Below are 251065 nucleotides of genomic sequence, written 5' to 3' on the forward strand. Positions count from 1 at the left end.
ACGAGATTTGTGATTGGGTTGAAGATTTTTAGCAAACACATCACAACATATCATTCGGAACGAGGAGGAATCTTCCTACGTGAAAGTAATCTCGGGCGTACGACAACGGAGTGTTACAGGACTGCAAATGTCTGGGTTGAGGCACTTACAGTTCCAGGGTAGGAAAGGGTAGACTTGTGTGGTGAAGGAGAGTTTGGTGCACTGTGCGTCAATGTAGTACCACTAGCAAAGACATATATTTATTCGAATTAAGCGGCATCAGCGAGGCATTCTGTGAACACAGAATCTAGAGTAACGCTAACGCGAGTATTCATCAATCTCTCGAGGGCGTTGGCTCCGTTGCGGAGTGTTCACGTAATATTGCGTTATCATGGAGGGGAACAGACAATGGGCGCAGCTCCTACAGTGGCACCGGCCACTAAATTGTAGACTGCTCGTTCCTAGAGCACTCTCGTGGGCATCGAAGGGGTGTGCTCGAGTAAACACCAACACCTCAGCACGTGATTTAGATGGCCGTATAGAGTTATAGAAACCTTGTCCACCTCTCGCCACTGGACCCTGGTGCCTGCCCAGAGATGCAAGTCGAGGGAAACAGATCTCAGCACACCTCCCAGAAGCAGAGACAGGGTGACGGTGCGCCAAACACAGTCAGTTCAGCTCTCAGCAAGCCAGAGGTAGGAGCCCATCGGTGGATGAGATGCGGGCAGCTCACAGCGACCAGGATTGGTAGACCTGGCAGGCGAAAGTCTCGAAGGTAAAAGTCGTCTGGTGAATGATAGGCAGCACGTCACAGGGTCTGCGTCATAGCTGGTTCACTGTAAGACTGAGTCCTGTCCATCTGAGGCATCGATGTTATGCCTGGCTAAGGGCGACCGCATTTGTCCTCGTTTTCTGGGCTCATCAGCGTTTTTCATTGCACATCGCTGTCACAACAGTGGCCTTTAGGGCTTCAGCTTGGTGCTTGTCCGCCATGTCAGCGGGATGGTAGGCGTTCTTATGGAACGTTCTTACAGCATCGTACTGTGCTGTCAGAATGACGTCCTGATCCCTCCTCAGTGTTGTCATATTGTTGAATTGACAATTCAGACTTCTTGCTCGAGTGAGGTAAAGCAATAGCTTCCATGATGTGCCACATGACTAGAAGAATCAGCTGCCTACCTGTTTGTCATTCTGAATCCTACACGGCGCGTTGAACTGGTTTAACATAGCTTGGCGTTGGCTGGAGAAAACTTGAAGGAAATTTTGAATTTTCCGATGACATCTTTCTGCAGCGCAACAGGACCATTGCTGTTTACAATATTCACTGGTGTGAAAAACTGAAGGATGAAAAAAAGGGCTCTAAGCAATATTGGACTTAACGTCTGAAGTCATCAGTCCCCTAGACTGAGAACTACTTAAACCTTACTAATTCAAGGACATCACACACATCCATGCCCGAGGCAGGATTCGAACCTGCGACCGTAGCATCAGCTCGGTTTTGGTCTGAAGCGCCTAGAACCGTTCAGTCACAATGGCGGGCTGAAAGTAAGTTCCACGTGATTTGTCACTGCCAAGTAAGGTTGTTCGGTGAAACTTGGACCATACACAGAAATAATTGCTACGTATAACACAGAAAGTTACTGAAAGAAATGGGCAAGCAGACGAACAGAAATGATACTTTTATTTAAAGACAATAATTACGCTGGTGTTACGATTCATGATATGCAAAAATAATATTCCAGCAGCCATTCATTTTGTGGCAATTTATTTAGGCTACGATTTTCAACTCCTCAGAGTCATCTTCAGTCCCTATACAGTGAAATTTTAATAAATCAGACGAATACACAATAAGATGTCATACACAGTAGTACCGTATACAAACGAAACAAGGGATATGTATTAATACATATAAGTGAAAGGAAACTATTAATGAATCCAATCAAGGATACACTGTAAATATACAACAAAGTTTGCACATACAATGTATGAACACCATTCGCCTATCAAAATTAACTCATAACACAGCAGTGTTATTGCATTCAAACATTAATCCTATATGTTCTGAATTTCATAACCAACTCTTGTATTCTGATGGTTAATAACACTAGCGCCTAATTTATTGAATTGTTCGTGTTATATAGTACTGACACCTGTGCCTCACAACGTTCTTTGGGTAATTATGATAGTTCTTTTCCTAGTATGACTATTTATTACTTTACATTCTCGTTTACACTTTTATAGTTTCTTATAATTTTACGTAAGCTATGTCATACTATTTTTCATTTTATTCCATTAAAAATCCTTACATATTTTTAGACAGTAAAAATATAGGGTTAATGTTTGTCTTGCAATGACACTGCTGTTTTATGAGGTATGTTGTGATGGTTAGTGTTTAACGTCCCGTCGACAACGAGGTCATTAGAGACGGAGCTCATGCTCGGGTTAGGGAAGGATTGGGAAGGAAATCGGCGTGCCCTTTCAAAGGAACCATCCCGGCATTTGCCTGAAGCGGTTTAGGGAAATCACGGAAAACCTAAATCAGGATGGCTGGAGACGGGATTGAACCGTCGTCCTCCCGAATGCGAGTCCAGTGTGCTAACCACTGCGCCACCTCGCTCGGTGTGTTAACATCGAGTATAGATGTAAATGTCAGGAAGTCGTTTCTGAAAGTATTTGTATGGAGTGTAGCCATGTATGGAAGTGAAACATGAACGATAACTAGTTTGGACAAGAAGAGAATAGAAACTTTTGAAATGTGGTGCTACAGAAGAATGCTGAAGATTAGATGGGTAGATCACATAACTAATGAGGAGGTATTGAATAGAATTGGAGAGAAGAGGAGTTTGTGGCACAACTTGACTAGAAGAAGGGATCGGTTGGTAGGACATGTTCTGAGGCATCAGGGGATCACAAATTTAGCATTGGAGGGCAGTGTGGAGGGTAAAAATAGTAGAGGGAGACCAAGAGATATATACACTAAGCAGATTCAGAAGGATGTAGGTTGCAGTAAGTACTGGGAGATGAAGAAGCATGCACATATTAATATGTATCCTTTGTTTCAAGTGTGTAATACTGTGTATGACATATTGTTATGTATTTGTCTGATGGATTGCAATTTTTACAGTATAGGGCTTGGAGATAACTCTAATGAGGAGTCGAAACTGGTATCCTAAATGAAATGACTTAAAAATAACGGCTCTTGGAATACTATGCCACAATACATGGAGCAGCCACAGTCCCGCACTCCATGGTTCCAAGATGGAGTTACGTTTACTGTTCATGATGGTCCCCTGTACATTAAAAAAGGCGGGGCATGGGTCTCAAGAGGGTGTGTGATCACCATGGACTGTAGTGCCTGCTCTGAATTAGGGCCTTTCATACCTCCACGAGAGTGGCTGGAAGCTGCAGTATGGTGGATGATGGATGTGGGCGTGTTGTAATACATATCCCCAACGCATCTAGCACGTGCTCGATGAGATTTAAGGCGAGGAAATGGGCAAGCTAGTCGATTCGCCGAATATCCTGACGTTCCAAGGGGTCCTCCGCCTGCGCAGTTAGATACGGTCTCGCAATGTCGTCCATAAAAATGAAGTCATGGGAGAATGAAACCCTGAGACGATGCACGTGGGTGAGGAGTATAGGGTCGCAATGGTGTTGACCAGTGAGCGTACCGTGTTCAAAGATTTGAAGGCCAGTACGCCCATGCAACAATATGCCTCCTCACACTACAGCACCTGGACTGCCAAAACGATCATATTCGACTGTGCTCCTGGATGCAATTATGTGTTCTCACTCTCACCATATGAGGTTACTTCCATGGAGATTACACACCCTATTAAAAACCATGTCCCACCTTTTTTAATGTCCAGGGGAACATCGTAAATCGCTGGGACTTCAGTGTAACTATTGTCTTTGAATAAAAGTGTCATTTCTGTTCGTCTCATTGCGTGCTTATTACAGCTGAGTTCTGTACTATACTCTAGAAGTTAGATCTATGTATAGCACAAGTTTCATCGAGCTATGTTACTTGTCAGTGACACGCCCTGAGATAGTTACTTTCTTCCGCAAGTTTTGATCACCAGTGTATTTCCTCTGTCCATATATCTTCCAGTTATAGACTTGATATTTATCCCTAGGACTGAAGAATGTTACTTGTATGGCCGAGACTTTATTAACGTATTTCTTAATTTTTATACTCCATTAGACTGTCTACTGGGAAAGCGAAAAGGCATCTCGCTCTGTGGTCAGTGGAGTCCATTGTGGTTCTCCGTGTCATTACATCATTATGGTCCTTCTCTTGACTTTGTTGCCTTGTGGTCATGTCACATGCGGAACCTGTGCTGGACGAACTAGTACCGTTTATCTTAATCTGTTGCACATTTACTTCTTCTCTAGACTACTTTATTTTCGTGTGTACATTAATTGCTGCGTACGTATAGTTCAGTTATGGCACTATACGAACTATACACTTTCCGGACCTAAATATACAGTAGCTAAATTTTGTCAGATATGTACACGCTTTTGTGTGGATTTTTGTGTTAGCACATGAGCCAACACCGTGTTACGAGTGGAGGCCGAAATGCACGCGTTTTAGCTCACGCAGGCTGGCATGAGGAGGGAAGAACTATACTGACGTGAGGTCTGGAACATGACAAGGAATGAAAATTCAGAAAGCGGACGTAATTAGTTCGATATTTAACTTTAATCCATTAATGATGAACGTCGCTCTTGACGGTACATGATTCACAATATTATCTGTTCAGAATACATTCTTGAAGATAGTCATTATAGTAACTGAATATGACGCCTTGCTAGGTCGTAGCAAATGACGTAGCTGAAGGCTATGCTAAACTGTCGTCTCTGCGAATGAGAGCGTATGTAGACAGTGAACCATCGCTAGCAAAGTCTGCTGTCCAACTGGGGCGAGTGCTAGGGAGTCTCTCTAGACTAGACCTGCCGTGTGGCGGCGCTCGGTCTGCAATCACTGATAGTGGCGACACACGGGTCCGACATATACTAATGGACCGCGGCCGATTTAAAGGCTACCACCTAGCAAGTGTGGTGTCTGCCGGTGACACCATATGAATATTTAATCACAGCGGCTGTTCCGTTCTCATGTGGCTCATTCACAGAGTTTCCGAATGTGCATGTGTCTATATTTTCCAGGTATAGACAATTTTTGGTATAGGTATAGAGATTAAGTACGTATTCGGAGATCTGTTGTCTCTTCGCACCTGTGTTAGCTAGTCCCATAACAACTGCAATCTCTCGTCGAGTTTGTGTTGTCGCTGACTGTTTCCAATAGGACAGTACCACTGGTTGAACAAGGGACAGAAAAAGAATGAATCCCAATTCGTTTCCTGGAAACCGTTAGTGCATACTTCGTAAACCAGATGCAAAAAACTTTGGCATACCGTTCAGATAATGCAGCAACGTTTTACATTCATAATTTCAAATTAGAATTGACCTAAGCTTTCGTTTTCTTGCAGATAATAAGTTTCAGTGTCAAAATGTAGGAAAACAGCTGTACGAACAGGCTGTGCTGTCTGAAACTCTGATGTGTGTTGCGCTGGAGATGTGTTCATTAGTGAATCTTTAGGAAACCGAACTTTATCAACAGAAAGGTGTTGAAGTTCGTTCTTTTGAAAAGCCGATGCTTTAGAAGCACGAACAATGGGAAAGTTTCATCAACTTCTTTGTCGATACCCGTCAATAATGCACTGACTTTTGCTCAGGTCCAAACTACAGTAACCCATTAATCGTTTAAGGAATGAAGTGGTCGTTATTTTCAGAGTTTACTTTTTGCCTAAGGTAGCTGTATATCATACATAACATTTTTCACGTCACGTGTTAAAAATTGGAAATCTCCTTGATTGAAACAGTTTAACATTCAGTTATAAACCTTCTCACTGAAAGCCTGACAGCAGCTAATTCTTCCATCGAAAGTGACATTACTGGAGACGAAGATCTCTAGTGGACAGTGGTTTTTAAGGCGCTTCGTTTGCAGCGATTTTGGCATTATATGGGTGTTGTTTAATGATACCAGAGAAAATCCAAATGAATACTTCTGAACGGGTATCCGAGATTCTCAAGACGTAAATTGAAAATTTTTGAAACTTTCGTAGCCACTTATTTACGTACTTCCTGTTGGCGTTTCTCACGGGAACTTCGGACGACATTTCTTCAGCGATTTTTCTGTCGTTTCGCTAGCACGAGAGGCTGACTTTGTGGACGGTTCACTTTCAGTAGCTGTTGGCGGACTGGAGAATAGCCCGCGGCGGGAGATTAAGCGTATCCTCGCGCCAACGTCTGAGGGCTTTCCCCTGGTCATCACCGATGAGGTTCTCCACTTGTCACCATCAACTGATATTCACTGCAGCTCGGGAATCCAGGACCGGTTTACCTAGAGGCTTTCTTCTTTCTTGCTGAAAGTCCTGTCAAGCTTATGAATTTCTCTGACTTCTCGGAACATGAAATGTTGATCAGAAGACCCAGTTATAGTTGTTCGGCCACCTGGTGTAGGATTTTCTATTTCGTCGATGAAGACGAGATAAATTGATGAGGGAAACACAAACACCCGAATAGAACCAGGGACCATGCGATCTAGAGGCAGCGACGCTTTAACACCTCTTTTTCAGCAAGTCTACTGTCTTTGTCCTTCGTTTTGTTCGTCATTGTTCTCTTTAGCCCTCTGATTAAACACGCTCATCTACCTTGCCGATTCCACTACACTATGACTTGTGGATTCTACTCTGAACAGACAAGTTGTAAGGTATCACCTTAGATACTGATAGGTAGGCCACTTAGACTGGCGGTTCCCAGTTTTTTCATGAAAGCCTTTCGAAAGACAAGTCCTGTACTCTCCACCTTGTAAACCAACGATGTGGTACAGCCACAGTGAGGACACTATCCTCGTGAGGAACAATGGTTGGTTCAAATGGCTCTGAGCACTATGCGACTTAACTTCTGAGGTCATCAGTCGCCTAGAACTTAGAACTAATTAAACCTAACTAACCTAAGGACATCACACACATCCATGCCCGAGGCAGGATTCGAACCTGCGACCGTAGTGGTCACGCGGTTCCAGACTGAAGCGCCTTTAACCGCACGGCCACACCGGCCGGCTTAGGAACAATGGTGAGGAAGAGCCCGGTGACTTCCTCAGACATCTGAACGATCTCCATGCCAGAATTAAATTTACTATGGAGGTAGAAGCGTATCAACAGCTGTCCTTCGGAGATACGTTAGTTAAAAGGAATTGAGAGAACATTTCTGATAACTTTTCTTCCCTTTTTCTTCATTTCATTTTGTCAATGGTAGTATTAATGTTGCTAGCGTGTAAATGCATCCTAACCATACCACTCCTTGATATGTTAAATTTTTACAGTTCTCGTTTCTACTGAACGATATATGGAAGCTGATCTGATGGTTTTCGATTTGACGCCACTTCGGCGACTTGCGCGTAGATGAGGATGAAATTATGATGATTAGGACAACAGAACACCCAGTCCCTGAGCGGAGAAAATCTCAGACCCAGCCGGGAACCGAACCCGTGCCCTTAGGATTGACATTCTGCCGTGCTGATATATATATATATATATATATATATATATATATATATATATATATATATATATATATATTCAAAAATGGTTCAAATGGCTCTGAGCACTATGCGAGTTAACTTCTGAGGTCATCAGTCGCCTAGAACTTAGAACTAATTAAACCTAACTAACCTAAGGACATCACACACATCCATGCCCGAGGCAGGATTCGAACCTGCGACCGTAGCGCTCGCTCGGCTCCAGACTGTAGCGCCTAAAACCTCACGGCCACTCCGGCCGGCTTATATATATTCTTTTTTAGGATATGATTCCTTACGCTTAATTCTGATGATTTAATTTTTCTGTTTTCATCACCCCAGTTCTTTTCCGAGTATATTTATATTTGCTCTTTCTGCTCTTTATTTAAGTATTTATATTTGTTTCAGCGATACCTATAACTGCCTGCCAAAATTGCAAAATCAACTGCGAATGCTTGACAGTCAGTCTTGAGAGTATTCGTTGGAATTCTGACAGATTCTAGCAGTTTCATGCCCCATTCCCTGATTAAGTTTTTTACATATAGTGTTAAATAAAAATGTAGATAATCAATCGTCTCATGTAACTAATGTGTTCATGCCAAATGAATCTATCATTTTCCCATGATTTTCATCTTGCATTATATGTATGTCACTGTATCATGTTCAGGTATTTGGAGGTTCGATTGTTTCTTCTATTACTCACATATTTTCTATCTTCTATCTTCCAAATTCTTCCAGAATTTTAAATACAGTCAGCCTGTCTATAGACCCATGAATGTACACCAATATTTCCTAACTCTTCCAATGATTTATTGAGCTATTACCTCCAGGTTACTGATCTTTTTCTGCACATCACCTACCCGTCTCAATCCCTGTCTCATAGTGTCCTAATTCTGCACCCAGCCTTTCTTCAGTTCTTCTTTGAAGTTCTGCGGTGAGTACAGATGTTCTGCGGTGAGTACAGACTGTTGACATCTGTTTTGTCCCCTTATTTGTGTAGTGGGTGGATTAGTGCTACTTTTTAGTTATTTGGAAACTTTCCTTCTTCCCAGATATTTTGATCAATTTAACTAATGTTACTCGTGTTTTTCTTATATCGAACAGAAAATGTCGGCTCTTCTATTCTCTTTATTTGGAGGTTCGATTGTTTCTTCGATTACTTACATATTTTCTAGACTTCTTTCAGTTCCTCACACTTTAATGATTTCTCAAAATATCTGGCTCAAGTTTTGCACTTATTTCTGTCGTTCATACCAGGATTACTTTCGTAGTAGTGTAAACATAGATTACAGTTCTGAAATTTCCTTAATTTTTTCTTAAATAACTGATAAAATTTTACCGTTATTTTTCTTGATACATTTTTCTGATACATTACTCATCTTCCTGTACTTTCTCTTAATATTTCTGACAATACTGTTTGTTTCCTTTACGATGTTCAAATTTTTATTGTTTTCTTTCAGGCCTGAAATATGTTTATACACAATTTAGTCATTCTCCAGTGTCAGACACTGGCGTTTTATTATTCTTTGCACTAGGATCATTTCATCTACTGCAGAAATGAATTCCTCTTTTATTTTTCCCTAATTTTCTGAATCCAGTTGTCTCAGGATCCTGACAAATTCTTCATCTTATTTATGTTTTATTGCCACTATTTTTTAGTGGAAATGTAGTACTGAGTCAAATATTGATTTTTAAACTATGAATTCAGCCTCTAGGTGTGACGTAGCATTCATTATTTCCTTTCCATATTTCCCTTTGAATATTCTATAATTATTTGAATCTTTCTTCATCTGTGTATCTGTATTTATGTAATATTAATATTCTAATTAGTAATGGATTGAACACTAGTTATTTATTTGAGTTTTCCAGCTGTTATTAGTGTTTATTTAATTAACGTGGTGAACGACAATATCATTTTGGATTGGATTTACGAGTTTCATCTTCACGTCTTCTTTAAGGATCCCCACAACCCGAAGATACAAACACATACACTTATTGTAATCATATATTCAGCACTTTGTAGAAAACATGAGGTACTTATTTTTACTGCAGATATTTTCCGTTCGCTTATATGATTAAGAGCAGTTTGCTGGGAGGATGTTATTATCATTATTATTTTTATTTTTACATAACAATTACTGCACCTCTACACTTAAAGAATTATATACACTCCTGGAAATGGAAAAAAGAACACATTGACACCGGTGTGTCAGACCCACCATACTTGCTCCAGACACTGCGAGAGGGCTGTACAAGCAATGATCACACGCACGGCACAGCGGACACACCAGGAACCGCGGTGTTGGCCGTCGAACGGCGCTAGCTGCGCAGCATTTGTGCACCGCCGCCTTCAGTGTCAGCCAGTTTGCCGTGGCATACGGAGCTCCATCGCAGTCTTTAACACTGGTAGCATGCCGCGACAGCGTGGACGTGAACCGTATGTGCAGTTGACGGACTTTGAGCGAGGGCGTATAGTGGGCATGCGGGAGGCCGGGTGGACGTACCGCCGAATTGCTCAACACGTGGGGCGTGAGGTCTCCACAGTACATCGATGTTGTCGCCAGTGGTCGGCGGAAGGTGCACGTGCCCGTCGACCTGGGACCGGACCGCAGCGACGCACGGATGCACGCCAAGACCGTAGGATCCTACGCAGTGCCGTAGGGGACCGCACCGCCACTTCCCAGCAAATTAGGGACACTGTTGCCCCTGGGGTATCGGCGTGGACTATTCGCAACCGTCTCCATGAAGTTGGGCTACGGTCCCGCACACCGTTAGGCCGTCTTCCGCTTGTAACGCCGGAAATGCATATACTCCTATTTCCATCTATTGTACTATTATTTTTTTTCCTTGTTTTGTTACCTCAAGATATGACATTTCTGTCTCTTTATATATTGTAATTGTTTTACTGTTTGTATATATATATTTATGGACTCATGTCGATGTATAATTGGTTTGTTTCGTAAATATTATTTGTATTTTTACGCTGGGTCTTGCCTAGGGAAAACTGCTATCGAACGATTACGTCGATAGGTCGTGTGACGAATCAAAGTGTGTAGGATCTTTGGTAGTGTTAACTCTGCCGCGTGGAGCGCGGGCAGAACGGTCAGAGTCTGGCGGGAGTAGCGAGTGGAGCAGGTGTTGTGTGACGCTCCCGCGAGTTGCCGCGCTTTCGGGGTTTGGCAGCATGTAATTGCGCTCGACTCGCGATGATAGTTTCTGGCATGGTGTCGCGGACGGGAAGCATTAGCTGGCGCACATCAAGAGCCCGTTTCGCCTGGTGACCGTGTCGAGAAGAAGGCGCGCCAACATCCAGCTTCTGCAACAGCGACGGCCGACAATGAGTGACTGTCGCCACCTCCTCGATCGACGGCTTCAAACCTTCAATCAACCAACAAGGAAGACTAAAAGCACGTAAAGTTTCAGAACTGTATGGCAGACCTCAGCTTTTCAAATTGTTCCATTTGCCTCGGAAAATTACAGCAACTTAGCATGAACCTTTGTTGCTCATTGTCCCAATTGCATTGCCAAGCAGGGTCCCTTCCTTTTCCGAAATGAACCCGAGTGTCGTTGAAATTCAAACGCCAGCATTAAAGTAATATAGCTAACTCGTTTTCACTGCTTTAATTTCAAAGTTCAATTCAAGCATTAGCTGGCTACAATAGTTAGATTACACAAGCACAAATTAAGAGTGCGAGTTTTGTTACCGTATTTTAGCTTACCTGTGACTGCAGCTCAGCTTGGTACGTACTAAATTTTACTATTGTTAATTGTTCAGAATCGTTTAATTCAAGTTCAAAGTTAAATCTCTTATTTCTAAATTGCGTAGATTCAAGTAGTTTTTGAAATGATTGTTGAGGTAGTCCAAGACTAACCGTATTTTACTGAATTTCGATGTGCTTCAGAAAGAAAGCTCACTATTAACTTCAGTCACTAAATTAACTTTCGATTTTCCGGTTATTAATTCTTTTGCTAAATTAAGTCAGGGTGTAGCGAAATTTATTACTTCTGACAAACTTTCAGTTTTCACACTACACGTGTCAACCTTCAGTTGCCACGCTTCTAGTGTTAATTATATGTGTAATAACCTTTCTTTTTCAGTTACTATAGTAATTGTCCTTAGGACTGGCGACCGTGATTTCCCCCAAATCTCAAATATCTAATTACCGCTAGTTAATTGTTAACGTAACGGCCGCACATTTACTTTCTTTATTAACTTTACCCCTTTTCAAAATTAATTTCCACCAGTTTCATTTGCATTTTTCCTTTCATTTAGATGTAACCCTTTCCTCCTTCTTTACCGACAGATTAACTTCGGTGACGATTGCTTTTCCCAAATTTCCATTAGGTACACGCGGTTTAATTTTTCACTGTCATTAAGGTCGATAAGTGAGGGGGAGGTTACACGTGGCGACCTGGTGACAGGACAATCTTCAAATTTGAGGTTGTTCTGGACACGAATTTTGCATTGTGCAAATCTCGTAACAAAGTACTGGTTACGAAATGGTCGATACGTCAGCGAGAATATTCGTGTGAGGAATCCTAATTAGAGTTGAGATTTTGCATTTATATTGAAAATTATTAAAATGAGTGAAGGCAACAATTACCAAAATTTGGTAGACTTAGATACGGAACAATCGGTCGAACAGTGGGAAACGCGCACAGCGGTACCCATTGTTCCGGGGCGGCGGCTAGCATGAAAGATGCGACCGCTGAAACGCAACAAAGAGCAGAAATGGAATTCCAGACTTTAGAAAATGTTTCGGAATCGGAAGTGAAAATCAAATCTGAATCCCTTGATGACGAATACGGGGGGACAATGAAAGAGGAAGCCGCTACGGAAGTAAAACCGGTGGTTTCCGGGAATTTAACTGATTTATTGAATGTTTTGATTAACGAAATCAAGAGTCAATCGGCAGAAATTAAAGATCAGGCTGCCAAGCAAGCAGCTCAGGCTGCCAAGCAAGCAGCTCAGGCTGCCAAGCAAGTAGCTCAGTCTGAAAAAATTGAACGAATGCTAGACAATCAGAACAAAGCTATTAATGTTGTTAACAACAATGTTGAAGTTGTTAACACAAAAGTTGATAAAATCAAAGACGATATTGTCGTGATTAATACCGAAATCGGTAACCTTAAACAGGAAATGATAGGCGTTCAGGCGGAAATTGCGAGCATAAATACTCGTTTTGATTCCGAAATTAGCAGAATCGAGAAAAGTGTAGGAGACGCAGTTGCTCCGATCATCGAGAATAAGGTGACGGAACAAATTCAATTAGTGAGAAAAGAGGATCAACAGAAGGTGGAAACTTTAAAGGCTTTAGTATCCGAAGTAGATACCAAAGTGACGAAGCAGGCTAACACCTGCGAAGAGAAAAAGAGGGAAGTGGAAACGCTTGCGACAACCACTTGCCAAGTGATTACGAGGGTGTCGGAATTAGAAAGGAAACTTGATGAAAAACAGAGCTATGTGCCAATCTGTGCACATAGTTCGGAGTTGTTGACGAAAGAGGAGCGGTTCGACCCCTTGAAAAAAGGCGGTATACACCCGACGGATTTCATTAAAAATTGTGAAAGAGTTTTACCCAAATCATGGACTAATGAGAGAAAAATTAATGCGGTTATTGATGTGTTGGCTGGTGATGCCAAGCGTTGGGGCCTAAACCTCAACATTACGAACCTGGCTTTTGACGAGTTTAAAAATTTGTTTCTGGCTGAATACTGGTCAGAGCAAAAACAGCAAAGTGTCTGGCGCGAATTTGTCGTATCGAGGCCTTTCGATGCGAATTCGCGCGGCTCGATGAAGGAGTTTTGTGAGGGCTGGATCCGCAAGTTGGAATATTTGCGTGATCGCCGCACGGAATCCGAAATAGTCTGGGAACTCTACAAAAAGCTTCCAGATGATACAAAACGCTACGTAGGAAGCAATCACAGGACAATCAATGATTTCCTGGGAAGAGTTGAGGACGAGGACAATTGGCGCAATAATCGCGACAGTGGTAGAGGCCGTGGTAACAACAACGGGTTCCACAGCAACCACACCAACGATAACCATGGGAATAATGCATACCGCAACCATGGCAGCAATAACAATAATGGTTCGGACCGTAATAACAATCGGTACAATGCAAATAATAACCGGAATGACGGAAACCAGTATCATACTAGCGTGATACGGGCTGCGCAGAATAGTAATAACGCCAGAGGGTGTGACCAGCCGCCTCAGCAGTATCCGGGGAGCGTATCTGCTGGGACGAGACAGGGAAACCATTAGCCGCGCCGGTGAGGGGCCGACCGGGCGTGGAGAAATTTTGGCGGCCCAATAACAGGAGAAAACCCAGGTGTCGTCGTTATGAAAATTCCGTATGGAATAATCAACGGCGGGAGAGTGTGCCAGTGTTAGGAGAAAGGAGTGCGCCCACAAGTAGTAGATCAGCTGTAGACACGGCAGTAGGAAGTACATTCACTGTCAGTGAGAACAATTTAAGTAGTGTTCCGGAAATCGATTATAAAGTGGCAGCTGTAATACCCACAGCGGAACTGGAGATTGAGTTTAAGAATGATTCGCAAGTGTTGAAAGAAGATCAGATGTCGGATAAAACGTCCGTCATCGAGCGAGGAGATGCAGAGAGGGATGAGGTCTGGTTAAGGCAGTTCGGTCGCTTATACGACGAACTAAGAGATTATAGGGGCCTGTACGGGAGAAGTGTTTATGGGGAGCGCGGGCAGGATTTGCCGCGTCTCGTCCCGCAGGAAGATAGTGATTGTGAAGTGATAGAAAGTTCTGGCCCTAACCGGCAGACTTTACTAGAAATAGTTGATGTTAATGGGGAGCACGAGCAAGATGCGTCGTGTTTCATCCCGCAGGAGTTGAATGTTGAAGTAGTAACGGAAAGTTCTGGCCCTAACCGGCAGACTTTACCGAAAGTTGTAATGGTAGAAGTAGCCGACCCATCCGACGCGAACATCCAGTTTAAACATTGCGAGAGTATTAAGGAGAAAGATTACGAAAATTTTAGTGATAGCCGAACACGATTGGTAGAAAAGCACGTAGATTACAGCGTGTATGAGGTTAGAGCTGACATTATACGGTCAGAAGATAACAGTGTGGGTTGCGCAGATCTAGAGGAAGTAATTGCAGATACTACTGGGCACATGTCTCCAGGTAGATTGGCAGATGAGATCAATCTGATTAAAGAGGAATCAACGAAGGTGACAATTAGTGAATTGATAGCAAAGCAACACTCACTAGTTGACGAGTTACAGGAAAAGGTTTCGGTATTGGAGGCGACGCTACAGACTAAGCCTCAGGACAAACGTGTTGAAATTAAAACTGTATGTGAAAAGAGGCTGAAAAAGCCGCCAGATAAACCGGATTTAGGATCTAAGCCGGATGGTTTTTTGTGGAATGACCTGGATATAGACGAGGATTTACTTTGGGAAAATAAAGAAACAGTCGAGGACAAGTGTAGACAGATAGTAGTGTCTGTTATTATGCACGACCTACAACTGAACGTGTTGATTGACACCGGTGCAGAATTGAGTGCTGTATCTGGGAAAATATTTGAGTTGCTGAAAGACAGACCTGGCATCGTAGTTATGCCAGTAACAGGAGTGAAAATTATCGGTGCTACTGGGAAGGCCAGTAAACCGGTCACAAAACAGATTTTTGTCAACTTCGAGATATGTGGGGCACGATTTGAACAAGAGTTTGCCGTCGTGCCAGACTTAACTACGGAAGTAATTATCGGGTTAGATTGGCTATTGAAGTACCGTGCAGTGATTAACTGCGAAAGCAAAACTTTGACATGTACGTCCCAAGATAAAACAATAGTAGTTAGTTTTGACGAGGCAGGAGACGGTGTGCATAGGCAATACCAGCCTATACACATTGTTAACTGGCCGAATTGTATTGACGTAGGTATGAATTTGAACTACTGTAATGTGGGGAATCTCGGCATTGACAATAGTGTAGTAAGTGAATTGGAAAGTATTGTAGACGGTGTGTCAAACGTAACACACGAACAAAGACGAGGCCGACTTTCCCGTACCTATTGTCATCACAACCATAGGGCATGGGGCTAATATGAAGCAGAATTTAAGAGAATTATGAACACCTTGAGACATGAATCGACGGGATTTTCTCCAGAGGAAATCCTGTTGGATGACAGAAGTAAAAGTTTAGTGGAAGAGGTAATCAAATTCCCTCCACGGATTGACATTAGTATTGGTGTGAAAAAAGATCGTTTGCGAGAAGTAATGAAGCTAAAAGCTGATGCTCGCATACGTCGTCATGACGCTAAAGCGCGTTTTGCTAAGTTTGCAATCGGAGACTTAGTACTTGTAAAAGCTCATGAGAAATCGAGCGAGATAGACCATGAAATCTCTAAATTTAAGTTTGTTTATAATGGACCATATAAAGTCATCGGTATACCTCACACAAATGCTTATTGCTTAGAGTATCCAAGCTCTGGAAAACTAGTGTAAGATTTAACGATTTGCTAGATTGCCATGCTTTTGACTGACCAAGAGGACATTAAAGAAGTTGTAATTAATAAGTAATTTTGACTAAATGATTTAAGAGAGAGTGATTATTTATCAATTGAAAAATCCAAGCTGCTAGTTTAAGTTTTCAGCTGAGTCACAGTAGATTAAGGAATGTAAATATGCTTTTGTAAATAGCTGTAAGATTTCATAAATATGTGATTTACTAGTCATTGCCGATGTACTTAGACGCTGTTTTAAGTTTCAGGCTAGTACATGCGTGTGATGATCGACAGTGTTGAGTTATCCACTGTGATAGTATTAAGGGACTCCTTGAGATTACTCGGGAGTGAGTTTTTCCTAAAGAATTCAGTGAAACGGACGTTCTGGAAACGCCGTCACAAGGGCGAGTGAGATCAAGCGTGCCGCACACGCGGGCGCAACAATACTGGCGAGGCGAGCCGCTGTCGGCTCTTGTGCCGCTGTTGGCTCTTGTGCCGCTGTCGGCATTCTTTGTACTTGCGAGTACGAAAGGCGGAATAGTTTTTCTTCCCGGACAGCTGATGTGAAAGAATTCTGCTGTCAATATTTATGTTTTTTTCGATCTGATGTGTGTTATTTTCTTGTTTAGCGTTAAGTGGAATCTCATGACGAGATATTAATTATGAAAAGGTTATGTAAAAATGTGTATTCTATGTAATTAATTATTAATTTGCGTATTTTGATCTACCTGTTTTTATGACCATGTACTCTGATTAATTTTGCAAATAGTATTCCATTTCTCATAGTGTTACGAATTTTAATGATTTTGGAATAGCTAAACCATTTTCTATATCTTCTATGAATTTTAATATGTTGTCAACCTGTTTTATTTTGTGCAAGATGACAGAGTGGAATAAGATTAGGAGTGTCCCCACTCAATTATTATGGCCTAAAAATTGATTTATGATTAATTAGACGAATGCTAAATTTTGTTGATGTTTTGAGCATATGCATTTCCGCTGTTTCTTTTTTGGGACATTTTCTGAGTCTGTTTACGTTACACGAACATCCTCAGACAATGTGGGGCACGTGTAACGCCGGAAATGCATATCCTCCTATTTCCATCTATTGTACTATTATTTTTTTTCCTTGTTTTGTTACCTCAAGATATGACATTTCTGTCTCTTTATATATTGTAATTGTTTTACTGTTTGTATATATATATTTATGGACTCATGTCGATGTATAATTGGTTTGTTTCGTAAATATTATTTGTATTTTTACGCTGGGTCTTGCCTAGGGAAAACTGCTATCGAACGATTACGTCGATAGGTCGTGTGACGAATCAAAGTGTGTAGGATCTTTGGTAGTGTTAACTCTGCCGCGTGGAGCGCGGGCAGAACGGTCAGAGTCTGGCGGGAGTAGCGAGTGGAGCAGGTGTTGTGTGACGCTCCCGCGAGTTGCCGCGCTTTCGGGGTTTGGCAGCATGTAATTGCGCTCGACTCGCGATGATAGTTTCTGGCATGGTGTCGCGGACGGGAAGCATTAGCTGGCGCACATCAAGAGCCCGTTTCGCCTGGTGACCGTGTCGAGAAGAAGGCGCGCCAACATCCAGCTTCTGCAACAGCGACGGCCGACAATGAGTGACTGTCGCCACCTCCTCGATCGACGGCTTCAAACCTTCAATCAACCAACAAGGAAGACTAAAAGCACGTAAAGTTTCAGAACTGTATGGCAGACCTCAGCTTTTCAAATTGTTCCATTTGCCTCGGAAAATTACAGCAACTTAGCATGAACCTTTGTTGCTCATTGTCCCAATTGCATTGCCAAGCAGGGTCCCTTCCTTTTCCGAAATGAACCCGAGTGTCGTTGAAATTCAAACGCCAGCATTAAAGTAATATAGCTAACTCGTTTTCACTGCTTTAATTTCAAAGTTCAATTCAAGCATTAGCTGGCTACAATAGTTAGATTACACAAGCACAAATTAAGAGTGCGAGTTTTGTTACCGTATTTTAGCTTACCTGTGACTGCAGCTCAGCTTGGTACGTACTAAATTTTACTATTGTTAATTGTTCAGAATCGTTTAATTCAAGTTCAAAGTTAAATCTCTTATTTCTAAATTGCGTAGATTCAAGTAGTTTTTGAAATGATTGTTGAGGTAGTCCAAGACTAACCGTATTTTACTGAATTTCGATGTGCTTCAGAAAGAAAGCTCACTATTAACTTCAGTCACTAAATTAACTTTCGATTTTCCGGTTATTAATTCTTTTGCTAAATTAAGTCAGGGTGTAGCGAAATTTATTACTTCTGACAAACTTTCAGTTTTCACACTACACGTGTCAACCTTCAGTTGCCACGCTTCTAGTGTTAATTATATGTGTAATAACCTTTCTTTTTCAGTTACTATAGTAATTGTCCTTAGGACTGGCGACCGTGATTTCCCCCAAATCTCAAATATCTAATTACCGCTAGTTAATTGTTAACGTAACGGCCGCACATTTACTTTCTTTATTAACTTTACCCCTTTTCAAAATTAATTTCCACCAGTTTCATTTGCATTTTTCCTTTCATTTAGATGTAACCCTTTCCTCCTTCTTTACCGACAGATTAACTTCGGTGACGATTGCTTTTCCCAAATTTCCATTAGGTACACGCGGTTTAATTTTTCACTGTCATTAAGGTCGATAAGTGAGGGGGAGGTTACACGCTCACGCCCCAACATCGTGCAGCCCGCCTCCAGTGGTGTCGCGACAGGCGTGAATGGAGGGACGAATGGAGACGTGTCGTCTTCAGCGATGAGAGTCGCTTCTGCCTTGGTGCCAATGATGGTCGTATGCGTGTTTGGCGCCGTGCAGGTGAGCGCCACAATCAGGACTGCATACGACCGAGGCACACAGGGACAACACCCGGCATCATGGTGTGGGGAGCGATCTCCTACACTGGCCGTACACCACTGGTGATCGTCGAGGGGACACTGAATAGTGCACGGTACATCCAAACCGTCATCGAACCCATCGTTCTACCATTCCTAGACCGGCAAGGGAACTTGCTGTTCCAACAGGACAATGCACGTCCGCATGTATCCCGTGCCACCCAACGTGCTCTGGAAGGTGTAAGTCAACTACCCTGGCCAGCAAGATCTCCGGATCTGTCCCCCATTGAGCATGTTTGGGACTGGATGAAGCGTCGTCTCACGCGGTCTGCACGTCCAGCACGAACGCTGGTCCAACTGAGGCGCCAGGTGGAAATGGCATGGCAAGCCGTTCCACAGGACTACATCCAGCATCTCTACGATCGTCTCCATGGGAGAATAGCAGCCTGCATTGCTGCGAAAGGTGGATATACACTGTACTAGTGCCGACATTGTGCATGTTCTGTTGCCTGTGTCTATGTGCCTGTGGTTCTGTCAGTGTGATCATGTGATGTATCTGACCCCAGGAATGTGTCAATAAAGTTTCCCCTTCCTGGGAGAATGAATTCACGGTGTTCTTATTTCAATTTCCAGGAGTGTATTTTTTAACTACTTTGTTACTTTGTTTAACACACGCTACTGTTTGTTATACGCTGTTTTCCGCCAGTGTCGTCAGTAAACTGCTTAACTGATCGAGTCTATAAAAAGTTTTGAAGTCTGGAGGACACACTCCACGGTAAGGGTGCTCCTTGATTGGATCTCAATAACGTTAGATAGCAAGATAGCGCACACCGAAGCCCTATTCTAACCATGAAGTATCGCAGCCAAAGGCTTTTGTTCTATACCATGCGTGCAGATTTGACTGCATTGTTTTACGTTACTGGATTAACAAATATATTGTTCGGCGATGGAGACTTGACGCAGTTAATAAATACATGCTCGTAGACTTACAGCGGTTTCCGGTCCCTAATACGATTATAGCTACTGGTTGAGTGCTTGGATTCTTTAGCTTAGTGTAAGAAGCAATCGCTCAAAGAAAGGGTTGGAGGATTTATATATCTCTTGGCGGTTCCGACGGGTAGCGAAGACGACGTAAGGTTAGGCAGGAATCAAGAAGAATTAATAATATTTGTAGGTGACATAAGTACTTTATTCATTTCAAATTTGTTTATAACAACAGAAAGTAATGTGCCTGAGAGAATTATTGACTGTCACCAAATGTTCTCTCTTACAATAAAAGAAAGCATATTGAAATCCGCATTTCTCAGGATACAACACATTGATAAATTTAGATCACGTGCGAGAGTTCTCAAGTATGATATGGATTTCAAAACGTTTGTTTGTGCATATTGATTAGAGTTGAAAGAGGAAAAATTGACATACGACTCAGTTCAGCTACTTTTACACTTCGTCTCATAGAGAGAAACAAAACAGCAAGTCAGCGTACTTCGCTTATTTTCATTCAGTAAATACATATGAAAGTATCATTTGGATTGGTGTGTGTTTAAGAATAGAAGTTTTCATTGGACAAAAGCGTGTCTTAGGAATAATTTGTTGCGTTCACCTGAGACAGCTATTTCGTCTCTACACCCCTGAAGTCGTTTGCGGTGGAGACTGTAGTATCGTTCTTTAATTATCCAGCTGGTATATGCCATTTGCTACCCTGGTGGTGAAGAGTGATCATTCAGCCCCGCTTCAACAATTAGGAAATAATCAGTCCTACTGTAATATCATATTTGACCACAATACACGATTCTAAGAGTGGAGAGATCTGTGAGTCGAGAATCGCTGCTTCATACAATCTTTCAGCGGGTCGTATACGGACAAGTTAACGTCGGTGTGACCGCAACAGCCGGCCGGTGTGGCCGTACGGTTCTAGGCGCTTCAGTCTGGAACCGCGTGACCGCTACGGTCGCAGGTTCGAATCCTGCCTCGGGCATGGATGTGTTTGGTGTGCTTAGGTTAGTTAGGTTTAAGTAGTTCTAAGTTGTAGGGGACTGATGACCAAAGATGTTAAGTCCCATAGTGCTCAGAGCCATTTGAACCATTTTTTGACCGCAACAGACAAAGCGAAACTCTTCGCTGAACGTTACAGATTGCACTCAGTGTCCCAGTGGACTGTCTCTACATCGTGAAAATCTCTATAGTCTGTGGTATAATAACAGCGGTAGACGACACCTGGCAGCTTTAGATATTAATTCACGATTCACCGATATGTTTCGGACATTTCTACATTTACATTTACACAGATATTCCGCAACCCATTGTACGGTGCCTGACGGAGTGTACCCCGTACTACCACTAGTAATTTGCTTTCCTGTTCCCTTCGCAAATAGAGCGTGGGAAAAATGACTGTCTGTATGGTCTCGTATGACCTCTAATTTCTCGTATCATACCTTCGTGCTCCTTAAGGGCAATGTATGTTGGCGGCATTAGAATCGTTTGGCAGTCGGTTTGAGATGCCGGTTCTCTAATTTCTCAGTATTGTTCCTTGAAAAAAATGCCGCCTTCCCTCCCGGGATTCCCGTTTGTGTTCCCGAAGCATCTCCGTGACACGTGTTGTTCGAACCTACCGGTAACAAATCTAGCAGCCCACCTCTGAACTGCTTCGGTGTTTTCCTAAACCGTCCTGGTACGGATCCAAAACACTCGAGCAGTACTCAGCAATATATGTACGGTCTCCTTTACAGGTGAACTACCCTTTCCTAAAATTCTCCCAATAAACCGAAGTTGACCTTTCGCCGTCCCTACCTCAGTTCTCAGATGCTCGTTCCATTTCATATCTGTATGGAACGCCACGCCCAAATGCTTAAACGACTTGACTGTAAAGTAGGACAGTAGTAATATCCGAACGTTACAGGTTTGTTTCTCTTACTCATCCGCATTAACTCACGTTTTCCACACTTAGAGCCAGCTGCAGACCAACTGGAAATTTTGTCGAAGTTGTCTTGTGTCTTCCTGTAGTCATTCAACTTCGACAACTTACCGTACACTGTAGCATCATCAGCAAACAACCGCAGATTGCTGCCTACCCTTCCACAGGCCTCCCTAAAAAAAAAAAATCATTTATGTATACAGAGAACAGCAGCGGTCCTATCGCACTACTCTGTAACACCCCTGACGGAACACTTGTCTCGACGTCGAGGACAACATACTGGGTTCCATTACTTAAGGGGCTCCGGAAAGGCTCAAAATCATGAAAAGTTCAATTTTTACTTTTTTGCTTTTTCTGAATCTGCAGACTATTACCATTTAACAGATATATAATTTATTCAATTCCGAAGACTACAACTATTTTTAAATTTTTTTTTGAAATGTGTTCTACATGGGCGTGACCCACTGTGGCGCTGTTAAACTGCTGTCAAATGGTGTTATTATTAACGTCCGTGTTCATCAGGTACATTTTAGTGATGTGAGATAAAGTATGTGTTGTGGCTAACCTCTGATGGTTCAATATATATCGCTGGTGTGATTGTCGATTGTTTCATGTTTATTTACTCTGTCGTTATCTCGAAAATATTCGTAATTAATTCTGTTTCTTGAGTCTCTGTTTTGTTGAAGTATAATAATGAGTAAAAGTAAAGTTATTAGAAATCCTCTGAAGGCTTTTAAGAAAAGGAGAAATGTTGGAAAGCCAAAGGTATGTGTTATTACTGTAAACAATAAAGACGATAACCAAGTGAGTGAACCTAACCTCTCAAGTACACCTGCCCATAGCAGTCAAAGTGGGAAAGAAAATACTTCACAGAAGAAGCTTGGTTCAATGAGTGAAAACTATGAATGTTTTATGGGCGAATCGGATGTAAATGAAATATTTGATATGTCGGTTCTCAAAGGAATTTTTTCAAACTGTGTAAGATGTATTCATTGTAGTGAAGTTGGTCTGGAACTCTCCATAATAAAGCACGTAGGACTTGCTAGTGAAATACAACTGAAATGTGATAAGTGTTCATACATGACCACCTTTTGGAACAGTGTTGCAGTAACTGCAACTGAAGAAAATGGTAGCAAAATCTACGAACACAACAACGAGCGATGCTTGCTTTAGACAAGGAACGCCTTCGGGCTGCAGACAGGCCTGTAAAGAGTCTAGAAATACAAGCAAGAGTAAACAGGAGGAGGAACAAGAGGAAGCTGGAGGAGGAGTTTGCAGAGGATGAAGATAATCCATCCTATGGACCTGGAATGCACTAAAAAGTTAATCCAATCTTTGTCGCTCGATTCCCAAAACTTTTATTTTCTCATACTAATTACCTGTTTTCTAAGGATCTTCCAAACATATTTGTTTCAAACTTTCAGTAAATGTTACACAGTACCTTCTGCATAATTTAACACAGCCTTTTTCCAAAAAACTATATTTTTGAATATATAAATAAAAAATTGCAAAAAAATGTTGTGAATTTTCATTACAATTGAAAAAAATCATCTTTAATAACTGAACTAAAATTTTGTAAAATCCCTGTGTTAAGTTGTAGCCCATATTCCAATAAATAATCTGTAAAAAGTTCAACTTCCTACCTCAAATACTTTGTGAGGAAAGATGTAATTTATAAGCGTTATTTTAACATTGCAAGTATAGGGCGTTCCGGAGCCCCTTAAGAAGTCTTCGAGCATCTCGCATATTTGTGAACCTGTTCCATACGCTCGCCCCTTCGTTAACAGCCTGTAATGGGGCACTGTGTCAAAAACTTTCCGAAAATCTAGAAATACGTATTCTGTCTGCTGTCATCATTCATAGTTCGCAGTATATCATGCAAGAAAACGGCAAGCTAAGTTTGGCAAGAAACCATGCTGATTCGTGGAGATAAGCTTCTCAGTCTCAAGAAAGTTTATTATACTCGAGCTGAGAATACGTTCAAAGATTCTGCAGCAAACCGAAATTAGAGATCTTAGTCTGTAATACCGAGGATGCGTTCTTTTACCCATCTTATATACTCGAGTCACCTGCGCGTTTTTGGAAAAGCTTGGGAATTCGTGCTGGGCGAGAGTTCACAATAAATGCAGGCTAGGTAAGGGGCCAGTGCCATAGAGTAGCTTTTGTAAAACTCAACTGGGGTTCCAGCCGGACCTGGCAACTTTGTAATCTGTACCGGCCGTGGTGGCCGAGCGGTTCTAGGCATTTCAGTCCGGAACCACGCGGCTGCTACGGTCGCAGGTTCGAATACTGCCTCGGGTATGGAAGTGTGTCATGTCCTTAGGTCAGTTAGGTTTAAATACTTCTAAGTCTAGGGGATGATGACCTCAGATGTTAAGTCCCATAGTGCTTAGAGCCATTTGAATCATTTTGTAATCTCTGCTCGGATCTTATTTGTTGTCATCTGTCTGTTCGTCGTAACATGTCAGTCCTACGACCCTCTCGTGGTGCAGCCCTTTTGGAAGGACCATCTCCCACCATTCTTGCCACGCTGTTGTCCTGCGTACATCCCGTCATCACTCGTTCTGCATCCATGACACCACAGCCAACAGTGTCTGCGATCTGGCGGAATGATATTCCCAAGTACCTCACGTTAATGATTAGATCTTTCTCAAAAGTCCGAAAGAATGTTATAAGATTCACGTTCAGTGCACAACCTGTGGGTATGTACTGCTGCAATCTTCTCCTGACGAGTTCCTGTAACCTTAGACACACACAGTGTCTACACTGTATAAACGAACAGGTGAAAACTGACAAATCGTCGGAAGCGGGAAAGAGTGAAGTGCGAAATGAAGAAAAGTGAGAAATACGATCTGCCAGTAAAGGCTTCGACCACTTGTGGAAAATCGGTTTGCTTTCGACCAGTAAACGCTGATCTCTTAGAGGATGTACCAGAAGGGAAATGGGAAGTTAAAAAATGTTTTATTTTTTTATTATAGGTCTGATGAGACCTACCTGCCTCATTTGTTAGCATCCTCTGTATACGTCTTAGCTTACTGATGGTCTTCATGACTGAGTCCAGACATTCGACGACTTGTGTTACTGGCAAAGCGCGGTGCACACGCCTGCGATGTAAGTCGCCGCAGACTGACAAATAGTATTGAAACGTCTCCTCAGAAAAATTATGAATGTCTGTGCTGATAAACTTCTACGTTATTTGATACAGAAGCAGCTGAGTAAATCTCAACTGACTCAAAGAGTTTTCTTTTTACTTATTCTGATCAACACTGAACTGACACACAATATTTTACCGCAACGCAATCTGACTTTCAATAATGCCTACAAAAGAATGGCCCTGACTAACAATAACCTATACCTTTCACGAATCACTTACCTCAAAAAAAATGTTCGTTACTCGAACTACTGCAATACGAGCGCCAATACTGCAAGCTAAATAAAAGATTCTAACTACTGAAGGCACTAACTACTGAGGCATAGTTAGCAAATGAAAGATTTTGATAGAGAACAAACAATATATTTACCTTAATAGTGTTCAAAAGTCATCATATATATATATATATATATATATATATATATATATATATATATATATATAAAAATTCATGACTTCCACCTTTACAAATTGCCTTTTTCTGGCGGACACACGTCCAGGTCGTCCGCTCATATATCTCAAAACTCTGCTGCCATCTCTCTCCCCACATCCACCACTGCTGGCGGTTCACCTCCAACTGCCCAACGCTACGTGCTGTTCACATCCAACTGCCCAACACTACACTAGTGAATATTGCAACAATGAGTCCAACCAGCCGCAGACTGCACACAGCGCAGTCAGCGATTTTCATACAGAGCGCTACGTGGCGTTACCAACATAAAAACCTAAACGGCCGACTTACAGTATGACCGCCACTGACGAATATCCGTCCAATGTAGCTACTCAGACACAACAGTCGACGAGCACTTGTATTCCTAAGGCGCTGTAGCAGGTCCCGCTGGGTTTGAACGCCTTTCACAAAACAAGCTGAGCCCCCAGTGATGCAGCCTTATCCTCCACAGTAAAAAGGCAAGATCCAGTAGCTGTCAGCACTGCAAGTAACTAAATTTACTTTTCATTGGCGACGGGCTGATTTAGAAGAGGGAGAAACAGACGGCTGTAAGATATGTTACACTACATGGAACTTTAGATACACTCATGTAACAATTGGAAGAGCAATTGAACGGAATGGACATCGTCTTGGAAGGGGGTTATAAGATGAACATCAACAAAAGCAAAACGAAGATAATGGCACTTAGTCGAATTAAGTCGGATGGTGCTGAGGGAATTAGATTAGGAAATGAGACACTTAAAGTACTAAATGAGTTTTGCTATTTGGGGAGCAAAATAACTGATGATGGTCAAAGTAGAGAGGATATAAAATGTAGACTGGCAATGGCAAGGAAACCGTTTCTGAAGAAGAGAAATTTGTTAACATCGAGTATAGATTTAAGTGTCAGGAAGTCGTTTCTGAAAGTATTTGTATGGAGTGTTGCCAAGTATGGAAGTGAAACGTGGACGATAAATAGTTTGGACAGGAAGAGAATAGAAGCTTTTGAAATGTGGTGCTACAGAAGAATGCTGAAGATTAGATGGGTAGATCATATAACTAATGAGGATTTATTGAATAGAATCGGGGAGAAGAGGAGTTTGTGGCACAACTTGACAAGAAGAAGGGACCAGTTGGTAGGACATGTTCTGAGGCATCAAGGGATCACAAATTTAGCATTGGAGGGCAGCGTGGAGAGTAAAAGTCGTAGAGGGAGACCAAGAGATGAATACACTAAGCAGATTCAGAAGGATGTAGGTTGCAGTAGGTACTGGGAGATGAAGAAGCTTGCACAGGATAGAGTAACATGGAGAGCTGCATCAAACCAGTCTCAGGACTGAAGACCACAACAACAACAACACATGTAACAATAGATAATTAGTCTTTCACCCATACCGCACGCTCCGAGATGTACTGAGCGAAAGCTAATCTCCTTGATTAAGATAAAATACGAAGTAATTATGAATTTATTCGTTTAACTACTTATGGCTCTAGATTAGCTGCATACTGCTTCACAGCGTGCTCCAGACTCAGCAAAATTGGTCATTGGTAGCTTGTCAACAATCTCTCGTCCATTGGTAAGATTGTTTGATGGGATACTATTATCTTTCGGGTAATTGTGCTTATTGTACCCTCCGCTTTGTCTCTACTGTTTTTCCATTCTCTCACCAACCAGGATGAGGTGGAATGAGAACATTTATTAGGTCGTGCGTCACATCCATATCTGAAAACTCCATAAACTAAAGCCTCGCACCCCCATTTTTAGTTTGTATGTGAAGGCTAATCCCAGGAACTACTGTACGGAGTTTGACGCGGTTTTCACTAAAGGACTGTTTAAGGAGGGAGGTTTGTGTGTAGTGCTACATGTTACACGAAACTCGTCCGACCGTAGGTACTGGTGGGGTACTTGTACGAGAGCTATTTTGTTTGTTTCAAGCTCCGATCGGTAGCTAAAATTCGATGAGGCTTTGCACTGATGTGTTAACAACCTTGCCGCAATGGTAACACCGGTTCCCGTCAGATCACCGAAGTTAAGCGCTGTCGGGCAGGACTACCACTTGGATGGGTCACCATCCCGTCTGCCGAGCGCTGTTGGCAAGCGGGGTGCACTCAGCCCTTGTCAGGCAAACTGAGGAGCTACTTGATCGAGAAGTAGCGGCTCCGGTCTCAGAAACTGACAACGGCTGGAAGAGCGGTGTGCTGAGCACATGCCCCTCCGTACTCGCATCCAGTGACGCCTCTGTACTGAGAAGATGACACGGCGGCCGGTCGGTAACGTTGGGCCTTCCAACGCCTGTTCGGACGGTGGAGTTTGCACTGATGTATTGCGCAGTGTCTCTAGTATGTTCGTCTATCACATCACGTCTCAATTTTCACTTCTGAGTGCACAGTGAGCATGTAAAAATGCCTGGAACTAAAGTGTCTCCCAGGAAGTATAAGTATGAAGTGCGTGCTGCCATTCTATTTCTTCACGCTGAGGGGTTCCGCCTGACTTCACGCAGTCCACAAAACGTAACTCTCATACGTTTCCTTATTCATGCCAACTTCCGGCCGCACACTACATGTACGACAAAGTTGGTCCTGCAGCGTTTTCGTTGGTGTTTTGAGCACCTACCATACAGCCCGACATGGCGCTATCTGATTTTCATCTCCTTGCTCACATGAATCGCTGGCTATGGAAACATTATTTTGGCATAGACGACGAGCTGCAGACTACCGTAGAGCATAGGCGGAAAGCACAAGCGGTTGCCTTGTATGATGAGGCTACTGGTAAGTTGGTACAACGCCACAACAAATGTCTAATTCGGAGTGACTACTATGTAGAGAAGTAACCGGAAGATGTAACTAAATGTTACAAATACAACTTTTTTTTATTTTCACCTGGTTTACATTTCACGATCGACAGGAGCCTGAAAAGAAATAGCCCTCATGGTTTCAAAGAATTAAAAACACAATATCTGTACCTGATTTTAAAATTGTTGAAACAGGCGTTGGTACAGTGAAAATTTTAAATAATACGTGCTTTTTTATATGCAGTTATATGACAGGTTTTTTGAGTCATCAGTCTTCTGACTGGTTTGATGCCGTACGCCATCAGTGTCTCACCTATGTCAAACTCTTAAGCACAGAGTAGCACTCGCAGCATACGCCCTCAGTCATCTGCAGGGTTTATTCCAATTTCTGGTCTCCTCTACAATTTTTACACTCTATAGCTCCCTTTAGTATCATGGCAGTTATTCCATGATGTCTTAACAGATGCCCTGCCGTCGTTCAGTAATTTCCACATATTCCTTTGCTCGCCGAATCTGCTGAGAACCCCCTCATTCTTTTTCGTTATGAGTGCACCTAATTTTCATCTTTATTCTGTGGAACGACATCTCAAATGCTTTGATTCTCTTTTCTCCGGTTTTCCCACATTCCTTGTTCCACTACCGTACAATGTTGTGCTCCAACGCACATTCTCGCGAATTTCTTCTCAAATTATGGTCTGTGTTTGATACTAGCAGACTTCTCTTGGGCAGGAATATTCCTTTTACCAGTGCTCGTCTGCCTTTTATGTCCTTCTTGCCCCGTCCATCATGCATTATTTTTCTGCTTAGGTATCAGAATTCCTTAATTTCATCTACTTCGTCATCACCAATTCTATTGATAAGTCTCTCACTGTTCTCATTTATCCTACTTCTCATTACCTTCGTCTTTGCCCGCATCTCGTGGTCGTGCGGTAGCGTTGTCGCTTCCCACGCCCGGGATCCCGGGTTCGATTCCCGGCGGGGTCAGGGATTTTCTCTGCCTCGTGATGGCTGGGTGTTGTGTGATGTCCTTAGGTTAGTTAGGTTTAAGTAGTTCTAAGTTCTAGGGGACTGATGACCTAAGATGTTAAGTCCCATAGTGCTCAGAGCCACTTTTTGAACCTTCGTCTTTCTTCAATTTAGTCCATATTCTGCACTCATTACAGTGTTCATTCCATTCAGCAGATATTGTAATTGTTCTTCAGTTTCACTTAGGATATCAACGTCATCAGCGAATCTTACATTAACATCTTCTCAACTTGAATTTTAATGCCGCTCTTGAACCTTTCTTTTATTTCCGTATTCGCATGTATTGAACAGTAGGGATGAAAGACTATATCCCTGGCTTACACCCTTTTTAATCCGAGAACTTCATCTTTGGTCTTCCAGTCTTAACTTGTTCCCTATTGGCTTTTATACAGGTATATTACCCATCTTTTCCTATAGCTTACCCTTACTTTTCTCAGAATTTGGAACGTCTTGCTCTATTTGAAATTGTCTAACGCTTTTCCAGGTCGACGAATTCCATGAACGTGTCTCGATTTTTCTTCAGTCTTGCATCCATTATCAGCCGCAACTTCAGAATTGCCTGTCTGGTACCTTTACCTTTCCTGAAAACAAACTGATCATCATCTAACACATCGTCAATTTTCTTTTCGCTTCTGGTGTATATCATTATTGTCAGACTGTGGATGCTGGAGTTGTTAAGACGATAGTGCGATAATTGTCGTCCTTGTCGGTTCTTTCAATCTTCGGAACTGGGTGGATGACGGTTTTTCGAAAGTCAGATGCTATATCGCCAGAGTCATACATTATACACATCAACGTGAATGGTTGTTTTTGTTGCCACTTCCCCAATGATTTTAGATAGTACTAGGCGATAGTCTGTATAAAAAGGGAGCATTTCACTTAAACAAAGGTGAAGGGGAGTGCTTCAGAAAATGTGATTTGCAGGAGTGGGAGGAGGACATTGAAACAAGCGTTCGGAAATGAAGGGAAGAAAGGGGAATGAGAGAAGTATGCTGTTAAATGTGGAATAACTGGTATGTGCCTTGGAAAATTTAGTGGTCAGGAAGGGGGAGGCGATTAAATTTGCCTGGGGGCAGGATGTGGAGTGTGTGTAGCGGTAAGGTTGGGGAGGATGTGCTGGTATAGCCACCGCAGAGTGTTACAGTTAACAATAAAGATGAAACAAATTGTGTGGTGGGTTCACGTTCGCATAAACCGCAGATAACCTGTAGGTGTTCAGTATGAGGGAGGAGAGAGGGAAATCAGCAGATTCGTATACGATCGAAGTAGAAGGGTAGGGTATGGAAGGCAGGGCAGAGACGAGGGTTTTCTCGGGTTTGGGGGGAGTGCTATAGTTCTTTGGGGGGAGTGCCACAGCTTTCATGGAACAGAAATCCGAACGACTTTGACGTCCGAGACGATTGGTCACATTAAGTATTATAGTGACAAATAAATAAAAACACCTACAGGCGTCCTTATGATTTTATTTTTCTTTTGTCGCCACCAGTTTCAGTGCATCAGTGCGTCATCTTCAGGCTGTTTTTGATGCGATACCTGTTGATATGAACCTCATGCATAACACATCAGTTTCCAACATTACTGGATAAGCACATAATCTGAAATCTTACGTGTCAGCACTCCTGCCGCTAGAAGGATGGACATAGAAAAGCTTAAAGCATTATAGTTTTGGAGTGTGTTAGAGCGATGCGATCCCCATATTCTACCGCTTAGAAATTTCAGTCTATTGCGGTCTCCTTGTCTGATGGTCAGTAGATGTGGTTTCCAGATTAATTCACGGTCGACAGTAAGTCGGAGTTATTTAATGTGTTAGTTAATCGGATACGGGGGTTGGGAATAGCGAGATAGAAATTGTAGGAGCAGGAACTGCAGGTGGCTTGTCAAATGGTTATTACCGGCGTCTTGAATCGTTTGATTTGAAGGAAACATTGGTTGCACCAGGATGTAAAGTAGCTGATGTGGAGTTCAAAGGATCCTTTGGGTTAGTGGAGGGTGTGGCGTAGGGCTCGGGAGACAGTGTCCGCGGCGTACTGCAGGAGGTGCACTATCTGATAAAAAGTACACTGTGTAGTGTGGAAATTTGCAGAAGTTAGGATTGTTTATATTTACATAAGACGGGTACCGCCAGTGATGCCAAATGTTTCAAATGGCTCTGAGCATTATGGGACTTAACTTCTGAGGTCATCAGTACCCTAGAACTTAGAACTACTTAAACCTAACTAACCTGAGGACATTACACACCCTCATTCCCGGGCCAGGATTCGAACCTGCGACCGTAGCGGTCGCGCAGTTCCAAACTGTAGCGCCTAGAACCGCTCGGCCACCCCGGCCGGCAGTGATACCTAGGCCATTCCTGAATTGCACCACTGAAGAACTGGATATCATTCAGTACATTTTGACAGGGTGCCCGACAGCGATTCCGAGATACACTGACGGATCTAAATCGACTGAAGGAGCTATATTTGCATATTAGTGTTCCACTATGAAACTTTTTTAACCTTAACACTTAGTTCTTAATCTTTTAGTCTTATGGTTCCCTCTCAGTTCTTGTACATATTGCATATTACCCGTCTTTCCCCATTACGTCATACAAAGCTCTTTAAATTTCTGGCTCTAATACTGGTTCCCCTAACTCTTCCCTGTTGACTACTGTTTCTTCTTTCACCACATCATCACAAATGTCTTCTCCCTCATAGTGATCTTCAATGTACTCTGTCCACATATTTGCTCTCTCCTCTATATTTTAATTGTGGAAATCCCGTTGCTCTCTTAATGTTACCGGCCATTTCATTTCACCTAAAGTCGTTTTGAATTTTCTGTATACTGAGACAGCCCTTCCACTAACCATTTCTTTCTCGAGTTCTTAAAATTTTAAATGCAGCCATTTAGCTTCAGATTCCTGCACTTCCTAACTATTTAATTCCTACATAACTCGTATTTCCATATTCCTGAAGTCATCTTATAATAGGTTATTTGTGTTCCGTTTTAATCTCTTGCTCGATTATGTTAAAGTCTTGCCAGATTATTTTTATTTCTAGTCGTCAGTCCCATAAAATTACTAGAGTGAAGTATGAATGCCATTTATTAACGTTCTCAGTGGAAGAATTAGGAAGATTTAATGGAGTTATTTGGAGTCATAATATTTAATGAAGAAATATTGGGATGTATCGAGAAACCACTTTTAATGTGACAAATGAATGCGTAATTTAAGAGCAGAAATAGAAAACATTCTAGGTGCCAAATCTCACATTTTTCAGGAAAACAAAAAAACATAGGATGTATTTTTGTACATTAGTTTTTGCGTCGAGAAAAGTGAAAAGTGCTCTAATACTGTCTATCGCATCAGTGCAAAAAATAATGAGACGAATTACAAAACAAATAATTTATTAAGAACGTTCCAAGTGCCCTACCAGTAAACTGACTGTCTCTAGGTGGCAAGAAGAATATTTTTTTCAAGTGGCATTAATGAAGAGGAATTTCGTGTTATTGGTGATAATACAAGCACAGAAATACAGCAGTAATATTTTAACTATTAGAACTGCAGTCAACAAAAGCCATTTCTCATTTCTTTTCAATATTTTTACAACAAAGTAATAAACATAAATTCAAGAAAAATAATCTCTTAGCATCGACTTCTGTTTCTTACACATCTCCATTCTTGAGATCAGATATTGGAGAAGTTCATTGTAAAACTCCTTGTTCTGTTGAGGAAGAAATGGCAACATCGTCAACATGTCTTTCCGTTTTGAAATTGATAAACGTTGCTGGTCTCTGAGATGAAGTATACATTTGCCATGGTCTTTCCCTGACATTTTAGCATTCTTCTGTTTCAGACTAAGAATTTTTGGTGGAAATTTGAGATGAATGAGGATTAGATACTCGGTCTTACACGCCTGCATTGACAACAGCGTTCTAGAAGCATCTTTACAATCAAAGAATCAGTTGTATTACGTAGAATGGGGTCATAGCGCTATGAGTAGACCTTGCACCTACCCAAGCAGCAACCAACAGTACATCCGAGGCAAGCGGTCACATAACTCACAGGGGCCAGCGTTCCCGTAGACAGATGCAACTCGCCCACGGTCCGCCCGTCCATCAGACAGCACCCTAGGCGCCGACAGCGGTCGCTGGCCCTAAGAAGCTATTCTGCTCCTCAGGCTACGTGGCTGAAAGTAGTGCGTACGGTATCCTGTCACCCGGGTTGTATTTAGGCCGGCGCTCGAACCACGAGAGGAAGCGGTTCACTCCGAGTGGACTTCCTGGGCAAGGCGTGAATGTAGTTGCGTTCCACGAGTCAGGAAGGCGCATTGGAGCCGCCGCAACGATAAAGTCGTGTTTCAGTGGACTTGTAAGCTGTATTATCTTTGTTATTACCCTGTACTAGACAGTGTTTTGTCATGCTGGTTGGTTGAAACTGAACTGTCGTTCTGGACTTTAATTCGTACTGTATAATATTATAACTTCGAACTGTCCCATCAGGACTTAAACTTTGGCCATGAGGCTTCATTTCGATGCACACTTATCAGCAGAGTGAAAACTTCATTCTGAAGTAACTGTCTTTGTTAAGTGATAAACTGTTGCGTTGTCGTAGAACGCACAGCATTAGATGTCATCCCTCTTGTTAAATAAACTTTGTTTTACTAAATGTACGTGAACTTTTCCTGTCTGTCACACAATGTGGACACTAGAAACAACTTTAGCTGACTCAACAGTCTTGTATAAATCTAGCAGAACAAAGGCCTTTCTTACCTTTTTTCGTTTTTCTATATCTGAAAAACCTTCCTTTCATTAAAAAGGTGTTTTATTGATTCAAACTAAAGCTTAGAGTCACCCCGCTTATCACAGAAGCAGTGTATTAACTGAATGGAGAGGACCTTGACGCATAGTACTTAAAAGAACTCCACAGGCAGGAATAATTTGCCACAAAGACCACAAGGTATCTAGTACATCTACATCTACATGGATACTCTGCAAATCACATTTAAGTGCCTGGCAGAGGGTTCATCGAACCACCATCACAATTCTCTATTATTCCAAACTCGTATAGCGCGCGGAAAGAATGAACACCTATATCTTTCCGTACGAGCTCTGATTTCTCTTATTTTATCTTGGTGATCGTTCCGCCCTATGTAGGTCTGTGTCAACAAAATATTTTCGCATTCGGAGGAGAAAGCTGGTGATTGGAATTTCGTGAGAAGATTCAGTCGCAACGAAGAACGCCTTTCTTTTAATGATTTCGAGCCCAAATCCTGTATCATTTCTGTGATACTCTCTCCCATATTTCGCAATAATACAAAACGTGCTGACTTTCTTTGAACTTTTTCGATGTACGCCGTCAGTCCTATCTGGTACGGATCCCACACCGCGCAGCAGTATTCTAAAAGAGGACGGACAAGCGCAGTGTAGGCAGTCTCCTTAGCAGGTCTGTTACATTTTGTAAGTGTCCTGCCAATAAAACGTAGTCTTTGGTTAGCCTTCCCCACAACATTTTCTATGTGTTCTTTCCAATTTAAGTTGTTCGTAATTGTAATACTAATGTATTTAGTTGAATTTGCGGCTTTTAGATCAGACTGATTTATCGTGTAACCGAAGTTTAACGAGTTCCTTTTCGCACTCATGTGGATGGCCTCACATTTTTCGTTAAGTTTGATAATGAGTATTTGAAACATTTTCTCCGTGATTTGGCACTTACAACAAGTGTAGCGACACGTAACAGAGTACCGAGAACGCAATATCATTGAAAACGGACATCGTGCAGAAAAATGGCACTCTTCATGCATAATTAAGAAATGATGAGAGATGTAGAAAATCGACTGTTAGTATAACATATGAAAAGGGTAATTGTAAATATACAGTCATGTTCAGAAAACCAGAACACCTTGAGCGACCCCCCCGTCGGAGGTTCGAGTCCTCCATCGGACATGGGTGTGTGTGTTGTCCTTAGCGTAAGTTAGTTTAAGTTAGCTTAAATAGTATGTAAGCCTAGGGACCGATGACCTCAGCAGTTTAGTCCCATAGGGACTTATAAAAAATTTCCAATTTCCTTGAACGACTACAGACAGGACGTTCACGTTCACAGGACATGCACAGTAGTATATTCTGCAGAAATGTATAGCGTCTGAATCATGTCGGCCAGCGGGTTCAAGGTCAACATCGATATCAGGGGACACCACCAACTCCCGCTAAAGTGTGCCTGCAGCTCTTGTTGTCACTATAAACCGAAGTTAGTGGATCAGTGTGACTTAAGTAGACGTGCAGGATGCCTCGCAAGCGTATGCACGAATGATGCCGACAAATCTGTTAGTTTTAAAGAGGGCGTATTACTGACATGAGAGAATGTGATGCTGCTGGTGTGAGACGAAGTGTTCCGGCAGTGCAACGGGTGTGTAGAGATTGGCTCACGGAAGGCCGTAGAACACTACGAGATTGCCGAGGTAGCACCTCCCAGACCACCTCCCGAGAAGATCGACACCTCATCTGCATGGTATTGCAGGACAGATCTGCTTCCTCCTCGTGTCTGGCGCAACAGTGGAACATTGTAACGCACCGTACACTATCAGGGGTGACAGTCCGTCGCAGTTTAATTACGGCATGGGTTGCGTGCGGGTCGTCCACTTCTCTGCCTACCTTCGACGAATGTGCAGAAAAATGCCGCATATGGGAGAGGGGCATTACAGTGGCTGCATTCACACAAAACCTACAGCGCCAACTCAAGGACTTATGGTGCGGGGTGCTATTGGGTACAACCACAAATCACAGTTGGTGAGTGTCTGGATCACTTGACCAGTGTGGCCTAGGTGAATGACATCCTGTGACCCTTAACCATACCATTTCTGTGTAATACCCCAGACGCCATTTTTCAGCAAGACACTGCTCGGCCACATGTTGCTGCACGAACACGTGCCTTCTTTTGTCACAGGATGTCAGCCTTTTGTTCTGTCCCACCAGATCACCAGACTTGTCGCCAATCGAAAATGTGTGGGATATGGTGAAAAGATGGGTGTAGCGCTGTTACCCAATGCCAACCATCACAGATGAACATTGGAACCAGGTGAATCCAGCATGGCTGACTACACCACAGGACCCCATTCGCACCTCAAACGCGTCGATGCCATCACGCGTGGACCTAGTTATCAGGACCCATGGCATTACCCAGTGTCTGCTTGGCAACAGGACACATCCTGAACCGAGGTGGCTGAAATGCTAATCATTTCTGCAGAACATACTAATATACAGGGTGGCCCATTGACAGTGAATGGGCCAAATATCTCACGAAATAAGCATCAAACGAAAAAACTACAACGAACGAAACTCGTCTATCTTGAAGGGGGAAACCAGATAGCGCTATGGTTGACCCGCTAGATGGCGCTGCCATAGGTCAAACGGATATCAATTGCGTTTTTTTTTTTTTTTTTTTTTTTTTTTTTTTAAATAGGAACTCCCATTTCTTATTTCATGTTCTTGTAGTATGTAAAGAAATATAAATGTTTCAGTTGGGCAACTTTTTTCACTTTCTGATAGATGGCGGTGTAATAGTCACAAGCATATGGCTCACAATTTTAGACGAACAGTTGGTAACAGGTAGGTATTTTAATTTAAAATACAGAACGTAGGTACGTTTGAACATTTTATTTCGGCTGTTCCAATGTGATACATGTACGTTTGCCAACTTTTCATTTCTGAGAACGCATGCTGTTACAGCGTGATTACCTGTAAATACCACATTAATGCAAGAAATGCTCAAAATGATGTCCGTCAACCTCAATGCATTTGGCAATACGTGTAACGACATTCCTCTCAACAGCGAGTAGTTTGCCTTCCGTAATGTAAGAAATCAGCATACATTGCACCATTTAGATTGCCATTGATAAAATGAGGCCAATTATCCTTCCTCCCATAATGCTGCACCATACATTAACCCGCCAAGGTCGCTGATTTCCACTTGTCGCAGCCATCGTCGATTTTCCGTAGCCCAATACTGCATATTATGGCGGTTTACGTTACCGCTGTTGGTGAATGACGCTTCGTCGATAAATAGAACGCGTGCAAAAAGTCTGTCATCGTCCCGTAATTTCTCTTGCGTCCAGTGGCAGAACTGTACGCGACGTTCAAAGCCGTCCCCATGCAATTTCTGCTGCATAGAAATACGGTACGGGTTCAGTCGATGTTGATGCAGCATTCTCAACACTGACGTTTTTGAGATTCCCGATTCTCGCGCAATTTGCCTGCTACTGATGTGCGGATTAGCCGCGACAGCAGCTAAAACACCTACTTGGGCATCATCATTTGTTGCAGTTCGTGGTTGAGTTACACATGTGGCTGAAAACTTCCTGTTTCCTTAAATAACGTCGCTATCCGGTGAACGGTCCAGACTCTTGGATGATGTCGTCCAGGAAACCGAGCAGCATACATAGCACACGCCCACTGGGCATTTTGATCACAATAGGCATTCATCAACACGATATGGACCTTTTCCGCAATTGGTAAACTGTCCATTTTAACACGGGTAATGTATCACGAAGCAAATACCGTCCGCACTGGCGGAATGTTACGTGACACCACGTACTTATACGTTTGTGACTCTTACAGCGGCATCTATCGCAAAGCGAAAAAAGTGCTCCAACTAAAACATTCATATTTCTTTACGTACTACACGAATATGTAATAAAAATGGGTGTTCCTGTTTAAAAAAACGCCGTTGATATCCGTTTGACATATGGCAGCGCCATCTAGTGGGCCAACCATAGCGCCATCTGGTTTCCCCCTTCAAGCTAGACGAGTTTCGTTCTTTATAATTTTTCCGTTTGATGCTTATTTCGCGAAATATTTGGTCCGGACATTAGCAGTGGACCACCTTGTATATGTCCTGTGAATATGAACGTCCTATCTCTAGTCGATTGAGGTGTTCTGATTTTTCGGAATTTGAGTGTATTAAATAACAGTTTGATTGGTTAAGTAGCTGGTCAGCTAGAGGGCAAATAAATACAATGAAGAGATGCGATGGTTTCCCCACGTGGATCCTGTACGATCTCATCCCCTTCCCCCACCTCCTCCTCTTCCTTGAAAGGATACGGATCCTCTACACCTCCCGCAAACTCGATCCTCCTCATCCGCTTGTCTCACCCATCCTCTCCCACCCCCGACCGCTGCCGCGCCTGTATTCCCACGTTCCACCCGGTCTCCATCTCTCCACCCTCCTTACCCTCTCCCAAAGTGGCTTCCGCCAGCTCCCCCTCCCTGATGATGTCCTCCTCCCCTCCATCTACACCTCCTATCAACTTTGATCCTTCCCCCCCACTTCCTGTGTCCTTTCCTTTAGGCACCCTCCCTCCCTTCTCTTTCCTTTTCCCCAATCCACTCCCTCCTTCCCTCATCCCCCGGGCTTCGCCTCCACCTTCCTCCCTTCCCCCTATCTCCCCTGCCCGTAGCATCTGCTCTCCCCTCTCCCTCTCCCACCCTCCCCCTCCTCCTCTCTTGGCAGGTCCCTGGACTCGTACACGGTTAGTGAACATTCACGCGCCGGAGATCAATGCCTCGTGTTCTGTGTGTGCCGTCGATTTGTGCTTAAGTGGTTCAGTGTTATTCGTTTTGTGCACGTACGTTCACGTGTGACAGTTTTCGTTTCTGTCTGTGTCCAAGTGTCTAAACAATTTTATCTTGGACTCTACGCCCGTGAACGGCACCTTGTATTTTAAAATGTGTTGTCTCCATTTATATGTCCACCATGTTTTTTCTCTAAATGTCTTCATTTGTATATCTGTGTATCTCTGCGGCCAAAGAGCGGCGTCGTATGCTGCTGCAGGCCTGCCTGTACTACAGGTTTCAAAATAACAATAAAGAAAAAAAAGCCATGGTTTCGCGTCACTCACTTGTGAGGGGATAGATAAAAACATCTACCGTCTTACTGTTCCCCGTTGAAAGTTCATCCCTACGTCTTCGATGACACAGTGAGGTGTTGGGCCGAGTCGTCCTTCCCTGGTATCTCTAAGCATCGGTGGCTACTCGAGGCTCCCCAGCGCCTACAGTGGTTGGTGTCTCTAGGTATGCTTGTCCTGCCTGTTGCAGCGGGGGCTCGATGCCCGAGGCGAGCAGCAGCGCTATGGCGGAGGCGGCGGCGCTCAGCGACGAGCCGGACCTGAGCACCTTCGAGAACAAGTCGGGCCTGGCCGAGGACATGAAGTTCCTGGCGTCGATGCCGGAGCTGTGCGACGTCACGTTCTTGGTGGGCGACACGCGGGAGCCTGTCTGCGCCGTCAAGGCGGTGCTCGCCGCCAGGAGCAGGTCAGTGGTGGCGGGGTGGCTCCAGAGCTGAGCGGGCGGTGGCTGAGTGCTGCACATGTGTAACTAGCGGTCGTAGAGGAACAGCTAAAGTACGATCGTACCGGTATCGGGCGAAACTTGTGACTGGATTGAGGATTTCTTGGCCGCGCGGTTTGAGGCGTCATGTCACGGACTGCGCGGTCCCTCCCGCCGGAGGTTCGAGTCCTCCTTCGGGCATGGGTGTGTGTGTGTTGTTCTTAGCATATGTTAGTTTGAGTTAGTTTAAGTAGTGTGTAAGTCTAGGGACCCATGACCTAAGCAGTTCGGTCCCTTAGGAAGTCATACACATTTGAGCATTTTGAACTTTTGAGAATTTCTTGGTAAGGAGGACGCAGCATGTTATCTTGGACAGAGAGTCATCGACAGGTATCAAAGTTACTTCCGGTGTGGTCCAGAGAGTGTGTGGCATCCTCGCTGTTTATGTTGTACATTAAGGCCTGGTTCTAATTCAAATGAGCAAAAACTTGGCAAAATTTGGAAATTATTTTGAAACAGTGAAAATTTATACTAAGGATATGTTTGAGGACTATGATTGATCATACTTCGAACTTATATCTTAGATTTTCAACCCGAAAAAGAAAAAAAAAAGAAAATGGTGCCTTGGTTATGGTTTGATCAAGGGTCTGAGAGTTTAAAGTATGCAGATGTAGCATCCCAGCCGGCCGTGCGGTTCTAGGCCCTACAGTTTGGAGCCGAGCGACCGCTACGGTCGCGGCTTCGAATCCTGCATCGGGCATTGATGTGTGTGATGTCCTTAGGTTAGTTAGGTTTAATTAGTTCTAAGTTCTAGGCGACTGATGACCTCAGAAGTTAAGTCGCATAGTTCTCAGAGCAATTTGAATAATTTTTTTGTAGCATCCCAGGAGTTGTGTGCAATTAAAAATGAATAGTATTAGCCGATACTACATTAAATTCATGGGAGCTTGTAAATAACCACAATGAAATAACCTTAAATTTGACGATATGGTGGTAACTCTAATTTTAAATTCGATTTTTGGGTGTTTGATTCACTCTTCATGGCTTTACAAAAAATAGTTAATATTAACAAATTTCATACATGATAGGTATAAGCTCCGAAGAAAAGAGTTTACTTTTCGGGGGTCAAAAGTAGGAATTAATTAATTTAATCTATTCTTATTTTATGCTGCACGCAGTTTTGAAAAATCGTTTCTGGAGAAAACCTGTTTAAAGTAAAGGGAAAACTTTACATGTATTATTGGTTCAATTGCATAAAAACCACATGTTATTAGATGTATTTGATGTCGTTGAACACTTATCTGAAATCATTTTTTTCAAAACTCAAAGTGGCTAATGCAACACGGCGGACCAAAAATTATGTTCTGACCAACTTTGACCAACATTTGAACAAAAAAAAGTGCTTTTGTTACTTGCGTTTGGTCTGCATTTCCAAGACCGTATATGAAACTCTTACTGAAACTCGAATTGTTCTCGGAGAGCAATTCTCTCGTTCTTCTTGGCGAGAAAAGCCAATCTGGCTCAGACCAATATAAGACGTTCGAAGTCCTGCACACGTTTTTTGTCAGCTGTATCGTCGAATTTGTTTGCATGGATACTGCCGTATAATCATTTTGTGGACGTGCGTCACGGCACGACAAGTTTTCTGCCTGAGCCGCGCGTCTCCGGCTGAGAGCGCCCCATGGCGGCCGTGACACTGCTTCGCACAGTGGGCTGTAGAAACTTTTGTAATGCACGGATTCAAAAACCTTTCGTCCCTACTTTCTAGACACGCATACCATTCAAAAATGCAATAAAACAAAAATCGAGTTTTCGACAATTTTGAATGAGAACCTGGCCTTAATGGCCTCACAGACAACATCAGTAGCAGACATAATGCAGACGATGCAATTATATATACTGAAGTACAGGTTGGAAGAAAGTTGCTAAAATATTCAGTCTTATCTTCATAAGTTTTCAGTGTATCCGTCCGGATAGTAGAGCACGCTAACGCCCCACTTCAGGGATTCGGGAAGATGAGCCTGGATGTCGTTTTTCCCTGTTTCCCATAATCTAACTAGGCAAATACAGGGGTGGTACCCACGTCCGCCTCAGATACACAAAACGCAAACATTTAGAAAACGTTCTCACATTTGACTATGAGATTTAATCTATAAGCATACAAATGGGACACGCAGGTTCTGCCCCAGAGGGTGGTGGTGGTGGAGCGGGTGGGGTAGGAGGTGGGCATCCGGCTGTCCACAGTCACAAACATTGCCACAACACGTGGAACAATGTCGACCCCGTAGACAAGCGGGAGAAGGCTACGAAGAACAAGAAGATTTTGATAAGATTTCAATATGGACCAAAATTGACAACTTAATTTCAACGTACAGAAACGTAGGATTGTGCATATCATAGAAAGCTGGAATCCCGTAAATCAGTCAGTTGGAATTGGAATCAGACTATGCACGAAAATATCTGTGCGTGATAGTTTCTAATGATATGAAATGGAATGATCACATAGTTTCAGTTGTAGATATACTTATGTAATACTTACATGTTGATCAACATACTGGTCGCAAACCTATCAGCATGTTTCTCAATTTTTTCGTCGTCTTCCTTTCATTCGACTTCGGAAGGCTGGCGGGGGCTCCCAAACACTAATTGTACTCAAGAATGGGTCGCACAAGCGTTTTGTACGTGATCTCCTTCACAATGAGCTACACTTTTGTAGAAATTCTCCCAGTAAACTCAATTTCATGTCGTTTTTCGGTGTTACGTCTACATACGACGGTTGTCGAGAAAGTAAGTTCGAATCCGTCGCGAAATGGAAACCACAGGGAAAAATCAGGTAAAGATTTGCACAGATGTGTTGGGCAGTGTCTCTAGTGTGCCCGTCGATCGTGTCGCGTCGCTAATTTCAGTTCTGAGTGAACAGTGAGCAGTTAAAGATGCACAGGGAATAGCGTCTCCCGCCAAGTATGAGGGCCTGGTTAGAGATTTCGCCTTTGTCATGCAGCCCACATAACACAACTGTCGAGCAGTTCCTCCTTCGTGCCAATTCTCGGACGCACACTGCAGGGGCAATGAAGACGATCCTACAGCGTGTCCAGTGAGAAGTGTTTGATCACCCAGAAAACAGTCCGTAATTGGCTCCTCCTGAGTCTCATCTCTGCTTAAAAGAATCGCTGGCTATGAAGACAAAATTTTTCCACAGTCAACGAGCTGCAGACCAGTGCAGATAACTGGCCGAAAGGACAGACAGCTGTTTTCTATGACGAGGATATTGGAAAGTTGATACAACACTACGACAAAACTCGAAGTTGGAGAGGCGACTATGTAGAGAAGTATGTGGAAGGTGTACCTGTTTCTGGTTTTCTCTGTGATTTCCATTTCGCGACCGATCGGAACTTACTTTCTGGACAACCATCGTACTTACTTGACCTGACTGTGTCAAGCAGCACATCGCTAATATTGCATTCGACATTACAGAATTGTTTCTCCTACTCACCTTCTGTATTTTGCACTTTTCCATAATCCCAAATACAAAATATGTCCAAGTTATCCTGTATCTTCCTACAGTCACTTCAAGACAACACTGCACCGCGCACTACAGTATCATCAACAAACAGTCGCAAATTTTTGCTCACTCTAGCTGGCAGGTCGTACATGAGCCGGGATATGTACGCTGACTGAAAAATATCGCAGGACCGGAGAATGATAAGAAGTAATGAATGCGGGGAAATGAAATTTTGCCAGTACATTTTTCTAGGTAACACATTTAAGTGATTAAAATTGCAAGATCACAGGTTATCGTAAGAGAGAGGTAAGCCATTGCAAATGAGAAATGTTGGTACATTAAAAACCAGTGTAACCACGATAATGTTGAAGCAAACATCCATACGTGCATGCATTTCGCTTTAAAGGTGCGTGTGTCAGTTTGTGGGATGGAGTTCCGTGCCTGACAGGACTTGGTTGCTCAATACAGGGACGGTTATTGCTGTTGTGGATAACGCTGGAGTTATCGTCCGAAGATGTCCCATACGTGTTCTATCAGAGACAGATTTGGTGATCGAGCTGGGCAAGGCAACATTTTGATACAAAGCAGAGTATTTGAATGTTGGGCTCCGTAAGGTTCCCTTTCTGTGCAGCTACCGTGGAATATAAAGTTATTAAGAATGTAGCAACCACTAGTGGAAACTAATTTATTTATCTTGATGCAAATCGATTTCGACTGATATCAGTCATCATCGGTGCATTTTTCTGACCGACACGTGCAATAAGCAGGTGTCATTGGCAGATTCCTATCATGAAGTCTGCCAAGGACAGTACTTCTACTTATGGAATGTATCGGTTAGAAAAATGCACAGATGATCACTGATATAAGTCGAAATCGATTTGCATCAACAATGTTCCCGCGACTGGTTGCTACATTCTTCATAATTTTAACGTAGAGCATGTTGAGTTACAACAACGATATGTGATCGAGCGTTATCCTGCTGAAAAACACTCCCTGGCGTGCTTTTTATGAATGAAACCCAACAGGTCGAATCACAAGATTGACGTACAAATTTGCAGTCAGGGTATGTGGAATAACCACGAGAGGGCTTCTGCTTTCATACGAAATCGCACAGCAGACCATAACCCTCGGTGTAGTTCCAGTGTGTCTAACATAGATTGGTGTGAGCCCTCGACTGGCCTCCTTCTGAGGAACACTGGAGCCGAGGCAGAACCATCTTTCATCATAAAACGCAACAGACCTCCACCCTGCCTTCTAATAGCATCTCGCTTGACAACACTGAAGCCGAAAATGGCGATGGACTGGTGTCAGTGGGATGCAGGCTACTGGGCGTCTGCTTCATAGCTGCCCTTGAAGTAAGCGATTTGTAACAGTTCGCTGTGTCACAGTGTTGCCAATTGCTGCTCACATTGCTGCTGCAAATTCAGTACGATGCGCCAGAGCCATACGCCGAACACGACGGTCTTATCTTTCGGTAGTGCCACGTGGCCGGCTGGAGACTGGTCTCATTGTGACCGTACATTCTCGTGAGCAACCCTGCCAGCAATCACGTACAGTGGCTACATTCCTGCCAAGTGTTTCTCCAGTATCGCAGAAGGAACATCCCACTTCTCATAGCCCTATTACACGGCCTCGTTCAAACTTAGAGAGGTGTTGATAATAGCGTCTTTGTCGCCTTAAAAGCATTCTTGACTAACCTCAACTTACTATCTCCGCCTGCCGAAGTGGCCGAGCGGTTCTAGGCGATACCGTTTGGAAACGCGCGACAGCTACGGTCGCAGGTTCGAATCCTGCCTCGGGCTTGGATGTGTGCGATGTCCTTATGTTAGTTAGGTTTAAGTAGTTCCAAGTTCTAGGGGACTGATGACCTCAGACGTTGAGTCCCATAGTGCTCAGAGCCGTTTGATCCAACTTACCATCTCCGGTCTCGAAGGTAACTAACGCACAGACCGTTACTAGGCGTATTTGAAGCAAATCTGAATTGCATCCTCATTGCTATGCGACTGGCACGAAATCTAAATAGACACCATCTTTCAGACGTTGAAACAACCCTACGATCTTTCGTTTATATCGTAGAACTTATTCTTGCTGTTGCGAGTTTTTCCCGTCAGTATAGAGCCTTCCGGTGTTTCAGAAAAATTGATGAGCGAAGACTGTTTATTGAACATAAGTTAAAATTTGGAGAGTTGTTCTGTACACTGGTGTGCGTCTGTTTTCTGTGCGTCTTGTAGTCTTTGCACAGTCATTTTCAGAAACCCCAGAGGCATTTGCGAATGACCCTGCATATAGAGAACAAGATCAGTCCTAAAACACTTTCGTGGGGCGATCGTGACGATACCTTTGTCTCTGATGAACACCAGTCCTCCAGGACAACATTCTGTGTTATCTTATCTAAAAGTCTTCGAGTCACTCATATACCTCAGAGTCTGTTATGTATGCATGGACCTATATTAACAGTCTGCAGTGTGGCTCTGTGTCCAACACTTTCCGAAATCTGGGAATGTGGTATCTGCCTGTTGCTCATCATCAGTGGCTCACAAGATATTGTGCAAGGAAACGGCAAATTGAGTTTCGCATGGGCGACGATTTCTGAGGCCATGTTGATTTATGGAAAGAACCTTTCGACTCCCGAGGAAATTTACTATATCTGAAATTAGGTCGTGCTCAAGAAATCTCCAAAAGAGCGACGTTATGGATATTCATCTGTAATTTTGTAGGCCCACCTGTTCCCCTTTTATGTACGGAAGCTGCCTGCGCTTTTCTCCCGCCGCTTCCGTTGGTTCCTCACCTCAAAGTACTGAGGTTAGGATCATCTATCATCTGACCCTAAAGGTCAGAAAAACTTGTCGAAGCAGACCTCGGGGCTTGTACAAAAACTAGAATGCAGTTATAAGAGTCGAAGGGCACGAAAGGGAAGCGATGGTTGAGAAGTATCTGAGATGGGGTTGTAATCTATCCCCGATAGAACAGCCGGTATGGGAAACTAAAGACAACTTTGAAATAGGAATTAAAATCCATGGAGATGAAATAAAAATTTTGAAATTTGCCGACGACATTGTAATTCTGTCGGAGACAGCAAAGGACCTGGAAGAGCAGCTTAACGGAATGGACAGTGTCTTGAAGAGACGGTATAAGATGTACACTCCTGGAAATGGAAAAAAGAACACATCGACACCGGTGTATCAGACCCACCATACTTGCTCCGGACACTGCGAGAGGGCTGTACAAGCAATGATCACACGCACGGTACAGCGGACACACCAGGAACCGCGGTGTTGGCCGTCGAATGGCGCTAGCTGCGCAGCATTTGTGCACCGCCGCCGTCAGTGTCAGCCAGTTTGCCGTGGCATACGGAGCTCCATCGCAGTCTTTAACACTGGTGGCATGCCGCGACAGCGTGGACGTGAACCGTATGTGCAGTTGACGGACTTTGAGCGAGGGCGTATAGTGGGCATGCGGGAGGCCGGGTGGACGTACCACCGAATTGCTCAACACGCGGGGCGTGAGGTCTCCACAGTACATCGAAGTTGTCGCCAGTGGTCGGCGGAAGGTGCACGTGCCCGTCGACCTGGGACCGGACCGCAGCGACGCACGGATGCACGCCAAGACCGTAGGATACTACGCAGTGCCGTAGGGGACCGCACCGCCACTTCCCAGCAAATTAGGGACACTGTTGCTCCTGGGGTATCGGCGAGGACCATTCGCAACCGTCTCCATGAAGCTGGGCTACGGTCCCGCACACCGTTAGGCCGTCTTCCGCTCACGCCCCAACATCGTGCAGCCCGCCTCCAGTGGTGTCGCGACAGGCGTGAATGGAGGGACGAATGGAGACGTGTCGTCTTCAGCGATGAGAGTCGCTTCTGCCTTGGTGCCAATGATGGTCGTATGCGTGTTTGGCGCCGTGCAGGTGAGCGCCACAATCAGGACTGCATACGACCGAGGCACACAGGGCCAACACCCGGCATCATGGTGTGGGGAGCGATCTCCTACACTGGCCGTACACCACTGGTGATCGTCGAGGGGACACTGAATAGTGCACGGTACATCCAAACCGTCATCGAACCCATCGTTCTACCATTCCTAGACCGGCAAGGGAACTTGCTGTTCCAACAGGACAATGCACGTCCGCATGTATCCCGTGCCACCCAACGTGCTCTAGAAGGTGTAAGTCAACTACCCTGGCCAGCAAGATCTCCGGATCTGTCCCCCATTGAGCATGTTTGGGACTGGATGAAGCGTCGTCTCACGCGGTCTGCACGTCCAGCACGAACGCTGGTCCAACTGAGGCGCCAGGTGGAAATGGCATGGCAAGCCGTTCCACAGGACTACATCCAGCATCTCTACGATCGTCTCCATGGGAGAATAGCAGCCTGCATTGCTGCGAAAGGTGGATATACACTGTACTAGTGCCGACATTGTGCATGCTCTGTTGCCTGTGTCTATGTGCCTGTGGTTCTGTCAGTGTGATCATGTGATGTATCTGACCCCAGGATTGTGTCAATAAAGTTTCCCCTTCCTGGGACAATGAATTCACGGTGTTCTTATTTCAATTTCCAGGAGTGTACACCAACAAAAGCAAAACGAGGATAATGGAATGTAGTCGAATTAAGTCGGGTGATGCTGAGGGAATTAGATTAGGAAATGAGACACTTAAAGTAGTAAAGGAGTTTTGCTATTTGGGGAGCAAAATAACTCATGATGGTTGAAGTAGAGAGGATATAAAATGTAGACTTGCAATGGCAAGGAAAGCGTTTCTGAAAGAAGTGAAATTTGGTAACATCGAGTATAGATTTAAGTGACAGGAAGTCTTTCCAGAAAGTATTTGTATGGAGTGCAGCCATGTATGGAAGTGAAACATGGATGATAAACAGTGTAGACAAGAAGAGGATTGAAGCTTTTGATATTTGGTGCCACAGAAGAATGCTGAAGATTAGATCACGTGACTAATGAGGAGGTACTGAATAGAATTGGGGACAAGAGGAATTTGTGGCACAACTTGACTAGAAGAAGTGATCAGTTGGTAGAACACGGTCTGTGACATCAAGGGATCACCAATTTAGTATTGGAGGGCAGCGTGGAGGGTAAAAATCGTAGAGGGAGACCAAGAGATGAATACACCAAGCAGATTCAGAAGGATGTAGGTTGCAGTAGGTACTGGGAGATGAAGAGGCTTCCACAGGATAGAGTAGCATGGAAAGCTGCATCAAACCAGTTTCTGGGCTGAAGACCGCGACAACAGCAACATATCTGGAACAGACTCCCCGAACGTCTGACATATACGTCTACTGCAAATACTACTGCTTGTGCGGTGCTCTTGTACTTATATTTGGTCTATAATTACAACTATTATGGTGTATATTTACTTTGCAAAGTATTTCTATTTGAGATACGGTATACCAAGTGACAGAGAGAAACGCACATCAGTACTGAACGAATGGGTATATCATCCTACTAGAACAGATGCACTTATTTCTGAAAAGAACTGAAGTCGATAACTGCAATGTTTATTGCCTTTAATCGTGAAACTTGCAAGTCTAGCCACGCATCGAAGACCTGTTGCTTTGCCACGTGACTAACCACTCTCAACTAGGACAGGTAGCACTTAGAAATAACGAGCGAAATACGCAACACTTGCTGCTTTTATATACAACACAGCTTCTGAAAGGCGAAACCCGTTCGTCGAAAACCTTTTTTCGCTAACTAGTTAACATGTTAAGGCCTGAATCGATTTTTACAGTGGAAAAACCAGTAAAGCTTTTACGTGAGTCAGAATATCGATTGTGAAGGAGAAAAATTAACAGCTACAATAATATTTCCGAAACTGTCATCGGAGTGTTTACCTGACCAACCAGAAACGGTATTCGCATACCGGGTTACAAAAACCGAGTAATGGAGACCGTTACAAACATAGACTCTGTTTTGATTACGGGTTCACCATTTCGTAACTCGATTATTCTTTTGAAGTACTGACGATACTCACACGAAACAGGAAAATTAGTTTGCTTTGTGCAATGGGCTCGGTTCTGATAGCTGCTAGACTCATGAAGGAGGTGTGTTTATTAACTAGGGGAAATATCTGCGTAGATAAAACCCGTGTTAAGGTCTGTACCAACATTTATGTTCTGCAAGCCACTATACGATGTTCTCAGAGAGATGGTGCAGTAATTAAGACATCGGACACGTGTTCGACAGGACAGCGGCCCAAGGGCCAGCTAGGCTATGGTGATTTACCTTTTCCAAGGTTTTTCTAAGTCGCTTAAAGCAGATGTTCCTATGAAAGGGCAAGGCCGATTTCCTCCATAGCACTTACATTTGTATTTTATGTTCTCCTTTACACAGAAGTCTTTCTTGCCATTGTCAATCTGAATTTCTTTCCTCTCAACGTCAGCCATCACAATTATTTTCTTGCCCAAATAGCAAAAGCAATAGAATACTTTTAGCAACTCAGTTCCCAATGTAATCACCTCAGCAACGCATGATTTAATTCTACAACAAATCATTACCTGTGTTTTAGTTTTGTTAACGTTCATCTTACGATCTTTTTTCAAGACGTTATCCGTTGCGTTCAAATGATCTTTCATAGGCTCTTTCTTCTGAGATACTAGCAGATATCAAAGTTTATATTTGTACCCTCTGATTTCTTAGTCATTCAGATATCTCCATAGTATCCTTCTTGATTTGTCAATGTACAGACTAAAGAACACTGAGGACAAGCTACAACACATTCTCGCTCCCTTCTCCACCACCATCCCCCTTTCTGGCCTTTTGATTCTCAAAACTGCAGTCTGGTTTCTGGACAAGTTGTAGAAAACATTTCACTCCATGTATTTTATTCCTCCTACCATCAGAATTCGTCCAGGCAACATTGCCGAAGAACCTCTCTAAATTTACAAGTAGTATTCCTCAGAGATTTACCCTTATTTAAGCAATCTTATAAGATAAATTATAGGGTCAATATCATCAGGTGCGTTCCTACGTTTCTCCGGCACACAAACCGATCTTCCTGCAGGTGGCCTTCTTCCCGTTTTGTCCGCAGCTCGTGGTCGTGCGGTAGCGTTCTCACTTCCCACGCCCGGGTTCCCGGGTTCAATTCCCGGCGGGGTCAGGGATTTTCTCTGCCTCGTGATGACTGGGTGTTGTGTGATGTCCTTAGGTTAGTTAGGTTTAAGTAGTTCTAAGTTCTAGGGGACTGATGACCATAGATGTTAAGTCCCATAGTGCTCAGAGCCATTTGCACCATTATTTCTTCCCGTTTTTCGATTCTTCTGTAAATAATTCCTGTCAGAATTTTGCAGTCATGATTTATTACACCGATGGTTCGATAATATTGACACCTATCAGGCCCTGTCTTGTTTTGAATTGGTATTATTACGGACTTCTTGAAATCTGAAGGTACTCCGCCTATCTTGTTATGCCTTGGACACCAACTGTACTACGGTATTTTACTGAAAACTGAAATTCTGAGACCGTGGCTTTGTACAAAATGCAAGTCGATTTTTGCAAAAGTGAGCAGCGGCTAGCAACTGATAATAACACTATTACTTACGCAAATACACACAGGTTTTGAAGCGACCGGCAGATCTTCAGATGGCTGTAAACATTTAAAATACATTTACCGTTGCTTACATTAGTTGTTAGCTGTTTTTAAGCCTACTGAGGGAAAACTTCCTCGGGGTGGTGGTGCCGTGGCAATCCACGAGTTTCTATGTTGCTCTGTTTATTGTTTGTGTTCACGAAAATGTAAAAACTACAGTACTGGCATTAAAATTGGTACACCAAGAAGAAATGCAGATGATAAAAGGGTATTCATTGGACAAATATATTATACTGGAACTGACATGTGATTACATTTTCACGCAGTTTGGGTGCTTAGATCCTGAGAAATCAGTACCCAGAACAACCACCTCTGGCCGTAATAACGGCCTTGATACGCCTGGGCATTTAGTCAAACAGAGCTTGGATGGCGTCTACAGGTACAGCTGCCCATGCAGCTACAACACGATACCACAGTTCATCAAGAGTAGTGACTGGCGTAATGTGACGAGCCAGTTGCTCGGCCACCATTGACCAGACGTTTTCGGTTGATGAGAGATCAGGAGAATATGCTGGCCAAGGCAGCAGTCGAACATTTTCTGTATCCAGAAAGGCCCGTACAGGTCCAGCAGCATGCGGTCGTGCATTATCCAGCTGAAATGTAGGGTTTCGCAGGGATCGTATGAAGGCTAGAGCCACGGGTCGTGACACATCTGAAACGTAACGTCCACTGTTAAAAAGTGCCGTCAATGCGAACAACAGGTGACGGAGACGTGTAACCAATGGCACCCCATACCATCACGCCGGGTGATACGCCAGTATGGTGATGACGAATACACGCTTCCAATGTGCGTTCACCGCGATGTCGCCAAACACGGATGCGACCATCATGATGGTGTAAACAGAATCTGGATTCATCCGAAAAAATGACGTTTTGCCCTTCAAACCCAGGTTCGTCGTTGAGTGCACTATCGCAGGCGCTCCTGTCTGTGAAGCAGCGTCAAGGGTTACCACAGCCATGGGCTCCGAGCTGACAGTCCATGCTGCTGTAAAACGTCGTCGAACTGTTCGTGCAGATGGTTATTGTCTTGCAAACGTCTCCATCTGTTCACTCAGGGATCGAGACGTGGCTGCACGATCCGTTACAGCCATGAGGATAAGAGGCCTGTAATCTCGACTGCTAGTGATACGAGGCCGTTGGGATCCAGCACGGCGTTCCGTATTACCGTCCTGAACCCACCGATTCCACATTCTGCTATCAGTCATTGGATCTCGACGTCGACGAACGCGAGCATCAATGTCGTGATACGATAAACCGCAATCGCGATAGGTTACTTATCACAATCGGAAACGTGATGGTACGCATTTCTCCTCCTTTCACGAGGCATCACAACAACGTTTCACCAGGCAACGCCGGTCAACTGCTGTTTGTGTATGAGAAATCGGTTGGAAACTTTCCTCATGTCAGCACGTTGCAGGTGTCGCCACCGGCGCCAACCTTGTGTGAATGCTCTGAAAAGCTAATCATTTGCAAAACACAGCATCTTCTTGCTGTCGGTTAAATTTCGCGTCTGTAGCACGTCATCTTTGTGGTGTAGCAATTTTAATGGTCAGGGCTGTAACATTATCAACAGTGTCTGGTTGCAGTTTTATTCTCTACAAGATCTGCCTGGCGATTGGAACAGCTTAGTCACTGCTGGCTCTGCCAAGGATCTCAATAACTCTGAAGTAATTCCATCTCCCGCTTTTGGGAGAGGCAATTTAAATGTTACCGAAATTTTTTGACGCCCCCCTTTTTTGAATGGTTACCGAAGGGGTATGGGCGACAGGTAGTGGCCGAAGGAGTGTGTGCCAGGGACGGCGGCGCGTCGGGCAGTCGCGCGTTTCGGCTGTCGCGGAGCGTCGGCGGCGTCGGCGGCTGCTCGATACGGCGTCAGGCAGCCGGGGCAGCGGGCCGCCCGTATTGATCCGCGCCCGCGGGCGGCTGCCCCAGATAGCAGCAGCGGCAGAAGCTGAGGCCGCGAGGGGAACGCGCCGGCCGGACCTGTTGGTGTGCAGGTGCGGCCCATATTGATCACCGGCCACCCCGGGGCACCTGTTGGGCTGTGAGCGACCTCCTGAATGGCGAGTCCGGCACCCCGCGGAACAGCTGTCAGCGGCGACTGCTACAGCCTGCAGTGTTACGTGGCTTTACGCTTAATTACAGACTTACTTTTTTATCAGTTGATTTATTTTCACCACGTAACGCCCTCTGTTTACGTCCTTCTTCGTTGCTGAGCGATGTATCACTTTTCGTTCTGACGCCGCAACTCTTCCTTTCCTATATCTTTACTACTTGTTACCTATATAAATGATGAACTATTGGTTGCGCCGTTTAACAACTTTTTAATAACTGTGGAAGTATTACAGGCATCGGGTCCCACGCAATGTGTCACCCGCCTATACGTTTTACGTGAACCTTTCGAGACTCGATCGATCTGTTTACAAAGAGAAAGCAGAATATCTCTTCCTTTGACGTTGTCCAACAACGACCTAGGAAGCTCGACGCCCTTAGGGCCCAGGCTCTTCCATGGCTCGCGGTAGTTTGCAGCATTCGTTTTATTCCTTGCCCACTTGCTGCTACGTCGAACTTTCGTGGTGATCGTTGGTTCAACGTCTTCCACGTTATCTGCAACATAAATAAACTTTCTTCCCACAGTATTTCTGAAAACCAGAAACAAACTTAAAGAACATAATAATAATAACTGTTCTTACAATTATTCGTGTAAGTCTTGGTCGATTTAATGAGGGGTGGCACAGGCCTAAGCCTTGTGACACCACAACCCGCTGCGAAAACTTTCAGTTAACACTTACAACTTTCACCTCCACATGCGATAACATTGTACACTGGTAACACTATGATGTGTGTGAGGAAAGTAATGCCACTGACAACACTGGAGCGATCTGGCAACTCTGTGTTGTTCTACTTGTGTAGGCCGGTGTGTTCATTGTTTCCAGAGGCTGACTCCGAGTTTGAGCTCCGTACACCCATCACGTGATTTTTGACAGTGCCATCAGTGAAGGTCTGTTTTTGTTGTGTGTTACGAAAATGGAACAGCGAAATTTAGAACGAAGTTAAGCAATCAAGTTTTATGTCAAACTTGGAGAATCAAAGGGTGGCAGGGGTAAAATACAGGGAGCGAAAGGCTATTTACAATTTGTACAGAAACCAGATGGCAGTTATAAGAGTCGAGGGGCATGAAAGGGATGCAGTGGTTGGGAAGGGAGTGAGACAGGGTTGTAGCCTCTCCCCGATGTTATTAAATCTGTATATTGAGCAAGCAGCAAAGGAAACAAAAGAAAAATTCGCAGTAGGAATTAAAATCCATGGAGAAGAAATAAAAACTTTGACGTTCGCCGATGACATTGTAATTCTGTCAGAGACACCAAAGGACCTGCAAGAGCAGCTGAACGGAACGGACAGTGTCTTGAAAGGAGGATATAAGATGAACATCAACGAAAGCAAAACGATGATAATGGAATGTAGTCGAATTAAGTTGGGTGATGCTGAGGGAATTAGATTAGGAAATGAGACACTTAGAGTAGTAATGGAGTTTTGCTATTTGGGGAGCAAAATAACTGATGATGGTCGAAAGAGAGAGAGTATAAAATGTAGACTGTCAATGGCAAGGAAAGCATTTCTGAAGAAGAGAAATTTGTTACCATCGAGTATAGATATAAGTGTCAGGAAGTCGTTTCTGAAAGTATTTGTATGGAGTGTAGCCATGTATGGAAGTGAAACATGGACGATAAACAGTTTGGAGAAGAAGATAATAGAAGCTTTCGAAATGTGGTGCTACAGATGAATGCTGCAGATTGGATGGGTAGATCACACAACTATTGAGGAGATATTGAATAGAATTGGGAAGAAGAGGAGTTTGTGGCACAACTTGACTAGAGGAAGGGATCGGTTGGTAGGGCATGTACTGAGACATCAAGGGACCACCAATTTAGTATTGGAGGGCAGCGTGGATGGTAAAAATCGTAGAGGGAGACCAAGAGATGAATACACTAAATAGATTTAGAAGGATGTAGGCTGCAGTAGGTACTGGGAGATGAAAAAGCTTGCACGGGATAGAGTAGCATAGCGAGCTGCATCAAATCAGTCTTAGGACTGAAGACCACAACAAACAGAAATTGCTAAATTGTAGAAACAGGCAAGGGGGAACGTTCCTTATCATGAGCACAAGTTTTTCGCTGGCACAAATCATTTTTGGAAGGCCAAGAACAAGTTGAAGATGAATCTCGCTCAAGGAGACCCTCAGCTTTAGAAACCGTGTGCGTGCTCGTCTGAGATTGTTCCTCCAGAACAAACTGTCAACCAAGTAAAAAATTTTTCATAACGGGGGGGCCACAGTCTTAATATATTTCTTTAAAGTCAGTACTGCCATTAGACTTGTTTACGTACAGTGTTACATTTACATCTACATCTACATTCTACATTGATACTCCGCAAGCCACCCAACGGTGTGTGGCGGAGGGCACTTTACGTGCCACTGTCATTACCTCCCTTTCCTGTTCCAGTCGCGTATGGTTCGCGGGAAGAACGACTGTCTGAAAGCCTCCGTGCGCGCTCTAATCTCTCTAATTTTACATTCGTGATCTCCTCGGGAAGTATAAGTAGGGGGAAGCAATATATTCGATACCTCATCCAGAAACGCACCCTCTCGAAACCTGGCGAGCAAGCTACACCGCGATGCAGAGCGCCTCTCTTGCAGAGTCTGCCACTTGAGTTTATTAAACATCTCCGTAACGCTATCACGGTTACCAAATAACCCAGTGACGAAACGCGCCGCTCTTCTTTGGATCTTCTCTATCTCCTCCGTCAACCCGACCTGGTACGGATCCCACACTGATGAGCAATACTCAAGTATAGGTCGAACGAGTGTTTTGTAAGCCACCTCCTTTGTTGATGGACTACATTTTCTAAGCACTCTCCCAATGAATCTCAACCTGGTACCCGCCTTACCAACAATTAGTTTTATATGATCATTCCACTTCAAATCGTTCCGTACGCATACTCCCAGATATTTTACAGAAGTAACTGCTACCAGTGTTTGTTCCGCTATCATATAATCATACAATAAAGGATCCTTCTTTCTATGTATTCGCAATACATTACATTTGTCTATGTTAAGGGTCAGTTGCCACTCCCTGCACCAAGTGCCTATCCGCTGCAGATCTTCCTGTATTTCGCTACAATTTTCTAATGCAGCAACTTCTCTGTATACTACAGCATCATCCGCGAAAAGCCGCATGGAACTTCCGACGCTATCTACTAAGTCATTTATATATATTGTGAAAAGCAATGGTCCCATAACACTCCCCTGTGGCACGCCAGAGGTTACTTTAACGTCTGTAGACGTCTCTCCATTGATAACAACATGCTGTGTTCTGTTTGCTAAAAACTCTTCAATCCAGCCACACAGATGGTCTGATATTCCGTAAGCTCTTACTTTGTTTATCAGGCGACAGTGCGGAACTGTATCGAACGCCTTCCGGAAGTCAAGAAAAATAGCATGTACCTGGGAGCCTGTATCTAATATTTTCTGGGTCTCATGAACAAATAAAGCGAGTTGGGTCTCACACGATCGCTGTTTCCGGAATCCATGTTGATTCCTACATAGTAGATTCTGGGTTTCCAGAAATGACATGATACGCGAGCAAAAAACATGTTCTAAAATTCTACAAGAGATCGACGTAAGAGATATAGGTCTATAGTTTTGCGCATCTGCTCGACGACCCTTCTTGAAGACTGGGACTATCTGTGCTCTTTTCCAATCATTTGGAACCCTCCGTTCCTCTAGAGACTTGCGGTACACGGCTGTTAGAAGGGGGGCAAGTTCTTTCGCGTACTCTGTGTAGAATCGAATTGGTATCCCGTCAGGTCCAGTGGACTTTCCTCTATTGAGTGATTCCAGTTGCTTTTCTATTCCTTGGACACTTATTTCGATGTCAGCCATTTTTTCGTTTGTGCGAGGATTTAGAGAAGGAACTGCAGTGCGGTCTTCCTCTGTGAAACAGCTTTGGAAAAAGGTGTTTAGTATTTCAGCTTTACGCGAGTCATCCTCTGTTTCAATGCCATCATCATCCCGTAGTGTCTGGATATGCTGTTTCGAGCCACTTACTGATTTAACGTAAGACCAGAACTTCCTAGGATTTTCTGTCAAGTCGGTACATAGAATTTTACTTTCGAATTCAATGAACGCTTCACGCATAGCCCTCCTTACGCTAACTTTGACATCGTTTAGCTTCTGTTTGTCTGAGAGGTTTTGGCTGCGTTTAAACTTGGAGTGGAGCTCTCTTTGCTTTCGCAGTAGTTTCCTAATTTTGTTGTTGTACCACGGTGGGTTTTTCCCGTCCCTCACAGTTTTACTCGGCACGTACCTGTCTAAAACGCATTTTACGATTGCCTTGAACTTTTTCCATAAACACTCAACATTGTCAGTGTCGGAACAGAAATTTTCGTTTTGATCTGTTAGGTAGTCTGAAATCTGCCTTCTATTACTCTTGCTAAACAGATAAACCTTCCTCCCTTTTTTTATATTCCTATTAACTTCCATATTCAGGGATGCTGCAACGGCCTTATGATCACTGATTCCCTGCTCTGTACATACAGATTCGAAAAGTTCGGGTCTGTTTGTTATCAGTAGGTCCAATATGTTATCTCCACGAGTCGGTTCTCTGTTTAATTGCTCGAGGTAATTTTCGGATAGTGCACTCAGTATAATGTCACTCGATGCTCTGTCCCTACCACCCGTCCTAAACATCTGAGTGTCCCAGTCTATATCTGGTAAATTGAAATCTCCACCTAAGACTATAACATGCTGAGAAAATTTATGTGAAATGTATTCCAAATTTTCTCTCAGTTGTTCTGCCACTAATGCTGCTGAGTCGGGAGGTCGGTAAAAGGAGCCAATTATTAACCTAGTTCGGTTGTTTAGTGTAACCTCCACCCATAATAATTCACAGGAACTATCCACTTCTACTTCACTACAGGATAAACTACTACTAACAGCGATGAACACTCCACCACCGGTTGCATGCAATCTATCCTTTCTAAACACCGTCTGTACCTTTGTAAAAATTTCGGCAGAATTTATCTCTGGCTTAAGCCAGCTTTCTGTACCTATGACGATTTCAGCTTCGGTGCTTTCTATCAGCGCTCGAAGTTCCGGTACTTTACCAACGCAGCTTCGACAGTTGACAATTAGAATACCGATTGCTGCTTGTTCCCCGCATGTCCTGACTTTGCCCAGCACCCGTTGAGGCTGTTGCCCTTTCTGTACTTGCCCAAGGCCATCTAACCTAAAAAACCGCCCAGCCCACGCCACACAACCCCTGCTACCCGTGTAGCCGCTTGTTGCGTGTAGTGGACTCCTGACCTATCCAGCGGAACCCGAAACCCCACCACCCTATGGCGCAAGTCGAGGAATCTGCAGCCCACACGGTCGCAGAACCGTCTCAGCCTCTGATTCAGACCCTCCACTCGGCTCTGTACCAAAGGTCCGCAGTCAGTCCTGTCGACGATGCTGCAGATGGTGAGCTCTGCTTTCATCCCGCTAGCGAGACTGGCAGTCTTCACCAAATCAGATAGCCGCCGGAAGCCAGAGAGGATTTCCTCCGATCCATAGCGACACACATCATTGGTGCCGACATGAGCGACCACCTGCAGATGGGTGCACCCTGTACCCTTCATGGCATCCGGAAGGACCCTTTCCACATCTGGAATGACTCCCTCCGGTATGCACACGGAGTGCACATTGGTTTTCTTCCCCTCTCTTGCTGCCATTTCCCTAAGGGGCCCCATTACGCGCCTGACGTTGGAGCTCCCAACTACCAGTAAGCCCACCCTCTGCGACTGCCCGGATCTTGCAGACTGAGGGGCAACCTCTGGAACAGGACAAGCAGCCATGTCAGGCCGAAGATCAGTATCAGCCTGAGACAGAGCCTGAAACCGGTTCGTCAGACAAACTGGAGAGGCTTTCCGTTCAGCCCTCCGGAATGTCTTTCGCCCCCTGCCACACCTTGAAACGACCTCCCACTCTACCACAGGTGAGGGATCAGCCTCAATGCGGGCAGTATCCCGGGCAACCACAGTCGTAGTCCGATCAGGGGATGCGTGGGACGAGCTGGCCGTCCCCGACAAACCCCCATCCCGACCCCCACAGTGATGCCCATTGGCAACAGCCTCAAGCTGTGTGACCGAAGCCAACACTGCCTGAAGCTGGGAGCGAAGGGATGCCAACTCAGCCTGCATCCGAACACAGCAGTTGCAGTCCCTATCCATGCTAAAAACTGTTTTGCTAAGAACGTCTGAACTAATCTACAGAGAGCGCAAACAAATCGACAAAATTTAAACGGTTATTAAAATACAAGATTGCCTAGTAAATGCAGTAATGCTGCTACTTGCGCACTGCTGACACTGCTCGGCGGCGGAAGGAGACTAAGCGAAATTACACTATTCAGGTACTAAAACACGATGCTACACTCTCAAATACTATAATACGCCCGAAATTTATGAATTAAACAATGCAAGAACCAAAAACACGCAAAGAATTTACACTTACACAATCATGATTTTGGCTTCTATGTGCCATTATCAAGTGTTTTAAGTGTTATAAATTGCCTAAGATGGCATACTGTTGTATTAAAATACACTATTAGACACATTGTGCCATCAGTGATGGTGTGTTTTTGTTACGTGTTACGAAAATGGAACAGCGAAATTTAGAGCAAAGTTAAGCAATAAAGTTTTATGTTAAACTTGGAGAATCCACTAGTGCTACCTCCAAAATTCTAGAAACAGGCAAGGGGGACGTTCCTTATCAAGAGCACAAGTTTTTCGTTGCCACAAATCATTTTTCGAAGGCCGAGACCACGTTGAAGATGAATCTCGCTCAGGGAGACGTTCAACTTTAAAAACCGTGTGCGTGCCCGTGTGAGATTTTTCCTCCAGAACAAACTGTCAACCTAGTAATAACTTTTTAATAACGGGGGACATAGTCATAATATATTTCTTTAAAGACAGTACCGCCATTAGACTGTTGTTTATTTACAGTGTTACATTTACACTTACACAGTCATGATTTCAGCTTCAAAGTGCCATTATCAAGTGTTTTAAGTGTTATAATTGCCTAAGATGGCATACTGTCGTATTAAAATACACTATTAGACTAACTGTCTAAGAGTCGGTATCTGAAGATGGTGTACTCATTAATGAAACAAAGCAGTAGGTTCTGCCAGAAATATCGGCTCTTAGACAATGTGTCTAATAGTGTATTTTAATACGACAGTATGCCATTTATAACACTTAAAATGCTTGATACTGGCACTTTGAAACCGAAATCACGATTGTGTAAATGTAAATGTAACACTGTAAATAAACAACAGTCTAATGGCGGTTCTGGCGCAGTGGTTAGCACACTGGACTCGCATTCGGGAGGACGACGGTTCAATCCCGTCTCCGGCCATCCTGATTTAGGTTTTCCGTGATTCCCTAAATCGTTTCAGGCAAATGCCGGGATGGTTCCTTTGAAAGGGCACGGCCGATTTCCTTCCCCATCCTTCCCTAACCCGAGCTTGCGCTCCGTCTCTAATGACCTCGTTGTCGACGGGACGTTAAACACCACCAACCTAACCTCTAATGGCGGTACTGACTTTAAAGAAAAAAGTGTCAACCATGTGTTTTACAAAGATGTCCTTGAAAGGAACAGGAAGAGTAAGAATCGAGTGAAACCGGAATTTGCAAACAATAGCGTTGAACATGATAATACGTGAGAGTGTGACTTGTCCTCTCTCAATATTAATGTGGGGAGGTATCTTTCGGCTATGAATGGAAGAAAATTGGCAGTATAACAAATAGACTTATTGACTTTGAACGCCGGGCGGTGTTGCCGAGCGGTTCTAGGCACTTCAGTCTGGAACCGCGCGACCGCTACGGTCGCAGGTTCGAATCCTGCCTCGGGCATGGATGGCCTGTTGGACTCGTTCATTTACGTAATAAAATGAAACATCTGCAGCAGTGTGTAGTGGATGGTTGCAGACGCAGCATCGCTTTTACAGTATTTTGCGAAAGCAAGTTCGTATGTCTTGGCCACGGATGGAAGCATATTTACAACTGAAGTTCATCCCCTGAGAGTCATTTATGGCATGAAGATGGTATACTGAGTCACAAAAGCTAGTTGCAGTATAATGAAATGACACCATTATTACGTAAGTAAACACAGAAGTTACCCATTGAAATCTTCGAAAGAACCATTAACAATCGAATAAGAGATTATTGAAAGTATAACCTTGACAGAATAGGGTATGGAGGATAAAACATAGTTACATTAATAACTCGCGGACACGGCTAGTGGCTGCACAAGTTGTTCATTAGATGTAGAAAGTGCATGGAACGATAGGACACTATTAGACTGCCAAAATGGGCATCGAGGGTGACAAGATGGACGCATGACTAAGATCGTGGACTCGCCTCCTCAGGGGAGGGAGTTAGATTCGTTTCTAAACTGCTTAGGTGGGCTCGACGATGTGAAGTATCAACAGTTGAGAGCACACGGAAACAGGCTGGTGGCAGGCTCACCTAAAGCGAAGTGTTTTCTCTAAGAGTCATCTCAAACTCATCTGTATTGGTGGCACAACTGGGATACGCTGCCCAACGAACGTTGAGGTTCCGAGTTCCGATGAAAGAAAAATGTGTAACAGTGTAAATCAGTCTCCTACTCTAGAACGAAATTTTCCGTCTACAGTGGAGTGTGCGCTCATGTGAAACTTTCTGGCAGATTAAAACTGTATGCCGGACCGAGATTCGAACTCGGGACCTTTGCCTTTCGCAGGCAAGTGCTCTACGATCTTTTCTTTTTTCTCTTTTTTTTTGGTCTCATTTTGTTCTATATTGTTCGTTGAATTTGTTCGTGGCTGACGTCCTATGATATTCGTTCAGGTTCTCCGTTGATCCGTTTACTCAGTTTTTTTATTACAGGGGGTTGCTAAACCCTCTGTCCGATCACGCTGAGCTACCGTCCCGGCAGTATCTGAGCTACCCAAGCACAACTTGCTTAAGGCCTCTTCTCAGAGCTTCAATTCAGCCATTATCTCGCCTCCTACCTTCAAAACTTGACAGAAGCTCTCCTGCGAACCTTGCAGAACTAGCACTCCTGGAAGAAAGGATACTGCGGAGGCATGGCTTAGCCACAGCCTGGGGGATGTTTCCACGATGAAATTTTCACTGTGCGGCGATGTGTGGGCTAATATCAGGTTCACAGGAGAAATTTTGTGATGTTTGGTAGATAGGAGACGTGGTACTGGCAGCTGAAGCTATGAGGACGGGTCATGAGTCGTGCTGGGGTGGCTCAGATGGTAGAGCAGTTGCCCGCAAAAGGCAAAGTTCCAGAGTTCGGGTCTCGGTCCGGCACAGAGGTTTAATCTGCCAGGAAGTTTCAGTCTCTAACTCTTTTCTATCACATTATACCTCAGCTAGTGTCTCAGAGGCGTGCAGCTAGAGCTAGGAGATTTCTCGTACTCCAAGACGTGATTTTGACGTGGACAGATGAGAAGCTCTGCACGTAAGCACAGCGCAAAAGTGCGGGCAGTGCAGAAAATGACAACGTGAGCCAAGCAGAAGGCTGTGTTCTAACGTTCAAAATGGACAGTACGAACATTCACACATCTCGAGAGAAACCACTCATGGACAGATGAGAAGCTCTGCACGTAAGCACAGCGCAAAAGTGCGGGCAGTGCAGAAAATGACAACGTGAGCCAAGCAGAAGGCTGTGTTCTAACGTTCAAAATGGACAGTACGAACATTCACACATCTCGAGAGAAACCACTCATGCTTAGGTATCTCTTACCTGGCTAAAAGAGCTTTTGTGGAGTAACCAAAACTGACGGAAGAAATCGCAACATCAGAAGTAATTATTGTAGAGTAATAGAATTTCACGAATCCATTTGTCTAGGTAACATATGCACGTGATTGACGTTGCAAGATCACAGGTTAATGTAAGCGCAAGGTAAGCCACTGCAGATGTGAAATGCTGGCATATTAATAACCAGTGTAATCGCCAGAATGATGAATGCAAACACGGAAACGAGCATGTATTTTACTGTAGAGGTGCCGAACGTCAGTCCTTGGGGCGGAGTTCAGTGCCCTTGGTCAGTTAATACAGCGACGGTTAAAGCAAGTTGTGGGGTGACGCTGGAGTTGTCGGCCGATTATGTCCGATGTGTGCTCGGTTGGAGACAGACCTGGTGATGGAGCAGGCCAACGACATATATTGACACTCTGTAGAGCATGTTGGTTTACAACAGCGGCATGTGGGCGAGCGCTAACCTTTTTGACAACACCCCTGGAATGCTGTTCATGACTGGCAGACAAACAGGTCGAATTATCAGACTCAGGTTCAAATTTGCAGTCAGGTCGCATGGGCTAACTTGAGAGTACCCCTTATGTCATACGAAATCGCACCACAGGCCGTAACTCCAGCTGCAGGTCAAGTGTGAACAACATGCTGAAGTCACGGTTCTCGTGGCTCTCCCCGTCGGAGGTTCGAGTCCTCCCTCGTGCATGGGCGTGTGTGTCGTCCTTAGCTTAAGTTGGTTTAAGTTAGATTAAGTAGTGCGTAAGCTTAGGGACTCATGACCTCAGCAGTTTGGTCCCATAAGATCTTACCACTCCGTCTTCAGGCCACGAGTGGCCTACCGGGACCATCCGACCGCCGTGTCATCCTCAGCGGAGGATGCGGAGAGGAGAGGCGTGGGGTTAGTACACCGCTCTCCCGGTCGTTACGATGGTATTCATGACCGAAGCCGCTACTATCCGGTCGAGTAGCTCCTCGATTGACATCACGAGGCTGGCTGCACCCCGAAAAATGGCAACAGCTCACGGCGGCCTGGATGGTCACCCATCCAAGTGCAGACCACGCCCGACAGCGCTTCACTTCGGTGATCTCACTGGAACCGATGTATCCACTGCGGCAAGGCCGTTGCCAAGATCTTACCACAAATTTCCAAAAAAAAAAAAAAATTTCCTACGTGCAGACAGGTTAGTTGCAGGCTCTCACCTCCATGTAACCAACACACGGCCATCACTGGCGCCGAGGCAGAACCAGTTCAATCAACAAACAGCACAGCACAGCTCCGGTGAGCTAGCCCTTGACATCACTGGAGTCACAAACGGCGGTGGTTTGGGACCAAGGGAATGCACGACACAGAGCATCTCGCTCGGAGCTGTCGCTGAAGTATCCATTTTGTAACAGTTCATTGTTTCACTGTGGTGTCAACTGCTGCTCAAAATGCTGTTACAGACGCAGCACTATGGCCCAGAGCCAGACGCAGAACACGATGGTCCTTGCCCTCGACATAGCCACGTGGCCGTCCGGCAACCGGTCTTCTTTCGTCCGTACGTTCTCGTGACCACCACTGCTAGCAGTCTCGTACGGTGGCCACATTCCTGCCAAGTCTTTCCACAATATCGCAGAAGAAACATGTACCTTCTCGTAGCCCTATCACAAGACCTCTTTTAAGCTTAGAGAGGTGTTGATAAGGGTGTCTATGTCGCCTTGAAAGCATTCTTGAATAACATCAGCTCACCACGTTCAACCTCGAAAGTACACTACTGGTCATTAAAATTGCTACACCACGAAGATGACGTGCTACAGACGCGAAATTTAACCGATAGAATGACGATACTGTGATATGCAAATGCTTAGCTTTTCAGAGTATTCACACAAGGTTGGCGCCGGTGGCGACACCTACATCGTGCTGACATGAGGAAAGTTTCCAACCGATTTCTCACACACAAACAGCAGTTGACCGGCGTTGCCTGGTGAAACGTTGTCGTGATGCCTCGTGTAAGGAGGAGAAATGCGTACCATCAAGTTTCCGACTTTGGTAAAGGTCGGATTGTAGCCTATTGCGATTGTGGTTTATCGTATCGCGACATTGCTGCTCACGTTGGTCGAGATCCAATGACTGTAAGTATAATATGGAATCGGTGGGTTCAGGTAGGTAATACGGAACGCCGTGCAGGATCCCAACGGCCTCGTATCACTAGCAGTCGAGATGACAGGCATCTTATCCGCATGGCTGGAACGGATCGTGCAGGCACGTCTCGATACCTGAGTGAACAGATGGGGACGGTTGAAAGACAACAACCATCTGCACGAACAATTCGACGACGTTTGCAGCAGCATGGACTATCAGCTCAGAGACCGCGGCTGCGGTTACCCTTGACGCTGCAACACAGACAGGAGCGCCTGCGATGGTGTACTCAACGGCGAACCTGAGTGCACGAATGGCAAAACGTCATTTTTTCGGACGAATCCAGGTTCTGTTTACAGCATCATGATGGTCGCATCCGTGTCTGGTGACATCGCGGTGAACGCACATAGGAAGCGTGTATTCGTCATCGCCATACTGGCGTATCACCAGGCGTGATGTTATAGGGTGCCATTGGTTACACGTCTCGGTCACCTCTTGTTCGCATTGACGGCTCTTTGAACAGTGGACGTTACATTTCAGTTGTGTTACGACCCGTGGCTCTACCCTCCATTCGATCCCTGCGAAACCCTACATTTTAGCAGGATAATGCACGACCGCATGTTGCAGGTGCTGTACGGGCCTTTCTGGATACAGAAAATGTTCGACTGCTGCCCTGGCCAGCACATTCTCCAGATCTCTCACCAATTGAAAACGTCTGGTCAATGGTGGCCGAGCAACTGGCTCGTCACAATACGCCAGTCACTACTCTTGATGAACTGTGGTGTCGTGTTGAAGTTGCATGGGCAGCTGTACCTGTACACGCTATCCAAGCTCTGTTTGACTCAATGCCCAGGGGTATAAAGGCCGCTATTACGGCCAGAGGTCGTTGTTCTGGGTACTGATTTCTCAGGATCTATGCACCCAAATTGCGTGAAAATGTAATCACATGCCAGTTCGAGTATAATATGTAACACTACGCTACTGCGCACGATACTTATTAAAGCCTGTACTATGGTAAGTTGACGGGCTTCACCTTATAAGAAAGGATTTTGGTATATATGTATACCAGAAAATCTACTGAACTGCTAATTTCACTTTCTGTACTAATATGGACGAGCCATAAATACACAACAATGCACTATAATGCTTACTACAAACTTCGTACTGTCTATTGATCTGATTAAAATACGGCATAGGTTACCCTAGAAATAGCACTTTCGAAACACATACAATGTCAATTTTGAAAAAGGTAAAACATTAATAAATTTTGATTTTATATTGACTTTAACTTTGCCGGTCAAATCAGTTCATTACACTTCAGAATTTAAATGAATAGAAAAGAAAAGGGGGGGGCCTGAAACTGTTATGATCACTGTACTGAAATGTTTATTTAAATCATTAAGCACTCAAGATTTCCAATATATGATTTACTACTCTTTTTGTCTTATTTCTTGCTCATTTAACTACCATTATTTTTGTCTCAAATTAATTAAACTTCATTACTAAACCACTTTCAAAATTATCTTCCAACTTTGTCAGACCTATATTGTTCGTTTATTATTTCATTAACAACAAAGTTCTTTAAACACCATTCTAACATAGATAGGTCTGCAGGTAATTATTATTAACATAAATTTTAATTCTTCATGTCGGGACACTCGGATTGCACAACATGTGGAAAGGACCCTGTCTAGGTTAATGATGAGGATAATTAAATGATAGGACAGTTCTGGTAAAAGTTAAGTTGTTATTGATCAGTAAGGAACAAAAGTAACACTGGTCCACACGAATACAGTACTAAAAGTTTCAACCTGTTCGTGTCGATGCGGCGGTTGGCGGGCGGCGAGATGGCGAGGCGCAGAGCACACATACAAGCACAGCTACGGCTCTTGGTGTATCGGCACTTTACTTCTTCATAGCGTCGCAACATTTTTCCATTTAGTGCCAATGGAATACTGCCATGCTGTATAGGCGTCGGAAACGGCACATCCGAGGCTCAACGAAATCACGTTTTCCAGGAGAGCCTCCTCGATCCAGAACGTGTTTCTCAGACCGATGCCCAACTCCGACTACTACTGCTGAGCCCGTTATGCCGTGCCGCGCCCTTGTGCACTTTCCCGCGCTCGCCTGCCATCCACCTTTTACCTCTCCCCTACAGACACGTTATTCACCAAAGGTTTTACATTCCACATATCCTAATATATTGCCTACGTATGGACCAGGCGCCCAATTACAACTTCGACATCTTACAATAGTTTCAACATTTCTTACATTTCCATTTTGTTATAATATTGCTTGAAATTTGACATAAATATTAATATTCACATCGAAAATTGTTTACAGTTTCTTTAACATAATGACATGAAAAGAAAAAGAAATGAAATCAGAACATCGCTTACACTAATTTATCGAAAATCAGAAGAAAAAATTATTATATGCCTCAAATGCCGCTTCTCTGAATTTGTGCAATAGTGCCTCGCGAACAAAGTGTCATCTTCCTTCGAGGGATTCCCATTTAAGCAAGCCACTTGATGGTGTCTGGCAAAGTGTGCTTCTGGTACCACTATCTGTTCGCCCCTTCCCTGTTTCGTTCCCGAATGGAGGCCGAGAAGAATTATCGTCAGTAAATTTCCTTTCCGTATTATTTCTGATTTTCTCGTTGCAGTCATTTTGCGAGACGTATGTAGCAGTAACTCATACGTTTCCCAACAAACGCCGTACTGTGCATGCGCGCGTGGGTTCAGCCACCTACGGATACGAGTGGGCCGTGATTTGCTTTGCATTGCTCAAACGCAACTGACCCCCACCTACTCCCTCACCTTGTGACCTTTCACACAATGGACGCGTTCAGAAAGCACTCTCTCGCAAATCCAGCGCACTTCTAGAGAGCCTCATCACATATTTAAGCGATTTCAGTACTGACAATCAAAAGCTTAACGAAGCGAAAATGAGCGTAAGCAGAGAAAGCGCCTAGTGAATTTGAAAGTAAAATTTTGCCAACCAACGTGACTAAAATTTTTAAGAAGTTTTGGACTGATAAGAGATCTGTAAGCGCTTTCGAAATCATCTACTCATTCGTTCAGCGACCGCTGGCACCGAAACGGAAACAAGGGCAGAATACTGAGTTTTGTCTCCCGAAAATGTTTCAGCATGGAGTATCGTCATACGGTTTCTCCTTTCAACTACCGCACCGATGCCGAAATCTCAGATATTGAGATAAGTTATCACGGAGTAGAAAAGCAATAATACTGCAAAGGCGCCTGGACCAGATAAGATCCCTCTAAAATACTACAGCGATTTTGCGACAGAATTTGCTCCGCTTCTAACAGCAGTTTATTGAAGGTCTCTGGAGGGTACCTAGCAACTGTAAAAAAGTGCACATCTATGAAAAGGTTTTTCAAACACCGTTGACAGTAATACAATTTGTCGACTACTTCAATTATTTATTTAGCAACATACACTCCTGGAAATGGAAAAAAGAACACATTGACATCGGTGTGTCAGACCCACCATACTTGCTCCGGACACTGCGAGAGGGCTGTACAAGCAATGATCACACGCACGGCACAGCGGACACACCAGGAACCGCGGTGTTGGCCGTCGAATGGCGCTAGCTGCGCAGCATTTGTGCACCGCCGTCGTCAGTGTCAGCCAGTTTGCCGTGGCATACGGAGCTCCATCGCAGTCCTTAACACTGGTAGCATGCCGCGACAGCGTGGACGTGAACCGTATGTGCAGTTGACGGACTTTGAGCGAGGGCGTATAGTGGGCATGCGGGAGGCCGGGTGGACGTACCGCCGAATTGCTCAACACGTGGGGCGTGAGGTCTCCACAGTACATCGATGTTGTCGCCAGTGGTCGGCGGAAGGTGCACGTGCCCGTCGACCTGGGATCGGACCGCAGCGACGCACGGATGCACGCCATGACCGTAGGATCCTACGCAGTGCCGTAGGAGACCGCACCGCCACTTCCCAGCAAATTAGGGACACTGTTGCTCCTGGGGTATCGGCGAGGACCATTCGCAACCGTCTCCATGGAGCTGGGCTACGGTCCCGCACACCGTTAGGCCGTCTTCCGCTCACGCCCCAACATCGTGCAGCCCGCCTCCAGTGGTGCCGCGACAGGCGTGAATGGAGGGACGAATGGAGACGTGTCGTCTTCAGCGATGAGAGTCGCTTCTGCCTTGGTGCCAATGATGGTCGTATGCGTGTTTGGCGCCGTGCAGGTGAGCGCCACAATCAGGACCGCATACGACCGAGGCACACAGGGCCAACACCCGGCATCATGGTGTGGGGAGCGATCTCCTACACTGGCCGTACACCACTGGTGATCGTCGAGGGGACACTGAATAGAGCACGGTACATCCAAACCGTCATCGAACCCATCGTTCTACCATTCCTAGACCGGCAAGGGAACTTGCTGTTCCAACAGGACAATGCACGTCCGCATGTATCCCGTGCCAGCCAACGTGCTCTAGAAGGTGTAAGTCAACTACCGTGGCCAGCAAGATCTCCGGATCTGTCCCCCATTGAGCATGTTTGGGACTGGATGAAGCGTCGTCTCACGCGGTCTGCACGTCCAGCACGAACGCTGGTCCAACTGAGGCGCCAGGTGGAAATGGCATGGCAAGCCGTTCCACAGGACTACATCCAGCATCTCTACGATCGTCTCCATGGGAGAATAGCAGCCTGCATTGCTGCGAAAGGTGGATATACACTGTACTAGTGCCGACATTGTGCATGCTCTGTTGCCTGTGTCTATGTGCCTGTGGTTCTGTCAGTGTGATCATGTGATGTATCTGACCCCAGGAATGTGTCAATAAAGTTTCCCCTTCCTGGGACAATGAATTCACGGTGTTCTTATTTAAATTTCCAGGACTGTATTTCGAGGTTAGTTCCCAGCATCAGACTACAGAGGCTCTACGAAAACATTTAACGCAAGTGCACATAGATATTAACGTTTTGCCGTATAGTCTCCAGTTGTGTTAAATGTGTGTGTACTGTCACTGTAGCCTAATAATGAAGTTAATCCAGAAAAATGTTGCTAATTAAATAATTAAGGTAATAAATAAATTTGAGACTGGTATCGGTGTTTGATAAACCTTTTCATGTTTTGGAAACAGTCATGGTTGATTAACAGCTCGAAGTGCAGCTTTCTCCTGAAACTTAGTGGCAGATTAAAACTGTGTGCCGGACCGAGACTCGAACTCGGGACCTTTGCCTTTCGCGGGCAAGTGCTCTACCATCTGAGCTACCCAAGCACGACTCACGCAGCGTCCTCGCAGCTTTACTTCTGCCAGTATCTGCTGCTGCGAGGATGGGGCGTGAGTCGTGCTTGGGTAGCTCAGATGGTAGAGCACTTGCCCGCGAACGGCAAAGGTCCCGAGTTCGAGTCATGGCCCGGCACACAGTTTCTATCCGCCAGGAAGTTTCATACCAGCGCACACTCCGCTTCAGAGTGAAAATTTCATTCTGGAAGCTTTTTCCTATTTTTACAACGGGCCGTACGTCAAACGTACATAATTACTGGGGTATATCGCTGACGTATACCTGTTGTAGAATTATGGAGCATGATTGATGCTCACTTATTATGACCTTTAGGAGAACGAAAATTTCTTCTTCAAAAATCAACATGGATCCGCAGACAGAGATCTTCCGAATCTCAGCTCGCTGTGATCATTCATGAGATTCAGAACTCCGCAGATATTGGCGCCTAGGTTGATGCCTAATTCCTCGAGTTCAGGAATGCTTTTCAACAGTTCCGTACTATTGTTTGCTAAAAAAGACGCGTTTTAAACTGGTATCCGAGCGGATTTGCTACTGGATTCAGGAGTTCCTTGCAGACAGAACTTAATACATCAGTCCCAGCGGATCTAAATCGACAGATGTAGTGGAGTAGCCCAAGGATGTGTGACAAGATCGTTACTGAAACTTCCTGGCAGATTAAAACAGTGTGCCAGATCGAGACTCGTTCTCGGGACCTTTGCCTTCTGCGGGCAAGTGCTCTACCGTCTGAGCTACCGAAGCACGACTCACGCCCCGTCCTCACAGCTTCAGTTCCGCCAGTACCTCGTCCCTACCTTCCAAACTTAACAGAAGCTCTCCTGCGAATCTTGCAGGACTAGCACTCCTGGAAGAAAAGTTGTTGCGGAGATATGGCTTAGCCACAGCCTGGGTGATGTTTCCAGAATGAGATTTTCACTCTGCAGCGGAGTGTGCCCACGGAAGGCAAAGGTCCCGAGTTCGAGTTTCGGTCTGTCACACAGTTTTAATCTGCCACGAAGTTTCATATCAGCGCACACTCCGCTGCAGAGTGAAATCTCATTCAGAAGATCGTTACTATTTGTAATACACTGGCAGAAAAAAATAGTATACCAGGAAAGACAACATCGAGTTTGACCCAATGATGGGATATGCCACCTGGGGAATAGTAAGTGGACTGGCAATGGTTTCGGCGTCGTACACCAACAGATAAGAGTAGTGGCATTGTTAGCAGAGCGCCGTAAGTGTACATCCTTTAATACGGAATGCCCACAACCAAAAGGCTCAGTAAGGTGCAGATGTGTGAAGCAAGCAGGCAACCATACCACGGAGGTGCACTCATGCATCCTACAGCCAAACTGAGAGAGTTTGAAAGGTGTCAATTTAATTTATGGCCTTCATAGTGAGGGGATGGTCCTTTCGGAGAATTTCCACACAAGTTCGATGCGCTGCGTCACTTGTGCAGCGATGCTGGTATCGAGAGTCACGTGTCACGTGAACATTCTCACAGCTGTAGACGAGGTACTGGAGGTCCAAGCAGCACAGATGTACGCCAGGAACTTGGTATTGTATGCGCAGCAGTGGCAGACCGTACAGCTACCACAGCACAGATAAGAGGGCTTGTGATCCAGACGTGTCAACACGAACTGTTGCGAACCGCTTATTAGCAGATGGACTACAGGCGCGCACACCTCCCACCGCAGAGACAGGCTGGACAGTGAAGGGGGAGGCGTGTTTATAGCGATTAGAAGTGCAATAGTATCGAAGGAAATAGACGGAGATCCGAAATGTGAAATAATTTGGGTGAAGGTCACGGTTAAAGCAGGCTCAGACATGGTAATTGGATGTCTCTATAGGCCCCCTGGCTCAGCAGCTGTTGTGGCTCAGCACCTGAAGGATAATTTGGAAAATATTTCGAGTAGATTTCCCCACCATGTTATAGTTCTGGGTGGAGATTTTAATTTGCCGGATATAGACTGGGAGACTCAAGCGTTCATAACGGGTGGCAGGGACAAAGAATCCATTGAAATTTTTTAAGTGCTTTATCTGAAAACTACCTTGAGCAGTTAAACAGAGAACCGACTCGTGGCGATAACATGTTAGACCTTCTGGTGAAAAAACAGACCCGAACTATTTGAAACAGTTAACGCAGATCAGGGAATCAGAGATCATAAAGCGGTTACTGCATGCATGATTTCAGCCGTAAATAGAAATATTAAAAAAGGTAGGAAGATTTTTCTGAGTAGCAAAAGTGACAAAAAGCAGATTACAATGTACCTGACGGCTCAACACAAAAGTTTTGTCTCATACAATCTACACACCAACGAGAATAGCTGTTTTGCTGCAGTACCCACAATAATTTATGAAATTACGATCGAATGTTGTCTAACCCTTCTGTCTTGTTTGACTTGTAATTTCAAAAATGGTTCAAATGGCTCTGAGCACTATGGGACATAACATCTGAGGTCATCAGTCCCCTAGAACTTAGAACTACTTAAACCTAACTAACCTAAGAACATCACACACATCCATGCCCGAGGCAGGATTCGAACCTGCGACCGTAGCGGTCGCGCGGTTCCAGACTGAAGCGCCTAGAACCGCTCGGCCACACTGGCCGGCTGACTTTAAGTCGTCTAAAGCTCTTTTATATTGTGATTCCATTACCACATCCCCTATCTCTTCCCTGTAGTCTTCTGTTTATTTTTCCTTCTCTTCATAGAGGCATTCAGTGTACTTTTTCCACATACTCGTTTTCGGTTTTGGGTTTCAGCAGTTGAATTCTCATTGCACACTTAATGTTACCAACATTGCTTTTAATTTCACCAAAGGTTGTTTTGACATTCCTATGTGCTGAGTTATTCCTTTCGACGATCACTTCTTTTGCGAATTATTTAAATACTTCTTGCAGTCATTTCGCCTTGAGTTCTATCTACTTCCTATCTATTTCATTACTAAGTAATTTATATTGATGTATTTCCGTCTTTACCAGAATATTTTTGTGGTTTCTTCTTTTGTTGGTCAACTACTGCAGTATTTCTTCTGTTATCCATGTTTTCTATCAATTATCTTCCTTGTACATACGTTTTTCTTTCCAACTTCTGTCACTGCCCTTTTTAGAGATGTCCATTCTACTTCAGCCTGTATATAACATGAGAGAACTTCGGAGTATCTATCCATTGTATATCTCTGACATGGTCAGTCTGGGAGCGATCTGCAGTGTATAGCAACTGAAGGAAACTTGACAAGCCAAAGTGCTAAAAAGCATTTTATTGGATGACCTGGTTTCACAGAGCTATGCTGTCATCATCGGATATTACGTTGTTATAATTGGATAAACCGATGATGACAGCATATCTCTGTCAAACCCTGTCATCCAATAAAATGCTGTTCTGTCGGTTTGGCTTGTCGCGTTTTCTGTATCTCTTCGTTCCTTAGTACTTCCGTGTCGCACTTCTTTGCGCATTGATTTTTCCTGAGTAGTCTCTTGGACTTCAACCTACTCCTCATCATCAGTAATCCGTGATTCTTGAACGGAGTATTCGCTATTACTTGCTGAAATTTATTGCGGAATTTCATTAGTCCTCTTCCTTTCTCATTTTACTATCAAGCCCATATTCTCCCTAATACCTCCTGCTCCTCCTTCCCCTACAACTGCATGCCAATCCCAGATGACTATTAGATTTTCATCTCCATTTAAATACATAGTTACCCGTTCACTGTCCTCACATACTTCATCGATCTCTTTATCTTCCGCTTGCGACGTCAGTGTATATACCTAAACTGTTCGTGAGAGCAACCTATCACTGCACTGTTCAAAATAACTCACTCTCTGCCCTACCTTTCTATTCACAATGAATCCTTCTACCGTTATGCCATTTTCTGCTGCTAGACTTAGAGAAAGCTTTGACAGTGTTGAATATGTGAAATTTGGAGGTTAGCGGGGATGAAAATACAGGGAGCGAAAGGCTATTTGCAACTTGTACAGAATCTAGACTGCAATTATAAGAGTCGAGTGGCATAAAAGGGGAGCGTATTATTCACTCTGTACATTGAACAAGCAGCAAATGAAAACAAAGAAAAATTTTTTGTAGACATTAACGTTTATGGAGAAGAAATAAACACTTTGAAGTTTGACAGTGACATAGCAATACTCTTACGGAAAGCAAAGTACTTGGAAGAGCAGGTGGACAGCAACATAAGCAAAATAACGCTTGTGGAATGTATTCGAATTAAATAGGGTGATGCTGAGGCCATTGAGTTAGAAAACAAGTCACTTAACTGTAATAGACGTGTTTTCCTTTTAGGCAGCAAGATAATAGATAATGGCCGAAGTACAGAGGATATAAAATGTAATCTGGCAATGACAAAAATAGCGTTTCTGAAGAAGAGAAATTTAGTAATATCGAATACAAAATTATGTGTTACGAAATCTTTTCTGAAAGAATTTGTATGGTGGGCAGCCATGTATGGAAGTGAAACATGGATGATGAACAGTGCAGATAAGAAGAAAATAGAAACTTTTGAAATATGGTGCTAGAGAAGAATGCTGAAGATTAGATGAGTAGATCACATAAGTAATGAGGGGTACTGAATAGAATTGAGGAGAAAAGAAATTTGCACAGTGTGACTAGAAGAAGAGATCTGTTCATAGGACGCGTTCTGAGACATTAAGGGACCAATAATTGATCGTCGGTAAAGCAGATGCCAGACTGAGATTCATTGGAAGAATCCTAAGGAAATGCAATCCGAAAACAAAGGAAGTAGGTTACAGTACGCTTGTTCGCCCACTGCTTGAATGCTGCTCAGCAGTGTGGGATCCGTACCAGATAGGGTTGATAGAAGAGATAGAGAAGATCCAACGGAGAGCAGCGCGCTTCGTTACAGGATCATTTAGTAATCGCGAAAGCGTTACGGAGATGATAGATAAACTCCAGTGGAAGACTCTGCAGGAGAGACGCTCAGTAGTTCGGTACGGGCTTTTGTTAAAGTTTCGAGAACATACCTTCACCGAAGAGTCAAGCAGTATATTGCTCCATGTCACGTATATCTCGCGAAGAGGCCATGAGGATAAAATCAGAGGGATTAGAGCCCACACAGAAGCATACCGTCAATCCTTCTTTCCACGAACAATACGAGACTGGAATAGAAGGGAGAACCGATAGAGGTACTCAGGGTACCCTCCGCCACACACCGTCAGGTGGCTTGCGGAGCATGGATGTAGATGTAGATGTAGATGTAGCCTGTCTTCCACTCACGTCACAGCATCGACGTCCACGGTTCGACTGGTGCCGTCATGGCATTACCTGGAAGCTAAGACGGCGCGTCGAGGTCTTCAGCGGTGGAAGTAGATTCTATAGGCTGTAGGAAAATTCTCGCTACCAGTCACAATAAAAGGTCATTTATTTGTCACACGTCTTGTTTCGGGCTTGCGCCCATCTTCAGGTGTTTATACATTCATGTACATGTTTACATGCTGGAGATCATTGTGTAAATACAAAAAAAAAATTATTTGCTGGTGACTAAACAGATACAAGTGGGACAATTGAAAGTGGCAAAGCAGCATTTGTCGAAAATATATCTGTACTTGCATAAAGCTGAAGCATCATCATTATTATATTTACGCTGTGGTGACCGTTTATACAGTGATCTTCAGCACATAAAAATGTAAATGTATGTATAAACGCCTGAAGATGGGCGCAAGCCCGAAACCGGTCGTGTGACAAATAAATAACCTTTTATTGTGACTGGTAACTCAAATTTTTCTACACCCTATAAAGGAACAGTCACGGAGTTCAACAGCATCCACTATGGATAAAATTCATGGAAGTAGATTCTGCCTGTATGCAGTCGACGGTCGTTTGTGCATATGATGTAGACCCGGCCAGCGTTGTCTGTCAGGGTGCATTCGTCTAAGATACATTGGCCTCACCCCCGAGTTATGGTCTGGAGTGCGAGAAGCCACAACTCTCGTTCGCTTTTAGTGTGTTTGGAAGGGGTGCTAACCAGCGCTCGGTACGTGCAGAATGTTGTTAGATTCGCATTTCTGCCATTCTTTCAACATGAAGATGGTGTGTTGTTCCAACAGAATAACGCTCGTCCACGCGTTGCCCTTGAAAATCAACGTGCTCTGCAAAGCGTGCAGCAACTTCGCTGCCCAACATGACCTATGGACTTGCCTCCAGTCGAGCATGTGTGAAACACCATTTACAGAAATACGTAATCAGGCCGAGCATGCGTGGCATAACGTATCCCAGGACAGTATTCGCCATCTGTACAACTGCTTGGATACCAGAATCAGCGCCTAAATCATTGCCGCCCGTGGAGTCTACAACAAGCACTAATATTGGTGTTTCAGCATCAGTCGATGCCTGGTACCTAAGAACCGCTTGTGCTGTTGATTTATAAATTTGACCATTTTATGTACTCCTTATGCACGGTTGCAACAATAAATCTTGAGAGAACTGGAAATGTCTAACAGGGCGCACTAATTTTTTATCCACCCGTGTATATGTTAATCACCTTGTGGATAGCGACGAATGTTACACGAGGCTATTCTCAGATTATGCGGTTGGTATAAGAATGCAGCAACGCCAGAACACTGTAACGAACTGCAGAATGGCCTGCAAATGATTGAGCACTGGTATTGCGCGTAAATAGACGAAGAAATTCATAGTGTACAATCACACAGTTGTTGACAAAGCACTGGAAACAGTAACGATCGTCAAATAGCCAGCAGTAACCATCCGAAGCTACTGGAGTGACCGTTATAAAACGAGATGTAGGGAAAGCTGATGTCAGGCTAAAATTCATAGCGAGAATCTTAAAAAAAATTTTATTCATCCACGAATGAAACGGCTTAAAAATATTTGTTCGGCCGATTATTGAGTATTTCTCATCAGTATGAAACCCTCACCGGGCTTAATTGATAGAAGACACAGACAAGTTCCAAGGTGGAGAGGCGCATTTCGTCACGGGATTGCTTAGTCGGCTCGAGAGCGTTACGGAAAAGTTCAAAAAAACTTCAGTGAGAGATGCTACAAGAGAAAAGTTGTGGAGAGAATATGTTCCGGGGAGAGTCTGGAAATGCCTTACTTCATCCCCCTGCGTCTCGCTAACTGACCACCACGGAGATGTACTGACAATTATTTTTGGCAGTCGCCATTCGCGAATGGAACAGGTAGTGGGACCGGAAGTACTTCAGCAAGACACCATAAAGTGGCTTGCGGTGTATAGATGTAGATGATGTTACTACACATGTAAAACTCTAGAGGTATTGTTACCACTGTACAGTTTTGTCGTATTGAAACTGATATTATAATTCCTTAGGTTCACAGAAGACAAAGCATCCAGTCACGTATTGCCAGTCTTATTAATCAATGTCTTTAACATTTTATGGCGCTATGACTTAATCTGCCGGAAGTGAATTCGCTTTGTGATGGGACCAGAAAAACGTTCATTACCAGTAAGTCTCTCTCTCTGTTTCCTGAAGCTATTACCGTTATACAAGGTCCACTATTTTCGTGAATCGGCAGATTTATTTAAAAATTAATTCTGTATCTTATCGTATTTTATCTGTTTGCATACCACTATTTCTTAGTCGCCGATGAAGGTTTGTCACTTGCATTTGGCTAAACGAGTTTGGAGAACCGCCTAAAAACCTCACTCAAGCTTACCGGTGTACTACACAGTCGGTCATTAGCGCGATGCGCAGATTTGATTCCTCCCTTTATAACCTCACAATTTCGTAAGCTATCGTGCTGCGTGTTAAGTTTACGAGCTGGTATTCACCACTAAGAAATTGCAATGGAAAATTAGGCTATTTTCTGTAGATGATGCCGAGACCTCGTAAGAATACTGCACATGATTTTATCTTCAGCCATGTCTCTCCATATTTTGTCCCGTCTCATTTCTCTTAGCTACTTCACTAGTTACAGATCCATCGTCTTCTGGGTTGTCAACACGTTCTCTTAATAACTTGATTAGCCATAGAGCAAATTTATTCTTGGTTGTCCAACATCTCTTCGGCTATCAGGTTCTCTTTTCTATATTGCTCTCACCTTCACTTCTCTACCGTTCCAATTAGATTTTACATTCAATACGTTGCGGTATCACTTCCTTTCCTAGCCCATATTTATCGAGAATCGATCAGCTCTCCGAGGCTAGAAACGAGTGCAGGTCACTCCTCTTTACGAAACGGGTAATAGATCAAATATTGATAACGTCCGTCTTTTGCAGGATCTTACGGCCTACTCTAGGCCGAAACATTTTAACGTACCTGGAAGAAAACAAGTGTATCTCAACAAAACAGCACGGGTTCAGGAGCAACAGCATCTCGGCACGAGTAGATGCTGATGGTTTAAAATTTCTATGTTACGATCATATTACCATAAGTGTCTGGATTCAGCGATGTATGGAAGCCAGCGGACCGCCACCTGCTTCGTCCAGCTCAAACACAGTTGACCCCCAATTGCACTTTCACCTTTATGCCCTGTCATACGACGGACGCTCTCGCCAAATCACATACAGCACGCGAATCAAAATTAACGGTGCTAATAAGATCGTTACCCGATTCCCAACCCCAGCACGTAACTATGTCAAGAGACCAAATTTTTCCATTAATATTATCGATAACAAAATGGAATGTACAGGGTGAGTACAAAGTCTTGCCTTGGTTATAACAATTTATTACAGAATAACCGTTTGACATAATAAGTAACATTTGATGCCGTTAGATACGTTAGTGTTACTACTGTTTTTTAAAACCACTTATGTTAGTAAACCTCAATGTGTGCTCCCTTGGTAGCTCGGAGAATGTCGAGGCGGTATTCCAGTTCCCGCCGGGTGTTTCGTAACTGGTGTTCTGTCGCAGCACCCACAGCAGCTTGTATCCTAGCCTTCAGTTCGTCGACGTCAGCAACTGGTGTGACGAAGACTCTGTCCTTGATATAATCCCAGAAAGAAAAGTCAAGGGGCATCTGGAGAGGGGAGTAATGTCCGGATCGGTGGAATGGAAGGAACGGTCCAACACCCTGGTAACCCCGCTCTCCAGGCATTACGCCCCTTGACATTTTTCTCTGGGGCTACATCAAGGACAGAGTCTTCGTCACACCAGTTGCTGACGTCGACGACCTGAAGACTAGCATACAAGCTGCTGTGGGTACTGTGACAGAGCACACGTTACGAAACACCTGGCGGGAACTGGAATACCGCCTCGACATTCTCCGAGCTACCAAGGGAGCACACGTTAATGTTTACTAACGTAAGTGGTCTTAAGAAAAAGTAGTAACACTAAAGTATGTAACGGCATCACATGTAACTTATTATGTCAAACGGTTATCCTGTTAAATTTTTATAATCAGGGCAAGACTTTGTGCTCACCCTATATTTTTCCCGTTACCTTTGCCGAATGTGTTTTCGTATCTAAATCTGTTATTTACACTAAAACGTCTAAGACACGAACCGACGCCAGTGGAGTCAAGTTGTGAAGTTACACTGAATTTGTTCTATTTCAAATTGTGTTCGCTCTATTTATTTAAAATATGTTTGGGTAGTTCGAGAGAATTAGATAACGAGAACAGGTACCCTATCAAGCCATCTGTAAACTTTTTTTTTCTAGCACAGAAGAGGCAGAACACTTTGTTCAGGGGCGTGGACAGCAGATGAACACATGATAGTTTTCAGACTACTATTTCACGAAATTCGATTATCCCCGAAAAGGTGTTGATTGCCCTGTAGAGGTTCTATGGTCCAACTGGCATTGTGCACCTAAAAAGTGCCAGAAATAATATAAAGATTACCAGAAATAAAATGGATTCCAGTTGACTAACTTCAGGCGACAATAATAAAGAAGCCGTATCTAAGTTCTTATTTGAGGATGACAGGACTAAAAACATATTGAAAATGATGAATCCATCTTTACTGAAACTGTATTCTCAGACCACGTAGAATAATGATGACCATGCTATTAGACCATTAGTAAGTGACAGGCCATCTCTAAATTGTAAAACAAGAAAAGAAAGCAATAAGAAATTCAAAGCAGTGTATACCTTCCAGGAATCCTCTGCTGTTAGGAATTACTGTGACTTTCTTGCATTTGCAACGAAATTTAAATCCTGGAAGGGGCAATGCTGGTGTCGTTCGATATCTTAAACCTTTATACAAATTTACCTATTAATATTTCTTTTTGAATGATTATGGAAATTTTTTTAAAGTACGAGGAGATTAGTAGATGAGAACCTATGAAGTTAATACAAATCCTCGAGTTAGATACACTCCTGGAAATTGAAATAAGAACACCGTGAATTCATTGTCCCAGGAACGGGAAACTTTATTGACACATTCCTGGGGTCAGATACATCACATGATCACACTGACAGAACCACAGGCACATAGACACAGGCAACAGAGCATGCACAATGTCGGCACTAGTACAGTGTATATCCACCTTTCGCAGCAATGCAGGCTGCTATTCTCCCATGGAGACGATCGTAGAGATGCTGGATGTAGTCCTGTGGAACGGCTTGCCATGCCATTTCCACCTGGCGCCTCAGTTGGACCAGCGTTCGTGCAGACCGCGTGAGACGACGCTTCATCCAGTCCCAAACATGCTCAATGGGGGACAGATCCGGAGATCTTGCTGGCCAGGGTAGTTGACTTACACCTTCTAGAGCACGTTGGCTGGCACGGGATACATGCGGACGTGCATTGTCCTGTTGGAACAGCAAGTTCCCTTGCCGGTCTAGGAATGGTAGAACGATGGGTTCGATGACGGCTTGGATGTACCGTGCACTATTCAGTGTCCCCTCGACGATCACCAGTGGTGTACGGCCAGTGTAGGAGATCGCTCCCCACACCATGATGCCGGGTGTTGGCCCTGTGTGCCTCGGTCGTATGCAGTCCTGATTGTGGCGCTCACCTGCACGGCGCCAAACACGCATACGACCATCATTGGCACCAAGGCAGAAGCGACTCTCATCGCTGAAGACGACACGTCTCCATTCGTCCCTCCATTCACGCCTGTCGTGACACCACTGGAGGCGGGCTGCACGATGTTGGGGCGTGAGCGGAAGACGGCCTAACGGTGTGCGGGACCGTAGCCCAGCTTCATGGAGACGGTTGCGAATGGTCCTCGCCGATACCCCAGGAGCAACAGTGTCCCTAATTTGCTGGGAAGTGGCGGTGCGGTCCCCTACGGCACTGCGTAGGATCCTACGGTCTTGGCGTGCATCCGTGCGTCGCTGCGGTCCGGTCCCAGGTCGACGGGCACGTGCACCTTCCGCCGACCACTGGCGACAACATCGATGTACTGTGGAGACCTCACGCCCCACGTGTTGAGCAATTCGGCGGTACGTCCACCCGGCCTCCCGCATGCCCACTATACGCCCTCGCTCAAAGTCCGTCAACTGCGCATACGGTTCACGTCCACGCTGTCGCGGCATGCTACCAGTGTTAAAGACTGCGATGGAGCTCCGTATGCCACGGCAAACTGGCTGACACTGACGGCGGCGGTGCACAAATGCTGCGCAGCTAGCGCCATTCGACGGCCAACACCGCGGCTCCTGGTGTGTCCGCTGTGCCGTGCGTGTGATCATTGCTTGTACAGCCCTCTCGCAGTGTCCGGATCAAGTATGGTGGGTCTGACACACCGGTGTCAATGTGTTCTTTTTTCCATTTCCAGGAGTGTATTTCTTTTGACTGATTTCAGTTTTAAAATCATATATATCAGCACATAGATGGAATAGCAATAGGCAACAATTTATCAACAACAATATCAGAGATTTTTTTAAATGACCTGGAGAATTGGTTCCTTTAAGTAATCCAGAACGTACATCAGAAAATCGAGTATTATAAGAGATGTGTCGGTGAAAATGGTTCAAATTGCTCTGAGCACTATGGGACTTAACATCTGAGATCATCAGTCCCCTAGAACTTAGAACTACTTAAACCTTATGTGTGTTCGTAGGTTTTCCCGGCGAATGAGATGCTTGAAGGTCTCTCGGGCATGCAGCCGTATCTGGAAAAATATGCAGGATTCTAGAACGTCATAACATCAAATGCGTCTACCGCCCGCCGCCAAAGATCAAGTCCCTTGTAGGGACAGTGAAGGACGATTGAAGACTCCGGAAATCCGGAGTTTATTTCACACCGTGCGAGTGTGGGAAAACATAGGTGGGGCAAACCATTCGCACGATCGAGGAAAGGTGTACTGAACACAAACGGTATACCGATCTCCGAGAGCCTACAAAATCTGCAATCGCAGAACATTGCCTCGAGACAAATCATCGTATGAAATACGAGAACACAGAAGTCCTGCACAGCACATTCCGCTTTTGGGACTGTGTATACAAGGAAGCAATTGAAATTCGGCTGCACGAGAACCTTATTAACATGGACAACGGGTTTCAACTCAGCCAAGCGTGGAATCCAGCAATAGAAGTTCTGCAGGAGCTGCGGAAACGGGTCACCACACCCGCTTTCACCAGATGACGGTATATTGGACGTGAATGGTGGGGAGTGGCTAAAGGGCAATCTTCAACGTTACTATGTTATATATAGCGCATTTCGCCTGAGGATGCAGCGATAGGTGGTGCGAAACCGATCGCAGATTTAATAAAAATCATTCATACAGCCAGTGCGGAATTTTCTTTGAAAAAATATAAGAAGCCGCTACGAAGATGAAGACCACATCCAGTAAAATTAACTTCACAATAGACATAAACAAATAGAATGGTTCAAATGGCTCTAAGCACTATGGGACTTGACATCTGAGGTCATCCGTCCCCTAGACTTAGAACTACTTAAACCTAAGGACATCACACACATCCATGGCCGAGGCGGGATTCGAACCTGCGACCGTAGCAGCGGCGCGGTTCCGGACTGAAGCGCCTAGAACCGCTCTGCCACAACGGCCGGCAACAAATAGAAGCCCAAAAGCTCTGGAAAAAGTCACAGGAGAAACAAAATAGTTAACATAGGAAAGCAAAGAACGCAAATGTGATCATAAATGCAGAATCTGCCTTGAAAGTATTAGTGTATCTTGTTAAGGTCTATGATACACAGAGTCTTGGTTCGAATGGCTCTGAGCTCTATGGGACTTAACATCTGAGGTCATCAGTCCCCTACAACTTAGAACTGCTTAAACCTAACTAACCTAAGGACATCACACACACCCATGTCCGAGGCAGGATTCGAACCTGCGACCGTAGCGGTCTCGCGGTTCCAGACTGAAGCGCCTAGAACCACTCGGCCACACCGACCGGCACACAAACTCTTAATATTACTTTTGGATCAGCAACCTACGATCGTAGCGGTCGCGCGGTTCCAGACTGAAGCGCCTAGAACCGCTCGGCCACACTGGCCGGCACACAAACTCTTAATATTACTTTTGGATCAGGATGAGGTTGAAAAAGCACACAAAATAAATATGCAAATAGGTCCCACAAATGGATACGGGAATAATGACATTATCAAAATGTATGAGAAAATTGAATTGAGAAAAAGTACTCGACAAGGGTTGTATCAGAATAATGAAAGATATTCAGCGTTAGCATTTAGTGGTTCGCGTTCAGAAATCATTGGACACAACTTCAAGAAATCTAATGTCAGTCAAAGTTTCCAGACCAGATGGAGATTGGGAAGTAACGACACCACAAAACTGGAGACAGACGCTACGAATACAGTAACGCAGGAGTGTACAAAATAAGCTGAAACGGTAGCGAAATATTTTCTTCAGAACAAACAGGGAGGGAATTCATGGAAAGGTTTAGGGAGCATTACAATGATTTGAACGGAAGCGCAGTGATGGCGCAATTAAAAACGCAGGAGTGTTACATCAGACAAGTGAAACCATGGGAGTGCTGCACAGAGCCCCAAAAGGACATGCCTTGAAAGTAGTGGAGGACCTAAAAATTTTTATCCACAAAAACAGGGCTTCACAAAAAGTTTTGAACGAGCAAAGTGAATTTAGCCTTAACTGGTTTGTTTGAGAACTTTCGAGAACTGCTGGTATGATGCGTGCTAATCGTGGCGTGCTCTCCCTCTATCGACTGGGCCACACATCACTCCACCTCTGCTAGGGCGCAAAGAACCCCCTGTTTGTGCCACAAACCGCCTGCCACTGGTAGCAAGTTTACTGTTTCTTCCGCAACATCGAGCTGTCCTCCAAAATATTTTAATTTAATAATCACATTGTCTTATTCTTTACAGCTTTTGCGAGTTAACGCATTTTTATATATTGTTTGGTTATGTGTTAGACAATAGAGCACCGTTTTTTATTTATCAGGTATGCGTAATTTTTAAACTGAAGAGGGGCATAGGCAACAGCCCGGATGATTGATTTGGCTGGTGTCCCGCGAAAGCCGTCAAACGCTGACACCACACAACACATTGCCGTCGAGCTGGTTGCCGGCTCAACCCCTGCGACTACATGACGCTCCGGCTCAGCCATTTGCAGCGCGACATGCAGAGGGCTTTCGCGTACACCGGACTAAGCACAGAAGGCGCGTGAATCAGCAAGAGAGGTCGCTCCTGCCACGAATCTTTTGCTGCATCTGTCAATGTCACGAGCAGCCAATCAGGAGGAAGTGGACCTCCCCCCGTGCGGGTATTTAGCGTCGCACCCGCGCCGATCACAGGAGTTGCGATGCAGCCAACCAAGAGGAGAAGTCTGCGCCTCGATCGCGCGCTGCCTTCGCCGCCGCGGGACCTCAGCGATGTTCTCGCGGTCCTGCTGATATTCTGTCAGACTCATTTGGCAAGACGGTAGAAACTCTGAACTCGCACAGATCGTAACTATGTGTTAGTGTGTGCCAATGTGCTCTGCTCAGAGAGAGCAAGGATTTGAACATTTGATAGGCAAATTAATGGAGAAAGAACTCTGTTGAAGCTTTCATTGTGTTGTTTCCTCAACGAAGTCTCATATTCCATGTACCTAAGTCTAATTGTTGACTTATTTTACCGTTAGGAACCAGTTACAAAGATGGTTACTTGCTTGTGACGGTCGACGAAGAACATTTGTGTTGAATTCATTGCGTTCTTAAATATAGAGGATGACTACATGCTCAAGATGTGTTCAAAGTCCAGGATACTTCACTGGCCTTGTAACATCAACCAAAGTGGCCCTGCTCTGCTGGTACTCCGAGCATCTGAAAGCAAAGAGAAACTACACCTGCTACTATTCCCGAGGACATGCACCTCTAGTGTTTTGTTAAATCGTAATGGCATCCTCTTCGGTCAAACATCCATTCGTATCCACAGGCCGGGACTCCTCAGGAGGATGTTATGATCAGGAAAACGAAAATGGCATTTTACGGAATATTAGATCCCTTAACGAGATACAAAATCTAGAAAGGGAAATCGATAGGATGAAGTTTGATATAGTGGGAATTAGTAAAGTTCTTTTTTTCTCTTTAAAGTCAATACCGCCGTTAGACTTGCTTATATACAGTGTTACATTTACACTTGCACAATCATGATTTCGGCTTCAAAGTGCCATTATCAAGTGTTTTAAGTGTTATACAGTGCCTAAGATTGCACACTGTCGTACTTGAAATACACTCCTAGACACATTGTCTAAGAGTCGATATTTCTGGCAGAGCCTACTTCTTTGTTTCATCACTGGGTATACCATCTTGACACTTAAAACACTTGATAATGGCACTTTGACGCAGAAATTATGATTGTGTAAGTGTAAATGTAACACTGTATATAAACAACAGTCTAATGGTGGTACTGACTATAAAGAAATATGACTGTGGCCCCGCATTATGAAAAAATTATTAGTAAAGTTCAGTTATAGGATGAAAAGGACTTGTAGTCAGGTGAATACAATTCAGCTGTTGAGGTTGTTGTAGTCTTCAGTTCGAAGACTGATTTGATGCATCTGTCCATGCTACTCAATCCTGTGCAAGCCTTTTTATCTCTGAGTAACTTCTGCAACTTACATCCTTGTGAATCTGCTAACCGTTTTAATCTCTTGATTTTCCTTTAGAATTTTTGCTCTTCACACTTTCCAGGTACACTAAATTATTGGTCCCTTAATGTCTCAGAACGCGTCCTATGAACAGATCTCTTCTTCTAGTCATACTGTGCAAATTTCTTTTCTCCTCAGTTCTATTCAGTACCCCTCATTACTTATGTGATCTACTCATCTAATCTTCAGCATTCTTCTCTAGCACCATATTTCAAAAGTTTCTATTTTCTTCTTATCTACACTGTTCATCATCCATGTTTCACTTCCATACATGGCTGCCCACCATACAAATTCTTTCAGAAAAGATTTCGTAACACATAAATCTGTATTCGATATTACTAAATTTCTCTTCTTCAGAAACGCTATTTTTGTCATTTCCAGATTACATTTTATATCGTCTGTACTTCGGCCATTATCTATTATCTTGCTGCCTAAAAGGAAAACACGTCTATTACATTTAAGTGACTTGTTTTCTAACTCAATGGCCTCAGCATCACCCTATTTACTTCGAATGCATTCCACAAACGTTATTTTGCTTATGTTGCTGTTCACCTGCTCCTCCAAGTACTTTGCTTTCCGTAAGAGTATTGCTACGTCACTGTCAAACTTCAAAGTTTTTATTTCTTCTCCATAAACGTTAATGTCTACACCAAATTTTTCTTTGTTTTCATTTACTGCTTGTTCAATGTACAGAGGGAATAATACGCTCCCCTTTTATGCCACTCGACTCTTATAATTGCAGTCTAGATTCTGTACAAGTTGTAAATAGCCTTTGCTCCCTGTATTTTCATTCCCACTAACCTCCAAATTTCACAAAGTCAACACTGTCAAAGCTTTTTCTAGGTCTAGCAGCAGAAAATGGCATAACGGTAGAAGGATTCATTGTGAATAGAAAGGTAGGGCAGAGAGTGAGTTATTTTGAACAGTGCAGTGATAGGTTGCTCTCACGAACAGTTTAGGTACATACACTGACGTTGCAAGCGGAAGATGAAGAGATCGATGAAGTATGTGAGGACAGTGAACGGGTAACTATGTATTTAAATGGAGATGAAAATCTAATAGTCATCTGGGATTGGTATGCAGTTGTAGGGCAAGGAGGAGCAGAAGGTATTAGGGAGAATATGGGCTTGATAGTAAAATGAGAAAGGAAGAGGACTAATGGAATTCCGCAATAAATTTCAGCAAGTAATAGCGAATACTCCGTTCAAGAATCACGGATTACTGATGATGAGGAGTAGGTTGAAGTCCAAGAGACTACACAGGAAAATCAATGGGCAAAGAAGTGCGACACGGAAGTACTAAGGAACGAAGAGATAAAGAAAACGCGACAAGCCAAACCGACAGAACAGTATTTTATTGGATGACAGGGTTTGACAGAGATATGCTGTCATCATCGGTTCATCCGATTATGACAACGTAACATCCGATGATGGCAGCATAGCTCTGTGAAACCAGGTCATCCAATAAAATGCTTTTTAGCACTTTGGCTTGTCAAGTTTCCTTCAGTTGCTATACACTGCAGATCGCTCCCAGACTGACCATGTCAGAGATATACAATGGATAGATACCCCGAAGTTCTCTCATGTTATATACAGGCTGAAGTAGAATGGACATCTCTAAAAAGGGCAATGACAGAAGTTGGAAAGAAAAAACCTATGTACAAGGAAGATAATTGATAGAAAACATGGATAACAGAAGAAATACTGCAGTAGTTGACCAACAAAAGAAGAAACCACAAAAATATTCTGGTAAAGACGGAAATACATCAATATAAATTACTTAGTAATGAAATAAATAGGAAGTAGATAGAACTCAAGGCGAAATGACTGCAAGAAATATTTAAATAATTCGCAAAAGAAGTGATCGTCGAAAGGAATAACTCAGCACATAGGAATGTCAAAACAACCTTTGGTGAAATTAAAAGCAATGTTGGTAACATTAAGTGTGCAATGAGAATTCAACTGCTGAAACGCAAAACCGAAAACGAGTATGTGGAAAAAGTGCACTGAATGCCTCTATGAAGAGAAGGAAAAAGAAACAGAAGACTACAGGGAAGAGATAGGGGATCTGGTAATGGAATCACAACATAAAAGAGCTTTGGACGACTTAAATCAAATAAGGCAGAAGGGTTGGACAACATTCTATCATAATTTCTTAAACCATTGGGGATGTTGCAACAAAACAACTATTCTCGTTGGTGTGTAGATTGTATGAGACTGTACCATCAGGATTTCGGAAAACTCATCCATATACCTCCGAAGATAGGAAGAACCGACAAGTGCGAGAATTATAGCACAATCAGCTTAACAGCTCATGCATCCAAGTTTCTCAAAAGAATAATTTACAGAAGAATGGAAAAGAAAATTGAGGATCCGTTAAACGACGATAGGGTTGCTTTTAGGAATGTAAAGGCACCGAGAGGCAGTTTTGACTTTGCAGTTGATAACGGAAGCAGGAGTGAAAAGTTCCACATTTTAAAATGGTGTAAGATATTCGAAATTCTATGAAAAAAAGTGGTAAGCTATAGAGAAAAATGGGTAACTTGTATTACGTACAAGAACCGAGAGGGAGTAATAAGACAGGAAGATCGACAACTAAGTGCTCGGATTAAAAAAAGGATATAAGATAGAGATGTAGTCTTTCGCTCCTACTGTTGAGTGAAGCAATAACGAAAATAAAAGAAAGGTTCAAGAGTGGGATTAAAATTCAAGGTGGAAGGGTATAAGTGATAAGATTCGCTAATGACATTGCTATTCTTAGTGAAGAAGAATTATAGTATCTGTTACATGGGATGAACAGTCTAGTGAATACAGAAAATGGACTGAGAGTAAATCGAGGAAAGACGAGTACAATAAGAACTAGCAGAAATAAGAGCAGTGACAAACTTAACATTAAAATTGGGGATCTTGAAGCAAACGAGCCAGCCGTTGTGGCCGAGCGGCTCTGGGCGCTTCAGTCCGGAACCGCGCTGCTGCTACGGTCCCAAGTTCGAATCCTGCCTCGGTCATGGATGTTTGTGTGCTGTCCTTAGGTTAGTTAGGTTTAAGTAGTTCTAAGTCTACGAAACCGATGACCTCAGATGTTATGTCCCATAGTGCTCAGAGCCATTTGAACCATTTATTTTTAAATAAACGAAGTTGAGGAATTCTGCTATCTGGGCAGAAAAATAACTCTTGATGGACGGAAAAGGAAGGGCGTAAAAAGCAGACTAGACTGCAAAAGAGGCATTTCTGGCCAATGAAAGTTTAGTAGTATCAAACTTCAGCCTTCATCTGGAGAAACAATGTTTGAGAACGGTCGTTTGGAGAACGGCATTGTATGGTAGACATGGGTTGTGGGGAAAAAGGAACAGAAGAGAATCTTAGCCTTTAAGATAGGGTGCTACAGATGAATGTTGAAAATGTGGTAGACTGATTAGGAATGAGGAGGTTCTCCACAGTATAATTGAGAATGTACTGGAGGTTGCAGCTGCTGCTGCTGCTCTAAGATGAAAAGGTTGGCACAAGACACGAATTCGTGGCGTTTCGCATCGAACCAATCAGAATACAGATGACTAAAAAAGAAAGTCTACGATGTTATAAACACAGATCGGCCTTTCCTTAACGCATCTTCAGTGATATGTCGTGGGGCCACTATTGTCTCACGTGTTTCAAAATTTCACGCAAACTGCAGTTCCCCGATGTCGGATTCTACCAGTTTCTCCATTCTTCTGTAAATAATTCTTGCTAGTATTTTCCATTCATGACTTATTTAAGTGATAGCTCGGTAATATTCACAACTGTCGGCACCTGCTTTTTTTTGGAACTGGTCTTAATACATTATTCTTCACGTCTGATGGTATTTCGCCTGTCTCCAACGTCTTGCTTCTCAGAAGGCAGCCAGTACAAGGCTTGTCCCAAAAGTAAGTTCCGATCAGTCGCGAAATGGAAACTACACTGAAAATGAGAAATGTTTTGTTTGCAACAGCTGGCTCCACCTTCCAGCTACTTCTCTACATAGTCGACGCTCCAGATAGGCCATCTGTGGCACCGTTATACAAGTTTCCAATACCCTCGTCATAGAAGGCAGCCGCCTGGGCTTCCACCAATTTTCTACGCTCATCTGTAGCTCGTTGTCTGAGCGAAAATGTTATCTTCATAGCCGGTAGTTAATGTGAGCAGAGATGAAACACAGAGGGAGCTAATTACCGGCTGTAGTTCGGTTGATCAAACACTTCCCATCGAAAACGCTGCAGGAGCATTTTCATTGCCCCTGTAGATTGCGACCGAGAAATGTCACTAAATAGGAACCGTATGACAGTTCTGTAATGTGGGCTGCATAATATCAGGCGAAATATCTCACCAGGGCCTCAATACTTGGCGGTAGACACTATTTTCTGCGCATCTTTATGCGCTCATCATAACTGAAAGGAGCGAAGTGATGCAACCGACATGGATACTAGAGACACTGTCGAACACATATGTGCAAAGCTTTACTAGATTTTCGCAGTGGTTTCCATTTCTTGACCGATCGGAACTTACACTTCTGGCCATTAAAATCGCTACTGCAAGAAGAAATGCAGACGATAAAAGGGTATTCATTGGACACATATATTATACTAGAAGTGACATGTGATTACATTTTCGCGCAATTTCGGTGCATAGATCCTGATAAATCAGTACCTAGAACAACCACCTCTGGCCGTAATAACGGCCTCGATACGCCTGGGCATTGAGTCAAACAGAGTTTGGATGGCGTGTACAGGTACAGCTGCCCACGCAGCTTCAACACTATACCACAGTTCATCAAGAGTAATGACCGGCGTATTGTGACGAGCCAGTTGCTCGGCCACCATTGAGCAGACGTTTTCAATTAGTGAGAGATCTGGAGAATGTGCTGGCCAGGGCAAGAGTCGAACATTTTCTGTATCGAGAAAGGCTCGTACAGGACCTTCAACATGCGGTCGTGCATTATCCTGCTGAAATGTAGGGTTTCACAGGGATCGAATGAAGGGTAGAGCCACGGGTCGTAACTAATCTGAAATGTAACGTCCACTGTTCAAAGTGTCGTCAGTGCGAACAAGAGGTGACCGAGACGTGTAACCAATGGCACCCCATACCATCACACTGGGTGATACGCCAGTATGGTGATGACGACTACAAGTTTCCAATGTGCGTTCACCGCGATGTCACCAAACACGGATGCGACCATGATGATGCTGTAAACAGAACCTGGATTTATCCGAAAAAATGACGTTTTGCCATTCGTGCACCCAGGTTCGTCGTTGAGTACACCATCGCAGGCGCTCCTGCCTGTGATGCAGCGTCAAGGGTAACCCCAGCCATGGTCTCCGAGCTGATAGTCTATGCTGCTGCAAACGTGGTCGAACTGTTCGTGCAGATGGTTGTTGTCTTGCAAACGTCCCCTTCTGCTGACTCAGGGATCGAGACGTGGCTGCACGAACCGTTACAGCCCTGCGGGTAAGATGCCTGTCATCTCGACGGCTAGTGATACGAGGCCCTTGGGATCCAGCACGGCGTTCCGTATTCCCCTCCTGCACCCACCAATTCCGTATTCTGCTAACAGTCATTGGATCTCGACCAACGCGAGCAGCAATGTCGCGATACGATAAACCACAAACGCGACAGGCTACAATCCGACCTTTATGAAGGTCGGTAACGTGATGGTACGCATTTGTCCTCCTTACACGAGGCATCACTACAACGTTTCACTTGGCAACGCCCGTCAACTGTTGTTTGTGTGTCAGAAATCGGTTGGAAACTTTCCTTGTGTCAGCACGTTGTAGGTGTCACCACCGGCGACAACCTTGTGTGAATGCTCTGAAAAGCTAATCATTTGCATATCACAGCATCTTCTCCCTGTCGGTTAAATTTCGCGTCTGTAGCACGTCATTTTGTAGCAATTTCAATGACCAGTAGTGTACTTTTCGGATATCCCTCCTAGTTTCTTGGTCTGTCTGTTATCCATTCACCCGGCTAGACGTCCGGCCTATCTGTTTTTCATGTTCAGTGCAATCATTATCACGTTTCCCTTTCCGGTCCGTCCAGATCCATTCGTTCATTTTCCAAATGTGTACGAGTGCCGTTCAGCAAGTAATGCAACACTTTTTTCTCGGGCAGTTTCGGTTGAAAAATACGGAATTTGTTGTAGGATATCGTGGAATTTTCCCAGTTCAGCCCTGTAGTTTCACGAAGTTCCGATTGTTGGCTGTGCCACACCTGGCATTCAAAATGGCGTTTGTAACAGAGGTGCATTCCAAGCAGAAAACTGTCACTGAGTTGCCTTTGGCGGAAAACCGGTCGTGCCAAATATTCATGGGTGTTTACAGAATGTCTACGGAGACCTGGCAGTGAAAAAAAGCACGCTGAGTCGTTGGGCGAGCCGTGTGTCATCATCGTAACAAGGTACGATTTCCCGCGTGCCGGCCGGCCCACTCAGCTGTGACTACTGCAGTGATGGACGTGCGGACAGTCTCATCCGAGGTGGTGGACGGATGACAAACAAACATATCGCTGCTCAAGTGGACCTCTCTGTTGGTAGTGCTGACACACCCAGCCTCCAGTTGGGCTACTCAAACGTGTGTGGCAGCTAGGTTGCTCGCCGCCTGTCATAAGACGATAAAGAGCAACGAAGGACCATCTGTGGGGAACTGCTTGCGTGTTACGAGTCTGATCGTGACAATTTTTGGTCGAACACCGTCACAGCAACTGAAACATGAGTTCATCACTTCGAACTGGAAACACAACAGCAATCCATGTAGTAGCGTCACATCACTTCTCGTCCGAAGGGGCCGGCCGAAGTGGCCGTGCGGTTAAAGGCGCTGCAGCCTGGAACCGCACGACCGCTACGGTCGCAGGTTCGAATCCTGCCTCGGGTATGGATGTTTGTGATGTCCTTAGGTTAGTTAGGTTTAACTAGTTCTAAGTTCTAGGGGACTAATGACCTCAGCAGTTGAGTCCCATAGTGCTCAGAGCCATTTGAACCATTTTTTTTCGTCCGAAGGAAAAGTTCAACACCTCACCCTCAGCCGATAAATTAATAAAAAAGGTTTTCTGAGAACCAGAACTGCTGTTAGCATGAGCGACATAAAAGTAGATATCTTAGGTGTTGCGAAACAACTCAAATCACTTAAGAAAGGCAAGTCTTCCGGTCCAGATAGTATACCAAACAGGTTCCTTTCAGAGTATGCAGACACAATAGCGCCGTTCTTAGCAGTCATTTAAAACCGCTCACTTGACGAAAGGTCTGTTCCTAAAGACTGGGAAGTAGCACAGGTCACGCTGAAGCGTAGCGCCTTCGCATCGCTCCTGTCACTTGTTAGGACGATATCGTTATAGGTATGAGTCATCGACAGATGTCACCAGCTGACATGGACCTGAGTATAGAACTGCACGTAATTGCACTAGTAGGCGGCAGAGGTCAGCAATTCACGGACAGTGCTAAAGGTCGTAGTCAAAACAATGTTGTAAAGTTATGTTTGATTAATATTTAATGTATTTGCATAATTACAATCGTTTTACATGTGTAGTAATTAGCAGTGTGAGTGTTGTATGACTGAAGAAGAACAGAAGTAAATAAAAATTGTTTTGTTTATTCACGAATTACCAGTTAAACTATACAGGGGATTTACTATATTTAAATGTGCAGTCAGTTTATGGTACTAATAAATCGTGAGTAGAACACAAATTAATCGGTAATTTCAGAAGGAGTAATTTTGTATTTGATACTTTTCTAAATTTATTTATTTAGCAATTGCCATAGAAAGAAATGTTTTACTATGATTGGTCAGTGAAGTAAAGTGCGGCTTAGCGCGGGATAATACTGCAACCTGATTTGCTGTTTGTGATATCAGCCAATCAGAAAAATGCAGGCTCGCGCCAATCTATGCTGGGAACAAAGCCTTTGGTGTGATCTAGGGGGGTCAGGGCTGAGGGTTCGAACTAGTAACATCTCATGGAAAGCAGCTCCGACGAAAGTACTGTAAAATGGCGGAAAAATGCTAATTACGAGTTCGCGAAGTAGTACAAAGTGTGTTTAAGTGAACGGTATAGTGGAAGTCGTGTGGAATTTCGGACGGAATATCAAAATTATTCCTTTTGACTGTTAGTTACGACCGTGTGGCGTGTTGTGCGATCTAAGAGTGGAACAGGTATTACGTGTAGAGCAGAGTGCACAACATTTGGGCGAGCATTTACATAACTAAACGATCCGGTGAACTCTATTAACTTCGGTAACGGGTGTAAATACCATAAACTGGCTACGTGAGTGATTGTGGTGTGCGTGTGAACTTTACATTGTGTTGCCACTTAGTACGGACTTGGCAGTATTAACTGTGATCTTTATCGTAAAAATACACCTGAAAATTTGCATTGCCAAGTTAAAACTTTTATTTCAGTAGCTAGCCACATCCAGTTTACCGGACAATTCTATGTATGTTGCGACCTGAAATAGACAGTAGTGGTCTAGTATTTTCTACTACAGGTTTTAGCTAGACAAATGAACATTGCTGGACACTGGCAGGGCGGTAGAAAGTAGCGTGCTGCGCCGCAACAGCAATATTCAAGAAAGGATATAGGAGTAACCCGTTAAATTACAGACCCATATCACTGACCTCAACTTGCAATAGGATTTTGGAGCATATACTGTACTCAAACATTATGAATCACCTTGAAGAAAATAACTTATTGATACATTCAGAAAATATCATTCTTGTGCAACACACCTAGCTCTTTATTCCCATGAAGTAATGAGTGCTGTCGACAAGGGATCTCAGATCGATTCGATATTCCTAGATTTCCAGAAGGCTTCATCACAAGCGACTATTAATCAGATTTAGTGCATATGGAGTATCGTCTCAGTTTTGTGACTGGATTCGTGATTTCCTCTCAGAGAGGTCACAGTCTGTAGTGATAGACGGTAAATCATCGAGTAGAACAGAAGTGATATCTGGCGTTCCGCAAGGTAGTGTCATATGTCCTCTGCTGTTCCTGATTTATATAAATGATCTAGGTGATAATCTGAGTAGCCCCCTTAGATTGTTTGCAGATGACACTGTAATTTACCGTCTAGTAAAATCATCAGACGATCAATTCCAATTACAAAATGGTCTAGAGAGAATTTCTGTATGGTGCGAAAAGTGGCAATTAGCACTAAACAAAGAAAAGAGCGAGGTCATCCACATGGGTACTAAAAGAAATCCGATAAATTTTGGGTATACGATAAATCGCACAAATCTAAGGGCTGTCAATTCGACTAAATACCTAGGAATTACTATTACGAACAACTTAAATTGTAAAGACCACATAGATAATATTGCGGGGAAGGCGATACAAGGACTACGCTTTGTTGGCAGAACACTTAGAAGATGCAACAAACCCACTTTGCGGCGAGACAGCCCTACATTACACTTGTCCGTCCTCTGCTGAAATATTGCTGCGCAGTGTGGGGTCTTTACCAGGTAGGACTGACGGATGACATCGAAAAAGTGCAAAGAAGGGCAGCTCGTTTCGTGTTATCGCGCAATAGGGATGAGAGTGTCACTGACATGATACGTGTGCTGGGGTGGCAGTCATTGAAACAAAGGCGGTTTTCTTTGCGGCGAGATCTATTTACGAAATTTCAATCACCAACTTCCTCTTACGAATGGGAAAATATTTTGTTGACACCCACCTATGTAGGAAGAAATGATCATCATTATAAAATGAGAGAAATCAGAGCTCGAACGGAAAGATTTAGTGTGCCGACTCGTGATTCATCCTTGTTATTGCACAGTCGGTGCCGTCAGTATTGTTTAGTCCTTCGTGTAAGTCTTCGTGAAACTGTGTGTAGCTTGTGATGTCGACTGCGCAGTTATTTTAGTGCTGTCTCCGTGCTGGTGTGTGGCAGTCGGTCGGTTGGTGTGGTTCAGCCAGGAAATCTCCGCGCGGCGCAGTGGGCCGGACCCGCTGGCGGTCTCTACGCAGTGTCGGAGTGTGTGGGAGCTGTTCCGATTGCTACGGGGTTCGTGGCCCACCGACCCAGCACATCAAAGTTGAGGGGTGACTTAATAACCGAAGCCAGGCTGTTCACATTGTGCCGTTGGTTTTCATAGTTGGCTGTGGGGCTATTCATGTGAGCAACAGCGAGTGTTCGAGTTGGCGATAGTTTGACCACCATCCGGTGGAGTTTGACTGTATTTTGGTTTTTTGAAGTCCAAGTGCACCAGCGGGATTTTCTGCCTCGTGGCCGTTAGCGTTCCGGTTACCTGCCTTGGCTGCTGACGTAAATTCAGGTAATGTCCTTTCCTCACTGTGTCGTCGCTTTCCAAGACGTGTGTGTAGCTTTGACAACTTATGCATACTTGGTTGTGGGCGGCTACGCCTTTTATGTTTTGGCTTTGGAGTTCCTTGTGTACTGTTCGGGTGGGAAACCAAGTCGTCTTGTCGGTGGGTCCGTTGACTGTCTCTTGGTTGGGTTGCCGGCGGATCGGATATAGTTGGGCCGACTACCTGTCTCCCCTTAGCGAACGTTAATATTTCGAGTGCAGACCGACCCCCGGAAACGCCTCAGCACCGCTGTCTGTACTGCCTTTTCATATTGGTGTTTGATTGTGTATTTCAATGGCTCTTAGCCGATGGTTTTTAATTTGTATGCTTTTAGTTGGGTTTTAAATAATGGGCCTTCAGCCATTTTAAAAATTAAAGAGGTTGTGCCCTTAAGCCATAAGATTGTGTGAGATATGCAGTCGATAGTTAAGCTCGCACATCTGCGATGTAATGTGTGGGCAACTAAATAAAGTTATATGTGTTCGAGTGTAACTGACAGCCGCTCATTTTTAGCCTCTTTACACAATTCCAACTACCTGCTCTGGCCTGCAGATTTAACCAGGCGTTTCACAGTGCTCCGTCTTATGCAACAGTGAAAAACTGGTTGTCCGACTTCAAACGTGGAAGAACGAGTGTGGAAGACGCGCCAAGGAGCGGAAGGCCTGTCACCATTGCCATTGATGAAACAGCGAATGCAGTTCACCATGCGATTTTGCTGGATCGTCGAATAACGTTGCAGCACATTAAAACCACATTTGGAATCTCCCATTGGCGTGCTCATTACACTGTTGTGGATATTTTGGAATGCGGAAAGTTTCATCTCGGTGGGTCCCGAAAGACTTGAATGCATATCAGGGATGGGAGGGTGTGCAGTGGTGCGAAGAAATCATCTGGCATTATGAAGAGGATGAAGATGTCTTTCATGCAAAGTATGTGACAATGGACTAAAAGTGGGTTCACCACTTTGATCCTGAGACAAAACAACAGTCACTACAGTGGAAACTTCCTTCATCCCCTACCCAAAAAATATTCCGGGTGCAAAAATCAGCCGGTAAGGTGATGGGATGAAGAAAGCGTAAGTATGGTGGATTACATGCAAAAGGGTGTAACTATCAAAGCATCATACTATCGCACCCTCCTGCACTGTTTGAGAGAAGAGATAAAGAAAAAAAGGCGCGGAAAATTGGCGCACGGAGTTCTTTTGCATCAGGAAAACACACCGGCGCACAAAGTCCTCGCAATACTGGAAACTCTGCGTGACTGCGGGCTCGAATTGTTTCGTCATCCGCCATATTCTCCAGATTTGGCTCCATCCGACTTTTTTCTTTTTCCAAACATAAAAAAGACCTCAAACAATGACGATTTGACATTGATGGTGCAGTGATTGATGCTGTGATCGCTAGGTTCTACATCTACATCTACATCTATATCTATACAGATACTCTGCAAATCACATTTAAGTGCCTGGCAGAGGGTTCATCGAAACATCTTCACAATTCTCTATTATTCCAATCTCGTATAGTGCGCAGAAAGAATGAACACCTATATCTCTCCGTACGAGCTCTGATTTCCCTTATTATATCATGGTGATCGTTCCTCCCTATGTAGGTCGCTGTCAACAAAATATTTTTGCATTCAGAGGAGAAAGTTGGTGATTGGAAATTCGTGAGAAGATTCCGTCGCAACAAAAAACGCCCTTCTTTTAATGATTTCGAGCGCAAATCCTGCATCATTGCTGTGACACTCTCTCCCATATTTCGCGATAATACAAACGTGCTGCCCATATTTGCACTTTTTCGATATACTTCGTAAGTCCTACCTGGTAAGGATCCCACACAGCGCAGCAGTATTCTAAAAGAGGACGGACAAGTGACTCTCCTTAGTAGGTCTGTTTCATTTTCTAAGTGTCCTGCCAATAAAACGCAGTCTTTGATTAGCCTTCCCCAGAACATTTTCTATGTGTTTCTTCCAATTTAAGCTGTTCGTAATTGTAATACCTAGATATTTAGTTGAATTTACGGCTTTCAGATTAGACTGATTTATCGTGTAACCGAAGTTTAACGAACTCCTTTTAGCACTCATGTGGATCACCTCACACTTTTCGTTAATTAGGGTTGGAGTCGAAATCGAAGACCTTTTATTTGAATGGTTTGCAGAAGTTATCTGAGCGTGCCCGCAAGTGTATTAGTGTACACTGGTATTGTTGTTGTTGTGGTCTTCAGTGCTGAGACTGGTTTGATGCAGCTCTCCATGCTACTCTATCCTGTAGAAGCTTCTTCATCTCCCAGTACTTACTGCAACCTACATCCTTCTGAATCTGCTTAGTGTATTCATCTCTTGGTCTCCCTCTACGATTTTTACCCTCCACACTGCCCTCCAATGCTAAATTTGTGATCCCTTGATGCCTCAAAACATGTCCTACCAACCGGTCCCTTCTTTTTGTCAAGTTGTGCCACAAACTTCTCTTCTCCCCAATTCTATTCAATACCTCCTCATTAGTTATGTGATCTACCCATCTAATCTTCAGCATTCTTCTGTAGCACCACATTTCGAAAGCTTCCATTCTCTTCTTGTCCAAACTATTTATCGTCCATGTTTCACTTCCATACATGGCTACACTCCATACAAATACTTTCAGAAACGACTTCCTGACAAATAAATCTATACTCGATGTTAACAAATTTCTCTTCTTCAGAAACGCTTTCCTTCCCATTGCCAGTCTACATTTTATATCCTCTCTACTTCGACCATCATCAGTTATTTTACTCCCTAAATAGCAAAACTCCTTTACTACTTTAAGTGTCTCATTTCCTAATCTAATTCCCTCAGCATCACCCGATTTAATTTGACTACATTCCATTAGCCTCGTTTTGCTTTTGTCGATGTTTCATCTTATATCCTCCTTTCAAGACACTGTCTATTCCGTTCAACTGCTCTTCCAAGTCTTCTGCTGTCTCTGACAGAATTACAATGTCATCGGCGAACCTCAAAGTTTTTATTTATTCTCCATGAATTTTAATACCTACTCCGAATTTTTCTTTTGTTTTCTTTACTGCTTGCTCAATATACAGATTGAATAACATCGGGGAGAGGCTACAACCCTGTCTCACTCCCTTCCCAACCACTGCTTCCCTTTCATGCCCCTCGACTCTTATAACTGCCATCTGGTTTCTGTACAAATTGTAAATAGCCTTTCGCTCCCTTTATTTTATACCTGCCACCTTCAGAATTTGAAAGAGAGTATTCCAGTTAACATTGTCAAAAGCTTTCTCTAAGTCTACAAATGCTAGAAACGTAGGTTTGCCTTTTCTTAATCTTTCTTCTAAGATAAGTCGTAAGGTTAGTATTGCCTCACGTGTTCCAACATTTCTACGGAATCCAAACTGATCTTCCCCGAGGTCCGCTTCTACTAGTTTTTCCATTCGTCACACTGGTATTGTACTGAAAAATAGATTGGTATTATGAAATTTCTGTCATTCTTTATTTTGTAGGCTAGAAACTTTTCGACTCCCACCCCCCTCCCTCGCACATAGTCGACAGAATGCTAATTAGAAAATTTAAAAATAAAAAATTAACATTATTAGAATAGATGGACCAAAATGGCTGCTTATAACAACTAATCTTTATTCACGACAGACTGTTTCGGCATTTATCGTAATTTTTAAGTACGCCTAGGCGGATGTGACGCCCATACTACATTGTTAGTTAACTGTCTTACAACTGTCACTGCTTCATTAATATAGTAAATGGCGTAAATACACTGAAAATAAAATATTAATTACTGTGTGACACTACCTAGACACTTACACTTGTAAGAGTCAAATGTCAAACTTCTGTCCTCAACCAACAGCTTAGCCTTACTAGTACATGAATATAGTAACTGTTCTCGAAAGAACAAAAAATGTTTCAAATGGCTCTAAGCACTATGGTACTTAACATCTAGAATAAAAATTATTGTCACCAGATATTGAATAATATCTGGCTGAGGTCATCAGTCCCCTACACTTACAAGGGAACCTCCCCATCACACACCCCTCAGATTTAGTTATAAGTTGGCACAGTGGATAGGCCTTGAAAAACTGATCACAGATCAATCGAGAAAACAGGAAGAAGTTGTGTGGAACTATGGAAAAAATAAGCAAAATATACAAACTGAGTACTCCATGATTAAGATAAGCAACATCAAAGATCCACAGAGCTTGGGAGCGCTGTGGTTTCGTGGTTGGCGTGAGCAGCTACGGGACGAGAGATTCTTGGTTCAAGTCTTCTCTCGAGTGAAAAGTTTAATTTTTTATTTTCAGACAATTATTATCTGTCCGTCTGATGCGATCACCTTTTTGGGAGTGATTATCACATCCGATGCGTATAGAATGTATCAGATGTGTTTTCCTGTGGAGGAATCGGTTGACCTATGACCTTGCGATCAAATGTTTTCCGTTCCCATTGGAGAAGCACGTCCTTTCGTCTACTAATCGCACGGTTTTGGGGTGCGGTCGTAAAACACAGACACTAAACTTATTACAGTGAACAGAGACGTCATTGAACGAACGGACAGATCATAATTTTGCGAAAATAAAGAAAGTAAAACTTTCACTCGAGGGAAGACTTGAACCAAGGACCTCTCATTCCGCAGCTGTTCACGCTAACCACGGGACCACGACGCTCCTGAACTCAGACTATCCTTGATGTTGCATATGTTGCAAATGAACTACTCAGTTTGTATATTTTGCTTATTTTTTTCGTAGTTCCACACAACTTCTTCCTGTTTTCTCGATTGATCTGTGTTCAGTTATTCAAGGCCTATCCACCGTGCCGACTTATAACTAAATCTGAGGGGGGTGCGATGGGGAGGTTCCCTTGTTAGAACTACTTAAACTTAACTAACCTAAGGACATGACACACATCCATGTCCGAGGCAGGATTCGAACCTGCGACCGTGGCAGCATCGCGGTTCCGGACTGAAGCGCCTAGAACCGCTCGGCCACAGCAGCCGGCTTGAAAGAACAGATACCATTGATGACCATGCAGTTTCTCTAGAATAAACGATAATGAATTGAAACCATCAGCTGCCGACAGTTGTTGTTGATATACCTCGATGAGGACAGCTGAAAATGTGTGCTCCGCTCGGGACTCGAACCCGGGATCTCCTGCTTACATGGCAGACGCTCTATCCATCTGAGCCATCGAGGACACAGATGAATAGCGCGACTGCAGGGACCTATCCCTTGCTCGCTTCCCGTGAGACCCACATTCCCAACTGTCCACAATCTACGTACGTAATGTACCTAATAAATATATGCCCATCCACTCAAATATCTATTAGGTATTTTACGTATGTTGATTGTGGACAGTTGGGAATGTGGGTCTCACGGGAAACGTACAAGGGATAGGTCCCTGCAGTGGCGCTGTTCATCTGTGTCCTCGGTGGCTCAGATGGATAGAGCGTCTGCCATGTAAGCAGGAGATCCCGGGTTCGAGTCCCGATCGGGGCACACATTTTCAGCTGTCCCCATCGAGGTATATCAACAGCATTTGTCGGCAGCTGAGAGTTTCAATTAATTACCAGCCTTACTAGTGCCTCACCCACGAAAGAATAAATAGTCGCCGGCCTCTGTGGCCCAGCTGTTCTAGGCGCTTTAGTCCAGAACCGCGCTGCTGCTGGGGTCGCAGGTTCGAATCCTGCCTCGCGCATGGATGTGTGTGATGTCCTTAGATTAGTTAGGTTTAAGTAGTTCTAAGTTCTAGGGGACTGATGACCTCAGATGTTAAGTCCCATAGTGCTCAGAGCCATTTCATTTGAATAAATAGCTCCCCGTTCCGCAGCTCACACGGTCCACATACTGCTGACAGTGAAGTTGCGACGGTGCGGTTCCTTCCGTCCCTTTTACGACGTACCTTACCTGTGAACATTGTCTCAGCAGATTATCAGTAGGAAAGCCGAGCGAAACCTACTGTACTTCGACGCGAACCAGGCTGCAATTGAAGTCACTAATCTACATTTCGGGAGAAAGTTTTCACACGAATTGAAAGGTTGGAAATTTTGTCCTCAATTAATATATTCTGAAACTTAGGTGAATAAGTATCACTGCCGAGCCCGTGCTAGTCCGAAATTTCTACACACCCATCGGAATAATTATGCCGTCACTTTACCACACTTCTGTTGTATGAAACAGTGCTAGATCGGGCACCTTATCGTTTCCATCAGAACTACTACTACACACGTCTGAACTGTTTCATGGCTAGGCTCCGACTCTTCTCTAGAATATAAGTCTTTTCTAACAGCAGAGAAAGGCGCGCAAAGAATATTGCTTTACCATTGGTCAGTTTACTCAACAGCCAATAGCAAAAAAACATTCTCCCGCGTCAGTCCGCGCTTTTCTTAAATAATCAATCGCAAAATAGTAAACCTAACGACTGCACTTTTTACCGACGTAATTATCTAATATGCTGAAGGTTTGCTTATGCATAATGTTATTTATTACTGTTATTTATACCTGAATTAACTTTCCCTTTCCGATAAACTTACTTGACATATCTATTCTACAAAAATCCCCTTTGTCCATATCCATACTTCTTCGAAATGTTCCCACACTAAATCCTACTACATAACTCGTTAAACAATTATCTTCATATTAACCTTAAATCACACTCACGCATCATTCATACTACTGAAATACATTTATAACATTTTTCCTACACAAAAAGACATAATAACAATTTATGAAAATACTAGAACAGTTTATGAAAAACATTCTTTTACTTTAGTGCACTCTAGTGGGCAGAATCGACACTAAAATCGCAGTCCCCCTATCCAATATTGTCCTCTATCGGCTGATACATAAACTTGTAAGTAGGCTGTTTAGGTTTTTTATTGGTAACGCCACCTCTGTATGAAAATCACTGGCTGTGCTGTGTGCAGTCTGTGGCTGCTTTGCATTGTTGTAATACTCGCCATTGTAGTGTTAGGCAGCTGGCTGTGAACAGCGCGTAGCGTTGCGCAGTTGGAGGTGAGCCGCCAGCAGTGGTGGATGTGGGGAGAGAGATGGCGGAGTTTTGAAATTTGGCATGAACTGCTATATTTATATATGATGATATCAAGGTAAATACATTGTTTGTTCTCTATTAATATCTTTCATTTGCTAACTATCCCTATCAGTAGTTAGCGCCTTCAGTAGTTTGAATCTTTTATTTAGCTGGCAGTAGTGGCGCTCGCTGTATTGCAGTAGCTTGAGTTGCGAAGATTTTTGTGACGTAAGTGATTTGTGAACGGTATAGTTTAATGTTAGTCAGGGCCCATTCTTTTGTAGGGATTATTGAAAGTCAGATTGCGTTGCGCTAACAAAATATTGTGTGTCAGTTTAAGCACAGTCATTTGTAATTGTACAAAAGGGGACGTTTCATATGGCGACCCTGCCAGGATACCTCACTGGAATCTTCTGATTTTTTTCTTGTAGTTTGTGTAATTAGTGTAGATTTTGTTTATTGCTAGCGTGTAATTGTAGAGAAAATCTCCTTTGTAGTTGCAGTCTTTCATTGTTGTACAGTAAAACAGTTGTGGCATGCATGTAGATTTGCACCAAGTATTTCGCTGCTGCACTTGCAAGTAACTAGATATTATTTTCAGTGCTATGTTAATGTGTTCTCTTATTTTTGATCTTCAAATTGTGTTTTTCTGTGTTGTCGTGTGAAATACTGTGACAATAATGGCGTGTGAAAAACGTAATACTAGGCTCCAAAGTAAACTGAGAAATGACAGTGAAAATGAAAGCAGTGTGTTAGCGCCACCGAGTAATGAATTAACTGATGTTCAAAGTAGTAATTTGGTAATTGTGCATAGGGAAATGGAGCGGGCGGCAAACAATGGCGTGGACAGTGAAACAATTAGTGAAGAGGGAAGCATTATCGATCGATCGGTCAGCAACAGCTCGCCTCAGGAATCCGAAATGACAAGACACAATTTTGCAAATACTGTAGATTCAGGTTTTGCATCCTCACCGTTTTCTCAAATGAGTCAAGACACATTTTCCGCTTGTCAAAATGTGAATGTTGCCGGTGCAAATTCACTGCCGAAAAGCACTGAGGAACATGTTTCAGACACCAGTGCATTGTTATTACAATTAATGCATCAAATGGGACAAAAGCTTGAAAAGTTAGACACAATGGAACAAAATCAGAGACAAACACAGCAAAAGTTAGACACAATGGAACAAAATCAGAGAACAAACAATGTATTTACCTTGATATCATCATATATAAATATAGCAGTTCATGCCAAATTTCAAAACTCCGCCATCTCTCTCCCCACATCCACCACTACTGGCGGCTCACCTCCAACTGCACAACGCTACGCGCTGTTCACAGCCAGCTGCCTAACATTACAATGGCGAGTATTACAACAATGCAAAGCAGCCACAGACTGCACACAGCACAGCCAGTGATTTTCATACAGAGGTGGCGTTACCAATAAAAAACCTAAACAGCCTACTTACAATTTGTGAAAGGTATAGTTTAATGTTAGTCAGGGCCCATTCTTTTGTAGGGATTATTGAAAGTCAGATTGCATTGCGCTAACAAAATATTGTGTGTCAGTTTAAGCACAGTCATTTGTAATTGTACAAAAGGGGACGTTTCAAACTACGTGCGCGTCCAGTCTCGCGTCACCATCTGTCACTATCCAGCTCTGAGACATATCTCCCACTTAACCGCCTCCAAAGCAGGATCGTTATACGGCGCTACGCCTCAAAGTCTCGCTCAAGCAGGCTGTTCTTGCGTTTCAGAGTGTTCCACAAGATGCTGTACCAGGCGCCGAGTCCGCAGCGCAAGAAGGAGCAGGCGCCCAAGGAGAACAAGTTGCGGCTCTTCCTCAAGCGCAGCAGTGAGCCGCTGCTCAACCTGCAGAACGCCGCGCAACAGGTACGGCAGCGACTTCTGCCCGCTCAACAGGTGACCTCCGGTGCTCACTCAAGCACGACACGCCACGCCTCCAGGCCGCCACACCCTCGTGCTGTCAGCTACGCCCGCTCCTCCACCCATTCATACGCTCTGCCACACATTCTACGACTACCATTCTGACCGACAATCCTGGCAGTCATCACCATCCATCCCCCCGTTTCTCAACAAACCGCTTCATCTCCCAGAGAGACCACCCTCAGAACACCCTAAACCAACCTCCACTATCGTATCCGTTCTCCAGCATGCCTCGCATTCTACAGTAAACCTTCTTTGTTCCATTATAGAGACAGTAATATTGTTTCGTAGACAATTGTGTATGCAGATTTGAAGAGTGTCGTGTTGTAAGAGTCACAACAAATAAGCAATTGGCAATTGTGTGTGTAGTGTTCACAACTGTAGTACTGTTTAGCTTACTACTTTCATCGTCTTTATGTAGCAGCACTTCCCCTCCATCAGATATCGATGATTTCGTAGCTGCCAGAAACATCTGCCAGCTATGTTGTTCCAAGCAGAGCCCTAGAGTAAAGACAAGTATCGAATTTGTACCGTCAGTGGACGAAAGAAATGAGTTTTCTGTTTTACGTCACTGAGGCACAACGAGTTTATGTCCATGTTTTCACTGTTTTTAGCGCTTTACATGTCTCTAGACGTCTGGTGATGGATACAAACAAACGTCTGTTCACTTTATAATGGCAGTCCTCAAAATAAACAGGCGGGAAGGAAAGTGCTACACCGTGAACACCCTACCGACGTGATGTTACAGTATTTCCATGTCTGTTGGAAATGTTGATAAAAATTTCATCCTTATGCTAGCTAATTTTAAGCAGAAAAAAATCTGTCTTACAGAGAATGGTGAAAGTAGATGGTGGCTGTTGAATGCGTGTAGCGTTACTGGAATAATCAGGTGCTGAACGCAACACAGCGCACCCAAAGGACGTCCATATGCAGCTTATCACCATACTGCAAACATTGAGAATGATCGAGTCGTTGCCATGGCGGACACAAGAGCATCGTAATGACAAAGGGCACAGACATTTAACTGTGTGCTATGACTGCAAATGGAGTGGTAACGAGATGACCTAATGACAGCAGAGTGCCCCGTATCCTGATGTAGCATGTCTGGGAAATGATGGAAAGGCGTCTAGTTTAATATTAGACTCCAGCGATCAATCTTTATGAACTGACGCGGAATGGGTTTCAGACATGGCAAGAAATTACTCGATCTTCCAAGGCTGTTCGCTTCGATGCCACAAAAAATAGGTGAATGTAACGACTGGTTAAAATTAAACTTTCCCTATTTAACACGTCATTACACGGAAAATAATTACCGTTCGCGTACCAAACTTCAAACTTGGTAGCATTAATGTCAAGGACATGGGGAAGAGAAATAATGCAGAATAAATTCAGTTGACTTTTAATGTGCTACTACGGTACATCATACCATTAAATACCGGTGCTATTACTGCTACAAAATGGATCAATATGGCTCCCATCAGTGTCCGGAAGAGAAGCGCAGGATTGCATTCTGCACAGCAGAACGAAGCGTGTTCATCTTCTTGATATGCTGCGCTTCAGATCATCACATATGTGAATGTTCCCCTGGCAAACTCTGTCCTTCAGGTATCCCCACAACTAGAAATCGCAGGGAGTGAGATATGGAGATGTGTCAGTCGACCTTTTGGAAACGATCGGCTGATAATTCGATAGTTTCCAAATGTGTTCCGGAGAAGCAGGTGAACTTCAGGAGCGATGTGCGATGGAGCCCCATCTTGCATGAAAATTGTTGAGTTGTATGCGTCTCTGTGCTACAGGGCGGAAATAACAAGCTGCCGAAGCATATTGCAGTAATGCTGGCCAGTCACACTGCACGTCTTTCGTCCTTGAGCGCCAATCTGTTCAAAAAAGAATGGGCCAATGGTGAACTAGCCGTGAAGCCCCGCCATACGGTGACACGTTCACCTTACAGAGGAACTTCCAATGCACAGTGGCTGGAGGTAAAGATCCCCACACTCGGTATTTCCGTGTGTTAACCTCATCCGTCATAGAAAAATGAGCTTCGTCTGTCCATACGATGGTCCACGGCCAGCATTCGTCAAATTCAAACCTCTCGCGATAGTGGAGAGCGAAGTCAACTCGTCGTTGTGCGTCCAGTCGTGCAAGGTGTTGTACGATATGAATCTTGCACAGATACCATTTGAGAATGGTTCAAGAACCTTCCGTCCAGTGGACCACGGGATGTTCAACTGTCGTGACACATCACGTGCAATGCCTGACCATCGGGGATTGTGTGCAGCGTTGTCTGCCACAGCAACAGCGATTTCATCAACCGAATCAATCATGGCCTAAAAGTTTAATCATTCAGTATCCATTATGCGATGAACGCCACCGCAAAGTTGGTGCAACCAGTGGTCGGCCTCTTCCCGGAGCGACGCCCAGTTCTCCAGTTGATTCGACGTTCTTCATCATGCTCCGCACAGCAGGTGGGGAAAGAGGACCCTTCCGTAACCCTTTCAGTCGAAGGTGTTCTTGAAATGCAGCTGCAGCATTACTGTTGTTTTGATAACAGAGCTTCGCCAGTGATGTCCTGCTCGTATTGTCCAAGCTCTTGTTGAAACGTCAACAAGTGCACTGCGAATGGTCAGGTGTGTTAGACTACGAATCATCATGATTAATCACGGCACCTGGTGACCATAGTTGGAACTGGACGGTGATGTATGCGAGTGCAGGATTTCACGGCGAATTTTATATATAAAGTCTTTACGGGTTGTCAGCCGAGTAGTATCGTCGTCTCGTAGCAACGTTTCAATGGATTGCGTCTCCATCATCTTCAGGCGAAGAAGATGATTAGACGCATTCCGTCAAAACGTTGCTACGAGACGACGATACTACTCGGCTGACAACCCGTGAAGACTTCATATATGGACGGTGATGCTATGACGTATGGAAATCATGCATCCCCGTACTCTGGAAATTAATGTTACCAAGTTTTGTACTCATACGGTAGTTCCTTTACGTGTTATAACATGTAAAAAAGGGAAAGTTTAATTACAACAAGCCGGTTTTAGCGCCAGATGGGGGCACACCACACACTGATGCTGATGGTTCAGTAATTAATGGCCTGAAAGTTTAATCACTCAGTATCCATTATGGGATGAACGCCACCACAAAGTTTGTTAAATATACGACTGGTGCTTCATGATGTAATACTTTCCATTTCCGCCAGTGAAATTTCGGAAGTTGAGTTCGAACAAAGCAAATGTAAGAAAAATGGAAGACCGCCTTTATAGTTCAGTATGTGTTATTATTTGTCTTTGAGGCACTGTATCCATCTTCACACGTGGTGTAATTGTTGCTGAATACAGCAGCGCGCGATGCGGCAGGCAGGCAATAAGTAAGTGATGTGACACTTCAACATTTCCTGGTCTCATAAGACCAGGCGATCGAATTCATGTTGTACAAAAATTTAGCCACTGGCATGCCTGGATGCTCGGAAATCTCTCTTCAAGACATACAAGGTGTTTCCGTATACGTAACAGGACATGGACTGAACAATTTGAGTTAGGGAACCTGGGATCAGAGAAGCCCGCTTAGGGAGATATGGAAGTAAAATTGTCTACCGTTTTGTCTAGAGTTACTGTTTTCCGGATTATTTACAGCTAACATGCGTACAAGTTTTCACTTACTGTGCTGTTTATTTACATGTACATTCCTTATATCCTGCAAGGAAACAAGAAGGACGAACCTGATTACTACAAAGTCATGATGCAGATTTTGTTTACTTTATTTGTCCATAAGATGGTTCTGTTGTATTGTATTTACATTGTCGCATGACAAACGTGCTATGAATCAACGACAGTCCCATTCATTACTCACAACTGTTAAGAGACGTATAGTACAATACGATGGAGCAGTACCAGTACCATTTCGCAGAACTCACTGACATGCACCTTGTGTATGGGGAAGTAAGTTCCACTGCTCTTGCAGCTGAAAGGCTGTACAGGGAACGATTTCTTAACAGCCTCACGAGGAATGTTTATTTCTCTCGATCGAAGACTGTGGTAGATTGGTTCATTGGAAAGAAGAAACGAGGGACCTGGCAACATGAGGACCACTCGCTAGCCCGAGTTTGAAGAGGACGTGCTGCAAAGTGCTGCAGCGGATCCCACTGGAAGTACTCGTCGTGTTGCACATGAAACGGGCGCTGCACATACTAGTGTGTGGCGAACATGAACAACAATTACACCATATCACCCACAACGAGTCCATGCAATGCTTGTGACTGACTTTGCACCGAGGGTCGCATTCTGTCAGTGGTAGCTCCAACAATGGACTGATCGACCAGGTTTCCTTCAAATCGTGTTGTTTACTGACTAGGCCTCATTTGAAAAATGTATGTGAATTCCTAAGGGACCAAACTGCTTAGGTCATCGGTTCCTACAATGCTTAAACTAACTTATGCTAAGAACAACATACACACCCATACTCGAGGGAGGACTCGAACCTCCGGCGGGAGGGGCCGCGCATTCCGTGACATGACGCCTCAAACCTCGCGGCCACATCTCACTTGATAGTGATGGTATTTCAAACGGCAGGAATAGCCATGTGTGGGATGAGGAAAACCCTCACGCTCTACTAGATACACACGATCAAATGCATTTTGCTGCGAATATCTGGGCCGGTATTTTAGGCGACAATCGCATTGGGCCATATCTTATATCTAGACGTCTGAATGGCCATCTGTAAATAATTTAAAAGAAAAAGTGGACAGTAATGTGATTTTATTCCTGTTATCTCACTAAGCTGGCTTCTCCGACACTTCAAATTATTCAGTGGAGCATCCTCTATGCTCTGTTAAATTTTTGCACGCTCTTACGAAAATACCCTGTATGTGGCTGTACATATCAATAATGACACACTCAAGGTCGTCTGCAATGGAAGAGGAGCTTTTTCCATGACAGAGTCGAGAGTAATCTAATGTAGTGGTCGTCAAACGATTTTGCACAGGAGCCAACAATGGCTCCGTGGGGCTGCACCTCGGGCGGCATATGTACCTGCCATATTATTAACTGGTAAATTTTATACGTCAGTATGTTATGATCCCTCAACAGACTAACTATAATAATGGCGCCGTAAGTTGTCCTCCGGTCCCAAAGTACTGATCAGTAAAAGTCGGCACCATTCGGAACACTTCGTATCGACTGTTCTCTGTTTCACATTGTTGCCAACATCAGCGACCCAAAAGTATGACACTGTAATTGGCTAATGGAGGCACTGATCGTATTTGCCACTGTATACTTGATCGCAGTTTATCAAATAATTCACAATGCGAGTGCTATCGATTTCGACTTCCTGCTTAATGTTTTGATGATAGCAGAAAGCTGAAATCGGTAATACTATGTGTTACACTTCTGTAATAAATAGCGATCAAGGTGGGCATTTATTATTAAAGAAATAGCTAGGTCGGATAGTCACATGACAAGTATACGCTTTGTCGTATTCTGAGAACGATATCCATGACTTTTTGAGACGGTTAAAAAAAATAAATGAAAATGTAACTGAAGCGAATGCGAAAGGCGTGTAATACTCCGTAAGCTCCATTCGAAGCTTCACCCCCAACTCAAAAAAAATAAAAAAATTTGAATTGATTATCTTGATCGCTACACAACATTAACTGCTAAGTAGCCCAAACTAGCCCTTTGGTAAGCTGGAGCTTTCCCTCAAATGGTAATCAGGGGCGAAAGATACAAATAAGCTTGTTTTCTTCAGGTATGTTCCACTCAGAATTTGGATAAAGGTGTTCAGCCAAAGAATTATTTGCAGCTAACACAATATATTTTATTCGGAACTCACGAGGGAAACTCCCCACAGTATCACTCTCAGATTCAGTGGTAAGATGGCCCAGCGAGTAGCGCATCAGTAACTGAACAAAGACAAAACATGAAAACAGGAAGAAGATGTCGCGAACTGTGAAAAAGAAGTAAATCAGAAACAGTGAACTGCAAGCTCGAGATGTGCATCATCAAGCGAATCGAAAAAACTGCAGCGTCGTGGATCTGTGGTCATGGTGTTAGACCACGAAGGGAGAGATCCGCGTTCATATCTCCCTCGTGCCCCTTTTTTTTCTTTTCAAAAAATAATCATTGATGTGTCTGTTCTTCTTCTGTAGTGTTGGCAATCGTCTTATTATACATTGGTTGTACAATATGAGTCATGTGTCTAGAACATATTACCGTCGCAAGGAAATGTGATGAGTAGTGAGAGCAGGCGATACGCCTGAAAACAACAAATAAACGGATGTGAACAGTGTTACAACAAAATACACTCCTGGAAATTGAAATAAGAACACCGTGAATTCATTGTCCCAGGAAGGGGAAACTTTATTGACACATTCCTGGGGTCAGATACATCACATGATCACACTGACAGAACCACAGGCACATAGACACAGGCAACAGAGCATGCAAACGTCGGCACTAGTACAGTGTATATCCACCTTTCGCAGCAATGCGGGCTGCTATTCTCCCATGGAGACGATCGTAGAGATGCTGGAACGGCTTGCCATGCCATTTCCACCTGGCGCCTCAGTTGGACCAGCGTTCGTGCTGGACGTGCAGACCGCGTGAGACGATGCTTCATCCAGTCCCAAACATGCTCAATGGGGGACAGATCCGGAGATCTTGCTGGCCAGGGTAGTTGACTTACACCTTCTAGAGCACGTTGGGTGGCACGGGATACATGCGGACGTGCATTGTCCTGTTGGAACAGCAAGTTCCCTTGCCGGTCTAGGAATGGTAGAACGATGGGTTCGATGACGGTTTGGATGTACCGTGCACTATTCAGTGTCCCCTCGACGATCACCAGTGGTGTACGGCCAGTGTAGGAGATCGCTCCCCACACCATGATGCCGGGTGTTGGCCCTGTGTGCCTCGGTCGTATGCAGTCCTGATTGTGGCGCTCACCTGCACGGCGCCAAACACGCATACGACCATCATTGGCACCAAGGCAGAAGCGACTCTCATCGCTGAAGACGACACGTCTCCATTCGTCCCTCCATTCACGCCTGTCGCGACACCACTGGAGGCGGGCTGCACGATGTTGGGGCGTGAGCGGAAGACGGCCTAACGGTGTGCGGGACCGTAGCCCAGCTTCATGGAGACGGTTGCGAATGGTCCTCGCCGATACCCCAGGAGCAACAGTGTCCCTAATTTGCTGGGAAGTGGCGGTGCGGTCCCCTACGGCACTGCGTAGGATCCTACGGTCTTGGCGTGCATCCGTGCGTCGCTGCGGTCCGGTCCCAGGTGGACGGGCACGTGCACCTTCCGCCGACCACTGGCGACAACATCGATGTACTGTGGAGACCTCACGCCCCACGTGTTGAGCAATTCGGCGGTACGTCCACCCGGCCTCCCGCATGCCCACTATACGCCCTCGCTCAAAGTCCGTCAACTGCACATACGGTTCACGTCCACGCTGTCGCGGCGTGCTACCAGTGTTAAAGACTGCGATGGAGCTCCGTATGCCACGGCAAACTGGCTGACACTGACGGCGGCGGTGCACAAATGCTGCGCAGCTAGCGCCATTCGACGGCCAACACCGCGGTTCCTGGTGTGTCCGCTGTGCCGTGCGTGTGATCATTGCTTGTACAGCCCTCTCGCAGTGTCCGGAGCAAGTATGGTGGGTCTGACACACCGGTGTCAATGTGTTCTTTTTTCCATTTCCAGGAGTGTAATTAAAGAGTCAAAACTTCCAACACGGAGCGCAAGGCATGAGGTACTTGTGTAGAAGAAATAGAAGGTACGTACGTCTGGATGTCGCTTCCTTGCACCTCGCTGTTGCAAACGGACGTTACACCGCGACGCAGCTTCAATATAGCGAACAGCTACGTCAATGACCGGTCAGATTTGTGTATAATTTCGTGAAAAATAGAGCCACGAGAGAGATTTGAACACAGATCTCCCCCTTCGGAATCTAATACGTGACCATATAACCACGATGCCGTGGATATTCAAAGTCGCTCGATGTTGCACGCCTTGAGCTTGGATCCTGCAATGTTTCGATTTTGCTTCTTTTCTCACAGTTCAGTCTTCCTTCTTCCTGTTTTTATGTTTGATCTGTGTTTAGTTTTTGACGTCATATCCACTGGGTCGTCTTACCACTAAATGTGAGGGGGTTGCGGTGGGGAGTTTACCTAGTCAGATGTGTAACTAATTAATCAATGAAACGTAGTTTGTAATCCCTGACACAGTACTCGTTAAAGCATGTGCTATGGTAAGTGAACGGGATTCACTTTATGAGAAAGGATTTTCGCATAGATATCGACCGCGTGTACCTGAATGGTGGCAAATCAGACTTACACCCACTCTGTAATAACAATGATCCGTCAAGTAAGTTCGAAATGCAATAACATGTCAGGATGGATCAAAAGCAAACCAGAAGGTGCTACCAATGTGACAATAATACGGTCGCCAGCCTAATTAGACATTAACTGAGTTTCTTCCCTGTACAAGTTGGTATATATTGATTCAAAACAACAAGTTGTAACAGTGTATAATATAGTAGAGTTTTAGAACCATAAAATCTATTGAACTGATAGTTCCACGTTCTGTACTGATATGGAAAGTCATGAATACATAACACTACACTATAATGTTTACTACAAAACTTTAAACTGTCTATTAATCTGATTAAAATCGGGCATAGTTTACCCTAGAAATTGTACTTTCATGGCACTCACAAAATGTCAATTTTGATAAAGATAAAACACTGATACAGTTTGAGTTTTATATTGACTTCAACTTTTGCTGGTCAAACCAATTTAGAACACCTCAGAATTCAAATGAATGAGGGGGGACCCTGAAACTGTTATGATCGCTGTATTTAAAAAAATGATTATTGAATTTATTATTCATTCAAGATTTCCAGTATATAAGTTACTACTCTTTTCATCTTATTTACTGCTCATTTAAATGCCTTCAAATCTGTCTCGAAATAATAAACTTCATTACTATATCAATACTAAAGTTATCTTTCGACTTGGTTAGACCTTCGCTATTCATTTACTGGTTCATTAACAAAACATTTCTTTAAACACCATTCTAATACAGCTAGTTCTGCAAATAATTATTATTAATACAATTTTTAATTTTGATTTCGGGACACTCGGATTGCACAACGTTTGGAAAGGACCCTGTCTAGATTAGTTGTGAGGATAATTGAATGATGGAAAAGTTCTGGTAAAAATTAGGTTATTATTGCACTAAACAAACACAGTTCACTCTCTGATCCATAGGAATACAGTACTAAAAGTTTTAACCTGCTAGTATCGATGCGGCGGTTCGCGGGCGGCAAGATGGCGAGGCACAGAGCACACATACAACCACAGCTATGGCTCTTGCTGTATCGGCACTTTGGTTCTTCTTAGCGTATCAATACCTTTCTATTTAGTGCCTATGGAATTTTGCCATGCTGTGTGGGCGTCGGAACGGCCTACCCTAGGCTCAGTGAAGCTATGTCTTTCAGGAGAGCCTCCTCGCTCCAGAAGGTGTTGCTCAAACCAGTGCCAGACTGCAACTACTACTATTGCTGAGCCCGTTGTGCCGTGCAGTGCCCGCGTGCATTTTCCCGCGCTCGCCTGCCATCCACCTTTTACCGCTCCCTGACAGACCGGGTATTCGCCCGAAGTTTTGCATTCTAAATATCCTAACACATTGCCTACGTATGGACCAGACGCACAGTTACAATTTTAAACATCTTACAACAGTTTCAACATTTGTAACATTTCAATTCTATTACAATATTAGTTGACATTTGACATAAACATTAATATTCACATTGAAACTTATTTACAGTTTTCTTAACACAATGGCACGAAACAAAAAGTTCCCACTATAGTGCTACGTGATGCAATGCCAATTCGGTGGCTAGTGTGTCGCTTTTTCTGCCTGTTATATCAAGCAAATTCTCATTTGGTTCAACGCAGAAAAACCGTGATATTAACTTGAGAGTCGAACCCGGTGCCTTTGTCGACAGAAACGGCAATTGCGAAAGTATCCAGGCGGCTAGATGAATCGCTGATGTACAGCAGAAGTCGTAAGTTCGTCAGCAGGTCTTGGTTCAAATGGCTCTGAGCACTATGGGACTTAACATCTGAGGTCATCAGTCCCCTAGTACTTAAACCTAACTAACCTAAGGACGTCACACACATCCATGCCCAAGGCAGGATTCGAACCTGCGACCATAGCGTTCGCGCGGTTCCAGACTGAAGCGCCTAGAACCGCTCGGCCACACCGGCCGGCGTCAGCAGGTCTCTCTGAACCTAATTTGCTACTAGAGAAGATGGCGTGCCTTGCTTTTGCCTGCCGCAGCGCGCCCTGGTAGGTGTGTGTTTAGTTTGGCTCCTGTGTTCCCCTGTGTTGAGTGTGTGTCTGCCTCCGTGTGTGTGCGTGTCTGCGCTGCCGTGTCGCTCGCTTCACATGTGGTTGACGTGTTGCTTGCCTTCTACCCACAGCGAGGCTTCTCCCAGCAACTGGCGCCAATCCAAGAGGTAATTACTGGAGGGGCGTCCTCGGCTGGCGGGGACGCAGCGACGGTACCAAAAGTGACGCCAAAACCAGGCCCTCTCTGGCCGCCGGCAAACCACCAGTAACAGCCGCGTGGGGTAGTCGCTGCCCAGTGTGGCAGGCGTTAGCGATACATTACAGTCCACGTCTCAGACCGGTTTACAGCCGTTCATCGTCTCTGCATGTCAAGTTAAACCAGACGTGGGCCGTATGGTTCCAATACGCGTGTTTCTTTTCTTTCTACCCTCACTTCTGTTTCACTGTCCGTCCATATTTGCATTGTCGGCAAACCAGTAGGCTTATCCAGCTTCCCAACGACAATGGCATAGCTTCCAGGAGGGAAACGACAATGAACGCCAAGCTATTAAAACAGTCCATCTTTTGATTTGCAGCTCCTTGTATTGGCCGTGTTTGCAGTTCAAATTTTTGGGATTTCAGGTCCGCCAGTTACGCAAAACACCGTTTTTTCTCAGTACCCGAAGATGTTTCGGCACCACTGTGCCATTATCAGTGGGTTTTCGTTTTTATTTATGCTGCAATTTCAAAAATTTTATTAGATGACTATAAAATTACGTGCATTTTTAGTCCAAGCAACAGATCGTTTGTTTTTGTAAATACCTTTACGTTTGGTGAGCATGAATTTTCTGGACCACTTTTGTGTTAATTATCCTAAAAATATTAAAACAGTTTGCACACGTCCAATTGTGCTGTGACTAGTCTCATGGTTCTAGGAAATATCTGTTGTGAAAGGGGTAGCTTTGTAGGTAAGCTGTAGTAAAGAGTTCCAAATGTCGTAGAAATTTGAATGCCTTTCCTGCACTACCTCTTATTGGATACAGAACGAAACAGAAATAATTTTTTCTGTGGATACCCACTTTCAGCCCACTTAAGATACATCAAGGAAGACTGAGTATTGATTTAACATGACAATTCCTGCTTACGGCTGTCAATAATCTTTTTTTTTTTAATTTTTGTAATAACTAACGATAAATTCACATTTCAAACCCAATTAAAAACAAAAAAATGTAAGGTATGAAATAATTTTTGACAATCGTAAAGGGAAATGGCCATATTTAATAATGACGTGAAAAAAATGTTCAAATGTGTGTGAAATCTTATGGGACTTAACTGCTAAGGTCATAAGTCCCTAAGCTTACACACTACTTAACCTAAATTTTCCTAAGGACACACACACACACACACACACCCATGCCCGAGGGAGACTCGAACCTCCGGCGGGACCAGCTGTATAGTTCATGACTGCAGCGCCTAAGACCGCTCGGCTAATCCCGCGCGGCAATGACGTGAAGACTGTGGCTCTATTCGACATTAAATTATTGAAGAATGGCGAGTTTTTAATGTCATTCTGTCATTAAAATACTGAGCACAAGCTCAGAGTGGCCAAAAGCGGAGGCAGGAAATCAGTTTTGGCACTCTCACATATTAAGAAAATCCTCACATTTCCTTTAACTGATTTGTACCTCCAATCGCTGTGCTTTTAAATAACAAAGGAGGTCAACAGAATAATTGTAGTTAGTAAAAGATACATTTATACACAGTATATTTAGATATGCCATCAGCTGCTATTAGTTTCAATCTACATGAACCACTTTCTGGCACCTGAGAATGGTAAAGAAATTAGACCACGACGTCAATATCAAATCAGTAAAATTTATAAAAATAATTTAATTAAAATTCTTAGAATATATTGCATGAACCGTAGATCATACCGAGGTAGAGTTGCTTGCACACCTCATCGAGACATATGGCCATAACGTAGGTGCAACTTCTATTTGAAGACACTAGACGAATATGTAGTTCTGAAGAGGGGCAGCAGCCTTTTCAGGTCTTGCAGAGGTAACTCTGGATCACTGACTGATCTAGATTTGTAACATTAACCAACATGTTAATGTAACAACGCAAAACTGGTAGAAGCCGACATCGGGATGGATCAATTTTTGTTCCGGAGAAATGTTGGCATATTCGAGGCAAAACTGAGCCTACAACTTATCTTAGAAGATAGGTTAACGAAAGTCAAACCTGAGTTAATACCATTTGTAGACTAACGGAAAATTTTTGACAATGATAACTGGAATACTGTATTCGAAATTCTGATGGTAGTAGTGGTAAAATATAGGTAGCGGAAGGATATGCACAACTTGTACACAAGCCAGACAGCAGTCATAACAGTCGAAAGGCGTGAAAGGGAAGCACTGGCTGAGAATCGAGTGAGACTGGGATGTAGTCTATTGCTAGTGTTATCCAGTAGCCGGCCGGAGTGGCCGAGCGTTTCTAAGCGCTACAGTCTGGAACCGCGCGACCGCTACGGTCGCAGGCTCGAATCCTGCCTCGGGCATGGATGTGTGTGATGTCTGAAGCGCCTAGAACCGCTCCTCCATCGCGGCCGGCTGAGGTATGTTATTTGGGCTGTAAAGTAATTGATGATCACCGAAGTGAAGAAGATATAAAATGTAGTCTGGCAATGGCAATGAAAGCGTTTTTGTAGTAGAGAGATTTGTTGGCATCGAATATAAATGTAGTTATTGGTAGGCTTTGTACGAAAGTGAAATTTGAACGATAACCAGTTCAAACAAGAAAAGAACAGAAGCATTTGGAGCTACAAAAGTATACTGAAGATTAGACGGTAGATCGATAACTATGAGGAATTACTGAATAAAACTGGACAGAGAAGAAATTTGTGGCATAACTTGAGTAAAGGAAAGGACTGGTTCACAAGGCCCGTTCTCAGACATCAAGGAATCGTCAATTTGGTATTGGAGAAAGCGTGAAGGGTAAAAAATGTGAAGACAGACCAAGAGACGTATGCAGTAAACAGGTGCGAATAGACGCAGGTTGCAGTAATTCTAAGGAGGTGAAAGGGCTTGCAAAGAATAGAGTAGCTTGAAGAGCTACATCAGATCAGTATTTGGACCGAAAACAACAACAATAACACATCTATGTACGTAATTGACAAACGGTCGTTTTATCATCATGCTTTCAGATGTATTAAATATATCTGTCTTAATAATGACATAAACATACAAACATTAGTATCTATATGAACTTTTTATAATTATACACATCGATACTCTCACTGAAAGGCGGCATAGACATTATTTGGCCTGTGAAGTTAATATTATATGATAAGCATCTTCTGAAGCCCTAATGTCTGTCGTATACTCCAATCGCAACATCCTGCATGCATAACTAACCTCTTCAAGTTAGTTTCTTTATGCTCATATCGCAATTGTTCCTAAAATTTTGAACTGTACTGAAGAAGAAAGGATATGACCAACGTAACAAAATGGAGGGAGAGTCGAGATGTATCCGGTGTGTTTGTGACATACAATATATCTCTCCTAAGAGTCATGCTCGTTTCATCCGGTGTTGCGGCAGATATTTCCAAGTTCATTTTTGCAAAGCGTAGCTGCAGTCAGCTCAAACAAATATTGCTCATCACATCTTACATGTGACACCCGGTGTCAACGGAAAGTGTGGGTTTCTTTCCCATTACAAATAAAATGACTTTTAAAATGAAATTTTACGCTTCCGTTCGACAAAGTGGTCCCAAATTATTCCACTGCGATATTTCTTTTGTCGATCTGAATTAATGGGGACAGTAAAACACAAAGAGTAACCACTGATCCAGCAGCGAAAACTTCACCCTGGCCTATGCTGCCAACTACAGCCATGTAGCAGCGCTACACAATCGCTGCTGGAGTACTGATTATTCATCCTGTTTTACTGTTCCTGGCGGTACATATCGATAAGACGAATGACGCAGTGGACTAATTTGGGACCGCTCTGTCTAATGGGCACGTAAAATACCGCACTGAAAAATGGTTTTATGTCTAATGGCAAACAAACCGACGCTTTCTGTCGACGCTGGACGTCGTATGAAAGGCTTGATGAGTACGATTTATTTGGCCTGACTCCAGCTAGACGTTGCAGAAAACGAAATTCAAATACCTGACGAAACACAGGAGAAAATAAGTTTGACGGCCAAGGAGAGAGACCCAGTATAATATGAATAGTGACAGTTCTTAATCCTTTGTTCTTTTCTCTTCTTGTAGTACACCTTAGACGTTTCTCTATGTTTCTTGTCCTTTCTTCAGACAACTTTGTGCTAGTTTCAGTTGCCTTCCTTCGTTAGAGCCCTTCCAGTTATAAAATATTTCCCAGAGCAATCTCACTTTCCAAATAATTCTTATTTTTCTTCATCTTCGTTATTTCTTTTCACGCCTTTCCTAAATTCTTGAATTCAAATGATTGCTAATTTCATTTGCTTACGATACTGGAAAATCTACTTGGTGAGGCTGTTGTCAACCGTCCTGTAAATACGTCCAAAAAATATTAATCCTCTCTACCTTATTGTTTCAGATACGTTATGCAATATATTACAAGAATTTTTATGATTTTATTTACAAGTTGTATAGTGTGACATTGACATTATGGTCTTTTTTATTTATAATGATCAGATGCCAGAAAGTGGTGGATATAAACCAGCGCTAGCAGCACATTTCAGTGAAATTTGTACAGCTGCGGATGGCGTGTGTAAACTTGTCTCTCATTCAACATATGATAGCTGTGCAGCGTCGCCTTGGAAAAAGTAAGAAACAAATAAAAGCTACAGTTAGTTTGCTGAGGCCTTGTCATTCGATTTTATTCAGTATACTCCACGAATCTGTGACATCATCTTCAGGTGGTTGAACGTATCGTAACCTGTCAGTTGAATCTAACTCACATCATTTTGTGTTATAACGATGCTAGGGAATGGTGCTTTATACCTCTAACGTCTTGCCAGTAGGGTAATAAATATCTGAGATTAATCGCGTATGATGAGCAAACGTAGCCAAACATTTCAAATTACTGTCATCATTCGGCGATTTACCCGTATGTACTTCATGTCTCGAGAAGTCATCATTTATGTTGAAGCATTTTGTAAAATTAAGCAACTGGTGATGAGCACATGAGAATGGTAGGCGAGGACAGTTTTCTTTGTATTACGCCCCTCCACGACATGGCCTTGTGTAACTGAGAACGCAAAATACACACATCAAAAAAGGTTTTGCACAGAACTCCTAAAAATTGACGTTGACGGTGGATATTGTATCACAGACACAATCGCTTTGACTGTTCAGAGATGTCACTAAACCCGCCCAAAGATGTAAACAACTATGCATGAACAGCGCCTATTAGACGGAAGGGGTCTGACAGTCGTTCAGTTGCAGTCATTCCACAAGGAAGGAGGTACACGGCTCGTGTTGTCTGTATTACAACTATGCGTAGACGGTCAATACCGCGGTTCGATCGCGTCCGCATTGTTACTTTGTGCCAGGAAGGGTGCTCAAGAACAGACGCGTCCAGGCGTCTCGGAGTGAACCAAGCGATGTTGTTCGGACATGGAGGAGATGCAGAGAGACAGGAAATGTCGATGACATGCCTCGTTCAGGCCGCCCAAGGGCTACTACTGCAGTGGATGACAACTACCTACGGATTATGGCTCGGAGAAACCCTGACAGCAACGCGACCTTGTTGAATAATGCTTTTCGTGCAGCTACAGAATGTGTCACGACTCAAACTGTGCTCAGTAGGCTGCATGATGCGCAACTTCACCCCCGACGTCCATGGCGAGGTCTATCTTTGCAACCACGACTCCATGCAGCGCGGTACAGATGGGCCCAACAACACGCCGAATGGACCGCTCAGGATTGGCATCACGGTCTCTTCACCGATGAGTGTCTTATATGCCTTCAACAAGGCAATCGTCGGAGACGTGTTTGGAGGCCACTCGGCCTGGCTGAACGCCTTTGACACACTGTCCAGCGAGTGCAGCAAATCCTTCAGATCCATCTTAGAACAATTGTCGAAACCAAACCTAAGCAGCTCCCATATCTCTCAAATGTACGATGAGGTCTCTCACGTACGGAATTACTTTTCATGGTGCGATGATTGCAACCACCATGGAAATTCACAAACAAACGTCACACAGGGCATCCAAGGAGGAATGGTCAGTATTAAGATATATGATAGGAATGATAATTTGAAGCAACAAGTTGTACTAAACGTGGACTCTAAAATGCGTACCTTAAGAGCTATGAGTACTTTATCATCTTCGCTACTGTGAAACACATCTACCAAATAAAGGCTCATAACCCTTAAGGTATGCATTTTAGGTATCATCTTTACCAGACTTTTCTGCTTCGATTGCTCGTTCCTGGCATATCCATGAGTACTAACTATTCCCCCTGGATCCTGCATTAAAACTGTCATCTTGAAAAAAAATTTTACGTGACTTGTGAACGGCCTTTCCAATAAATTATCATTAGTAACTACCATCTGTTCGTACTTTTTTTTTTTTGTTTTTTTTTTGAAAGTAAAGTTCTCACATCACCATTGCGCTGAAGTTCTATTATCTGTACTAAATGTTGTCTGACATATTTTTATCTTTAGTCGCACACAGGTTGCACGTTAAATAACGTTGTATCATTGCTTCATTCAGCGGCACAAGTTTTATTATCTCATGGCAACTGGACATATATTGCTTTTCAACGTTGGAAACGTTTCTAAAGAAACTCCTAAACCGATACCGAACGATGTGCGAGTAACTTTAGAAGAATGATAGTTGACCTGTGACTAGTTTTATCCTTTTATTTAACACATTTTCGTAAATTGTGTGATACATTGTCAAAAACGCTTTTGAGAGCAGTGGTCGTTCGTAAATTAAGTGATACATTATCAAAAACGCTCTCGAAAGCAGTGGTCGTGACAAAACTACACTCACCTCAGAAGTCAACTGTTCTCATCCCGTGGGGAATGTGGATTTCTATTAGTTTGACTTTGCGAATTCATTTTGTCACATTTAAATTGGGAACTTAAAATAGGGCCAAAACAAGCAATTCAAGAGTACAGCATATATTCGGTGTCGATTAAAATACTGCGAACAGTAACTCGTTTATTGCCATGCAAAAAAAAAAAAAATGGTTCTGAGCACTATGGGACTTAACTTCTGAGGTCATCAGTCCCGTAGAAGTTAGAACTACTTAAACCTAACTAATCTAAGGACATCACACACATCCATGCCCGAGGAAGGACTCGAACCTGTGGCAGTAGCGGTCGCGTGGTTCCTGACTGTAGCGCCTAGAACCGCTCGGCCTCTCCGGCCGGCTATTGCCATGCATCCTAGGATTCAACAGAACATGCTGTGTATTCCAGTGCGACAAAATAAATTAAATCTAAGACGGTTATTTGGGAACAGATCTTACAACAACACCTAAATGGTCCTATTCTCGTAAGAATAAAATACAGCCTTAAAGCTATTTTGTCTAAAATTGACATGGTGAGACCGTGGCTGTGTACAATTAATGTAGGTTCATTCTTACAAAGAAGATAGCCGGCCGCGGTGGTCTCGCGGTTCTAGGCGCGCAGTCCGGAACTGTGCGACTGATACGGTCGCAGGTTCGAATCCTGCCTCGGGCATGGATGTGTGTGATGTCCTTAGGTTAGTTAGGTTTAAGTAGTTCTACATTCTAGGGGACTGATGACCACAGCTGTTAAGTCCCATAGTGCTCAGAGCCATTTGAACCATTTGAACAAAGAAGAAAACAGCAACCAGCCAGTATTAATACTGCTATTTATTTAGGTAATTAGCGCCGTTACGGGTTTCTAACTGGCAAGTTCATCATCAAACGGCTGTTCACATGATTTTCAAGATACACTTTACATCATCGTCCGTTTTCAATTTTTATTATCCCAGTGTGGCGAAGTATTTTTGGTGTGTTGTTGTCCTACGGTAGAAAAACAGTGTTAGAAGCGCCCTATGTGAAAACAACTAACCTCCAAACGATGAAATACAACGTAAAGAAATGTGTGAGGTTAAGTAGTTATGGTACTTACGACGTAATTACCATAACCATCGTTTGGAGGTTAGTTATTTTCACATAGGGCGCTTCTAACACTGTTTTTCTACCGTAGGGCAACAACACACCAAAAATACTTCGCCAAAGTGGAATAATAAAAATTGAAAACGGACGATAATGTAAAGTGTATCTTGAAAATCATGTGAACAGCCGTCTGATGATGAACTTGCCAGTTCGGAACCGGTAACGGCGCTATTTACGTAAATAAATTTCAGTATTAATAGTGGCTGGTTGCTGTTTTCTTCTTTGTAACAATTAACCTACATTAACAGCCTTAAAGATTTTATCTGACCAGCAAGTGCATCAACAAATCAAAACGTTTTCAACGTTAACCACCGGCTCCAGTTGGCCGTATTTCTATTTACTATTAGTGCTAACACTGCCTTTTAATCTTGTACAGGATGCTAATATTGGTTCATCAGTTTCAATGCTATTTCAAAGCTTTCCTTGATTCGCATGCGTAAATATCTACGTCTTATTTGGTTTTTCCTTTTTTAAATACACAGGAGATACTATCTAAAGCCAAAACACTACTAGCCTTTATTTGAAAATGAAATAAACGTACTTTATAGCAGCTAATGAAAGCACAGTGGGCTACTATAGTTTCAGCAAAGACAAGTAGCGCGTACAAGTATACAGTCGACATTAGGAGAGGAACTGGTTTTGGTGTCACTTCCTCGTTCTACTCTCATTCTTCTTTCCACTCTTTTTCTCGTTTCGTTTGACAGATCTCTGCACAACTGAGATGTTTGGCGGAGGAGCAAAGCTCACTGTCTGCGTGCCTCACGCGCTGTGGTCGCTACAGACAGCTTTGCAGCTTTGCGTGCGCGCATGTGGTTCCGACTGCATGAGGAACCTGCTTCAGTAACGTAGCAGCGTGTTTCGAAGCACATACGATTTTTAATATAGGCTTAGCGACTACTCTGTACACTTTAATCTACCATTTTTTATAGCTGTAGCAGATGTATTCTTGGTACGATAAGGAAATGGCATACCGAAATGTCAGAGTTATTGTACCTTGAATACTGTATTCTTATTGTACTTCATTATTAAACGTAGAAATAAATTTAGAGCTACTTTAAATATTTATAGGGTTCTAAAAAGGTTATTAAATTTGGGTGCCCTTTAACACGATACATGTAATCCGTGTACATACTGCTAACCAAAATTAACCAAAGAATGCTGCATGTCCAGTTACTTCATCACCACAAGTAGTGATAAAGTACGATAGATCCTTTCTATTTTCACTTCAGAGCCAAAAGTAGTTTTCAAGGGGTACAATAGATGAATTCTATTTTCATTAGTCCTTGGCACATTCAGTTACTTACTATCGAGATATGATAAACCTTCCATTAAGCACCATCAGTAGTAATTATGTAAAATTACGCTTTAATTTTGAATAATTAGCCGATTGTGTATTTTGGTATCGGAAAATATGTTTCGTAAAACTTTTTGCGTATCAAATTAAACTAAAACATTGAAGATATCTATTACTTTTAATACGTAATTCAGAAATAAGTTCACCTCTTGGTCACGTTAAAGTAGTTGTCTCTAAATTTTTAACGATCTCTCTTTTGACATTAAATAATATATTTCGTCTCTAATTGTAAAGCATTACAGAGATGTATATTGTAACCGTACACACACACACACACACACAAACACACACATATATATACTAGAATTAATAATCATACTAATTCTACTTTAATACAATAGCTATTGGAGACACAGAATTAATAATCATACGTAATTCTACGTTAATAGAGTAGCTATTGGAGGGACAGAGATTGATACAGCTGCCTCTTTCACTGTAAGATACAAAAGAAAAGTACCGATAAAAATGCTCATCCTGTTCCAAAACTGGATGTTGCGATTGTTTCAGAAAAATACTAAAATGTGTATCGTTCCTACGGGTGTAGGGCGTTTATACTCATCATTTTACTCTTGACAAGCTAGTGCGAAAATTGATTAAAAAAAACAAAACAGAATGGCCGTCATATAGAAAGAACGAAGTAAAACAAAAATAGTGATAGAACAGTTTTTGGAACAACCAACCCCTTCTATTACCTAGAATGCAAGGTGACGTACGGCTAATGCATAGACATACAAATTAAGCTTAGTTTGTGTGAGGCAGGTGTGCGGTACAGCTAATAGAAACCTTAAAAACAAAACTAAGAAAGGTACTCAAACTAAATTCAGTTCCCACACTGCTCTGTGGAAGCCAGGCCTGGATGTTTACCACAAAGCAAGTAAGCCGCATTCAGGCATAAGAAACGAAATTCCTGAGAAGAGTTAAAGATTAAACAATAGAAGACAGACGATGGAATCAAGATATTAGAGAAAACTAAAAGAATATCTAAATGATAAAATTCTAGATTGTAGAAGAAACTGGAATGAACATACAGAATGAATGGAGAATGTCAGACTCCCCTTAAAGGGTAACGATTGTGACAACGGAGACGAGTTAGAGGAAAACGTCAGCAAAAATGGGTGCCGGAGCAGATAATTTTACCCAATACTTGAAAAGGAGAAGGAGAAGAAGAAGAAGTCAGCTGCTCTACGATTTTCTGTTTGTGAATAACATAACTAGTTAACAGCTAAATTAACGTTTGGAACGATACATGATTCCCACATGTAAACGCATCAAAAGAATCGTTAGGCTTACATCAAAGCTTGGAAGATGACATTCAGTGACCCATTCTTTTAAATCTCTTGACGTTTTACGGAAAAGCACAGATTATACAGTAATTAGAGACAGTTCTTAGGTCAACTATTTACTCAACTGATTAAATAATATCCATAATATGATTTTAAAACATAATATTAAATATTAGATGAAACATATAGTGGTGACAAATAGCGTAAACTTCCTAAACTGGAATAAAATCAGAATCAATTGTAATTATGTCTTTCTGATCCACAGTTTTATTCTGCATTCGTTCTCACTCTTCTCACAGATTAATATTTTTGTACGTAAAACTGCACGACTAACACATGCAATATTATTTGATTCTCTTGGTTTATTTATCCTGTATTAGTTTCACTTCAAAATAACGCAAGGAGATGAGACCATATTGCGCAGAAGATAGGAAAGTATGCGCATTCTCCAAATCGAGCCATCACATTTAAGGCGTGATTTTAATACAAGGGGCAAACTCCGCAACTAAACAGAATTCCTTTCCTGCAGGCGGAGGAGTGAGGTCCCGGCTAGGTACCTCTTCTAAACTCTCAACTGAAACTGACGTTTTCACACAGATGTCGACTCATCAACAATCAGTCGATTTTATGGCTTTCTTAACCCTCATCCCATCAGTGACAATGAAAGTTTGAGTCACAGTTGCGGCCATTAATTGGCAACCAATACTGTACAGTCGCAATCGCATTCTGACACAACTGTATATTGCGATTGTACAGAATTGGTTGCCAATTATTAACATAGAGATGATCGCAGGCCTCAGACGGGATTTGATGTCCTGTACATCATATATTTGCGGCCTTTCTCAGACAACATAATGGTTCAGGTAACGTGGTTACGGGGTTGCAAACTGTTCCTGTGTCACGACGTATTTTGTTTCTGGGAAAAAAACCTCTGACACTCAACTTTGTGTTATTGGGAGTGTTGTCGGGACAAAACAACTTATTTTCTCGTTTCCCTCTGCTGATCCTTTTTTATTGCGCAATCTGCTTAGCACGATGGTTTACTTTGTACATATTCATGGTGAACTACCCGCATCGTGTCAAGAAAACTAACAAATATTTTAATGACGTTTCTCGGCTGCTTTACTTTGCCGTTGTGGTGGTAAAGCAGTTTCCTGCGACTAGCACGATTGTGTTTGTTTTGTGCATCGCACCACGTAGCAACTCGCTCCTGGAATAGTTCTGGCAAAACTTAGTGCTAATACGTTGTTATTTCATATCCGAAACTGAAATATAGCAGATTACGTGAATAGCGCTTACGAAAAGAAGCACTGTTACTTAGATGATGGTTTTGAACCAATATGGCTTTGTCATACTATTCAGAACTACATGTAGAAGAGAAACGTGGCAGGGGACTCCATCACTACCATCCCTCCGCCTGCTGGAAAGAAACTCCATTTAATTTTCGTTCGCTAAACCCACTCGTTGAACCTGGGCATTATCTGAAGATTAAATCAAGAAGGGGTTATCTACTCTAAAGACTTTCAGTAATTTCTTTTTTGTACTAATCGGAAAGGATAAGATTACTACGTCGAAGGAACGTGGGCCAACAGGGTCTCGTGCGATACGGATCTGTTGAGAAAGGCGCGAACCTGTGTCAAAACTGAAGCGTGTATGAGGAGGATTGCAGGTGGCGGAGGGCATTTACCCGTGAGCTTGAAGGTCCAGCCGGCGGCGTCGGAGGCCCTTGGAGTCCCCCGCACGCAGGCAGTAGGGCCTCACTGAATGCTGTGTCTGGTGGTGCAGGGCAACCAGCACCACACCCTCATCATCGAGGAGTTCGAGCCGGACGTCTTCCGCCAGCTCATCGAGTACATCCACACCGGCTGCGTCACGCTGCAGCCAAGGACCTTGCTCGGTGAGTAGCGACACACGACATCTCGCATCGTGGTTAGACAGCAAGCTCACCGGACTATGTGCTAGTCACCCTCTCAGAAGAGGACACTGGTCACGTTAGGTGGTGTAAAAGTGTTACAAGGCTGTCGAGTAACCGTACAGGAAGGCTTTGACAACTGGACGTCACACACTACTGGCCATTAAAATTGTTACACCACGAAGATGATGTGCTACAGACGCGAAATTTAATCGACAGGGAGAAGATGCCGTGATATGCAAATGATTAGCTTTTCAGAGCATTCACACAAGGTTGGCGCCGGTGACGACACCTACAACGTGCTGACATCAAGAAAGTTTCCAACCGATTTCTCATACACAAACAGCAGTAGGCCGGCGTTGCCTGGTGAAACGTTGTTGTGATGCCTCGTGTAAGGAGGAGAAATGCGTACCATCACGTTTCCGACTTTGAGAAAGGTCGGATTGTAGCCTATCGCGATTGAGGTTTATCGTATCGCGACACTGCTGCTCGCGTTGGTCGAGATCCAATGACTGTTAGCAGAATATGGAATCGGTGGGTACAGGAGGGTAATACGGAACGACGTGCTGGATCCCAACGGCCCCGTATCACTAGCAGTCGAGATGACAGGCATCTTATCCGCATGGCTGTAACGGATCGTGCAGCCACGTCTCGATCCTTGAGTCAGCATGATGGGGACGTTTGCAAAGACAACAATCATCTGCACGGGCAGTTCGACGACGTTTGCAGCAGCATGGACTATCAGCTCGGAGACCATGGTTGCGGTAACCCTTGACGCTGCATCACAGACCGGAGCGCCTGCGATGGTGTACTCAATGACGAACCTCGGTGCACGAACGGCAAAACGTCATTTTTTCGAATGAATCCAGGTTCTGTCTACAGCATCATGATGGTCGCATGAGTGTTTGGCGACATCGCGGTGAACGCACATTGGAAGCGTGTATTCGTCATCGCCATACTGGCGTATCACCCGGTGGTATGGGGTGCCATTCGTTACACGTCTCGGTCACCTCTTGTTCGCGTTGACGGCACTTTGAACAGTGGACGTTACATTTCAGATGTGTTACGACCCGTGGCTCTACCCTTCATTCGATACTGCGAAACCCTACATTTCAGCAGGATAATGCACCACCACATGTTCCAGGTCCTGTATGGGACTTTCTGGATACAGAAAATGTTCGACTGCTGCCCTGACCAACACATTCTCCACATCTATCACCAATTGAAAACGTCAGGTCTATGGTGGCCGAGGAACTGCCTCGTCACAATACGCCAGTGTCAGTTCTAGTATAATATATTTGTCCAATGAATACCCGTTTATGATATGCATTTCTTCTTGGTGTAGCAATTTTAATGGCCAGTAGTGTAGTTGCTGTTCTGTCTTCCGGGTTGTACGGCCGTGGTCGAAGGACCTTTCTAGTTCCTCACGTTTCGGGCAGAGTTGAGCTGGACATCTTCAGAGGTGCTCCTGGCGACGCTGATTCTTGCCGACTGACCACGTCGGCAAGACTCAGCTTCACCAGGAGTACCTCTGAAGATGTCCAGCACAGCTCTGGATGAAACGTCAGGAAACGAAAAGTGAGGTACATACATGTAATGACAAATATACACCCTTTCTTTCTTCTTTTCTTTTGCTGATGCCTTGTCCCGCGGTTTCGCAGGGTCGGTACGGTTAGGAACGGATTTGGCAAGGTTAGTTATAAGGGGTGGCTGGATGCCCTTCCTGTCGCACACCCCGTACCCCCCCAGGGTGGAATCAGTGTACCCCAGTTGTCTGCGCCCAGTGTAATCCATGGAATAGTGCGAACATGTTCAGATGTCTGCGAATCCTGTAACTGAGGCAGAACGTGGTGACCCGCCCGGTGTTCGCCTAGTGGGATGTGGAAAACCGCCTAAAAACCACATCAAGGCTGGCCGACACACCGGCCGCCGTCGGTAATCTGCCGGGCGGATTCGATCTGGGACCTTCGCGCCTACCCGAGTCCAGGAAGCAACGCATTAGCGCTCTCAGCTAACCTGGCGGGTGACAAATATACATCCTACTGTACATATATTATTTTTCCACAGTCTCCACACGGGTTCACATATTTGTTCCACTGTAGCAGTAAATTTGAGATGCCCCTGAGATAGAATTCGACTGGCTGGCTATGGTACCACTGTCTAACTGCTGTATTGGCTCCATCGTTACTTGTGAAACGCTGTCCTGCCAAAATCTTGTTCAGCAGATAGAAAATATGGAAATCACTTTGGGGGGGGGGGGGGGGAGGTCTGGAAAACACCAGTGAAATTCCCAGAGTATTTCGGCGGTTCTGTTTGCCACATGTGGTCTAGCATTGTCGCGGAGCACAATCATGTTGTCCACATCGAGAAACCCTCGGCGCCTTCCGTTGATGGAAGACCTCAGACGTCTTGCTCGCACGTCGATCTCTTTTACCAGTGCATCCACTCGGGCAATGTTGTCGTCAGTCAGCGACGAACGCGGCTTCCCCGACCTCTCATTGTCACGCAAGACTTGGCGGCCATTGTCGAACTCACAACACCACCACGCCACAGTTCTCAAAGCGAGACAGATTTATTCGTATGTGGACTGCATTTACTTGTAGGTCTCGACTCGCGTCCGTCCCTTTCTCCTTCTTCCATGCATTTATGGAACAGTAAAGGGGAAATAGTAGCTCTCTACCCTGTTGTACAGGGCTATTACAAATGATTGAAGCGATTTCATAAATTCACTGTAGCTTCATTCATTGACATATGGTCACGACACACTACAGATACGTAGAAAAACTCAAAGTTTTGTTCGGCTGAAGCCGCACCTCACGTTTCTGCCGCCAGAGCGCTCGAGAGCGCAGTGAGACAAAATGGCGATAGGAGCCGAGAAAGCGTATGTCGTGCTTGAAATGCACTCACATCAGTCAGTCATAACATTGCAACGACACTTCAGGACGAAGTTCAACAAAGATCCACCAACTACTAACTCGGCGATGGTATGCGCAGTTTAAAGCTTCTGGATGCCTCTGTAAGGGGAAATAAACGGGTCGGCCTGCAGTGAGCCAAGAATCGGTTGAACGCATGCGGGCAAGTTTCACGCGTAGCCCGCGGAAGTCGACGAATAAAGCAAGCAGGGAGCTAAACGTACCACAGCCGACGGTTTGGAAAATCTTACGGAAAAGGCTAAAGCAGAAGCCTTACCGTTTACAATTGCTACAAGCTCTGACACCCTATGACAAAGTCAAACGCTTTGAATTTTCGGCGCGGTTGCAACAGCTCATGGAAGAGGATGCGTTCAGTGCGAAACTTGTTTTCAGTGATGAAGCAACATTTTTTCTTAATGGTGAAGTGAACAGACACAATGTGCGAATCTGGGCGGTAGAGAATCCTCACACATTCGTGCAGCAAATTCGCAATTCACCAAAAGTTAACGTGTTTTGTGCAATCTCACGGTTTAAAGTTTACGGTCCCTTTTTCTTCTGCGAAAAAAACGTTACAGGACACGTGTATCTGGACATGCTGGAAAATTGGTTCATGCCACAACTGGAGACCGACAGCGCCGACTTCATCTTTCAACAGGATGGTGCTCCATCACACTTCCATCATGATGTTCGGCATTTCTTAAACAGAAGATTGGAAAACCGATGGATCGGTCGTGGTGGAGATCACGATCAGCAATTCATGTCATGGCCTCCACGCTCTCCCGACTTAACCCCATGCGATTTCTTTCTGTGGGGTTATGTGAAAGATTCAGTGTTTAAACCTCCTCTACCAAGAAACGTGCCAGAACTGCGAGCTCGCATCAACGATGCTTTCGAACTCATTGATGGGGACATGCTGCGCCGAGTGTGGGAGTAACTTGATTATCGGATTGATCTCTTCCGAATCACTAAAGGGGCACATATCGAACATTTGTGAGTGCCTAAAAAAACTTTTTGAGTTTTTGTATGTGTGTGCAAAGCATTGTGAAAATATCTCAAATAATAAAGTTATTGTAGAGCCGTGAAATCGCTACAATCATTTGTAATAACCCTGTATATCCCTTTTATTGTTCCCTCTTAGTTCTGGTACATATTATCTATTATCAGCCTTTTCCTAAAATTTACTCCTATTTTTCTAAAATTTTCGAACATGTTACACCATTACAGAATGCTGAACGTTTATTCCAGATCGACAAATCCTATGAAAATATCTCGATTTTTCTTAAGTCTTGTTTCCATTGTCAATCGCAACGTCACAACTGCCCCTCAAGTGCCCTCGCCTTTCCGTAAGCCAAACTGATCGTCATCTAATGAATTCTCAATTCTCTTTTCTATGAGACTCTTTCGCTCGGCCCACTATCGAAACTTTTCGTTCGTTTTACGAAAAAGTACTTTGTTTAGATGAGTGAGTTCTCTGAAATCTTTGTAGTGTGATTATTTTCCTGAAGTCAGTTTCAACTTGTTATTTGTGAGCTACAGATAAGCCGGCCAGGGTGGCCGGGCGGTTCTAGGCGCTACAGTTTGGAACCGCGCGATCGTTACGGTCGCAGGTTCGAATCATGCCTCGGGCATGGATGTTTGTGATGTCCTTAGGTTAGTTAGGTTTAAGTAGTTCTAAGTTCTAGTTGACTGATGACCTCAGCAGTTAAATCCCAGCCATTTGAAGCATTTTCAACATACAGATAGGCGTACATAACAAGAGGTCTGTAAGTTAGGGTTAGCCTGAATTACGGAGAAGAACTTTTCGATTCATTTCAATTTCATCACTAATTCAAGTAATGTTCAAATGTGTATCAAATCTTATGAGACTCAACTGCTAAGGCCATCAGTCCCTGAGCTTACACACTAAATTATCCTAAGGACAAACACACACACCCATGCCCGAGGAAGGACTCGAACCTCCGCGGGGACCAGCCACACAGTCCATGACCGAGCGCCTTAGACCGCTCGGCTAATCCTGCGCGGTTCATCACTAATTCTCTTGATTCTCTGTACACATGAAGAAGTCGAACTCAGGTCTCTTCAGGTAGTCGTCCTGTTTCTGTCGGATGCCTGCCAAAAGCTGTGATGCACCCATACGTCCCTGCATTGTATTTTGGGACGTTCCGTATTTTTTTGGTTATAAAAAGCTTTCCCGAACGTTAATACAGTCTGTGGCCAAACACCGAGAACAACAAGTAACTGTCCCTGGATTTGCTGGATGTGTTGGTTGGTTGGTTGGTTTGGGGAAGGAGACCAGACAGCGTGGTCATCGGTCTCATCGGATTAGGGAAGGATGGGGAAGGAAATCGGTCGTGCCCTTTCAGAGGAACCATCCCGGCATTTTCCTGGAGTGATTTAGGGAAATCACGGAAAACCTAAATCAGGATGGCCGGACGCGGGATTGAACCGTCGTCCTCCCGAATGCGAGTCCAGTGTCTAACCACTGCGCCACCTCGCTCGGTGCTGGATGTGTGACGATATGATTATCAGCGTATGAGACCGAGCCAGGTGGCACAGAGGTTAGAACACTGGACTCTCAGTCGCGAGGACGACGGTTCAAACAGGCGTCCGACCATCCAGATTCATGTTTTCCGTAATTTCCCTTAATCGCTCCACGCAAATGCCGGGATGGTTTCTTTGAAGGGGCACGACGATTTCCTTTTCGATCCTTGACACAACTCGAGTGTGTGCTCCGCCTCTAATGACCTCGATGTCGACGGGACCTTAAACCTAATCTTGGTTCCTTCCAGCGTCTGAGTGAAGCGGCACTCTGTTCCAGGGGTGATGAACGCGGCCGACTACTACGGGCTGGACGAGCTGCGGCGCGCATGCGCGGGCTTCGTCCAGTGCTGCATCAACGTGGACACCGTGTGCGCGCTGCTGGCCTCCGCGGAGCGCTACATCCAGTACAAGTGCACCAAGTCGCTCGTCCAGAAGGTACGGCGGCCGTGCTGTCACTGCGGCTGTGTCTCACGGGTCGGTAACAGCACCAGCTGTGCAGTGTGTCCAGCACTGTGCATCCAGGACAAGGGACAGTGGACTGACCACGTACAGTGGCTGCATGAAAAGCAGGTGCCACGTCGTGATTCATTGGAATAATACTCGTGATGGAGGTAGCTTCCAAAAGAAAAAAAATCAATTTATTGATTCTTAGTTGTAGCAGTTACGTCTGGACCCCTAACCAGGTAGGATTGTTAGAGTGACTAGGAAGCTACTACGGAGAAGAACTTGATTGATCACAGATTCGTACACTATGTGTAAGACTAACATTCAGTTCATTTGGCGTAAGCTATAAGATAGGTATGTCCTAAAGAAGTTTATTGTTAAAATCCAAATATCTTTTGTTCCAAGAAGAGTTATGGGATATACACACACTGACAAAAAAAGTGAAGCACCTTCCGAGAATGGGAGTAGGAGGCGATGTGAAACTTCACCAGCTGAGAGGGTATGTGATGTTATTTCAGTAATTACAAAATCAAATCAAATTTACAGAGAAATTTTGGTCTTATGTCAAAGCGGTAGGTGGATCAAAACAAAATGTCCAGACTCTCTGTGACCAAAATGGTACTGAAACAGAGGATGACAGACTAAAGGCCGAAATACTAAATGTCTTTTTCCAAAGATGTTTCACAGAGGAAGACTGCACTGTAGTTCCTTCTCTAGATTGTCGCACAGATGACAAAATGGTAGATATCGATATAGACGACAGAGGGATAGAGAAACAATTAAAATCGCTCAAAAGAGGAAAGGCCGCTGGACCTGATGGGATACCAGTTCGATTTTACACAGAGTACGCGAAGGAACTTGCCCCCCTTCTTGCAGCGGTGTACCATAGGTCTGTAGAAGAGTGTAGCGTTCCAAAGGATTGGAAAAGGGTACAGGTCACCCCCGTTTTTAGGAAGGGACGTCGGACGGATGTACAGAACTATAGACCTATATCTCTAACGTCGATCAGTTGTAGAATTTTGGAACACGTATTATCTTCGAGTATAATTACTTTCCTGGAGACTAGAAATATACTCTGTAGGAATCAGCATGGGTTTCGAAAAAGACGATCGTGTGAAACCCAACTCGCGCTATTTTTGCACGAGACTCAGAGGGCCGTAGACACGGGTTCCCAGGTAGATGCCGTGTTTCTTGACTTCCGCAAGGCGTTCGATACAGTTCCCCACAGTCGTATAATGAACAGACTAAGAGCATATGGACTATCAGACCAATTGTGTGATTGGATTGAAGAGTTCCTAGATAACAGAACGCAGAATGTCATTCCCAATGGCGAGAAGTCTTCAGAAGTAAGAGTGATTTCAGGTGTGCCGCAGGGGAGTGTCGTAGGACCGTAGCTATTCACAATATACATAAATGACCTTGTGGATAACATCGGAAGTTCATTGAGGCTTTTTACGGATATCGAGAGGTTGGAACAATGGAAAACTGTACTGAAATGCAGTAGGATCTGCAACGAATTGACGCATGGTGCAGGGAATGGCAATTGAATCTCAATGTAGACAATTGTAATGTGCTGCGAATACATAGAAAGAAAAATCCTTTATCATTTAGCTACAATATAGCAGGTCAGCAACTGGAAGCAGTTAATTTCATAAATTATCTGGGAGTAAGCATTAGGAGTGACTTAAAATGGAATGATCATACAAAGTTGATCGTTGGTAAAACGGATGCCAGACTGAGATTGATTGGAAGAATCCTAAGGAAATGCAGTCCGAAAACGAAGTAGGTTACAGTACACTCGTTCTCCCACTACTTTAATACTGCTTACTGGTGTGGGATCCGTACCAGAGAGGGTTGATGGAAGAGATAGAGAAGATCCAACGGAGAGCAGCGCGCTTCGTTACAGGATCATTTAGTAATCGCGAAAGCGCTACGGAGATGATAGACAAACTCCAGTGGAAGACTTTGCAAGAGAGACGCTCAGTAGTTCGGTACGGGCTTTTGTTGAAGTTTCCAGAACATACCTTCTCCTAGGAGTCAAGCAGTATATTGCTCCCTCCTGCGTATATCTCAAGAAGAGACCATGAGGATAAAATCAGAGAGATTAGAGCCCACACAGAGGCATACCGACAATCTTTCTTTCCACGAACAATACGAGACTGGAATAGAGGGGAGAACCGATAGACGTACTCAAAGTAGCCTCCGCCACACACCGTCAGGTGGCTTTCGGAGTATGGATGCAGATGTAGAACTAGGCAGAAGGAGCCCACTTATAAGTATAACGTTGCTACCACTCTGGCCTGAAGGCAGACTCTGATTCGGTTGGGAAGGACGTCATAAAGCTCTTGTATCTTCTCCTGAGGCAAGCTAGTGCTCTAACTATCCTTGATATACTGGACGCTGGCACTGGGATGGAATTGACATCCGAGCTGGTCCCACACATGTTCTGATGGGGACTTTCTGGCCACGGGGGTATCTCAACATCACGAAGACAATTCATAGAGACACGGGGAATGTGTCAACGAGCAACGTCCTCTTCAAAACTGGCACCATGATACAGTCGTATGTAACACATGAGGACACGGGATGTCTGTGACCCACTGTTGTGCTGTCTGAGTTCCCTCAATCATACCAGCCATAGCCCAATGGCTCTCCACACTATGGTGCCAGAACCTCTCCATCATAAGAAGATGGGGACTTCTCCCCAAGTCGCCCAACTCACTGTTCATCTCATCCTTCACCTCTTTCTCTGCCCATCTCCTTCACCCTCACTCTGTCCATCACCTCCTCCCATCTCTCTCTGCCCATTTCCTACCCTCCTATCTGTGTCCAATTCATTTCCCTCCTCTCTGTTTTCATCTCCTCTTCCCCTCTTTGTCTGCCCATCTCCACCTTTCCCCTCTCTCTGACTGCGTACACTTCCCCACTGTTTCTCTCCATCTTCTCACCCTTACCTGTTCATCACCCTCGCTGTACATCTCCTCCTCCACCATCTCTCTGTCAGCCTCCAGCTCTTCCAACTCTCTGCATATCTCCTCCTTCCTCACTCTCTGCTCACATCCTCCTTCCTCTCTATCTATCTGTCTCCTATTCCCCTCTTTCTGACCATGTGCTCCTTCCCTTCTATCTGTGCACCTCCTCCACTGCGCTCTCTCCTACTCCCCCTCTCTGCCCATATCCTCTTCCTCCTCTCTCTACTTTTCTGCCTGTCTGCCACACACCCCTCTCTGCGGGTCTCCTCCATCCTTTCTCTCTGTCCCTCTCGTCCTCCCTCATTTGTGTCCTTCTGTCACCTCTAAGAATGTTCATCTCCTCCTCACCCTCTCTCTGCCATCTCCTTCTCCTGTTTACCTTTGTCCATCTCCTCCCCTCCTCTATAAATACTCATCTCCTTTATACTCCTCCACCTCCCTCTGTTCGTCTTGTCCTTCTGTTTGTGCATATCCTACTTCCCCTCTCATTCTCCATCTGCGTGTCTATCTACATGTCGTACAATGATATAATTTTTCAAGTACCTTCAGTCGTATGTGTCGAATAGGGTTAGTAGTAAAGAAGTAATAAATTAAACTTAATCTGTGATGCAACATTTTTGTCGCACCTCAGTGTTTATGACGCCTTGTGTCATGATCTGTGTGTCTCATTTAGTGGTTTACGTAGAACGTATCTACAAAATGTGTTGTGTATAGAATTAGAACAGAAGATAAAATAAATGTTAAGTCTGATGCTGCAGTTTCACTCTTGAATATCGAAAATTTGGTAAGCGACCATTCTTTATGCTTTTACAGTTTTGTGGCTGTTGTCAGCGATAAAAGTTACGAGGATATGTCGAACATATGTACTTCCAATTTTATAATATATATGGATTATTAATAGGGAAGACGAATGGAGGACTTTAATTTGTTGATGTATCCTGGAAAACTGCAGTGCACCTGCTAGGGAAACATCATGCAAGATCCTGATTTGACTACTTCTAAAACCAAAATCAAGAGATTTGATGGCAGATGGAATTCGGAGGTATGCTGTTGGGTTCGTAATGGAACACTATAAATTGTATGAACGGATGACAGATGTGGTGCTCTCGAGGAACTTACACAGGATTACTTGAAAAAAGGCTGACGTCGTACTTGTGAAACCCATTTGGGTAAATTCAGAGAAGTGACAGTCTGGGCAAACTGTACAACATTTCTAATGCCTCCATGTTAGAGGTCGTTACAATGACAAGAACATAGTAGAGATTTTGTAGGGGGGAGCACATTGTGCTCATGTGGGAGTGATCTAGATGGCTGCACAACAATAAACTGGTAGCCAAGATCGCAGGAATTCTTTATATTCCATGATTACCGGTTTCCTAAGATCCGATGATGGCGACTTTAGTTTCGCCGAAAGCGGTAATCATGAAATAAAAAGAATTCCTGCGATCTTGGCTACCAGTTTATTGTTGTATAGTAGAGATTATGGCTTTAATGGAGAAGTACAGTGATTCATTCACTCATCCATTCATTCAGTCAATACTTCGCTCCCACACTGTGTTGCATGGGGCTCACGACAAAGCAGGGCGTTCGGGAATGTAAAGTGACCGATGTTTTACATTAATGACCAGATGCAGCAATTTCAGGCTACTTTATAAAGTATCCGAAAGTGAATTACATCTTGTGCTGATATACTCTCGTACGAGGAATGAAATGGTTGTCTCAGAAGTTGTTAAACGATGACTCGTTATTTAAGTGTACTCTTCCGTAAATTGTAAGTATATGATGATTTACACAGCTGAATTCTTAACACTTTATTCTAATGTGTGAGGCGAAATAATGACAAGGAAATCGCTTGCAAAATTCGTCACTGCATCCAATTCGGTGCCATGACAATCGACACAGCAACGTATTGTGCAGGAGCTGCAGTTACACAGGGAATAATTAGCAGCAAAACTGAGACGGGCGGGCGTATACGCTGATAGAAGCAAAATTATTCCAGTAAAAGTTGTCCGCAGATGAGCCGTTTCCGAGATAACAGCGACCGCCACAGACTTCACTATGAAATAGTTTCCTAAGAATTTTTTGGAACATCAACCTTAGGAAAAACAGCGATCGGTAAAGTTGTATTAAAATTATTTCAATGAAACAGTCTTGATCGCATGTACGTTGGTTGTATGTATTTCATTTGGTGACCGGTTTGGGTCTTTTAGACGGCCATCATTAGACCACTTTTTTGCTCCGGTGACGTGGAACAGGCCGCTCTGGGGGCCTGTGGAACACTCCAGCCTTCCACACCAAGGAGTAAAAGAATGGTCTAATGGTGGTCTTATGAAAGACCGAAAAGGTTCACGAAACCAAATATATACAACACACATGCGATCAAGGCTGTTTTATTGAAAAAATTTTAAGCGCTGTTGTAGTCAGTAAAAATGTATTTTAAATGTAAGGTTTTCCATTAAGTACCGATCTGACCGGGCGCGAATTTCATCGAAGGCCTGACTTAACAAGAAATACAGTAACACTTCAGCATATTATACGTTAACATCTACTGTACATTCGAACGTGTTTAAGGAGATGTTTTCGTCCTCACATTTTTAGGCTCTACTGCACTCGTCTTTGCTGTGAATTATGTATCCTTTCAAATGGTCCCAGATCGTCCCGTAAATCTTGGTAAGACTATACGACTCTTTGCTCTTGTTCTTCAACCTTATCGACGCGAGAGCTGTACACATCACTTTTGCGACGATCCCAGACCGGAGAAAACATCGAGGATTGCGGTTACGTGATCTAGAAGGTCTAAGTACAAGCTCTTTTTGGCCTCTCTACCTTGAACCATTGGCACGTTAGATGTCGTCTGAGGTAGTTCGATGCCCCATCCTGCTTCTGCTACATTCGCGAGCCATGAATTGTGGGTAAACTTTGAGCCTTTTTAGACGGGACTCTAAAAGTTATTATTTCAAATTAATTTGCACTAACTACAGTGATATTTCATACTGAAGTCATTAGTGGCTCGTAATCACACATTCGTAATTATCTCGCAAATGGCTCGATCGTGGGCCATGATTACTGGAACGTTTTCGTTTCCATTATCATATGAGTTCTTCTTTCGCTGTTAATCATAATACGCCATTTATACAGCTTCACCCATCTCAAAATTCAAATCAGTCGAGATGGCGCAGTGGAAAGCACAACGGACTTGCATTCGAGAGGACGACAGTTCAGATCCACGTCTTGCCATCCAGACATACGTTTTCCGTGATTTCGCTAAATCGCTTAATGTACATGGTGGGATAGTTCTTTTAAAAAAGCACGGCCGATATCCTATCGCTTGCTAATCCGATATTGGGCTCCGTGTCTAACGATGTTGTTGTCATTTCTTCTTCGAGACACAGCTATTATGACTAAGCTCTCTCAAACATTTGGAAAGCATTCGTCAACGTCAACTAGAAAAATAATGAAAATACGTTGAAATAATCAGACGATATAGACAGGAATGACGAAAGAACTGCGATAGAAAAGTAAACAATACAAAAAAAGACGCTAAATTCTTAATGAAGTTAGACAACAACGTAGTATGCTCCAACCCATACTGAATATGTAAACAGAACGTTCAGTAAATAAATGCAAATACAATCTTACAGTCACAAAAATAAATAATATGGATGCTTGGACTTGTCAAAGACATAGCTGCTTTATATCCAGTCGAGTAGAAATCCGAAAAATCTTAGAAGATAGTGGCAAAAACTAGGAAGTGTTCAGAAATAGGAAGGAATACAGAAATACTCCAGACCGAAGAATCAAAATAAATAGTTATCAAACCTAGGGTAAATACGATAAAACTAGCATCATGAAAATGTTCAGGTAGAAAAATAGCTGTGTACATAAAAAGTACAAAGGAAATAAAAGAAATAATCAGAGAATCAAAATTAGTGTTAGTAAATAAAATAAAAATATTTGGCTCGAAAAACATCAATATTGAAATGAGGGAGAAACTTCATTTGTAGCTGTGAAACATGCACAGAAGACAAATATTAAATGGAATACCTGGTACAATATTGGCTTCGTATGTTTATGTGGATTTTCTTCATGATTTGTGATATATCTTTATTTATATATGAACTCCTTTATGACCATAATACTTTCATTTTGTTTCCGCATTGTCCCATAGATTGTTAGACTACAATTCAATTAACGGCCTGTTTCAAGTTAATTGTTAACTGTCGAATAACGTAAAAATAAATTAACTATTAATAACAAAACCACCTATAGGCTTTACAATCTAGAAATGAGAGGAGAAACTTCTGTTGCTCTCCGTCAGAGCGGCAACTAAATTTCATAATGATATATTGCCAACTAGTCGAACTTACTCACAAGTTACGATGACACTTTCTTACCAGGAAACATAGTAAACATCTGTCGACATATAATTTATATATTTTCATTGTTACAAAAAAAGGTTTGGAAATAGTACAACAGGTAAATAAAATACATCGAACTGTCTTCACAGCTAATCAGAGAGATACGTGTATGGCACCACACTTAAGTGGAACTTTTACTCAGTGAACCTGTTGACGCACTTGAGGCACGTCCTTGCTCAGTAGCTTTATCGAGCTGCCACCCACATCGCACTTAACCTACGATTTTGAACTGAGCCGATCGGCGTTTGTCAGATCCCCCACCACAAGTCAGGGCACCTCCCACTGTTGCAATATACTGACTTAACATACACTGAAAAGCCAAAGAAACTGGTACACCTGCCTAATATTGTGCAGGACCCCCGCGAGCACGCAGAAAAGCCGCAGCACTACGTGGCATGGACTCGACTAATGTCTGAAGTAGTGCTGGAGGGAACTGCCATCATGAATCCAGCAGAACTGTCCGTAAATCCGTAAGAGTGCGAAAGGGGTGGAAATCTAATCTGAACAGAACGTTGCAAGGCATCCCAGGTATGCTCAGTAATGTTCCTGTCTGGGGAGCTTTGTGGCCAGCAGAAGCGTTTAAACTCAGAAGAGTGTTCCTGTAACCACTCTAGCAGTTCTGGACGTGTGGAGTGTCACACGATCCTGCTGTAATTGTCCAAGTACGTCGGAATGCCTAATCGACATGAATGGATGCAGCTGATGAGACAGGATGCTGTCGTACGTGTCACCAGTCAGAGTCGCATCTAGAGGTATCAGGGGTCCAATATTACTCCAACTGCACGCGCCCCACACCATTACAAAGCCTACGCCAGCTTGAAGAGTCCCCTGCTGACATGCGGGTTCCATGGTTTCATGAGGTTGTCTTCATACCCGTACAGGTCCATCTTCTCGATACAATTTGAAACGAGACTCGTCCGAGGAGACAACATGTTTCCTGTCACCAACAGTCTAATGTCGGTGTTGACGGGCCCATACGAGGCGTAAAACTTCGTGTCGCGCAGTCCTCGAGGGTAGACAAATGGACCTTCGGCTCCGAAAGCCCATATCAAAGATGTTCCGTTGAATGGTCCGTACGCTGAGCACTTGTTGATGGCTCAGCATTGAAATCTGCAGCAATTTGCGGAAGGGTTGCGCTTCTGTCACGCTGAGTGAATCTCTTCAGTTGTCGTTGTTCCCGTTCTTACGGGATCCTTTTCCGGCCGCAGTGATGTCGGAGATTTGATGTTTTACCGGATTCGTGATATTCACGGTACACTCGTGAACTGGTCGTACGGGCAAATCCCCACTTCATCGCTACCTCGGAGATGCTGTGTCCCATCGCTCGTGCGCCGTCTATAACACGACTTTGAAACTCACTTAAATCTTTATGACCTGCCATTGTAGCTGCAGTAACCGATCAAACAATTGCGCCAGACACTTGTTGTCTTATGTAGACGTTGTCGACCGCAGCGCCATATTCTGCCTGTGTACATACATATGTATTTGAAGATGCATGCCTGTATCAGTTTCTTTGGCGCTTCGATGTATGATACAAAAAAATCTATCTCCATTTAATAGGAGTCTTTTATTTTTTTAAACTTCTTGTCATTTCGGGCCGCTCACTGCAGTAATAATTCTTAATTTAGGATGAGTTATTACAAAATACGCCTAATCAAGCTTGTGAATATTCTGGTGGACCGTTACAAGAATAGTAATACAAAGTTAAATGAGACCGACACTTTCATTGTTCGTTACAAATATCGCAGGTGTCGACTGTGCAGAAAGCAAGGAGTTACCTTGTAATAGATCCAAATGAAATGCTGTCAACCAGTCGCAAAGTTGACTACAAAGCCCCTTCCTCCTTCGCACCCCACTCCCTAAAATCTAACGCATTATTATACATGGTGGTGAGGGGGTTGGGGGGGGGGGGGTTACTTTCCGCAGTAAACGTCCAACGAGAAGTGACTTACAGAATGCAATCATGCTTAAGTTTATTGTATCTGTGGGCACTACCATCCGTAGTTCCTAGTCCAGGGGCCGGCTGCTGTGACCGAGCAGTTCTAGGCGCTGCTGCTACGGTCGCAGGTTCGAAACCTGCCTCGGACATGGATATGTGTGATGTCCTTAGGTTAGTTAGGTTTAAGTAGTTCTAAGTCTATGGGATTGATGACCGTAGATGTTAAGTCCCATAGTGCTCAGAGCCATTTGAACCATTTTTGCTAATCCAGGTTACAGTTGTCTACCGAGGATGAAGTCTGAAACTCCTATTTTTACCATTTTACGAAATACGATATTGAAGCTTACCCTAAGAATCACTTCTTACGTCTTTCCGTGGTGTCAACAGGTGCTGGAGTTCGTCGACGAACACGGGAACGAAGTGCTGAACCTCGGGTCGTTCACGCTGCTGCCGCAGCACGTGGTTCGTCTCATCCTCGCCAGGGACGAGCTGAGAGCTGATGAGTTCACCAAGTTCCAGGTCTGTGATTCCGAACACCAGAACATGGAAGTCTGACTATAACCCTACCTCTACTAGTGTAGTTTAGTACGCTTTTATCTAAATAATAGAAAAAACCTTTCTGTATGTTGTCACGTTTAATATACACCAAAAGAACAAAAAGTCCTGCTACAGAAAAGGCCTCGAATAACCCTCTTACTGAAATTTTGTTTATTTCATAGATAAAGTACACTATGGGAGGATACTGCTGTTAATAGGAAAAGCTAATCAATACTGTTACCCATTTTACAGGATTTGATCGAGTCTTGTGTCTAATGCATAAATAAATCAGACTATTCAATTCTTTTCCAAAGATTTTACGCAGCAGTTAAATAGAAACGCACTATGAATAATATTATACTGAAGCTAGGGCAACTGAGTTCCAAGTTCATTTAGTGGTTTAAAACATGTAATAATGGTCGCCAGCCTATCCATGCAATGAAACAGTGAAGTATTGGAAAAGCAGAAGTATGAATTTTGCCTACTTTCTTCCTACTGTTTGATTTTGTTCTTCAAATAAATATTACTCCACGTAAACGATGTTGATGCAGACACTGGAATTTCATTTTGACTGCTTGAAAAAGCCTAGTAGATAACTTCATGGGGGCTAAAAAAATTTGGCCAAGGTGGACATATAGAATATCATTTTCTATAATAAACAAACTTAAATACTAAAATACTTAAATACAAAAGCACACATTTTTATACGGATCATTTCACTTCACGAAAGCCTCTTTCTTATTGGAAATTACTTTCAAAAGCTTTCTTTGAAGTAACTCTGTATAGTAATTTACCAGATGACAGTGACTTGGCTACACTCTGATTGAAATTTACGTAATCCAAACTTATTCAAATTAAATTTGCTGGTTTCAAGTCATTACCTATCTTAAACTTGCTTACAAAACTTCTCTATGGCATAGCATGAACATCTATCAAGTAAAGAAATTAATTCAAGTTGGTGGAAAGGAGAGTGATTTTTAGATAGTACAATACCCTTGATTGTATTTCAACGGAGTGTTACAGAACCGCTGCTGTCCATGATGTACATACAGCAACGAGCCAAAACATTACAACAGCTGCACACCGCGACGTTTGGTGCTGCCTGGCGGCGTTGAAGGCACCACACGCGGTAACAAAAGCATACAAGCGGAGAAAACACGGACGAGGAGTCACCCTGACGAATGTTAATAATTGGCAATACTGTACAATCGCAATAAAGTCATGAGATGTTCAATTGAATCCTTTATTAGAACATGTTACACTTTACGGGATTACACCCATCTTCAGACATCACAAACTTCAACTCCTTCCCAACCAACCAGGCGTACAGCCTTGACAACTCAAAGAAAGTGCCGAAGCTCTGCTTAAAGACTGCTTGTGTCGCAGTCATATGTTATTCGGCGCTTTCTTTGTGTTGTCAAAGCTGTACGCCTGGTTGTTTGGGAAGGAGTTGAAGTTTGTGATGTCTGTAGATGGGTGTAATTCAGTAACGTGTAACATGTTCTAATAAAAGGGTCAATTGAATATCTCATGACTTTATTGCGATTGTACAGCATTGGTTGCCAATTATTAACATAAAAATGATCGCAGGCTTCAGACGAGATTTTATGTCCTGTATATCAGTCTGACGAAGATATGGGCTGCGGATGGGATAGCGACTTTGACAAATGTGATACTGTCATGGGCATTGCGAGGTGCCGGGGCTAGCAGTGTATTTAACACTAAAATCTTCTAGAATCTTTATATGGAAATGATGCTCTAAGCCCCCCCCCCCCCGTATGGCACCAGCAATAATTTAATTGGATAGAAATTAATTAGATAAAGGAAAGTTTCATTAACATAGTGAGAAATGAAAGGGTAGCTCTACTGATCAACGGAATGAAAGTTTTGTCCAAAATAACAATTTGATTTATTATGACTAAACTCAAAATAATAAACAAAACACATGAAACATTTACAATACATCAAATTGGATACTCAAATAAATGCTGTGAAGGTGAAGTTGTCCATAAACTAGATTGTGACATTTATGAACGATTGGTTATGGGGAGCCAATTCCTTGCAACTAAAATCTGAAGAGAAACACCCAGCCAACCCAACATTAACTGCTGCTATGGTAGTGATAACTCAGACAATGAACACCCAAGACAGAACAAAGTTAGAAAATACGAACAGGCACGCTCTGCTGAGCTCTGATTATCACCTAGCAAAATTCGCTGATTTGCCGGTGCTGCGGACATACATTACCAAGCTGTCTTCTTAACTGCAAGGACACGAACTGGCGTACTGGAAGCGATGGCTGGTTGCTTCGACGTGCAGTCATGGTGATGATAATGTCACGAGTATAGCCCGAAACAAATTATCCTAGTCTGGTTGTTCCAGACTAAAGACTTCCTATCAATACAAATGCGCCTCTGATGGAGAAGAAGATCACTGATGGTACAGTGACTGATGTAGCAAGTGAAGTCACACACTAACTCTGATACAGTCAACTTTAGCCAAAACGGCTCAAGACGGACAACATAGGCCGCTTGTACGCTGAACGCTCAATTGACAACTGTACTCGGAAAGTTACGTTGAAGTCGAAACTTCAGCAACTTCGTCAAACAGTTACAATTAAATGAAAGTATATTAGACAGCTAACGGAAGGCAGGCTATCCAGAGCAGCGAGAGCTCAGTCTTGTAACCTACCCCGACTGAAAGGCGAGAGCCGTTTCCCTCAAGAGCTCCCGTACAAGCTGAACACAGAACATTCCCGCCCCCACGACAGTGGCCGTGGTTAAACGTTCCAATCAGCAACTCAAAAAGCGGCGGAAAATTCCACTCTATTGCCAATGCACTACTATTCCACCAATGGAGATGTTTGGCGCCAGTTTCTGCGCTGATTTTGCTACGTCACTGAGATATCCCCTGAGCAAGCCAATCACAGTTATGATTTTGCAGAAAACGGGGGAATTTGCCCGCAAAGACTGCCTGGGAACACAAGTCATTCCCACGCCTCGCTGGTAGCCCGCCAGAAAGTGTTTTCACTAAGTTTCTGCGAAGTAACGGAATCTCTAGCCCAGCCGCTCCGTCAGACCCCTGTAGGCGTGTTGCCCCCGCTCTTATGACAATGTCGGCATCTGGACAGCATCCACTCGGCTACCTCACACCCGTCGGCTTAACTCTTTCAAGATCAGCATAACCCGCCTGTCACCGGACCACCCGGGTGATGAGAGATGCTGCATGGGAAGTCTGCGTGTGGAGGAATGGCAACTTTTCACTGCATGCAATTAGAGAGGAAAATCGAATTACTCAGAGTAAGATAGAAATATGAGAGGGGGCTCATGCCACCTCTCAGCATCTACAGGAAGATGTGAAAGGACATCGAAGCTAGCACTAGGCGCTAAATGATTGGATGTCTGCAACTCTTCACAGAGCGCCGTGCTCGGAGACTTGTCTGCTCTGTAAAGTAGGACAGAGGGTGATCTGTGGCATCTCTGCTGAACGAGCACAACCCCGGTGCACGCACAAGTGTTTCACAGCACACCGTTCATCGTACATTGTTGTACATGGAAGCTGCACAGCAGATCACCCCTACGTGTTCACGTCATGGCCCAACGACATCGTCAATTAGGACTGCAGTGGGCGCAGCGCAATCGGGATTCGACCGTCGATCAATGGAAGTGTGTCGGCTCTTCAGGTGACACACATTTTTGCTGCACTAGGTGGGTGGTCGTGTCAACAAACGCTGTCATCGAAGCGTGCAGCGCGCCACGGGCACAGGCTCGTGGGAGCAGTACCGTGCTGTGGGAGACATTCTCCAGTACTTGCATGGAACTTGTGGTAGTGATTGAAGACACTCTGACAGCTGCGCACAATCTGTATCTGTTCATCCTTGATGTCTTCCCTGACGGCGATTTCATCTTTCAGCGGTATAACTGTCGGTGTCTCGGAGCCACAACCGTGTTACAGTCCTTTGAGGAGCATTCTATTGAACTGTCGTTGATGTCTCGGCGACCAAATTCGTCTGACGTAAATCCTGTGGTACCCATCTGGTCACTATCGGGCGTTATCCCCGGGTACGTAAATCAGCGGCCACTTATTTACGCATATTACATGACTACTGCATAGACATCTAATGCCACATACCTCATACCTCCAAAAACTTACCAACAAACTGTCGGATCCGTAATACGCAGAATCAGCAATGTATTTTGTCGCAAAGACAGACAAGCAATCTAGTAAGCACGTGGTCATAATATTTTGGCTCATCAGTCTAAATCACATGTCTATAATGCATAATGTTGGAAACATCATTGTATATATAGCAGACACTGAGAGCCGGCCTGGGTGGCCGAGCGGTTCTAGGCGCTACAGTCTGGAACCGCGTGACCGGTACGGTCGCAGGTTCGAATTCTGCCTCGGGCATGGATGTGTGTGCTGTCCTTAGGTTAGTTAGGATTAAGTAGTTCTAAGTTCTAGGGGACTGATGACCTTAGAAGTTAAGTACCATAGTGCTCAGAGGCATTTGAACCAGACACTGAGATCTGAAAAAAGTGGTGCATTAGACCCATCATCAGTGCCCACTTTCATTCAGGTCTGTAAGAGACAAGCAAATTTGAAGTAACATTTATAGTGGCGAAGTAATAGCCCTAATTCAGCACTCAGTAACCGCCACATTCCGAAATGGAAACATCCGAAACCTCCAAATAAATTTAAGCATGAACATATTGCTGAGAAAGATGTGCCAATTGTTTTTGGGTCTTTTACGGACCATTTCTGCAACATTACCAGAAAAAGAGATGTATGTAGACAACTGTCATAGTGCCGTACGGGGTGATCACAAACAGTTTGAAAGGCTTGTAAGTGTGGTGCAGGGGAGGTTGTGCTGATAAACAGCTGTTCAGAAATAAAGTCGATAAGTTGCGCTGTTTTAGAGTTATTTAACATTGAAGTTAGCTAATCAGGACGTAATGCGCAAAAACGCAAACAGCCGGCCAAAGTCGTTGTCTCTAAACGTGTCTTCGTTTGGCTCCTTCAGCGTAGCTGTTGCTTATCTAGCTGTAATTTATCACTTCCCAAAAAGGCACATTACTGATAATTAGCATTTAAAAAAGTGGTAACCCACAGTCCCATAGATGTTTGTTCATCGCCGCAATTAGAGTACGAAGGTACTTCAAATTGCGAGCCCACAACTACCTGATCGGCTAACTTCGATGCTAAATCACTAGGAAGCGGTGCAAAGTTTGCAACTATTTCTCAGAATAACATATGAAACACCCTGACAAGCGTTTCAAACTGTTTCTGACCACCCCGTAGACCCGTTCAGATAGTCATTCGTGTTAAAGCGCCGCTTAGGCATGAGGGTTGTGCTAAATCAGTTTATAAACATGTTTACTTTTCCTGCGCAGATGCGGAAGAAAGGAACAAGAAAAAAGTAGATGAATGTTATAGTGATATATGCTGAAATAAGCTAAAGCGTGCATTTGAACCAAACTGTGAACAGTTCGACGGTATAGATAGTGGCATGTAGACACGTATTCTCATGCAAAGCAATGTATGTCTTGTAGATCAGAGGATCCCTCCCACTGCTTAACGCACATTGCGGGAGATCAAAATGGACACCTTTTGTCACATGGCAAACGTCAGTACATGCGTGCAATTCATTGAAGCTGGTGACACGAATTGGCCGAGAAGGACCAACAGCAACATGCTTTTGAAATCTGTTCATTGGGCTGCCAATCCGCAGGGGCAAACTTATTCGATGCGAAATTACAGAAGAGATGATTCGTCTACATATTATGATACACCGCGGCAGTTAGACAACTACTGTTAAATGATTCTGGGGGTTGTAGAAGCGACTTTTCTTCTTCTTCTTTAGGGCCAGCTGCATAATGTGCATCTCATAACGACATGATTATTGGAGTAGATGCACCAAAATAGCTGCTTATAATAACTAATCATCATTTACGACACAATGTTTCGGCATTTATCGCCATTGCCAACTAAGTCTTGACTGATGGGACGTACATATCGCGTGAACTGTCTTATAACTGTCATTGTTTTAATAAGATAATAAATGACGTAGAATATTGAAACTAAAATGTTAAATACGGTGTGACAGTAGTCTGACAGCACCACTCTTACGACGCTACATTCTTTAGCTCAGATTGGCCTACTCTCAACGAAATTGTATATTGTTTTAGGTATGTAGATGACACCAGCATGTTAGCAGATGGTAACAAATCAGATATCGAAAATATCTATCAAAAACTCAACCAACTACACTATGGAAACTGAACAAGACAATACCATTAACTATCTAGACCTCACAACTGGCAAAAATAATAATCACCACACGTTTGATATCTGTAGAAAGTATACCACTTCTGACAACGTCACAAATGCCAATTCCTGTCATCCGATGGCTCTTAGACTAGTATTTCTTCCATTCAGTGATTAATAGATTAATAATCTATCATTATAAAAGCTAACCATTCGAAAAAAGCCTACCACATTTCAATATATGGCCTATACAAATGACTCTGACCTCAACATAATCACAAAATTATACTACAAGTGTAAACCACCAAAGCAGAACAAAATTGATAGCGAGATGTGCCTAACTCGATGAACATCACCTACGCAAAAAATAAGATACGTTCCAGCAAGCTACCTTGGTTGTTGTTGTTGTGGTCTTCACTCCTGAGACTGGTTTGATGCAGCTCTCCATGCTACTCTATCCTGTGCAAGCTTCTTCATCTCCCAGTACCTACTGCAACCTACATCCTTCTGAATCTGCATAGTGTATTCATCTCTTGGTCTCCCTCTACGATTTTTACCCTCCACGCTGCCCTCCAACACTAAATTGGTGATCCCTTGATGCCGCAGAACATGTCCTACCAACCGATCCCTTCTCATGGTCAAGTTGTGCCACAAACTTCTCTTCTCCCCAATCCTATTCAATACTTCCTCATTAGTTATGTGATCTACCCATCTAATCTTCAGCATTCTTCTGTAGCACCACATTTCGAAAGCTTCTATTCTCTTCTTGTCCAAACTATTTATCGTCCATGTTTCACTTCCAGACATGGCTACACTCCATACAAATACTTTCAGAAATGACTTACTGACACTTAAATCTATACTCGATGTTACAAATTTCTCTTCTTCAGAAACGCTTTCCTTGCCATTGCAAGTCTACATTTTATATCCTCTCTACTTCGACCATCATCAGTTATTATGCTCCCCAAATAGCAAAACTCCTTTACTACTTTAAGTGTCTCATTTCCTAATCTAATCCCCTCAGCATCACCCGACTTAATTCGACTACATTCCATTATCCTCGTTTTGCTTTTGTTGATGTTCATCTTATATCCTCCTTCCAAGACACTGTCCATTCCATTCAACTGCTCTTCCAAGTTCTTTGCTGTCTCTGACAGAATTACAATGTCATCGGCAAACCTCAAAGTTTTTATTTCTTCTCCATGGGTTTTAATACCTACTCCCAATTTTTCTTTTGTTTCCTTTACTGCTTGCTCAATATACAGATTGAACAACATCGCGGAGAGGCTACAACCCTGTCTTACTCCCTTCCCAACCACTGCTTCCCTTTCATGTCCCTCGACTCTTATAACTGCCATCCGGTTTCTGTACAAATTGTAAATAACCTTTCGCCCCCTGTATTTTACCCCTGCCACCTTTAGAATTTGAAAGAGAGTATTCCAGTCAACATTGTCAAAAGCTTTTTCTAAGTCTACAAATGCTAAAAACGTAGGTTTGCCTTTCCTTAATCTTTCTTCTAAGATAAGTCGTAAGGTCAGTATTGCCTCACATGTTGCAGTGTTTCTACGGAATCCAAACTGATCTTCCCTGAGGTTGGGTTCTACTAGTTTTTCCATTCGTCTGTAAAGAATTCGTGTTAGTATTTTGCAGCTGTGACTTATGAAACTGATAGTTCGGTAATTTTCACATCTGTCAACACCTGCTTTCTTTGGGATTGGAATTATATTCTTCTTGAAGTCTGAGGGTATTTCACCTGTTTCATACATCTTGCTCACCAGATGGTAGAGTTTTGTCAGGACTGGCTCTCCCAAGGCCGTCAGTAGTTCCAATGGAATGTTGTCTACTCCCGGGGCCTTGATTCGACTCAGGTCTTTCAGTGCTCTGTCAAACTCTTCACGCAGTATCGTATCTCCCATTTCATCTTCATCTACATCCTCTTCCATTTCCATAATATTGTCCTCAAGTACATCGCCGTTGTATAGACCCTCTATATACTCCTTCCACCTTTCTCCTTTCCCTTCTTTGCTTAGAACTGGGTTTCCATCTGAGCTCTTGATATTCATACAAGTGGTTCTCTTATCTCCAAAGGTCTCTTTAATTTCCCTGTAGGCAGTATCTATCTTACCCCTAGTGAAATAGGCCTCTACATCCTTACATTTGTCCTCTAGCCATCCCTGCTTAGCCATTTTGCACTTCCTGTCGATCTAATTTTTGAGGCGTTTGTATTCCTTTTTGCCTGATTCATTTACTGCATTTTTATATTTTCTCCTTTCATCAATTAAATTCAATATTTCTTCTGTTACCCAAGGATTTCTACTAGCCCTCGTCTTTTTACCTACTTGATCCTCTGCTGCCTTCACTACTTCATCCCTCAAAGCTACCCATTCTTTTTCTACTGTATTTCTTTCCCCCATTCCTGTCAATTGTTCCCTTATGCTCTCCCTGAAACTCTGTACAACCTCTGGTTCTTTTAGTTTATCCAGGTCCCATCTCCTCAAATTCCCACCTTTTTGCAGTTTCTTCAGTTTTAATCTACAGGTCATAACCAATAGATTGTGGTCAGAGTCCACATCTGCCCCTGGAAATGTCTTACAATTTAAAACCTGGTTCCTAAATCTCTGTCTTACCATTATATAATCTATCTGATACCTTTTAGTATCTCCAGGGTTCTTCCATATATACAACCTTCTTTCATGATTCTTAAACCAAGTGTTAGTTATGATTATGTTGTGCTCTGTGCAAAATTCGACCAGGCGGCTTCCTCTTTCATTTCTGTCCCCCAATCCATATTCACCTACTATGTTTCCTTCTCTCCCTTTTCCTACACTCGAATTCCAGTCACCCATGACTATTAAATTTTCGTCTCCCTTCACAATCTGAATAATTTCTTTTATTTCATCATACATTTCTTCAATTTCTTCGTCATCTGCAGAGCTAGTTGGCATATAAACTTGTACTACTGTAGTAGGCGTGGGCTTCGTATCTATCTTGGCCACAATAATGCGTTCACTATGCTGTTTTTAGTAGCTTACCCGCATTCCTATTTTCCTATTCATTATTAAACCTACTCCTGCATTACCCCTATTTGATTGTGTGTTTATAACCCTGTAGTCACCTGACCAGAAGTCTTGTTCCTCCTGCCACCGAGCTTCACTAATTCCCACTATATCTAACTTCAACCTATCCATTTCCCTTTTTAAATTTTCTAACCTACCTGCCCGATTAAGGGATCTGACATTCCACGCTCCGATCCGTAGAACGCCAGTTTTCTTTCTCCTGATAACGACATCCTCTTGAGTAGTCCCCGCCCGGAGATCCGAATGGGGGACTATTTTACCTCCGGAATATTTTACCCAAGAGGACGCCATCATCATGTAATCATACAGTAAAGCTGCATGCCCTCGGGAAAAATTACGGCTGTAGTTTCCCCTTGCTTTCAGCCGTTCGCAGTACCAGCACAGCAAGGCCGTTTTGGTTATTGTTACAAGGCCAGATCAGTCAATCATCCAGACTGTTGCCCTTGCAACTACTGAAAAGGCTGCTGCCCCTCTTCAGGAACCACACGTTTGTCTGGCCTCTCAACAGATACCCCTCCGTTGTGGTTGCACCTACGGTACGGCTATCTGTATTGCTGAGGCACGCAAGCCTCCCCACCAATGGCTAGGTCCATGGTTCATGGGGGGGGGGGCTACCTTGGTAGAATCTCCAATTCTACCTTGGTAGAATCTCCAATAAAATTAATGCACCTATTAAAGCCACAAATATTCAACTTGCATTTCGAACCAATAACAACTTTCCACTAGAGCATCCAATTATGTTAACCCATGCATATCCAAAATCACATGTCGCAGATGCAATAGCTTTTACTTTGGCCAAAGAGGAAGAAATTTGGATATGAGCATAAGGAACACATTAGAGAGAGAAAAAATAATCAGTCGAGGTTGTTTCTAAACTTGAAAAATCAAAACCATACTGCTGATACGGTCGAAAATACACTTAATATTCTACACAAAACACCTAAACGTTTTGCAGTGAACATTCTAGAAGGGCTGCAAGTATATATATATATATATATATATATATATATATATATATATATATATATATACAAGAAAATACCTACAAGAAATATTAAATGAGAGAACAGAATTCAGACACAAGAGCTACCTAAAAAATTTTATTGAACTTTTAGAACACGTAAATGGATTAATCTGAAGTAACATACGCAACAACCAAAGAAATTATTCACAAATTTTAGTTAATAAAATAATATCGCTTACTTCTATAATATTTGTAAACAGACACCGTCCTAAGGGCAGAAATGTCAAACTGCTATCACACCGCATTTAGCGTTTTATTTTCAAAGTATTACGTCATTTACCGTGTTATTAAAACAGTGGAAGTTATAACGGCGTAATATGGAGGTCACATCAATCTAAACGTACTTGACAATTGGGATAAATGCCGAAACAGTCTGTGCAAATAAAGATTAGTTATTATAAGCAGCTATTTTGGTATATCTATTCTAATAATCACCTCGTTATTATTAAATACTGTTTTAGCAACGAACATATGTCCATAATGTACCATTTGGATACGAAATAAATTTGAAGATCAGATCACTGCTAAGTCATTCACGTCACAGTTATGTAAGTAATGGCAGAAGTGCACACCAGCTGTATCGAGGACGTTTTCCTGATCGCTCCAGTCCGTCACATACCTTTTTGTCCTAGTATGAAAACGGCTGCGAGGAACTGGTACGTTCGCAGCTAGAAAGGTTGACTGTTGTGGTCCACAGACATCCACCAGGGATTGTGGAGCGTGTATGTGAAATTATACGTCGCAGACACATCTTGTGCAATGAAGAGAAGGCTGCCCACACGGAGCTGCTCCTACAGAGCGAAGCGAGGGATTTAATAGCGATCCACTCTTCAAAACATACTGGTCCATAAAACTTAAGTGTGGTACAGGTAAAGTAACATATTAACAACTCGATGGAAATCAATGAAAGTGAGGGAGCATATCGCTTGGGGGTCCCCCAGCCATGCATATAAAGCTTGTCAGATGGTGTGAGCCAATTGGGACTGACGACTCAAAACGAGGCAGTTGAAGGAAAGCCAGTGTGTGTCACTCAGCGGGCAGTTACAGTGCACTGAGGTGGAGTTCTACTCTACTAAATTGCCCAGAGACAATGTTCGGGTGATTTCACACGGGGAAGAATCACTGGGAAACTGGAAACAGGGCGAAGTGCAACGAGCACTGCCCAGGAGTTTGGTATTGCTCGCTGCATTATTTTTCAAGTGCGTGGGGTGCGTTCCGAATCACAAGCACTGCTGCCAGAAGAAGAGGAGATGGTCGACTACAGTCAACTACAGCAGCGTGATTTCACACACACACTCCACAAACCCAGGTGGGTATCCATCGTCCACCACAGTCTACCCTCCTAGCTGCGAACGTACCAGTTCCTCGCTGCCGTTTTTTATAGTCGGACAACAAAAGTATGTGATGGACTGACGCGGTGAGGAAAACGTCCACGATACGTGTGGTGTGCACCTCTACCATTACGTACCGAACTGTGACGTGAATCATTTCGCAGTGACCTGATCTTCATATTTATTTCGTATCCAAATAGTAAATTCCTGGACACGCTACTTTATGCAACAGGCAAAGAGGGACCCACATCAAAAACTGGGTGGAATGCAGCCACGCCAGACAGGACTGTAAGGCACGCAATCTCACGGTGGTTAGTGGCATGACTACTCAATCTGGAGTGGTCTCTTTGCCCGATGACCTGTACGTTGTGTTCCGTCAATCCCAGTACAGGAGCGGCACTGTTTATGATGGTGCCAGGAGCACAGGGGTGGGGTCAACCAGAAACATTGTCGCACATAATCTCTTTAGTAGTCTGGGTGTCATGGTGTGGGGAGGTATGGGTTGCATGGGTGTACTGACATCCAAATAGCTGAACAGGGTACACTCTCTTGTCAACGCTACTGTGACTCTGCACTCATTCCTCAGCTTTATCTTTGCAGGGGTCCACTACATTTTTTTGTGTGAATGAGCGGCCTTGGCTCCATAAACATTCTCGGCGTAGTAATAAATGATATTCATATCGGGTTCCAGTCGGAACATAACGTCACCTCGACACAATATTTCGGCTGCCTATCTGGAGTTGGAAGGCGCGCAAGTTGAAAGCGCGCCAGAGGGTATGGATCTAGGAACCCACTAGGGGTCTCTGTGCTCCGGCGCGCATCTGCACTGTGGGCCTCGCCATGCGAGTGCATCACTCTCTGTACCACGTGAAGTCCGTGGTCATGTATGTATTTACGTAGTCACACAGTGCTACCCCAGCTCCCTGATGATGTCCTTGTTCGCTCCATCTACCCCTCCTACCAGTTCTGACTCTCCCCTCCCATTCCACCCTTTTCCCCCAGAGCACCCTCTCTCTCTCCTCAGCTTTCTTTCCCCCCCCCCTCCTCTCTCCCACGTCTCTCACTTCCTCCTCCCTCCCTGGGCTTCTGACCCCTCCCCTCCCCTACCCCCACTCTCCCTTCTTTCTATCACTGGCTCCATCCCCCCCTCCTTCCCACCCTCCTACCTTTCCTTTCCACCCAGAGGCAAGCCTCTCCAATTCATTAGTGTGTCAGTGTTTTTTCGTCTTGTGCTACAGTGTTTTCATCGGTGTCTTCCTACCTTCGTGTCTCCAACTCGATGTCTTCGTCTGTTCTACTGATAACCACCTTTGTGTACACAGTACCTTTCGTCGAACGGCTTCTCATCCATCATGTAATATTCATCATCATGTATTACCATGCTTTTTATGCTCTATGTCTTCTATCTCTATCTGTTGTATCTATTGGCCGAGGAGCAGCGTACGTAGGCTGCTGCCGGCCTTCTTCGTATGAGGCACGAAATTACAAAATTGCAATAAAGGAAAAAAAAGCTACCCCAGCAGTCTGATATTCGCCGTAGTTCGCGCGTGCACCTCGGCCGTATTGCATTCCAGTTCCATGTGTTGAAATACATATTGTCATTGTTTGGAGTGTTCCTGCATTGTTGCTGTCTCGCCATGTTTGTCACAGCAGTTCTTGCTGGCTTGTCTCGTGTTGTGTCCCAGTCGGTCGCAGTGTCTGTCGTCCCCTACTTGTTCGTCTGTCCTTTCTGTTCATTGTTAGCGACACCTCCAGACGCTCCCCCACCTGGCGGCTTCGCACCTTCATTCTCTGCCATTGCACCGCTCCCTGGTCGCTCGTAGCTATAACAGACCACATCGCCACTACTTTCAGTGGAGTAAGCCGTCACCAGGACTGGAATCAAACACTTTTTTTTTCTTTATTAGATTTCGTTCCACCCCCCCCCCCCCCCTGAGAGGGGGCGGGCTGGCAGAAGCATAATACGCCGCTCTGCAGCTTACAGAAAACTTAGAAACAGAATTAGGAGATATCAAAACAATAATAACAGGCCAAGAAAGAGTGACGGAAAAAACTGAAACATGGCTGGTTTCTGTTAGCAACAGTCTAAAACACACCTAGCGACAGTATGGTGGCTGTTCGTAACACTTTAGAAAGGGGACGCACAACACTGAACACGCACAAAAAACTGTATAGAGTACGAAGCCATATTGAGGGGGGGGGGGGGGGGGGGAGGACCCCGACCCCCGACAGATGAGAGGGAAGAAAGGGTGAAGGAGAGGATAAGCAGAAAAAAGGGGGGAGCCCATGGAGGGAGAGAACATCAAACACACAGCGGGGGTTCCTTTATACCCCACCTGTAGATCTCCTGCACGCGCGCGAGCATAACTGCCCTCTAGCGCAAAATACGAGAGTGTACCGGTAGTCAAAGGTCGTGAAAACGACAAATCGATCTCAAACATTGTTGGTACACCTTTTTATGACCGAAAGAAAGACCGTTGTGTTTTAATGACAAACAAAACAGGATTCCAACTCTTATTTAAAGGATACCCCTCATCTTTGTTTATAATATTGTCAGATAGAAGGATTTCGATAGCTTCTTTCACTACACAGTCCTCATAACGCAACGCAGGAGCAGCCACTGGATCCTCATCGTACAACATTTTACGTCTTCAGTAAGACAATACTCCGCAGCCGCAGAGTTTTCTGACTGAAATACGAGCGTTGTCCAGAAAGTAATTTCCGATCGATCGCGAAATGGAAACCACAGTGAAAACCAGAAACATTTTATTTGCAACAGTGAGGTACACCTTCCACTTACGTCTCTACATAGTCACCGCTCCAGCTTCGAGTTCTGTCGTAGTGTTGTATCAACTTTCCTACATACTCGTCATAGAAAGCAGCCGCCTGTGCTTTCGGCCAGTTATCTGCACTGGTCTGCAGCTCGTTGTCTGTGGAAAAATTTTATCTTCATAGCCAGCGGTTCTTGTGAGCAGAGATGAGTCTCAGGGGGAGCCAATTACGGACTGTATTGTGGGTGATCAAACACTTCTTATCGGAAACGCTACAGGAGCGTCTTCATTGCCGCTGCAGTGTGCGGCCGAGAATTGACATGAAGAAGGAACTGCTCGACAGTTGTGTTATGCGGGCTGCTTGACACAGGCGAAACATCTAACCAGGCCCTCATACTTGGAGGGAGACGCTATTCCCTCCACATATTTAGGCGCTCACTGCCCACTCAAAACTGAAAAGAGCGACGCGACACGATCGACGAGCACACTAGAGACACTGCCCAACACATCTGTGCAAAGCTTTACCGGATTTTCCCAGTGGTTTCCGTTTCGCGAGCAATTGGAACTTACTTTCTGGACAACACTCGTAAACGCATGTGGCGATGTGCTCCTCACATCGATCCTAGACCATGCAAATCATTTGACCAATATAGGCTTTCCCGAAAAAGCAGGGAAATTTGTAGACATCGGGCTTCCTGAAACCAAAATCGTCCTTCACTGAGCCCAGCAGTGCTCTTGTCTTAGCTAAAGGATGGAATACACTTTTAATATCAAATTTCTTTAAAATTCTTCTTATTTTTGCAGACATGCTTCCCGAGAAAGGTAGGAACGCCACCGATTTGCCTGTATCTTCTATTGGTTCCCGCGGAGATCCAACATGTAGAGCACGGGAGATCTGATCGACGCTATAAGTACTCTGCTTGAACACTGTTTCAAGATGACATTACGTTCCGGCTGGAGACCAGATATGAATATCATCATCAATGTGCGGTCGTATCGAACAGCGTGCGTGGAGAAGCTGCTAGGACGAGAGGTTATTCGACGAATGGACTTACCTGCCCTTTCCCCGGCTTAAAACCCATCCACCAAGTGTGGGATGCGTTGGGGAGATGTATTAAAGCACGCCAACATGCACCATCGATCATGTGGCAGTTGTAAACCACGCCGGTGGAGGTAGTAGAACACCATACCAACGTTGCGGCCAGCATGTGAAAATCTTGCAGATCATGGATTGCCGCCCTTGGTACTAACACACGCTATTAAAAGCCACGTCACGCCTTTTGTAATGTCCGGTTGACCATCACAAATCGCCATGACTTCACTGTAATTTTTTGTCTTTGAATAAAAGTTCCATTTCCGTTCGCATCATTGCGTATGTCTCACAGCGACCTTCCCCATTATACTGTGGCAGTTCTGTCTACGTATGGTCCAAGTTTACATGCCAGCGACACATGATGCAAAACTTACTTTCGTCCATAAGTTTTGTACACCAGTGTATTTTACTTTCAAACGGTACATTTACAGATATCGATTCCTTATCAAACTTTTATCTAGCAAATGCCCTCTAGAACTGACGTCTCCGATCAAGATACACTACTGGCCATTAAAATTGCTACACCAAGAAGAAATGCACAAGATAATCGGGTATTCATTGCACAAATATATTACACTAGAAGTGACGTGTGATTGCATTTTCACGCAATTTGGGTGCATAGATCCTGAGAAACCAGTACCCAGAACAACCACCACTGGTCGTAATAACGGCCTTAATACGCCTGGGCATTGAGTCAAACAGAGCTTGGATGGCGCGTACACATACAGCTGCCCAAGCAGCTTCTACACGATACCACAGTCCATCAAGAGTACTGACTGGCGTATTGTGATGGCCAGTTGCTCGGCCACCATTGACCAGGCGTTTTCAATTGGTGAGAGATCTGGAGAATATGCTGGCCAGGGCAGCAGTCGAACATTTTCTCTACCAGAAATTCCCGTACAGGACATGCAACATGCGGTCGTGCATTATCCTGCTGAAATGTAGGGTTTCGCAAGGATCGAATGAAAAGTACAGCCACGGGTCGTAACACATTTGAAATGTAACGTCCACTGTTCAAAGTGCCGTCAATGCGAACAAGAGGTGACCGAGACGTGTAACCAATGGCACCCCATACCATCAAGCCGGCTGATACGCCAGCATGGCGACGACGAATACACGCTTCCAATGTGCGTTCACCGCGATGTCGCCAAACACGGATGCGTCCATCACGATGCTGTAAACAGGACCTGGATTCATCCGAAAAAATGACGTTTTGCCATTCGTGCACCCAGGTTCGTCGTTGAGTACACCATCGCAGGCGCTCCTGTCTGTGCTGCAGCGTCAAGGGTAACCGCAGCCATGGTCTCCGAGCTGATAGTCCATGCTGCTGCAAACGTCGTCGAACTGTTCGTGCAGATGGTTGTTGTCTTGCAAACGTCCACATCTGTTGACTCATGGATCGAGACGTGGCTGCACGATCCTTTACACCCATGCGGATAAGATGCCTGTCATCTCGACTGGTAGTGATTCGAGGCCGCTGGGATCCAGCACCACGTTCCGTATAACCCCCCTGAACCCACCGATTCCATATTCTGCTAACAGTCATTGGATCTCGACCAACGCGAGCAGCAATGTCGCGATACGATAAACCCCAATCGCGATATGCTACAATCCGACGTTTATCAAAGTCGGAAACGTGATGGTACGCATTAATCATCCTTACACGAGGCATCAGAACAACGTTTCACCAGGCAACGCCGGTTAACTGCTGTTTGTGTATGAGAAATCAGTTGGAAACTTTCCTCATGTCAGCACGTTGTAGGTGTCGCCACCGGCGCCAAACTTGTGTGGACGCTCTGAAAAGCTAATGATTTGCATATCACAGCATCTTCTTCCTGTCGGTTAAATTTCGCGTCCGTAGCACATTATCTTCGTGCTGTAGCAATTTTAATGCCCAGTAGGGTATGAACAAAACTGTCTCTTAATTATTCTCTGCCATAATGGCTATGTTTGTGAACCGTGACTGTGTGCGATAATTATTTATTTCTATGTTGGAAGAGTATCTGACAAATTAGCAAGACTATTCAAGACCAAAGAAGTGAAAATCAGCTTCAGCACCAACAACGACCTTAATAGCAAGCTTATTCACGATTTAAAACCACCAGATACAAGCCTTGATGCATCTGGTATTTACAAAATTACCTGCGGCCAATGTAATAAATTTTATATCGGCCAAACAGGCAGAAATTTCAGAACCCGATTCTAAGAACATTTAGACTGCTACAGGCTTGATAAATGTAACAAATCAGCAGTAGTAAGTCACATCAAAGACACAAGCCACCCTTTAAAAATCGAAAACAACCTCGAAATTTTACACAAAATAGGAAAAAGTAAGAGAATGGATATCGTGGAAGAAATGGAAATCCTCATACAAAGTACAAAGCATGGAGATAACATTCTTAATGAAATAACCGAATTCAAAAACTCAAAAGTCTTCAACAGTCTTAAGCCAGCTCTAACTCAATAGATTCAAGATGTGTCAATTGACTAAAAATCTGTCAGTACCAAGAATATCGATACAAAACCTCGATAATCGATAGAAACTCACATGCTACAGTCCGTCATCTTGTGTGCATAACGTTTACATGTATGTCGAAGCAATTTGTGCAGTGAATTACGTTGGCAATCAGTGACAAAATACAATGTGCAATAGGGTAATGTTAATCAACAGCTCCGCAATTACACCAGTGATGCAAGTGAAGCAGCAAGATGATGAAATCGTAAGTGATATAAAAGCCTTTGATACTATTTTCGTAACACGTAACTGATGCAAATCTATCTGCATCCTATACAGGCTGTGGTATACATAGTCAACCAGAAGGAAGAAAACCAGCAGATGACATCACTGATTTCGATTTCTAGCCATCCACTGCCCCCCTCCTCTCCCCCCCCCCCCCCCCAAATGCAACACCAGCTGCTACAGTAACAAACAAGGGACAAAGAGCTCTACATTAATCTAGTTTAAGACGGTTTATTTTTAAATAACATTTCTCAGTATGTATGCATGTATAAACGCCTGAAGATGAACAGAACATGTTCGAAAAGTGTTGTATTATGTTAGATTAAACATAAAATGAAAAAGTGACTGGTAGGAGAAATTAGAAATAAATACATCTACATCTACATCTACATACATACTCCGTAATCCACCATACGGTGCGTGGCGGAGGGTACCTCGTACCACAACTAGCATCTTCTCTCCATGTTCCACTCCCAAACAGAACGAGGGAAAAATGACTGCCTATATGCCTCTGTACGAGTTGGTGGCAGTAAAATTGCACTGCAGTCAGCCTCAAATGCTGGTTCTCTAAATTTCGTGAGTAGCGATTCACGAAAAGAACGCCTCGTTTCCTCCAGAGACTCCTACCCGAGTTCCTGAAGCATTTCCGTAACACTCGCGTGATGATCAAACCTACCAGTAACAAATCTAGCAGCCCGCCTCTGAATTGCTTCTATGTCGTCCCTCAATCCGACCTGATAGGGATCCCGAACGCTCGAGCAGTACTCAAGAATAGGTCGTATTAGTGTTTTATAAGCGGTCTCCTTTACAGATGAACCACATCTTCCCAAGATTCTACCCATGAACCGAAGACGACTATCTGCCTTCCCTACAACTGCCATTACATGCTTGTCCCACTTCATATCGCTCTGCAATATTACGCCCAAATATTTAATCGACGTGACTGTGTCAAGCGCTACACTACTAATTGAGTATTCAAACATTACGGGATTTTCTTTTTCCTATTCATCTGCATTAATTTACATTTATCTATATTTAGAGTTAGCCACCATTCTTTACACCAATCACAAATCCTGTCCAAGACGTCTTGTATCCTCCTACAGTCACTCAACGACGACACCTTCTCGTACTCCACAGCACCATCAGCAAACAGTCGCATATTGCTATCCACCCTATCCAAAAGATCATTTATGTAGATAGAAAACAACGGCGGACCTACCACACTTCCCTGGGGCACTCCAGATGGTACCCTCACCTCCGACGAACACTCACCATCGAGGACAACGTACTGGGTTCTATTACTTAAACTGTGTCTGGTGCTCGAAGGAAGACATATTTATTTAATGTCAGAAAAACCTTGTAAAGATGGATTGCTTGCAATGAGAAAGATTCCTGTTCTCCCAAATTATTAAAAAAAAATGAGAATATGTACTTGTTGACTTACATCGGTGTGCAAAACTGTTTCAGCTACTTGCAGTACTTGCTGTTGATTTCGGTGTGTGTGAGCGACCCTCATTGTCGGGCGCTGGTTGCAGGCGGCGCTGATGTGGAGCAAGAAGTACTGCGACAACAACCCCAACACGGCGCTGAAGGACGTGATCGGCAACTTCCTCGAGTACATCCAGTTCCACAAGATCCCGGCCAACGTGCTGATGCGCGAGGTGCACCCGCTCGGCCTGGTACCCTACAGCATCATCATGAACGCGCTCGCCTACCAGGTGCGCAACCTCTCCCTGCTCTCCACCAGTCCCCAGTAACCAGTGTTCACTGCGGAGGGAGGAAGGCTCCTCCACAGTAACCTTATTCTACTGTAGGCAACTGATAGTTCACTCTGCAAAGATTCTAAGCCTTCACCGTCGCTACTTTACGCTACAAACGGACGCTACTATCTGCATAAGCCGTTCTGACATAGCATTCGATAATAAGAGAGTGCGTAAACTTCCTCAGCGTATTAACTGATTATATTCCTGTCAGTTCTGTAGCTGTATCACATGGTCACCCATTGACACAATATTCCAGCGGTTCCCAATGTTAGTGTAGACCAAATGCGACATAAATAAAGAAACAGTATCCACAACAGTTGGGAGACTTAAACCAAACATATCAACAAGAGACGGAACTCATCCTGCGTGGTACGCAAAATAGGTGAAACCACTGTTGCAGAAACAACGAAACAAATCATATCAAATTAAAAAGAACGTGAAATCGCCAAGATCGGCAATTTTTATTTCAAAGGCTCGGAATTTAGCGCGGATTTCAACACTCGATGTTTTTAATACTAGGTCTACAACTTTGCTTCCGCAGTTTTCTTCTCGAAATTAGAGACTTTATTGTGAAAAACTAACAAAAATTTACGATTCAAAGTATTAGCCGTCGCTGACCACTTCTTAATCCTAGCTTGAGGGCACCTTACGAATCCCGCAGTGTATAAACTGGATATCTTTTGAGGGGAGCCATGAATGATCGAATTTTGCACTTGTTCATATGACCACAAGTGCTAGTGAGCTAGGTCGTGTGTCGTAGATTGAGAAATGTGGCAGTCAGAGGAAGGAATATCTGGAGAACACAGCGGGTGGGGTAGGACTTACCATTGCAACGTTTCCAATTATGCTTTTACAGGATTTTCGACATTGGGTCGTGCACTGTCATTCTGCAAAATCATTTTTTCATGTCTGTCGCTGTAGTGTGGCCGTTCGTCTTTCAGTGCTCGGTTCGAACACATCAATTGCTTCCGATAACGATCTCCTGTGATTGTTCCCGTTGGTTGCAGCGGCATCGAAAACTTTCTCTCTTTCACAACCATGCCGGTCTATCTTCGACGTCAAAATCACGATTCTTGAAGGATGGAAACCATTTTTTGCAAAATTCTGTCACTATCAGGCATCCCATCATAGATCTTACCCAGATTTTTATGCGCCTCAGCCGCAGATTTCTTCATATCAAAGCAGAAAATTAAAACCTTCCGCAGATGACGAGAAAGTTGACGTCTTCAGTCGAGAATAACTTCATGATGCAATTAAAAATCGACTGATATTTTTATGGCGTTATGTCCTCAAATCCTTAAGCTTACTGTGTGACACTTCTAATGAACGATTTGCACCGCTACTTTCCACTACTGCCGTCTATTGTAAAACGGCGGAAGCAAAGTTGTAGACCTAATAGTTACCACAACGAAAATCTGTCTCTAAACCCAAAGACGTTGTGGTCAGGTAAAGTACACAAACGGCAAGCGACAATCAATACTTTCACTGCGCGGTAGTGGTGGTAATGTCATAGATGACGTTGTCACTAGAGCGGAGTAGCTAAGTAAGGTTTTCCTAAAATCTTTCAGCAAAGAAGACGAACTAAATATTCCAGAGTTCCAGTCAAGAACTGCTCCCAACGTAAGTTACTTAGAGGTAGATATCCTTGGTGTAGCGCAGCAATTGGAATAAAGTCAAATGTTTCGGTTCAGGCAGTTTGCCAATTACATTCATTTCTGAGTATTCTCCGCTCTTAGAAAGGCTAAAACTAGATGCAATGGAGGTCAGTGAAGTGAAAAGGAAAGGAGATAAAGATTTCTGGTCAGATGAATACAGGGTAATACCAAAAGGAACTGAAAATTGTATAACCGGAGAAGGATTCGTTATGAATAGGAAAGTAGGGCAGAGAGACAGTTTCTGTGTACAGTACAGAGCCGGAGCTGTCCTCATCAAATTATACAACAAATCAACGTCGACAAAGATAATTCACATACACATACCACCGTCGCAAGCAACAAACGGGAATTGGAAAGCGATTAGTGTGAATGGAATGTCAGGAAGGATTACGGGAGGATATTCGCTTGCCAATAGCGACGAGAGAGGAGGAAGAATAACTGAGTATGCAATAAATTCAAGATGGTAATAGAAAACGCTCTGTTGAAGAACCACAGGCGGAGTATGCATGCTTTGAAAACACCCGGAGACGCAGGAATGTTCCTGCTGAATCACGGCATAATCAGAAGCAGATATTGGACTGTAAGATGCACTCAGGTGAACATATAGATTCAGATCACAATTTTGTAATGATGAAGAGTAAGCTGAATCGTCGGAAATAATCATTGTGGAAGGAAGTGGGGCACTGAAGTACCGAGGAATGGGAATACTGAAGTATCCACGATTGACGAGAAGCATTGCAATTCGCTAAGGTTGTGGCAGTTCAGTTGAAGGCGAACGGACATCTTTAAAAACGGCAATTACAGATGTTAGCTAGACAAACATAGGTACAAGGAAGGTAATTACAAACAAACCTTGGGTAAAAATGGTCATACTTCAACCGATGGACGAGAGAAGGGCGTACAGGGAAAGACAGGAATGCAGAAATACAAATCCTTTAGGAATGAAATAAAAACGAAATAAACAGGGTGTGCAGGTCAGCCAAGGCGAAATTGCTGAAGAAATATCAAGAAATCGAAAAGAAATGATCGTCGGCAGCACTGACACAGCATATAGGAGAGTCGAAACAACGTTCGGTGAAATTAAAAGAATGGATGGTAAAATTAAGAGGGCAATGGAAAGTCCACTGTTAAATACAGGAGAGACAGAACGGATATGTTGAAGGCCTCTATAAGGGGGAAGACTTGTCTGATGAAGTGATAGAAGGAACTGAAGTAGATATGGATGACATAGGCGATCCAGTATTAGTTAGAACCTGAGATAAAATAAGCCAGAAGAGACTTAGGGAAAGCAAGAAAAGATGTGGACAGGGCTAAGCAGTTACCGTTGGTAGCACAATAAACGCGTACACTTTATTTAAGGAAATATTTTTTTAAACAATCATTTAAAAAAAATTGACTATAACACAAACTACACTGACGGCTGAAGGCCTTATTAAGAAAGAATTTAAATTATTTGTCGGCTGAAGGCCACCAGCAAAACTTCAGAACAATTAACGGCTGAAGGCCTGAAGTACAAATGAGGAAGTCAATTACACGTTGAAAATAACAAAATAATTCTGTAAAACAATCATTTTAAAAAGATTGACTGTAGCACAAACTAAACTGACGGATGAAGGCCTTGTTAAGAAGAATTCAAATTATTTGTCGGCTGAAGACCACAAGCAATAAAAATAATTTAAACAAACTGACGGATGAAGGCCATGTGAAGAGGGGATAGGACGTCAAACGAGCCGACTTGGAGCAGCAGAGGCATCACAGGACATTTTAATTTCCAGTGTCTATACTTTTACAAATAAATTCATAAAACTTTGTCAGCGTCACCAGGAAGGATTCAGAATTCACACTCATTTGAGTGGAAGTTCGAAAACATAACAAAATAATTTTTTTACATGTGAAATTTCATCATTTTTCCACTTCCTTATGGCTGCATTTGTTGCTATAGGTACACTTTTCTTCACAAGTTAGAGAGATTCTTCGATGAATTTTGCACAGCATACGTACCATACTTACAGGTGTGTGAAACTCTAGAATTTATTTAATTTATGAAAAAACGAATGAGCTGTTATATTTTAAATTCATGTTTAGAAAAAAACACGAATTTTATAGTTAATTACCTCAATTTTTACCACAGTTTTTAATAGATGTGGAAAATTCTAGAGTTTCATACACCTTTACGTATGACGTCCTACCCACTTTAAGAAGAATTCAAATTATTTGTCGGCTGAAGGCCACAAGAAATAGGAATAATTTAAACAAAATATTATTTTAAACAATTGACACAATCAGAGGAAATAAAGACGGGAGTGATGCATAGGCAGTGCTCCAAGGATCGACCTGAGAAAAGTCCATACAGCTGCGTAAGCGGTGAGACAGGCAGCCAAGAGTTATGTTCACTTAACAGGATGGCAACTCAAACTAGGGACAGCTTAAACGCCGACCAGCACACTCGCAAACTCCACCTAAGATGCGATAACCAGTACCACGATAGAATAACGGTTAACATCGACCAATGACAAGCACTTAATTACACAATTTGGTTCCACCAAATCGTAGTACGCAGACAGGGTTAAGACCAAAATGCCTATTCAAAATCTGACTAGATGCACATGGGACCGCAAAAGACAATTCCACAAATAACTCAAACAATGCTAAAACAGTCACTGAGCAGCAACAAGACGAATTGCACGTAGACATAAACGATAAGAACACAGAAACGGTCGAAAGACCAGATGAACGTCGTCCACTGAGACGACCGACCGAACGACCAACCATCGGTCGTTGCCAATCAAGTCAGGCAAGGGAAACGTCGGAGTATAAAACAGCCAACAAACAGCTTGATGGCATGAGGTCACTTCGACAGACGAATACACACACACGCACACGCACGCACACACACACACACACACACACACACACACACACACACACACACAAGTGAAAGTTGCACTACTCGAATATAACGATCCATTCAAATTAAACTCGCTGAATCCGGACCTCGATTTGGTCGTGCACTCTCGCAACCACATGCTTCCATTGGGCAGTGCATACATCGCCAGCTCCCTCGGCGATTACTGGCGGTGTCGGAAATCACTGCTGCTCCGTTCCCAACCGAACTCCGACACACGACGATCCGTAAACACAAGAGGTGGTTTCAAAGATAGTACCACAATGCTCGCTATCGATAAACGCCGCTGATGCCACTCACGGACAGACAAAGCGAGCAAACGTAGTGGCGCCAGTGAACGCACTTAGAAAACGTCGGGTCACAATCCGAATACACGGCGCCAACATGTCAACGGCACAGCCGGCCAGAGTGGCCGTGCAGTTAAAGGCGCTGCAGTCTGGAACCGCAAGACCGCTACGGTCGCAGGTTCGAATCCTGCCTCGGGCATGGATGTTTGTGGTGTCCTTAGGTTAGTTAGGTTTAACTAGTTCTAAGTTCTAGGGGACTAATGACCTCAGCAGTTGAGTCCCATAGTGCTCAGAGCCATTTGTCAACGGCACAAACGCGATCCGGGGCACGGCTCAGAGGTACATGACATACCATAATCGGGGGGAACTGGCAACAAAACGACTACTCAAGTTTGTGGAATCTATGAGACTGACAACGTACCATCAAACTTCCGGAAAAATGTCAGCCACACAATTACGAAGATAGCCAGGGGAGGTAGGTGGGAGAATCAACGCACAAGCTGCCTAACAGCTCATGTATCCGCGCTTCTGACAACAATTATATACAGAAGAATGGAAAAGGAAACCAAGGATCAGTTATGTTGAATCCTGCCTACTCGTCGAATATAGGGTGTCTGGGGAACCTGCTTTCTCGGATACCTTGGCAAATAATTCAAGCAAGTCATATTAAGGAGTTTTACTGCGAAATGAACAATGACAATACTTAACTTTGACAATAACACAGACGTCTCGCAAGCAAAGTGCGACCTACGAAATAAACAAGCCTCTTCAGTATACAGGGTGGTCCATTGATAGTGACCAGGCCAAATATCTCACGAAATAAGCGTCAAACGAAAAAAACTACAAAGAACGAAACTTGTCTAACTTGAAGGGGGAAACCAGATGGCGCTATGGTTGGCCCGCTAGATGGCGCTGCCATAGGTCAAACGAACATCAACTGCGTTTTTTTAAATAGGAACCCCTATTTTTATTACGTATTCGTGTAGTACGTAAAGAAATATGAATGTTTTAGTTGGACCACTTTTTTCGTTGTGTGATAGATGGCGCTCTAATAGCCACAAACGTATAAGTACGTGGTATCACGTAAAATTCCACGAGTGCGGACGGTATTTGCTTCGTGATACATTACCCGTGTTAAAATGGACTGTTTACCGATTGCGGAAAAGGTCGATATCGTGTTGATGTATGGCTATTGTGCTCAAAATGTCCAACGGGTGTGTGCTGTGCATGCTGCTCGGTGTCCTGCACGACACCATCCAAGTGTCCGGACCGTTCGCCGTATAGATACGTTATTTAAGGAAAGAATAAGTGTTCAGCCACATGTGAGACGTCAATCACGACCTGCAACAAATGATGATGCCCAAGTAGGTGTTTCAGCTGCTGTCGTGGCTAATCCGCACATCAGTAGCAGACAAATTGCGCGAGAAAACGTCGGTGTTGCGAATGCTAAATCAACATCGCTTGCTCCCGTACCATATTTCTATGCACCAGGAATTGCATGGCGACGACTTTGAACGTCGTTTACAGTTCTGCCACTGGGAATAAGAAATTATGGGACGATAAGACGTTTTTTGCACGCTTTCTATTTAGCGACGAAGCGTCATTCATCAACAGCGGTAACGTAAACCGGCATAATTTGCACTATAGGGCAACGGAAAATCCACGATGGCTGCGACAAGTGGAACATCAGCGGCCTTGGCGGGTTAATGTATGGTACGGCATTATGGGAGGAAGGATAATTGGCCCTCATTTTATCGATGGCGATCTAAATGGTGCAATGTATGCTGATTTCCTACGTAATGTTCTACCGATGTTACTACAAGATGTTTCACTGCATTACAGAATGGCGATGTACTTCCAACATGATGGATGTCCGGCACATAGCTCGCGTGCGGTTGAAACGGTATTGAATAGCATATTTCATGACAGGTGGATTGGTCGTCGAAGCACCATACCATGGCCCGCACGTTCACCGGATATGACGTCCCCGGATTTCTTTCTGTGGGGAAAGTTGAAGGATATTTGCTATCGTGATCCACCGACAACGCCTGCGTCAGCGCATTGTCAATGCATGTGCGAACATTACGGAAGGCGAACTACTCGCTGTTGAGAGGAATGTCGTTAACACGTATTGCCAAATGCATTGAGGTTGACGGACATCATTTTGAGCATTTATTGCCTTGATGTGGTATTTACAGGTAATCACGCTGTAACAGCATGAGTTCTCAGAAATTATAAGTTCACAAAGGTACATGTGTCACATTAGAACAACTGAAATAAAATGTTCAAACGTACCTACGTTCTGTATTTTAATTTAAAAAACCTACCTGTTAGGAACTGTTCGTCTAAAATTGTGAGCCATATGTTTGTTACTATTACAGCGCCATCTATCACAAAGCAAAAAAGTGGTCCAACTAAAATATTCATATTTCTTTACGTACTACACGAATATGTAATAAAAATTGGGTTTCGTACTTAAAAAAAAACGCAGTTGATATCCGTTGGACCTGTGGTAGCGCCATCTAGCGGGCCAACCATAGCGCCATCTGGTTTGCCCCTTCGGCTAGACAAGTTTCGTTCTTTGTCGTTTTTTCGTTCGACGCTTATTTCGTGAGATATTTAGCCCGCTCACGATCAATGGACCACCCTGTAGACAGTGCTACACAGTACTAGCGAAATGACTAGCCTTGAAGCTGCTGCGGTACTCGTAGAACTGGGCAGCGACCAGTTGGGAGCGCTGCTTCTGTCCTCTTCGCATAGAGGCCACTGCTGTTGCGTTGTCGTCCTGGAGAGGGGTCGGTCAGCGTGCAACTGGCTGACGCCTTCTCCACATCCGTCTCCATACTGTCGTCCCCGACTGGTATTCCGGCGCTTCACTTTACGCCGTAACTAGTTAGATGACGAGCAGCTTGGCATTAGGAAAGGTAAAGCCGCCAGAGAGACCGTTTCCAGGTCACGTTTGGTAATGGAAGCAAGGCAGAAGAAAAATCAAGACACACACATAAGATTCAGCGACCTAGAAGAAGCGTTCGACAGTGTAAAATGGTGCAAGACGTTCGCAATTCTGAGGTAAACAGGAATAAGCTATTGAGGAAGCGGAGCAATTATACAAGAACCAAGAGGGAATAATGAGAATACAAGACCGAGAACGAAGTGCTCAGATTAAAAAGGGTGTAAGCCATGGCAGGGACCTAGCCTTTCACCCGTATTGTTAAACCTATATGTTACAAAAGCAATGACGGAAATAAAAGATAGGTTCAAGAGTGGGATTAAAATTCATGATGGAAGGATATCCATGATAAGATTCGCTGATGACATTGATATCCTCTGAGAATGTGAAGAATAGTTACAGGATGTGTTGATTGGAATGAAGTCTAATTAGTAGAGAATATGCATTTGGGGTAAACAGGAAAAGGACAAAGGTAATGTAATGTAGCATAAACGAGAATAGAGAGGAACTTAAAATCAAAATTGGGGATCATGAAGTAGACGAAGATAAGGAATTTTGGTACGTTGGAAGCAAAATAACCCATGACGGACGAAACAAGGAGGACATACAAAACAGACTAGTACATGCAAAAAGGGTATTCGTAACCACGAAAATTCTATTAGTCTCAAACATTAGCCTTAATTTGAGGAATAAATTTCTGAGAATATACATCTGGATCACAGCACTATGTGGTAGTGAATCACGGACAGTGGGGAAACTGGAACAGAAGAGCCTCGAAGCACAAGATGTGATGCTACAGAAGAATGTTGAAAATTAGGTAGAGTGGTAAGAATGAGGAGGTTCACCTCAGAATCGGCGAAGAAAGGGGCGTATGGAAGACTGACAAGAAGGAGGGATAGGATGGTACAACATACACTCAACATTGATTCAGAAAACGCTGTTCTTGTGCAACATAAGTAACACTTTACGCTCATCATGTAATGACTGCTGTCGAGAGGGGAACTTCAATTGGTTCCATATTTCTTGATTTCCAGAAGGCTTTTGATATACTTCCTCACAAGCAGTTTCCAACCAACTTCCTTCTGTGTATTCTTAATCCTTATCTGTTCTCAGTGGACCATTCCGTTCAACAGATCCTGTAGTTCTTCTTCATTTTCAGTAAGTATAACAATGTGAATCTTATCAGTCTTATCAGATACTTTCACCTTGGATTTAGTTTCATTCTTGAGGTTCCCTCTATTTCCGTCATTGCTTCTTCGATGGATAAATTAGACTCTAGGTACGAAAGGCTTTATACCAGTATTATACCCTTCTCAATCGGAGCACTTCATTCCTGATCTTACAGTCTTATTGTTCCCTCTTGGCTCTCGTACAAATTGTGTGATATCCCTCTTTCCCTATAGCTTACCTCTATTTTTCTCAGAATTTCGAACATCTTGAACAATTTCCCATTGTCGAACGCTTTCTCCAGATCGACAGTTTTATGAATGTGTTTTGATTTTTTGTTAGCCTTCCTTCCATCATCAACCGCGTAGTCACAATTGCTTGTCTGGTGCTACTACCTTTCCTAGAGTCAAACTGTTCGTTATCTAACACACCCTCAACTTTCTTTTTAATTCTTCCTCACATTGTTCTCGTCAGTAACTTGGATGCATGAGCTGTGAAGCTGATTGTGCGATAATTGTCACACTTGTCGGCTCTTGCAATCTTCAGAATTGTGTGAATGATGTTTTCCCGACAGTCGGCTGGTGTATCGACAGACTCATACTGTTATATCCTAGCCAGTAATGCCACCCGAGCCCGCTGCCAAAAGGTTGGCAGCATCAAAGTTCGGACGCCGTCCGCATAAGCAGCGCCAGCGAGACAGGAAATCGCCGCAAGTCTGCGCGCGCCACCGCTGGCTTCTGGGTTCTTAAGCGCTGGAGTCGCGAGCGCTGGGACAGTTCTGTATTCGCCGCTCAGTTGTATACTCGCCACCGAATTGTGTACTTGCTAGTCAGTTGTGTGTTCATCGCAGCAGAGTTGTTGTTTGTCGTCAGCCGACGCTGACCTAGCCGCTCCGACTCGAACTAGACAGATTCTGTAGACACGGAGTTCACTACTGTGTATCTGTATCTTCGTTAATAAAGATAAGTACCGACTTTTATTTAATCAGAGTGTTTGGGTTTTCATCTTTCTGTTCACTGTTCCAGCGGACCGGTCGGCCCGCTATTAAAAGTGTGGCGGTGACTTCGTAAGCCGTTTCTACAGCGAATTGTTTGTCGCTACGAACACCGCCACAAAACATACATTCAAAATATCAACGTTAATAGTCGTTTTATTGCAACTTCCCCCAATGATTTTGGAAATTCTGATGAAATGTTATCTACTCCTTCTGCCTTATTCGACCTTAAGTGTTCCAGAGCTCATTTAAATTATGATTTTAATACTGTATCTCCTATCTCTTCCCCGTCAACTCCTGTCTCCTCTTCTATCACATCAGGCAAGTCTTCCCCCTCATAGGGGCCTTCAACTGACTCTTTTCACCTAACCGCTGTCTACCCTGCATTTAACAGTGGAATACCCGTTTCACTCTTAATGTTAACACCAATGCTTTCATTTCACCGACTGTTGTTTTCACTTTTATATGCTTAGTCAGTCTTTCCGACAATCATACCGCGCAGGCAATACTCCAGAACAGGACGGACAAGCGTAGTGTAGGTAGCCTCTTTAGTGGATTTCTAGCACCTCCGAAGTGTTCTACCAATATAACGCCGTCTTTGGTTCTCCTTCTCCATATTACTCTATAAAAAGAAGGAATGGTTTGACAGAATATGTACTGTGGTATCAAGGAATCATAAATTTGGTAATGGAGGGAAGTATAAATTTTAAAAACTGTACTTGAAGATCGTGTGTCGACTGCAGTTAGTTAAATCAAATAGCCGAGCGGTCTAGGGCACTCCAGTCATGGACTACGCGGCTCGTCCTGCCGGAGGTTCGAGTCCTCCCTCGGGCATGGGTATGTGTGTTTGTCCTTAGGATAATTTAGGTTAAGTAGCGTGTAAGCTTAGGGGCTGATGACCTTAGCAGTTAAGTCCCATGAGACTTCACACACACAGTTACATGTTCGTAGGTTGCTGTAGTTGGGCGCAGATTAAGAGGCTTGCACAGGGCAGACTGCCCTGGGGAGTCTCATTAAATCGGTCCTCGAACTGAAGACCGCAACAACATCAGTATCTGTGATAGATACTTCCTGTAGTTCAGTGAGGCTGACCATAGATTACGGCATTTAGCACAGTGATGATATATGGTTTGGAAGTTCTTAAGGAATGCAGAGAAACTTGCAGATGATCAACCCTGCTGTGAAGGATGCCAAATAACCCTTCACAGAAATCCTTAACCACGTAATCAGTGGTCAGTCACTGGAAACGTCCGCAGAAGTGCGGTTACTGTCTGGAGAAACTTTAAGATGTGGCGACCATGCGGAAGGCTGGTACAACTCACAGAATCATATGGTAGTTTAACTCGCATACGAGACGTTGCTTACAAAATCTTCATTCAGCTAATTATGCGGTACTGCTCTACATAGTGAGCATTAACAAAAGTAAGAGAGAAGAGTCGTCATTTCTTCGTTTAATCAGCAAAACTCTCCCATATACACTCGACGAATTGCAGTGCACCGTCTGCTGTGGATACTAACCCACTGCATATAAGCACAAGCTGTTCTCTCCTTGGTGATCGGAGTAAAGCACAAACTGGCGCAGGTAGGTTCACAAACTGCACAAGCCAGGAGACGGATATCGGCGACTTCGGCCTCGTAGTTTCAGATCGTCAGACTTTTAGATTTAATAGCGTTACCTCACCGTCACAATTGTCCGCCTCGAAAGCTGAATGGTCAGCGTGACGGACTGCCATCTTAAGGGGCCCGGGTTCGATTCCTTCGTGGGTCGGGGATTTTCTCTTCTCAGGGACTGGGTGTTGTGTTGTCTTCATCGTCATTTCATCCCCATCCGGCTCGCAGGTCACCCAATGTGGCGTCGAATGTTACAAGACCTGCACCAAGGCGGCCGGACCTGCCCCGTAAGGGGCCTCCCGGTCAATGACGCCAAACGCTCATTTCCATTACCGCCACAATTCACAATGCCCTCTACATACCGAACATAAATTGCAGACACAACATTAGATGACGCTAGTAGCGGGTTTAAGCAAAACAATCAACGCACCTCACGCACATGCGGTATCGAAAGTTCCAGTTGACCGACATCAACTCACCAGAATTTGGTTATGTCTGCGTTCTCAGAAACGGGTGAAGCGATCAAAAATATATGTCTTACTGCGTAAAATTTAAAAAAGTATATACATAATGGTCCAGAACGCGTACTCTGTAAAACGTCAAAATGTTCCAACAAAACATTTCGCAACTTTGACACATTTTATAATTGACTGCAGTCCGCCTCCGTAGCGTAGCGGTAGCGTTACTGCCTATCACGCAGGGGGCCCGGATTCGATTCCCGGCAGGGGACTGGGCGTTGTTTGTCTTTCATCATCATTTTCATCGTCTTTGACTAGCAGATCGGCGGCCGAACTCCCCCGAATGGGGGAAAATGGTACCCATATGGACATGCATCCACCTATAACAATGCTGACATATATACGTAAGTACCGTCTTCCAGCTTACCTGAATGGTAACGTGCTCACCTCCCTTGCAAGCGGGCCCGGCTTCGATTCCCTGCCGGGTTGGAGATTTTCTCCGCTCGTGGACTGGGTGTTGTGTTGTCCTCATCATCATTTCATGCTCATCACCTCATCACCAAAGTTTCGTCGAATGAAATGCACTTGGCAGCCGAACTTCCCCGAATAGGGGCCTCCCGGCCAACGATGTCATACGCTCACTTTGGAAGTGCAAAAAAATTTGATCATCCGAATGGGACGGGAACCGGGAGATGCGCTGTACATGTACAGACAAATAAATGGTTATAATTTCAGAAAAAAATGGACTATTTATTCGCGAGAAAGATCTTCACAAATTGAGCAAGTCGGTAACGCGTTGGTCCTCCTTTGGCCCTTATGCCAGCAGTTATTCATGAAGGATATTATGCCAAATTCTGTTCAACTGGTGTGTTAGACCGTCAGAATACCGAGCTAGTTATAGGGCCCTGCCCATCTAGCTTCTAACGTTCTCAATTGGGGGTGCGATCCGGCGACCGCTCTGGCCAGGGAAGGGTTTTACAAGCACGAAGACAACCAGTAGTAACTTTTACCGTGTGCGAACAGACATTATTTTGCTGAAATGTAAGCCCAGGATGGTCTGCCATGAAAGGCAACAAGACGGGCGAAGAATATCGTCGAAGCTCCGTTGTACTGTATGGGTGTGGCGGATGATAACCAAAGGGGTCCTGCCACGGCAAGAAATGACACCCCAGACCATCCACCTTGTTTGTCGAACCGTATGGCAGGCGACAGTCAAGTTGATATCCCACCATTGTCCCGGTCGTCTCTAGACATGTCTGCGCTGGTCATTGGGAACAGATTTCGTTTCAGTAACTTCAATGTTTTGATTAGCGTATACCGTATAGCTCACGTGGGATCTACACTTTTGATTTCACGTATCCACAACAGGTTCCAGTGAACGCTGTTTACAGCCAACCCGAAAAAATATCTGCCTTTGATTCGCACATTTCAAATATAGATTACTCTTTCTCTATATAATTTATTTGTATAGCCTTCAGTGCTGCTGCATCATACAGTATGACCTTTGACTTATACGTTTGTCGATCTATTGAACACTAACATCAGTGAGAGAGAGTCAATACGTGTACAGAACTGCAGTTAACTATCTTGAGACTAATGTTATATTCCAAGTCAAGTAGCCGCACAAGGTATTAAAGATGGTGTGGATTAGTATCTACAATATAAGAGACTTAAAATTATTCAAAAATGCGCTTCTAAAGGAGTCTACTGTTTCATTTATTATTTTATATTATAGTGTATTATTGTGTATTCATAGCTGACTCCTTCGTTAGGCCAAATCTTTATCCCTCTTCGTGTAATGACAAGTGGCTAGAGGTCATTTGTGAAGCCTGGATGGTTTATGTTGGATGTGGGTGGTAGCTACAGATTTTTTCGCATTAATGTGTCTGAAGCACACTAAATGTTCTTGAAAATGCGTTTTTAAATTTCTCCCTACGAACTCTATTTAGTAACGAAAAGGCTTTGTCTTTATAAACTAATGTGGTATCGATAGTACCGATGCCAGGGCGTAGAAGCAAGTTCATAAGTTGGCACTACGAGACACCGACGACAGCGCCCCCTGGCTGGCGCTGTGGAGCTCCGCGAGCTCCGCTCCAAATTCAGCCTGTTTGATTCCGAGGAGACGACCTGGCAACTTTATTTCTATTTCACAGTGGGCGAACCACTACTTGTACGCAAAGTTAAGTAAAGGTGATTTTAGTTCACACTGCAGTGCCAGGGGGTTTACGTCACCTGCTCCTACTCGCTTCCTTCATTCGGGATACAAAAGCTGGCGACGAGGATGGGATCCAGCTTTTGTATCCCGCCTGGAAGGCGGCGTGTGAGTCTGTTCCTGAAAACTGAAAGGTTGGCCGAATGAAAGAAGCGAGTAGGAACAGGTGAGGTAAAACTCTCGGCATTTCAGTGTGAACTAAAATCACCTTTACTTAACTTTGCGTAAAAGTAGTGGTTCGCCCACTGTGAAATAGAAAGAATGTTGCTGATTCCTCTCCTCTGAATCAAATGGGCTGAATTCGGAGCGGAGCTCATAGAGTTCCACAGCACCGGCTGGATGCCGCTGTCGTCGGTGTCTCATAGTGCCAACTTATGAACTTGCATCTATGCCGTGGCATCGTTGCTATCGATACCACAGCTAAAAATGAAAGAAATGTTTTTTCATTAGGTACAGAAAATATGCTTTCTGCTAATTTTATAAAGGAATGAGGTTCACTAGAAAGTAGAAATACATCTTTAGTTGCTAGTACCTCCTTAAAACAAGCGCGTACACAGTTATTCTACCCACCAAATGTAATACGCTATGTGATCATTTAAAATGTTCGTAGTAGGTTCCTTTGCCGGCCGCTGTGGCCGAGCGGTTCTAGGCGCTTCAGTCCGGAACAGTGATACTGCTACGGTCACAAGTTCCAATCCTGCCTCGGGCATGGATGTGTGTGATGTCCTTAGGTTAGACAGGTTTAAGTAGTTCTAAGTCTAGGGGACTGATGACCTAAGATGTTAAGTCCCATAGTGCTCAGAGCCATTTGAACCATTTTTTATGTTTCTTTACATGACCATCTTATGCAGCAGCTATTATAGCCCATTAGTGTTACTGTTTTTCCTGTGCAAACGTTACAGCAGTCACAGTATTTTACACCTAACGCGTTTGGATTTTATTTAAAAACGAACTTTTGTGGTCACTCTGGAAACATGGATACATAATATGCGTGTACATTTTGCTCTTTACAAATTAAAAAACCGCGTTTCTTTATAAAGTTGATGCACAATTTGTTTACCGATGTTTTGTCTCTTCTTTAAATATTCTGCAAACCCTGCTTCTTTCTTATTTGTAAGAGGAGGTGGAGGTCGAAAAACCCTTGGTTTTTCATTCACTCCTGGCAGTTTTTCGCCGTTTTTGAAATCACCTTTTGTTACCCTGCAGTGATGTTACTTCCATTTTACCTCAGTTTTTACGACTTCACAACAGGATCAGAACTGTGGTTTTACGTGTTCGGCACTCAGCACTGTGTTTATGTTTATATGGGTGACTGTTTCTCTAGTGGTAATTTTGTGTTGCTGCTGGTATAAGTGTTCAGCAAAAGCTGAGTTATTTGTCCGTCATTTCCATGCTCCTGGCTCGAACTATACACCTTCTGTCAAATATAATACGTTTGGCACCAGATAAAAAGATAATGTGAGAGTGCTGAGTGTGGAACACGCGAAAACACCGTTCTGTTTCTGTTGTGAAGTTTTACAAAGTAAGATGAAGGGGGGAAAACGGCACTGCAGCGCAAAAAGAAGTGGTTTGAAAAAGTCGAAAAGCTCTCAAGAGTGAATCTGAACCTAATTTACTTCCGAATGCAACCTCCCCTAACAACGAAGGAAAATGAAGTGCCGGCCGCTGTGGCCGAGCGGTTCTAGGCGCTTCAGTCCGGAACCGCGTGCTGCTACGGTCGCAAGTTCGAATTCTGCCTCGGGCATGGATGTGTGTGCTGTCCTTAGGCTAGTTAGGTGTTCTAAGTCTACGGGACTGATTAACTCAGATGTTAAGTCCCATAGTGTTCAAAATTGTTCAAATGTGTGTGAAATCTTATGGGACCTAACTGCTAAGGTCATCAGTCCCTAAGCTTACACACTACTTAACCTAAATTATCCTAAGAACAAACAGACACACCCATGCCCGAGGGATTACTCGAACCTCCGCCGGGACCAGCCGCACAGTCCATGACTGCAGCTCGGCTAATCCCGCGCGGCTAAGTCCCACAGTGCTCAGAACCATTTGAACAATTTGAAAATGGAGTGGTGCGCAGAATATGTGCAGAAGAGGCAAAAACATCGCAAGTAAATTGAATAAAGAAATACTGTTTTTAATCTATAAAGAATAACCACAGTAGATAAGAAATTAAAGCGAAACGCATCTGGTGTAAAACACTCATCAATTGCAGCAAGGTTGAGAAGGATATACCTACCGATAACAACTGATTTAAAATTATCAGTTCCACCTTCACAGCCGACCGGAGTGGCCGAGCGGCTCTAGGTGCTACAGTCTGGAACCGCGCGAGCGCTACAGTCGCAGGTTCGAATCCTGCCTCGGTCATGGGTGTGTGTGATGTCCTTAGGTTAGTTAGGTTTAAGTAGCTCTAAGTTCTAGGGGACTGATGACCTCAGAAGTTAAGTCCCATAGTGCTCAGAGCCATTTTTTTCCACCTTCACACGCAGTGGAAGTAAACTGACTGGTAGTCTGGGAAAAATTACGAAGCCGCTCCGACGCGCAGCCCACGGCGCGCAGCGCTACACCACTCGGTAGTGCAGTTCCCCCTGCTTTTGTTTCAGGCAGACCCAACAAGTGTCGACCCCGGGAAGCTGTCCCCCAACAGAGTGAGGCGGCAGGCGCAGGGCCGCTCCATGTCGGTCCAGTCGTCGCTGGACCCGTACGGCAGCAACACGACGCTCAGCTCCAGCGGCTCCAGCGAGATGGCCAGCAGCGAGGGCGCCGGCACCAAGCACTCGTCCAACTGAGCGGGGCGGGGCGGGCCCCTGTCTCTGACCCCAACCCTAACCCTAACCCTACGCCTCTCAACCCTAACCCTAACCCTGAACCCAACGGCCTGCACCCTACCCCTCCTCTCTGGCGCTGCGCCGGTCACCAAGGGCTGTCGCGCACTTATCCATCTCTGTCCGTGCTTCTGGAAGCACATGGCGATTCTGGTACTCCGCGAACAACATGGTGGGGCTGAGAAACCGGAATGCCCGTCGGTGGAAGGTCGTGCGTGATTGAAACAGCATGCGCTTCTTGTATTATGTACTGTTAGCTGTGCTCAGAATGGGACGAGTGTCCCTGGAAGGTATAGGTTTGGCAAATTAAAGTGCGAACCTGCCTGGAAAATATTTCGTGAACCTTAAGATAGGCTGCCCAACCTACATCATGTGTCCGAGTTGCAAAAAATTGTGTTATTAAATTTTTCTTCTTATCCTTCTTTTTCTTCTGCCTTTGTTCCCCATCGGCTCAGGTTCGGAGCTGTTGCTAATGGATGTGGTATGGTTAATTCAAGATGCCCTTCCTGTAGCTATCCCGTTATTCCTGGGACGGCCGCGATGGATTAGCCGAGCGGTCTAAGGCGCTGCAGTCACGGACTGTGCTGCTGGTCCCGGCGGAGGTTCGAGTCCTCCCTCAGGCATGGGTGTGTGTGATTGTCCTTAGGATAATTTAGGTTAAGTAGTGTGTAAGCTTAGGGACTGATGACCTCAGCGGTTAAGTCCCATAAGATTTCACACACATTTGAACATTTTTGAACTCCTGGGACGAAGGATATGTACCCAACTGTCTGCGTGTAAAAGGGAGCGAAAATTTTCTAAATATCCACTAACCATGTAACTGATGCTGGACTTAGGTACCAGCCCAGTGGTCACCTAGTGGGATGTGGGAAACCACCTAAATACCACATTCACGTTTACCAACACACCGACGCTCGTCGCTAATCCGCCAGGTGGATTCGATCAGGGACAGATGCAACTCCCCGCCACGGAAGCTGTTATTTTTCTGGGTTTGGGTTGCCTATCGTAAGGTGGTTAAAACATTTTCTGGAGAAGTTAAATTTTCCCCACCCTGTAGATGCACCCCGCCTCCTCCCATTATCCCATTGTGCCTAATCTCCATCGACATTATTTTGAAGGTGAATTTCATGTTTCTAGGTTCTGAGAACTAACTGCAGCTTGAGCTATCCCGCAATATTAACGGTTTCCGGGACGGGACGCCAATCCAGATCATTCCTTTTCGCCTGAAGGGTTTCACTGTTCGAACAGCCTCACTAGAATATTCAGTATTCAGACTGCCACCAAATATTCAGTCTGCCAGTGTTTCAGTGCCACAAAACGGCACCTTGGGTCGGAAAGACATGGTGGAAAACGCCTGACATAGAATGTCTCAGACATCAGTCTCGCAGGCTTGTTGTTTGATTGTTGATAAATGCAGAATAATAATAATACGCATATCACAGGAGTTTGCATTTCGTTGAATTTCTATAGAAAGTATAGGTCATTGTCTATGGTGACGTTCCTTTCTGGTATATGATACAAGTGATTATTTATATATATATATATATATATATATATATATATCATTTGTGATATATATATATATATATATATATATATATATATATATATATATATATCACAAATGAATTAACAAATTCATGATTTCCTGGTACCTTGGGATATGTCCCACCAACCGATTCCTTCTTTTAGCCAAGCTGTGCTTTCAAATTTTTGTTTGCCCAGTTCGATTCAGTGCTTCTTCCATTGTTATTGAATCTACCTATATAATCTCCAGAAATCTCCTGTTACAGCATTTTTCTAAACCTTCTAGTCTCGTATTGTCGGAAATGTTTAGTTTCAAATTTCCACTTGCGGACAAAGCTACACTACATGCAAATACCTCCAGAAAAACATTCATAACTTTTTAAATTTATATTAGAAGTTAACAAATTCCTCTTTTTAAGGAAACCTTTCCTTGTCAATAACATTCTGCATCTTACATCCCGTCTATTTCAGCCATTGTCAGTGTTCTTGCTGCCCAAATAACAGAACTCATCTACTACTTTTCGTGTCTCAGTTCCTAATGTAACACACTCATAACCACCTGGCCGTTGCCCCATTTTTACTTATCACTTTATAACCCATTTTCATATCATTTAAAATATAGGAGGTTATAGTGTTTCCACGCCTGTTGTCTGCTCCCAAGCCCCGAGGTGATTCACTGTGTCTTGTAAATCCTAAATGCTGTTCGAAAGTAAGTTTAACTGAAAACTGTAGCTGAGGTCGGATTATTTCTATTATTGCAGAGAATAATTTCAGATGCAGGCAAAAATCCTCTTAGCCTTCCGCATACGTTTTTTTCCATAAAAACCGATAGTGAGATAAAATTAAGGAACCACTTGGAAATATTCTTTCCGTGAGGAACGATCCTCGTGCAAAGCCCATCGAATAACGTGAGTGAAATTTGGTAAAGTATTAAGGAGATCACCGATAGTTTTGAGAATTTATCTCCACCTGAGCGCTGCTCGAACAGTTAAACTGCTGAGGAAAGTTTTAGTCTGTTTTGGAGTCCTGCATTCTTGTAATCTGATGGCATACTTCATTTTGGTTCCACTCCGCACCGGCATGAAAAGTCTTAGTTACGGACGTAATGGATATTCATTTTGTTATAAAATTTAGACGTACAAGGCATTTTTAGTATACTGTAACGATTTACTTTTTAACGCATCCACAAATGTACCGAAAACCACTTTTCTGTTTCTCTGCTAATACTACTACTTATGCATAGCTCGTCCTATAATTTCAGCCCCCCCCCCCCCTCTTCCTCCTTTCCTCATATTATCTTCAGCCTTGCAAACTTAAGATTGGCTGCACTTCACAAATTATATCATACGAGCAAGTTACAGCTGCACAATGTTCTGTCTACGGTGTTGATGTTTCTCTTGTCTTCTTGAGCATTGCCATACATAGTTTTCTAGTCTGTTCTGTTCGTCATAACGTTTTGTGTGATGTTTCTTACCGAATTTTTCTTTCTTCTCGTACTGGAGACCTTTTGAAGTGCAAAATAAGCATTTACAGTTATGGATTCTGCAGTTATCATCGAGTGACCTCCAAATAATCCACTTCCCCCAAATTAATGACTCCAGACTGAAATTTCAGATCTAGTTTCTCGGAGTGGCACAGCCAAAATGTTATCCTGTGTTATCTTTGTTAGCATTTCGTGACTGGCTTCTGTACTCAGTGTGAAGTCGGTGTTTCATATCATGGCGGCTCAATCGAAGTTGTCCAACATATCGCCCCACCCCGTTACATTAATTTTATCAATCTTCCTAACAAACTGATTTTTCTGCGTTCATCGTATTTCAGTATCACTCATTACCTTGCCATGAAGTTTATTTACATGTCTCCACTCAGGGTAGCATATGCCACAAAGTAACACGTCATAAGAAAGTGTAATGATATAATCTGCCATTTTCTTAATCGCTTCACTCGATACCCGACGCTTATAGGATGTCTTAGATACTGTGTCGCAAAGTTGCCTACTCAGAATGTTGCAGGCGAAAGTGGCAGGTTGCTCTACGCTTGTACCGGATGTATCACTATTAAAAGCGGAAACTGACACGGATGAAAGTATACCAAATGAAAGCAAAAACATTTCAGCTAGCAGGGTACCCCAAATGATTGTTTTAGTTACGAACCGCCACTGACTACAGTATGAAATATTTTCCTAGATAGTAAAAATTTATCTGAAATGCGTTTTTTTTTATTAAGTTGTCCAGATAGGCATCAGTTTTACATATAACCTACCTTAGCAAGAAATACAATACTTTTTCTGTGCCTTACGTTTCACAGTTTGCAGTAGACTAGTTTCTGTTGAGCTGTTCCGTGTGTCGTCATCGCCTTGGATGCAATGCTACACTCTTCTCTATAGTGAATTACGAATTCTTTCAAACATGATCGGATCATCTCGTAAAATTTGAGATTTTGTGAGGTTGCTCCTGAAATACACTGACCGGAATCTTACAGGTGATGATGTCCCCTCTGCACAGTAGAAGCACTGACAGGATCCAGATAAATAGCAGTAACGGTGTAGAATGATGTGAAATGTGACAGGAGTTAGTGATCGGATAATAGCTCGCACAGGAGTTAGTGATCGAATAATAGCTCGCACGTCTTTTGAAGGGATGCCATTTTTAATTCTAGCAATTTTATTTGTGAAGGTTTACGAAACACGTTTATACGACCACTTGTCATCCATCTGAGCCGTGTGCACATTATAACAGTCTTAAGCCTCGCATATTGCGCCATAACTATTTCCTGTTACATTTGTTACCATGATATAGGGTGGGAAAGTGCTTCCTTGTTTTTTGGCCAATCACAGCCCTCCATTGTGTTGCGTATAACTATGTTGTCTTCTGGGGTCGACCAATGGCTGTCTTCTTACGTGACTGACCTAATGCCACGTCACCAGACACACTATGCGGGACGCTCTCTGTCCACCAGTTTATTTACCCTCTCCCTCTCTCACAATCCAGTGGTAACATACTACCCACCGGGCGTAATCTTAGGTATCACTCAGTGAGCACCCCCTGTCAACATGTTCATTATTATCTGTGCGTTTTTCAACCTGTCAACCGGAGTGCTGTAAACTTCTCTTTAGAGATGACTCCAGGCAGAAATATAGAGAGGATTTACATCACATTACCTTAAGTGCTAAGCTACAATCCTACACGCCATCTCCAACATTACCGGCGCGTTAAAGGTCTGACATCACCAACAAAATGTGCTGGTACCCTATCGCGCGTATACCATATTCCCCAGTTACGGAACATGAGTGGAATTCGAGCCGAATTAGACTGGTCTCAATCGAAAAGTATATATTTCAAATACATATGTACTAAATAGGACAGTACATCACACATAAGTCAGCAGCGACTTGTAAGTGCACATTGGCAATCATCTCACACACGGCTCGTATGCAGACCGACATTTACTGGAATGTTATTGTCTCTGTACCAGTATATTTACATCCGTGACGGATTTCACTGTCAATTTTGATACTCGTTGTATCATAATGTGATTATTCAATAGTCTCTCATAGTGCGGAGATGTCTACGATTTAGTTAATGGTAACTGAGCACAGCTATTCAGAAGTTGGATGTGACAGTTGGATTAAATGTTAAAGGTGCAAAAGACATGCTGTTTACCGTGTATGAGACGCTCAGCCGTCTAGAGATTTCCCGAAGTTATTGCCGCAGAAAACAATCAGCTCCCCCGCAGGTTCGGGGAAGCATATACTACAAAGACATTATCTCAGCCTGCTGCACTTTAACGTTCTAGAAATGCACATGCTTGATATACGTATATATTTTCTCGAATAGTTAGCACTTACTGTTCATCGAGAAAATCCCGTAAAACCCTTCGAAGTTTCGACATGCTGCAAAGCAATTCTAGTGATTTAATTTTTGACAGTACTTTTATCCGCTTACGCTACACCGAAGAGAAAGAAATCACTGCCTCCAAACACCACTCTAGTCATTTTGAGTGTGGCCACTGTGCGAAGTGATCATTCCCTCCAGGCACCTCTTTCTAAGGACTTCACTGCCAGTCGAATCGATATGATTGATAAGACTGTTCCCATTAAATTATTATCTGACTAATCAACTTCCCTCGGACATTTTTCTTCTGAATATACTTGAATGTAATTTTGTTATCGCTGTTGATCTCACACAGGACATTGTTTTCTGACAGTTTTCACACACATTTTTATGAAGATTCTGAGTCGAAAAACTTGTCGTCACCTGAGCACAAGAAACATACAGTGAATGTGTATTAAGCCACAATTCGTGTAACTGAACCACATCTGTTTGCTGCGAAGCGTAGAGTCCTTGACTGCAAAAAAACATTTTTGTGACTTTCTCTCAATAATGTCAATGTTTCACTGATTATTTTGCAACTAACATCTTACAAGTACAGTAATCTGCTTTGTGGATTTCCAAACAATGGTTGCGTTGTTCCGGTGCTGACAGATTTGTTAAGCACTGAGGTTATATCAAGATTATGTTAGAGGGTAGTATCTGAACTAATCTTAGAGCTTATTACAATTTTTGGTAAGATGAACAGTCAATCTGTTGCAGATAAGAGCCTCTTGCAACAATCTGACAAAGTAAACGTATTGAGACACACAGACGATTAACTTCGCGAAAAATTTCCGTAGATGTTTAGGCTAGATTGTATCTAAAAATTTTTCTTTCAAAAATTCAGTCTTGATCACACCACGTATGCTCCAAGAACATAGGTGACCGGTTTCGGTCATATCACATGACCGTCATCAGACCTACGGCAACCTTCGAAGATGGTAGGTGGAGCACTCTTCTCAGCTGCTGTGATGTCAACCATCTTCGAACGTTGCCATGTGTCTGATGATGGTCATGAGATATGGCCGAAACCGGCCACCTACGTTCTTGAATCATACGTGGTGTGATCACGACTGAATTTTTGAAAGAAAAATTTTAAAAAAATTTTGATCACTGTTCCAAAAATGCTTATTAGATTGTATCTCTTGATTTGATTATTTACTCATAATTTACAGCCCATGGTGAAGAGGATGAATCGTAAACTAGTAGCGAAAGGGTCATTAAAGGCTCAGTTTTCTAAGACATGAAACAGAACGTTAATGGATGAGCTACTCAATCACATCATCCCAGTAGCTAGACGCAGTGACGAAAAATTATGAAACGTGGTTCTCTTAATTATAACATCAACCGTTATCTTCGTGTATAACTTTGGATTGGACTGAAAGAACCTAACAAGCACCGGTAAAGGAATCGCACATCTCCACATAACAAGCAGTGTGTACCGGCTTGCTGATCGCCGATGAGCAGGGGCAGGTCCCCGGGTCGGGTCAGCGGTCTCGCCTCTGCTGATCGATAGTCGCCCGCATCCTGCGTTCCCAGGTTACGAGGAACCGTTCAGATGCGAGCTATCGATCTCAAAGTCGGGCGTCGCGACCTTGCAAGCGCGTCGTCACAGTAACCTCATAACCGTTTTCTCGCATCACTTTCGTTATAGCACAATCAAATGCGAAGACGCTAGCTTCAGGACCCGACTGCTATCGCGACACGGTGGCAATAAGTTTCCCGTCCTCAGCGCAAGAGCAAGCCAAAAATAAGATTGCTTTCCCCGTACTTCCTTATGAGGGTGGTGATCTTTATTCTCTTCGCATTGTTTCGGCCACACCACTTTGCATTTACAAATTAGTTTTCCTGTGATACTCGCACCACTCGTTGCTGTTCTTGTAGTGCCTAAGCACACCTTCGTCTACCCACCGAGGTTATGTACTTACAGTTAGTAACACTGGAGTACAATTAGCAGTACTGTACGTTAGATAGCGATCAGATCCGACAGTTTGCGTCATTAAACGTATCTCCAGTTCGTCGGTTTTGCAGAATTTTAATTAGGACGTCCGCTCCTTAGGGACAACAAAACGCCGCAATTTTCGCGTAGTGCAGAGGACACGATCGACAATACTCCGGTCAAATTACAAATAATTCTGTTTCTTGTCAACGAACACTGCTCTGAAGGAAAGCAATTTTACTAATTCCTGTATGGTTTTTATAAAAGTAGATTCACTTGTTCAGAAGAGTAATCTTCGATACTGGTTGCTGGTGACAAAAGAAAGATGGGAATTTTTAACTGCTGCATGCATAATACATCCCGCTAGAAAGAAAATCTTTAGGTGGTCAGAAGTGATACGATAGCTCTCCGAGATGGGAGTTCCAATAACTTGACCAACATACTTTACGTGTCTTTAGAGCGTGAAATTTAGTCTAAATATGTAGCAACAGACATCCAGCATGTTTATTGTTGTAGTGTCGTGTGTCTTCTTTTTCATATACTGCTAGCTCAGTTGTGACTTGATATATTTTCATTAGTTTTATGTCACCTTCCTTTTTTTCCATCTCTGACCCGTTAACGATATTAGGAGCCAGTTGTAGTTCCCTTGCAGGACGCTACATTGGTGATTATACCAGATTCACTCCAAAGATCCACGGCAATGTCATTTTCAATTGCATTTCGTGACGTTGCCGTATGGTGCTACATCACACGTGCTGAGAACGCAGCTGTAGAGTATTAGCTCCTGTCCCCTCTCCCCAACCTCCTCCCGTCTTCCCTGCATTAAATACAGCATGTTTTGTTCCCAAATTTGTTATTTCGTTCCAACAGTAGTTAGTCAAGCGCGTGTGGAGGAAAGTGTTTGAGTGTTGGAAGTTTTGATGTTTAGTCTTTATACCTGTTTCACTCCCCTCGAAACTGTTGACAATCTCTATTGATGTTATGACACGTTGATGTAAATAGTGTTATTTCATTACGCGGTAATACGCCGCATTTTTAAACGCCATCTAATTTTAACATATTAGTCTAAGCTACGCGTCTGAGGTGTTACCCTGCCTCTTGTCCAACTGAAGTCATATCGGAATGAAAGGCAGGAAATCACACCAATTTGCGTCACTGTCGTTTGCAGAGGTGGGGTAACAGCCGAGGGCGAATTCACTCTAGTGATTGCAGTACTAGGTGTAGACACTGAAAGATCCTTTGACACGTGGTGATGCTATGGGAAGGAAAAAAAAGTACCCTGGAGCAAAGAGGCCGCAGTACTAGGAAGTCAGTGTTAGGCCACATTGTCTGTGCCATTTTTATTATTAAAAACCAAATTATAATAATTTCTTTTAACATATTCAGTACAACGAGCGCTCCCCAACCGGTCGCTGCAGGGAACAAAATGCTGAATCAAGTCGCTAATACCAAAAATAAAATATTAAAAACTATCTCCATCGTCAGAGGACCACACAGTGTTAACCGAAATCTGTTTTACGCTGTCCATAGCTCTCTGATTAACAAACTGCTCTCCCGGACGTCAAAGTCATACTTTGCAACTGAAGTCGGTACAAAAGTTTGTGCTTCTAGGTTAAATGCGTTATGTCCCAGAACTCCCACGAAGAAGGTATTATTAGATCATTCCGGGTTTTAATGACCTATATTTGAAGACAGAATGGAACTATATTTCAAACAATAAACTGAAAGGACTTTCTACCTCGAGAAAATGACCAGTTATTATCTTAACGTGAGGGCAAAATAGCTTGCAATGAGTCAGAAAAGTTGAGCGACAGATTAAAGCAATTCACAGTTACCTAGACTGGTTGAAAGCGCGCTTGTTGTGCTTGGAGACGTCACTAGAGTATCGTAGATCATGAAGGAATAAATAAAATAACATTTTTGAGGACTCGCATCAATGACAATATTTCTATTGCAGTTTTGCTGTAACGTCTGTTGAAAATTGTTCTGATATACTGTGTGCGTGTGTGTGAGAGAAAGAGAGAGAGAGAGAGAGAGAGAGAGAGAGAGAGAAAGTGAATGTGCGTGCGTGTATGTGCGTGGATGCGTGTGCATGTATAAAATTGATTACTTCAAGAGATTCACATGTCATATTGAAGCCTATGAACACCAGTTTTAACAAAACTGTTCTTATTCACTATCTTTGCAGAAACTTTATAGCTCGTGGTAACAAGCATTGAATTAGCATGAATATGATATTCGAGGTTAACAATCACTACAGAAAAGCCACGTGTCGATGAGATCCATTGTTAGGGTTTATGAGATATTAACTTTACACGTAATTTTGTCTGATATAGGCCGTTGAATTTTGCTTTCCCATCACGCTTTATGTTTAGTGATTGTAGGAGGAATCAGATTTTCTTGTATTGGGGACTTCGCCTGAGTGTGATCTTTGGAAATCCTAATCGTACTGATCTTTGCGCCGACGCGGGTACCATATCGTTGCAGCGACTTGGATGGTGCAACTGGCAGCCTTTGGAGACCATGTCCGTGTATCTAAAAACGGCCATGCCCTTAACCAGACCATTTCTTATATCAGTTTAAAGCCTAAATAACGACCGATTCCTTGCTCCATTCCTGTAAACCTTAATGTATATCGACAGCCCAAGATTCATAAGGCAGTACAGTATCTGCTCAACAATATTTGTATTGTTTTCTCATGCGATTAATGTTTGCAGATGGAAAAGAGCACACGTACACACACACACACACACACACACACACACACACACACACACACACACACAAATAAACGAACACATTCTGTACTGCAACTATGTTACATAAAATAAAAATGTACTTTTGCTTTCTACCAGTTAAGTGGAATGAAGCAAATTAAAGTTCGATCTCAGTAGTGCCCAGATCATACAAGGAGACGCTCCTCTAACATTTTATCTGGTGGATATGACTCATATGGCTATCGAAGATAACTGACCAAAAGAAAAAGTCGAGAACAATGTTAAAACACGACTCGATATAAGAGAAATATCGGTTTTGGTAAAAGTCATCACATTCTCTGTCATCTGACCAGAATTATACTACGCCACACACTACCAAAATGGACCAAGAATCGATGATGAAATGGAGAAAGAGGACAGTCAGAATACAGACTTGTGCCCTGGGAAGACTACCAGCTGCCTCCAAGTGCTATTAACGCTATGTTTCAAAGGATTACATTAATGAGTGTAGTATTGCACCTACGTAGTTATGCATGAGCGAAACAGTTACTAGATATTTTCCAAGGAAAATCACCAAACAGCCGTATGTTTTGAGATTTTATTCAGACAAAGAGTTTCCGTATGTCAGTAATGTCATCTTCAGACCCCTAAGAACTCCATGTACGGACAATCAGACATATCGATACCTGCGTAACTAGAGCTATCTACATCTGGATTCCATGAATTCCTTTTTGGAGTGTTTACATCGAAGACTTGATTTTGAATTGTTGGTAAGTCTTCCAAGTAAACACCCCAAAAAGTAATTCATGGCATCTAGATATAGATAGCTTCATTTATGCAGGTATCGATATATCTGACTGTCTATACATGGAGTGCACAGGGACCTGAAGATGGCATGCTTGAGATGCCGAAACTGATTGTCTAAATGAAGTAACTTTTCAAAACATACGGCTCTTTGGCAATTTTCCTCGGAAATATTTAACCGCCCGCTGTCCCGTATCCACAATGGACCAACAGAGTTACTAGAAAAGTGGTAATGGAAACTCCCTAAAGGTTAAGAAACCCTCAGTATCTGCAAGTCACAAAACAAAAAAAAGTGTTCTCCCCAGTGCATGAGATGTGTGCTGACTGCAGATAAAACATTTTCATCAGTGCTACTGATGTATAGAACCCTAATGCCATTGGCTGACAAGTCAGTGAGGGAGTATTTCAAATCGAGCAGATTCTGTACAGGCGCCGCCCCCTTCACAGCCCCCCCCCCTCGCCCCCAAGGTTGGGACCCGCCTCCCTCGCCAGTTCGGATGAGGCCTGCCACGGCTCCCACGCTATCCCCCGTAGCCTAGCTACTAGCTAGTAGCCAACTGGCAAGAGGAAGTCTACCGCGGTTCCGCCAACTTTCGACCACTTTGCAAAACTTCCACGGCTTCCGTAAACTGTGCGTGTACTGATTTATAGATTGGTGTACCACTGACAGTACTTCCTGGTAACTTCCTCTCTTATAGTCAGAAAAGTCTAATGGTAACCGTCGGACCCGTCCATCGTACCGTGTTTAATGGTTTTACAATGTTTTATACTTTTATCGCAAACTGAATAACACGTTTGAGAGGCTACTCGAACGTGCCGTTTACGATATGTGCTCCTCTATCGCACAGTGACGTCACTGTAACTCTGCTCCTGCCATCTGACTTCTAGCAGACAAGATATTGGACTCTCCTGCTTTTGTGCCAATAGGATAATGTGCTGTTCGATTGTGATTCGCTCCTGCTTCGGTAGATTTACCTGCAAGTCAGCTGGGTCTGGAAGCCATTCGCATGTACGATACCTTTCCGCGTAATTTTTATTTCAATGGCTACTGGAGCAGTTGGATTGAGAGAACCGATGTCACAAACAACCGAAATCTGGTTAGACATCAAGAATACCGCTTGAGTGGAGTACTCAGCTCACAGAACGTATGCTCCAACGCAAGTTACCCGCATCAAAAAATTTCGCCAGTATCGCTACACTGAATGTAAAAATCCTTTGTAGTTTCCCGCTAATGATTGTCTATTCTGACTGCGCTGGACGGAGTCTCTTGTGTCGTTTGTGTTCTCACAACAATGCACCTAAACTTTTAACAATATCTTCACAATACCTTAGGAGTATAACAGATTTTAAGCTGAAAACAGAAGCACGCACATTAACAAAAAACCAAATTTTGCAATACACTTTCATCTCTGTGCATTTCCTCGTGAACCTCATTAGAAATTCAGTGAGTTGTAAAGGAAAAAGAAGCATTGATTCTGTAATTTAGGTGTTTCGTTCAGAATCAGACCCTTTAGAAGTAGAAACAAGCAAGACTTAAGAGAGAAGTGGACTGATTTTTAGTGGTTGCCACACAATCTTTTCTAAAATAGTACACCCAAACTGCCGCTACATTTCTTGGTGTGATCGTATTTCTGATACAACCCTCCGACAATTGACTGTCATCACTTCCTCTTGCCAGATATAGTTCTAAATGTTTAACTGCTGACTGTTAGGTGCTGTTAGCTGTAATGGATTCTTAAATGTTCTCTAGCAAACCAAAGAGTTTGGCCAACACTTAAAGTAGATAGGAAAGCGAACCATCCAGAACGCAATGATCTGGTGTCCACTGGGTTGCAGTCAGAAAGCGGCGGGAATGTACGTGGACTGGAATTCAAAGTTCATTAGATTCAACGTGCTATGTAGTTTTGAATAAAAAGTGCACTTGCTGAAAGATACCGGTATACCAAGAAGCTTGCATTTCCAACGCGACAGACGCACGAGTAAAGCATTAGAACAACGGAGTCTGTCAGACAGGAACAGAATGGCTCTGATTATTGGAAGCCTGAGGATACATCCACACATTGGTCGTACATCTAAACTGTAAAATTCGTAATGATTGAAAGAGCTTCTACTAATTCCAGGCAGCCGAAGTCCACAAAAGCACTGTGTATTTAGATCAACTGAAGACAGATTTCTTGTCAGCTAATTATTACTGTAGCAGTCACAGCGATGGGATCGGTTGAACACTGAGATGCGTCACGTCGTGCGTCACGTCGGTACTTCAGCAATGCACGCGCAAAACCTGTGTGGTAACGCACGCTTCTGACTGCGACCTTTAGGTATAGTGGCTGTCGAGACAGACACCTCAGAGCGTAGACTCCGATTCCAGTGAACAAAATTAAAATGCTATGAAATGTGCTATTTTTCGTATAACAGTATACGTATATTTTTGTTTGTTATATTTTATATACCTGTCATTCTTTCTGTTTTTGCCTACTGTTGGTGTGTGTGTAAAAACAAAATAAACAGGATTTGAACTATGTTGACACTTATTTGTTTCCCACACGCATTCCATCTCCTCATAGTTCAAGTACTTAAGAGTACAGCACTCAGTCACAAATGATGTTTATTGCAGTACAGACGTAATCTACGATTGATTACTTGTACCCCCTTTAGACAAATATCATATTAGACTGATTGCTGTGTCCTTTGTGCAATAAACATCATTACGACTGATTGCGGTACCCTTCATGCATAAAACATCATTAGGGATAGTTGCACCTTCTACTACTTGAAATGAATACAGTGGCTGGGCACAACTGTTCCGCTATGGAAACAAACCTGATACTCCTCACACTATGAATAAACTCAGCAGGATGTATTCATTTAACGATCCAAGACCCCTGCTTCCAGAAGCATCTCGGCACTGTTTTGTGTCTCCTATTCGCCAAATAACGTAAGCTACAAAATGTTAAAAAGTTCCCTTTTTAAAAGTGTTCCAAAGAGTTTCATTTCAGAGATGGGAAAAATTCAGCCCCTCAACCTCCTTTCCCTTCCGTGTACCCTTCTATGTTTTAATAAGCCCCTCCTCCTTTCTTAATATATGCTCCGTCAGTTTCCTTTTCCTTCTTTTTACTGCATTCAGTAATTACCATCGCTGTCCATTCTCCTTAATAACTTTTCATGTTTAGTTATATTCTTTGCATCTTCTGCCATGTTCAAATCTCAAAAGCCCAATCTTGAACTGTCTTTCTTCCACAAGATTTCAGCACATACAGGAGGGCAATCCATGAAAAATATTTTATTAATCTTTCCCACAAATCTTTGCTCATATTGCTATAGACATCCTCTTTTTCTTACGAGATGGTTATTTTGCCATTATTATCATGGTTATAATTTCAGTGCTCTTAGGAAAGGTTTCTGTCTTGCCTATTAGGTATTTAAAGCTTTGCACATGTACTAATTTTCACCATTGAGCATTATCTGTATCCTTTGTTTCCTCACAATTCCACTGCTTTTATTTTCTTTGTGTTGACTTCCGTTCCATACATTTTTCCTTTACCTTCAGTGGTACCCAGTATATTAGTAGACAGGGTGGAATGCTTAAATATTTTTGGTGTACATATTAATGTTTGACTGAAAGACTATTACTGAGCTGCTCAAGCAGTTAAGTTCAGCTGCTTTTGCTCTTCATATAATTGGCAATCTTGGAAACTAATCAATCACCCACCTGACTAATATTGCATATTTCCACTCAATAATGTCTTATGAAATAATTATGTGGGGTATTTAATCAATTAGAAGAAAAATATTGGTTGCACAAAACTCAGCAGTAAGAATAATATATTGTGTTCACCTGTAATCGTTAAGTAGGTACTTCTTCAACGAGTTAGGCATATTAACTGCACCATCCCATACATATTCACTAGTGAAACTCATCGTAAATAATCTACCACAATTTGAGGAAAACAGTGATGTCTGTATCTATAACACTATAGGAAAAAATTATATTCACACCTATCATTGAAGCTATCAGTGGCTCAAAATAAAGTTGAATAAGCAGTAACAATAATTTTTGATCGTTTGTTCAACAATATAAAATTTAGGAGAGGTAGGATGAAACCTAGTTTTAAGTACAGTTGCATGAGTAGAATTAAAAATAATATTTTCTTTTATGTTAACACTAATAATGTACTCATATCCTGTAAACTGACTCGTTCCACATAATTTCGATAAAAGAATTGTTCAAATACTCTATGGAACATACTATGAAAAATTTAGTAGCTCATTTTCAGATAAGGCATACAGAAGTTTACAGTGTTTTATTTTTACGATGACGCTGGGTGGGTAGTGGAAGGTGCTTCACTGCGAGATGAAAATAGGAAAAAATTTAATGTGTCGCTTTTTGGGTTAGGCATATGGCAAGTTGTGTCGAAAAACGAATTTCATTACTCGATTGGGCGGTATGGACAGTGTTAGTTTCTAGCTGGCAGCTACTACTGCGATTGCCAGTCAGACACAGAATTAAGCACCGTTTATTATTATCCATTACTTGTGAAAACACTGTTACCAGAAACCGTCCAGTATCCACAGTATACTCACATATACGACAAAGAATGCAAGAAGCTGTAACAATTTTCGTTTTGAAATGGTGTTTAGGTTTTGGGGACATACTATATGGTTAAGTGCCAATAAAGAAAGAAAGAAATACTTGATGCAGATTGATCTCAAAATGAATGTTGAAAAAAAGGAAATCTAGGACCAGAAAACTGCATTTATTATATGTCTTTTAGGCTGATGGTACTAATTTAACGTTCATTTTAGGCTACCATTTATTTGGATCCGAGAGCTAATTGCGCTCTGCAATAACATTCAGCTAGTTTTATCAATATGCTTTTGAAAAGTGACGAAATCAGGAAATACACTTGGAATACATTTAGAGACACAAAAAGATACCAGATGGATAACATCAGGATGAGGAAGATACTTCGAAATCAGGTATTTCACTGTGAGAAGTTGCCAGGAACAAATACAAACGTTTCACTGTTTAGTAACGACGACAGAAGTTCAAGCGAATCGGTGTATAAAAAAGTGGGATACAGAAGTACTGGAGAATGGTGAACTGCATTTAGAAACGGACAACTCTAAAGTGGGAAATCGCAGAAGATGGACGAACAAACAAAGGTACAAAGGAGGTACAAAGTGATTCCCGAGATATAAATTGGTAAGATTTTGGATTCATGAAGCACTTCAAGGACGATAAAAAAGGAGAAGGCAAAATTATTTTAACAATTAAAGTTATTATAAATGCTGATTATGTAAATTTTTAATGAAGTCGGACTTACTCAACGTACCACCTTACAAGACGAAAAATTCAAGCAGAAAAGGTCATTGTTGGCTAATGACGTATACGTGGTTAGTAGATAAAAAAGGAAATTACTTTATAATAAGTTAATCGGACGTCATGTAAAGAGACAGTTTCGACTTTAGAAACATAAAATAATCAGCGATAGAGCGACTATTGCGCTCAGCCTTGCGTCACCAAGTAAATCGCTTCCAACCCAAATCAAAACGCAAAAATCACATGTTTCGACAATTAATAGAGGAGAAGTGAATGTCTGAACATTTCACAAAATAAAACCCACTTTTGGAACAAAATGATCCACTTGTTATTGCCAAAAATTTTACGACGAACGCACATACATCCGTTTTGTGGCGTTGAAAAAAAGGGGAAGAAGCAAACAAATTCACATCGAGTTTTACGTATTCAAAGTAATTATAACTACATAGAGCAAAGGTTATTCTTTTGTAAGAGGTTTTTAAAAGCCTTTGTCTTTTATTAGTACAGTTTTTTATTGTTCATTTAGCGTAACTGCCACTAGTCCCCAAACGTCTTAATTGAGACGATATCATGAGTTAGTACACAAGCAGTAACATTACTTTCCGTTTTCAGGAGAAGGTGCGTTATACAATCCCTAGACTCATGTGGAGTCAGTGCTAATTAATGCGACTTGGCTCTCACCATCCGTCTACATATGACTGACTTCATTCGTTATGAAGAGTCTTGGAAAGACGCTGTAAATATCAATCCTTGCACACAATAATTAATTACATAACGTTCGTTGTAACAGAATATTCAACTGAATACTATTGCATACTTCTAATGTGCCGGATGTTGTAAGATAGCAACTCTTATGGAATTATGTTGCAAAAAGACAACCAGAATTTGAAATTTAATAGATATTTATTCAGTAGGTGACCGGATTGGGGTTAATACTCACCTTCGAGCCAATCAGGGCTTGCAAAGTCGAACTACAATGATATTCACTAGCGACCAGACGTTTATATATAAACATTATTTATTGTTATTTTGTACTTACATTTAATTGAATAAACATCTGTTTTATTCTAAATTCTGGTTGTCTTTTAACATTCCCCCCCCCTCCTCCACCCCCCCCCTATTAAGTCCACGAACAATCTCAGCATTATAATCGGGTTGAGACCTTCAGACTTTCATAATTACGGACAATAAGGATCGAGATCGCGTACAACGAATCTGAATTCTTCGAAAATTAGTATGAGATACGGCTTTTAAAGAGTAGTCCTGTGATCGTATCTCCAGGTGGGAGCTTAAGAAGATAGAGACAAGATGGAGAAAAACAATCGCAACTTGTCCTCTTTTAATATGAGAACATTTCTGCAGTGCAGCAAACTAGAAAATCTAAAACTAGAACTGAAACGCAAGTGTAGGCTTCCAAGGTCGTTGTCACTGTCAATTAAATTCTTCTGGGCGTTTGTCCACATACATAAAATTGTCCGACATTCGGCCACTTGGATCAGTGGCCGAAAAGTGCGATAGTTTTATATATTGACACTGGGGTCAACAGTCCAGAAGAATTTTGTTGCTAGAAATGGAAATGGAAATCGATAAACTTGGCATAGCAGAGATGAGATTGCCACAGTCAGGAGACATTTGTTCTGGCGAGTACAGAGACATTCATACCGGAAATGACCAAGACTCTAGCAGTGGGAGAATGGTTTTATGAAAAAAAACCGTGGGCTCTCGTGTTAAGGGATATGTGCAACAGCGCTCTAGGATAATATTAGTCAGACATGAAACTAAACTAAAGGCCACTGTGATAGTACAAGTTCACATGAGAACGTCCAAAGAAGAGTTTGCGGTAGTCGACGAAATATATGAGAAAATAATTAAGGTGACAGAACATGTTACGCGAAATGAAAACCTAATTGTCGTTAGGAACTGAAAAGCGAGGGTGGGTAAAAAACCGGAAGAGAAGATTTAGGGTAACTACAGACATGGAAGGAGATATGAAAGAGGAGCCAAACTATCTGATTTCTTCTCCGGGTACCAATAACTGATTGCAAATACACTTTTCCAATATCACAAACGAAGAGCATTCATCTGGGAAACCCCAGGACAGGTCGATTACATTTTAGTGAAATCACTTTTCATAAAGTCAGTAACATTAAGCTTAATATCGCATGCATCAAAAACTCGCGTAAAGTAATTCTGAAGGAACTGAAGAAAAGGTGGAAAATGTGCTGAGTGAAGATCAGTTTGGATTCAGTTCGGGGTTAGGAAAAAGAGATGATATTCTGGCACTGAAGTTTCTTATCGAAAAAAAAATGGAAAAATAAACCAACTTATATTGCCTTTGTACATATGGAAAAGACATTTGATAACGTTATCTGCCAACAAATATTCAGAGTGCTGAAGGAAGCAGATCTAAAGTAGAAAGACATGCTGACGATATACAGCGTCTATAAGTACTAAGTGGCTGCGATTAGAAATTTTCATCTGGAACAAGAAGCAAAAATTACAAAAGGTGTGAAACAAGGCTGTGTTGTTTCTCCACTTACACTCAGTGCTTACATCCCGGAAATTATAGATAAAGTTCGTGAAACAGGGCAGATTGTAAGTATATTGCATTATGCAAGTGATATTGCTGTGGTCAGATCGAGATAATTTCCTCAGAACAATGGCAAGAATTTTCTGTAACAAATATCATATGAGAATAAGAAAACACAAGACGCGGTGTCGAAGAAGAATATGAACTACTAAGATGAGAATTGGGAGAGAGAACCCAGGAATGATAAAGGACTTTATCTATTCGTGAAGCAGCATTTTATGGGATGATAGAACTCGTAAAGAAACTTTGAGCAGAATGCAGCAGGCCAAAACTCCGTTTAATTCAATAAACAACTTCACCAGCAAGAACATCAGTCTGGAAATTAGGAAACGGGTTGTGAAAGATCTGTCAGAAGCGTTGCTCTGTGAGTGTGAAATGTGGGCTATGAGAAAACAAGAGAGAAGACAGCTAGAAGCCCTGGAGGTTTGGTACCCCAGAAAGGTGACGCAAATCAGCTCGACAGACAGAGTTATTAATGAAGAGAGGCTAGGAAGGGTACAGGAAACCAGATCTGTATCGAAACACATCCAAAGAAGAAGAGACAAACTCGTAGGACAAATTTTAAGACACAATAACTTCACTAGACCAATAGGACACAGAGCTTTTAACGAAAGGAATTGCTAGGGACGTTCATACATGCAACAGAGTATAAATTATGAAGGATGCACTACATATTCGGAAATGAAGAGGAAGGGAGACAGAAGAGGGGAGTGGCGTACTGCTGCAAATCAATGAACCGCAGCAAAACAACCTCAGAACTGAACACTACAGAGAGAGATAAGGCTTTAGACAAGGTTCATGTGCTTCAAAGAGGATTAGTAAAGGCACAATTATATAAGAACTTTCAGCATTACAGCGCGTCAGCAATCGTAAGTATCGAAATGATTATGAAAAATCCACCTCAGGCAGTCAGGTAGTTTGTGCAATCGAGGCGAATTTTTCATAATTATTTAGCGCGATTATACTGTTTAATAAGACATTCAACGAAATTTGAATACTGTCCTTGAGCAGCAAATATAAATTTGTGTTCATAATGTTTTGTTGGAGAAGAAATAACTAAATTCTTCGAAGTTCTTACATTATAGTCTTAATAAAATCATGCACTTTTGTTAGTGTGTGGGAGAATAATTACACATTAGTGTGTAGGTTAGAACCATTTGATTCAAGGAGTTTTTATGTTTTGAATCGTAAGTATCGGCGTATGATCTTCCAAGTTGACATCACATGAACTGGACCCTAGGTAGGAAGGAAACGTCGGTCGTCAACGTCATCACCATTTGCAGAGAGGTAGGGACTCAGACAGCCAAGGTGATGGGGTGGTATAGAGTTACAGGGCTCAGGATAGGTCGAGTTCATTTCAGGGAGACATCAGACGGGTACTCAGGTATGGACAACAAGAAGCTGGTGAACATTTGCATCAGCAGCAGATAACATAATACCTACATTAGTTTGTTCTCAAATAAAACTCTTCTTGACATGTAAATAAAATTCGCATTAGAATAGCTAATCATTGTTAGTTATTCCAATATATTACATAGGTACATGTTTTTATTGGGTACTGGTTTTCTTTTCCTTAAGGCTTACAGGTCTGTTCACTGGCCACTGAGCCGTATATTTTTATATAGATTCATTTATTGTTTATTACTGCGACCTGTAGTCTATTTTGCAGTCAAGTTTTGGAACTGTCAATGTCCACTGTATGCTCCGAACAAGAGTCTGTAGGGCTAAATCTGAAAATTGGCACTGCACAGCTTAAGTTAATATTGATTCCAAGCCAAGTGTTTCAACTCGGCAATTCAGTACAGAGCAGACAGCATTGTCTCTTACAGCGAACGAGGTCGCAGTGGTTGTCTACATCTTCGTTTACAGTGGTCTGCAATATACTTATATAAAGAGATCATTTAATTCTTCTATAGGTGATTCCATGGTTGGACTACAATTGTGAATACATTTTACCGCATACTTGAATAAGGTAAGTGAGAAAATAAAAGTTGATACACTTGCCACCATTACTCAGAGCAACATCACTTATCGTTCACTTTGTAACGCTTAAAAAAAGCACTTCTACGTGAACTTTGTGGCATGAGAGTTTTACATCTCATATTTTACTAAACAGACGTTTTAAATATTGTCCCCACAGATTGTGAATTTTGTTAAATATAGAGTAACAATAGTGTGACATTTTAGCCTGAGCTGTAAAGTCATGCGCTATCAAAAACTTATTATACTTACTAAAGGCACATCACATCACTGTTCATTTTCAGAGATACGTGTATCTGTGTGCACCATGATAATATGAATAAAAAAGCAACTCAAAGCTGAATATAATATGAAGAGAAATTTCATAGCTGTCATATACTGTCAGTATCACAGAAGAGTGATCAAATCCCACACAGGACTCATATTACTATTTTTAGGCTCATAAAAATCTACAGGTATGAACTTGGAAACTGTTCTTACACTACACTCTGACATTAGATTTTGAAGTATGTAGTCATCCAACATTACTCTTGTATATGTTATTTTGGATACGTTATTCCCATGATTGCAATAGAAATGTTCTTCGAATATATGCCAATGGCCATTGATGAAGCATTGCTATTATGCTATATACATTATAAATAGTCGGTATCTTGTCTTCATTAGAATTCTCAGTGAAAATGTGACTTTAAAATACTATATGAAGAATTTATGCAGCGAAGTATACATTGTTTTGTCCCATCACTTACATGAGCCTTTCTAATTGAACACATGAATTTGTGTTTGATCTATGCAGTCCACTGACTATACTTTTATAATTTTATTAATATTTACAATTTAAAAACTAGTGACAATTTTCACCTTAGACATACTTCTCCTTAGTGCTCTAGTTAGTTTCTAACATTACAGTCCTGTTCTTACCTGATATTCTTTGAGATAACTGCATTTTATGTGGTTTCTTATTGCTATTTACGTATGCACAAACGCAACAATCATGGAGAGGACTTGTTAGTCGTTATACATTTGCACGTTTATATAATTGATATAAATATGTTTTCCTTTTCAGTGCTTGTAAAGGATTTAACTTTTGTATATATCAGAGCTTTCATGTCGTTAGATAAACAGAGTGGTCAGAAACCGTCTGAAAAGCTTGTGAAGATGTTGCAGAGTAGGCCATGCTAAGAAATAATTGTTAAGAAGAAAATTCGATACATTTCTCCATTTCTCAGTTAATTAGCTATGAAACAGCCAATCAGGCCATTATGGATGGAAATTCAGGTGGCCAGCCAGAGAGGGTGTCATTAAATGCGTTCTTCGTTTGGTTTCTTGAAAGTGAACAAGAGAGTGATACAAAAATTGGATGTGGGCCAGAACTAACGATCACATCCAAGCCATAGCCAGAACAGTCTCGTGGGCTATCATCTATGCTATGTGTATGTGGTGGGCCACTTGATTTACCATGGGCATTTGCCTGATTGGCTAACTTCAACACTAATTAACTTGGAAATTGTGCATTGTACCGTATTTTATCATTACTACCTACCCTGCAATACTCTGTAGCAGTCTTTTAAAATGAGAAAAAAAATTCATTACGTTGAATGAATGTCTGAACCGTGGAATGGGTACTGAATTCGAATTATCGTGTAGAATGTGCTTACTCAGTGTTATTGATGGCAAAATTTTACACGAATTGATTGGGCAATGCAGCTCCCAATACCAATAAAGAAATACAGTCACTCCAAGAAACATTTAGCCAATTATGCACTGAATCATCTGGCCCTGTTCAAAACTGATAACGTTGGCCCCTGTGCACATTACAAATACATTGAATTGTCTTACCTCTAAAGCAGCAACGGAGTAACGCGATATATTCTGCTCTCTCATGAAAAACAAAAATATGTGGGTTACAGGCTCAGCAGTGTGCAATGCTGGCCATAATACTTTGAAATGAGCATGAAATTCTTTTGGCTGATAAACAAGAACATTTAACAAAATCCAACTTCTTTAAAAAATATATGATTGGACAGGGAGGCAGTACGGATTATGGCGAATTACTAGCACAGATTTTTTTTTAGCAAAATTATATTCCAAGTTAAGTTCGGCTTTTCAAAAACATCTGACAATTGAAGTTACATTACAATTGATTCACAAACAATGTGATTTAAACAGCAAGTATTATCTAACTTCACTAATCCAGCATAAATGCAAATTATCAAATTACATACAGCTCTGTTAACAAATCTTAGAAGCATTACAAAAGTGAAATATCTAACTAGCCTTTTATCAAAACCGTTTACGCACACTCTGTCGTTACTCAATAACTACAAATTACCAACCAACTCATCTCTACTAACACGCTGGCAAAAACAAAAATCGTAATTATGTAACATCTTTACCTTGCTTGCATGAAGACTTCTTCCAATTTCAACAATATTTACATACATAAATTAATGTAGTACTTGGTTGCTTCACGCTGTACACCACAAAAACTGCCAATTTCATCCTTTTTCGCTCACCGACAGCTACCTAAAACTGTGCTGCAAGCGCTCTCTTACTATAATAATCTCAGACCAGAAGCAATATCTCTGGGTCTGTGGTCTTACACAGTCAGCGATATAAAGCCTATCAAAGGCATACATCGTTTATAAAACACACACACACACACACACACACACACACACACACACACATATATATATATATATATATATATATATATATATATATACATATATATATATATATATATGTATATATATATATATATAATTTAAAGTTATTGTATGTATTTCTTTAGGTGAGGGGTAGCCTTTTGATTTTTTTGAATCCAGGAAGGCTAATAACTAGCTCTTCTCATATGGTTTTCTAACTATTTCCGATGGATCTCAATCCATCAGTTGCCTTTTGCAATTTTGTTCTTCAAAAGGAATAGTTTTGCGTGCATCCGCAAGAGGATTTTATCCCTCTCATGAAATCCTTAAGTACATTTTAACTTCTTATCATGGTATGCTATCATCAGATAAGTATTGCCTGCTAATATAAGGAGTGTTTGTGTTATTTTGTATTCTCAAGAGCTTTCTGTCCTTGTAGTTCGGAGAAGTGGGTCTATCTACTTACTTCTTCGTGACTGTTCAACCATTAAGTCAGCTGATGTGCACTGGGTAGATGTGTGGGGCAAATTATTGGTTGTGTCCTGGATACAGGTATGTGGCAAATTCCTGACAGTTTATTCAAAAGACCCATGTATTCAATGCACAGTGGTTTGCTGATTTTTACATAAATAAGAATGAGTGACTCAAGTTTTCTTAAAATTCTTACAAAGGCATTTCCCCTCTCGATGAAATATTGAAATTAAAGAGTTATATCCTAGACTTATAAATCCTTGGTATACAATTAGTTGTAATTCCTTTGTTGATGTTGTTGTTGTTGTTGTGGTCTTCAGTCCAGAGACTGGTTTGATGCAGCTCTCCATGCTAATCTATCCTGTGCAAGCTTCTTCATCTCCCAGTACCTACTGCAACCTACATCCATCTGAATCTGTTTAGCGTATTCATCTCTTGGTCTCGCTCTACGACTTTTACCCTCTGTACTGCCCTCCAGTACTAAATTGGTGTTCCCTTGACGCCTCAGAATATGTCCGACCAACCAATCCCTTCTTCTAGTCAAGTTGTGCCTCGAATTTCTCTTCTCTTCAATTCTAGTCAATACCTCCTCATTAGTTATGTGATCTACCAATCTAATCTTCAGCATTCTTCCGTAGAACCACATTTCGAAAGCTTCTATTCTCCTTTTGTCTGAACTATTTACCGTCCACCTTTCACTCCCATACATGGCTACAGTCGATTCAAATACTTTCAGAAAATACTTCCTGACACTTAAATCTATACTCGATGTTAACAAATTTCTCTTCTTCAGAAACGCTTTCCTCGCCATTTCCAGTCCACATTTTATATCCTCCTTACTTTCAACATCATCAGTTATTTTACTTCCCAAATAGCAAAACTCATTTACTAATTTAAGCATCCCATTTCCTAATCTAATACCCTCAGCATCACCCAATTTAATTCGACTACATTGCATTATTCTCGTAGCTTTCGTTGATGTTCATCTTATATCCCTCTTTCAAGACACTGTCCATTCCCTTCAGCAGCTCTTCCGGAGTCCTTTGCTGACTCTGACAGAATTACAATGTCATCGGCAAACCACGAAGTTTTTATTTCTTCTCCATGGATTTTAATTCCTACCCTGAATGTTTCTTTTGTTTCCTTTACTGCTTGCTCAATATACAGATTGAATAACATTGGGGATGGCCTACAACCCTGCCTCACTCCCTTCCCAACCATTGCTTCTCTCTCATGCCCCTCGCCTCTTATAACTGCCATCTGGTTTCTGTACCAATTGTAAATAGCCTTTCGCTCCCTGTATTTTACCCCTGCCACCTTCTCAATTTGAAAGAGAGAATTCCAGTCAGCATTGTCAAACGCTTTCTCTAAGTCTACAAATACTAGAAACGTAGGTTTGCCTTTTCTTAATCTATTTTTTAAGATAAGTCGTAGGGTCAGTATTGCCTCATGTGTTCCAACATATCTACGGAATTAAAACTGATCTTCCCCGAGGTCGGCTTCTACCAGTTTTTCCATTCGTCTGTAAAGAATTCACGTTAGTATTTTGCAGCTGTGACTTATTAAACTGATAGTTCGGTAATTCTCACATCTGTCAACACCTACTTTCTTTGAGATTGGAATTGTTATATTCTTCTTGAAGTCTGAGGGAATTTCGCCTGTCTCATACATCTTGCTCACCAGATGGTAGAGTTTTGTCAGGACTGGCTCTCCCAAGGCTGTCAGTAGTTCTAATGGAATGTTGTCTACTCCCGGGGCCTTGTTTCGACTTAGGTCTATCAGTGCTCTGTCAAAATCTTCACGCAGTATCATATCTCCCACTTCATCTTCATCTACCTCCTCTTCCATTTACACAAGATTGTCCTCAAGAACATCGCCCTTGTATACACCCTCTGTATACTCCTTCCATCTTTCTGCTTTCCCTTCTTTGCTTAGAACTCGGTTGCCATATGAGCTCTTGATATTCAAGCAAGTGGTTCTCTTTTCTTCAATGGTCTCTTTAATTTTACTGTAGGCAGTATCTACCTTACTCCTAGTGATATACACCTCTACATCCTCACATTTTGCACTTCCCATAGATCTCATTTTTAAGACGTTTGTATTCCTTTTTGTGTGCTTCATTTAATACATTTTTGTATTTTCTCCTTTCATTAATTAAATTCAGTATCTCTTCTGTTACTCAATTAGCCCTTGTCTTTTTAGCTACTTGATTCTTCTACAGCATTTCTTTCTCCCATTACTGTCAATCGTTCCCTAATGCTCTCCCTAAAACTCTCTACATCCTCTGGTTCTGTCAATTTATCCAGGTCCCATCTCCTTAAATTCCCACCTTATAGCAGTTTCTTCAGTTTTAATCTACAGTTCACAACCAATAGATTTTGGCCAGAGTCCACATCTGCCCCTGGGAATGTCTTACAATTTAAAACCTGGTTCCTAAATCTCTGTCTTACCATTATATAATCAATCTGAATCCTTTCAGTATCTCCAGGCTTCTTCCATGTATACAACCTTCTTTTATGGTTCTTGAACCAAGTGTTATCTATGATTAAGTTATGCTCTGTGCAATAATCTACCATGAGGCTTCCTCTTTCCTTCCTTACCTCCATTCCATATTCATCCACTACGTTTCCTTCTCTTCCTATAACTACTATAGAATTCTAGTCTCCCATGACTATTAAATTTTCGTCTCCCTTCACTACCTGAATAATTTCTTTTACCTCATCATACATTTCATCAATCTCTTCAGCATATGCGAAGGTAGTCGACATATAAACTTGTACTGCTGTGGTAGGCATGGCCTTCGTATCTATCTTGGCCACAATAATGCGTTCACTATGCTGTTTGTAGTAGCTTACCCGCATTCCTATTTTCTTCTTCATTATTAAACCTACTCCTGCAGTACCCCTATTTGATTTTGATTCATAACCCGGTCTTTACCTGACCAGATGTCTTGTTGCTGCTGCCATTGAACTTCACTAATTCTCGCTATATCTAACTTTAAGCTATCCATTTCCCTTTTTAAACTTTCTAACATACCTGCCCGATTTAAGGATCTGACATTCCACACTCCGACCCGTCGAACGCCAGTTTTCTTTCTCCTGATAACAATTCCTTTAATAATGGGTAATTCCATGGTAGTTTTCGCTGCATACAACTTTGCCTATTCAGAGAATTCTGAAGACTGCGGGAGCTGAGAATTGCCGGAATTATTACACAATCAGCTTAACGGCTTGTGCATTCAAAATGCTGACAGGAGTAACATAAAGGAGAATAGCAATGAAAATTGGTCTGTTAGATTATGATTTTGGGTTTAGGAAACGTAAAGACACCAGATACGTAGTTCTCATGTTGCAATTGATAGTGGAAGCAATACTGAAGAAAAGTCAAGAAACATTCATAGGATTTGTCCACCTGGAAAAAGAGTTTGACAATGTGAAACGGTGCAAGACGTTAGAAATTCTGAAAAACATAAGGATAAGTTACAGAAAAAGGTAGGTAAAGTACAATTATACAAGAATAAAGAAGGAATAATAATAATAATGGGAGACCAAGAACGAAGTGCTCGGTTTAAGAGTGGTGTAAGACAGGTCTGTTTTTTTTCGGCCCTACTGTTCAATCTATACATTGAAGAAGAAATCACGTAAATAACAGAAGGAAAAATTTCAAGGTGAAAGAATATCAATGATAAGATTCGCTGATGACATTGCTATCCACAGTGAAAGTGAAGAAAGGTACAGGAACTGTTGAATGTAATGAACTATCTAGTGAGTGCAGAACATGGATTGAAAATAAATCGAAGAAAGACAAAGATAATGAGAAGTAGCAGATATGAGAACAGCGAAAGACTTAACATCAAAGTAGGTAACTATGAAGCAAACGAAGTTAATGAATTCTGCTACCTTGGAAGAAAAATATCCCATTGCAGACGAAGCAAGTAGAGCATAAAAAAAAGACTAGTAATGGCAAAAAGTGCATTACTGGCCAAATGAATTCTACTGGTATCAAACATAGGCCTTAATGTGAGGAAGAATTTTCTGAGAATGTACATTTGGACCACAGCATTGTAAGGTACTGAAACATGGCGTGTGGGAAAACCGGAACAGAAGAGAATCAAAGCATATGAGATGTGGTGCTACAGAAGAACATTGAAAATTAAGTGGACTGATAAGGTAAGGAATTGGGAAGTTTTCCTCAGAATCAGCGTGGAAAATAGTATGTGAAAAATACAGAAGAAGAAGGGAGAGGATGATAGGATCTTTTTTAAGACATCAGGGACTAACTTTCGATACTAGAGAGAGGTGTAGAGGGTGAAAAACGAAGAGCTAGACAGAGATTGGAATATATGCAGCAAGTAATTGGCGACATTGATTGCAAGTGCTACTCTGAGATAAATAAGTTGGCACAGAAGAGGAATTCATGGCTGGCTGCATCAAGCCAGTCAGAAGACTGATAACTCAAAAAAATTGTAAACTGTAACCAATTATTTTACTCCATCCGAGGCTTGGAGTTGGGGGCCAGGAACGTCTATCGACACAATATGTAGCGGTTTACTTGATAGCATTGTTTCTAGCTCCATTAGACAGAATTTATTCCACAGTTTGGCCTTCTGGGATAAAAAGCGATTTCTTAAATTTGTTCCACTCACCTATGCATGTTTGGAAAGTAGCAATAAAGATTTATCTGCTTTGATCATTTTGCAGCACCACAGTTCCCCGATACATAATGAGTACACAAGTTTGGACTAGCTTGACAGACTGTGGAAATGCACACACTCACTAAGAATCAGATTGTTAACCATGTCTATAAAACATTAAATTGTTATGGATTCTGTAGTGATGACACAGTTTATCAGTGAGATTCTGTCGTAGTAACTGTTTACCTTCTTTCCAACAGTGACCAGTATACTGGAGAATTTCCATAATTCTACACATGTCTCTGCAATGTTGTCTGTAAGTGTCGTCTTTCATAAGCAAGATTCAGTAATCTTTGGTAAACTAACTCTGAAAATTCTGGAAGCCCTTGGGGAAGGTGGGATTAGGCATCTGCTACCACATTACTTCCTACACTGAAATGGATTATTTCTAACTTAAAGACCTGTCCACTAGTTGGGCATGTTAAACGGTAGCATATTAAATCAAAACTCAAAGCCTGATGATCACAAAATGCTTTGAGATAATTACCATAAACAAAGCACTGGAAGTTTTTAAAAGCACAGGGAACAGCCAATGTTCCTAATTCAGTGGCAGAATATGCTCCTTCACACTCAGAAGGTACGCAGCTAGCAAATAATATAAAACAAATGTTAGGTTGGCCCTCATCTTCATTGATTTGAAGTAAACCAGTTCTCAAGCCACAGAAGGAACATCTATTGCAGGTCAATAATCTCTTTAGACATACCAGAATGGTGTAATAGCTGACAGTTCACTAAGACTTGCTTAAAAGAATCAGAAGCAATTTGGCAATCTCTTGACCAAAATAAATGTGTATTTTTTTCTCTCAATAATTTCAGTAGTACATCACCGTTCAGGAATTGGTTAGGTACAAAACGCTAACAATGGAACACAATAAGGTGATAATGATAGATTAATGATCTTCCAAGATAAAATTTAATGTATTGCTATCGTGAATGACTCTTGCTTGGACACAGGATGGGTTAAGCTGTGTGACAATGGCTTTTGCGGGCAATTAAATCCATATAGTTTCATATTCTCAGATGATGCCTGGTTTTCCGAAAATACATCTATATATTTTAATTACAAAACAACTAGTTTGATTTGTTGCTGTGAATTCAAATATTTAGGCTCTGACTTTTTATCGCTAATATGTTTTTACTAAGGTCCATACAGTAAGATTACTCAATGCTGATATCCAGTACTTTTATTTTAATAAAATTATATCTCTACACGTTGAGAGTGTTTGCTATGTTTGGCTTTTGTTTTCAACAAATCTACAGTAACCTTTTTTCAGTTGACATATAGGTATCATTTACATTAGAGAGATCTAACTGCGTCCCTCTCGCGTAAAAATTCAATAAAAAGAGTGTAATTTAGAATTAAAGATCCTGCAACTGGGAATGTGCATCTAAAGGCTCCATTTCCTGAAATTACAGTCACCTGTATCTACATCTTCACAATGCGCGATCTAGTGCTGAACGCACCAATAATCTTGTAGTTTTGACCTGACAAGGTAGGCACTTCCGTAATTCTAGTTTGTGTATTTCCACTAAACCATTAACAACAGTCTGAACTAGATTTTCGTGTTGTTCCTTATACATGTTATTATCAGTACATAACTCACCTGTAATATCTGTTCGATCACTGTATCATAAGTTGTTATCATAACTGGCATTGTTTCCCTGACTCAATCCAGTGAATGGTATTGGAGGACATAATGAGGATGGTTTTAGTTTGTCGAATTCAGCACAATGGGGTGGCCATCTTCCACCACCTCAACCACATGTCTAAGTTATTTGCTCTTTCAGTTAGCTGTTTTGAAACTATGTTGTTGCGACTGTATCGAATTAACCTTATCTATTAATTTCCTTATAACATCAAGAACACTGTTCAGTTTGGACTTAAAATTATCCTGTGTGGATTGAATGTGATCCAGTTTGGAGATAATGCTGCCTTGTTTGGACTGAAGAATGTTCTTTTTAGATTTAATGTCATTGACCTTTATTGATGATCGAAATTTGTCTTCATCATGATTCTTTTTTTTAATTCCCTTCCACAAATGCATCTATAGTGTGACTGGTTTGCGGAATGTGTTTTATCAGTTCCCTGATCAGCAAATTCGCTGCCATCATCTTGTGATCAGCCAGCATTGTTCTATACCAGTTACGTACTTATAGCACAGGTGACTGAAATTGTCTTAATAAATTTTGTATATCTGTTGTAAACAGAAATATACAAGCAGTATTGGCTCAAAGCATAAATATCCAACAAAAAATTATCGAACTGCAGATAAAAGAAAACAGTGCTGTTCCATGTTGTTTGTATTGCGCATAAAGCCATCCATCTTCTTGGCGATAATTTCATGAATTGAAACTAGTTAACAAATTTGAACACTGAATTTAAGACAGATTATGGGCCATGAAGCATCTACCCGCCTGATAACATTTTATCACATGCCTTTGCACAGTAACGATCAATGATATCCTACCTTATGTGTGGCTGCGTATCTGTGACTGTGTATTTCAGATAACTGAAAAAAATATTTGTATCGTCAAATATTATCTTGGCGATTTTAAAGTTCGGTTCTTAGTTTTTGAACGTCTTTTCCTCTTGTATTATGTGTCTTATTTACTTCTTGTCTTTGGAAAGCGTCATAATAAACGTCCATGACAATGAAAAAGTCGAATAGAATTTGAAATTAAGTGAGAACAAATTTTTAAATACATGAAATCCAAAGATGTTATATTTACGTCATACATGGCCGCCATTTGAAACGTTCCCGACATATAAATTAGTAAGACTTCATGTTTGTACGTATCAAAGAAAGGAAAGCCACTACAAAGGCAGTAAAAATGGGAAGGCACAACTGTTGCCATTTACAGTTAAAATTATTATAAATGCTGATTACGTCAATTTGTAATAAAGTCAAACTTATTGAATTTACTGCCCACGAAAATCTAAATTATAGTCACGCCAAAATGGTCATTACCGGTTAACGACATCCTTGCTAACGAATAAATGTGTACGTGGTTAGCATACAAGAGAAATTTCCTTGTAGTAATCAGACTTCGTATAAAGATGCAGGTAGTGTCCTTATGGAGCTGAATGGTTGCGTCATCAAGCAAGTGGCTTTCAACTGAAATGGCCACAATTCATTAGTGTCATACAATTAACACAGAAGAAATGATAGATTGATTATTTCACAAAAAAAAATACAGTTTTGAAGCAAAATGATCAAATTAGAGAAGAAAGAAAGAAATTCACGTCATGTTTTATGTATACAAAAGAATTAGGACTTCGTAGAACCAAGATTAATATCATCTAAAAGGATTACAGAGATTAATTTCTGTAAAGTCTTTGCCATATAAAGGTGGAGTTTTTTACTTTTTATTCAGTGTATTTGCCGTAAGTTCCTAAACATTTTAATTGAAATCATATCAGGAGTTTATACACAGGAGCCCATTAGCAGATAAATTACTTTGCGGTTTCGTGAAAAGATGCGTTACAGGTACAATGTAGGTAACTGCGAAGAAACGTGGGTTAAGAAAAGGAACACTGCAGTTGATCCACTGGAGAAGGAAGTACAAGAACGTGCAGGAAGAGACAGGAGCAGAACAATATTAATCGCTGAAGTAAATACGACACGCAGGGAAGCCGAGATAAAATGATTGCAGGAAAAATGCGAAGAAACCGAAAAAAAGAAAGGGTTGTGGGAAGGTTCAGCATATAAAAAGATCAAAATAGCCTTCGGTGAAATTAAAAGCAAATTTGTCAACATTAAGAGTGCAAGACAAATGCCCCTGTCAGAGACAGACGAGAGAGGGGATGGGTAGATAGGATACAATAAAAGGTTTTACGAGAATGAGGAACTGTCTAACGACGATAGAAGAACAAATGGGAGTCAATGTGGAAGACACAGAGCATCCAGTATTAGAGGCAGAGTGTAAGACGGCTTTGGAAGACCTCAGATCAAATAAATCGGATGACACATAATATTCCTTCGAAATTTCAAAAATAATGTGAGTCTATGAGTCTGGAGACATAAAATAAGATGTTCCGAAAAATATCAACCACGCAATGCAGAAGATAGCATGTGCAGAAAATTGCGAAAACTATCACAGAATCAGCCTTCAATCTCGTGCATCTAAGTTACTGACGAGAATAGTTTGCAGAAGGATGGAAAATAAGACTGAGAGTCTGTCAGAGGATGAAACGTAAAAAGCACGAAAGAGGCAGTTCCGACAATGCGCTTCATACCTCTGCCGGGTAGGTAAATAAGATGGTACATAGCTGTTCATTGGTAAAATGCTTGGAAAAGGTAGTCGATTTACAAACGTGATTTCATGCTAAACATTGGTGCGACCCATCCTAGAATAAAGCTTAAATGTGTGGGATCTGTACCGAGTAGAATAAGAGACAACTAATGTATGCAAATAAGGGGCAGCATGATGCACAGGGACAGTGTCACAGAGGTGCTGAAAGAACTTAAGTGGTTGTCTCTTAAAGATAGACCCCAACAATCCCTTGAAAGTCCATGAGAAAAGTTCAAAACGAAATATACGTGATGAATCTGGGAATAAGTGTATACTATAACTCTCCCACCCTCCCTGCCCCCCCCCCCCTCCCCCCGTATGTATAGATCCCAAGCAGAACTTGTAGATAAGTTTAGAGTGACTGCAGCATTCGCAGGGCCTTTAAGCAATCATTCTTCCAGTATTCTATGCTGGATGGGTACGACGAGAAGCCCTAATAACTGGTACAATGTGAACTACCCTCTGCCATGCACTTCACTGTAGTTTGCAGTGTATAGATGTACCGGGTGACCATAAAGTCAGTATAAATTTGAAAACTTAGTAAACCACGGAATAATGTAGAGAGAGAGGTAAAAACTGACGCACATGCTTGGAATGACATGGGGTTTTATTAGAACCAAAAAAAAAAGTTCACAAAATGTCCGACATATGGCGCTGGACAGCAAAACGTCAGTGTCTGCGCATGACAATCGTGTATAAAAGGAGCTGTAATGAGAGAGAGAATCAGATGCGCCAGCAGTCGCAGCATGTTGACGTTACCTGAAAAGGCGCTTTTAGTGAAGCTGTATTATCAGAATAGGGAATGTGCTAGTTCAGCGTTACGATCCTATCGCCATAGGAAGGGGATTCGAACGGGTAAAGATCCGTTGACAAATGCAGCTGTGGCGAGAATGATTTCGAAGTTCGAAGTCACGGGTTGTTTAGACGATAGACCCCGTAGTGGCCGACCGAGCACAAGGCGTAATGCTGCTGAGACAGTTCGGGAAGAAATGGAGACTGTAGCGGGTTCGTCTATGCACGGGGAAGTCAGCGCTCGTGCAGTCGCACGTCGCACCGGCATTCCATACACTACTGGTTGGCACTGAGGCGTACCCTCCGACGCTATCCGTACAAAATCCATCGGCATCATGAACTGTTACCTGGCGATTTAGTGAAGCGGAGGGCATTTGCGGTGTGGGCGTTTCAAAAGATGGCTTGAGATGACGATTGGTCGAGTATCGTGTTGTGGACCGACGAAGCTCATTTCACGCTCCGAGGATCTGTCAACGCCCACAACTGCAGAATTTGGACTATCGAAAATCCTAGAACTGTCGTGGACACTCCATTGAACGACGAGAAAGTCACGGTATGGATTGGATTTACCGCATCTACCGTTATCGGGCCTTTTTTCTTCGAGGAAATGCGTGATTCTGGTTTTGTAAATGCTACTGTGACGGGTGAGAGGTACGCCGATATGTTACAGAATCGCATCATTCCCAGCCTGGCTTATAAGCACCTGCTGGAACGTACGATGTTTATGCATGACGTCTCTCCACCCCATGTTGCTAGACGCGTGAAAGATCTCTTGCGCGCGTCGTTTGGTGATGATCGTGCGCTCAGCCGCCACTTTCGTTATGCTTGGCTTCCCAGGTCCCCAGACCTCAGTCCGTGCGACTATTGACTTTGGGGTTACCTGAAGTCGCAAGTGTATCGTGATCGACCGACATCTCTATGGATGCTGAAAGACAACATCCGACGTCAATGCCTCACCATAACTCCGGACATGCTTTACAGTGCTGTTCACAACATTATTCCTGGACTACAGCTGTTGGTGACGAATGATGGTGGACATATTGAGCATTTCCTATAAAGAACATCATCTTGGCTTTGTCTTACTTTGTTATGCTAATTATTCCTATTCTGATCAGATGAAGCGCCATCTGTCGGACATTTTTTGAACTTTTGTATTTTTTTGTTCTAACAAAACCCCATGTCATTCCAAGTATGTGTGTCAATTTGTTCCTCTCTACCTACGTTATTCCGTGATTTATTCAGTTTTCAAATTTATACTGACTTTTTGATCACCCAGGAGATATATAAAAGGTGACCTTCGCTGTAGTGGCGTTGTATGTAACCCCAATGGGTGACTGAGTTTGTCGAGAGATGGAGTATTGGTATTCCTAGTTTTGCAAGTGCAGTTAACAGTTTCCCAGCAGTTTCCTCACTCCTGGAGAATTGTTTCCGCAGTTCGTTGCGTGATGAATTCTGCCCGACCAGCACGAAGAACGTTTATCCAGTTTTTTCGCGCAGAAGGGGAGCGTGCTTGACAAATTCATCGCAGAGTGACACAGGTGTACGGAGAGCAGTGTCTCGTATGTTGCACAGTATTCCGGCGAAGTCAGCGTCATGAGGTGTGACATATCAAGGTCATGCCGCACCGTAGGCAGACGCTCGTTTTGCCACCGCCAGGGTCACGATTTCGCCCAGGCGACGGAGAAAATGGGTGTTTACCTGACCCATCTATTGAGATACGTGGAGCTGGGATTTCATTGCTCAGATTGTGTCATCGCTTCGAACCTGCTTCCAACCGGGTGAGCACGTAGTGAGGTACTCTCTTCCCGAAAGCCAGAAAAATAATACAGAGTTTTTTTCCGACGAACAAGAACCTATGCTCATCGACTGGCTACCTCAGTGTGCAGCAGGTAACGCTGAGAAGTGTTGCAACACGTTGCTCAGGCTTAAACAGGTCATCAAGAAGAAGCACAGGGGCTAGGTCTCGACCAGCATAGTGCTTCTCCAGGACAATACCAGGCCACATATGACCAAGAAACATTGTCACGAAACCTTTCAGAGATTCTGGTCGTATATAAAGTACGGCAGTGGCAAGACAATAAACGCCTTCTCTGCACGACAGCGGTGGAAATACTGTCGATAACAGTGTTGCTAAAGCCTTCCGAAACTAAGGAAGACGAAGTTAATGTTCCAGAATTCGAATCCATAACAGCTGCCAACAAGAATAACTTACAGGTAGGTATCCTCGGAGTAGTGAAGCAACTTAAGTCACTTAATAAAAGCAAGTCTTCCGGTCCAGATTGTATACCACTTAGTTTCCTTTCAGAGTATCCTGAAGCAATAGCTCCATACTTAATCATATACAACCACTTTCTCGACGAAAGATCGGTACCCAAAGACTGGAACGCTGCACAGATCACATCGTTATTCTAGAATGGCAGTAGGAGTAGTTCGCTAAATTACAGACCCACGTCATTAACGTCGATACGCAGCAGGATTTTAGAAAATGTATTGTGTTTGAAGATTATGAACTACCTAGAAAAGAACAATTTATTTACACAGTCAACACGGATTTAGAAAACATCGTTTTGGTGAAACACAATTAGCTCTTTACTCACACGAAGTGCTGAGTGCAATTGACAAGCGGTTTCACATTGATTCCGTATTTCTCGATTTCCATAAGGCTGTTATCATTGTACCCTACAAGCGGCTTGTAATGAAATTGCATTCTTATGGAATATCGTCTCAGTTTTGTGACTGTATCCCTGATTTCCTGTCAGAGAGATCACAGTTCGTAGCAATTGACGGAAAGTCATCGAGTGAAGAGATTTCTGGCGTTCCCCGAGGCAGTGTTACGGGCCCTCAGGTGATGCTCAACTACACTACTGGCCATTAAAATTGCTACTTCAAGAAGGAATGCAGATGATAAACAGGTATTCATTGGACAAACATATTGTACTAGAACTGACATGTGATTACATTTTCACGCGATTTGGGTGAATAGATCGTGAAAAAACAGTACCCAGAGCAACCACCTCTGCCCGTAATAACGGCCTTGATCCGCCTGGGCATTGAGTGAAACAGAGCTCGGATGGCATGTACAGGTACAGCTGCCCACGCATCGTCAACACGATACCACAGTTCATCGAGAGTAGTGACTGGCGTATTGTGACGAGCCAGTTGCTCGACCACCATTGACCAGACGTTCTCAATTGGTGAGAGATCTGGAGAATGTGGTGGCCAGGGCAGCAGTCGAACATTTTCTGTATCCAGAAAGGCCCGTACAGGACCTGCAACATGCGGTCGCGCATTATCCTGCTGAAATGTAGGGTTTCGCAGGGATCGAATGAAGGGTAGAGCCACGGGTCGAAACTCATCTAAAATGTAACGTCCACTGTTTAAAGTGCCGTCAATGCCACCAAGAGGTGACCGAGACGTGTAACCAATGGCACCCCATACCATCACGCCGGGTGATAGGCCAGTATGGCGATGACGAAACACGCTTCCAACGTGCGTTCACCGCGATGTCGCCAAACACGGATGCGACCATCACGATTCTGTAAAAAGAACCTGGATTTATCCGAAAAGAAGACGTTTTGCCATTCGTGCACCCAGGTTCGTCGTTGAGTACACCATCGCAGGCGCTCCTGTCTGTGATGCAGCGTCAAGGGTAGCCGCAGCCATGGTCTCCGAGCTGATAGTCCATGCTGCTGCAAACGTCGTCGAACTGTTCGTGCAGGTGGTTGTTGTCTTGCAAACGTCCCCATCTCTTGACTCAGGGATCGAGACGTGGCTGCACGATCAGTTACAGCCATGTGGATAAGATGCCTGTCATCTCGACTGCTACTGATACAAGGCCGTTGGTATCCAGCACGGCGTTCCGTATTACCCTCCTGAACCAACCGATTCCGCATTCTGCTAACAGTCATTGGACCTCGACCAACGCGAGCAGTAATGTCGCGATACGATAAACCGCAATCGCGATAGGCTACAATCCGACCTTTATCAAATTCGGAAACGTGATGGTACGCATTTCTCCTTCTTACACGAGGCATCACAACAACGTTTCACCAGGCAACGCCGGTCAACTGCTGTTTGTGTATGAGAAATCGGTTGGAAACTTTCCTCATGTCAGCAAGTTGTAGGTGTCGCCACCGGCGCCAACCTTGTGTGAATCCTCTGAAAAGCTAATAATTTGCATATCACAGCATCTTCTTCCTGTCGACTAAATTTCGCGTCTGTAGCACGTCATCTTGGTGGTGTAACAATTTTAATGGGCAGTAGTGTATATAAACGACTTAGGAGACAGTATGAGGAGCAGATGATGCTGCCCTTTATTGTCTAATAAATTCACCAGAAGGCCAAAGCAAGAAGTAAAACGATTTAGGAGGTATATCTGTATGCTGCAAAAATTAGCACTTGACCCTAAATAATGTAAACTGTGAGACTATACACTTGAGTGCTAAAAAGAATCTATAAAATTCCGATTATGTGACAACTAAGTCAAATCTAAAGGCCGTAAATTCAACTAAATATCTTGGAATCACAATTACGAATTATTTAAATAGAAAAGGACACACAGAAAATGTTGTGGAGAAGGCGAACCAAAGACTGTGTTTTATTCACAGAACACTTTGAACATGCTACAGATCTGTTAAAGAGACTGCCTACACTTCAATTGCCAGCTCTCTTTTGGTATATTGCTGCACGGTCTGGGATACTTATCGGATGGATTAACGGACTGCATCGAGAAAGTTCACAGAAGATCAGCACGTTTTGTATTATCACAAAATAGGAGAGAGAATGTCACTAACATGATACAGGATTTGGGGTGGACATCCTTAAAACAAAGGTGCTTTTCGTTGCGACGGAACCTTCTCACGAAAATTCAATCACCAACTTTCTCCTCCGCATGCGAAAATATTTTGTTGACATTCACCTACATAGAGGCAAACTATCATCATAATAAAATAAGGGGAATCAGATGAAGCTGATCGTTATTGCCCTGGGCTGTTTGAGATTGGAATAATAGAGAATTATTGAGAAGGTGCTTAGATGAACTCTCTGCCAGGCACTTAAGAGTGATTTTTATGGTATCCACGAAGATGTAGATGTAGAAGAAGATCCTCGAGCTCCTTCAAAAAGTTTGGTCACAGTTCCTCGAAAATTCTCGTTACTGCCTCTATACCTCTCCATGTCGCACGCATGTCTTCGGTCCCTTTAAACAATCTCTGAAGTGTCAAAGGTTCACCTGCGACAGGGAAGTGTAGGTCGCCGTGGAAACAGGATACGTCAGCAACCCGGGAGTGTCTGAACTGAAGCCATCGACTCCTTCCCTACGCGCTAGGATCGGGATGTAAATGTCAATGCTAATTACAGTAGTGGCCATTAAAATTGCTACACCACGAAGATGACGTGCTACAGACGCGAAATTTAACCGACAGGAAGAAGATGCTTTGATATGCAAATGATTAGCTTTTCAAAGCATTCACACAACTTCGGCGCCGGTGGCGACACCTACGACGTGCTAACACGAGGAAAATTTCCAGTCGATTACTCATACACAACCAGCAGTTGAGCGGCGTTGCCTGGTGAAACGTTGTTATGATGCCTCATGTAAGGAGGAGAAATGCGTACCATCACGTTCCCGACTTTGATAAAGGTCGGAATGTAGCCTGTCGCGATTGTGGTTTATCGTATCGCGATATTGCTGCTCGCGTTGGTCGAGATACAATGATTGTTAGCAGAATATGGATTCGGTGGGTTCAGGAGGGTAATACGGAAAGCCCAACGGCCTCGTATCACTAGCAGTCGAGATGACAGGCATCTTATCCGCATGGCTGTAACGGATCGTGCAGCCACATCTCGATCCCTGAGTCAACAGATGGGGACGTTTGCAAGACAACAACCATCTGCACGAACAGTTCAACGACGTTTCCAGCAGCATGGACTATCATGGACTATCAGCTCGGAGACCATGACTGCGGTTACCCTTGACGCTGCATCACAGACAGGAGTGCCTGCGATGGTGTACTCAACGAAGAACCTCGGTGCACGAATGGCAAAACGTCTTTTTTTTGGGAGGAATCCAGGTTCTGTTTACAGCATCAAGATGGTCGCATCCGTGTTTGATGACATCGCGGCGAACGCACATTGGAAACGTGTATTCGTCTTCGCCATACTGGCGTATCACCCGGCGTGATGGTATGGGGTCCCACTGCTTACCTCTTGTTCGCACTGACGGCACTTTGAACAGTGGACGTTACGTTTCAGATGTGTTTCGATCCGTGGCTCAACCGTTCATCCGATCTCTGCGAAACCCTACATATCAGCAGGATAATAACACGACCGCATGTTGCAGGTCCTGTACGGGCCTTTCTGGATACAGAAAATGTTCGACTGCTGTCCTGGCCAGCACGTTCTCCAGAGCTCTCACCCATTGGAGACGTCTGGTCAATGGTGGCCGAGAAACTGGCTCGTCACAATAAGCCAGTCACTACTCTTGATGAACTGTGGTATCCTGTTGAAGCTGTATGGGCAGCTGTACCTGTGCACGCCACCCAAGCTCTGTTTGACTCAATGCCCAGGCGTATGAAGGCCGTTATTACGGCCATAGGTGGTTGTTCTGGGTACTGATTTCTCAGGATCTATGCACCCAAATTGGGTGAAAATGTAATCACATATCAGTTCTAGTACAATATATTTGTCCAATGAATACCCGTTTATCATCTGCATTTCTTCTTGGTGTAGCAATTTTAGTGGCCAGTAGTGTATGGGTGGCTATAATGTTCCACATGAAGAGTAATTATGATATTGTTATTAAAATTTCTTAACGTCTTTGCCGTATGGGGAAACCTTATAAATGTAGAAGCTTAAACACAATAAACGGAATAATGCGGACGGTTCTTTCAGAGATGAAAATGCTTGCACTGCATCGTGAGAGGTGCAGGATCCAGTCCTTGGACGGAAGGGCGTAACAATGGTGCCATAGCAGAAGATTGCCGTCGTAGCAGGCAGACAGTCAAACCGTTGTCCACCCCCGGTAGCTGAATGGTCAGCGCGACAGACTGTCAATCCTAAGGGCCCGGGTTCGATTCCTGGCTGGGTCGGAGATTTTCTCCGCTCGGGGACTGGGTGTTGTGTTGTCCTAATCATCATCATTTCATCCCCATCGACGCGGAAGTCACCGAAGTGGCTTCAAATCGGAAGACTTGCACCAGGCGAACGGTGTACCCGACGGGAGGCCGTAATCACACGACATTTTTTTAGCCAAACCGTTTTACTGACCGTAACGGTGAGTAACGTCTTCTTCTCGCACACAGAGACGAGACTCGGACGGTTCATGTGACGCTACAGCTTCGTGGAGGCGCGGCTGCCACGCTGTGTGATCAGCTGGCGGCCGCAACCTCGACACACGCCACACGTCGCTGCCGGCAGCCTGTGTTTGCCCGGCTGCGTCCTTGTACGTGTCATACGAGCAGGTGGTACCTATGCCCATTTACTATGAAGGCTCTGCTACCAATTACTTCCCCTCTGCAAAATGACCAGGTTTAAAGCTTACGGGTTAATTAAATATTTACCCTCCCTTCCGCCCCTCAATAAAAAGATCACAGCTGCGGACCCAACATATTCAGTCACAACGAGTAAAAGCCTCAAGACATCTAGGAATACTTCAGCACTCATTCCCCTTCAGCTGTTTGGTCTCATCGCACAAAGTAATAGAAATTCCGAAAAAAATATATTCCCCTTTTTCCTCGTGGGAGGGATGAACTTCGTAAAGGTTCTGAAGAGTTTCTGATCGTCCAAAAGCTGGGAAACTGCTGAGAACAGGAAGCCGTATAGTGAGTGTACTCTGAATACATCCAGCAATTGTCCTCATTACCTGATTGAGTTGCACCTCTACCTCCTCAGTCTGAGCGTTACTGACCACGTCGAACAGTGTCAAATACTAGTGTTCAGGGGTTCAGTAAGAGAGTGTGATAGAGAGGAGGCTGGCCATCTTAAAATATGAATTCTGCACCTCCCCACCCCACCTGCGCCAGTTATTTAAGAATGTTGTTTCCCATTTTGACTTTAGCAGCCACATATGAAGGCTGCTGCTCAATTAGAGTTATATCTAGTGTTATTCGTAGGTATTTTGGTATAATGCATTATAGCAAGATTTTGGCTCTGAATTTGACTTCTCGTTTTTAATTTACCCGTTTATTGCTTCACGTCTCTAAGTGTAACCTTTAATTACTCCACACATGATCCTGGGTTGCGCAGAGAAAGCAACAACGATGAGACCGAATTGCCTGAAAAGACCTCTTGGTCAAAGGCCTTAGAACAAGTCGGAAGGTCCCTTCCAGAATACGTAAGTTCTTAGAATTGGACCACAGTCAACAACGCTGACTGATCATTGATGTGGTCGTGTCTTTTTCTTTTTTGGGATCATCAGTCTTGTGACTCGATTGATTGCCCGTTACGATCTTCTCTACTTAGCTAATCTCTTCATCTGAGACTAGCACTTACACGCTAGATAACTAGTTCTTTTCGTAATGCGAGTATTTGCTAATAAGGACTTTCTTTTTTACATCTTCTGCCCCATACAGCTCTCTTTATTACCATAGAGGTTATTCCCTGTGTCTCAATATATGTGTCATCCTGTCAGTTCTTCTTGTCACTCTTTTCCATATGTTCCTTTTTCTCACCGACTCTGTATAGAAACTCTTGTTTTATAACTTCACAAGTTCACTTAATTTTTAGTATCCTACTGTAACATCATACCTCAAACGCTTTGATTCTCTGCTTCTATGATTTTCCCACAGTCAATAACTCATACGCTCACAATTCTGTTCTCTCCACTGTCAGTCTCAGAAATTTCGTTCTTTAATTAATGCGTGTGTTTGATATTACTACATCTCTTTTGGCGTGGAATGCTCTCGCTACCTGGGTGTGTCTGCTTCTTATGTCCTCCTTGCTTCGGCCGTCATGCGTTAGTTCACTTCTGACGTAACAAATTCCTTCACCTAATTTGCCCCAGTTTTAATACTATGTTAGTCGCTAACCTCATTTCCGCTGCTCCTCTCTACTTTCTTCTTGCTTTATTTTGCTCTAAATCTAAATTCAGAGATCAGTAGACTGTTCATTGCATTCAACGAGACCAGTAATCTTTCACAGAGGACAACAGTTTGATCAGCGATTTTCATCCTTGAGATTCTTTCACCGTGCATTTTAATCCATCATTGAACATCTATTTTACTCGTCGCTTCATCGGTATACGGGTTGAACAACCGAAGAGAAAGATCGAATCCCTGCCTAAAACCCCTTTTAATTCCAGCAGTTTTCTCTCGGTTTTCTATTATGACTGTCAACTCCCGGTTTCTGCACTTATTATGCGCTACTCGTGTTTCCCCTAGAGGGTATATCTATTTTCTTAAGAATTTCAAACATTTTGCATCAGTTTACGTCGTCGAAGGTTCTTTACTTATCGACTGAACCCTGTAAGGTGTCAGGCAAATTCAACACCTTCCATGAAAACCCTGACATGACAGAAAATCCGGCAGTATGTCACATAGCTCCGAATAAATCCTGACATTAAATTAACCAAAATAATACGATCAACGAGTGAGCAAATGGAATACCACAGACTAACACAAGAACCCCTAAAAGCATGTCATACCTTCCCACCGTGAAACAGACGCAGTTTCGAGGGAAGAAGCGAGAACAGAAGCCGAGAGCAGAATCGTGTAGGCTAGGAGGCCCTACGGTAAGGGACGGACACCCACGTCGCCAGCCGACCTCCAGGACCACCCCCCAGCTCATGTTAAAAGATAGAACCCTCCAGAAGAACAGTATATATCTAACGACAACACTAAAAGGACCACACCAGCTGAATGTTTTAGCGTGAGATTATACGCGTCTCTGTTACGTTGCAAACGTTGAAAACATTGCCCCACCACGAAAAGTATAACGTTTCTCCTTGGACAAACAGAATTTTTGTAGGCGGAACTTAGGGTTAGCATTGAGACCCTGATTGGTCAGTTGAAAACACAGCCAGATACCTTTTTTTAAAACCAACTTCGGTAAATTGTAGTAAGGTGAAGTTCAAGAGTTGCTACTGAGACAGCGAGGTGTGTGGAGCTGCGCCGTCCACCGCCCCCTGACGCTGCCTAACCAACGACAAGATAATGAACGCACGCGATGCGAGTGCATAATGCTTTACTCAGAACTGCAGAAGTCTCATCTGTTACATTCCCTTTTTACGTAATACTAGTGTCGATCGTCAATTATCGTGGTATTCACATTTGCTACTTAAAGTTAGAATCTGGAACGTGATGATTTTTCTGTTATATAATTATTGAGAAACCACATCAACCACTGTAATTTACGACAAATTAAATAAGTAATTAAAGTTAATTGAGGGTCACTGTAGATCATTTTGATAGTTTTCTCTTTTATGAAACTTAATTTAAACCTAGATTATAGATGTGATATGGCATAGGTCATCCTTCGATCCATTATAGAACTTGGAAACCCATTCAGGGAATATTCGTTCACATTTTTGTTGAACGCAGTTGGTTTTTACTATCCTGTATTAAAGTATTTCCTTTTATCAATAGTGCAATTTATAAACAATGTTTTGTAGTAGAATAAAAATCGCAATGGTAAACTTAACTACTTTCTCGACGTTATTTTACCAACTAACTAAAAATAGGAAAGCCTTGAACCCCTTCCACTAAGTTTAGTTAGTATTAAGATTCTTTTACAGGGAGTGCAGTGGAGCTGACGCTGAAACCATTAAGTATTTGATTATATCATCGCTTGTCTCACTGAACTCTTCTGAACTCTACATGTCATGTGTGGTCTGGCGCCTCCTTACCAGCAACAGGTCCCAGGTTCAAACTAGTCAGTTCCCTAAAAAAAACGCTCAGAGCGTCGTTGCGCGAAAGTGGTAGGGAGACACGACTTAGAACAAACAGGCACCATGCAGAATGTTAGAACCTGTGAAAGAGTTTTGAATTTTATAGTGTTGATTTTCATGGTAAGCACGTCGGAACTGGCCATATATCGTCTTTACCTTTCGTAATACCAAATTAATCGTTATTGTCTTCAGGTTTCTGTACCATAATTTTGTGTGTTATTCTAGTCAGTAACTTAGATTTAAGAGTTGTAAAGAGGATTGTTTCCTCATTTGCCTGCTCTTGCTGTTTTCGTGTTTATGTGGATTGTCCGATGACATGTATCCAGTCCCACATATTCTACATATTAACTAGAGTAACTATTTGGTTGCCGCCTGTTGAAATCATTTTCGAAACTCTGAAGGAATGTTATATATACCTTCTACATTGTTTGATGACAAGTCTTCTAACACTCTGTCAAACACTGACCCTGATAACGGATTCTTTATGTGCCCAAATTGAAACCACCTCTTTTTTATTATAACAGATACCTATTCTCTCTCTTAGTGCCTCGCAATGTACTCCTTTTACCCATCCGATCTTGCATCTTGCTGGAAATCAGTTTGAAAATTTGATGCCTTTGCTTTTACTTTCTCCGAACGTTACTTCGATTTCTCTGTACGATAAATTTGCTCTTTCAACGATCGTTTCTTCTCTGAATTCTTCACATTATTCCAGTTGCTGTTTTGTTTTAGCTTCTTTCCACTTACCGTTAATTTCATATCTGAGTGACTCATTTCGCTGTACACCTCTCTTTCCCAAAACATTTTTGTTTTTTCTCCTTTCACCGATCAATTTATTTCATCTGTTACCCACTATATCTTTGCAGCTATCTTTCTTGAACATTGTCACCTATCCTATTTTTGTGTGATTATCAGGCATGAATTGAAAATTTATTTGAACAGATGTTTACAGATGTTGAAATTTACATCTACGTCCTCATGGACGTCCTATGTGCATAAGTCATAAAAGGCAGGCTGGAAAGTAATATGTATGTTAACATCAAACTAAACATTAGACCGAGTGTCTGATGTACCGTTCTCGAAGCACTTTGGTGAGGACTTTAAGAATCTTATATAAAATAATCATGATCCACCATAACGGAAATGGATGGTCATCATCTAAGCTCACTTACTGTTACACATACAGAAATAGAAGATATAGTTCTCTGATGAGACGTCGGATGTGTTGTGAAATTCCCATAATCCCCTATTTGATCAAAAGTATCGCGACACGTAGCTGAAAATGACTCACAAGTTCGTGGCGCGCTCCATCGGTAATGCTGGAACTCAATATGGTGTTACCCCACCCATAATCCTGATCACAACTTCCACTCTCGCAGGCATACGTTCAATCAGGTGCTGGATGGTTTCTTGGGGAATGGCAGTCTATTCTTCACGGAGTGCTGCACTGAGGAGAGGTATCGATGCCGGTCGGTGAGGCCTGGCACAATCTCGGCGTTCCTAAACATCCCAAAGGTGTTCTATAGGATTCAGGTCAGGACTCCGTGAAGGCCAGCCCATTACAGAAATATTATTGTCGTGTAACCACTCCGCCACAGGCCGTGCATTACAAACACGTGCTCGATCAGTTGAAAGATGCGATCACCATCCCCGAATTGCTCTTCAACAGTGGGAAGCAGGAAGGTGATTAAAACATCAATGTAGACATGTGCTGTGATAGTGCCACGCAAAACAACAAGGGGTGCAAGCCCCTCCATGAAAAGCACGACCACACCATAACACCACCGCCTCCGAATTTTACTGTCGGCACTACACACGCCGGCAAATGACGTTCACCGGTCATTCGCCATACCCACCCACACCCTGCCATCGGATCGCCACATTGTGTACCGTGATTCGTCACTCCACACAACGTTTTCCCACTGTTCAAACGTCCAGTGTTTACGCTGCTTACACCAAGCGAGGCGTCGTTTGGCATTTACTGGAGTGATGTGTGGCTTACGAGAAGCCGCTCGACAATGAAGTTTCCTCACCGCCCGCCTAACTGTCATAGTACTTACAGTGGATCCTGATGCAGTTTGGAATTCCTGAGTGATGGTCTGGATAGATGTCTGCCTATTACACATTACGACCTACTTCAACAATCGGGGGTCCCTGTCAGTCAACAAACGAGACCGGCCTGTACGCTTTTGTGCTGTACGTGTCCCTTCACGTTTCCCCTTCACTATCACATAGGAAACAGGGATGTTTAGGAGTGTGGAAATCTCGCGTACAGACGTGTGACACAAGTGACATTCAATCACGTTCAAAGTCCGTGATTTCCGCGGAGCACCCCATTTTGCTCTCTCACGATGTCTAATGACTACTGAGGTCTCTGATATGGAGTTCCTGGCAGCACAGTGCACCTAATATGGAAAACATATGTCTTTGGGGGTGTCCGGATACTTTTGATCACATAGTGTGTTTCTTCGGCGCAACTGAGCGACACCATCAAGTATGATGAACACACTGACGTCTCGCCCGAGAACCGTTTCTACAACTAGTGCTTGGGGAAAGCCTAATCCAAACATATCCCGAAGCAGTTTCATGGTGCTCCAGCACCTGTCTGCTGGTTGGAGTTACGTACAGGTCAAGAAGGAAATTAATGAATTCACAAATGGTAATCTAAGTATTTTTGTCTACTAATACACCACTATGATAAACATATCAATGGTGACACTGAAAATCTCATAGCTCCATTTTCTTAATTTTTACAGAAGAAACAGAAACAGTTTCTTAAGAAATACATGAAGTGATACAGATAATGTTGTTACACGTGAAACTATATGGTGGAAGCTTAGTTAATTACAGATTAGAGAAATCCATGCTCTTTCAAATCTCTCTTTGATAATGGAGTTACTGGTTACTGGAAGTGCGAGATTTTCACAGACAGATGGAATTACGAGGTTTTCATTGTCTGCCACGGATATGCAACCTAATGAACTTGAACTAAATAGTGAAATGGTTGATGTTAGTGGCGCTGAGGACTTGTGTATTGATGAAAGAGGTCATGCAGTGTTACATGATGCGACCTGTGTAGTGAAGGAGGATGTGGTAAATGGAGAATGTAGTTACTTTTATTATGTGAAGGACGAATCGTCACAATTGTTTGAAGTGGTCAATAATGATGTATTTGGAAAAGCAGATGCTATTAATGCAAATGAGTCTTCAGCAATAGTAAGTAGTGATAACATGGAACCTAATGCATCTGCGGATACAACCAGTATTGATAAATGTAAAGGAAGTAAATTTGTATTGGTGACAGAGTGACAGTTGGTACAACAAAGAGATCTACTACAGGTAACTGTGGCAGTGATAGTGAAAAGCTGCTTTTTAAAATATGGATCAGTAATGGTAAGTTGCCTTACTCAAATGATGTTAGGGATAGGTTAAGAAGGCTTTGCAGATCTAACCACGAAATGTGGTGGTACAAAAACAAGAGGCACATAACCAACATGTTGTAAAGTGAAGAGAAAAATAAAGTAAATAGCTAAAATGAAAAAGAGAGTACTTACTGGGTAGCAGTAGAAACGTTGGGAACAGTCACAAGGATCTAGAATTTAAAGCTATAGAAGATGATATTTTACCTGAGCATACAGGGGAAATGACAGTCCATGAAACAAATGTTAAGATTGGTTCTTGGGAAATATGGCGTTTATTAGATAGTTGAAATTCAGCAGCCACTCTTACTGAAGCTTTAAGTGATAATATTAAATACCTTCAGGATTGTGTACAATTTCCAGAAACAGGTATCAGAATGTGAGATGACACAATGAAGAGTAGCAAACTACTAAATGTACAAACCTTGTTGACATGTAACACTGAAGGAAAGACTTTCAGTCCTGATTGCCTAGTTGCTCCCAACCTACGTCAAAGTTTGAGTTTTGGAAGAGAAAGTGGACACTGCTTTTGGCTGGAGACAGAAAACATTACATATGGTAAATAAAAACGGAGTTTCATGTTATCAGGATTTTAGAAGGGAAATCGCAAAATGAGAGACATTAAATCAGTCCCTTTCAGTCACAGGATATCCACAACATTTTGAGCAAGGAAGATTACCACCTGCCACATTTGCTGAACATTTAGTGAACTTTATACATGACAAGGTTGCTGAAGCAGTTGGTGCCAAAGAGTAACAAAGCAATGATTTGAGGGAACTGTCAATAAATTACAGGAATGTTTTTTCTGCAATGCCTGGGAGAGTATTTAATTATGAATGCACACTTCAACTAAAGCATCGACCATCCTTTTTTGAGAAACCATATAGAGAACCAATTGCAAAGAGTCCTGAAATAGAGAATTTTCAACAAATGGAGAAATAGGATGTTATGGAGAGATCGAAAAGCCAGCAAAAATCCATTATTGGCACTTGCAAAGAAGGATTGTGGAATAACACCTGTACTTGACTTGCTATAAAAACTTCAGAATTTTAAGCTCATGTCCTTTACAGTCTTAACAGCAGGATATCATCAGATAGACTAAGCTTCTGAGTCTAGAAAGTACATTGCCTTCTTATAGAATGGTGAATGCTACCAATAATGTGTGGTGCTATTTGGCTTAAATGTATCTGTTGCAGAGTTCATATGAGCTCTGGACTTTTTGTTAGGAGCAAATCTGGCAGCCAAACTAATAACATATTTGGTTAAAATTTTGTTATGTGCTATTGACTGGATATTTCATCTTCAATTACTGCAAGAAATATTTGAAGCATTGGTAAAGGGAAACATGACTTCAAAATTGGAGAAATGTAAATTCACATTCAAGGAGGAAATTTTCCTGTGTCTAAAATCACTGGCCATGGGTTCACGGCTAAATACGAGAAACTTAGAACAACTGCTTCTCTCTTACCTACGTGAAACATAAAAGAAATTAAATCATGTATGGGTTAAGTTGTTACAGTGGAAAATATGTAAACTGACAGTGACTATGGTAAATGCATCTCGTCTAAGTGAACTCCTGAAGGAAAACGCAATATCGGTTTGGGACAATAAGTGTCACAAAGCATTCATTTCTATAAACAGTGCAACAGCGAAACCTTATTTGAACCTGATTTCTCCCTGCCATTTTTTTAAAAACAAATGTCAGCAGTATTGGGTTGGGAGTTCTCTTAATTCATGAATGTGAAGTAGACAGTGCTTTTACAAGTACGACTTTGTAGAAACATGAAAAGGCATATGCAGTGACAGAAAACGAACTATTAGCAGTTCATTGGGAATTGACATTATTAAATGTTACGTGTTGGGTAATCATATAATTGTACATACAAATCACTAAGCTACCTACAGGAATGTCAATTCTACCATAGCCAACAGACTAGATGAGCTCTCACTATCCAATAACTTGACTTCGAAGTGAGATATGTTTAGGGTACAGAAAATATGGTGGCTGATGTGCCGTCAAGATTACCACTGGGTTGAGATAAAGCGCCTTAGTATCAGGAAGATGACAGGGAATTTAAAATGATATTTACGGAATGAGTAAAGGATGAAAAATACATATCAGGATTATGTAAGAAACTCAGGAGTCATCAGAATGTAGATTCCAATTTTGAATTAGTGAAGAGACTAACGGGGACTGAAGGTCATGAGAATTACACATATTTTACGAAGTATTCAGAGGAATTTTGTTTAGAAGAATGCATCTGAATCCTGAAAACTGTAAATTGTGCTTTCCTGAACGGTGTGAAACAAAATTTACTCTCCATTGCTTGCATGGATGAACTCGTCATCCACACGATTTTCTCGCTCTGCAATGTCTGAGTGGGCTGGACTGAGTTTGTGCTATATCCGCTAGCTTTCCGTTAAGTCTCTATCCGTTAGTTTAAGTTATCATTGGCTTTCAGTTACGCAGCGTGTAGTGTTCATGAAACAGTATTGTAGCCTGTTGGACACTGGTCATGTGAATGATCACTACTGCTACAATCTGAAACAAAGTGGTGTTCGTTACTTTGTCGCTTTCCTACATTCAATACAACTTCCATGCGCATAATTTTAGGTGTATCTATACTCATTACGAGCAATTTGTTATTTACCTAGAATATTTATCTACTAAAAGTTAAGTTCTATGTACTTTTAGTCTGTGGAATAAATGTTAAAGGTAAAAGAAATCCTAGGATAGGGTTTAGTAGAGGTCAATATGTATAGCTGGGATGGTTGCAAGAGCTGAGTGATGAAGATCCTTACAGTGAAATTCCTGACTCAGAGAATTAGGACTGTGCACAAAAAAGCGACCATGAATCAGGAGCAGAACAAGTAGTGCCACATAATGATGAATTTGTATCACAGGAAGAAGTAATTCAAGATGACGTATTTCTTTTACGAAAAGATGGAAGAGCTAAATGTACGAAAAGTGAGTATTCTGCCAATTTTAGAGACGGAGCTCGGATGCGCTTTATCGGTGCTGCACGTTTTAGCGATTTTGACGTAGATAAACCCACCCTGCAATGTTCTTCTTTGGCAGGTCAGTGTGGAGCTGCGCACGGAAACTGCTATGTGAAAAATTCGTGCAGTGCGTAAGTTTATTTATATGCAAAAGCCGACTTCGGAATTTTCCGTTGCGTGAGATCGCGTGTATAACAGTCGTGTGCCGATTTGAAATTCTAGATTTGTATATTTTACTGTTCGCGTCGCATCTGCATAACTTTTCATTGACTGTACAATACCCGTTTGTATTGTGATATATTGTGAAATTTCGAGCACTCGCTAGGGCCGCGATAAACTCGTTCTGTTATTGACGATTGTAGGCTTAAACTTAATTGTGCACTTTTAAAATTTTTGAGAAAAGCTGGCCTATCATCGTTCAAAACTGTCGTTCTCAAATTTCATATTGTAATTACGTGAGAAATAGGTTATTTTTGAGAATTTTCGGTACGAGTAGTTTGGGTACGTAAGGTATTTCGTAGTAAAGCAGCGTTTGTGATTCACACTTCCTACCAAAGAAAACATCACCCCCGAAATTCATTGTATATAAACGCCAATAAATGTGCGTTTTTGAGAATTCTTGAAAGCTACCTTTGTCCTTTGCATAATCTACGAATAATCTGTAGTAAATCAACTTTTGTGATTTAGTTACTGTAGCATATATTCTAACTACCATATTGTGTTGCACCTAGTTTTCCCTTAAAGAGGGGTAGCCACAAATATTGCCTACATTTGCTGCGAATTAACTATGTTTCCGACCTTGCTAACAACTATACTCAACCGCAAAAAGTTTTAGGAAACTAATTTTTACCAGAGGTTTTTTTTGTGTTGCCTTAATAGAAATCTAATGTTGCGTATTTCCTTCAATTCTTATAGGAAATTATCAACTTTTTAGTTCAATAGATTAAAAGATTGTCGGCAGGCTTAATTTAAAGTTATTTAGTCACTGCCTTGTAATACAATGCACCAGCCAAAACGCAGCAACTTCCTGTTTAAGAAAGTTTTTATTATGATGTATTTCTTTATTGTTGCTGGCACTAATTCCTTGGGGGTAGCAAGAATTAAAAATTTAGTCATGGCAATCTGTGGCTAAAATTTAAAAAGGTTTGTTTTCATTTCATATTTTTTTATGTTCAAAGACATTTAGTGATCATTGAATTTTGTTTGGTGCTATCGCATGGATTGCAAATAAATGTGAACATTCGAAGGACGAATGATGCGACAGTTGTGGACCCACCCTTCTGTGTGATCCTTTTTCCATCTCAACCGGTATCTTGAGGTTTCAAGGGACTGCATTGAACTTGGTATTTTGGCAGTCTAGTGCGCCAGTTGGACAGGATTTAGCACAATTTCACTCAAGAGGACTTCCAATAACTCAATCAGTCAATGCCAAGCCGAGTAACTGCTTGCATAGGGGCCAGACGTCGACCAACGCGTTATACACTTGCTCGGTTTGTGAAGTTCCTTATCTCAGATAAATCATCCATTTTTTTCTGAAATTTTAATCATTTGTCTGTCGGAACAAGTATATCACATCTACCAATTTCCGTTCCATTCCCCCATTTACACAGGACATTCTTCAGAAAATTTAGAGATATGGCATTTGAAGCAGACTGCTGAACAATTCTTCTACCACCAACGTACATTTTGCATGAGAACAATGCAGATAAATTAACATGTAACTGGGGCTCTCACGCAGGCATATATACATTCGTCTTTTCCTCATTCTGCTTGTGGGTGGAACGGGAAAGGAAATGACCAGAAAGTGGTACAAGGTACTGTCTACCATGCACCATTCGGTGGATTGTGGAGTATGTATTTAGATGCTCACGTAGAAGTGCGTGAAATAGTCTCTCTCTAATGCTGAAATTATGGCTTTTCTCATAGCTTTCTGTAAAGGCTATAACTTAATGAATTTATGAAATAAGTCAACTAAGAAAAACAAAAGCAGACTCCACCCCACTCCCACCCCCTTCCTCTCTGGACTTTGGTAATGGTCCATATAAATTCATGGCTGCATGGGTCAGAAGTTTTTCTGGTATGATACTCTGATCTTGGCTGGTCCTATGAGACACCTTGACCTTCTCACACGTGTCGCATGTAAGATCGGGGATATTTGGTGCCACATTATAAAAACACACATTCTCTTGCTTTGCTGCAAATATTTGTGTGCCTCACAGTACCCATAACTCTCATGGGCATAGTTTATTAACTCTCTGTCACTCGCGCGATAATTCGTGACATGGTTACTAGCGTGGATGACAGGTGTCGTCCACAACATAAATGGTGTATTTGGATACTCTGAACCATGTATATGAATGATTTTAGAAGTCTTTTATTTAAGTCTAAACATAATACACTTATTAGAAAAACACAGTATGGTACACACCATATGATAAATAGTTTTCGTATTTCGTACTAGCTCCAGTATCTCTAGATAGCAGCCAACTTGTCATTCTCTCTACCAAGGATACTATTAGACCTGAGACGACACTAGTGCAACCTATATCAGTTTTCACTCACGTAGAGGTAGCATGGTTCAAACCCATTGCCATTGAGTTATCCCATGACTGTGATAAACACTTGCTAGAACGCCTCAGAGATGCATACAGACAGTACATACCTGACCTCTATAACATCAGTTTCTTACCATCCCTTTCCCTAGAAAAGTTACCTCGAGCTTAATTGATGTAAATAATGGTACACTTTGCAATAATGGGTATTATATTTTCCTTCGAGAATTACTTTCAAATATCTGTTTCCGTCTTTGTTATACGAGTTGCATTTTTGGTCAAGTAAATGCGTAATTACATCTACAGTTACATCTATACTCTGAAAACCACCATGAGGTGCATGGCGGAGGGTACGTCCGATTGTACCTGTGAGGATACATGCTGTGGCGGGAGCGTAGAGCGGCAGTTTCCCGCCGCAGAGCACGTGGCTGGCGGTTGTTACGGGGCCGTGGCGAGCGGCTAGCGTGTATGCTGCCTTGCAAAAACCCGAGCGCTAGGCAGAGGCGCGTATGGCCGTGTTCTCGTGCTTAGAGGAATTGATATGCCAGAACAAAATTGATAAAAACAAAACTAAGAATGGCACAGAGGTGTGTGTTGGCACCCATAGACAGAAAAATATGTAAAATTAAATTATCTAAACGCGCCACAAAAATATACAGTAGTTTAAATGTTATTGTTGCCTAAAAATTGTAAATTTATGAAAAATCAAAAGCTAGTATCTCGGCAGTGCTATGGCCGATTAGTATAAACAAAGTGTCTACAGATGCGGCTAGTAGAGCTGCATCGAGCAATCATAGTCGATTTAGCAAAATATGTACCATTTTTGAATGAGAGGTCGGAATATGGGATTTGACTGAGAGGAACCGTGTTGTTGGTAATACATAAATTTAAAGAGACGAAACTAGCGGCAGCATTCTAAATTTTAAAGAGGTAGATGAGTAATTAAGTATGTATTTTTACTTGTTTATGTATGTTTAGTATAAAAAATCCGGGAAAAGCAATGTCACGCCACAAGAACACAATTTTTCAATGTATCATATGTGTCTTTGTGTTTAGTTTTAGAATATGCGTAATTATTTTTGTCAAACATTGTTTTGAGTTGGCCAGTCGTTTCGAGGGTGGCCATCTTTGATGACAGGGCAGTTGGTTCTGAGCGACGCTAAGAGCCAGACGTGCCGCGCATCTGGGGATAGTAGTGGGGTTGGTAGCCACGCTCGAAAGCGATCAAGTAGAGAGCAATATAGTGGTTTAGGACAACAGACAAGGGTGTATTTTGTGAATTGTGAACAGGTTGTCGAATACCGTGATCGCGCCATATGAATTTTATAGTGAAGTGTTGTAGCATCAGTTGTTAAACGCAGCTCTTACGTAACAATCCCACAGACTGCATTTTGTTTACTCAATATACTGAAGACAATTCGTAAAAAAACAAAACAGAAAAAAAGTACCTGTTCAAATTATAAATCAACGTGAGTGCCTCAATATTTTTTTAAATTTCACCCCAATACTTGCCTGCATTGTTTTCTAAATATTGTATTTCAGCTTTAAAACTTGAGTTTACGACAGGTGTGAGTGCACCCTATGACGAAAAACGTAGCCAAACATTGAGACCAGCCACATCTCTGAGCCGCTCAATAAATCTGAGTGTAACAAGTACGCACATTTGCGTGCCGTAGCACGTGGGGACTCGAGCCACACTATTCAAACTTCAATGTGTAGTGCCCAGAACGGTCGTAATATTGGGTTTCTCGTACGGGCTTGTAGCAACTGAACTCGGTAGACTGTGCAGTGTTGCGTTTGAAAATGAAGACTGAGAGAAACGCCAGAGATGGAGCAACGCGTTATTGACGTGCTCAGTTTGTGAATCTCTTTCTCTTCAATAAATTTTCCAATTTTTCTGAAACTGTAATAATTTTTTGTCGGTATGTTTACACCCCATTCAGATAATACATTCGTGGTGCTGCTTTTCCTGTCTTAAGGTATACGTGCATCTCGATCCAATCTACTGGCAACAATTCTAGCAGCCCACCTCTATGTTGTTTCAGTGTCTTCGCTTAATCTGAATTATTGGGAATCCCAGATACTATAGTAGAATTAATGTTGATAAAATATTATTCACAACATTAATGTCGTCGTAACTTTGTAAATACAACGACCTTACAAAATCTAAGACCACTTTTGGAATCAGTACGGCAGTCCCTTTAAGATGAGACACGTTACGAACCATTGCACTGTTTATGTAATCTTTGTAAAAATTACGTTCATCCTACAAACATCAAAATAAGTTTTGCACCACACCGGTTCCCAGAACTCCTGAAGATAGATGTTGACTTCGGATACTGTATCACAGACATGGTCCCTTTGACTGTTCAGAGATGTCACTAAAGCCACCCAAAGATCTAAACAACCATGCATGAGCAGCACCTATTAGACGGAGGGGGTCCGACAGCTGATCAGTACCAGTCATACCACCAGGAAGGAGGTACACAGCTCGTGTTGTCTATTGTTCAAGTATGCTTAGACGGTCAATACCTCAGTTCAATTGCGTCCGCATTGTTACTTTGTGCAAGGAAGGGATCTCACGAGGGAAGTGTCCAGGCGTGTCAGAGTGAACCAAATTGATGTTGTTTGGACATAGAAGAGATACAAAGAGACAGGAACTGCCAATGTCATGCCTCACACAGGCCGTCCAAGGGCTACTACCGCAGTGGATGACCGCTACCCACGGATTATGGCTCGGAGAAACCACAGCAACGCCACCGTGTTGAATAATGTTACGACTCAAACTGTGCGCAGTAGGCTGCATGATGCGCAACTTCACTCCCGACGTTCATGACGGGGTCCATCTTTGCAACCACGACATCATGCAGCGCGGTACAAATTGGCCCAACAACATGCCGAATGGACTGCTCAGGATTGGCATCAAGTTCTCTTCACTGGTGAGTATCACATATACCTCAACCAGACAATTATCAGAGAAGTGTTTGGAGGCAACCCGGTCAGGCTGAACGCCTTAGACACACTGGCCAGCGAATGCAGCAAGGTGGAGGTTCCCTGCTGTTTTGGGGTGACTTTATGTGGGGTCGACGTACGCCGCTGGTGGTCATAGAAGGTGCCGTAACTGCTGTACGATACGTGACTGGCATTCTCCAACCGCTAGTGCAACCGTATCGGCAGCATAGTGGCGAGGCATTCGTCTTCATGGACGACAATTCGCGCCCCCATCGTGCACATATTGTGAATGACTTCCTTCAGGATAACGACATCGCTCAACTACAGAGGCCAACATGTTGTTTAGACATGAACCCTATTGAACATACCTGGGATAGATAGAAAAGGGCTGTTTATGGACGACGTGACCCACCAACCACTCTGAGGGATCTACGCCGAATCGCCGTTAAGGAGTGGGACAATCTGGACCAATAGTGCCTTGATGAACTTGTGGATATGTACAGCAATCTGGACCACGACCTCTAAAGGTCTCGCTGTATGGTGGTACAACATGTAATGTGTGGTTGTCATGTGCTATAAAAAGGGCGGAAATGATGTTTATGTTGATCTCTATTCCAATTTTCTGTACGGGTTCTGGAACTCTCGGAACCGAGGTGATGCAAAACTGTTTTTGATGTGTGTATTTTTCTAAGCTATCAAAACGAATCATGGAAGGTGTAACTCAGTTCTTGTTGCTACAGTATTAGTGTACATTTCAACTGATTTGATATGCAAGCGACAATATCTTTTCTGTTAAAAGTATTATACATTAAAGTATGTCAGCCACCAGGCTGCTTACTTCTACTGTGAAGTAGTTTTTTTAAATTTAGTTTACTTTACTTCATATCACCTAATCTGGTGGGAAGAGTCATATATATATTTTGGGGATGCCACAGGCAGTTCTGAGTTTAACGTTGGTGTAAGTCGTGTGATTAGTTGTATGAGTATTTTTATGATCGTATTCCCAAGTTAGGTTGGCAACAATGCAAAAACACGGCCGATGGTGGTTTTTTGGATATGATAATTATGATCTCTGCGAACTGTGCTTACTAATGAACCACATACGCTGAATAAACAAGTCGACTTATTTATTGATACGTGGAAGAAAGCACATTTAGCTCGAGTAAACTCAGAGACAAATCTCCTGGAATGGACTGCAGTTAATTTAATTCACCGGTGTTATCAATGTAATCCATTTTATGGGTTTCTGGTGTCATTTAATTTATGGTGGCTCAAAGTTTATTTGTTTACAGACGCCTCAAGTTCTTGTGGACTGTGCAACAAGATTAAAGATCTCTTATTTGTTTACAGATGCCTCAAGTTCTTGTGGACTGTGCAACAAGATTAAAGATCTCTACCTGCCGAAATAAATTTAGAAGGAAAGACTGAGAAAGAACCCCATCAGGAATATTTAAAGCTTGGTGTTCTTAAGAAATTCTGCACCAGTTTAATGAACATAGTCCCCTGGAATTGCAATCTGACTTAAATAATAACGCTTTACTTGTGACCGCACTTCGGTAAGCAGAACTATGAATACTGGATAAATAGCTATCTTCATATATTAAGGCTTGACTAATAGTTAGTGGAGCGCTAATGTGGTTGCCATCGGTTACCTTCGTCGCATGGAAAGTCCGACAGTCTATGAGCAGGAGTAGTTGGGAGACTGAATTCCAGTTTCAGCAACTGGATGCCTCAGAGAACTGTCCCTCGTAGCTTACAAATAATGCTGTGAAAATTATAAGGAAGACAGTAGCAAACCGCTGCACTATTAAATGCTGTTGATCATGAAAATAAAGTAAGTAGGAAAACGTGACCCATTTCCACGAAACAACTCTGCTACAAATATGATAGGATGAGGGATACGTCATGGGAAGCATAAACAAAGGAAACTACATAAAGTAATAAATTCACATACACGAAATATGCTGAGTAAATAATATAACATTCCAAATGTTTATAGGGAATGAATTATGCCTCATGAACGAATGCAGTACTTAAAACTCATGATATTCAGCATCGGAAATTTATATTGTCACTCAAGACATCTTCAGAATAGCAATAGAAAGTTGGTTACTATGATTTTACGAGAGAGAGGTATAGTAGGTAACTTTTATTCATGGATGGGTGCACAATAACAATAACCGAATACAAGCTTCTATGTGCACAGATGAATCTGAACGGAACACAAAGAACACTGATTTCCGTCAGATGAAAGAAAATGGCGATGTGGGAAGTTTAACGTATCTTGAACTATATATAAAATTACAGCAAAATAAATGGAACACGAATACGCGAAACAAGCAGGTATCTCACAAAATTCGTGAAACTACATAATGAAGGCTCCCGTATTGAAACACACGAGACAGGAGTCTACGTTAAACCAATGCGACGAAGAAGCAGGAGTCAGCGTACAGAGAAGGAGCCAAACGAAGCCACAGTATGGACTTTGTTACAGAAGTTGTGTGCTCACTGAATTCTCGCAACCAGTCTCATGGTTGGCAGTCAGAGGTCAAAGGTTCAAGAACAACAAAGAGATGGCACGCAGCGCCGTGCAGAGAGACACCTCATTAGCTGACGAATTCACCAGCGAACAAGGTTCTTTGAGGAAACAGGAGGTTCGTGTTTCATATGTGGATGCACGTCGCATGAAACTAGGCCATGTAGAAAATAATTCCATTTCAAGGCAACGTGACGTTTCAACATTGTCCATACTGTCCTCCACCAGCTCACACATGAGCCCACGTAATGCTTTAGTAAAACGTTGCAGAACGTTTGTTCCTGATGCTTCCCATGTTGGACAAAGAGGTCCGTAAGGTATACCATATTGCCATCTGTCATGTTCACATGCAACACAGGAAAGCAAGACAATACAGGTTTCACACCGTTTCCCCGTTCCATGCTTGCGAGGTTGAAACATCAATGAACACAATATTCTATTGAAACTTAATGACTTTAGGGTGATTGAACAAATCAGTTTACCGCCAGAAATATAGTAGCTATACAGCTGGCTCGCATATGATTTTTGGGCTCAGTAATCGCGCGCGCCGCGCGGGATTAGCCGAGCGGCTTAGGGCGCTGCAGTCCTGGACTGTGCGGCTGGTCCCGGCTGTTCGAGTCCTCCCTCGGGCATCGGTGTGTGTGTGTGTGTGTGTGTGTGTGTGTGTGTTTGTCCTTAGGATAATTTAGGTTTAGTAGTATGTAAGCTTAGGGACTGATGACCTTAGCGGTTAAGTCCCATAAGATTTCACACACATTTGAACAACAAATCGCGCGCTTTAAAGTGGGTCGTTGCTTTCCTCGGAGGGAGAGCAATATTGTGGCTCGTGCGTCGTTCAGCGTGAATTACCGGCCACAGTCGCTACCTTGCGAATGGCATGTCCTGGCTTCGATTCTGATCTGCCACAATCTACTATCTTAAGATTTGCTTTATATTTGAAGAATTTCATGCTACTAAAATGCTTTGATTGTTCGACTAAATTTGGTGGTAATGTTCACTCGAGGCAGGAGGTAGTTGAACTTCAGTTGTGCTTTGTCTTCGGCACACAATAAACATGCTTCAAATTGAATGTTAACATTCATCGATCATCCTTTTGTACCGTTCTGCAAACGATTCGGGCAATTACGTGATAGTAACCAGCATTAAAAGACCATTCTACGCGTAATGCTCCGTGATATCACCCTTCCGAACGTGTCTAAGGATTTCAGAGCCGACGAGACATAAAAGTCTAATGCACCCTCCTTCCGGCGAACGCAGCAAGCGGCTCGAAGTGAAAAACAATAAATAACAGTCAGTATCATACGTTGACCATGCTTGGCTAAATATTGTGGATGCCGAGAAGTTGAAGTGTTCTCTTTCTTAAGTCAACAATATACTTTCAAAACATCTGTAACATAAGCTGTAAATGTGCTGCACACGCATTTCCTGACATAACGACTGTAAATGAAACATTTTACTACACTTTGCGTATTGTGCATATTTGTTTCAAGTTTAAACGATGTTGTTGAACATTGATACTCTTGATAAGAATATTTTCTTAAACATTCACCCAAGTGGGAACGTTTTGAGTGGTCTCACATTTGTGTCACTGATTTACACTTTCTTAAACTCTGAAAAAATTTCTCGTAAGTCAAACAGCCTGTAATGCTAAATACCATTGGCCTAAGTTTCTGAGATCTATTTCATCACAAATTTAGATTCGTAGCTTCTGTAAATGTCCCTTTGCTTGTAATTATTGATCAATAATCAATAAACGTGTGTAAATAATCTGTGAGATTCACCCGTGGCCTAAACGTCACGTTTCTGACTGGCCTACCAAAATGTACTGGTTGCCGGATTCGATCCAGCCAAAGCTTATATTCTGTATAAAAATCACCAGGAATGGAAGCCGAAGATTTCGGATGTATGCAGTCAACTCGGTCTGCAACGCCCTGGTCAAGCAGTGCGAAGCAGCGCACAGAGTTTCCGGGTATCTTCTTGCCTTCTTCTGGGTGCGTCCAGAAGACGGAAGAATCAGCTACGATGTAGAAGACAATGGAAAACACTGCATTAAGCGCACACACGTTGTAGCTGTGACAGTGTGTCACGATATCTCCATTGGCAAAAGGTTCAGAATCATATCACCATTCAGATCGCCTAGTGGAAGGTAACCACGAGAAAGAGAATGAATATTTTTTAAAAGCCGTATATTTTCAAATTGTTTACAAAACAACCTTATTCCCTTCAAAGTACTCTCATTTGTCACACCGGTGCTTCCATTGTTCGAAACATTTTTTGTGGTCATCTTTAGAAATGACTGGCAGCTCCTCCCTCGTTTTTGTCTTTATTTCTTCAATGTTGTGGAATCGGTGTCCTTTCATGCGCCTTATCATACGTGGAAATAGGAGAAAGTCTCACGGAGCCATGTCAGGTGAGTAAGGTGCGTGGGGCAGCGGAAGCACGCCATGTTTAGCCAAAAGCTGTCTAACAGAGATGGCCGCGTGTGAGTGTGCGTTGCCGTAGTGGAAGAACCAGTCTCCTGTCCGCCACAAATCGAGACTTTTTTTGACGAACGCTGTTGCGCATTTTCCGTAAAACTTCCAAACAAAAGGTTTTTTTGACGGTCTGACCTACGAGAACAAACCCTGAATGAACTACACCCTTGGCATCAAAAAAGCAAATTAATGTTTGATTTGACTTGACGACATCTTTTGGATCGGGTGACGATGACGCCTTCCATTGCCTTGACTGCTGCTTTGATTCTGAGTCGTAACCATAGCACCATGACTCATCACCAGTAATTCAGTAATGTCCTATGATAGAAAATATGGATCAGTGTAAAGCTGTTATTTCAAAGCAGGACATGTTTCAATTCGACATTCCTTTTGATTGGCAGTCAGAACCAGAGGACCAAACTTGACACCAACCTTTTTCATTCCCAAATCTTCCGTTAGAATTCTCTGAACCGAGCTCCAAGATAACCCCTAATCTCTGACGGTTGATCAATGGTCTGTCGACGGTCTGTGAGCACAATCTCTGGAATCTTTTCAATATTTTCGTCGATTCGGTCAGTTGATGGACTTCCAGAGTGAAATTTGTCATCAATCGACATGTCGCCATTTTTAAATCGAGAAAACCTCTCGTACACTTGTGTTTTTCCCATAGTGTCATGTTGGTAAGCTGTTTTCAACATTGAAACAAATACAGTGCCATTTTACCCATTGTCCACAGCTAGCGTTGCTGCCTCTGGATCATGGGCTCCCTGGTTCGATTCCCGGCAGGATTCGGGATTTTTTCTGCCTGGGGACTGGGTGTTTGCGTTCTCCTCATCATTTCACCACCATCGTCTTTCGTGACAGTGGCTAGATTGGACTGTGAAAAATTGGAACTTTGTACAGGCGCTGATGACCGCGCAGTTGAGTACTCCACAAACCATCGTCATCATCATTTTACCCGGAAGGAAACAAAATTCAGCTGTACCTTGTACATTTAAACTTGCCATCGTAGTAAACGGAACAAGACCAAAAGGGTGCTGGCAAAAACAAACACTGCAGATGAACAGAACAAGCCAAGTCGACAACGCAGGCGGCACTGATCCTGGAATGAGTTGCGCTACACACTCCTAGCGGCAGAAATACGTACTACATGAGCTCCACCCATGGCAATGTTTTTCTAGTCCTTTTTTTCTGGTACCTCCTCGTAGACACAGAGCATTTAAGTGCACTTGGTTTTACAGCAATAATGATCTACGTAGCAAAATTACTGTAACACAACAAAATCTGTCAGAAAATTACTGTGTCCTGCAGAATGCACCGTGATGGAATGCCAATTGGCCCTCAACACAAACAAATTTAACGTACTGGGCGTGCATAAAAACGCATTATTGTATGATTATACGATTGCGGAGCAATTAGTGGAAGCAGTTACTTCCATGAAATATCTAGAAGTATTGTATTGTACGGAACTGGGGACCTAGAAAAGTCTACTCACTCACCCCCCCCCCCCCCCTCCCAGGAACGTCTCACACCAGACGAGTGTAAAACCAATGTTTGCGTGGAAGAGTAATTATGGTGTACGCGTACGTGGAGAAAGTGTTTGCGTAGCAATTCCCGACATAGTGTATCTGACGCGGAATAAGGCGTACCAGCCCGCATTCGCCGAGGCAGATGGAAAACCGCCTTAAAAACCGTCCACAGGCTGGGCGGCATACCGGATATCGACACTAAACCGCCGGGCATATTCGTGCTAGGGACCGGCACGCCCTCCCGTAAGGAAAGCAGCGCTTCAGTCCGCACGGCTAACCGGGCGGGCAATCTAGAAGCATACTTAGGCAGCGATTTAAAGTGGAATGGCCACATAAAACTGATAACAGGAAACGCATATGCCAGGCTGAGATTCTTTGGAAGAATCGTAAGGATATGTAGTCCGAGAACAAAGGAGGTAACACAACCCTTCGTTCCAACAGTACTTGAGTACTGCTCGTCAGTGTGGGATCCGTAGCATATAGGATTAATGGGGGACAGAGAAGATCCAAAGAAGAGCAGCGCGTTTTGTTACAGGTGCAAGGGCCACAGTTATGATCAGTCAGCTCCAGTAGTGGATGCTGCAACAGAGACGTTCTGCATCAGGTTATCGTCTACAGTTACAGTTCCGAGAGAGTACGTTCCTAGACGAGTCAACAACTACATAGCCTCCTCCAATGAGAACATTCTCAAGCGAAAAGACCAAGAAGACAAAATCAAAGTGATGCGAGCCCTCACGGAAGCTTACCAGCAATCGTTCTTCCAGCGAGCCATACGCGACTGGAACAAAAAAAGGGGGAAGTGACAGTACTACACAAAGTACCCTCCATCACACATTGCACGATGGTATGTGGAGTGATGGTATAGATGTAGATGCAGAGTAACACTCATTTGCTTTTTTTCGCTCGTACTACGTACGCTGTATCGTTTTAGCTAGAGGCAGCTACAAAACTGTTCAAATGTGTGTGAAATCTTGTGGGACTTAACTGCTAAGGTCATCAGTCGCTAAGCTTACACACCACTTAACCTAAATCATCCTAAGGACAAACACACACACCCATTCCCGAGGTAGGACTCGAACTTCCGCCGGGACCAGCCGCACAGTCCATGACTGCATCTCCCAAGACCGCTCGGCTAATCCCGCGGGGCGAGTCTGTTAGAGGCACAGAGTTAGTGTGCGAGTATTATGAGGACGAATGGTGCGAGGTATTACTCAACAACAGCGAATAGCAATGGAGTGTTGAGTTCTACATATACTGTAATGGACGTTGAGATACTTGACATCTGCTAAAAGCTGTAAACTACTAAACCCAATAGCCGCCGCTGTGGCCGAGCGGTTTTAGGCGCTTCAGTCCGGTACTGCGGTGCTGCTACGGTCGCAGGTTCGCATCCTGCCTGGGCCACGGGTGTGTGTGATGTCCATAGGTTGGTTAGGTTCAAGTCGTTCTAAGTCTATAGGACTGATGCCTCAGATGTTAAGTCCCATAGTGCTTAGAGCCATTTTGAACTAAATTCAGTAACTTATATGGACAATTCAACATCTCAGCACAGCACATATGTGTGCCACACAAAAGGTTACTGACACATTAAACAACAGTAGAATTACCCATAAATATCGCGAACTTCTTGTCAAGTTCTAATTAGGTTACTCTTTTCAGGTTTGGTAACACAGTAGTTTGAAAGTTCTGTGTTCTCTTAAATCGGAAAAGAAGAGAATCCAAGTGTTTGAACGTGGAATTGTTTGAGGATTTGTAAATTAACTGGCTGAATAAAGTAAGAAATGAGGCGATGCTCCACAGAAACGGTGACTGAAGGAATATGTACCAGTAAAACACTTATTACAAGAAGGAACATATATTTGTACAAAAAGATCTCGTGGTACTAGAATAATTGAAAAGCAGCTACAATCGCTTAGTAGCGGAAAGGCTTCAGGACCAGATGAGGTAGCTATAAGGTTCTATATAGATTATGCGAAAGAATTTGCTCCTCTTCTAGCAGTAATTTATCGTAGATCGCTTGGGCAGCGAAAGGTACCTAACGACTGGAAAAAAAGCGCAGGTCATTCCCGTTTTCAAGAAAGGCCGTAAGGCGGATCAACACAATTATAGACCTATAGCGTTGACGTCAATCTGCTGTAGAAATATGGATCAGGTATTATGCTCAAGAATTATGGCGTTCTTGGAAAATGAACAGCTCCTCTATAAAAATCAACATGGATTCCGCAAACAGAGATCCTGCGAAACTCAGCTCGCTCTGTTCCTCCATGAGATCCACAGCGAAGTGGACAACGGAGCTCAGGCTGATGCGATGTTCCTTGATTTCAGTGAGGCATTTGACACCGTCCCGCATTGTCGTTTAATGGAAAAAATTCCAGCTTTCGGAATGTCAGAGCAGACCTGCGATTGTTTTCAAGACTTTCGTGAAGATAGAACTCAACACATCGCTCTTAACGGAACTAAATCGACAGATGTAAAGGTAATATCCACAGTACCACAGGGAAGTGTGATAGGACCGTTGCTGTTCACAATATATATAAATGATCTAGTAGGAAGCATCGGATGATCTTTAAGGCTATTCGAAGATGATGCTGTTCTTTATACCAGAGTAGCAACGCCAGAAGATAGTAAGAATTTGCAGAACGGCCTGCAGAGAATTGATGAATGGTGCAGACTCTTCCAGTTGGCCCTGAACGTAAGTAAATGTAACATGGTGCGCGTTTATAGGAAAAGAGGTCCACTACTGGACAGCTACACGATTGATGACAAACAGCTGGAGACAGCGTCTGGCGTAAAAATATCTAGGCATAACTATCCAGAGCGACCATAAGTGGACTGAGCATATAAAACAGATAGTGGGAAAAGCAGACACAAGACTCAGATTCATCGGTAGAATCTTAAGGAAATGTAACTCATCCACGAAAGAAGTGGCTTATAAGGCGCTTGTTCGCTTATTCTTGAGTATTGTTCATTTATCTGGGACCCCCCCCCCCCCCCCACATACATCTCGCATATTGACCGCGAGGAGAAAATTCTAAGAGCCAATACAGAGGCTTACCGACAGTCATTCTTCCCACGCACTATTCGCGAGTGAAACACTGTTGGAGGGATAAAATAATGGAACAGAAAGTGCCCTCCGCCACACACTATTAGGTGGCTTGATGGTGTAGATGTAGGAGATGACAGATATCGCATCATACCCAACGAAGTATCGAAGATGCTGGGTTCAAGTACTAGAGTATCACAAATTGATTGACACTGGAAATGTGATGTTCATAAAATAAGGCAGAAACCTAAAGATACTCGCTAATCTGCATTGCCGAAGTTTTCCAATCTACAAAGACGAAATTGGCGAACACAAGTTTAAATATGTTTGTTGTTGTTGTGGTCTTCTGTCCTGAGACTGGTTTGATGCAGCTCTATCCTGTGCGAGCTTCTTCATCTCCCAATACTTAGTGCAACCTACATCCTTCTGAATCTGCTTATTGTATTCATCTCTTGGTCTCCCTCTACGATTTTTACCCTCCACGCTGCCCTCCAATGCTAAATTTGTGATCCCTTGATGCCTCAGAACATGTCCTACCAAGCGGTCCCTTCTTCTTGTCAAGTTGTGCCACAAATTCCTTTTCTCCCCAATTCTATTCAATACCTCGTCATCAGTTATGTGATCTACCCATCTAATCTTCAGCATTCTTCTGTGGCACCACATTTCGAAAGCTTCTATTCTCTTCTTGTCTAAACTATTTATCGTCCACGTCTCACTTCCATACAAATACTTTCAGAAACGGCTTCCTGACACTTAAATCAATACTCGATGTTAACAAATTTCTCTTCTGCAGAAACGCTTTCCTTGCCATTCCACATTTTATATCCTCTCTACTTCGACCATGATCAGTTATTTTGCTCCCCAAGTTGTAAAACTCCTTAACTACACTCCTGGAAGTTGAAATAAGAACACCGTGAATTCATTGTCCCAGGAAGGGGAAACTTTATTGACACATTCCTGGGGTCAGATACATCACATGATCACACTGACAGAACCACAGGCACATAGACACAGGCAACAGAGCATGCACAATGTCGGCACTAGTACAGTGTATATCCACCTTTCGCAGCAATGCAGGCTGCTATTCTCCCATGGAGACGATCGTAGAGATGCTGGATGTAGTCCTGTGGAACGGCTTGCCATGCCATTTCCACCTGGCGCCTCAGTTGGACCAGCGTTCGTGCTGGACGTGCAGACCGCGTGAGACGACGCTTCATCCAGTCCCAAACATGCTCAATGGGGGACAGATCCGGAGATCTTGCTGGCCAGGGTAGTTGACTTACACCTTCTAGAGCACGTTGGGTGGCACGGGATACATGCGGACGTGCATTGTCCTGTTGGAACAACAAGTTCCCTTGCCGGTTTAGGAATGGTAGAACGATGGGTTCGATGACGGTTTGGATGTACCGTGCACTATTCAGTGTCCCCTCGACGATCACCAGTGGTGTACGGCCAGTGTAGGAGATCGCTCCCCACACCATGATGCCGGGTGTTGGCCCTGTGTGCCTCGGTCGTATGCAGTCCTGATTGTGGCGCTCACCTGCACGGCGCCAAACACGCATACGACCATCATTGGCACCAAGGCAGAAGCGACTCTCATCGCTGAGGACGACACGTCTCCATTCGTCCCTCCATTCACGCCTGTCGCGACACCACTGGAGGCGGGCTGCACGATGTTGGGGCGTGAGCGGAAGACGGCCTAACGGTGTGCGGGACCGTAGCCCAGCTTCATGGAGACGGTTGCGAATGGTCCTCGCCGATACCCCAGGAGCAACAGTGTCCCTAATTTGCTGGGAAGTGGCGGTGCGGTCCCCTACGGCACTGCGTAGGATCCTACGGTCTTGGCGTGCATCCGTGCGTCGCCGCGGTCCGGTCCCAGGTCGACGGGCACGTGCACCTTCCGCCGACCACTGGCGACAACATCGATGTACTGTGGAGACCTCACGCCCCACGTGTTGAGCAATTCGGCGGTACGTCCACCCGGCCTCCCGCATGCCCACTATACGCCCTCGCTCAAAGTCCGTCAACTGCACATACGGTTCACGTCCACGCTGTCGCGGCATGCTACCAGTGTTAAAGACTGCGATGGAGCTCCGTATGCTACGGCAAACTGGCTGACACTGACGGCGGCGGTGCACAAATGCTGCGCAGCTAGCGCCATTCGACGGCCAACACCGCGGTTCCTGGTGTGTCCGCTGTGCCGTGCGTGTGATTATTGCTTGTACAGCCCTCTCGCAGTGTCCGGAGCAAGTATGGTGGGTCTGACACATCGATGTCAATGTGTTCTTTTTTCCATTTCCAGGAGTGTACTTTCAGCGTCTCATTTCCTAATTTAATTCCCTCAGCATCACCCGAGTTAAGTCGACTACATTCCATTATCCTCGTTTTGCTTTTGTTGATGTTCATTTTATATCCTCCTTTCAAGGCACTGTCCATTCAGTTCAACTGCTCTTCCAAGTTCTTTGCTGTCTCTGACAGAATTACAGCGTCGTCGGCGAACCTCAAAGTTTTTATTTCTTCTCCATGGATTTTAATACCTACTCCGAATTTTTCTTTTGTTCCCCTTACTGCTTGCTCAATATACAGATTGAACAACATCAGGGAGAGGCTACAACCCTGTCTTACTCCCTTCCAAACCACTGCTTCCCTTTCATGTCCCTCGACTCTTGTAACTGCCATCTGGTTTCTGTACAAATTGTAAATAGCCTTTCGCTCCGTGTATTTTACCCCTGCCCCCCTTGGAATTTGAAAGAGAGTATTCCAGTCAACATTGTCAAAAGCTTTCTCTAAGCCTACAAATGGTAGAAACGTAGGTTTGCCTTTCCTTGATCTTTCTTCTAAGATAAGTCGTAGGGTCAGTATTGCCTCACGTGTTCCAACATTTCTACGGAATCCAAACTGATCTTCCCCGAGGTCGGCTTCTACCAGTTTTTCCATTCATCTGTAAGGAATTCGCGTTAGTATTTTGCAGCTGTGACTTATTAAACTGATAATTCTGTAATTCTCACATCTGTCAACACCTGCTCTCTTTGGGACTGGAATTATTATATTCTTCTTGAAGTCTGAGGGAATTTCCCCTGTCTCATATATCTTGCTCACCAGATGCTCCCCCCATATACATCTCGCATATCTACCGCGAGGAGAAAATTTGAGAAATTAGAGCCAATACAAAGGCTTACTGACAATCATTCTTCCCACACACTATTCGCGAGTGGAATAGGGCTGGAGGGATCAAATAATGATACTGAAAGTACCCTCCGCCACACATCATTAGGTGGCTTGTGGAGTATGATGTAGATATAGATGTAGGAGATGGCCGGCAGCTGTGGCCGAGAGCTTCTAGGGGCTTCAGTCCGGAGCCGCGCTGCTGCTACAGTCGCAGGTTCGAATCCTGCCTCGGGCATGGATGTGTGTGATGTTCTTAGGTTAGTTAGGTTTAAGTAGTTCTAAGTCTCGGTGACTGATGACCTCAGATGCTAAGTCCCATAGTGCTTAGAGCCATAACAGATATCGCACCATATACAACATAGTATCGAAGATGTTGGGTGCAATTACTAGAGTATCACAAATTGGTGGACAATGGAAGTGTGACGGGCATAAAACAAGGCAGAAGCTGATCTTGGAAAAGAGACACTGGCTTATCTGCACTGCCGAAACAGTCCAGTCTATCAAGACGAAATAGGCCAACAGAAGTTTAAGTGAAACCAAACATATTTCTGTACACATGTTAACGGCCTCGGAAATTACGAAACTCATGTCTCTAATTTCTAGTGTAATGTCTCTAAATGCGTAAGTAACTGTAAATAATCGCCGGCCAGAGTGGCCGTGCGGTTCTAGGCGCTACAGTCTGGAGCCAAGCGACCACTACCGTCGCAGGTTCGAATCCTGCTTCGGGCATGGATGTGTGTGATGTCCTTAGGTTAGTTAGGTTTAATTAGTTCTAAGTTCTAGGCGACTGATGGCCTGAGAAGTTAAGTCGCATAGTGCTCAGAGCCATTTGAACCATTTTTTCGTAAATAATCTCCGACTAAAGACAAGCCTGATAACTTATCGG

General features: G+C 43.0%; 1 protein-coding gene across 1 annotated transcript; it reads left to right on the forward strand.

Moving 5' to 3' along the window:
* Positions 1-39278: 39278 nt before the first annotated feature.
* On the forward strand, positions 39279-180942 carry LOC124790032 (serine-enriched protein). The gene is made up of 9 exons (XM_047257587.1): positions 39279-39484; positions 104866-105001; positions 115548-115583; positions 124774-124779; positions 127965-128076; positions 133822-133979; positions 143705-143836; positions 163693-163875; positions 180757-180942. Exons 1-9 carry the CDS (start codon positions 39279-39281, stop codon positions 180940-180942), a joined length of 1155 nt encoding a protein of 384 aa, XP_047113543.1.
* The last annotated feature ends 70123 nt before the right edge of the window (positions 180943-251065 follow it).

The sequence above is a fragment of the Schistocerca piceifrons genome, chromosome 3 (genome assembly GCF_021461385.2).
Source record: "Schistocerca piceifrons isolate TAMUIC-IGC-003096 chromosome 3, iqSchPice1.1, whole genome shotgun sequence".
In the NCBI taxonomy this organism is placed as follows: Eukaryota; Metazoa; Arthropoda; class Insecta; order Orthoptera; family Acrididae; genus Schistocerca; species Schistocerca piceifrons.

Excerpts from the sequence above, each read along its gene's own strand:
- LOC124790032 (XM_047257587.1), top strand. The coding sequence starts at position 39,279 with ATGCCCGAGGCGAGCAGCAGCGCTATGGCGGAGGCGGCGGCGCTCAGC. Across the intron at positions 39,485-104,865 it reads GTGCTCGCCGCCAGGAGCAG|AGTGTTCCACAAGATGCTGT; the intron begins GTCAGTGGTGGC and ends CTTGCGTTTCAG. Across the intron at positions 133,980-143,704 it reads CCAAGTCGCTCGTCCAGAAG|GTGCTGGAGTTCGTCGACGA; the intron begins GTACGGCGGCCG and ends TGGTGTCAACAG.